General features: G+C 50.0%; 11 protein-coding genes, 1 long non-coding RNA gene and 1 pseudogene across 12 annotated transcripts; 10 read left to right on the forward strand and 3 right to left on the reverse strand.

Moving 5' to 3' along the window:
* Positions 1-11,831: 11,831 nt before the first annotated feature.
* LOC135874255 (olfactory receptor-like protein COR8) lies at positions 11,832-20,047 on the reverse strand (annotated as a pseudogene).
* A 16,121-nt stretch (positions 20,048-36,168) lies between these two features.
* LOC135873886 (zinc finger protein 271-like) lies at positions 36,169-41,827 on the forward strand. Its single transcript, XM_065398494.1, has 4 exons — positions 36,169-36,174; positions 36,491-36,623; positions 38,718-38,822; positions 39,621-41,827. Exons 1-4 carry the CDS (start codon positions 36,169-36,171, stop codon positions 41,825-41,827), a joined length of 2,451 nt encoding a protein of 816 aa, XP_065254566.1.
* An 8,672-nt stretch (positions 41,828-50,499) lies between these two features.
* On the reverse strand, positions 50,500-74,175 carry LOC135873887 (zinc finger protein 84-like). The gene is made up of 13 exons (XM_065398495.1): positions 74,078-74,175; positions 70,364-70,490; positions 69,113-69,226; positions 68,920-68,979; positions 68,388-68,501; positions 64,752-65,850; positions 60,041-60,218; positions 57,715-58,113; positions 56,747-56,828; positions 56,238-56,345; positions 55,509-55,622; positions 51,256-52,046; positions 50,500-50,919 (listed from the first exon to the last, which is right to left on the reverse strand). The coding sequence occupies exons 1-13, from the start codon at positions 74,150-74,152 to the stop codon at positions 50,500-50,502; spliced, it is 3,681 nt and encodes a 1,226-aa protein (XP_065254567.1). The 5' UTR covers positions 74,153-74,175.
* Positions 74,176-77,507: 3,332 nt separating this feature from the next.
* LOC135873888 (zinc finger protein 398-like) lies at positions 77,508-84,288 on the forward strand. The gene is made up of 6 exons (XM_065398497.1): positions 77,508-77,531; positions 79,150-79,548; positions 79,853-79,979; positions 81,224-81,337; positions 83,837-83,950; positions 84,233-84,288. The coding sequence occupies exons 1-6, from the start codon at positions 77,508-77,510 to the stop codon at positions 84,286-84,288; spliced, it is 834 nt and encodes a 277-aa protein (XP_065254569.1).
* Positions 84,289-98,272: 13,984 nt separating this feature from the next.
* Positions 98,273-107,762, forward strand: LOC135875256 (uncharacterized). The gene is made up of 5 exons (XR_010561166.1): positions 98,273-98,336; positions 99,069-99,290; positions 99,580-100,176; positions 102,364-102,484; positions 107,685-107,762. It is a non-coding gene; the product is annotated as an uncharacterized LOC135875256 (long non-coding RNA).
* A 1,483-nt stretch (positions 107,763-109,245) lies between these two features.
* On the forward strand, positions 109,246-125,277 carry LOC135873889 (zinc finger protein 84-like). The gene is made up of 3 exons (XM_065398498.1): positions 109,246-109,291; positions 109,469-109,561; positions 124,124-125,277. The coding sequence occupies exons 1-3, from the start codon at positions 109,246-109,248 to the stop codon at positions 125,275-125,277; spliced, it is 1,293 nt and encodes a 430-aa protein (XP_065254570.1).
* Positions 117,064-123,184, forward strand: LOC135875079 (zinc finger protein 783-like). Its single transcript, XM_065400058.1, has 4 exons — positions 117,064-117,486; positions 121,158-121,284; positions 121,800-121,913; positions 123,051-123,184. The coding sequence occupies exons 1-4, from the start codon at positions 117,064-117,066 to the stop codon at positions 123,182-123,184; spliced, it is 798 nt and encodes a 265-aa protein (XP_065256130.1).
* A 6,503-nt stretch (positions 125,278-131,780) lies between the features above and the next one.
* LOC135875243 (zinc finger protein 282-like) lies at positions 131,781-146,726 on the forward strand. Its single transcript, XM_065400245.1, has 9 exons — positions 131,781-131,828; positions 133,326-133,909; positions 135,810-136,211; positions 138,762-138,888; positions 140,586-140,699; positions 140,884-140,997; positions 143,004-143,123; positions 143,737-143,850; positions 145,684-146,726. Exons 2-9 carry the CDS (start codon positions 133,556-133,558, stop codon positions 146,724-146,726), a joined length of 2,388 nt encoding a protein of 795 aa, XP_065256317.1. The 5' UTR covers positions 131,781-131,828; positions 133,326-133,555.
* Positions 146,727-151,554: 4,828 nt separating this feature from the next.
* Positions 151,555-159,389, forward strand: LOC135873890 (zinc finger protein 282-like). Its single transcript, XM_065398499.1, has 8 exons — positions 151,555-151,578; positions 151,758-151,957; positions 152,116-152,212; positions 152,625-152,981; positions 153,635-153,761; positions 158,065-158,220; positions 158,876-158,989; positions 159,238-159,389. Exons 1-8 carry the CDS (start codon positions 151,555-151,557, stop codon positions 159,387-159,389), a joined length of 1,227 nt encoding a protein of 408 aa, XP_065254571.1.
* A 4,902-nt stretch (positions 159,390-164,291) lies between these two features.
* LOC135873891 (zinc finger protein 546-like) lies at positions 164,292-218,057 on the forward strand. Its single transcript, XM_065398500.1, has 11 exons — positions 164,292-165,274; positions 170,330-170,463; positions 170,800-170,954; positions 171,604-171,960; positions 172,607-172,733; positions 174,193-174,211; positions 174,634-174,658; positions 179,138-179,775; positions 196,214-196,911; positions 212,996-213,429; positions 217,109-218,057. Exons 1-11 carry the CDS (start codon positions 164,292-164,294, stop codon positions 217,622-217,624), a joined length of 4,086 nt encoding a protein of 1,361 aa, XP_065254572.1. The 3' UTR covers positions 217,625-218,057.
* LOC135875080 (zinc finger protein 398-like) lies at positions 179,844-192,598 on the forward strand. The gene is made up of 5 exons (XM_065400059.1): positions 179,844-179,867; positions 187,981-188,109; positions 188,547-188,933; positions 190,430-190,556; positions 192,477-192,598. Exons 1-5 carry the CDS (start codon positions 179,844-179,846, stop codon positions 192,596-192,598), a joined length of 789 nt encoding a protein of 262 aa, XP_065256131.1.
* On the forward strand, positions 201,884-212,000 carry LOC135875082 (zinc finger protein 282-like). The gene is made up of 7 exons (XM_065400062.1): positions 201,884-202,180; positions 204,941-205,342; positions 205,886-206,012; positions 206,677-206,790; positions 209,003-209,116; positions 209,538-209,657; positions 211,726-212,000. Exons 1-7 carry the CDS (start codon positions 201,884-201,886, stop codon positions 211,998-212,000), a joined length of 1,449 nt encoding a protein of 482 aa, XP_065256134.1.
* Positions 218,058-248,745: 30,688 nt separating the features above from the next.
* Positions 248,746-272,106, reverse strand: LOC135873892 (zinc finger protein 74-like). The gene is made up of 5 exons (XM_065398501.1): positions 271,918-272,106; positions 253,232-253,358; positions 251,739-251,873; positions 250,760-250,861; positions 248,746-249,659 (listed from the first exon to the last, which is right to left on the reverse strand). Exons 1-5 carry the CDS (start codon positions 272,104-272,106, stop codon positions 248,746-248,748), a joined length of 1,467 nt encoding a protein of 488 aa, XP_065254573.1.
* Between the last annotated feature and the right edge of the window lie 10,329 nt (positions 272,107-282,435).

A 282,435-nucleotide genomic window follows, 5' to 3' on the forward strand; every position in this document is an offset into this window, starting at 1 on the left:
CTTCTCCAAACTGGTCCTCCTGATATAATCTGAGGTCACATCCTGGCCTTTAGGGACATTGGCAGGATCTTCACTGTTCCCAGCTGCAGCATCACCCTCGTTATCCTGCCTGATAAGGATCCCGCCAGGGCTCAGCTAAATGGCATGTGTCATGACAGGCTCTTTGCTGAGGGCCCTTGACAGCGCCCAATCGAGACCTGAATCGGATGAGCACGTGCAGGTGCATTTCCTGACTTTTTACTGGAATCCTGGACCCTCTCATGCTGCTGCTTCAAATGTTTCCTTCTCTCTCCACGCTGAGCAGCAGAATGCTCATTGCCCTTTGGCTGTGCGACATACAGACGTCTAGTCCTGCTGCTCTGAAAGAAACCGTATTCACAGCTCTAATCCTGGCACATATTGATCAAAATCTTGCCGTGCTCCTCTAAGTGTATTTGTGATTGGACGTGCTTCTTGCTAGGGGGGATTTTCAGATATATGAACTGCATAAAATAGAGGGAAAGACAAAGAGAAGCATCAATATGTCTAAGAACTTGAACAATATTTGAAGACCATATATTGGTGTCTAACTACCTCCTGCTGCTGGGAGACGCAACTGGTATTTTAACGACACACATACGCCGCCTGTGCCTGACCTGAGATTCAGAGCTCTGAGGAATTCTGTCCCCTTGTCTTCGCAGAACAAATAAACCCCACCTCCAATTACCCCTTCCATAATCCATTTGAGTTCAAGAAAGAGAGATCTCTCTCTTGCAAAAAGTTTGTTCCAGTGCTTAGTCTCCCTCACTGTCAAAACAGTGTGGCTAAGAAAACAGGAAATGGGCGTAGCCCATTAGCCCAACGACTTCAGCTGAGCTACTCTGTGTGCATGAGAACAGTATGCGGTCAGCACCGTTGCTGAAATTAATATGAGATGTATGCTGATGGCGCTGAAGTATCTCCTTCCTGTTTCGGATTTTTAGTCTAGATAGAAAGTTACCTGAAAATAGCTTGGGTAATTCCTAATTATTAAACAAACTGCTCTCAATCCCGCCAGTTCCTTCTGTCATGTTACCTGCGTCAGGGGTTTAAAAAGTTAAATTATTTAAATTAAATATACAGAACACAGGAATTTCCAGAACAGGTCCCCTAATGATCTATTTCTTCACTGTGGTAGATATTACAATATGCTTCAGAGTTAGATGCAAGCCATCATCATAAGCATTATGGACTAACATAATGGGGGGAATTTCCTCCTCAGTCTATACAGTAATCTGCATCAAGCCCCATGTCCCAAAGCCTGAGGTTTTATATCTTTAAACATCTCCATTCCACTGTAAAATACAAATATTCTTAATATTCATACCTATGTCAAATCCTTTTTTGGATATTAAGCAGATAGTTAGATATAAGGGTATATGAGGACAGATTCGATAGATTAATTACATGGCTCCAATCTACAGTGACTTCAATGGAACTATGGCCCACTTACACCCGCTGAAACTTTGACCCATTAATTCCAACAGAGCTATACTGACTTACACCATTTTGAGATCTGACCCATTGCTGGCTAAGGGGCTATTGGAGGCTATTGGAATTGAAATCCTATTTTTGGTCTCAGAACAGGCACCGTGATGAAAGCGCTTTTCACCCTTCCCACAGACTCGTCCCTGTTTTCTCTTCCTCCTAATGTGAATTCTGACCTGCAGAGAATATCTGAAGACCATGGATGTATTGGATCTGATTTAGGCTGCACATATTCTGTGTATAGACTGAGAACGTCCAGCCCTATGGAAGTCATTCCGTGCCCTTAAACCAGTAATAAAACCACTTAAAAAAATTCTTGGCATTTAAGGAAAAGTGAAAGTCTTTTCTACTGAATAAGTTACACAAAACATAAAATATTAGACATCCAAATGCCTTATTTTCAATTTTCTCACTTACTCTGTTTTGTTCTTACCAAAATAAATATCCCCAACAGTCAGGCAACTGTATTTTATGCTGAAGCAAAAACAAAATAAACAAGGTTGAAATAGCCAAAAATCAGAGTGCAGAAAAATCTAACTTCAAAAGAATAATCAGAGATAATGTTTATTCCACTTCGGTTGGAGCCATACTGGTGAGACTTACCAGTGGAGGGAGCTATTTCATTCTTCTCGCTAAACAATGGCATATTGATGATACAGAGTATTTATATTTGCTTCAGTGGCCATTAGGGACAGCACCTCAAGACTCAGAATCACAGGCGAGGCAAAAATGAGATCATTAAAAATCCTGTACATCCTTTTGGAGATTGGGGATAATCACAAAGATTTGTTGTCTCCAATAGTTGGGCATAAGTTCAAGTGTCCTCTGTATTCTCCTTCTTTTAGTTTCCAGATGAGCTGCCCGCATTGCCCTGAATCAGAGCAATTCTCAACTGGTAGCCCCATCGCTGCCAGGAGTACATTGTGACATATATTTGATAACAAAGATTTTAATCTCAGTTGGCATGCTCTGTATCTCTGGACTAATGGCTAGATGAAGAATTGACATTGTTCTTCACACAGGCAATATGGGACACCAGTTTCCACAGATCATTTCTTGGCCTGGAATAACATGAGCAGAGTGGCTAATAAGATTGTGTCCCATCCCTGTTTTTCTCCAGAAGTGAGACAGCAGTGAAAGTTAACACTACAGACAGAAGCTGCATTTTCTATCTTTGCTGTTCTTGACTTTTCCTTTTTGTGCTTGTTTGTCTTGTTTTGTCTTCTAAAAACAGGATCAGACTTCAACAACAATAGGAGCACTAATAACAGTTCCAGACCATCTCAACTAACTAAAAAGTGAGAAAGTCAGGCAGTAGGCATGAGCACAGCATAACCCTGGAAAAAGCTAGAGAGAGCTTCTGTCACTGCTGGCTACATAAGCTGGGGGTGGTAAAGTAAAAAAATTGGTCCTTTCTTTCTTAGGCCCTCCTGAGTTCAGAGAAACAGAAGACTGCATTAAAACAAAATACTAGAGCCCATCAGTTTCTACTTCCAACTGGAACATCCCCAGGGCCCTGAAATGTAGCTAGCTGCTTGGCCCATGTATTCCGTTAACATTAATACCGCAATACATAGAATCATAGAATCATAGAATATCAGGGTTGGAAGGGACCTCAGGAGGTCATCTAGTCCAACCCCCTGCTCAAAGCAGGACCAATCCTCAACTAAATCATCCCAGCCAGGGCTTGGTCAAGCCTGACCTTAAAAACCTCTAAAGAAGGAGATTCCACCACCTCCCTAGGTAACCCATTCCAGTGCTTCACCACCCTCCTAGTGAAAAAGTTTTTCCTAATATCCAACCTAAACCTCCCCCACTGCAACTTGTGACCATTACTCCTTGTTCTGTCATCTGCTACCACTGAGAACAGTCTAGATCCATCCTCTTTGGAACCCCCTTTCAGGTAGTTGAAAGCAGCTATCAAATCCCCCCTCATTCTTCTCTTCTGCAGACTAAACAATCCCAGTTCCCTCAGCCTCTCCTCATAAGTCATGTGCTCCAGCCCCTTAATCATTTTTGTTGCCCTCCGCTGGACTCTTTCCAATTTTTCCACATCCTTCTTGTACTGTGGGGCCCAAAACTGGACACAGTACTCCAGATGAGGCCTCACCAATGTCGAATAGAGGGGAATGATCACATTCCTCCATCTGCTGGCAATGCCCCTACTTATACAGTCCAAAATACCGTTAACCTTCTTGGCAACAAGGGCACACTGTTGACTCATATCCAGCTTCTCGTCCACTGTAACCCCTAGGTCCTTTTCTGCAGAACTGCTGCCTAGCCATTCGGTCCCTAGTCTGTAACAGTGCATAGGATTCTTCCGTCCTAAGTGCAGGACTCTGCACTTGTCCTTGTTGAACCTCATCAGGTTTCTTTTGGCCCAATCCTCTAATTTGTCTAGGTCCCTCTGTATCCTATCCCTACCCTCCAGCATATCTACCACTCCTCCCAGTTTAGTGTCATCTGCAAACTTGCTGAGAGTGCAGTCCACGCCATCCTCCAGATCATTAATGAAGATATTGAACAAAACCGGCCCCAGGACCGACCCCTGGGGCACTCCACTTGAAACCGGCTGCCAACTAGACATGGAGCCGTTGATCACTACCCGTTGAGCCCAACGATCTAGCCAGCTTTCTATCCACCTTATAGTCCATTCATCCAGCCTATACTTCTTTAACTTGGTGGCAAGAATACTGTGGGAGACCGTATCAAAAGCTTTGCTAAAGTCAAAGAATAACACATCCACTGTTTTCCCCTTATCCACAGAGCCAGTTATCTCCTCATAGAAGGCAATTAGGTTAGTCAGGCATGACTTGCCCTTGGTGAATCCATGCTGACTGTTCCTGATCACTTTCCTCTCCTCTAAGTGCTTCAGAATTGATTCCTTGAGGACCTGCTCCATGATTTTCCAGGGACTGAGGTGAGGCTGACTGGCCTGTAGTTCCCCGGATCCTCCTTCTTCCTTTTTTTAAAGATGGGCACTACATTAGCCTTTTTCCAGTCATCCGGGACCTCCCCCGATCGCCATGAGTTTTCAAAGATAATGGCCAATGGCTCTGCAATCACATCCGCCAACTCCTTTAGCACCCTCGGATGCAGCGCATCCGGCCCCATGGACTTGTGCTCGTCCAGTTTTTCTAAATAGTCTCGAACCACTTCTTTCTCCGCAGAGGGCTGGTCACCTTCTCCCCATACTGTGCTGCCCAGTGCAGCAGTCTGGGAGCTGACCTTGTTCGTGAAGACAGAGGCAAAAAAATCATTGAGTATATTAGCTTTTTCCACATCCACTGTTACTAGGTTGCCTCCCTTATTCAGTAAGGGGCCCACACTTTCCTTGACTTTCTTCTTGTTGCTAACATACCTGAAGAAACCCTTCTTGTTGCTCTTAACATCTCTTGCTAGCTGCAACTCCAAGTGTGATTTGGCCTTCCTGATTTCACTCCTGCATGCCTGAGCAATATTTTTATACTCCTCCCTGGTCATTTGTCCAATCTTCCACTTCTTGTAAGCTTCTTTTTTGCGTTTAAGGTCAGCAAGGATTTTACTGTTAAGCCAAGCTGGTCGCCTGCCATATTTACTGTTCTTTCTACACATTGGGATGGTTTTTTCCTGCAACCTCAATAAGGATTCTTTAAAATACAACCAGCTCTCCTGGACTCCTTTCCCCCTCATGTTATTCTCCCAGGGGATCCTACCCATCAGTTCCCTGAGGGAGTCAAAGTCTGCTTTTCTGAAGTCCAGGGTCCGTATTCTGCTGCTCTCCTTTCTTCCTTGTGTCAGGATCCTGAACTCGACCATCTCATGGTCACTGCCTCCCAGGTTCCCATCCACTTTCGCTTCCCCTTCTAATTCTTCCTGCTTTGTGAGCAGCAGGTCAAGAAGAGCTCTGCCCCTAGTTGGTTCCTCCAGCACTTGCACCAGGAAATTGTCCCCTACACTTTCCAAAAACTTCCTGGATTGTCTGTGCACCGCTGTATTGCTCTCCCAGCAGATATCAGGGTGATTAAAGTCTCCCATGAGAACCAGGGCCTGCGATTTAGTAACTTCTGCTAGTTGCCGGAAGAAAGCCTGGTCCACCTCATCCCCCTGGTCTGGTGGTCTATAGCAGACTCCCACCACAACATCACCCTTGTTGCTCACACTTCTAAACTTAATCCAGAGACTCTCAGGTTTTTCTGCAGTTTCATACCAGAGTTCTGAGCAGTCATACTCCTCTCTTACATACAATGCAACTCCCCCACCTTTTCTGTCCTGTCTGTCCTTCCTGAACAGTTTATATCCATCCATGACAGTACTCCAGTCAGGTGAGTTATCCCACCAAGGCTCTGTTATTCCAATGACATCATAGTTCCTTGACTGTGCCAAGACTTCCAGTTCTCCCTGCTTGTTTCCCAGGCTTCTTGCATTTGTGTATAGGCACTTAAGATAACTCGCTGATTGTCCCGCTTTCTCAGACTGAGACAGGAGTCCTCCCCTCTTGCACTCTCCTGCTCATGCTTCCTCCCAGTATCCTATATCCCCACTTACCTCAGGGCTTTGGTCTCCTTCCCCTGGTGAACCTAGTTTAAAGCCCTCCTCACTAGGTTAGCCAGCCTGCCTGCAAAGATGTTCTTCCCTCTCTTTATTAGGTGGAGCCCGTCTCTGCCTAGCACTCCTCCTTCTTGGAACACCATCCCATGGTCGAAGAATCCAAAGCCTTTTCTCTGACACCACCTGCGTAGCCATTCGTTGACTTCCACAATTCGACGGTCTCTATCCAGGCCTTTTCCCTGCACAGGGAGGATGGATGAGAACACCACTTGCGCCTCAAACTCCTTTATCCTTCTTCCCAGAGCCACATAGTCTGCAGTGATCCGCTCAAGGTCATTCTTGGCAGTATCGTTGGTGCCCACGTGGAGAAGCAGGAAGGGGTAGCGATCTGACGGCTTGATGAGTCTCGGCAGTCTCTCCGTCACATCGCGAATCCTAGCTCCTGGCAAGCAGAAGACCTCTCGGTTTTCTCGGTCGGGGCAGCAGATAGATGACTCAGTCCCCCCGAGGAGGGAGTCCCCGACCACCACCACCCTCCTCCTTCTCTTGGGAGCGGTGGTCGTGGAACCCCCATCCCTAGGACAGTGCATCTCATGCCTTCCAATCGGTGGAGTCTCCTTCTGCTCCCTTCCCTCAGATGTATCATCTACTCCACTCTCCGCATTAGTACCTGTGGAGAGAAAATGAAAACGGTTGCTCACCTGTATCTCCATTGCTGGTACATGGACGCTCCTCTTTCTTCTTCTGGAGGTCACATGCTGCCAATTTTCTTCACCGTCCCTCAGTCCCCTCTGCGCAACCTGCTCCGATTCCTCAGAACGTTGTGCCCGTAGAAGCATATCCTGACGTCTGTCCAGGAAATCTTCATTTTCTCGTATGCAACGCAGGGTCGATACTTGTTTCTCCAGACCTCGAACCTTCTCTTCCAATATGGAGACCAGCTTGCACTTTGTAAAGACAAAGTCGCTTCTGTCCTGTGGAAGAAAGACAAACATGGCACAACCTGTGCAGGTTACAACAACTGAACATTCACCTTCCATACTTTCTTCCTTCTAAAGCTTCCTCAGCTGTTGCAGCAACTCACAGAAGCCCGCGAGATGTAAGCCTCAGTGGGCTCTCCCCAGGCGAACTCCCTCTGTTAGCCTCCGCTGTTCGCCGCTCAGCTGGTTCGCTGCTGACTGCCTTTTTATACCAGTCAGGCCCACTCAAGGCCCACCTGGAACAAAGCACTCCCAATTCACACTGTTCAAACAAACAATCAAACAATCAAGCACACGGTCAAACTGACAAACTGTCCCTGCAACAGACACTCAGATACTCACCAACACAGCCCCCTAATGCAGCACTTAGCGTACCTCCTCTCTGGCAGATCCCAGGTAAACATAACCCTCATTGACTGGATACAGCAGCATGCTCAGTTACAGTTGGCTTAAGAATATTATAGAACATTGACATATTTTTATAATAAAATTATATGGACATTTTCCATAAGGAATTGGCTTCAGGTTTGAATACAGTAAAAAACCTCCTCTTCTGGAGGCTAAGGGAGATTCTTGTTTATTCACTGAGTGGATTATTTTAGTTTGGAACCAAAGATTAAAGCTGGGCAGGAAATGGTTTTCCTGTCCCATGAAAATTTTGGAGATTTTAAAAATGTCCCATCCCAAAAGCTGATATTTTCATTTTTTCCACAAACCAAAAAGCTGGGGAAAAATTGATTTTGAACAATCAAAATATTTTCTTCCAATAGTTCAAATTATATGAACCTTTTAAAAAAATAATTAGCTAATTAAGATTTTGAAACAGAGTCATTTTGAACTAAAAAAAGGCAACTTTTCATTTTGAAAATGTAAAAAATGAACATTTAGACAATTTTAAGCTTCTTTTTTCTTTCAATTTTTTTTTGAAATGAGTAATTCATTGAAACTGGCCTTTTCCCACAAGAATATTTCATTTTTTACTAATCAGTATTTTCCAGTGTAGAAAGCACTGGGCTTCAATTGCAGCAAGGGAGGTTTAGGTTGGACATTAGGAAACATTTCCTAACTGTCCGGGTGGTTAACCACTGGAATAAATTGCTTAGGGAGGTTGTGGAAACACCATCATTGGAGATTGTTAAGAGCAGGTTAGACAAACACCTGTCAGGGATGTTCTAGATGGTGCTTTGTCCTGCCATGAGTGCAGGGGACTGGACTTCTGACCTCTCGAGGTCCCTTCCAGTCCTATGATTCTATGATTGATCCAATATTGTGCTCTAATATTTTTCATGGAAACTTTATTAATGCAGGATAAAAAGAACCCCCGTGAATGGGGTTGGGTAGCGGGTCAACTCTTGAATCCCGGAGGAAGTTGCGTCTGAGTGTGCTTCAGTGGATTTATGTCCTCTCACCATTAATCACAATGGGCTAAACTCTATTATCCCTTGGCTCAAGTCTACCTAGCAGAGTTTAAGTGTAAGGCATTTCCATGGGGTAGAAAGTATCCTAACTACAGCTGGCCAAAATTCTTTGGCTGAAACTTTTTTTCAGAGAAAAGTGCACATTCAGCTACACCAGAATGTTTGCCCAATTGTATTGGGTTCTTCGGGATGGAAAAACATCAAATAAATTCATTTCCCCACTGCTAAACCTTGCTGTTCAGTGTCCCACCTCTGCATGGAGGGATGAAAGCAAAGCTCTAAATCAGTGTTGGTGAGAACAGGGGCTTGTTTGCATTGGGAAGTTATTCCTGAGCAAGATAATATGTGAATTTAAGGCACTAGAACTATCCTGGTATGGACACTCTTAATTTACTGGATTAAACTAAACCAGAAAATGGCATTCTTATTTGGCTACGGCTACACTACGGGGGGGCGATCGATTTCAGATACGCAAATTCAGCTACGGGAATAGCGTAGCTGAATTCGACTTATCTGATCCGACTTACCCCGCTGTGAGGACGGCGGCAAATCGACTGCCGCGGCTCCCCCGTCGACGGCGCTTACTCCTACCTGGGCTGGTGGAGTACGCGCGTCGATTCGGGGATCGATTGTCGCGTCCCGACGAGACGCGATAAATCGATCCCCGAGAGATTGATTTCTACCCGCCGATCCGGGCGATAGTAAAGACAAGCCCAAAGGCCATCTAGGGAGTTACGTTAAATAGCTGTAGAGTCGTTTCCCGTGTCGACCAGCCCTAAAGCAATAGGATTGTGTCAGTGGTGAGAATAGGGCTAATCAGTATAGAGCAATAATGAGGGGGGAAGTGTATGATCAAAAGAACTCTGTGAATAGCTGATTTCTTGGTTTGCTGGCTAGTCTGAAACATAAATGAAAAACTTTAGTTTCTGGTTGACCCAAATAGATTTTTTTCCCCACAAATTTCCATGTTTTTGGCTGACCATTTGAATGAAATGGTTTGTTTGATCCGTTGCAGTTTTTGCAATTGTTATATTTTTTAATAAAATTGAAGTAAATTTTGAAACAAAAAGTCTTTTAAATGGGAAACTTAAAATATTTAGACCTTTTAGATTTTTCTGAGGTTTTAGATCAAAGCTAAACAATCCAGCTCATTTGACACAGATTCATAAAATATTTCAGTGAACCCAAATCTGCGTTGCTCAGAAAAAAAGGATTTTGGTCCAACTCCCCTCTCCCCCCGGTTCTAATGAACAATATATGGTGATACTCAGAGTAAAACTATCCCAATTCGGATTAGTCCTGAGGCTCACATTTTCAACAGTGAGGGTGGTTAACGGCTGGAATGAACTACCAGGGGACGTGACGGTTTATCCAGCGAGAGCTGCTGCCAAATCAAGACCCGATGGCTCTCCGGAAGAGACGCTTAATAAAATGCCAGTTAATGGGCTTAATACCGAGGATAACTGTATAGGAGTGTGACCTGAGTTATACAGCCAGACTAAATGATCTCATTGTCCTTTCTAGCCCTTAAAATATATGATAAATTTATAGCATTGCTGTAAGTAAACCTATAAAATCACTATATGGCAGTGACAACGAGGAGTCCTGTGGCACCTTAAAGACTAACAAATGTATCACGATAGTTTATGCCCAGATACATTTGTTAGTCTTTAAGGTGCCACAGGACTCCTCGTTGTCTTTGCTGAAACAGACGAACACGACTACCCCTCTGAAATATATGGCATTGGTGGGGGTAACATTACATGAGCATTATTATTGATACTACTTCATTAATTCATTAGTATTGGGCTTAATCCCAACCCCATTCTGTTAGGTGCTGTACCAACATATAACAAAACAAAACAAAACCCAACCTCTGGCCAAAGGAGCTTGTAATGTAAGCTTAAAATAAGAGACAACGATACAGATGACAAACAGATGGGGAGCAGCACAAGGTGACAACAAGATGATTGAGAATAAAGCTGTATAACAAGTATATAGAGCCTTGTCAGAATTTGATTTTTAAGTTTTTTATCATTTTAATTGATAATATCAATGTTTATTTTTAAGGCTTTTTTATTTTAAATGTTTAAACCTTTATAATTGCGGGAAATTATGGGGGATCAGACAATGGGAGGTCAGACATTTTTTTTAATGACAGTCGACACTGAGATTCAAAAAGTTCAAGCTTTATAACTGTTAAAACACAAATTGTCAACATCACTTGTCAAAATAGATCAAAAAAATATCCTTAAATCAAACTCAAATACATTCTGAAGCTGCAATTTTTCTTACTTTGCCTATCTGTAAATTTCAATTATTATTGATGGCAACATTTTTTTCATTGGTTTGTGTGCATATGGTGAAATCAATATTTACCAACCTTTATTGAGAAAAATTTATTCCTTCCCAGCCTAAGTATATACAATAACACTGTTAAGAATAGATGTATATAGCACTAGTATGAATATAGATGTGATCAATGTAAAGACAAGTGCAAAGACAAGTACTTCACTCTAGAAGGGAAAATCAAATGCATAAATACAATGTGGGGAATAACTGGCTAGGGAGAAGTGCTGCTTAGATGGATCTGGGAGTTCAAGTGGATCACAAGTTGACTATGAGCCAACAATGAGGTGCAGTTGTGAAAAAGGCTGTCTAGGGTGTATTACCAGGTATGTTGTACGTATGTAAGACCAGGGCGGTGATTATTTGGCTCTGCTTGGCACTGGTGAGGCCTCAGTTGAAGTTCTGTGTCTAGGTTTGGGAGCCACACTTTAGAAAAGATGTGGGCAAATAGGAGAGAGTCCAGAGGGGAACAACAAAAATGACAAAAAGGGTTTACAAAACCTGATTTATTAGGAAAGTTTTTTTAAAAATGGGCATGTTTTGTTTTGAGACAAGACGACTGAGGAGGGACCTGATAACAGTCTTCAACTACGTTAAGGGCTGTTATAAAGGGGATAGAGATCAATTGTGGCAGCCCGTATGAGGCCCAGACACTAAAGAGAGGAAAAGCATTGAATTCTCATAATGCGAGTCACATACTGAGCATTAATTAAAGTAACACATTAAGAAATTAAACCTAGAAGCAAGTTTATTTTATTTTTAATCTCAGATAACCTTGCAGGGCACCATTTCAAATAGATTAATGGTCAAGAAACAAGGAAAGGTGTCTATATTCCAACAGCCACATAATGACAGGACATTAGGTAACATCGTTCCTCTCAAGCAATTGTAAAACATAATTTCCACATGCTACATCAGTTCTTTGAGTTTCATTTAATTCTTGTACGACATTTGTGATACACAAATCAAGGCAGTAACACATAGAACATACTACGATCCTTCTTCCAATTGTTCTTCTCAATTGACTGGAATTGTCATGGTGAACAAATTAGCTGAGAATGTTTTTCCAGTCTATCACCCTCTTAAGAGCATCCTTAACCTCCTTGTTCCTCAGGCTGTAGATCAGGGGGTTCAACATGGGGACCACCAGGGTATAAAACACAGCAGAGATTTTCTCCTGTTCCAGTGAGTAGCTGGAACTGGGCTGTATGTGGCTTAAGCTCACAGGTCCATAGAACATGGTGACAGCTGTCAGATGAGAGGCACAGGTGGAGAAGGCTTTGCGCCTGCCCTTGGCGGAGCAGATCCTCAGGATAGAGAAGAGGATGTACAGATAAGAGATTATGACAATCAGGAGGGTGGACATGGCAATAACCCCAGAGAACGCTACAAGCAAAATCTCACTGATGTGGTTATCAGAGCAGGCGAGCTTCAGCAATGGGTTAGTGTCACAAAAGTAATGATTGATGACGTTGGGTCCGCAGAATGACAACTCAGCAAGCCACATGTGTGGGTCAGTGAGTTCATGAGCCCCCCTACATATGAGCTGGCCACTAGATGAATACAGACTCTCTTAGACATAACAGCGGTGTAGAGCAGAGGGTTACAGATGGCTACATAGCGGTCATACGCCATCACGGCCAGCAGGAACCCTTCTGTGGTCACAAACACAACAAAAGAGAAGTGTTGAGCAATACAGGCAGAGTAAGAAATGCTTTTACTCCCCACTAAGAAATTCACCAGCATCCTTGGAGCGAAGACTGAGGAGTAGCAGAGGTCAACAACGGACAGGTCACTGAGGAAGAAGTACATGGGGGGGTGGAGTCGGGGATCAACCCTGATCAACACAATCATCCCAAGCTTCCCCACCAGCGTAAGAACATAGATCACCAGGAACGCCGCGAAGAGGGGTATCTGCAACTCCTGACGCTCCGTGAGCCCCAGGAGGATGAACTGGGTCACCATGCTGTGATTGCCCTCAGCCATTTATACAGGGGTGCATGAAACCATACCTGCCGGGATAACAAGAGTGAGCAGCATGGAAGAAGGAAATTTCATGGCATGAATTAAATCTGAATGACACCACCGGGCTTGAATGTGGGTAATGAATATCTGACAGGAAACCAGCCGCCATGATGTCTGGGAAGAGCTGGGATGGACCTTTAAATTTACACTCCCTTTTTAACAGGGCTGAGGTTTTCAAGGCTGTCTAGGAGATTTAGACATCCAAGTCTCCATAAAATTGACTGGAATTAGGCATCCAGTTCCCCATAGGGAGTTTCCGGATTCATGTACATTATCACAAATTTTCTCCAATGAAATATACCTGGCATGGGTTTGAGTTTGAGCTAGGTACTTTATATTGTCTGCTCACTGAGGGTAAGTTAGAAAGCACTCATACTTTAAATCCTTCCAGATTAGGGTGACCAGACAGTAAATGTGAAAAATCGGGATGGGGGTAGGAGGTAATTGGAGCCTATATAAGAAAAAAGACCCAGAAATCGGGACTGTCCCTATAAAATTGGGACATCTGGTCACCCTATTCCAGATAATCCTTTTAGATGACTACAATGTCTGTTATGTCCCAGTCACTTGGTTACTGCTGCTTCATAACACATCCCCTGGCAGTGTTGCTAATCCCAAGCATTTGAAAACCATTATCAGGCTTCCAAAAATCATGCAGTTGGCTTAAAATCTTGAGATCTTTTAAAAATAATACACAAAGGGTTTAGAGAGGGGGCAGGGAAGTGTAATTCTGTTTTGTGCAAGATTTTATATTTCAGAATTTGGTTTAGGAACAAACCCACAGTTTTTGAAAAGTCTCTGGAAAAGGGAATGGATCCCTGGAGTCATGGACACTGAGAATTTTGGATGTTCCCAGCCCCCAGGGCAATCTGCATGTGTATCTGCTCCAAGGCCATGGACTCTGGAAGCTCTGAGGTTGCTAGCAGGCCACTGGGCAGGTTGCAAAGGAGCTGGGCAGGTGAACTAGCAGAAACCAGGCAGGATTCTGATGTAGGCAGAGTTTCCTCAATTCCGTGGTGCTGCAGTGAAATTGGCCCTTCTTGACGAAATGTTCCAATTTCACTCAGTCAGCAAATTGCAATGGAACAATGTTTCTGGGCCCTGGAGAGAGTCACGTTTTCAAGCTTTTCTTAGCAACCCTGAGGGCTCGAAACATACTTAAAAAAAAATCTGAGATTCTTAACTGATTACATGACTGAAGGAGCTGAGGCTTTAAGAGAAGCACCAAATACCGTGAGAACTGGTAAGTGTGCCTTCAATCTATGCTATCCTTGCTCTAGGAGGTTTCTGGCCACTTGTCTCCAGTCCCAGTTTCTTATGCCTACTAGTGGTACACACTGCCAGGTCCTTCATCTCTCTAGGTCATTCGCCGTGACACAGGAATATGATACAGGCGGGAAATGGTGAAGGAATAACATTGGCACAGAAGCAACAATGGAAGGCTGTGTGCAAGGCTCTGAAGGAGGGAGGGAGGATGCTTGGAAGAGGGAGCATAGGGGGATTACATGAAGCCACAGGTGAGAGAATGAGATAAAAGGAGAAAATGCTGTATCAGAGAGGAGTGTGAGGAGAGTGGAGAGAGAAAGAAGGAAGAAAGAAGGCTGAAGAGACATGAAGGCAAAACTATGTAACACCTCAAAAGTGAGGCTTTCTCCATTTGCTTCCTTCTTCTGGCTCCCCCGTCCCCATTGAATCGAACACAAACAGCTTGTTTTCAATCCAAGCCCCTTCACACTCTATCAACACCATGAGGCTCCTCTGCTATTGCAATGTCATCTACCGCCTCTGCCCTCCCACTGCTTCCCATTGGTTACAGTTTTCAAACAAACACGACCATGACTGGGGCTGCCGCAGTGCAAATAATTACTGTTATTTCCCCCTTATGGTTAGAGACCGGCCACACCAGAACCCACTGGATCCAAGTGTCCGTCCTCCCCCCCCCCCACTCACACACATACACAACACTGGATAATGGTCAGACTGGCAGTAGGGGCACTAGATTGAGATAGTCCTTTAATTCCTGGCTCTGCTTCACACTCCCTCTCTTACTATGTTTTTCCAGAGAACCTAGTACAGTGGGGCCTTGACCTCTAATTGATAACACAACAACAATAAATACAAATTTTATAACCCTGATTTATCTCTATAATTGGCTGAAAAGCCCAGAATCTGAAAATCCTCAAAGGTTGAAGAAGTCGGATCTGAATCTGATTCCAGATCTGAAGTGTGTAACTCAGATTCATCTCTATGTATAATCCTGGATTCTTACCTAATATCCATCCGGACCTTTCAGGGTCTTCCATGAACCATGTCCATTGCCACTGTAATTTACCCTGAGACAGAAAAATGAACAAACGAACAATGTCTGTCTCAACTTGCAATGTTGACTGCGCTAACATCACATTTCCAAGTAAATGGAGAAAATGGAAAGTTATGTCCAGGAATCAGAACTGAAGGAAAATAGCTATCCCACCTCCACTGAAGGAAAGAAGTATTCTATCATAGCTACTGGTGGAAGAGAGAGTTCAATCACTCTTTATCCCTAAGGGATCATGTTAGGGCACCAAAAACCTTATATATTCATTTCTGTGGCATTTAAGGATCAAGTCTCTGAAGTCACACCTCCAATTATAGTCTCAAGCCAGGCACAGAGGGGCTCATTACAATGCCCTCCTTGGTGCCCTAACATGCTAAGTAGATTTGTTTATTTGTCTTTGCTCAGTTTTACGGAAAGCTCTCGCTGTTTTGCTAAGTCACAGGAAGAAGTCTCAAGAGCAGTGTAACTGGAAATGAATGGCTCAGTCTTTCTTTCTGTAGGGAGCACTCAGTGAATTCAGCGTCAAAGTTAGGCTTAAAAGAAATCCAGATGTGTTAAACTATGGAAAAAGCACAGTTACAGCGAACAAACAACTGTAACTTTGTTCGTGTAGATGCCAAGCAATCACCCTATCCTTACAATTAGTGCCTAATAGTGCCTTACAATTTACTGCCCCTGATTGGGTAAAACTGATTTTTCCTACAGTTTATGGCCAGAAGAGGTCAATGTGATCATCTAATCTGACCTCCTGCATAACAAAACCTTGCCCAATAATTTATGTATCGAGCCTATAATTATTATTTTTTCTTGCTCTCACACATCTTTTAGCTAGATATCCAGTTGGAATGACTTCAAGTGACAGACAATCTACCATTAGCAGGAGTGTTGTAAGCAAGACAAGAGAAGTAATTCTTCCACTCTACACAGCTCTGATAAGGTCTCAACTGCAGTATCGTGTCCAGTTCTGGGCGCCACATTCAGGAAACATGGGGACAAATTGGAGAGAGTCCTGAGAAGAGCAACAAAAATGATTAAAGGTCTAGAAAACATGACTTATGAGGGAAGATTGAAAGAATTAGGTTTGTTTAGTCTGGAAAAGAGAAGACTGAGAGGGGACATAACAGTTTTCAAATACCTAACAGGTTGTTACAAGGAGGAGGGAGAAGAATTATTCTCCTTAACCTCTGATGATAGGACAAGAAGCAATGGGCTTAAATTGCAGCAAGGGAGGTTTAGGTTGGACATTAGGAAAAAATTTCTAATCGTCAGGGAGGTTAGGCACTGGAATAAATTGCCTAGGGAGGATGTGGAATCTCCATAATTGGAGATTTTTCAGAGCAGGTTAGATGTTCTTGATGGTGCTTGGTCCTGCCATGAGTGCAGGGGGCTGCCCTTGATGACATCTTGAGGTCCCTTCCAGTCCTATGATTCTATCATGGATCGAGTGATGCTTTTTGTTAAGATGGCTGGTGCTGGTAGCTGGGTATGGCTCTGTTTTTTGCCCCCTTCCTCTGCCTGCCCAGTTCTCAGCTCGAGGATACCGCTGCTTCTGTAGGCCACGCAGCAGGCTCCCCAGCCTTTAGAATTGCTTTTCCCCCTGCCCTGTGTCTGAGCTGTGTTGGGAGCAGGGGAGTGAGATGAAAACTCCGCGGTGTTTGGGTGAGGGCAGAAAGGGGGTGGCAGCAGTAGGAGGCAGAAGGGATCAAATTGCATGAAAAAGAGGGAAAATGTTTGACTGGGCGTCGTGGGTCTGAAAGGCAGTGGGCTAGGGGTTAGGCAGTGATTCCCCAGACCTTTTCAATCTCTCCATTCCTGAGGGGGGGTGTCCTGTTGTGTCATACATATAAAATCAAAAGATCCTAGAAGGAGCCTGGCATGTGGTTGAAACTTGCCCGTAGTTCAGTGTTGTTTGTTTTACAGTAGTGACTGGAGGTGCAAACAGAGACCAGAACCCCAGGGTCCTTGATTTCAATGGGGCTTCTTACAGTCTAAAGCATGTTAAGCATGTGCTTATGTTTCCTTGGATTGGGGCTAGTGTGCTCAGTACCTTGCTGGTCTGAGCTTTATTCTGGGTGAGCTGAGAAGTTGGGAAATGTCTGTAGATCCTAGGAGAGCTGTTAAAGCAGCACTGCAAAGAAACTGGAGGGATTTGACAGCTTTATATGGCATAGTGTATGGATGCGGATGCTTAAAGGATACTAAACATCATGCTTCAGGACTTAACCAAATCTCTAATTATTAGAGATCATGGCAGGATGTGGGGAAGGGCTGATTATTCCACATCTGCCTATTGAAAGTTATTAAACCCTCTTTTGAAACCTCTGGTACTAGCCACTAGCAGAGACAAGACACTAGATGGAGCTCCGGTCTGATCCAATCTGGCAATTTCTGTGTGTTTATTCAGTGTTTCATAAAAAGACCGGTGAATCCAAATGCTTCTGCAGACCAAATTCCTTCTAAAGAGAGAATCTGCACCAGTGGGTGCTGTCCTATTCCAAACTGAGTGACTGTCCGGGTCTGTCACATCTTATACTGGGATCACGTTCCGCAGTTAGAGCGTAAAGCGGAAATCGCGTATAGTCAAAATTACGTTGAGTGGAATGGCGGGCGGAATCGCCCGCACTAGAGGTACCGTATTAAAATTGTTATTTTTCTCTCTCTTTTTTTTTTTTGCCGACTGCGTAAAGCTGAAATCGCGCATGTTAAATGCGCGTAAGATGCGACAGACCTGTAGGCACTTATCGGCCTGAGAGGGGGTGCTTGTGACAGGCGGGTTTCGAGGCCATTAAACTGAAAATTGAAATCTGAAGTCAGATTTGATTCAGGTCTCTCTTAAACTGCTATAAACAGATGCAAATCAAGAGGAATGGCACTGAAATCCCCTGGAGTTCCAGCTGTGTAAAACCTGTGTAAACCAGATCAGAATAATAATAATAAAAATCTCTACCCCAGCCATATACTCCACTGTACAGAGCTGTCTCCATGGGGTACTCCTGGGGGAATTCTGCACCAAAACAATATTTTAAAATTCTGCATATTTAATTTGTCAAATAACACTATATAATCACACCGGTTTCAATTATTTTGGTAATTTTTCAAAATACCTGCCAGCCACAGGGCCCCCCTGGCCCAGACACCTGCACCCCCTACAGTCCCCCAGAGCCCAGCTGCAGCCTTCCCAGCTCAGACACTCGCACCCCTCCGTTTCCAAAGCCCAGGGATCCAGAGAGAGAAACAACCTGATGCTGGGCCCTGTGCTTGTATGGAGTTTCCTGCATGTCACCTCCTCCTTTCAAGGAGTGCCAATGTAAGGGGACTGTTGCCCCCTTACTAACATTCAGTGGGGGTGTTTTGGTGGCTAGCTCCCAGCACTAAAAGGGGAAGGGTCGATGGCAAATCAGGAGCCTGAGACTGACAGTCCCCAGGAACAATGGGTAGAGGCCAATGCTCAAGATCAGCCTGATTGACAGGGTGGGCAGGCTAATCAGAGAATCAGGAGACCGGGGGGTCCCGTCCTCCCTGTGAGCTGGAATTGCCTGGGTCAGACTGAGTGTGGCCGAGCTAAGGAGAGAGCAGGGGCCCAAGCTAGGCTGCTGGGAGCAGAGCTGCAGCCCCAAAGCCAGAGCACAGCCCAGAGAGAGCAGAGCTGCCCTGGGAGGAGAGCTGCAGCAACCAGAGCCAGAGGGGCCAGACAAGCAGCCAGGAAGCAGGTCAGAGCTGGGAGCAGGGTCACAGAAGCAGCCTGCAGAGTCCGGGCACTTCGGCGGCGGGTCCCGGAGCGAGTGAAGGATCCGCCGCAGAATTGCCGCCGAAGACCCGGAGCGCGGAAGGACCCCCCGCCGCCGAATTGCCGCCAAGGATGGCAAATGCCGCCCCCCCCAAATCCTGGCACCCTAGGCGACCGCCTAGGTCGCCTAAATGGAAGCGCCGGCCCTGGGGCTAGGACAGAGGGTTGGGGTGTGGGGGGATGAGGGCTCTGGCTGGAGGTGTGGGCTCTGGGGTGGGGCAGGGCTGGGGATGAGTTTAGGGTGCAGGCAGGCTACCCTGGGACTGGAGCCAGAGAGGAGGACTCCCCCCAGCCCTCTCCCTGCCGGCAGCAGTGAGCTCTGGGGTAGGGACCCCCTTCTCCCTCCCTGGCAGCACACTCACCCCCCCCCCCCACTGTCACTGCACGTGCTCCTAGGGCCCCTCTCAGGTCCAGGAATCCCCCTCGCCTCCTCTGTGGTGGGTGCCATGCCGGGGGGGGGGGGCCTGCTATCACATGTGCACCTCCTCCCCTGCTGCTGCCCCTCACTGTAGGCTCACTGGGGGTGGGGGATGGGGCTGCCCCTTGCCCAGCGTGGGGCAAGAGCGGTGACTGCGGGCAGGGAGGGCAGCTGTACTGGTGGAGGGTCCCACTGGAAAATGAAAGGGTCTGAGGGGGAAGGGCAGCCTGCCCTGGCAGTAGTGCGGGGGGGCACTAGGACCCTGCAGCGGCAGTTAATGCAGGCAGGCAGCATGGAGCTGCAGGGGAGGGGAGAGACAGGCTCTGCTCCAGGACCCAGCGAGGTGCATGGGGGCAGCAAAGGGGGGCCGGGGCACACTCAGGGGAGGCACGGGGGGGGCAGCGGGTGGAGCCAGGGGGGAGACCCGGCCTGAACATTCGTGGAGCCGGGCCCCGGACCCGCAATATTGCTGGAGCCAGGAGGAGGGGTCAGAGAGGGAGTGAATGCTCCATTTTCTCCATATTGGCCCGTACCGGCTTACTTTCACCTCTGCTGAGTGCTGAGTTTGGGGCCCGACTTGAGCCGCCCTGCAGGGCCCAGCCAATCCACCTGTGGGGGCTGAGACGTGTCTGAAAATCACCTACCTCGAAGGTGTCTGGAGTTGGGCACCCAAACTCATGAGTCACGTTTGTAAATCGTGGCTCTCCCCGTGGCGGGGTTAAAGGTCAGAGCTAGTGGACGGGACACGTGGCCCCACGGCCATGGAGACGTTTAGGTTGAAAATGGCAAAAGTGGCTGTGGATTTTGGCTGTTTCAGTTTCGGGGTTCCCCATTTGCAACACCTAGAACCTGATTGTCTGAGACGCCTGAGCACCCCCCTCCTCCCGCTCAGCCCTTCGGGAGCCCAGACCCTGCAAGTGTCCGGAGGGGACCCTATGAACTAAGAGCCAAAATTCCTGGGCACATTGGACAATGGCAGGATTCAGAGACTTTAAACAAATGGCCGATAAAGCCCCATTAATGTCTGTTCTACCCCCTGAGCGACAGGGCTCTGGGGAGGGTGGGAGAGATGAGACCACGGACCCCTCGTGTTGTTAAACAGCAGCCCCTCCCACGGGGTAAGCAGTGACATCTATTGGCTGCAAATAGGGGCAGGCCAGTGGCCCATCTGCGTTGGTGGCCGACCTGCCGTGGTGCCAGCCAGGCCCTGCTGCTTCAGAGGAAGGAAATTTCTCTAGTGCCCAGTTCAGTCAGTCGTCCGTGTCCCGTCCCGTCCCCCTCCCCCCCCCCACCCCCCCATGGGCCAATGAGCAGCTGCTGCCCTGCCAGCCTTAGGGCAGACCCTCCCTGCCCCACGACCCGATACCCATTGTAGGGATATTAAAGAAGGTACTAACAGTGATTCCCCCAAGAGACAGTGACCCCCTCATAATTTGGCCCCCACACTTTAAAATTCAACAGTTTCACCAAGTACAAAAATCTCTTGGGTCTTCTGTTAAAACTTGTAAGCTACTGTCTGTAGAAACCATTGATTATATCTATCCTGTGAAAGATACTTTACTACTATGTAAAACTTACAAACAAGTTAACTGACTTTGTTCTTGAAGTAATTGATACAATGTAAACAAACACTATAAGCTGTTAAGTAACTTTCACTTCATTCAAGGGCTCCTAGGACAGACCCCCCCACCCTCTGTGATTAAAGGGCCGGGAGTCTCAAATGAATTAGCACACACCCCGAAAGTGGTGGAGACAGTAAATTAAAATATGGTTAAGGTATGGAATGTATGCTGATGAATGCTTGATATACATGAATGGTTAGGGAGGTGCCAGCCTAGAAAGAAAGTATCCATCGGCCAAAGAATGTGTCAAGTGGATGACCAGACAACCCCCGGAGGGTAAACTGGGATCCACCCCATCACCTGGAAGGATGAGAAACACAAACTTTGGACAGTGTGGAGCCACCAGGAATGTGCCACTTTGGACAGGAATGTGCCATCTGCTGATTGAGTCAGCAACAGCAGGATGAAACAGCTCCCATAGACTAACATAGGAATTAAATCCTATAAGAATGGACTCTCAAGACTGATGACTTTGAGTCTCTGGTTCTGCTTCCAACCTCCAGGAGCATCAGGTGCACCTGACACAGACTCGGCTCCATCCTCATGACCAAGATACCTGGCCAGTAACTTGGCATGAGCAACTTCTAGGCTGGTAACTATAACACCTATACAGAACTTGAATGAATGATTGTGTGAATGAATCTATCTATCTATATATGTGTGTGTGTGTGTGTGTATAAGGAATAAGTAGTGATAGGAATAAGTAGTCAAACAACGTTGTTTACTTTTATCTTTTGCTTTACCATTATATTTACAATAAATGTGGCATCTTTGCCTTATCCCTCTTAATAAGATCCTGCTGGTTTTTATTCTATTTGTATAACACAGATGATACATGGATCTAATCAGGATCATCATACTTGGTAGACTGTAACTTTTCCATTGACACCTTACATGAGACACTTTGTATCAAGTTTGTTGCATTTGTAACAGTGGCAGCAACAATAATACAAATGGTCATTTTCAATCATACAGCATCACAAACATAATCGAGGAAATTACTGATCTGGGGGACGTTAGCCCCAATCCCACGTGATTAACAAAAAATGGTCCAAAGCAAACCCGGCTGTCATTCTATATCAAACAATATAAATAAGGGCTACAAGAGACCCGTTTCTCTTTGATACTTATCCATATAATCTGAGCACCTCACAATCTTTGAGACATTTATCCTCACACACCCTGGGAGGTAGGGTGGTGCTATTATCCCCCTTATACAGAGGGGAAATAGAGGCACAAAGAGGCTAAGTGACTTGCCAAAGGTCACACAACAGGAAGTCTGTGGCAGACCAGGGACTTGACCCCATCGCTTCCAACACGTAGGCCAGGGGCCTAACCACTGGACCATCTTGCTTCTCTCCAGGTCACAGCTCAGCTTTGCTGGTGCAACTCCCATTGACGCCAACAGCCAATTTAGCCCACCAGGTTCTAAAGCTGAGCAGCAAGGGTCAGGAGTGATCAATAGCACCCCCCTCGCGACTGGAGAGCAAAGAACGGCGGGAGAGGCCTTCTCTCTCTATCTGCACCGGACTTCTCGGGGGCAACCCCCAGAGGTTTCTAGCAATTTCCTGCTACGGCCCAGCGCCATCGTAGGAAGAGGGGGCCCCAGGAGCTGAACAGATCCCACCAGTGCAGGCCTCTTCCTGCGATTTCAAGCCCACGTTCCCACCAGCTTCCCGGAGGCGCTGAGTTTCTGCCTCTTGTCCGGTTTTGGAGGGAGGCTAGTGGGTGCAGCAGAGCAGGGAGGCCTGGCGGGGTCTAGCTGCCCACTGTGGTACGGGACCCACAAGGCAGGCTGGCTCTCGGTTTAGATCCCTTCTCAGGCCTGGTCTACACTACGCCTTTAATTCGGATTTAGCGGCTTTAATTCGAATTAACGCTGGACCCGTCCACACAACGAAGCCATTTAATTCGAATTAAAGAGCCCTTTAATTCGATTTCTGTACTCCACCCCGACGAGCGGAGTAGCGCCAAAATCGAATTTGTCAATTCGAATTAGCGTTAGTGTGGCCGCAATTCGATGGTATTGGCCTCCGGGAGCTATCCCACAGTGCACCATTGTGACCTCTCTGGACAGCAATCTGAACTCGCATGCACTGGCCAGGTAGACAGGAAAAGGAAAAGCCCCAGGAGAATTTGAATTTCATTTCCTGTTTGCACAGCGTGGAGAGCACAGGTGACCACAGATACCACAGATACCTCAGCTCATCAGCACAGGTAACCATGCAGGCTGATAATCGAAAAAGAGCACCAGCATGGACCGCACGGGAGGTACTGGATCTGATCGCTATATGGGGAGAGGATTCAGTGCTAGCAGAACTTCGTTCGAAAAGACGAAATGCCAAAACTTTTGAAAAAATTTCCAAGGGCATGATGGAGAGAGGCCACAATAGGGACTCAGATCAGTGCCGCGTGAAAGTCAAGGAGCTCAGACAAGCCTATCAAAAAGCAAAGGAGGCAAACGGTCGCTCCGGGTCAGAGCCGTGGACATGCCGCTTCTACGCCGAGCTAAATGCAATTCTAGGGGGGGCCGCCACCACTACCCCACCTGTGACCGTGGATTCCGGGTCGAGGATAGTCTCATCAGCTACACCTGAGGATTCTGCGGATGGGGAAGAGGAGGAGGACGAGGAGGACGAGCTTGCAGAGAGCACCCAGCACTCCGTTCTCCCCAACAGCCAGGATCTTTTTCTCAGCCTGACTGAAGTACCCTCCCAAGCCTCCCAAGCCAGTACCCAAGACCCTGACCCCATGGAAGGGACCTCAGGTGAGTTTACCTTTTAAAATATAAAACATGGTTTAAAAGCAAGCGTTTTTTAATGATTAATTTGCCCTGAGGACTTGGGATGCATTTGCGGCCAGTATAGCTACTGGAAAAGTCTGTTAACGTATCTGGGGATGGAGCGGAAATCCTCCAGGGACATCTCCATGAAGCTCTCCTGGAGGTACTCCAAAAGCCTTGCCACAAGGTTTCTGGGCAGTGCAGCCTTATTCCGTCCTCCATGGTAGGACACTTGACCACGCCATGCTTGCAGCAAGTAATCTGGTATCATTGCCTGACAAAGCCTGGCAGCGTATGGTCCCGGTGTTTGCTGGCATTCAAGCAACATCCGTTCTTTATCTTGCTGTGTAATCCTCAGGAGAGTGATATCGCTCATGGTAACCTGGTTGAAATACGGGAACTTAATTAAGGGGACAGAGGTGGCCGTTCCTACTGGGCTGTTTGCCTGTGGCTGAAAAGAAATCCTTCCCTGCAGTTAGCCAAGCACGGGGGGGGGGGGGGGGAGGGAGAGAATTGGCCCTGAGCTTTTCGCGTTTGGCTAGCAGGGATCTTCCCTGTTACCAGCCACGCGGTCGGGGGAGGGGTACATTGATCATCCCAGGGAATTCATGGCGGGGGGGTGAGTTTGGTTTCTGCAGGGATCTTCCCTGATACCTGCCACGCGGTGGGGGGAGGGGTACATTGATCATCCCAGGGAATTCATGGCAGGAGGGGGGGGGTGGTTAGTTTGGTTTCTGCAGGGATCTTCCCTGATACCTGCCACGCGGTGAGGGGAGGGATAAAGCGATCATCCCAGAGAATTGGATGGTGGGGGGGTTAGTTTGTTTTCTGCTGCTTAAGGTTAACAGGAAAACCGCAGCAGTCAACAGGCTTTGCTTGGTATGTGGGAAAGGAGGGCGCAGAAGCCGAAAGACAATGGCTTACCATGGCTGCCTGCAAGCTGAATTCTGTTGCCCGGACCTGCGTCTGTGATCTCTAACACCAAAGCCACAGGCACTCAATATTAAGATGGAAAATGCGACCTTGTACTGAAATCACATGTGCTATGTAATGTGAATAGTGTTTTTCACCATGAAAGAGTATAAGCATTGTTCTGTAAAATGTATCAGTTTAAAAACTTCTCTCCTTTCTTTCAACCCTCCCTCCAGCAGCTGCAAATTTATCAAGCCTCCCTCCTCCGTCCCGAAGGCTATCTCAGATAAGGAGGCGTAGAAAGAGGATGCGAGACGAGATGTTCACAGAAATAATGGAATCCACCCGCAATGAAAGAGCTCATTTGAATGAGTGGAAGGACACTGTATCTAAATTTAGGAAAGATGCCAGTGAACGTGAGGTCTTGAGGGACGCTCGAGATGAGAGGTGGCAGGCTGCAACGCTGGGGCTGCTGCGTGAGCAAACGGACATGCTCCGGCGTCTGGTGGAGCTTCAGGAACGGCAGCAGGAGGATGACAGAGTGCCGCTGCAGCCGCTGTATAACCTCCCTCCCCCCTCACCATGTTTCATATCCATATCCCCCTCACCCAGACGTGTAAGAACGCGGGGGGGGGGGAGGCTCTGTACACCTTCCCATTCCACCCCAGTGGACAGCCCAACCAAAAGGCTGTCATTATATTGAATTTATTCAGTGGCCTTTTACTTCCCTCCTATCCTCCTCCCAAAACTCACCCAGATTACCTTCTTGGTTCTCTTCCTATGTTTATAATCACTTAATAAAGAATACATGATTTTTAAACGGGGAGGGTGGGTTCCTTACAGAGAATGAATGAGTCAATAAAGGGGGCTGGTTTTCATAACACAGTGCCGCTACAGCCCCTGTATAACCCCCCTCCCCCCTCACCATGTTCCATAGCCTCCTCACCCAGACGTGTAAGAACGCGGGGGGGGAGGCTCCGTACACCTTCCCATTCCACCCCAGTGGACAGACCAAGCAAAAGGCTGTCATTTTTTTAACCATTTTTTAATGGCCTTTTCCTTCCCTCCTCCCAAACCCCACCCGGGTTCCCTCCCTCTTTTTATAATCTATGAATAAAGAATAAATGATTTTTAAACGATAGTGACTTTATTTTGGTTTGAAAGCAAGCTGGGGGAAGGGGGAGGGTGGGTTCCTTACAGAGAATGAGTCAATAAAGGGGGCGTGTTTTCATGAAGGAGAAACAAACTGAAATTTCACACTGTAGCTTGGCCAGTCATGAAACTGGTTTTCAAAGCTTCTCTGATGCACACTGCTTCCTGGTGTGCTCTTCTAATCGCCCTGGTGTCTGGCTGCGTGTAATCAGCAGCCAGGCGATTTGCCTCAGCCTCCCACCCCGCCATAAAGATCTCCCCCTTACTTTCACAGAGATTGTGGAGCACACAGCAAGCAGAAATAACAATGGGGAGATTTCTTTGGCTGAGGTCAGAGCGAGTCAGTAGCGATCTCCAGCGACCTTTTAAACGGCCAAATGCACATTCTACCACCATTCTGCACTTGCTCAGCCTGTAGTTAAACAGCTCCTGACTCCTGTCCAGGCTGCCTGTGTATGGCTTCATGAGCCATGGCATTAAGGGGTAGGCTGGGTCTCCAAGAATAACTATTGGCATTTCAACATCTCCAACGGTCATTTTCTGGTCTGGGAAGTAAGTCCCTTGCTGCAGCCCTTTAAACAGAGTAGTGTTCCTGAAGACGCGAGCATCATGAACCCTTCCCGGCCAGCCCGCGTTGATGTTGGTGAAACGTCCCTTGTGATCCACAAGTGCTTGCAGCACCATTGAAAAGTACCCCTTGCGGTTTATGTACTGGCTACCCTGGTGCTCCGGTGCCAAGATAGGGATGTGGGTTCCATCTATCGCCCCACCACAGTTAGGGAATCCCATTGCAGCAAAGCCATCCACTATGACCTGCACATCTCCCAGAGTCACTAGCTTGTGTAGCAGCACCTCAGTGATTGCTTTGGCTACTTGCATCACAGCAGCCCCCACAATAGATTTGCCCACTCCAAATTGATTCCCGACTGACCGGTAGCTGTCTGGCGTTGCAAGCTTCCACAGGGCTATTGCCACTCGCTTCTCAACTGTGAGGGCTGCTCTCATCTTGGTATTCTGGCGCTTCAGGGCAGGGGAAAGCAAGTCACAAAGTTCCATGAAAGTGCCCTTACGCATGCGAAAGTTCCGCAGCCACTGGGAATTGTCCCACACCTGCAACACTATGCGGTCCCACCAGTCTGTGCTTGTTTCCCGGGCCCAGAATCGGCATTCCATGCCTATAACCTGCCCCATTAACAGCATGATCTCCAAAGCACCGGGTCCCGTGGTTCGATATAATTCCATGTCCATATCCTCATCACTCTCGTTGCCGCGCTGCTGTAGCCTGCTCCTCGCTGCCTGGTTTTCCAGGTTCTTGTTCAGCATAAACTGCACGATAAGGTGCGAGGTATTTACAATGTTCATGACTGCTGTCTTGAGCTGAGCAGGCTCCATGCTTGCCGTGGTATGGCGTCTGCACTGTTCACCCAGGAAAAAGGCGCGAAACGGTTGTCTGCCGTTGCTTTCAGAGAGGGAGGGGGAGGCTGTACCCAGAACCTCCTGTGACAATGTTTTTTGCCCCATCATGCACTGGGGTCTCAACCCAGAATTCCAAGGGGGTTGGAGACTGCGGGAACTATGGGATAGCTATGGGAAAGCTACCCACAATGCAACGCTCTGGAAATCGATGCTAGTACGGTAGCTTGGACGCACACCACCGAATTAATGTGCCTAGTGTGGCCGAATACATTCGAATTTATAAAATCGGTTTTCTAAATTCAAATTATATAAATTCGGATTAATCCCATAGTGTAGACATACCCTCAGTGTTCAGACTCTGCTTCCCTCACGGGAAGGGGCTGGAAGAATGCTCTGCTGGTACCTGCTGCACGGCGCCCAGCCCTTCTACAGTAACTGCATTTCCTGCCCCTGCCTCCCACGCAGCGTTGAGGGGAACAGAGGCCTCTGTCCAGGGGATGGGGTGGGGCATGACCTAAAATCCCTGGGCTGTGCAGTGGGAGGGGCAGAGATGGAGGGAGGGGGCCTGGGGTTGCCAGGGTGGCTGTTGGCTGCCTCTCAGCCTGTGCACAGAGCAGCGAGGGAAGAGCGTTGTCTCTCCTGAGCTGCCCTAGGCTGGGACTGTTGGCAGGAGTTGGCTCCTTCCCCAGCTCTCCCGGAGGCAGGAGGTCTCGCCTGCCTCCGGCACTTTTCTTTTACACTCCTGAGTTGATGGGCCTTTGCACTTCTGGAACATTGTCCACTCTGACACACAGCCCAGCAGCTGTCTGCATCCCCCCAGAGACCTCTCCCCTGTGCTGATCTGTGGGTCAGACTGGAAGGTAATGAGAGTTACCCTTCTCTTCCCATGTGGCTCTGGGAGAGGCAGCTCTGAGGTGCTGCAGAATTTAGGACACCATCAGTAAGGACCTGGAGGGGAAACTGGGGAAGGTCCCCACTGTTCTCCCTGGCCCAGCTCTGCGCGCTCGCCAGAAGCCCAGTTCGCTCGGTTTGTTCCCAGGACACAGACCCCAGCCCGCCAGGGAACAGCCCGGAGCAGAGTGCATGCTGGTTATTTGTACCCAGCAGCCCACGGGGCTGCAGAATCCCCAGTGGGCTTGTGAGTGGCAAATCCCAGCCGGACTCTGTCTCTGTCTCCACTGCATTGTACGCTCAGAGCTGTGGAACCCGGGCCTGTGGACTCGGGGTTTCCAAGCCCACGCTTGAGCATCCACGCTGCATCGTAAACCTGGGGTTACAATAGCAGGACCCGAGTCTCACAGCCATGCTAATGTGTCCATACTGCGCTACGCAGCCCTTCTGATTTGGGTGTGCGGCTTGAGCTGGGTCCACACTGCACAGTGACAGGGTTTGGACCTCAGTTAGAGCAGGACTCGGGCTCTGACCCATCCCCCAGAAGGCTCCTAGGTCCCGACTCAGATTGATTTGTGTGTGGTTGGCAGGAGGGGTGGGGCAGTCTGAGCTCTGGTTCACACTGCAGTGCAGACGTGCCCTGTGCCACTCGCTCCCTGGGTCTGCATTCAGCAGGTCCCAGGGTAGATAAAAACCAATGATTTTTTTTTAATCGGATTTTTTTTATTTAAATTGGATTTTTTTGATAGTTTTTTCCCCTCAAAAACATTTTATCTAAAGATCATTTTAATTAAGATACATTATAGCTCAAAGATATCTCATCATGGAATAGGGATTATAAATTCTAATTCTATAGTATGAGACAATATATTAATGTAATGTTTAAGAAAAGTTTTGTAAATGAGTTCCAATAGTTCATGGATTAGGGACCCAATCTTATGGGGTTCCACAGGCTTCAGTATAGATTACTTAGGTTAATCTTTCTATCTACCCAATGGGACTCAGTGCTCAGTCTAGAAGATACCATCAGAGATGCTTAGTTTTGCAGTTCTCAAACTGTAGATTTGTCTCTTCAGAGATAATATGCTTGTTAACAGCAAAAAAAATTTAAAATAAATAAATAATATAGAGAGGTGAGAAATAACAGACCTCAACTCTATTGTCCCTCTGCAAATTTGTGTACACAGAGTCAACCTCTTACCTCTCTTTAAAAGTGAAAAGTTTCAAAAAGTTCAATTAATAGAAGATTGTTGGGGGCGGAATAGTTCTGGACAAGGAGAAGAAGTCTGGAGATAAATGTGAGAAGTGAGGGACATATGCTTGTTTTGTTAAAAATATTATATGTTTGCTGTTGAAGAAAATAATCCAGAATACTTAACGTTGTTGTTTTAGTTAAATAAAACAATTTCAGTGTCTGTCTGGTGATGTTCTCCTCCTAAGTTCCAAAGAGGATGGAGCTCGGCTGTTCTCAGTGGTGGCAGATGACAGAACAAGGAGCAATGGTCTCAAGTTGCAGTGGGGAAGGTCCAGGTTGGATATTAGGAAACACTATTTCACTAGGAGGGTGGTGAAGCACTGGAATGCGTTACCTAGGGAGGTGGTGGAGTCTCCTTGGAGGTTTTTAAGGCCCGGCTTGACAAAGCTCTGGCTGGGATGATTTAGTTGGGAATTGGTCCTGCTTTGAGCAGGGGGTTGGACTAGATGACCTCCTGAGGTCCCTTCCAACCCTGATATTCTATGATTCTATGATTCTATAATACAGCATGGCAAGAAACTCCTCCAAATATTAATGATTAACCTGTTGAACTGGAGATAGTTCACCTCCCAATGACTTCATAAATATCTGCTTCAATTACCTTTGGTAAATGAAATAACCAAACAATCATTCACTTTCTGATATCGCTGTAACACTAATCTGAAAAGTTTTCAAAATAAATCACTTTAAAAATGTATAGTGTATACCTTCTAAAAATGAAACCTACATCTATCTCTGGGTTGTGAAGAATATGTATTAAGGTTATAACAACCAACAAGAATGCACTTCTATGTAGAAAACCATGATTAAATCGAGTCTTCCTGACTAGTGATTTAAATCACGATTTAAATCAAATCCACCCTGGCAGGTCCGGCCTAGCCCAGCAGCAGAATGGACAGTGGCCGACCAGAGCTGACATAGTGCTGACTGACTGCCCCTTGCACAAACAGGGTCACTTTGGGGCAGCTAGTCACACTATCTCCCCAGCGAGACCGGGGCAGCTTTCCTCCCTGGAGAGGGGCCTCCCGTGACACCTCACTCAGGTACTGCACGAGCCCCCAGAACTTTTCCTGTCCATCTCCTATCTGCCGAGGAGCCCCCACAGCCATTTCCCCATGGCCTTCTCCTCCGCACATGCTGATCCTTGCAGCCAGCTGCTAAGTCACCTCCTGGAGTCCTCAGCTCTGCTACTTTTGCTACCCTGTGTGTCAGGCAGACTCAGCCGCCCTGATCCTGACTGTGATGGGCGGTAGAGAGAGGAACAGGCAGGGATCCTGTCTGGCTAGTATCCTGGGACCAACACTGCTACAGCAACACTGCAAACAGGAAGTGATCACACGCTTCCAGGAGTCCCCATGGCCTACCAGGGAGCAGAGGCTGGGCTGCTTCGGAGCTAGGAAGAGGCCCCTAACCATAGAGAGTGCAGAGCGACAACCCAGCCATGGCAGAGGGGTTAGTAGCACATGGGAAGGGGAGGGGCCGTCACTCCAGAGGGATGAGGCTGGGAGCGGTACAGAAGGAATCACAGACAATGAGGGCTCACCCATGGCACAGGTGAGATCCCCAGAGGCAGGGGAATGGGCAATGAAGTCAATCTCCCTGCATAAGAGCTTAATGCGGGACAGACTCCGAATCCCAGCAGAGTGGACACTTGAGAGAGAGACAACACCACAGCCCCTGGGAGAGAGGAGCCTGAGCCTGCAGGATGCCCAGAAAGGAGGGCAAGGAAAAGTCTCCCTCGACTAATCCGAAACGACAAAGACCTTGGGTGGGGGATGACAATCGCTGCCGAAAAGCCATGAGATCCATAAGTCTGCTACAGAATCAGAGCTGGACCGTTCACCAGGGCTACCGCCCCTGAGACGAGGGCTGATGCTCAATGCTTTGCAAATACGCAGCGTGAGAGCTGTACGCTACCCTCCCTGTGCCCCGTTTTCAAACTTGCGCCGCTCATCACCCAAGCGAAGGACCCCGTTAATGAGCATAAACGCTGTAAGTGAGCTCAGCCTCATTGAGCTGAATCCTGCAAAAACCGCATGGCCAAATGCACATTCACACCCCACACAGTCCAGCCACGTAGCCACGTTAGTGCGCAGCATTTCTGGCTCTTCACAGGCATTTGCATCAAAGTGCTTCTGTTTGCACAGACGTTCAGAGATTGTCCGTTCTCTGTGGGTGAAATTCACTCCGCTCATGGAAAGCCCAACTACCCAGGGTCTAAGTAGGTAGGATGGGGGTGGTTAATACTGCTATCGGCCACCTTTTTGCTGTTTCCTAGCATCCAGCTAGGCTTTTCTTACCTTATCTTGGGATGTCAAACACCCATCCCTTGATGTGTAATTGATGATGCATATTCAGATTCTGCAAAGCCTCTGTAGTCATTTAAAAGAAGAAAATATCTAGCCCTCATGGGTGCAAACTGGAAAGCTTCCAACTGTGAAGGGAGCGTAACCAATGCAACCCGGTCTTCCTGAGTCTGCAGGCAGCTTGAAACAAAGGACACAGTGGTGTGAGCTCTGCCAGTCCTCCATCAATCTCAATGGCGTGTCAACTCTAAAGCCTAACAATGACACTTCAATGTCAATATTAACTATTTCATTGCTGATCATTTTAGCAGATGGAACAGGGCAGGGGATGGGAATGAAGCCCATGAGGATGGAATTAGAAGTTACTGTAGGGAAGGAAATGCAGCAGGAACAACAGAGGAGACCCACAAAGACAAAGAAGAAGAAGAGAAACAGAGAAAGGGGAATGGGGAAGGAAGAGAAATAAAGGGCAGGCTATTGGTGGCCTAGAGGAGATTGTATTTTTCCACAAGGCGATGCTGGATGAACCAATAAGGTACTAAGCAGATAAATAATTATGTTAACTAAAAGTTTGGCTACTAAATAATGTCCCTATTCAACTTCTTATCTTTGTGCAAACCTGCCATTGAGCTCAGCAGGGGAGCCAGGGACAGTGATGGGCGTGCAGTCCTAAACGCATACTCTGACAAGTCGGCCATAATTAAATATGGAATTCATCCATCTCCACGGAATCAGTCTGACCCCCTGCACTAACAGATCAACCAACGCAACCTTCTAGGTTCTCTACATTTTTTTGTATGGTTAAGAACATAAGAACATAAGAACGGCCGTACTGAGTCAGACCAAAGGTCCATCCAGCCCAATATCCTGTCTACCAACAGTGGCCAATGCCAGGTGCCCCAGAGGGAGTGAACCTAACAGGTAATGATCAAGTGATCTCTCTCCTGCCACCACCCCCCTCTGACAAACCGAGGCTAGGGACACCGTTCCTTACCCATCCTGGCTAATAGCCATTAATGGACTTAACCTCCATGAATTTATCTAGTTCTCTTTTAAACCCTGTTATAGTCCTAGCCTTCACAACCTCCTCAGGCAAGGAGTTCCACAGGTTGACTGTGTGCTGTGTGAAGAAGAACTTCCTTTTATTTGTTTTAAACCTGCTGCCCATTAATTTCATTTGGTGGCCCCTAGTTCTTATATTATGGGAACAAGTAAATAACTTTTCCTTATTCACTTTCTCCACACCACTCATGATTTTATAGACCTCTGTCCTTAGTCTCCTCTTTTCCAAGCTGAAAAGTCCTAGCCTCTTTAATCTCTCCTCATATGGGACCTGTTCCAAACCCCTCATCATGTTAGTTGCCCTTCTCTGAACCTTTTCTAGTGCCTAGTTGCTTCTATGCTCCCAAAGAAACTCTTTAATGCAGAATTTGTGGGGGCCTTTGAGGTGAAAACCAAACTGGCTACTTGTTTTGATTGATATGAAAATCATGAAATCCAAATCTGCCGCAACTGTGTTGTTTTTATTGGTAAGAAAAAAATACATCCAGAATCACAGGCACTCTCCATGTATTGCAAGACAGCCCCTCGCAACGGGTGGCTATGCATGAAATTGAACAGCTGCATGGTGAAAAAACAGGACTTTTGATTTTCAGGCCTCTGCTATGAGGCCATGGCATGCCCTGATTTTACATGCCGTGCATCCCTGTTGGCTTAAATACCCACGATGGGTGCCGTACAAGAGCCCAGAGAGACAGAGACAAGTTATTGAACTTCCCTGTGCCTCAGTTTCCTCACCTGTAAGGGGTGGGCGGGGGGATAATAAGACTCATCTCAAAGGGATGCTGTGAGCTTACCTAAAGCCCTTTCAGTGCCTCAAACGCTGCAGAAGTGCAAAATATTACCTAGCAGGGAGTAACCGTGTTAGTCTGCATCCACAAAAACAACGAGGAGTTCGGTGGCACCTTAAAGACTAACAGATTTATTTGGGCCTAAGCTGTCATGGGTAAAAAACCCACTTCTTCAGATGCATGGAGTGAAAATATTAGCGCTCTGTGTGTGTGTGTGTGTGTAATGATTGTTCCAAGTTCCCACTCCCAACGTCCACCAGGGGGCGGCCTCTCCTCGCTCTGGGAGCTGGATGTTCTAGGGAGAGCGCAAGCATCAGGCGTGTGTCTCTTCCTCCCGCATCTCCCCGGCTACCCAATGGGAGCGGGTTTCCTGCTGCCTGCATCGCCCAGGAGTCAGAGCTGCTGCTGCAGCGTGTGTGAGAGACAGGAAGCCAGAGACACAGGGACTGCAGCTGGAGGCCCAGGGCTCTCATCCAACAGGCTGGTGCTGCTGCAGAGAGATTCTGGGGCTGCTGAGAAGGTGGAAGGAAAATGTCTGAAAGGGTTTCTGTCTTGCAGGTAGGAAATGTATCTTCGGACTCTAGGCTTGGCCTCTTTCCCTTGTGCTTGGCAGGTGATGCTGCAGCCTGGAAACAGCCAACAGGGAGCTGGGACTTCCCTCCTTCGGCCTCTGCACTGTGCATGACAATAATAAAATAATAATAATAATAATTACAAAAATTGGCTGCCCTCCAGCTCTAGCTTTGTTAACTGCACCCATGTTCACGTTTTAAACACCAACCACGGCGAAGCCTGTGCGATTGGTTTCAGAAATAAAGAGAGATCAGCCTTCGCTGTAACATAAGCCCATTTTTAAACTCAGCAATCTCAGAATGAAATCCTGTCATTTTAAAAACAGACACGATGAATGCCATGAACAGAACGGGGGCGGAGGGATAAGCAAAGCTCTCGTTTGACATATTTAACAATGCTTCGGTGTATGCAAAAATAATTTGCAAATATGTCATATGGCCCAATCCTGCAGTCCTCACTCAGGAAAAACTCCCAGTGACTTCCGTGGGTTTCAGCTGGGTAAAGAGTGCAAGATCAGCCCCCGAACTGACCAGGTAAAACCCTGGATGCTAAATGGGGATACTCTATCCCCATCAGGGGGGTGCTTTGTTTGGTTCTGCAGCCCTTCCCTCCTCACACATCCCCACCAAATTCTCACAGTCCCCACAGGGGTAGCCATTTCAAGAGGCAGAAGCAGGAAGCAGAAATTTTTTATTGTTCTGCTCGAATACACAAATGGTGCTCAGAGATTTTATTAAACTGGGAAAAGGTGTACCAAAGTGCTACCTGGGATGTTGACTCTCTAGGTGCTGATTGGTCAGGACTTGCAACAAGCTTGAATGAGATAGGCTGAGTGATTTTGATGCAATGTCCGATTGGTCAAATGCTAAGCATGGCCTTGGTGAGGAATTGACTTCAGGAATCATCAGGCGATTTGATAAATTCCCCACCTGTCTTGTCTCTGGTGCATGCATGGTAAATTGAAAATGGTGCGCACCTTTGCTGTGAGATTGCCGTACTTTGTATTACAATGTATAATGTTTGTACAGTGTGTAAAATGTCTGTGCTCATCCGTGATTTACAATGTCATTCTATAGCAAACCATTGATTGTCACTTTAAAAAACACATGCAATTATTGTGCACATTTATATGGAGGCTCCTGGGTGTTTGTTTTTTGCATATGACTTAAATAATAATATAACACTTGTGACAGCTACTGTGGGTACCCTGATGATGAGCCCTGCACATGCCTAGATAAATAGAATGCTTTAGTTAAGTTTGGGAAGGCATTTCTTTGTTCTCTCTCTCAAAAATGCATCACTCTACACAGGGCCGGCTCCAGGCACCAGCCTACCAAGCACGTGCTTGGGGTGGCACCTGGAGAGGGGCGGCGCTCCGGGAGAGCAGGGCAACGGCCGGGCTCTCCGCCCTCCTCTCGGCGCTCCGGCCGGCCGGGGAGAGCGGGGCCCCGGCCGCGCTCTCCGCCCTCCTCCCGGCGCTCCGGCCGGCCAGGGAGAGCGGAGCCGCGGCGGGCTCGCCGCCCTCCCCCCGGCGCTCCGGCCGGCCGGGGAAAGCGGGGCCCCGGCCGGGCTCGCCGCCCTCCCCCCGGCGCTCCGGCCGGCCGGGGAAAGCGGGGCCGCCCTCCCCCAGCGCTCCGGCCGCCGGGGAGAGCGGAGCCGCGGCGGGCTCGACGCCCTCCTCCTGGCGCTCTGGCTGGCCGGGGAGAGCGGGGCCCTGGCCGGGCTCCCCGCGCTCCCCGCCGGGGGGCCGGGGGCGGCGGGAGGCTTTTTTGCCTAGGGTGGCAAAAAAGCCAGAGCCGGCCCTGACTCTACAGCACTAGTCCAAACCACTCCCGTTGACAGTAGCGATACTGCAGAGTTTGGGGAAATGACTGTTGAATGTGGTGTCTTTTGATAGGTAAATTCTTTTAAAACACAACAATTTCTTGGGGTGTTTTTCCCCCTGAAACTTCAGGTCTGATCTCATTCAAAGCTGGGTGAGTAATGAAAATAGTGTGTTAATTTGATTCAGCTAACCTATTCATGGCAGGCTCATTTCTGTATATGTTCATTATTTGCCCAGCCTCACAAATAGGAAGAATGCCGGTGAGAATTGTCAAATAATTTTAAAAAAATTCAACAAATAAAATCAAATATTGGAGAGAGCTCGAATCTCAACCAAAAGGCAAATGAAGAAAAGAGAACAAATGAATTCTGCTGGTGTTTGAGTGAGAGACTCATGGAGGGGAAAAGGATACTTTTCCTGCAGTTAGAAAACCAAAAACCATATTTCTTCCTCCTCCTCCCAATCATGCAAAAAGGCGGAACATAAAGGCCCATATTTTCTTCTTGGTTCTGCTGTTGAAATCCATGTTGAACTGCGACTGCAGTACATATGAATAATAATTTCCTGTGATTTCAGGTCCCAGTGTCATTTGCCGATGTCTCAGTCTGTTTCACCCGGGAGGAGTGGGAGATCTTGGCGGAATGGCAGAAAAAGCTGTACTGGGACGTGATGAGAGAGAACTATGAGATGCTGATATCGCTGGATGACTGTACGTTAATGGGGAGCTGTCACGTCTGAATGGCTTTGAGAGTTTGTTCCCCTCCTTTTAATCTTCTAATGAAGGGTGTGGGCTTGGCAGCCCTGAAAACGGAAGGTAGTGGATAGAGCCGTGGGTTAGGGCTCAGGAGATCTGGGACCTAGTCCTGGCTCTGCCACTGGCCTGCTGTTTGACCTTGGGCAACTCACGTCACCCCTCTGTGCCTCAGTTTCCCTATTTGTAAAATGCAAAGCACTTCCCAAAGGAGGTCAATATCATTATCCCAATGATACCGATCTTTTTTGTTGAAGCGCTTTGAGATCTACTGGTGAAAACAAACCCACAAGCTAGGTCTTGTTTATCCACAAAGCAGGGGAGCAGCAGTAGTGCCTGCTTCTCACATTCTGTTCCAGTGCCGTCCCACCCTTCCAGCGTGAAAACATTCTGGACGAGAGGGGAGTCGCTCTCCATGGTCTAGTCAATCTGCTGAGACCACCAGTCAGAGCCACTTGGTGCCAGTTGTGCCAACAGCTTTTTGTGATTGCCGTGTTGGGAACTGGGATTCCCAACTTGTTTCACACTGGTGTCTTGAAGATCTTTGGTTTTGCATAAATGAGGGGCCACCTCTGTAAATAACCCTCAGTGTTCCTCTATTTTGCCTTTAAGCGTTACCCTCTTACAGAATTGAGTTCCCTCTTGTTGACACTAACAATTTTGTCCTTGGTTTTCATAAAAGTGCCTAAAATTGATACTTTAGCATTGGCCACTTATTCCCAGAAATAGCTTCCAGCAGAATGGGCTCAGCTAACCCCCCTGCCTCATTGCCGGCCCTGCAGGCTCAACCTAGCTTCTGAAAAATCAGGCTGTGTTTTTTCTGCAAGCAGTAAAGACCCTGGAATAGGGATTTAACTGGTAATTTTATTGGGAATCCATGAGGCAGAATGAGGTGCAGCTTTGCTTGCCTGTATGTACAATCGATTAGCTCTTCAGGGCTGACAGTGGTAAAACAGCCGGTGGAACTCATTGCCACAAGATATCATTAAGGCCAAACACTTGACTGGTTTCAAAAAAGGACTGGGTGTTTATATGGATAATGAGAATATTGCTGTAACACCAGACAAAGGTTTAAAAAGTAGTTTGGAAGGAACAGAAACCCTCATGCTTCAAGGCAGTAGCCAGCCTTTAATTGAGGAAGGAACGTTAGGAAATTTTTTTCACCCGTGGGCAGGTTATTCCAGAAGTGCCTACTGCAGGGTGCGTCTCACCTTGTATTGCGTCTGGTGTTGGCTGCTGTTTGGAAACAGGATTCTGGACTAGGCGGTCTGATCCCGTCCAGCAATTGCTCTGCTCCTCGTAAAGGGCTCCGCTCACCGCAGATGCGCCTCCTTGTGGCTAGGTCTGGGAATTAGCTTTCACCCTGTCTGGCGCCCCTGTCGTCGGCTGCTCGCACGTGGTCCCTCTCTCTCTTCGCGACTGGAAGCGCTCCCTCTGTGTAACTCGGCCCTGCAGACACGCCACTATACAGTCTCCCCTTTGCGGGGTACCAAGGTCCCACTGGACGAAGCTGTCCAGATGCTGCCTAAGATGGTCTCGGTTCCACCTCTAGGTCCTGTGCCACTGCCCAGTGGCTGGTAGGGGAACCTGGGCCCCCCTGCAACTCCAGGTTCCGGTCCAAGGACCCTCTGACTAGCAGTCCAGGGTGGCTCAGTCTCAGTCCCTGTCGGCGTTTCCCTGGCCTCCTTCCTACCCCACTTCTCTATCTCCTGGTTTATCTCTGGGTTTACCACCAGAGCTTCCTCTGCTGCCCGTGGCTACTTCTCCCCTCTCAACCGCTTGCCAGACTCCCTAGTCCAGGGCAGGAAAGCAGACACGGAGGCCAAGTGAAGCCTCTCAAAGCCACAGAGGGAGTCTAGGTCAGAGCCGGGATTAGCGCTCGGGAGGGCCTGCGTCTCAACCCACTAGGAGGCACTTCTCTCCTGGGAAGCGATGGAAAGCCCACATCCGTACGAAGGGCTGAGGAAGGTTTGCTGTACAGCCCTTAGCAGAAGGCTATGATTGCCGTGGGCCGGCTCGGATTATTTCTGATTGTTTGTTTGTAACATGCAGGGGGTGATGTGCCAAAACCTGCCCTCCTGCTGCTGACGGAGGAAGGGGGAAAGCCCGGTGCGGAGGAGGCCTCTGCCTGGGAGGCCCTGGCCCCGGTGTCTATGGGTGAGTACGGGAAATGCTGGCAAGAGAAAAGAAACGTCCCTGAGCAAAGGAGAGCTGGCTGAAATTCTTCACACCCAAAGCTTCTGTTGTGGAAATGGGGCCTTGTTTTGGGAGTGAAAAATCTTCTTGAAAAACTGACGTTACAGAACAATGACTGACATTTTTATTGTGCTCCAGGCTTCTGGTGCATGAAAAAATTAGAAACTGGTGTGTTGCTAACAATTTCAGTTAATTTTGAAAAAAAAACCAAAACATGGGGCAGTTTTGAACCCTACGAAACAGAAACCGTCTAGAAATTTGTAGCAAAACTGTTTTTTCCACTTTTTAAACCAGCTCTGTTTTAAGTGGGAAACCTGCATAAAAGCTTCATCTTCACAGGCAGCTCAGTGTGGTTCTGTCAGCGAAACAGCCAGGACCTGCAATAGGCTGTACAGAAGTTGGGATTAGTGACCTCATGCACAATACGTGGTAGTGTCCCCGCTGGATAAGTATCGCCTTTTTCTCCAGTCTGCCCTCCTGTAAGACACAGGCCAGGGAACTGCCCCAAAATAAACATCCCATCTTGATTTAAAAATTGTTAGTGCTGGAGAATCCACCATGACACTTGGTAAATTGTTCCAGTGGTTAATTACTCTTGCTAGCTCCCTGGTTCACATATGGGCTCTTTCGGAGTTCAGGGGCATGGCTTAGTTTCAGATTAATATGACTAGGAATTCCGAAGAGAATGAAATCTAGTCAAGAAATGCAGGGGGAGCTTTGCTTCATGTGCCTAATGAGAGGGGTGTTGTTTCCTTCCAGTTGCCGAATGCCTGAATGCAAGTGGAAAGGTGAAACTGGAGGACAATGAAGTTGAAATCCAAATCCCTGGGCATCTCCCTTTGTCTGTGGAGGAAAGGCCCGTTTCGTGGGGCTTGGAGAGCAGTGCGTCACCTTTGGGTGGTCAGCTGCACACGGCCCCCCAGGCTGCTCTCGGCGACGTCGATGGCAAAGCTCCCGCTATCCTCACTAAGTGCAAGCCAGAGCCCTTCGGGGAGGTGGAAGTTCCACTTGAGTGTCCTTCGCGGTGTGTCGGCAGTTTGCGATGGCAGCAGCAGGCCGACGGCCCCGCCCCGCAGGAGGCTCGCTGCCGTGTGAAGGAAGAGATTGAAGAAGATGGCGGCTCTGGAACGGGTTTCAGTGCTCAGCAGTACCAGAGTGCCCCCAGAGAAGAGGCAGAGGCTCCTCCATGCACCAAGTACGATGAAAGCTACAGCCCGTGGCTGGGCGCCGCCGGCAGCCAGAGGACTCGTGCGGGAGCGGATCCGTCCAGCGGCGGCGAAGACCAGAGTGTTGTCATCTGCAAGACTGAGATAATGGATGACCTCCAGGTTCACGTAGTGGAGGAGCCTTATCCGGGCGAGTCCCCGGGCGGCGAGCAGCAGCGAGATCAGCGGAGAGCGCGGCTCCTGTGGTGCTCCAAGTGCGACAGAGACTTCCTGCGCCGCTCGGACCTGGTGAGGCACTGCCGAGTGCACAACAGCGAGCGGCCGTACCGCTGCAACCGCTGCGGCAATGGCTTCCGCCGGCGCTCGCACCTCAACGAGCACCTGCGCACGCACACGGGCGAGAAGCCCTTCCGCTGCAGCCTCTGCCCCAAGAGCTTCAGCCGGCGCTCCACCCTCAACAAGCACCAGGAGACCCATGCCAAGGAGCAACCCCGGAGACACGCCGAGCGCCCCAGGGAGCCTGCCTGGCAGAACGACCCGCCGAAGCCGCGCCGGACCCGCAAGGCGGACAAGGCCTACCGAAGCAGGAGGGGCCACGCGACCTTCAGCACGCTGGGGCCTGCGGCCCAGCACAAGAGGATGCATGCCGGGGGGAAGCCCTTCTCTTGCGGCGTCTGCGGCAAGAGCTTCAGCACGCGCTCCTACGCCGCCAAGCACGAGCATGCCCACCTGGAGGAGCGGCCCTACCCCTGCACCCTGGGACCCGAGAGCTTCACCGGGCAGCAGGCCCTGGCCAGGCGCCAGCGGGCGCCCAGCGGCGAGAAGCCCTTCCCCTGCGGCTTGTGCGGCCGGTGGTTCCGCCGGCGCTCCCACCTCAGTGACCACCTGCGCACACACACCGGCGAGAAACCTTTCCCTTGCCACCTATGCCCCAAGAGCTTCAGCCGGCGCTCCACCCTCAACAAGCACCAGGAGACCCACACGCGGCTAGGCCTGCGCGCCGCCCGGGACAGGGACCCCCTCCACAAGCTGCCCCGCCGCAGCCACCCGGCAGCCAAGCCCTACCCCTGCGGCAGGTGCCACAAGAGCTTCAGCACCCGGGCCTATGCCCTGCGGCACGAGAGGTCTCATACCGGGGAGAGGCCGGGTCCGCCTGGCGTGGGCGACCGAAGCTTTGGCAGACAGACTCGCACCGTCAAGCACGAGACCGGCCCCCGGGGAGAGGAGCCGTGTTGGCCCCAGGGCCACGGGAACGGGGTCTGGTCACAACCGCTCACTTTCAAGGAGAGGCCATTCCCAGGGGCGAGCGTCCTGGGGCGAGCGCCGGAACATCCACCTGCTCCTGCCAAGGCCAAGCTCTACCCCTGCCCCCTCTGCCCCCAGAGCTTCAGGAGCCCGCTGGCTTTGAAGAGGCACCAGCCGAGCCACACGGAGGAGAAGCCCTTCTCCTGCAGCCTGTGCCACAAGCAGTTCCGCCGGCGCTCCTACCTCAGCATCCACCGGCGGGTGCACCTGGAGAACGGCCCCTACCAGTGCGCCCTGTGCGAGAAACACTTCATCTTCAAGTGTGACTTCGTCAAGCATTACGGCTTCCACACGGGCGAGCGGCCCTACCCCTGCAGCCGCTGCGCCCGCAGCTTCCGCAAGCAGTCGCACCTCACCGAGCACCTCCGCATCCACACCGGCGAGAAGCCTTTCCCCTGCAAACTGTGCGGCAAGCGCTTCGGCCGCCGCTCCACGCTGACCAAGCACCAGCAGATCCACGCCCGGCGCGCACCCCTCTGCTGCGCCGACTGCTAGAAAGCCTTTGCCGTGGAGTCGGTCTTTATCATGCACCAGAAAATGCATGGCAGGACGGCCACGCCCAGATTGTGACTCCGTTTCCAGAAGCACGGCATACCTGCATGGGCCACAACATCTGGCCAGCTGATGATCTGTAGCCAGCTGCTGCATGGGACAGGGAGTCACTCCAAAGGCCAGCTTTGCTGACTGCCAAAGTGGAGAAGGGGTCTAGTCAATTGCCGGGTGCCTCCCCCTTAACAAATGCACTAGAGTTATTCTCATGACTGCAGCATGGAAAGCTTTGCTTGGATCATACAACAGGCTGGAGGATACATAAGACATAAGAGAAATGATTTAAATGTATGAGCTATTCGTTATGCCTCTGGGTGAGTCCCCAGCAGTGGGGATTGAACCTGGGATATTATCAACACATGAGCCTTTCTCCTGCTTGGGCTAAAAGACTCAGCTGTTTAAGGCTAAGAACGGCCACGCTGGGTCAGACCAAAGGTCCATTTAGCCCAGTATCCGGTCTTCCGACAGTGGCCAATGCCAGGTGCCCCAGAGGGAATGAACAGAACAGGGAATCATCAAGTGATCCATCCCCTGTCAGTCATTCCCAGCTTCTGGCAAACAGAGGCTAGGGAGACTCAGAGGCTGAGGCTGCATCCCTACCCATCCTGGCTAATAGCCATTGATGGACCTGTCCTCCATCAACTTATCTAGTTCTTTTTTTGAACCCTGTTACAAGTTTGGCCTTCACAACATCCTTGGGAAAAGAGTTCCACAGGTTGACTCTGCGTTGTGTGAGGAAGTACGTCCTTATGTTTGTTTTAAACCTGCTGCCTATTCATTTTATTGGGTGACCCCTAGTTCTTGTGTTATGAGGAGTAAATAACATTTCCTTATTCACTTTCTCCACACCAGTCAGGATTTTATAGACCTCTATCATACGCCCTCTTAGTTATCTCCTTTCCAAACTGAAAAGTCCCAGTCTTTGTAATCTCTCCTTATATGGAAGCTCTTTCAGACCCCTAATCATTTTTGTTGCCCTTGTCTGTATCTTTTCCAATTCTAATACATCTTTTTTGAGATGAGGTGACCAGATCTGCACACAATATTCAAGGTGTGAGCATACCATGGATTTACATAGAGGCTGTCTGATATTTTCTCTTATCTATTCCTTTCCCATTGCCAGTCTGTTCGGTTTTTTGACTGCCGCTGCTCATTGAGCAGATGTTTTCAGAGAACTATCCATGCTGACTCCAAGATCTTTCTTCATACATCATTTTTTATGTATGGTTGGGATTATGTTTTCCAATGTGCATTACTTTGCATTTTATCAGCATTAAATTTCATCTGCCATTTTGTTGCCCAGTCACACAGTTTTGAGATCCCTTTGTAACTCTTCGCAATCTGCTTTGGACTTAACTACCTTGAGTAATTTTGTAGTGTTTGCAAATTTTGCCACCTCACTGTTTACCCCTTTTTCCAGATCACTTATGAATTGTTGAATAGGACTGATCCCAATACAGACCCCTGCAGGACACCACTATTTTCCTCTCGCCATTGTGAAAACTGACCATTTATTCCTACCCTTTGTTTTCTGTCTTTTAACCAGTTACTGATCCATGAGAGGACCTTCCCTCTTATCCCATGACTGCTTAGTTTGCTTAAGAGCCTTTGGTAAGGGACTTGTCAAAAGCTTTCTGAAAAGCTAAGTACACTATATCCACTGGATCACCCTTGTCCACATGTTTGGTGAGCCCGGTCAAAGAATTCCAATAGATTGGTGAGGCATGATTTTCCTTTACAAAAGCTATTTTGACTCTTCCCCAACAAACTATGTTCACCTGTTTGTCGGATAATTCTGTTGTTTACTCTAGTTTCAACCAATTTGCCTGGTACTGAAGTTAGGCTTACTGGCCTGTAATTGCCGGGATCGCCTCTGGAGCTTTTTAAAAAATTGTTTACACGTCTACATGTACAGCCGCGTGAAGAGTACAGGTACTATGCCTGTAGCTGCATGCTGCAGTGAAAGGCTCTTGCAGGGGGAGGCGGCAGAACACTACACTGCTAAAAATAGCAGTGTGGATGTGGGAGGTGCTGCTTGGGCATGCAGAGACCTGTGTCGGATGAATATGCCCTAGAGTTCAGGTGCATAGGGCATGCTACTCACCTAAACCGTGTCTTACTGTCTACACTGTTGGTTATGCCTGTGCTAGGTGGGGTGCAGCATTTGGACTCTACCTATTGCCAAAAGTGTAGACGTAGCCTTAGCCACTGCTGTAGCAGGCTCATCAACCTCTATCTGTGGCCTAGCCACTACTAGAGGGGGACAGAGCACCGCCGTGAGTGGTTACAGCTTACATTTTAAAGAGTGTTTTCTCACCTGGGGCTGACACTCCATCCGCTCTCATACGCTAAGCTTGGTCACGCCAGGTCAGTACTTGGACGGGGGACCAGCTGCTGAAGGCGAGATGGGAATTCAAAAGGTGACTCTTCCACGTGAGTTGGTGCCGTACCCAGGGCCCAGCATGGTGCTAAGGGGCACAGTGCTTCTGGAGGTGCTGACATTTGGACGAGATGTAAGACTGGGGTCCACCACTTGTCCTCATTAAAGATCTCCTGAAATGTGTCCAGAGTGCTATCCTGGCCCGATCCCATCTCTGGTAACAGCATTCAGCCAACTTGGAAATCTGTCCCCACTCTTTCAGTCGGATGAGATATTCTTCCTGCTCTGCCATATTACTGCGTGTAGTTAAACTGTTGCCATGTTTGACCCCAGAGGCAGCTGCATCTCAGTGGTAGAGTCAAGGATTAATTTCCAGTATATATAATTGAAGACTGCAAAGAACGAGACATGCAAGATATTACCACTACTGTCTAGCTCAGGCCTCCCATAAGAGACATGTGTCCATAGGGTGGGGGAAGGAGTTCTAGTAAATGTAGCCTGGTATCGGAGCATAGCCGACTGGGTATCCTGGTGGCCAACAGGTGTGTGGTGCGCAGCATCCAGCCTCCGCAATACAGACCTCCTCTTGCTTCTGGCTCGGCCTCCTACTTAAAAGATGGATGGTTTTTACCTTAGGTAACAAGAATGAGAACCAATTGCACTGATTAGTCAGTAACGATTCCAGTTCTATCACCGTAACCCGATACTGGATCTCTTGCACTCAATGGCTTAGCTGTAAATGGACAATAAAAAGGTTAATTACAAGTGCCTGGGCCGGTTATTATCTTGGAGTAGGACCTGAGTTCAGGCTAACTGTTGGTCTTTTATTTAAATGTTCTGATGGTGGAATATGTCTGGGCCCAAATCCCAGTGGAACTTGGCAGGAAGCTGGGGGACAGAATCCTTTCCATGCGCGGCTCCCTCCGTTCTCACGGGAGGCAGGGAGGACGTCAGCCACCCTTGTCAATAAGAGCGTGCCTGCAGCATTAGGCCAAAAGCACGTGACTTGCTTGGCATGTATCGTCCAGCGTTAGCGAGATGCCAGGAGGTTCTCCTGGAGCGGGAGAGGCAGGGAGCTGTACAGGGTCGGGCGCCAGCCTGGGAGCTCGGGCCAGCTCTGCCATTGACTTGCTGGGTCAACTGCTCAAACTTTGCAGGCATCTAAAAAGTTTGGCACCGTTCCTTACTATTGTCCTGTTGGATGGGTGGCAGCGCAAATGCAGGCTCTGCCTGGGGCCTGAGAAAGATGACCCGGCTTGCAGAAGGGCTGGGCTCTTAGAGCTTCTACTGCCATCGGTGGCAAACTGGGAGTGAAAAATCAGCCCATTCCTAGGGGGGTCTCACTTCAGGCACCTGCATGTGGCCAGTGCTTCTTGGCTCTTATGAGCTGTGGCTTACACACATCCTCTAGCCCTTAGTGTTTGGGCACATCTGCCAGTCCCCTGCCCTCTGTATCTTGCTGGTGCTGATGTACGTGGAAATGGAAGAGGATTCCAGCTCTGCTCTCTCCAGAGCCATACAGAGGGGACTGGGACTGACATCCTCACTGCATGCCAGGATGCTGCAGTAACTGCACCCCATTGTCCTCCATTGCCCACACCAGCTGTGCGCCGTATAGGCACAGTGGCGCACTCAGTGCTCAGACGATGTAACGCACGACGTAGTGACCCGCTGGTTTTCCCTCTAACAGCAATTACAAGTTTGGAACATAGTAATTGAGCGCCAGTAACCTGATGGTGCTCTGAGCCCTTTAGCAATAGGAATCCTCACCCCCCCCCCTTTTTCCAGAGGGGTCCAGAGAGGGGCAGTGACTTGTGTGAGAGACTCCATGGCAGAGCTGGGCCTAGAGCCCCCATCAGATTTAGCTATTGAGCACCATTCACAGTGATCTCTAGGGATTGCATCTCCTGCCTCCCCAGCCTGTGCATTAGCTACACTGGGGTCCCTCCAATAGGTTGATCCATGTAGCCCCCACCCCCCCGGGAGTCAGACTGCTGGGAGAAGGAGCCCTTGGTACGTTCTTCAAGGGACTCTCCAAATCTGGGCCTCAGACCCAGGTTGCACCTGCACTGTGCCCTGGACTGGCCTCTGGCTGTGGTCCTGCGTGTGTGCTGGCGGTCAGGCACCCTCGCCTTTCCCAGCTAGGATACAGCTCCAGCCCCACCCTTGGCCCCGATCTGCTTGTACAGCCAGCTTCCCACAGCCCTTCCCTGGCTGCTTGGGCCAGCGCTGGACTGGGACCGGTGGCCATTGCTGCTGCCCATGCAGGGCTTTCACTGGGGGGGTGTCAGGCTGCCTGTGGCTGAAGGGCCAGGCCTGCCGAGTCCCCTCCTCTTGACTCCCACAGTAGACTAAGACTCCCCCTGTTGTATGCCCAGCTCAGGGCCTTCACTTACCCTCCCTCCCTGGCCCATGCCTGGCTGGTGCCCGCAGCCCTCCCCCAGCTTGTGCAAGGAGCCTATTGCTTGCCCCGGAGGGGAGGAGCCCAGAGTGGCTGTTATAGCATTTACTGCAAGCCATGGACCCCAGTGGTTGATGGGAGAATTCAGGAGCACTTTGAGCCCTAGCAATCTTCTTAAGCCGGCCCCTTCTCCCCTGTGTATTTATTTGCCATTGCCACCCCCAAGGGTGCTACCCCCGCCTTGCCAGCTGGGAGTGTTTAGTGAGCATCAGTAGGGGCCTGAACTGGTCATTCTGGCATCCGCCACCCATGGAGCTGCTCTGAGCACAGCTCAAGGATTGTGACCAGAGCATGACTGAACCAGCTGCTAGCAGAGATAATGGTGGAGCAGGCCTCTCCGGCCGGGACCATCTACTCACACTCCATCCATAGTCCCAGTGGAGGTGGATGGTCCTCATCAAGTGACCAGCACTGAAATATTTAATGCTAATGATGTTTAAATTGTCATCATTCGGGTTCAGACTCAACACCTCCTTGAGATGAATGGGGCACTGTACTCCTTGCTTTTGGGCCTAGTCCTATACAATAGAGGCCATGAATTGCAACCCAGACAGGTGTCAAGTATCTGCATCTGAAGAAGTGAGGTTTTTTACCCATGAAAGCTTATGCCCAAATAAATCGGTTAGTCTTTAAGGTGCCATCGGACCCCTTGTTGTTTTTGTTAACCCAGAAAGAGGCTCCACTCCAAGAAAAATCAAAATAACACTGTAATAGGGACGCATCTGGCTTTTACAGCTCCCTACAGACAGCCGTGTGGTCCTACTACACCCTGCCCCAAGAGAAGAACAGCGAAGGTGGGTCATCCAGGCCTGCCTAGGGAGGCCTCAGGGAAGCAGCCAATCAGAGCCCAGCAGGCTCAGATAAAAGGATCTGCAGGGGCTTAGCAATCAGTTCCTGGTTGGGACCAGATGGGCGAGGCCAGGTGCCCCTCTCCAGCTGCAGAAGCTCAAGGGACTGCCAGAGTTAGGTTCTGGCTGCATTTGCTGAAGCTGGAGCGAGAGGCCCCGAGAACTTTTAACCCTGAGGTAAGGGGGTCTGATAAGAGGGCCACAGGAAGAGGCCCAGGGAAAGAGCAGCAGCGCACTGCAGTTGGGCAGCATGTGGCTGCTGCTTATAGCGTCCCTGAGGTGGAACCTGGAGCAGGGGGCGGCCTGGCTTCCCCCACCGGCAAAGTGGTATAAACCCGGAGAAGAGGACAAGGTCTGCTTGGAAGCCTGAGTGAAGGGCTGAATTTAAAGGGCCCAGAGCTGGGGCTGAAGACTCTGGGGAGGGCAGATAGTTCCCTTGGGACGCTGGAAGGGGTTTAGTTTGTCTGTGTGAGCCGGCCGGAGGGCTGAGCCCCTGAAGACTCACCCAGCCTGGTCGACAACCTACAGGGGAGCGGTAGGAGTGGGGAAAGGACTGCGGTACTACACCCAGCCACCAGCAGACACTCGAGAGGGGAGTGTCCCCCGTTACAAGCACATTCAGCGTGGGGATGGTGGAAGTTGATCCTAGTGATAAGAGAGCTGCTCTGACTCAACCCACTCTGCTTATAACTAACTAGCTGCCTGTAGCCGGACGGGCTCTCCACTGCCCTCCAGACTCTGCTCCTGGTACCTGAGGCAGAGTGCAAGTTAACCACTGAGCATGGAAAGGAAGTTAAGACCCAATTCTACATCCATTGGACACCAAAGGGCAGCTTTCCAGGGGATTAGGCTCTCTCTGGGCAGAACTTAAGTACATTTTCAATACAGCTAGAGCAGGGATGGCCAGCAACTCTGGAAGGGGGAAAACATTGGTACAAGTGGGTTAAACAAACACATTCTACCTCGGGTCCGCATTGGAAGTTCATGGGAATTTTGCCAGACCACCACATTGCGGGTTGAGGCCGCAGTTAATTTTGTAATAAGTCCTTTGCTTTGCTGAACCAGGGTCACTACAGAGTCACACCCACAGGAATGCTGCTGTAGTGAACACTTCTTTCCCTGCCTCCAATGAAATGGTGGGAGGGAAACGTGTCACTGCTGTTTCACTTCTTCCTGTGGAGTTGGGTTCGAAAACACGCTGTCTACATTTGGCTTTTTAAAGAGTTTATTTAAACTCACTCCTTCAAGGGGGCTTAGAATCCAGCTGTGTATATTTAAACACGCCTCTGTAACCTTCATGCTAGGGTCTGTACGCTCCTACAGTCACATAACCTTCCTTGTCTTTGTTCCCCCCTCCTGTGACTCCTCCTCCTGTTAGATTAGCCATTTGGGGTCAGGACTCAGTATCCACAATGTCTTGCACCTGCTCCTTTATTATTTACTGTCATACATGGATTCAAAATGCATCAACACTTCTCCTTTGTAAGAAAGTAACAAGCACTCGAGATGGGGTTGGGGGAAGAGGACAGCTTGCATTTGCCTGTCCATCTTCAGCACCACCCCCCTTCATGACTTCGGTAGGTTTGGGAGCACCAAGAGGGTGGTTCCTGCCAAGATCCCTTTGGTTGTAAGCCCTGCTTTCCTCCCAGCATTTGCCTCAGTGGCCTGGGTTCATACGTAGGAATCGCCACCTCTTGGGCTCTCATTATTTGACAGTTACACAAAACGCAGTTTAAACAAATTATCTAGTAAATCGAACACGTTTAATTTCTAACCGATGAATGCAATAAAGTCACACATTATCCAAAGTCATGTACAAGCCCTCCTTCATTCTGAATGTAATGACACAGGCCAGCAGCCAGACACGGCCCTCTCACGAGAGTTAGTTTGTTGTTGCAGCATCGCTAGTGTTTGCTTGTCTACAATTTGTGCAAGTGAAAAAATACAAGTGGCCACTGCTTGGGATGGTCACTGAAGAACCACAACTCTACACAAATCCTTCATTCCCCTTTCTACAAAAGACACGTTCCGCCACAGCTGTCAGCCACGAGCAGGAATGCAAACACTGCATTTAACAGTGAGCAGCTCACCCGTTCAAACCCCTGCACTCGCTTGATGCTGACAGCACCGTAACGAGGGAGCCCCGGATCATCCCCATGGAGGCACAGCCCAAGGCCAGACAGGCAGAGCCAGAATTAGAACGCGTGACTTCCAATCCAATGCTCACCCCAAAGAACCTATTTTTAGTGGCCGGAAGAGGGCTGGCTCCAGCCCCAAAGGCTATGCATGAGCAGTCCTGTCCTGGCTCTAGAAGACATGCAAGTGGGCAATAGTTCACTTACCCTCCATTCTCTCCATAGAGAGTCTTTACAGAACCCCACCAGGGAACAGTGATAAACACAAGTCGCATACAGCTCCTAGCTAGAAGAGAATGGACATGTGCAAACCTGAAAACCATGGGGGCCATACACAAACTACGTATAAAACAAATCCGTGACGAGAATTCTCACAAGATAGCAGCTGCAGGATGAGAGAGACCCATGCTGTACACGAGGGGGGGGGGGGAATCTAGCTATTAAAAGTTTCTAGTCAGTTTCCAGTTTAGCCGAATCTGCCAGATAGGGTTCAGGTCTCTCCCCGTTGGCTCCCTCCCAGCGCCAAGGGTGAGCGATCTCTGGCAGTGAATGTTCCTCCAGCTCTCAGAAGCTTCAGCAGCTTTGGCTGCTGGATGATACATACAGACATGGAACCCGAACCTGCAAAAACTAAGGATGCGACTGGTCCCATTGAAGTCACATGCTTAACGTTAACCATGCATGTAAGTGCTTGCCAGATCAGGGCGCAGTGAGTGTGTTAACTCCCAGACCTGCTGAACTGTATTTGGTTTGCGTGTTAGAAGATAAGTGGCAGGCCGGAACCCATTTCTGCATTAAGGAACCCAGGCTTCAGTCCTTGGAGAAGCCTCCAGGTGATCTGGCTCCGCTCTATGCGCCCTCTGATGGTCTTTCAGCAACTGCTTATATTGAAAGCTTCTCCCGCATTCGCTGCACTGGTGAGGCCTCCCTCCGGTGTGGATCCGCTGGTGTTTCAGGAGATGTTCCTTCCGGATGAAGCTCTTCCCACAGTCACTGCACTGATGGGGCCGCTCCCCCGTGTGAACGCGCAGGTGCTGGAGGAGATGGTACTTCTGGCTGTAGCTTTTGTCGCACTTGGTGCATTTGTAAGGCCTCTCCCCTGTGTGGACCCTCCGGTGGCGGGTGAGTTCCGACTGGCACTTGAAGCTCTTCCCGCAGTCACTGCATTCGTAGGGCTTCTCTTTGCCGTGGTTTCTTTGGTGCTTTAAGCCGCTCTCCACGAGCCAGACGCTTTGCCCGCACATGGCGCGCTGGTGGCATCCGTCGGCATGGCTCTGCTGGTGGCTCAGGAGGTCCTGCTTCCCCAAGACGCTCTTCCCGCACGGGACGCACCGCTGCGGTCCTTCGTCCAAGTGGACACGCTGGTGATTCCGCAGGCGGTACTTCTCGGCATAGCTTTTGCCGCACTTGTTGCACTGATGCGGCCGTTGCCCCGCGTGGATCAGCTGGTGCCGGAGAAGGCCTGAGTGATAGCTATAGTTCTTGCCGCACTGAGGGCAGGGGTAGGGCTTCTCGCTGCCATGGCTCGTCTGGTGCCTTAAGAAGCTCACCTTGAGGTGGAAGCTCTTCCCGCACTGGGCGCAACTGTAGGGCTTTTCGCCGGTGTGGATCCTGTAGTGGCTGGTCAGCTTGGATTTCTCACTGAAGCCTTTCCCGCACTCCGTGCATTTATAGGGCCACTCCCCCGTGTGGATGCGCTGATGCGAGACAAGTACGAACTTTTGACTGAAGCTCTTCCCGCAGGTTGCGCACTGGAAGGGCCGCTCCCCGGTGTGCAGCCGCTGGTGGTTCTGGAGGTGCTCCTTGCGGCTGTAGCTTTTGTTGCACTGGTCGCATTTATACGGCCGCTCTCCCCTGTGGATCATCTGGTGCCGCACGAGCGCCGAGTGGCACTTGAAGCTCTTCTGGCATTCGTTACACGGATAGGGCCGCTCCTTGGTGTGGCATCTCTGGTGCTTCATAAAGCTGATCTTGAGCCTAAAGCTCTTCCCACAGTCAGCACACATGTAGGGCCTCTCACCCGTGTGGAGTCTCTCGTGCGACAGGAGCATGTCCTTTCGAGTGAAGTTCCTCCCACATTGGGCACATGCATAGGGGGCCATTCCTGCATCGCCCCTGGGATGGGCAGCAGCAGTTTTGAGTTCTCTTTCATGCTGAGTAAGTTCCCCCAGGTTGTTACCTGGAGAGCGGATTGAAGTGCAAGGACTCTCAACAGCCGCTTCCTGTTCAGCACCCTGGAAAGCTCTCTCCTCTGCTGGTCCTGGCAACGGCCCAGGGAGCTCTAGGTTGCTAGGGCCTTCTTCAGGATATTGCTCCTCTGTTTTGATTGTGAGCTCAACATCTGCTGGTACAAAAGAGAGAATCAAGACCTTCATTTCATCTGACTCAGATGAAGGAAGTCTCCAATACATAATGCAGAAAGGGTTGGCAGCAGTGTTAGTCTATAAGGAAAAGGTAGATGAAGTGACACCTTTTACTAGAGCAAAAACCACAGTGTATAACACAAAGCTTTATGGCCAAAATGTTTCCTCTCTGGGGCTTGTCATCTGATACCTGCGCAGTCCCCCCTACAGTGCCTCTCCTCCCCTACCTCTTTCCTGTCTGACAGACACTCCTGCTGGTTTACTCACCTCTTCCCCCCCACCCCCCACAGGCAACAGGATGTCAGAGCACCCAGAATGCTTTGCAGCAGACTGGCCTTCCTGCTGGGGCGTAGTGTGAGACACACACAGGAAATGCAGGTCAGCACTGCAGTGGGAAATCAGAGCTTTCAAAGTTGGGGTGAGGAATGGGATTTATCTAGAATATTCTAGTCAATTGCCAGGGGAACACACTTTCGGGTTTGGAAATCTACACAATCAATGGCTTTAATCAGCTTGCGTTTGGGATGGCTACACCACTCAGGAGTCACCCAGGTCATCCCAAACAAGGGCCAGGTGAGCCTTTAGACAGGACCGCACCACCATGCATGCTGCATATGCCACATGTTACCGAAATAACTAACCAATGCTTTTTGCTGGGATTCTTTTTGTATCCCTCTGCCTTTAAAGCTAGTCTCCCTTCGCTACCATGATCCTAAATCTTTCAGATGAAGGTGGAATCATCAACATTTCTAACAGGGACCTAAAATAGCTTTTCTATCTTTTTTTCTATGTTTATTCTCAGGACATTTCAGGGCCAGAAGCAAGTGTTGTGCATCCTGCTGGGGATTTCCCCTTTCAAGTGAAATAAGCTTTCCATTTCTAGTCCTGCAGAGTTGTAATATTGATTGGAAGCGAAGCCAGTCACTAGCTAAGCCTTGGGCAGATGAGCAGGCTTTGATTTGAAGCAGCTCAGAGGTCTGGAACACTGCAAGTTTCAGGTGAGATAGCGAAGAGGGCAGAGGGCAGGCGTGGTGAAAAATAAACGAAGTATGTCACAAGGTCCTGTAATTCATCACATGCACACAATGAATTTGTAGGAGGACAAGAATGACTGAGAGCAGGTTGCAGGACCAAAACCAGAACCACCATCTACATTGCATCAAAGCAGTGTAACATCAGACTGTTAAGGCGGCGCGCCTGTCCTAACAGGACCCATCACCACCAGATAAAGAAACAGGTCTTAGAATCTTTAAAGAAAACTTTGTTTGACAACATTTCGTCTGGCAAGGAATCGCTTATCAATAGTTGTGACTGTGAAATTTCTATTTCCATTGTTTTGCCTTTATGGTCCCCACTTCTCTATTGTTTATCTGTATGGTCTTTGTCTGGTTCTTTGATTGTTTTGGTCTGTTTTGCAAGATTTAAATCAACTAAGGTGGTGGGGTCTGATTGGGTAAAGAATTGTTTCGTAATGGGCTGTGATTGGTGAAAAATACTGTATGGTATGACTTTTCTTTAAAATGATTGGTTAAGGTAGAGCTAAGCAGGACTCAAGTTTAACTATATAAATCGGGGTCCAAAAGGAAGTTTTTTGGAACCTAACTTCAGGACACAGCCCAAGCTCAGAGCTCGCTCATTGGTAAAAGGCCCCGCAAACCTGCAGAAGAGTACGCCCTGAGCCCTAGGAACTGGGGAAGGGTAGTTGCCTAAATTAAAACGGTTAGGCCTTGAGCCCAAGGAAGGGTAATGATAGGTGCCCTAGAGTGTGCAGGTAACAGGAGGGTAGCTAATGTGATGCCAATTTTTTAAAAAGGCTCCAGAGGCGATCCTGGCAATTACAGACTGGTAAGCCTAATTTCAGTGCCAGGCAAACTGGTTGAAACTACAGTAAAGAACAGAATTTTCAGACACTACGATGAACACAATGTGTGGCGGAAGAGTCAACACAGCCTTTGTAAAGAGAATTCATGCCTCACCAATTTTCTAGAGTTCTTTGAGAGGGTCAAACAAACATGTGGACAAGGGGGATCCAGTGGATCCAGTGTACTTGGACTTTCAGAAAGCTTTTGACAGGGTCCCTCACCAAACGCTCTTAAGCAAACTAAAGAGTCATGGGATAAGAGGGAAGGTCCTCTCATGGCTCAGTAACTGGTTAAAAGACAGGAAATGAAGGGTACAAATAAACAGTCAGTTTTCACAGTGAAGAGAGGTAATTAGCAGAGTCCCCCAAGGATCTGTAGTGGGCCAGTGCTGTCCAACATATTCATAAATGGTTTGGAAAAAAGGATAAACAGCGAGGTGGCTAAGATTGCAGAGGATACAAAACTTCTCAAGATAGTTAAGTCCAAAGCAGTATGTGAAGAGTTACAAAAGGATCTCACAACACTGGGTGAACTGGGCAACAAAATGGCAGATTAAATTCAATGTTGATAAATGCAAAGTAATGCACATGGGAAAACATAATCTGACCCAACTACACACACAAAATGATGGGATCTAAATTAGCTGTTACCCCTCAAGAAAGATCTGGGAGTCATCGTCGTTAGTTCTCTGAACACATCTGCTCAATGTGCAGCAGCAGTCAAAAAAGCGAACAGACGGTTAGGAACCATTAGGAAAGGGATAGAAAATAAGACAGAAAATATCATAATGCCTCTATATAAATCCATGGTACGTCCACATCTTGAATACTGAGTGCAGATCTGGTCACCCCATCTCAAACAAGGTATTGGAATTGGAAAAAGTACAGGGAAGGGCAACAAAAATTATTAGGGGTATGGAACAACTTCCCTATGAGAAGAGATTTAAAAAACAGACTGTTCAGCTTAGAAAAGAGATGGCTAAAGGGGCATATGATAGAGGTCTATAAAATCATGACTGGTGTGGAGAAAGTGAATAAGGAAGTGCTGTTTACCCCTTCACATAACACAAGAATTAGGTCACCCGATCAAATAGCCAGCAGGTTTAAAACAAACACAAGGGAGAACTTCCTCACACAACGCACGCTCAACCTGTGGAACTTGTTTCCAGGGGATGTTGTGAAGGCCAAAAGTATAACTGGGTTAAAAAATAATTAGATAAATTGATGAAGAATAGGTCCATCAATGGCTGTTAGCCAAGATGGTCAGGGACACAACGTCATGCTCTGGGTGTCCCTAAACCTCCAACTGTTAGATGCTGGGACTGGACGACAAGGGATAGAGCACTCAAACTGCCCCGTTTTGTTCACTTCCTCCGAAGCATCTGGCAGTGGCCACTCTCAGAAGACAGGATACCAGGCTAGATGTATCCAGCATGGGTATTCTTATGCACCGACAAAGGCTACTTACAAAGTTAAGACAGATGTACAAAAAGATGGAATTATAGGAGCTCAGGAAGGTTTGATTGGATTTCCAGCTCTGTCTACTGTCATTTCTCAGTCGTTTAAATCTATTGCTCACCCATTCTAAGATCTGCAGGGATCTCTCTCTCCTCCGAGTCCTGCTGATCCTTGATACATAGCTCCTCCTCCTGTTTAATCCAGGATGAAATCTCATGTGTAGGAACCGGAGAGTCTGTTCAGGGGAAAGAAGGAAATTGCTTTTCAAACCCTTTGCTAAGCATTCTGTGGATGTTGGGAAAACACAATCTCTACCCAAAACCATTTCTTTCCTGAATAGACTCATAGACTTTAAGGTCAGAAGGGACCAATATGGTCATCTAGTCTGACCTCCCGCATGATGCAGGCCACAAAAGCTGACCCACCCACAACAGAATCTTCCAGCCTGCGACCCCTGCCCTATGCTGCGGAGGAAGGCGAAAAACCTCCAGGGCCTCTGCCAATCTACCCTGGAGGAAAATTCCTTCCCGACCCCAAATATGGCGATCAGCAGTACCCCGAGCATACAGGCAAGATTCTACAGCCGGACCCTCATTTTACCCGCGATTGCACGTTAATGCCTAATTGACTGTAATCACGTTATCCCTGTAAACAGGGTAATAATGAGGATTCAGAGAAAACTGACAGAGGATCAGTGGGCAGAAAGTCAGAAAGGGGAGTTGTTAGATTTAGAACCTATTGGGGTGGGTGGAGAAATCTGGGGTCAGAATTGTCTTGAGGATAAGGAACCCTGGGATATGAGAAATCCAAAGAGCCTGCCAGGCTCTTGGAGTATTAACCATGTCCTTACCCATGCTGGGCTCCATGCGGATTTCTGTCTCCTCCGGCTCATCCTCAACACATGGCTCCTCTCCTCGTTCAAGCCGGGACAGGATGCTGGGTTTGGAAATCGCAGAGTCTGTTCATAGAGAAGAAGAATAGGACTCTTTGGTCTTTAATGACATAAAACTTGATGTGATTTTAAACCCCCTTTTGTCACTGAAGGGGCCTGCTCCTATGAACCAAGTTGCAAAAGTGTTAATGAAGAGCATGAAGAAAATAGAGATCGCTGGTGACAGGTAAGCTGGACTCCCAGCAGTAGATTTAGGGCTCATCAGATGGAGAGGAACACAACGCATTGTGCGCCGTGCATAAAGATCTGGAGGCAGATCCTCACCTGGTGTAAACGGTCACATTCATTGCAATGGACAGTTTACACCAGTGAGGCTCTGACCCTTGATCAATAACTCTGAGCTAGAGCCAACCCAGCCCTTGCCACATCACAAAGCTTGTAATAAGCAAGTGAGAACTGATCCTTACCCAGGGAGATCAGAGTCTCAAAGTTCCCCTTCATCACGTTCTCGCAAAGCTCCTTCTGCCATTTGGCTGCACTCTCCCATCCCTGCTCAGAGAAATACACAGACGCATCAAACGACACTGGGACTGAAATCACAAGCGCTGCATGCTTTCCCCTTTGGGATACTACACGGATAAAATTAGCAGCGTAGACGGAGATGGCACTGCTGGGGTGTGTTGAGAGCCGTGTTGGATACATACCCTAAGGTTCTGGTGTGGTTTTACTCATCTAAACCATGCCTCACTGTCTACACTGCTATTTATACCCAAGCTAGTGCGGCGTGCAGTGTATGAACTCTGCACACCGCCATGAGGTGTGTGCAGTGTAGACACACCCTAGATGTCCACAAAGAAGCAATCAAGTAGTTTCAGTTAGTTCCCTTGTTGGCGGATACACCTAAACAGGCCAAAATTCAAATGTGCACGGAGGCAGAACTCTCTTCAGCCATAGAGGTTAAAGGCCAATGTCTCTGCTGGTGGAATGCCACTGATTTTAATATAGCTACATCAGCAGAGAGTTTGGTCCTAAAATAACATTGAGAGAACATGAGAAAAGACAACGCAGATGGGAGAAAACCTCACCCGCCGGAGGTCAGCACTGTGAATGAAATGTAGCTACATAGGGACCCCTCCTACCTCATGTCTTGGAAGATGATCCAACAACCCAGTAATTTGAATGAGAAGAGGCAGGAGATGATGTCAGAGTCTTTTTGAGAGTTACATCAATGCTGACTGGGGGAATGGAACCAGAATTAAAGGGACAGGCAATATTATCCCCCCCAAGATTTTATTCCTGGTACAAAAGTATCTATCAATGAGATCCAAATCAGCAGTGCCTTAAAGAACCTACCAGCCACAAGACACAAACACCCCTTTGATATCTGACAATCAGCTTTACCTCGGCTCTTCTGCACCAGCTGGGATAGCGTTACCTTGGGGACTTCTCCTTTAGTGCCTGAGGGGAGTCTCAGGATCCAAAAGTTCCTGTTCTTCAGCAGGTTCTCCATGTTCTCCAGCCTCCTCTGCAGTAGCCCGTACCCCTGGATCAGAGTTCCCAGCGCCGCCCACTTACTCTCCAGCTGGTTCCCAAACTCCACCATTGTTTTCTCACAGCCGACTAGTTTCTTCTCAGCCGTCCCCATTCTCCCGTCCAGATTCAGCAACTGTGCAGCCTGAGAAGCCACCTTCCTCTCTACAGCTTGAACTTCAGCCACCACAGTCAAAGAAATCTCTGCTCTTTGCAGCTGGGTTTCTCTCAGGGAAGTTTCTTCAGGGACAGCAGGTGGCTGCGCAGGCATTGGCCACCATGACTCTGCGTCCCATTCTGGAGCCTATTTGAAAGGACGGAAATGGAAAGACATCTAGCAAGGTAAACAATACACGAACTGCCCCTCAGCACTGTCTGGGGCTGGATCTTTATTCTAAAAGAGTCACTCTCCAGATGTATCAAAGTCTGTTGATATTTTCATTATCAGCTGTGTTTTTAAACTCTGACAATTTAACCTACATCAGCCTGAAATTTGACACACATGAAAACCTGAACTCCGCCTGCAATACAATTTCAAACTGTTCAGATGTTTTCTGAAAAGACCCCAAATTGGTCTCATCAGCAGGTTTACATATTTTTTGACCTTTTTATTGGTCAATAACTTCATTTTACAAAACAGACTTTGTAGATAGTCAATACTCTGCCTGCATTGGGGACTTTTCCCTATTTCAAAACACTAAAGCTTTTGGTTTGAAAACCACGACTGTTAGCTTTTACTCCGAAGTTTCTGCTTAGAACATGATAGGAAAACATCTCCAACATGGTCTTCTGCCTGAGTGACCCCTCGGCCCAAAACAGAAGGAGAACAAGGATGGGTTTCTGGTTAAAGCACTGGACAGGGACTCAGGAGATGTGTGGCCTATTTCCATCTCTGCCACAGTCTCCTTGTGTGAAACTGAACAAGTCACATTCCTCCCTAGATCAGATCTCCACTGTCAAATGGGGGATGAGAAGAGTCCCTTTCACCTGTCCCGATCTCAGTTGGAGACCCTAGCAGAGGTTGTAATGCACATCCTAGTGCCATATGAATGAATGGGAGAATTATTTTTTACTATTATTTAACAATCACCTTAAGCTGCCAAAATCAGTATCATTAGACAGCTCAGGGCATCTCCCCTGATTCGAAGGGAGGGAGGCTTAGTATTTCATGGGTGATATGCATGTTTCTCTACCGTTTTACACCAACATGCGTTGGGCTGGCCCAGGGACCGCAGCACCTGCTCCCCCAATGCGGTTAAGAGTCTGGGCCTAACATTTGGTCCCCCAGGCTAGCAGAGTGTGCTGTGCTGCAGGGAAGAGAGGCCTTCACAACCCTCAAGCAGCCCCTTTGTGCCAGCAGGCATTGCTCTGAAGGGAGCTGCACTCGGATCTTGACTGAAGGGAGAGTCACGCTGACCTGGGACTTGAGAAAGGCGGGTCAATCCGGAAGGATGATTGGGATGGGGAGGAGAAAGAAAACTACTAGAGAACCCAGCCTCTACAGCCAGAGTCCTTGTATGAAACATTTCCTCCCTCCACCACCAGCCATCTTCAGGAACAGAGCTGGAATTTAGATCTCACACTTTCCCAGCTCTAACAGCCAGGATGTTACACACACAAACTCTCCCCTCACCACACACCTGGCCAGTTTTAGAACCCTAAAGCCAAAATACTTGGCAAGGTCTAGAAGTTGCGGGACAGAGAACATAGAAGATGGGTCTATTGTCCTTCTTGACCCAGACGGATCAAGTGAGATAAAAGCCAATCTCTGCTGGGGGGGGGGGGGGGCGCGAAAGGGGTCAGAGACAAGGTAACTTTGGAACCTCCACCCTCCTCTTCCCCACTCGGCTTCTTATTCCTGGCATCAGGGCTGGCCCTGCTCTGACATCCTGCCCTCCTCGGACTCGAACCCCCCGCGCTGGCTGGGGAAACTGCAGCGGGCAAAGCAAGCCCCGTGGGGCGTGCACAGAGGGCAGGCGAAGTGGGCCTTGCCCCAGGCCACAGCCTCAGCCCCTCGGATTCCCAGCAGACTTTAGCTGCGGGTCCATAACAAAGCAGCCAGTGCCCCAGGGGAGCGCGGTGCCAGCGGCCCCAGACACCAGCCGGCTCCGACAGGGGCCGCTGTGGCCTGTCCAGGGGGCGCAGAGACCGCCCCCCACCCCGGGCTCCGCCCCAGCCACCCGCGCTCCGGCTCCCGGGGCCCGAGGCTCCCCCGCCCGCCGGGCCCTTACCTGGGCAGCGGCCCGCTCGGCCATGGCCCCCCCGGGCGGGGCTTCTCCAGCGGGCCCGGCCCGGCCGAGCTCCGCTCCCGCTCCGGGCTGGGCAGAGTCCCGGCGCCGCCTCGCCACGGGCCGGCCCCGCTGCCGGCCGGAGCAGAGCGAGCGCAGCCGGGAGGGAGCCGCGGCCTGGCTGCCGGGAGCGGCGGGGCGGGGCCGGGCCGCGCACCCAGCATCAGCCCGCGGTTCCCGCAGGATTTGAACCCGGGGCCGCCCTGCGGAGCGGGCAGGTGTTTGCACGAGCTCTTGTGGGCAGGGAGCAGCGCCCGGCCGGGGTCTCCCCAGGGAACGTGCGTCACCCTCTGGGGCGGGTGATTAACCCAGCCCAGGAGCTCCCCTCCCCCCCGGCCTTCCAGACCCACAGCCAGTTTTGCATCTGCCCAGTTCCACACCCACGAGACCCGCTCCTGGGGGGCCCAGGCCCACCCCGCTCCTGCCTGGGGCCGCCTCTCTAACGCCAGCCCTTGCCGATGACCTGTTCCCATGCGGGGTCCCTCCCGCTGCAGGGAACATGGGCCTGTCCTTATGCTTAGCTGCTGCGGAAATTAAAGGGGGATCTGCACATCCCCTGCACCAGGCTCCCAGCTAATAGACCCTCCCCCCCTCCCCCCATTACTGCCTCTAAGGCATAAAAATAAAACAGCAATTCCCCCCCTCCCTGCAGCATTGCTGTTGGGACCTGCAGGGGTTGAAGCCCTGGCTCCAAAATACTGTGGAACTGTTTTGTATAAGTGAAGTATCACAAGGCCCCTGTGTGGAGATGGGCAGGATGCACGGGATGGGAATGAGGAGTATTTTTGTGTGAGCTCTTACCCCTGTGCATACTTGTCACACCTCTCCCTACGCACACCACACCAGCCACAGCCTGTTCGGACTGGCCAGCCCAGCGCAGAGCCAGCTTACAGCCCCTTTCCTCCCATATAACGATGGCCAGCATTTGGGCCTACCTCACTACTGGTTCCATAATTCATTTGGGCTGTACGGTCCAGGAGAAAAAAAGCTAGCTGTACTTTGTGAATACATTAATTCTGTCCCTTTAATTTCCCCTGCTGCTTTAATCATCTCTGGCAGCAGCCCCCACTGCCACTGGCAGCACATGGTTTGCAGGTGAACCTGATGCACAGTTAAAGGACAGAAGGGACTAGCACATCTAGTCTGACCCTGTATATTACAGACCACCCGCATACAGGTGAAGAGCACCAATTCCTGTTGATACAGGGCACTGGAAATGTAAAGCACTAAAGGGGTATTATGGCACCACCCTCTGTTACGGAGCTTTCAGACTCTTTTGTAAATGATCTACACGCTCTTTAAAAAGTGTATTTCTGTTCTGAAAAGCAACTCTCAGCTTGGCATTGTAGGGGCTTGTTTACTGTCATTCAATTATTTCTTTGTAGCATGAGCACATTTAATAAGTAACATTTGTTTTTCCCAGCCCTGCAATCTCAGACTGGGTTCATCTGAATCAGGTTAGGGTCTGTCTTATACATCCCCAAATTAAGCCCTCAACAGCCATGACACCTCCTTGCTTTCAGTGGGTTTACACAGGTGTAACTGCTTAGGATGTAGTAAACAATTCTGTCAACGAGCACATGAAGGAATAGACTCCATCTCGTTGGCTCTGCTCTGCAGACTTAAATGGGGTGAGCAGCAGAAAAACTTGTTTTTGTTAATGAAGTCAGGAGCTAAGGCTCTCAATACACACAGGAGCAGATCTGTTGAGTAAGTTGCTATTTTCAATTTCACTTTTCAGGGTAGAATTACACCTTCCACGGTTCTTGCTGAACCAGTTTAACCACACAGCCAGAGAAATGGTACAAGAAGTTCCGTTGAAAAATCATTTCTAATTCCCTTAAAAGGCCTCTTTCCACACTGGCGAGCTAAAGTGCAGTTACACTTTTTCAGCTAGAACTAGGTTTTAAACTGTGCCAAAGTGGTTTAAACATGGTTTAAAACTACAGGCCTTATGCAAGGTTGAAACGTTTAGTTGTACAGCAGTAGCACCTAGGAGATGCAGGCATGGAGCAGGACTCCATTGTACTAGATGGGGTACAGACAGAGTCAAAGGAGTCCCTGCCTCAAAGAGCTTCCAATGCAAGTGAGCAGGTTTTTTCTCTTCCATTTTGCAGCTTGCCATTTACTGACCCCCAGGAACTCCTTTGACTAGCTGCAGCGCACACAAGATGGGAAGAAAGGAGAGGTGATGACAAGAAAGTGGCTGCTAGGAAGAGGATTTTAGCTGCAGGAGAGTCCATCCATCTTGGGACAACGCTCATGCTTCAGATGACCTCCTGTGTTACATCAGATTGACAAAACCTCTGCTACAACATGTTAAAACATAGCAGACAGGATAAATCAGGTAGTACCATTTATTGGTCCATAAAAGTTAACACACAAGCTTTCACACCAAAGATGTTAAAATTATTCAAGTGCTGGCAGTTTATACAAAAGCAGAGACTTTACATAAAAGGTTGTATGGATGTGTTCACAGTGATTTAAATTAACACAATGGCATTGACTATATCTCAAAGGATGATTACACCCCAGGCTGCTGAAAGGTATTCTCTGCATCCTCATCTATTTTCTAGAGCAGACTGAGAATAGCAGTAAACAGGAATGGATGTACTGTACTTGATCATGTGAGTTGAGGTTTAGAAAAAGGGGAAAACCTGTTGCCATCGTGCCTACCGGTGGAACATAGCGCCTGTAACTGCAGAGTGAATGGCCAGTTACCCATGAGAAGTTATTCCTTTTCACTCAAACTACCAGTAATAGGCCAAATGCTGAGAGGACTGGACAGTGCTCAGAAGCTCTTACGCCTCAGGTCAATATTCTCCTGCATCCAGCATATACTATAATCTTTACAAAGATGTTTTTGACCTGAATGCACTGCAGTAGCTTCATGTTAAGTCCACAGGGGCATGCACTTCTCTGATGCGAACACTTATTAGCAGCCAGCTGCAATTAATGTAAATTAAAAAAAAAAAAGTTTTCAGTGTCTCCCCTCACAAATTTTTGTTCTGATTCAGAGATTGAAGACCTGGCTCATAAACATGGTGGAAGAGATTTATCTTATTTTTGTGGAGATTTCCCCCCCCAGGAATTTGGTTCTTTACAGGATAACTAGGAAGCCTAAAAACAGTAACAAAGCAAAAATCAGAACACCCCCCCCCAAAACAAGCCCCAACTACTATACTAAATGTCACAATTGCAGGGTCTTTTTGGTCCTTGTGCTGAGTTTTCTATATTTTAGCACACTGGCAGCCTGCCACAAAGCCCACTGAAGCCAATAGAAAAAAAACTCATTGGCTTCAAGGGAAACTGGATCAAGGCCTTGGTGCATATACAGTCAAATTTAGGCCCCAATCCTGCAACTTCCTGCATGTGGGCAGTTGTGTCCACACACAGCCTCACTGTCTTCAGCAGTCTGTGCAGTCTCAAGTTAAGTGATCAAAGCCTTAATTTGGTGCTAACACTTTGCATATGTGACTAAGCCATGTAATCAAGAGCTATACAGAAGCATACGCCCACATTATCCCCTGTCCATCAGTGTTTAAACCATGGAGAACAAAGTGCCTCAGAAGAATTACATTCCCTACCAGCCAAAGAAAAATGTTCTCCCTGGAATCTGTGTACAAACAGTGCCATTTACAGGCTGTAGGGCCACTAATATTCCTGCATGGAGATGTGTTCGTTAATGGAGTGATCACAGTACTACAACATTATTTCAGTGGCATAGCTGGGGGGTGTGTGTGGGGGGGAAAGAATCTTTAAAACAGAAGTTCTTTGATAATTTTTTATGTAGGTTTCCCGTTTCCCATATGTACAGAAATCCCACTTTTGTTTCCAGTCATTAGACTTTTAAATACTGAGGAATTGCAAAAATCTTGTCTTTTTTGAGAGAAAGAAAACCCCACACTTAATAAATTCAGGAAGTAATAAATGCTTGGTTTATAAATAGTGGTCTTACACTTAATATCAGCAGTGTTATACATGCAAACAACACTCGACTATCTTATAAAAACTACATTAACTCTGCTGCATTTTTTTTTAAATCTGTGAATTCTCAGAAGTGACCACTCAAGTTATCCAAGACATGGTTCATATTGATGAGGCTCTTTTGGAAAGCGTTTAATCTGTAAAACATTGCAGGATCCTAACGGTATTTAAAAACAAGTGGATTATTATTATTATTTTTTAAAAAGTTCTCCCCTGGGTCACGTCTAACCTCTTGTTCCTGTTTTCCCTAAAATAAAGTCCAAGAACTAAAGAAAAGCATTGACTGCTCAAATTAAAGATTCAAGACATTTTTATACATTTTGTGTGTATAACAGATTGACATGCACAGCAAGGTAAGCTTTAACCGGGAAGATCTTCAAACAGGAGTTAGACCAACACGAAGGTAAAAATCATCTCAATAATGAGTTTGACAGACACAGAGCCAAGGTTCATGCCTTCCCTTCCCCTTTGTAGAGTTCACATGAGCACACGGAGCATCCTTTCTTCTCAAGGGCTCATGGATTTAGAAGCTCATAAGTGTGCTCCTCTAAGAGAGGGAAGTTTGAACGTCTGCTTTTACTTACCTTTATGATGCGATAACATCCTCTTCCAATTTGCCGGAGCTGATGTACTTTTATTAGGCACTGACTATTTACAATCATGCTACCATGTATTTTCTATTTTAACATCAAGGAGCCCAGTTTCTATTTCCTGCAAAAGGCCCTGGGAAATTTCCGGCGGCCCCTGCTCTGCATTATGAATTCTCAGGTGATCTTTGAGCGACTGTTTATACCTAAAGCTCTTGCCACACTCAGCGCACTGGTAGGGCCGCTCCCCGGTGTGGATCCGCTGATGTTTCAGAAGATGATGCTTCCGAATGAAGCTTTTCCCGCACACCGTACATTGGTAGGGTCTCTCTCCCGTGTGCAGTCGCTGGTGGTTCAGAAGATGCTCCTTCCGCATGAAGCCTTTCCCACAGTCTGTGCATTTATAGGGTCGCTCCCCTGTGTGAATCATCTGGTGCCTGATGAGTCCTGAGTGACAATTGAAGTTTAAGCCACATTCAGTGCATTCATAAGGCCTTTCCTTGGCGTGGTTTCTCTGGTGAATTATAAGGCTTATCTTCAGACTGAAGCTCTTCCCGCACTCGGCACAAGTGTGCGGCCTCTCGCCTGTATGGATTCGATAGTGGTTTGTTAATTTGGATTGCTCGGTGAAGCCCTTCCCGCACTCTGTGCACATATAGGGCCGCTCTCCCGTGTGGACTCTGTAGTGGTAGGTGAGCCTGGACTGGTGGATGAAGCTCTTCCCGCACTGTGAACACACATAAAGCCTCTCACCTGTGTGGAGCCGGAAGTGGTTGTTCAGGTTGGATTGCTGGGCAAACTTTTTCCCGCACTCGGAGCAGGAATAGGGTTTCTCGGCTGTGTGGGTTCTCTGATGTGATATGAAGATGTCTTTCCGGCTGAAGCACCTCCCACACTCACTGCACAAATATGGTCTCTCTCCCAGTTGGCTTCCCTGTTGGGCGGTGACGTTTGGAAACTGACCAAACTCTGTTTCACCTTGAGTGGATTCCCCCAGATTGTTTGCTGTAGGGGTTGTGGTTGAGATGACCTGCATGTCTGAGTTGGGCTGATTTTCGCAGCTGGCTACCTGGAAAACGCATGCTTCTGATCTTCCTGATAAGGTTACAGGCAGTTCCTGGTTCACAGGACCTCTCTCCTCAGGACGCTCCTCATGTTTGACCAAGATCCTATCATCTGCTAGAAAGAGGGGGGGGGGGAGGAGGAGAGGGGAGAGATAATCCTTACATTACTTATGCATCGATTTGGAATAAAGAAACCCCTCAAGATTTGGAGGTTTCTAATTCATAATGGAATCCCATGAAGTCAGATTTCTCTTCTGCACATGCTACAAAAATGCTAGGAATGGTCTGTTGAGACAGTGCCAGGTAAGAAAGACTTTACTCTCAGTCTGTAGGTACTAGGGAAAGGGAGGGCAAACTACGGCCTGTCGGGGCTTTCAACCCGGCCTGTGGGATTGCCAGCCCCGTGGTGCAGCAGGGCTAAGGCAGGCTCCCTGCCTGCCCCGGCCCCGTGCCGCTCCTGGAAGCGGCCGGCACCATTTCCCTGTGGTCCCTGGGGGGTGGGTGTTAGAGGGCTCCATGCACTGCCCTTGCCTGCAGGCACCGCCCCCCCACAACCCCCATTGGCCTGGAACGGGGAACTGCGGCCACTGGGAGCTTCGGGGATGGTACTCACAGACAGGGCAGTGCGCGGCAGAGCCACTGACCCCCACCCCCAGGAACCACTACCGGACATGCTGGCCACTTCTGGGAGCAGCGCGGGGCCAAGGCAGGCAGGGAGCCTGCCTTAGCCCCACTGCACGCTGCTGCCACCCCAGAGCCACTCGAGGTAAGCGGCGCCGGGCTGGAGCCTGCACCCCAACCCCCTGCCCTGAGCCCCCTAACCTCGTCTTGAGCCCCCTGCCACACTCCAACCCACTGCCCTGATCCCCCCCACAGTCCACACCTCCTCCTACACCCCTGAACCCCCTCCCACACTCCGCACCCCCTGCTGCACCCAACCCCTTACCCTGAGTCCCCTCCTGCACCCCAACCCCTTGCCCTGAGTCCCTTCCTGGACCCCCTCCTGCACCACAACCCCTTGCCCTGAGCCCCCTAACCTCCTGCACCCCAGCCCCCTGCCCTGAGCCTTCTCCCACTCTGTACCCCCTCCCGCACACCGCATCCCCTCCCACACCCCAGCCCCCTGCCCCAGCCCTACATTCGTGGCCCTGCATACAATTTCCCCACCCAGATGTAGCCCTCGGGCCAAAAAGTTTGCCCACCCCGTACTAGGAAGTGACCCATATCCAGCTATTTATTGAGAGTTCTCCATTGGGCTAGCTCCTCACCCCAAACTGGCCTCTAGACTGACTAGTCAAAAATGGAGCTCTAAGAATCATTCTTGCCATGTCCCATCATTTTTCACCAAAATTACAACACAGCTGGCCGTAAACCTTATCTATTGCATGATCATACAGCAGGTGTGGGACAGAAGCTGAGTGAAAATCTTCCACTTTTTCCCTAGTGCATTACACCAAGAAGAAATTTTGAGCTGAGTTCTTTTGTGATGAGTTTCACTTCTAAGAAAAGTCTAAAACCAAAGCTTTGGAACTAAGGAGCTACAATACATGCATCGAGATCTGCATTCAGTCACACCAAGATAAAAGGGGACTCTCGCTCTGATTTCCTAGTGCTTTTCAAAATACAAGATCATTCCCTATGATGTTTCCAAAGAGAAATTGTGGACTTCCACCCAGAAATCAGAGTCACAGAAGAGCCTTGTGCTGTATGGAACCAGCCTTCTACGTACATGTGATTAGAGTTTTAAGCCCCAATCTTGCAAGATGTTCTGCACAGATGGAGAACTGCGCAGAGCTCAGGGCAGGATCAGGGCTTATCTGTTTACAGAAAGTTTTATATATAGGAATAAAAACCTGTTATGGAGCAGAGTGAAGCTTTCACTGTTATGGAGAGAGGAAAAAACAACATTCCCAACTGTATAAGAATTAATAGGCTTACAAGGGATTTACAAGTGCTGTCAAAAAATCGTTTAAGTCTTAATATTCATTTTATCTGGCCAAGTGGTATAAGGTGGTATTTACTGTGTGGAGCATGGATGAACACTGAATGAGCAACTACTGGTTCTTTTATCAATAAAACACCTTTAAAATTAAAAAAAAAAAAAAAAAAAAAAAACACCTGAATGTTACAGGTCCCTCAAGCCCAACACTGGAGGAAATCAGTCTTATTGCAGTCTGCCTCCTTCTGGTTCTCTACACCATACTCTGCCTTTTGGGCCATTCTTGCTAACAAAGAAACTGAAGACCAAGACCAGTTCTGTGGAGATCAGTCACCAGAGATGGGCCCTCTTTCCAGGAGGAGAGGAAAAATGATTCATATCCCCACTCTCTCTACGCTTGGGCAACTAGGGTTCCTAGCCCACACAGCTGCTGAAAACTTTCCCCTCAAGTGGATTCTCCATCTGCACCTCACAGGAAGTCTAACAGCTGCCCCTTCACCTTCAACTCATTAGCAAAGCCCTGCCTCTGTCTTTCCAATGGAGCTGCATCCATGGTGAATGTCCTCCCTCCAGGCTGGCACTCTAAACCCAAAATATACAGAGAGATGGCTCTGCCTGGGCCTCCCAACAAATCCAGGGGACTAGCCACCTCAGGAAAGTAACTCTCAGGCAATTTACTCACTGTTCCTCAGTTATTTCACTCCTGTACTCACTGGTGCAGGTACTTCTATGCGTTTCTCGTTCCTTAGCATTCGCTTGAGCCCGTATGCTCTGCTCCTCTTCTTGTTTAATCCATGACATAATGTCCGTGGTAGAAATGGGAGATTCTGTTCAGAGGAAAGAGGGTGACATCACAGCTTATCTATAATCCACTGAACATGTTATTCAGTATTTGAGAGCTGATCTGAAACCAACACAATGGACCAAGTATCCGGTTGGAGCAAATTGGCATGACTCCACTGACTTCAATGGAGAGTTGCATTAGCATATACCACTGGTGAATTGGACTATTTCTTTGCTGGAAGAGATGCACATTCTGATGGGGTGCACAGGTTAAAATGGAAATTAAAAAATATGGGGTGAATAGGTCAGATGATCCAAATTCTCTGAAGAGCCAGAACAAGGAGAGACTGGTGCAGGAGCAGGATAATCAGAACCTGCGCACAGAAATTGAAGCTGTGACTACATGAGCAGGATTCGCAACATTAACTGCAATCAGTGTTTCAAGGAGATTTTTTGTATTACCTGTGCTGGGACCGGCAGAGACCGAAGTACCTGGGGCAGGTGGAAAGTCATGAATGACATCTGCAAAGAAGATAAGAAAACTGTCAGTTAAAACGTATCAAGCTCATGTGGTTTTTCCTCATATATTTCCATTCTTTGGTGGAATTCCCTGCTTTTAACTGCACTCACTTTTCCCTTTCAGTCGATTACTCACCAGTGGGAGACTCTGTAGGGATCTCTCTCACTTCCAAGTCCTGCGGCTCCCCAGCACATAGCTCGTCCCCTTGTTCAAGCCGCGATAAAATATCAGGCTTGGAAATGGCATGATCTGTTCAGGGGAAAGAGGTATTGAGGCTATAGTAAGTACTGATTTTAGTTTTAAAGGGGTTCTCCTGGTTTTAAGCCAACCTCCTTGCCTCTCTGGAAGAGACAGGTAAGCTGCCCAGATGTAAGAAACGGTGAACGAAGATCATGCAGAAGAGCAAATGTCTGCTGGAGAATGGGAGCTCCTTGCAGGATGGGGGGGTTCCCTCACACAACCGCAAAATGCAGACTGCCTGGCTTTCCTGTGCTGCTGGAGAATAAAGGCAACCTCTAGGCTATCAAGGAAGCGGTAGGTCTCTAAATGTGTTGGGCACTTCTCCAAAGCTCATCATCGTATCCTGAGAGAAAAAGCTGCCGCCATTCATGAGCAGCTGTCAATCGGCACAGCAAGCTATGCAGACAGGTCAAGGATACCGTGAGGCTGGCAGTATCAAAGGTATCTGACAGATCTAAAAGAATCAGTCTAGACACGTGGATCTTCATTCCTTGCCAGGAAGAGATCACTGACTAAGGAGCCAGTCGGAAACGAAGTTGCCTGTGCTCAGACTTCCTTGGCTCCTCCAGAGTTGCCTTGCTATAATCCTCATCATCGAAAGGGGGATTCAAGACAAGTCAATAATCAGAAAGACAGTCTGTACCAAGGGACGATTTCCAGAGCAAGGACCTAGTAATTACTTCCTCACGACTTGCTGGCGCTCTCAGGTTTGCATAAATTAACAGCACCTCAATCCTCTCCAATATCAGGTGGCTCAGGGTTCTGTGTGAACCTTTTGCAAAGTCCTAATTTTTAAAATGTGTGTTTCTAGTATAACATGGGCAGAAGCCTTGAGACAGCCATTAATGCAGAAGATCTTGCAACACCTTCACACAATGAATAGGTCAGGTTTCTGGACATGGCCTGAGCTTACACAAACACAATTAACTCAGTACCAGAAAACTCAGAAGGTGGAGGGATCAGGAACCCTGTTTGCATTTTGAAATCTCTCTAAATTGGGAAGATTTGTGGAGCTGGTCTATTACACGGGGTCTGAGATAGGTGCTTATCCACCAGAAATCAGAAGAAGTTGAGAACAGCCATGAGATAGAAGAAATTAATCAAGTCACATTGCAAAGCCTCCAATAAGTGTAAACTGCTCTTTACCTAGTGAGATCAAAGAGTCATAGTTGCCCTTCATCACATTCTTGTAAAGCTCTTTCTGCCACTCTTCCAAATTCTCCCACTTCTCCCGGGGAATTTGGATTGAGACATCATCAAACGCCATTGGGACCTGAAATCACAAGTGTCACACACTCAGCACCTTCTGCTGCTATCGCCTCCTGACACCACCTAGCCTTTCACCTTGTATAACAGAAAAATGGGTTGGAAATTGCAGAAATTTAGCTTTGGGATGACTGCCCATTGGTCAGTATATAAGCAGGTGGGTCTCCATCCCATGTCCAGTCAACAGGTGTCCACACCAGAATAACCACCATGAAAACTGGCACCAAATGATGGCTTTGCTAGAGGTATCTGTGTTGAGACTGGAATGGGCTTGGAGAGTGAACTATTGCTCACCCTCAGAGGTGGTCTTTCCAGATCAGATGCAGCATGAGCGACAATGGCACTGTGAGTTGGGAGGCAGAGGGAGTGGATTAGTCACGTTTATAGAGAAAACATTTTCCATAGTATTCCCACAGAAACTTTAAAGTTGATTTGCCATATTTAAAAAGTTAGACAAAGCATTTTAGAAGTCAGCAGCGTGTAGTTATAGCCTTTGATTTCAAGAGGATTTGTATAGATTAAGTGACTGTTTAAGGCAGAGGTGGGCAAACTACAGCCCGCGGGCCACATCTGGCCCACGGGATCGTCCTGCCCAGCCCCTGAACTCCCGACCGGGCAGCGCGGCGGTGTGGCTGGCTCCGGCATGGTAAGGAGGCGGAGGGTCCCGGGGGGCAGACAGGGGACAGTTGGATAGGGCAGAAGTTGGGGGGGGGGGGGCACGGTCAGGGGACGGGGAACAGGGGAGGTTAGATAGGCGTAGGAGTCCCAGGGGACCTGTCAGGGGGCAGGGGTGTGGATAGGGGTCAGGGCAATCAGGGAGCGGGGGGGTTGGATAGGGGGTGCGGTCCGGGGGTGCGGTTAGGGGCGGGAGGTCCGGGGGTGGTGGTGGTCAGGGGACAAGGAGCAGGGGGGGTTGGATGGGTCAGGAGTTCTGAGGGGGGCAGTCAGGGGGCGGGAAGTGGGAGGGGTCAAATAGGGGGCGGGGGCCAGGCTGTTTGGGGAGGCACAGCCTTCCCTACCCGGCCCTCCATACAGTTTTGAAACCCCAATGTGGCCCTCGGGCCAAAAAGTTTGCCCACCCCTGGTTTAAGGTATTATTTAAAAATGCCTTTCACTTCTGCTTGCTAACCAGCTCCCTAGTGCTGACATCGCTGCGTGTCAAAAATCTACTTTGCTTTCTCCCGTACTGAAGAACACTGCATGCACTATACCAGTGGTTCTCAAACTTTTGGACTGGTGACCCCTTTCACATAGCAAGCAAATGCGACCCCCCTAATACATTAAAACACTTTTTTTATATATTTAACAACATTATAAATGCTGGATGAAAAACAGGGTTTGTGGTGGAGGCTGACAACTCGCGACCCCCCATGTAATAACCTCGCGACCCCCTGAGGGGTCCCGACCCCCAGTTTGAGAACCCCTGCACTATACAAACATTTGTCTTTTGAGTATTTATACCACACATCACCCTGGAATCCAAGCCCCTCTCAGTAAGATTACTTCACTATGCATCTATTCTGATCGCCCAGAAACCCTGTACAGAACACATTACTCGTAACTAGGCTATTTAACATGGATCACTCAGGTTCTGACATGCTGGAGAGGCTATGGACCAAGAGGTGACTAACTGCACATGGTAATTTTTCCCTATTTTTAATAATATGTTCTAGAATCAAGTATTATTCCACTGTTCGCAGATACTATACTGGAACAAGGTACAGCTCAAACACCATGCTTATTAGGAGTTTGTGGAAAGACAACTGGTAAAAGCTGTAGACTGGAAGCCATCCCAAACGTAGTATGGGACTTTGGGCCAGATCCTGCTTTTACTTGCAGCAGAATCTGAAGTAGTCAGTGAAGTCAATAGAAACTGGCCCTGTAGAAAGTGACATGCCTCTAAAGAAAGCAACATGAACATTACCTTTTATAAACAATATAGAAACTATTTATAATAAAAGTAAAATAAGAACATAAGAATGGCCCTAGTGGGTCAGACCAAAGGTCCAACTAGCCCAGTATACTGTCTTCCGACAGTGGCCAATGCCAGGTGCCCCAGAGGGAATGAACAGAACAGTTACTCATCAAGTGATCCATATACAAACAGGTTGAATAGATTTCCTCCCCACTGAAATATTTATTTTAAAACAAATGAATGGCCGTGGATCATTATGACTAATAGCACATTGTATTCATTGTCATCCATCCTTTGCTTGGTTAATATACCTATTTCAGCAAAAAAAAAATTTTTTTAAGCTTAATAGAAATTGTTTAGATGGCCCCGACCCAGAAAGTCAGATCTATAGCTTGCATTTCTTAAAGTTTGGGAGCCTTCCAGTAGGAGATTCTGGTTTAGTTCTCTCTTTTTAAAAATAAGTAAATAAAATTAAATAAAAAAAACTTATAGTTTTAAGCCATGCACTTATCCTGGAAAGCAGCATTACTCAGCTGGTTGAAGGTACTTTGAAAAAGGCATCTAAAATTTGCAAGCATCCAATATCCCACCCAAAAAGCTTTGTTAAAAGAAGGTTAAGTTTGCAAGTGTAGCCTATGAAATGAAAGAGAGCTTTGAAGCAAACAGCTCTCTGGGCAGCTAGGCAGCACCATCTGCTACCAGAGCAATAGAATGCTCTTGTAGCAGTAGGGGCAACATGCCTTTACTGGCCAGTGGGTGGTCACAAGCCACACATGGAGAACACACAGGAGCAACTGGTGAGATAAGGAAGGCGGAGGGGGCAGAGCCCTTCCCTTTCTGCACACAGGGTGGTAGGCCAAATCAAATGATCCGGCAGGCTTCATGTGCCCCCCGCTCGGGCTGCCAGTTGCCCATCCCTTATTATGGTCCAGTGGTCAAGGCCCCCCAAAACAGAGGCCCTGTGTGAGTACGCATTGGTTAATCTGGGCCTGGCTACCTACCAGTAGTTTTCAAATAGGCTGTTAAAATGGAGTTTTTGTTTGTGCAAATCCATCCCGAATGCTAATTATTGGGGGCGGGGGCATGTCGCATTAACAGAGATGAACCCACAGGGGGTCACGGCATGATAAAGTCTGGGATTAACACCGCACTAGATAGTGCCCAACTTTTATTGTGTCGGGCAGGGGTCCCGGGTCCCATGGAAAAAAATAAAATGTAATCATGCATACCTAGGGACATTATTGTAATGCATATGGACCAAGAAACAGAGTTAAGTTTAGGGGAGCAACGGATTTTGGCATTTCCAGACTTATGTGTTTCACTTTGGAAGCATAATATTATTTTAACAGAGGGATTTTTATATGAAATGTCTTGGTGGTTGTTTTTTTAAATGAGATTTCTTCCTTTTATTGCTATTGAACGGTTTCCTGGACTGCAGCAGAATGCTCATTCTGCAGGATACGCTGGAGTAGGGCAGTGCAAAATGGGTACACACTGCATAATTGCTTTCACACATCTTGTGGATCAAGTACTTGCTTAATAAACAACACAGCTAGCAGCCAGTCACACCGCTCCCTCCAGCCAAGGCATTTTACAATGGTGATTTATAGTGATATAAAAATTTCGCCGATACAGTATACATTAGTTTTACACTAAAGTACTAGATGGGTTACTGTTACCTTTGGGTCTTCTCCTTTACTAGCAGGGGGAATTCTTAGGATCCAGAAGTTCCTATTCTTCAGCAGGTTCTCCATGTTCTCCAGTCTTCTCTGCAGCAGTCCATACTCCTGGATCAGAGTTCCCAGTACAGCCCACTTACTTTCCAATTGGTTACCAAACTCTACCACTGTTTTCTCGCAGTCCACAAATTTCTTCTCAGCTGCCCCTGATCTCCGCTCCAAATTCAGCAATCGCATAGCATGAGACTCCACTTTCCTCTCCACAGCTTGAACAGCAGCAACCACAGTCCACAAGGAAATAGCTGCAGTCTGCAGCTGGGTTTCTTTCACAAAACTTACATCTGGGATAAGGGGAGCTTGTACCTCTGTGTCCCATTCCGATGCCTGTTTGCAAGGACAAAAATTAAAGAGAGCTGGATTCATGTTCCCATCTAGCAAAGAGAAACAAACATAAAAGTAGATCTTCTACAAAGAGAAACAACATAAAAGTAGGTTTCAGAGTAGCAGCCGTGTTAGTCTGTATCTGCAAAAAGAACAGGAGTACTTGTGGCACCTTAGAGACTAACAAACATAAAAGTAGATCATGTGCTACAGGCTGCTCAAACCTTCTTGCGATTAGATCTTTGTTTTTAATAGGGTCAAATTTAGAGGTGTGCAAAACAGTCCCAACAAAACCAGTATGTGATCTAGGGGACTGGTAGTCAGGAGACCTGGGTTCTATTCCCACCTCTGCCACTGATCTGTGTTGTAATACGTAACGTGCAATTTCACCTCTCTGTGCCTGCTTCTTGTCTACATGGTAAGCTCTTCGGAGCAACGACTGTCTTTTACTATGGGTTTGTATAGGCTGAGCACATTGAAGCTCTGATCTTGGTTGGGGCCTTTGGGCATTATTGTAATAAAAACAAACACCACCACACCAACCCACCTGTGCTGGGATTATTACGAAGTGAAAACTCAGATGTTGTGCACCACTAAGGTTCATAAGCCTTGCTAACACACCGGGAACAGTTTGCAACCGAGCCAAGCAAAACTCTGGTTGCTACAGAGATTTGATTTGAGGCTTTGGGTTTGTTTGAACCTCAAAACAAGATTTGGGATGGGAATTTCATATGGGGTAAAGTGAAAGAAAATCTTCACACAAACCCTATTAAGGCAAACTTCTGAGCACTCAGCAATTCTAGTCTGGATAGAGATAGTTAAAAGATCTGTTAACATTTTCACTAGAAGTAATGTTTAGAGGTTTATAATACATTGGTCTGGGACTTGACCCCTAGGTTACATCAACAGAGCTGCTGCTGATTTCCTAAATCCATTACAGCAATCCTGCTATTTTCTTTCTTTAGAATATTCTGGCCTGACCAATTCTCGTCTGCCAAGCTGCAAGACATACTTCATTCAACCCCCTCCTTAAGACTCACTTCTTCCACGATGCCCACAAAAAGCAACTCAACCATAGTAATACGTTTTATGAAAAAATAAAAACTTAACTGAACCACCAGAATATGCATATATCCAATACCCAAATCCTACAGGCTGCTCTGTGTGGGCAGAATGCTGTGCAGTGCCCCACTGAAGTCAACAGGACCGGGGGTGAACGCAGAAGGCCCATCACCAAGGAACACTGTGCAGGATCAGGGCCTAACTGGCTGACTGATAATCATACTGCTGTAAGATTATTTTTTCTTCTGAGCCCCATATCCATTCCCTTCTCCTTGTTACATTCACTAGTCATGTCTAAAAATTAGGTCCCAAGCCTACAACTGAATCCACCCTTGCACCCCCATGGAGATGCCTAGTCTTCACCAGGACTCTAGGGGTCGAAAAGCAGCAGCAGTCCCTTAGGGTACGTCTACACTTACCTCCGGGTCCGACGGCAGGCAGTCGATGTTCTGGGATCGATCCCGGAAGTGCTCGCCGTCGACGCCGGTACTCCAGCTCGGCGAGAGGAGTACGCGGCATCGACGGGGGAGCCTGCCTGCTGCGTCTGGACCCGCGGTAAGTTCGGACTAAGGTACTTCGAATTCAGCTACGTTAGCTTAGTCCGAAGTGGGGGGGTAGTGTGGACATTCGATTGTAATGTAAGGCTTCGGGCCAGGGCCTGTGATTTACTGTTTGCCCGGTGGAGCACAGCCCGGGACACTACAAAATGACACTCCCTGACTAGACGGGGTTACGTCCCTGCAGCAACAGTACCGAGCGCGCAGCCCAGAAACACCCCCGGGGCGACTCAGGAGCCGCTTCTCCCCAAAGCCCCGGGATTCCCGCGGGAAAGGCACGTCCCGGGCAGGATTTGGCACAACCCGGCTCAGGGTATTTGTGCCCAGCAGGGGGGTCGGTCCCTGCAGCCGGGGAAGCACCAAAGCCCCGATCGCTACTCCCAGCCGGAGCCACCCCCCAGCGCGGCCGGGCAGCCCCGCGCTCCCCGCGGCCCGGCTCCCGGGGCCCAGGCCGGGCGGGGCGAAGCTCCCGGGGCCCGAGGCTCCCCCGCCCGCCGGGCCCTTACCTGGGCAGCGGCCCGCTCGGCCATGGCCCCCCCGGGCGGGGCTTCTCCAGCGGGCCCGGCCCGGCCGAGCTCCGCTCCCGCTCCGGGCTGGGCAGAGTCCCGGCGTCGCCGCGCGCGCTAGGGGACGGGGCTGGGGCTGGGCGGCGCAGTGCATGCCGGGAACCAGCTCCCGCAAAGAGAACGGGTCACGGGCGTCTCGCCGCGCGCGGACAGCGCCCCCTAGTGCGGGCGGGGCGCAGGGCGCGTGTCCGGGTTCCACCTGGGGCGGGTCTCGGGGTCTGCGCCTGCCCCCACCCCACTGGGCCAACACCGGCCAGGCGGGGGCTTGCGCTTTCCCCGCTGCCCGCATCTGACACGTCTCGGGTCTGCAGGCCTGAGCGCCGCTGCTCCCAGCCAGCGCCACCCGCCCCGCACCGCACCGGCACTGGCGGCACTGGGGCGAGCTGTGCCCGCGGCCTGACTGCCGGACTAGCCCCGTTGTCTGTCGCTGAGTATCACTGACATCGGGTTTGGGAGACGGTCCCTGCACCGCCCGGCGGAGGGAGGGACCGTCCCGTCCCAAGGATCTCGTACACCGGCCCCATCTCCCACGTGGGCGGTGTATAGTCCCGGGTGTGCGCGCACCACTGCCCTCTAGTGGATGGGATCGGACTTGCTCACCCGCGGGCCACCGGCCTTACACAACCCGCAGGGGCGGTTCTCGGGGCGGGGCCTGGAGGGGGCGGAGCCAGGTGCCGCCCATGGTTGGTAGCACAGAGCTGCCCAAGCAGCCAGGCCGCGGCTCCCTCCCGGCTGCGCTCGCTCTGCTCCGCCCGGCAGCGGGGCCGGCCCGTGGCGAGGCGGCGCCGGGACTCTGCCCAGCCCGGAGCGGGAGCGGAGCTCGGCCGGGCCGGGCCCGCTGGAGAAGCCCCGCCCGGGGGGGCCATGGCCGAGCGGGCCGCTGCCCAGGTAAGGGCCCGGCGGGCGGGGGAGCCTCGGGCCCCGGGAGCTTCTCCCCGCCCGGCCTGGGCCCCGGGAGCCGGAGCGCGGGGCTGCCCGGCCGGGCTGGGGGCTGAGCCCGAACTGATCCGGTTTGTGTTTCTCTGCTTGGCGACACGTGCGAGTTACAGCGCAATAAAGGAGCCCCGGGCGCCCTAGCTCGCTCCCCGTCCACACTGGCAAGGCCCGTAGAGCGCTCTGACTCCGCGGCTACAGCGCTGCTGGTACCCACCTCCGCGAGAGGAATAACGTTTGCTGCGCCTTGGCTACAACGCCCGGGCGTCAGTGTGAACGAGGTCACGGTGTTGGGTTACTGCGCTCTGATCAGCCTCCGGAAACGTCCCAGAATCCCCTTAAGTCAAGTGGCCACTCTTGTCACTGTTTTGAACTCCTGTAGGAATGCAGAAATGCCCTTTCAAAGCTCCATTTCTGACAGCCGGCATGCAAGCCATTAGTGTGGAATGCTGTGTGTGAGAGGGGGGAGGTCTGCTGCTGTCTAAACTTACAAGACAGCATGCTGACATGCTCTCAGCCCCCCAAAACCCCACTCTTCTCCCCCCATATACACACAACACACTCCCTGTCACACTCCACCCCACCCCCCCCCATTTGAAAAGCACATTGCAGTCACTTGCATGCTGGGATAGCTGCCCATAATGCACCGCTCCCACTGCTGCTGCAAATGTGGCCACGCCAGTGCGCAAGCAGCTGTCAGTGTGGACAGACTGCAGCGCTTTCCCTACTGTGCTCTCCGAAGGCGAGTTTAACTCACAGCGCTCTATGGCTGCAAGTGTAGCCATGCCCTCAGACTCTGGGGCCATCTCCAGCTTGTGCGGGGCCATTTTCGGATGGCCCGGGGAGCAGGGACCAGGGCTTTGCTGCTCCCCCAGCTGCAGGGACCGACCCCCCTCCCCGCTGAACTCTCCCAGGCTCCTGATGTGGAGCACCTTTTAACAGCCCCATGGCCTCACGAGCCCCCCGTGCCACCCAGCCAATCCCACTCGTGAGTGTGCAGCGCTCAGCTGGTGAGCAGCCTTGGGCTCTCCCGTCTCCTTTCCCTGCACGCGTCGCCCGGTCCCCTGCACCGTTAGCTGCGTCTTTTTGCCTTGCACCATCGTACTCCAGGGAGCGGCTCAAAACTACAGCTGCGTGTTCAAAGGACAAAAATAAGTGGTTAGTGCTTTTTGCTCCTGTCAGCCAGCGCAACTCGCTGGATTCTGTTTCTTGTATGTCAATAACAGACTTGTTTACGTTTCATTCATTCACACCTGTGAAAACCTGCTGAAGGCAGTGGGGGTTATAGGTGTGTCAAAGAGGGCATAATTTAAAGCCAAAATAGCCCTAAGGGTAACAGTTGCTCTGCTGAACACTTATTCCTGGCAGTAGTATATGATTGGGAAAGAAGGTAGCCTGACTCTCATTTCCATATTATTGTTATTTAAATTACAGTAAAACCCTAGTACCCTCATTACAGTTGGAGCTAGATTGGGCTGGGGTGCTAGACAAACATTTGACGAGATGGGGAAAGGAGACTGCCAGATGTATCAGTGGCACATGCCCCACTTTCAATTTCTGTCCTTGCTAACAGGCTCCAAAATGGGACCTCGAATCCCAGCACCTGACACTTTTGCATCCCCCCACCGGCCTCAAACAAACTTCGCTGAGAGAGACGCAACTGCAGAGTGCAGAGATTTCCCTGACTGTTGTGGCTGCTGTTCAAGACATGGAGAGGAGGGTGGATTCTCAGGCTGCATGTTTGCTGAATCTGGAAGGGAGAACAGGGATGACTGAGAAGAAACTAATAGGCTGTGAGAAAACAGTGATGCAATTTGAAAGCCAGCTGGAGAGTAAATGGGCCGTGCTGGGAACTCTGATCCAGGAGTACGGGCTGCTGCAGAGGAGGCTGGAGAACATGGAGAACCTGCTGAAGAACAGGAACTTTTGGGTCCTGAGGCTCCCCCCAGGGACTAAGGGGGAAGTTCCCAAGGTAACGCTATCCCAGCTAATGATGAAGAGTAGATACAAAGCCTGGCCATGAACTATTGAAGTGGGATTTTTCCCCCCCAGAACTTGGTATATTCGCCCTTTAATTCACCATTAATAAAATGGCTTAGAAGAAGGGAACTGATCTGGCTGCTTGTGTTGTGCTAGTTCACAATTAAATATGTTTAGTACTTTATTTCACAGGACACAAAAGTGAGGGAAGTCTTTTTAATGGAAGATAAAAGGAAGCAAGCCTCAGAATGTGATCACGACAGCAGGTGCTGAATGTGTGGCATTTGTGATTGCAGGTGCCAGTAACATTTGATGACATCTCAGTCTATTTCAATGAGCAGGAATGGGGGAATTTAGACGAATGGCAGAAGGAACTTTACAAGAATGTGATGAAAAGCAACTATGAGACGTTGATGTCACTGGGTAAAGATCAGGTTTTGCTCTTTTGCTCCGGTCCTTTGATTTCTGGTGATTGGCCCTTCTAGTTATTGGAAACTTGGTGATATCGGCTCAACTCCCTTTGCTGTCTGCATGACACGTGGCATTCCAATCCATTCCGTTTTTAACACTGTAGGGTTTAAAACGCCAGCTCTCTGCAGTGTGGAATGAGCACATGCTGCATTTATCTCCATGTTTATGCATTCAAATGACTGTTTTATTTGGAAATCATCACTTTGATTGTTCCTGACTTGTATATTTACAATCTCAATTTTAGATAACACTGTTGTTTAATAAGCATTGTGCTTTTTCTTGGCTTGACCTTGGCCTCTTATGGGACCTGGACTTTGGGCAGATTTACAAGGTGCATGGATACTGAAGTGGTGGGAACAGTATGAGAACCTACAAATCTGCCTGTGTGTGGAGATCTCTGGCACCCTTCCAGAAAGCGCACACACATCTCCCACTGTAACAAGTTCATGAGGGGCTGACAACTGACACAATTGCTTTATAAATCTCTCGTATCCCCAGATTGCTGGGACTTGGGACCCTGCTACTTCAGCTGTAGAGACACAGTCCTCTACCACTTGAGCTAACGGAGCACACCTATGTAGGAGTAATCCCTTCTCCTCTGTGTGAGGCCAGCCTAGAGGGCAGCATCAGACAGCGTACTGTCTCTGACTCAGTACTTCATAGCACCTGGCATTTTCCCCTACAATGCCTTCAGTAACACGTTTGCCTCTGTTCTAGCCTCTAGCAGTGGGATGAACTAAAATAACTCAAAATCTTTAATGAAAGTTAATAGAGCACTAGCTGCTACTCCTGAAGGATACATGGATTGCTAGGGTTGTGACATACTGCTGTGCTGGTAAGAGGCTTGTCTTTCATTCCTGTCCTTAGTCACCTGGCATGGGTCAGGCTTACAAATGGTTAAATATCTCTGTTGTATCCTCTGACTCTTGTGGCTAATATATGCATTACAAGCCTGGAATGTAAGTGTGGCTGCTGCCATGGAGGAGATAAGATGTAACTGGAGGGGAGGAACTGGAAGCAGTAGCAGAAGTTTTCCTTCCCCCCATTCCTAAATCATTCTGTGGTGGCTGCAGCCCTCAAAAGATATGCCCATCCAGTAGAATGCAGTGATATACATACATGCTGTGGGAGGACAGACTCATGCAAATCTAGCCTATTACTATATACTGTCCCTTAATATCTTTTTCTATGAACAGACTATGCCGTTTCCAAACCTGACATCCTATCCCGGATTGAACGAGGGGAGGAGCTAAGTGTCGGGGATCAAGGAGATGCAGAGAAGAGAGAAATTCCTGCAGACCCCAGCGCAGGTGACTGATATGTCAGAAGCACTCACACACTTAATACAGTAAAATGCTGGAAATCCAGCAAGACTTTTGAACTCTTCTTGTGGAGAGAACATAAGAACGGCCGTACCGGGTCAGACCAAAGGTCCATCTAGCCCAGTATCCTGTCTAGCGACAGTGGCCAATGCAGGTGCCCCAGAGGGAGTGAACCTAACAGGCAATGATCAAGTGATCTCTCTCCTGCCATCCATCTCCACCCTCTGACAAACAGAGGCTAGGGACACCATTCCTTACCCATCCTGGCTAATAGCCATTAATGGACTTAACCACCATGAATTTATCCAGTTCTCTTTTAAACGCTGTTATAGCCCTAGCCTTCACAACCTCCTCAGGTAAGGAGTTCCACAAGTTGACTGTGCGCTACGTGAAGAAGAACTTCCTTTTATTTGTTTTAAACCTGCTGCCTATTAATTTCATTTGGTGACCCCTAGTTCTTGTGTTATGGGAATAAGTAAATAACTTTTCCTTATCCACTTTCTCCACATCACTCATGATTTTATATACCTCTATCATATCCCCCCTTAGTCTCCTCTTTTCCAAGCTGAAGAGTCCTAGCCTCTTTGATCTCTCCTCATATGGGACCCATTCCAACCCCCTAATCATTTTAGTTGCCCTTTTCTGAACCTTTTCTAGTGCCAGTATATCTTTTTTGAGATGAGGAGACCACATCTGTACGCAGTATTCGAGATGTGGGCGTACCGTCGATTTATATAAGGGCAATAATATATTCTCAGTCTTATTCTCTATCCCCTTTTTAATGATTCCTAACATCCTGTTTGCTTTTTTGACCGCCTCTGCACACTGCGCGGACGTCTTCAGAGAACTATCCACGATGACTCCAAGATCTTTTTCCTGACTCGTTGTAGCTAAATTAGCCCCCATCATATTGTATGTATAGTTGGGGTTATTTTTTCCGATGTGCATTACTTTACATTTATCCACATTAAATTTCATTTGCCATTTTGTTGCCCAATCACTTAGTTTTGTGAGGTTTTTTTGAAGTTCGTCACAGTCTGCTTTGGTCTTAACTATCTTGAGCAGTTTAGTATCATCTGCAAACTTTGCCACCTCACTGTTTACAGCTTTCTCCAGATCATTTATGAATAAGTTGAATAGGATTGGTCCTAGGACTGACCCTTGGGGAACACCACTAGTTACCCCTCTCCATTCTGAGAATTTACCATTAATTCCTACCCTTTGTTCCCTGTCTTTTAACCAATTCTCAGTCCATGAAAGGACCTTGCCTTTTATCCCATGACAGCTTACTTTACGTAAGAGCCTTTGGTGAGGGACCTTGTCAAAGGCTTTCTGGAAATCTAAGTACACTATGTCCACTGGATCCCCCTTGTCCACATGTTTGTTGACCTCTTCAAAGAACTCTAATAGATTAGTAAGACACGATTTCCCTTTCCAGAAACCATGTTGACTATTGCTCAACAGTTTGTTTTTCTATGTGTCTGACAATTTTATTCTTAACTATTGTTTCGACTAATTTGCCCGGTACCGACGTTAGACTTACCGGTCTGTAATGGCCAGATCACCTCTAGAGCCCTTTTAAAATATCGGTGTTATATTAGCTAACTTCCAGTCATTGGGTACAGAAGCTGATTTAAAGGACAGGTTACAAACCTTAGTTAATAGTTCCGCAACTTCACATTTGAGAGAGATTGATCTCTCCATAGTTGTGGCTGTGACCAGCTTTGCATGATCAGCCTGACTCTTGGCATGTGCCCACTTTCCCACCTCTAATTATGCCAGAAGACTTGAAATCATACAACTCTTTACTGTCCATGGTAGTTGAGCTTCTTGCACCTGTGCATGTACAATCCTTGCAATTAAGCTATATCTTCTTTGCCAAACAAAAGTGGAGGTGATCAAAGATGTTCCAACTGTGGACACTGGATACCAAAATACTATATTTGAGGATTAATGTCTTTAGCTCCCTTGGTTCCTGATTTAACATGTAACTTAGCTGTGATCTTATGATACTCTTCATAGACTTGTAGATCTAGCTTACGTGGAAGGTGCAGAGAGTGGCAAGAATATGAGGGCAGAGTTAAGGCTGTTTGAAGTACCTTAACTCTCTTTCTGTATGTTCCAAAATCTCTGTTTTTTAAGTGTAGCTTTCTTTGAATTTCTGGTGTTCATACTAGTTTGTAAAACTGAAATGCCCTATCAATGTTTATTTCCTTATTTGTGCAAATGTAACCCCAATGTAACATTTTGTGTGTGCAAACCATTGGGGTCTGAATCATTAATGGAGTTACCCTGGTATAAAACTGGAGTAACACAATGGTGAATCAGGCCCCGGGTCTCTTGTTATATGTTTTATCCATGTTTTCCAACTCTCTTGACCAACACCATTGAGACCTTTTCTAACTCGAGCTAATCCCTCATGAACTCTTTTCTAAAGCATATGGTGTATGTTGGAAAAACAATGTGATTTTTTGTTCCTGTGAACAGAATCTCCAGTTTGTACACAAGAGGGTTTATTACTTACTAAACAAGAGGAAGAGTTGTATGTCGGGGATCAGCAGGATTTGGAGGGCAGAAAAGTCCCTAAAGAGCTCTACACCGGTGAGTTAGAGTAAAGTAACTCAAATGTGGAGTGACATTGAAAGATTAATAACTTTGTGAGCTCTTTTATATTTTTCTACATGTTCCAAATCTACAACCAACACTTGGCATGACATCAATCAGGCTTTCTATCAGTCCTGACTGATTGGGGCATTTTCTCTTTCCCATCTTCCATCCATTTTCTGAGAGTACAGAATTGGTGACTGCCTCTTTCCTGTGCAGAAGGTGGTAGATGTAGGAAATAGTTTTCCTCCCTTAACCCTCCTTGCTTGGTATCTTCAGCCCAGGTGGCCATGAGCAGCTCAGGTGATTACTGTGATTTCTCTCTTTCTAAATAAGGCTTTTGGACCAGGGCCGCCTTTGATTAGTCTTTTCAGGCAGATGGTGCCAGGGAGCATAGAACTGATACCTTAACCTGGGAAAGGAAAGCCAGTTTTGTGCATATATTTGGATATGTGCCTATATATCAATTTCACACACAAAAACTCTGTTAAAAGAACATTTAAGATTGCAAAGTCAAGCACTCAAAAGTTAAGAAATGCCAGAATTCAGTCTTCCTGTGCAATCTAAATTTGGCCCCCTTGTACATATGCAATATGATACAATCTTTAATTAAATGATCACATACTATTTTTTTCCACAGGAGCCCTGCCTCATTCACTGAACAGGATGGACTGTGCTGTGGGGATGAATCAGGGTTGTGGCTGATCAGAGGCTTATAATTTGGTCAAATGTGGGTGAATTTTCATGGGGGTGGCAATAAGCACACCCCTGACACCCGTGGGACCCTATACCACAAGTCAAGTCCTTGCTCCAAATCAAGGAGATGCAGGAAAACGAAAAGGTTGTAAGAATTATTTTTATCAGGGTAAAACTGTTTCCTCCAATCTTGTTCTTGGAAATGGCTAAACTCTTTTAGTTGAAACTTTCTATTAATATTTAGCCTGTGGTAGACACCTGGCATGGAAAACATCAACCCTAGCAGTTAAATTTTGGCAAAACTTATAAGCAACTGAAAACAGGGTTTTAAAATGGGAAGTATTGGGTAACTTTAACAATAAGTGGCACTACCAACTCCTCCTATAATATACAGTGCATGAGTGTATATACACATGTACTGTATAAATGCAATGCTGGTGGGTCCATCTAGCACATCAGTTTTGAGCTCCAGCACCCATCTTTTTCTGTTTCTTATAACTTTCTGAAACAGATTCCTTTGTCTTAGATGCTTCTGCCCAGAGCCCAAGTGCCTTGTTTTGGAAATTTTGAGGAAATCTATTTTTTTTGGGGGGGGGGAGTGTGGGGTGTATTTTAATAAAACACAACCAGATTCCCTTATGTTCTAACACAAATTGTTTTTACATTCAATGCCCAAACTAAACTCCCATCTAAACTAAAGAGCTAAACTCTGACTTGGAGTTCAGGGCGGCTGTGTTCTGGGGAGTATCGAGCCAAACTAATACAGATCAAGAAATGTATACGCTCCATTGGCAACTTCTCTCTTTTTTGAAAGAAGGAAATTTCTTAAGAAAATTTCATAAATGGGGCGCATGAAAGTAAGGCTAAAAGCTCAATCGTAGCATTCACTCCTTTTGGTTAAATATAATCCTCATATTATCTGCTAAATAATATATAATGATACAAAGAACCTGGAATTGTATACCCCCTTATGCTGAGTAAGTTGTATAAGACCTTGGGTATGCATGTGTGTTTATTTTAATGTCTAATTGAGATTTACAAAGCAAGCCAGGTTTGGGGAGGGGAAAAACCAGAGTTTGCAGCTACTTTTATATTCACGATACTTGTATCTCCATCTTTCTCCTTGAACAGACCATGCAGTTTCCAAGTCTGACACTTTATCCCAGACTGAGGAAGGCAAAGAGTTATGCATCAGGGTACTGCTAGAGTCAGAGAATACAGAGATGCCTATAGACCCATGCACTGGTGAGTAATAGATCAGAACAACTCAAATGGTGTAGGTCAAAGCTGGACACCCAGCAATACCTTTGGGAGCTCTTATAACCAAGTCTTTCCTGATGCTTTATCAGCACTTTTCTTATCTGCATGACAAATGTGACTTTCCAGCAACCTCAACTAGATGTAATCTGGGGTTCCTAACTATTCCAAAATTATTCATTTTCCTAACTTCTACAATGAATGCTTTGTAATGTAACTCTTTTCCCATTAATAGGATTTCAAATTTGTGCAACTGACATTTTATCACGGATTAAACAAGAGGAAGAGCAGAGTGTCTGTGAGCAGCATGATTCAGAGGAAAACGAAATCCATACAGATCCCAGCACAGGTCAGTAAGGGAATAATGCTCCTAGTGGGAAAGCTAAATTAATGCAAAGTTAAATTAATGTAAATGCAGAAAATTCAGGACCTTTTTAGTTGTGTCCCCACAAACCCAGTAATTCAGTGCCATCCTCTTGATATATGATGAAGCATCCTCCTAACATGGGTCAGTGGATTAGCTATAGTTACTACAGAATAGACACACGTTTGGTTAAAAACTCAGAGGAAATGGTTCTGTCAGACAGGAAAGCGGTATCAAGTAGAATCCCATATGGTTTAGACCTAGCACTATTCAGCTTTCAACCTGCCAGGGCCCAAATATAGGACGAAATATTTGGGAAAAGGCCCAAAATGAAGGACACCCAAGAATTATTTGTGCAGGAAATTGCTAATAGTGTGGCATTAATTCCCTTAGAGTAAATGACATTCTGTAACCTGAGCTTCATGTGTGCCTTTATTACTGATGTAAATAATTGTCAACAATAGAAGTGAGGGGACACCAAATTTGTGTGGAACATAAGTAACTGAGACTAAAACGAGTGGTGTCTCAATATGGTACGTGTGAAACAGATGCTATTCAGTCTTCTCAGTTACAACCTAGCGGGTGTAGTGGAGCCTTAATGTATTTAATGCATGGATGAGACAAAGGTGGGATGGATTAGAAACACTGAGGAGATTATTAAAATATAGTGATCATGATATACTGGACGCCTCTGCTGAAATCCATTGAAAAACTAATCTTTAAAGCTAAATGTCAAATGATCGATGTGGGGAGGAATAATTCCTTATAGATGCGGGAACGTGCCCACAGGGTGGCAGTACACTAGTGCAGTAGCAAGAATGTCACGTACTCTGTTGGGCTGTATCAAGAGGAGTATCAAGTATATAATCAGGCTTAGCCCTGCAATGAACTCTCAGCAGGGATATACTGTGGACAAGAGCCCAGAGCTCGGGATGTGCGCAGGGGGTTGCCCTATGCAAAGTTTGTTGTGGGATCAGAGCTCTCAGTGAGGCTAATGTTCTGCTATGCTCAGTACTGGTTAGGCCTCAATTGGATAAGCTTTCAGGTTAATGGTGTTCCTTAGTCAGGAATTTATAGTAACTACACAATCAGTTTACACTACAGGCCTGATGGTCAGAGGTGCTGAGCATCCCCAGAGTCTTGTCTGACTTTATTTGGAGGTGTGGGTACTCAGTGTCTCTGAAAATCAGGCCCCAAAACTTGTGTGTATTTACTGATCCAGTGCTAAGACTAAACTCTTCGAAGCTGGGCACAGGTCTTGCCATAGGTTTGTAAAGTGCGGATCAAATCTATGACTCTGCATAAGTGATTTTTAATAGAGCTGGTTGCAGAGACTTTCACAAATGTTTTCTATTTTTCATCAACATTTTAATTTCAGTGGAAACTTTCCAAGCTGTTCTACTTAGTAATAAAGCCTATATTTTTATTTAACTTGCTTTATCTGTTCTTCAGGAACAATATAGCCACAAACATTTTTCTGGTTAAGACCTTTGGTTGGTTGCAATCAGAAGAAGTTTCCTTATTCGTATTACCTTCTTGTGATTGTATGTTTATTTCAGCGAAAGATGGAAGCACAAACAAGGATAAGCTCCCTGGAAAACCTCTTGAAAGCATTGTGTACAAGTCTAGATTATATGGAAAACTTGGAGAAGAGTGTTTGCAGAATCCCAAACAGAGAGTGACATGGAAGACTGTGTACAATTCAAAAATGCAGCAGGCAACTGCTAGTGGGAACAGTCTGGGGGTTTCATCTCTCTGTGACAAAAAATTATTAATCCATCAGGAAGAACCCTACCCAGAAGACAGACTGTATACAAGTACTGAATGTGAGAAAAACTGTACTCAAAAGGTGTATCTTCAGAATCACCAACAAGCCCACAGAGGAGAGAGACTGTTTGCATGCGCTGAGTGTGGGAAAAGTTTCCAGCTGAAGGTAAGTTTGACAAAACACCAAAGGAGCCATGGAAAAGAGAAACCCTATGAATGCAGCCAATGTGAGAAGAGCTTCATTTGCCACTCGTGGCTCATTAGACACCAAATGATTCACAGTGGAGAGAGGCCATATAAATGTACCGAATGTGACAAAAGCTACAGCAGAAAGGATTATCTTCTAAATCACCAACGCCGGCATTTAGGGGAGAAATTATTCCAGTGTAATGTGTGTGGGAAAAGCTTTGTGCTGAAAAGAAGCTTAGTTAAGCATCAAAAAAGTCACATGAAAGAGACCCAATCCACTTAGCCAGTTGAGTCTTCTTAGACACCAGATGATTCACACAGAGAAGCTGGAACAATCACTAGGTGAGGGAAAAACTGAGTAGGAAATCTATGATCCTCAAAAATAATCCTATCACCAGTAACTCCATCTGAAGGCTTCACAGGGACCTGGATACACAACAGAGAGACCAGCTTGATGTAAAAGGAGAGAATGCATTAATATCTGTTCACAAGCTACTATGTGAGACAGAGCTAACTGAAAATAGGTCAGAAAATGCATGTTAGTGTGACCCACAACAGGAAAAAGGGATTGTTGGCTCTTTACTGAGAGGAAGGACTCCTACCATTTGAAATTTAGAACCCATTTCTGAACCCCTTCCGAGAAGCAGCAGATACTTAGGAATGGAGTTGGGGAGGTGAAATGCACCCGTAGCTCCCATGTAAGTCAAAGGTAGCTCTCGGTATTCAGTACCTCTATAAATCAAACTTTTAGCCCATTCAAGCCAGGCAAATGGAGATAGCTGAAGATTACCTGGCTGAGACTCCTTATGAGTTGGAAACTGACTAGAGAAAGCTTACAGTGTAGATTTCTTTTCGGACAGCCTGAGTCTTCCACCTTCCAAATGTAATGTTCCATATTACAGACTGTTGTATATATGGTTTGATGTGTGCATTACTGGAGACGGAAGATTTTTATATGTTGATATTTGTCCTGGTTTTGAGAACACTTTTTTTTTTTTTAATTTTCACCACATTTGGGTTTTGAAGGAAACATTGTTGGGAATAAAGTGGATAAGCATTTGTTGTGCTGCAGCAGCTATAGGTCATTGCTATCGCTACCTTTCACTGGAAGGACAAAAATGTATCTGAGACAGGAACCAGCCCTGTTCAGTAATACCAGGTTCTTGATATAATAAAAGAAAATTTCTCGAATCTCGCTTTTGGTGGCACTGTGGCCCCCTGGGGGGAAAAATGTTTAGGGGCAGCAGGGCTGGGTAGTTAAGTTGAGCAAAATGCCATGAAAGCCACCTTTGTCAGTAAATAATACAAGTCAGCTCCTCAGCTGGTATAACTTTGCTGTCAGTGAAGATGTTAAAAGCAGCTAAGGATCTGGCTCTGTATTTATAAACTCTCACTAAAGTTTGTGTGGGAATTTCTTTAGGGTTTTTTTTTTTAATCAAAATTGTCAAGAAAAATCCTCTGGCTCAAACTTGCCAGGATTGTTTCTAGCACCCCCGATGCCTCTTCTGGGGGACTGAGCTATGTTATAGAAAAGATGAGGGGAGGGAAACAAAAACCAACAGGGCCAAACCTAATTCTGGCAGTAACTACCTTGTAAGCTCCATCCAGATGGCACTCCTTCACAATTTGTTTTGGTACAATCCATTGATGAGTTACAGCTGGGGAAAATCCAAACAAACAAAATTAAAAAAGCAGATTCTTCACAATCATGTCTTCAACCTATCTAGACAACCCCAAGTCTCATGTTAGTCTCACAGGATGGAATTCAGTTTGTGAAGTCATTGGAGGTTGCGAGGACATTCTGCCCTTCATGGGGTGTGGTCCCAAATGTAAATCAAGAATTTTCTGCTTGAGGTGCAGCATTACATCAAATGAATATGGCTTAGGATAAGAGTTCAGCCCAACAACTGCATTTAACAAAATGAAGGGAGTCTCAGCTTGAGAATTTGGAAGACGGCCATGGAACAACATAACTGTGTGCTAAGCCCAAAACAGAGGCGCAAGGTATTCTTTATAGTGTATTCTTTGTGAGTGAAGGAAATGGATTCTGCTTAATTATAGAAGATGGAAAATTGGTATAGGCAAATGTATTCAGCAAAAGAATCATTTCATGGTCTTGGTAAAATCTTTATGGGTAATTTGTTACTTTTCTGTTAATATAGACCTTTCACTCAGACTAGAATCTATTTTTCTCTTTCTCACCCCATTAATTAGCTGATGAGCTGTTGTGATTGTTTACTAGAGGTGTAATTCTACCATTCTTATCCTTGTGAATGGATTATCTGGTGTGATATATTGCCATGGATAACATTTTGTTCTTAAATTAACACTATTGGGGGGTAGTTACTTGCCACAGAACATATAGTATTTCCTACTCTCAATTAAAGGAATAGATACTGTAATCGATCACTGGAGCTGTCCAGATACATTTGGGCCTTACCTCTAGCCCTAGCTTGCATGAGGAGTTCTGTTGACCTTAGTAGGGCTACTCTCATGAGTAAGAGCTGCACGACACAGCTTTCTATGTGTGTTCTCCAATAGTGATATTTTATGAAATACAAATACTGGTAAATACAGTACATCAATCTTACAAACAAACAGCTATACCAACCATTTTCCACAATTCAGGGCAGGGGTGGGGTAGGGGAATCACACAGTGGAAGTGATGTTGAAGAACAAATCAACATCCATTCAAATTCTGATGCCTCCAGTGGAAATTACCTTGCAGTGGTTTGGAGGACAGGAAGAAAACAATGCAGTACACCATACTGCAACGGCTAATTTTGAGATATTCAATTTTATGAATTATTCAATCCCCAGTTAATTTAAAAATAAAGGTTCTACTGTATAGTTTAAATATAATGCAGTAGTTTCATTACCTTTTAGAAAGGGGGATTTAAAATTGAAATTTCTCATTTAAAGGAGAGCATACAAAAGGTCTATACCGTAGGCTACTAATAGGCTTAAGTGGCATATAAACTTCTATATGCCACTTAAGCCTATCAGTCTCCTAAGCAGTGCATAGTAGTCCTTGTAGTGGATCTTTGCACGAGTTAACTTCAACCTTAATGAAAAAGCCTTGGTGGGAAGGTTATCTGCATGAATGATGTCTCTCTCTTGTGGCCATTGGGGATACTGGATCCTACTCATAACAATATGTTGTATCCAAAATAGAACATGAGTGTAATATGATGTAATTATTAAAAAAAAAAAGAAGTTTAAGTTCAGTAGAAGTTGTTCATTTACTTAATAAATAGAACTCAGATAATAATCCATTAGTAGGAGGGTTGTGTTTATCAAAATAAGCTGATCCCTCTTTTAAAAAAAAAAACCAACAAAACACAAAAATATACATGTTAGCAGTTATAGGCCAAGGAGAGGAGGCACATCTTTGAAGCCAAGATTCCAGCGCCGCCACTCAAACCATCTGTAGTTTGCTGGTTGAGAAGTCTAGGTCTGAGGAACCAGAGGATGCTTTATCCGTTCAGCACTGCTGTTAGAGGGAAACAAGTTATTTGAGCCCAAAGAGGCATTCATTTGGGATCAGGACTGGGGGAGGATAGATGCCTCTGTTCCTTATGTTGGGGGATAGTATGAGAGAGTAGTTGAGAGGGTGGTAATATGGTGGGAGAGATGTGGCCAGACAGAGCTGAGGGAGAGGGTGAGTTAGGTTTACCTGCCAGCCATCTAGCCATACCTTGTACCTCATATTCATACTTCCTTGGGGTTGGGAGTGTGTCCTCTCACAGGGCCAACTTTAGAGAAAATGGCACCCTAGGCAAACCTGAATTTTTGTGCCCTTTCTTTGAGTGTAAGTATGTAGTGTGTGACAGACCCAGACCAGTGGGGTACAGGAGTCTGGTAGAGGGCAAATATACTGGTCACTGGATGAGTAGTTTTCTGTTCCCTGAGTGACCAGAGCAGGGGCTGCACTAGAGTAATCAGGAACCTGCTAGAACCAGTTAAGGCAGGCAGGCTAATTAGGACACCTGGAGCCAATTAAGAAGAAGCTGCTAGAATCAATTAAGGCAGGCTAATCAGGGCACCTGGGTTTTAAAAGGAGCTCACTTCAGTTTGTGGTGCGAGTGTGAGGAGCTGGGAGCAAGAGGCGCAAGGAGCTGAGAGTGAGGGTGTGCTGCTGGAGGACTGAGGAGCACAAGCGTTATCAGACACCAGGAGGAAGGTCCTGTGGTGAGACTAAGGAAGGTGTTTGGAGGAGGCCATGCGAAGTAGCCCAGGGAGTTGTAGCTGTCATGCAGCTGTTACAGGAGGCACTATAGACAGCTGCAGTCCACAGGTAGAGAACCAGAAGGTAGATCCTTTGCAGAATGTCAAAGAGGGAGATGGACTCCCATGAAGATATTGCAGTATCCCCCACCACAAGACAGAGCGAGTGGCATCCACATGGAACAAAAAATGCTCTTGGGTTTTGATTAAGGATTCTTGCCTGTACACCCTTGTTTTTCCCCTTCACGTTTGCACCGTTGTCATAACCCTGGCAGTCTTGGATATTTATGTCGAATTCCTTCAGAGTAGTAAGTATAGTATCAGTTAGTGCTTCCCTTGTGGACTCAGCCACTGTTTTAAAAGGAACCTAACAGTGAAAGACATCTTTTCATGACAGCTCTCATCTGGAGTGCAATCCAATATAACGGAGTAGAATTTAGCACTCTTTAACCTTTTAAGAATATCTTGCAGCACTTTCTTCACCAATAATTCAATTATCTCATTCTGGATTGTTTTTCCAGAGTAGTGATCCATTACCTCCCTGGAAAGTATGAGTCGCAAATGTTCCTTCATTACTTCATCGTACTTTCCTAGTAACTCCACCAAACCTAGGAAGTTCGTGAAGAGCTTGCCAGATAAACCTTGGAAAGCCATGTTATTTTTAGAAAGATAAAGTGTTATTGTCATGAGCCTCTTTACAATGTTCTCCTAGTGTTCTCAAAAAGAACAGGAGTACTTGTGGCACCTTATAGACTAACAAATTTATTAGTCTCTAAGGTGCCACAAGTACTCCTGTTCTTTTTGCGGATACAGACTAACACGGCTGCTACTCTGAATCCTAGTGTTCTGTCTCTTGTTTAATCACACATTGAAGATCCATGTTCATGCAATTATCCTGCTTTAGCGTTTGCTCTGCTTTGACCCTCATTTGGTAGGAATTGAAATGACTAGGCGACTTTTCATGATGCATGAGAAGCTGAGACATGTTCCTCAATCATTCGACCCCTCGAATGCTAGGGATGATTTTGGATTCAAGTCAAAGAGCTTGCAGCAGAAACAGAAAACCTTGTCAGTGGAATCTGAGTAAAGCAGCCAGCGCCGCTTCAAAACATCACTGTTTTCAAGCTTTCTGTATTAAAAACATCATAGAAAAATGGCGATTCTGCTCATCCAGAGGAAAATCCATGTCCTTTACTTTTGGTGGACTATTGATCACTAGCAGATCTTGAATTTTGGGTGTTAGATTGGACCATAATGCAGGATCAGAAATGGTATTGCCAATGGTTATAATGGGAATCATTTCATCTCTGTCACTAGTGGCATCGTCATTATTTTGGTTCGGATAAAGAATTTCTGTTTTGTTTGGATCTTTGTTTTTCTTGTGGTGATTCTTGAATGTTGAATTGTGGATCATCTATACATTTTTCATCTGAGTCTCTGCTGTGACCGTCTTGCTGCTACTACTGCACGGGCTGTTAACATATTTTAAGTATTTTTTCATTGTGTCTACATCTTTCTTCATTGCAGTCATTACATGAGCTTTTTGTTTCCTTTTGTGTCCCTGACATCATCATCTTAGTTACTTGCAACATTGTGTCCTTCCACATTTCATGAAATAAAAAAATACATCTTTCACCATTTTTAAAGATGTCCACCCTCTCTGTGCTACAATCAAATGAATGGTGCCTTCAGCCAAACAACTTGACGATTGAACAGCGCTGAGACTTACAGGTATATTTTCAAACGGAGAGGAGGGACCACCAGGAAGAAAAAATGTGGGTTAGACAGAAGGGAAAGTTGCTAAGAGCTGGATATGATGTTGCACTCCATAATGCTTTATAAAAATGTTTATAAGTGTGAATATGATGTAACTGGAATATGCTTTATGCAAAAGGTCTCTTGTAAAGTATCATTACAAAGCTTCAGAGGGGTAGCCATGTTAGTCTGGATCTGTAAAAAGCGACAGAGTCCTGTGACACCTTATAGACTAACAGACGTATTGGAGCATATGCTTTTGTGGGTGAATACCCACTTTGTCAGACGCAAAGCTTATAGTCTATTGAATGTGTTCATCCTATTTGTAAGTATGCATCATTCGTATATCTAAAACTAGAAATATGAAGTATAACTCTGAAGTCCTATTGTAATTATGCAAAGTGTGGGCCGTTAATGGTGGCTTGGAATCTTGATGGCTCCCATTAACTAGAACAATTGTCTGTAGATGGCTCTGTTTACCTGCAAGCCTCCACTGCCTATGTACAGGCCAGTCCTGAAAGAATGGAGGGGGGCTCACAGGACATGTGAACATGTCACATGACACTGAAATCCATCTTTAACCTATTGTTTTTCCACTTAGAAGGAGGGGTGGGAACCCAGAGAGAAACAAAGGATTCCTGCCTTGTGTCAAAGATATAAAAGGGGGTGGAAGAGAACAAAGGGGGGTTCCAGTCATGTGGAATCCCATGCTTTTTACCTAAGATGCCTGCTGGAACTAACAAGGTCTGTACCAGGGGAAAGGATTGGTCCCAGACTAGGAAGGAGTCTAGTCTGTGAAAGAAGCTTATTGGAACATCTCTGAGGGGGGGGGGGGGAGAGGGGTAGCTCAGTGGTTTGAGCATTGGCCTGCTAAACCGAGGGTTGTAAGCTCAATCCTTCAGGGGGTCACTTAGGGATCTGGGGCAAAATCAGTACTTGGTTCTGCTAGTGAAGGCAGGGGGCTGGACTCGATGACCTTTCAGGGTCCCTTCCAGTTCTATGAGATAGGTACATCTCCATATAAAAATTTCATCTGTAATCAGTTTCTTCATGTATTAGGCTTAGACCTGGGTGTTTTGTTTCATTTTGCTTGGTAACTTACTTTGTTCTGTCTGTTATTTCTTGAAACCACTTAAATCCTACTTTTTATACTTTTGTTTATTAATTAACCCAGAGTAAATGATTAATACCTGGGGGAACAAACAGCTGTGCATATCTTTGTGTTATAGAGGGTGGACAATTTATGAGTTTACCCTGTATAAGCTTTATACAGAGTAAAATGGATTTATTTGGGGCTTGGATCCCAATGGGAGTTGGGTGTCTGGGTGCTGGAGACAGGAGTACTTGCTAAGCCGTTTTCAGTTAAGTCTGCCACTTTGGGTGTGGACCAGACCTGGGTCTGTGTTTGCAGCTGGCTAGCGTGTCTGGCTCAACAAGGCAGGGTTCTGGAGTCCCAAAGTGACAGAGAAAACAGGCTCAGAGGTAATCTCAGCACATCAAGTGACCGTGCCAACGGGGTCTCTGTGACCAAACCGGTCACAGATGCTCCCTCTACATTTCCACACCACCATGCCCTTTGGTCTCCCCTATTCCCTTGCCTAGAAGAGCGGTCCCACATTTACTCTCATGCTGCTGCACTGGGGTCACCACGCTCCAGGGTGGTTGATTGGGGGAGGTGGGGGGGGGCTCTGGGTTGCAGGGTAATGAGCTGAAAGTGGGGAGGGGTCTCAGGAAGGCAGAAAGGGGCTGTGGGCCGGTTGGAGGAAGGAGCTGGCTATGTTTGAGGGGAGCTTGGGAGAGGGGATGGGCCATGTCTGGGGATAGGAGAGCTGAAGGGAGCTCCAGAGGCAGCTGGCTGAGTGTGACTGAGGGGAGCTCTGGTGGGGACTGGGTGTGACATGGGGAACACTGGGGAGGGAAAGCTGGGTGTGACTAAGGGGAGCTTCAGGGAGAGCGGGGGTGGGGTGGGAATGACTGAGGGGAGGTCCAGGGAGAGCAGGGGGGTGGGCTAGGTGCGACTGAGGGGAGCTCTGGTGGGGCCTGGGTGTGACTGAGGGGAGCTGTGGGGGGTGGGTGGGCTGGGTGCAACTGCAGGGAGCTCCGGGGACAGCAGGAGGGGGGCAGGCTGGGTGCGACTGAGAGGAGCTCCGGGGAGAGCGGGAGGGGGTGAGCTGGGTGCGACTGAAGGGAGCTCTGGGGGGGGCAGGCTGGGTGTGACTGAGGGGCGCTCCAGGGACAACGGGAGCTCCGGCGGGGCTGGGTGTGACTGAGGGGAGCTCCGGGGAGAGCGAGGGGGGAGGGCTGAGTACGACTGAGGGGACGTGTCTGGGGCGGGGCAGGCTGGGTGTGACTAGGGGGGCAAGCTGGGTGTGACTGAGGGGCGCTCCAGGGACAACGGGAGCTCTGGGGGGGGGGCAGGCTGGGTGTGACTGAGGGGAGCTCTGGAGAGAGCGAGGGGGACAGCGGGGGGAGGGCTGAATGCGACTGAGGCGACGTGTCGGGGGGGCAGGCTGGGTGTGACTGAGGGCAGCTCTAGGGGGGCAGGCTGGGTGTGACTGAGGCTGGGTGAGCTTGGGGGGGGCTGCATGTGACTGAGGGGCGCTCCAGGGACAACGGGAGCTCCGGCGGGGCTGGGTGTGACTGAGGGGAGCTCTGGAGAGAGCGAGGGGGACAGCGGGGTGGGGAGGGCTGAGTGCGACTGAGGGGACGGGTCTGGGGGCGGCAGGCTGGGTGTGACTGAGGGGAGCTCTGGGGGGGGAGGCTGGGTGTGACTGAGGGGAGCTCTGGAGAGAGCGAGGGGGACTGGGGGGGAGGGCTGAGTGCGACTGAGAGGACGGGTTTGGGGGGGGCAGGCTGGGTGTGACTGAGGGGAGCTCTAGGGGGGCAGGTTGGGTGTGACTGAGGGGTCGTGGCGGGGGGGCAGGCTGGGTGTGATTGAGGGGAGCTCTGGAGAGAGCGAGGGGGACAGCGGGGGGGGCGGGCTGGGTGTGACTGAGGGGACGGGTCTGGGGGGGCGGGCTCGGTGTGACTGAGGGGAGCTCTGGAGAGAGCGAGGGGGACAGCGGGGGGGGGAGGGCTGAGTGCGACTGAGGGGACGTGTCTGGGGGGGGGCAGGCTGGGTGTGACTGAGGGGTCGTGGCGGGGGGGCAGGCTGGGTGTGACTGAGGGGAGCTCTGGGGGGGCGGGCTCGGTGTGACTGAGGGGAGCTCCGGCGGGGCTGGGTGTGACTGAGGGGAGCTCTGGAGAGAGCGAGGGGGACAGCGGGGGGGGAGGGCTGAGTGCGACTGAGGGGACGGGTCTGGGGGGGGCGGGCTGGGTGTGACTGAGGGGAGCTCTGGGGGGGCGGGCTCGGTGTGACTGAGGGGAGCTCTGGAGAGAGCGAGGGGGACAGCGGGGGGGGAGGGCTGAGTGCGACTGAGGGGACGTGTTGGGGGGGGCGGGAGGCAGTCTCTGGGAGGCGGGACAATACCACCAACCCGGTAGTTTGGGGGTGAGGCGGGAGGACGGATTACAACAAGTCCCAGTTTTTCGCACCGCGGTTTTTTGACCATAGAATCCCAGCCTGCACCAGCTCCCCGCTCGCTCGCTCGCTCTAAGGGCTCTTCAGCAAGGTCGACAGCCGTCTCCACCAATCAGAACTAGGTGTCCTGACAGCTGCGGGCCAATAGGAATGCCCAGGTCGGAGCGGCCCGCCACTATAGTTGCGGAGACTCCCGGGGGAAAGTGGAGGAATAAAGAGGCTGATTGGTTCCTCAGGCCCGTGGATCACCAGTCAGAGGACGGGTGCCGGAAGAGGTTGGCCAATCAGAGGGGAGGACGGAAGAATGGTGCCGTTGTGGTAAGACTGAAGCTTACCGGCGTTCGCTAGCGCGTGTGGCTGGGCGCGTGGCGCCGCCGTTACCCGTCCTAAGCTGGCGTCGATTCTGATTGGTCGTTGTCCTCGCGGCCTATCATAACCTTTCCCTGCTCTCGTGGGTGGGTGGTCGTCTCCCATTGGTGGCGGAGACCAGAGGCGTGCGCAAGGTGGGGCCGTTACAGGCTGCTGCGCGCGCCGAGGGAGGGCGAAGGGAGTGGGACGGTAGTGAAGGGAGGGACTGAGAGGGGGAAGATGGCTGCCCGGCAGTGGAGGTGAGAGAGTCTCATGGAGCCCCTTTGGGAGGGGCTGCCAGGGGGGAGAGGCGCCACTTCCCATGATGCCCAGGGGCGATGGAGTGGGGATGCTCCCCAATAATTCTGTGTGGGCCGTTGGACTGGGTGTTGCACCCCCCCCCAGGATGCAGTGGGGCTGTCTGCTCCCCGACCCGTAATGCACCGGGGCAATGGGTTGTGTGCGGTGGATTGTACATTCCCCACAATGCACTGGGGTGCGGAGTGGGGCTGCTTCCCCCCCCCCCCCCACACACACACACACAGTGCATCAGGGCAGTGAGCCAGGGGCTGCCTGCCCCTCGTAGCGTGCTGTGCTGATAGATCAGGGCTGCCCAGGCACGATGAACCAGAGTGGAGGGTTCACTATGCCCCTTCTCCCCCCATTGATGTGGTGGAGCAGGGCTACCTGCATTTCCCCAGTGTGATGGAATGGTGCTTCTTGACACAATACACTGGTGGTGTGCTGCTCGTGTGACCAGAGTGTCAGGAACTTCAGACACTTCCAGATATGTGGAAATGGTCAAGAGATTTATTCCAGGGAAAGGACATATCCCAGAACCAGTTCTGGGGTATCTGGGGTTAAATTTGTTTGTACAATGCATTCCCAACATTCTCCTTTCTAGAGTCCCTTCTCTTGACATTTCCTTTTCCTTCACACATGCCTCCGTCCCAATTTAAAATGTAGGTACATATCTGATTTGTTGACTACAGGCCCCTGTGCATCAGCATATACTTGAGTTCTTGCACTCCAATATGTTTCTTCTAAGAGCTCCTTCCTGCCCCTGGACGTTCCATATGTCGATCCTCTGAGACTTGCTTCTACTTCAGTGTGCAACCAAAGTCTCCTCCTCTTCCTGACAAGTATAAAGCTGACATTTCCTCATATGAATCGCTCCTTTTGGACATTGTACATCACCTTTCTGTTGCTGCCTTGTGTGTAACCCTAATGTTATAAATATTTCTTTGCTCCTGAATATGGCAAAATTCTTAGCAAATATCCTGATTGATAGGGTGTACTTGTATGTATGCATAATGTAGGGGTGTTTAATATATGGGAGATGTGCATGGTAATGTTAAATTATGTTATTTTAAAAGGGACATTTTAGTTTGGGGGCTGTAAATAGGTAGTTGGAGTTGTGGAAACTGTATACCAGTATATGGTTTAAGGAAGAGCGGTATTAATTTAAGAAGCAGGAGGCTGACTTTTCTTTGTATTTTACAGATGTCAACTATGCTGAGGTCTGCATGTGTCCTATATTGAAGTCTGGCTCCATGACTACATTTTGCTTCACTCTGAACTTAATCTTTTCCTGTATTTTACAACACTGTACGTTGTTGAGGTGCATATATCTACTGCTCTTAATATTAAAGCAATAGTTGATTATAAACCCTTCAAACTGACCTCTTGGCATCTTATTACTGTTTTAGATTTGCTTCTACTGCTCATTTTACAATGGTTTATTGCTCAGCTTTGAACTGTCAAAATGCTACGAGTGGGGTATATAAGAACAGTACAGTTACTTTCTATGGCTTTCCTTTACATAACAAACCTCTCTTGAAGCAGTGGATTCACAACATGGGTCGGGAAATGGGAACTCCATCAAAACATCAGCGACTATGTTCTAAACATTTTGAGGACAGTTCTTTTGAAATTGATCCTCTAAAAATTAGGAAAAACCGGCGCCTACTGAAAGAAGCAGTTCCCAAAAAATTCATTTTGGGCGAAGACGGAAACTGGCTTGTTGGAACACCTCAAAGTTTCTGTGGTGGAATAAGTAATAAAACTCGAAAACGAATCCGGAATCCTGAACATTTGAAGGTAATTTAAATATTTGATATTCTATTTGTTTCTCTTAAATTAAGAGAGCATAATAAGAAAATACTTGGATGGGAATTCTCCAAGGGAACACCTAGGTGCTGCAGGAAATAAAAATATAAATGATTCAGTAGGTTGCACTTTTCCCTTTGAGTTGCTACTTAACATTGTGCACCATAGAGTTAGGAGGCATATGGTTGTTGAGCTCTTGTGAATACAGAAAATATCATGGTACTTTTCTCTTGATCCTGTTTCAGCTTGTGCAATTACATTCTGCCCAAGTAAAAATTTCTGCTTGGCATTTCAGTTGGATACTGTACGCCTCTTTACTTCCTGCTCTAAAATGGATCCTCATCCTGCAAATCTGTACTTGTATGAGTGAGTAATCCTTACTCATGTGAATAATCTCATTTGATTTGGGATGACTTGTTTGTAGTATAGAGCTTATACTATGTACTATTGTTGTAGCCAGCATGTTAGAGAGATAAGAGTGGGAGATTAGACCAATTTTTGATAGTGAAAGAGGCAAGCTTTTGAGCTACACAGACCTCGTCTTCAGATCTGGGCAGACCTTGCTGGGGACTGCTAAACAGTGTCTTAGGCCTGGTGGGGGGGGTCGATCTAAGTTACACAACTTCAGCTATGTGAATAACGTAGCTGAAGTCGATGTACTTAGATCTACTTACCGCCGTGTCTTCACTGTGGTAAGTCAAGTGCTGACGCTCCCCCGTTGACTCTGCCTGCGCCTCTCGCTCCGGTGGAGTCGACGGGAGAGCGCTTGGCGGTCGATTTTATCGCGTCTTCACTAGACGTGATAAATCGACCCCTGCTGGATCGATCGCTCCGGAGGTAAGAGTAGACATGCCCTAAGTTTCGGTTCAGTTCAGTATCTTGTACATCAGTTTTGGGTGGCGATCCTGTTTAGGACCAGATATTACAAACCATCATCTGAGTAGTGCTTACTCATGGAATAGTTTTCTAATGTAAAAGTGAATACTCATATGACTACAGATTTGTAGAACTGGATCCATAGGTTGTACAATTGATAACATTTGTGAAACACTTAGATACCCATTTGAATGAAAGGCAATACATAAAGGCAGAGTGTTCGCTCCTAATATTACCAAATGGATACAAGCCACGTGGGAACAATAATACTGATCAGGCAAGTATTGATACAACTTTACATGTAGTTTGTGTCCTTTAATATTAAAATTAATTGGGCGGGGAGCTACAAGCTAGATGTGAAATTGGCAGTCTTGGATGTATTTGCACTAGCTTTTCATTGATATTTTTTTTTTTTAATTTTCTAAATGTTATGTTTATAACTGTAGGAGCAAAGAAACATGTCATCAGAGATTGTTTAATCTGTGTGGAGGTTGTGGGCATTACACAAGATTCAAGGCCAAAAGAAGCACTTCCTATCTGGGAAATGGAAGAGGAAGTGGATTTAAGAAACTGCAGCTATAATACTGCACTCAACTCTGGTCACCTCAAATCAGAAAGATCTAGATGAGTTGGAAGGAATTGAAAAAAGGAGCAACAAAATAGATTAAAGGGTTGGAGGGTTTGATTTATAAGGAAAGATTTAAAAAAAAAAGTTTTTTTTTAAAAATATGTATTGGTGAAGGAGCGATACAACAGTCTGCCAGTATTTGGAAGGTATAAATGCTAAAGAGGGAGAGGAAGTATTCAGTGTGGTACAAGACAGTATAGCTAGAATTAAGGAATTGTAAATGAGCAAAGGAAAATTTAAGTTGATTATCAGGAAAAAGAAATCCTGGCAGTGAGATCTATTAAACTGTGGAGTTGCCTCATAGCTTGAATAATTTAAAATACATTGGACAAAGAAAGCACTGAAGAGTGTGCTGAAGAGAACAACTGCACTGAGTTTCAGAGATTGGCCAAGATGACTTTAATAGTCTTTACTTCTACCTTTTGATTCTGTTGCTTGGGAAGTCATGATTTCAGTGAAGAGCTAAGGAATACCACCTTGAAACGATTATACTGACTTTGAGAGAGACATAGACATAGCAGTATAAATATCTCATTCCTCTTTGTAAAGGAGATATACAGTAGCATGAGTGCCATCAGAAACATCCGGCAAATGTCTGCTAATTTAATATTCTCAGAAAGGCCCTTGTCAGGATGTAATCAAAGATACTAAGTATGCAATATTTTTTATTTCAGGTCCCAGGGACATTTGATAATGTTGCAGCTCCTGAAGGGAAGAATTTAGAAGAGTGGCAAAAAGAGCTTTACAAAAAAGTGATAAAGGACAATTATGAATCTTTAATCTCACTGGGTAAAGGTCAGTTTTCACTCATTCTCTGGAAGTTGTGAAATATGTACAGTTCTTGGGCTGGCTCCAGTCTGGTTTCTCAAATCCTTTGATTGCTGGTGGATCAGTTCTTAGATGCTCCAAAACCTTTGTGATAGAAGATCAACTCCATACGTCCTTTTCTGTAAAAGAAGATTGATAGACACAGTCATGTTTCTAATACCTCTATATCCACCGTTTTCCTTCTGTGAATAATGCTTATACACTATTTAGTTGTGTATGTTGAACAACACATGCACAGATGCTATTTTCCATATGTGATGTGGATGAAACATTCCTTCAGTAAAGGATATTTCAAGAATAAAGTATTTAAGTAATTTGTGATTATATCCCTTCTAATCTATATGCCAACTCTAAAACAAGAAAAAATGGCAATGGGAAAGATTAGGTGTGTGTTCTCTTCCTCTTGAAGGGGATCTGGACTTTCAGCTGATTTATAAACTGCCAAGTGGTTTAGTACATGTGGTGTGATTGGGATTCTCCCTGAATTTCCTGAAGGGAGCAAAACTGATTTCCTGGCAAACATTCTGCCTGTCTGCAGGATCTTTATTAAAGTAATCTGCAAATCCTTTCTGATCTTTTCTAGGATTACTTATATTTTAGCATGTATTTTTTTTTTAGTTCTAAGATTATTTTTTACCTCCCCCCCCCCCCCCCTTAAAGTTTGCCTTTTGGGCACACACTTTCATCCTCAGCAGTTTTTGCTTAATTTTAGGTGAAAGAATTACATCACAAACCCCATGGACCTTTTAATCATGAAGTTGTAGTGTGAGCTGCTCCTAGTCTGATTCTCTCCTTCCCCACCCCACCTCACCTCCTCTCCCCTCCCAGTACCTGGTCTGTATACAGTTTTTGTACTGACTTAACCCCCACCACCACCATAGCAGTTATCGAAGTAGTTAAATTAGTACAACCCCATGTGTGGTGCTGTTTCAGAAAATTAGGAACACCCGCAGAAAAAAAAACCAATAGCCACCTGTGAAAATGTTGGTTTAAGTGACTTGCTCAGCATCACATAGGAACTCTGCGGCAGAGGCAGGGATAGAATCCAGTTCTCCAGGGCACTATTCAGTGGCATTAACCATAAGGCCACCCTTTCTCTTCCTGCAATTCCCTGCCTCATTCGCTGCACACCTTCCAACTTATTCAACAAATGAAGCAGGAGTCCTACAGACAACAACCTCTTTCACAACACAACCCAATCTATTGTCAAAACACAATCCGTCTTTTACAAGCAATGGGGCAGGAGTTGTGTGAAAACATAGTATATCATCACATAATTAAAGACTATCATAATGGGCATAAGCACAAGGGGGCTGAATTAAGGTTATAGGTGTCCTTCATTCATGCTTGATTTTGTAACCTTCATGTTCTTTTAATGTAGTTTTTTGGATGTAATTTCTTAAGTATTCCTTTTTTTTTTTTTTTTTTAATTTATCCTGAGGAACCATATTGTCCTTCCCACATGGGTCATCAGCAGAATTAGGATCTTTAGATCCATACAGACCTCTACCACTTGAGGTAATAGAGTAAGTGGAAGGAGTAGAAGGTTTTTATCATTTGTGAGGATGTGGCACTAGAGGGGGATGGTGATACACACTTAGCCAGTGGAAAGCAACAAAGAGTCCTGTGGCTCCTTAAAGACTAACAGATGTATTGGAGCATGAGCTTTCGTGGGCACTTCGTCAGACGCATGTAATGGAAATTTCAGAGGCAGATATAAATATGCAGGCAAGAATCAGTCTGGAGATAACGAGGTTAGTTCAATCAGGGAAGGTAGGGCCCTCTTCTAGCAGTTGAGGTGTGAACACCAAGGGAGGAGAAACTGCTTTTGTAGTTGGATAGCCATTCACAGCCTTTGTTTAATCTTGATCTGATGGTGTCAAATTTGCAAATGAACTGAAGCTCAGCAGTTTCTCTCTGAAGTCTGGTCCTGAAGTTTTTTTGCTGTAAGATGGCTACCTTTACATCCGCTATTGTGTGGCCAGGGAGGTTGAAGTGTTCTCCTACAGGTTTTTGTATATTGCCATTCTTAATATCTGACTTGTGTCCATTTATCCTTTTACGTAGGGACTGTCCAGTTTGGCTGATGTACATAACAGAGGGGGATTGCTGGCACATGATGGTGTATATAGCATTGGTGGACGTGCAGGTGAATGAACCGGTGATGATGTAGCTGATCTGGTTAGGTCCTGTGATGGTGTCGCTGGTGTAGATATGTGAGCAGTTGGCATGGATTGGTTCCTGAGTAAGAGTTGTTATGGTGCGGTGTGTGGTTGCTGGTGAGAATATGCTTAAGGTTGGCGGGTTGTCTGTGGGCAAGGACTGGCCTGCCTCCCAAGGTCTGTGAAAGTGAGGGATCATTGTCCAGGATGGGTTGTAGATCACTGATGATGCGTTGGAGAGGTTTAAGCTGAGGACTGTAGGTGATGGCCAGTGGAGTTCTGTTGGTTTCTTTCTTGGGCTTGTCTTGTAGCAGGAAGCTTCTGGTTACACGTCTGGCTCTGTTGATTTGTTTCCTTATTTCCTCGTGCGGGTATTGTAGTTTTGAGAATGCTTGGTGAAGATCTTGTAGGTGTCGGTCTCTGTCTGAGGGGTTGGAGCAAATGAGGTTGTACCTCAGCGCTTGGCTGTAGACGATGGATCGTGTGGTGTGTTCGGGGTGGAAGCTGGAGGCATGAAGGTAGGCATAGCGGTCGGTGGGTTTTCGGTACAGGGTGGTGTTAACGTGACCATCACTTATTTGTACTGTGGTGTCTAGGAAGTGGACCTCCCGTGTAGATTGGTCCAGGCTGAGGTTGATGGTGGGGGTGGAAGCTGTTGAAATCGTGGTGGAATTCTTCCAGAGTCTCCTTCCCATGGGTCCAGATGATGAAGATATCATCAATATAGCGTAGGTAGAGAAGGGGTGTGAGTGGACGCGAGCTGAGGAAGCGTTGTTCCAGGTCAGCCATAAAAATGTTGGCATATTGTGGGGCCATGCGGGTGCCCATGGCGGTGCCACTGGTCTGGAGGTATATATTGTCACCAAATTTGAAATAATTGTGCATGAGGATAAAGTCACAGAGCTCAGCAACAAGTTGTGCTGTGTCATCATCAGGGATACTGTTCCTCACAGCTTGTATTCCATCTGTATGTGGGATGTTTGTGTAGAGAGCCTCCACATCCATGGTGGCTAGGATGGTATTTTCTGAGAGATCACCAATGCATTGTAGTTTTCTCAGGAAATCAGTGGTGTCACGGAGATAGCTGGGAGTGCTGGTGGCATAGGGTCTGAGTAGAGAGTCCACATATCCGGACAATCCTTCAGTGAGAGTGCCAATTCCAGAGATGATGGGGCGTCCAGGATTTCCAGGTTTGTGAATCTTGGGTAGTAGATAAAATAACCCCGGTCGGGGCTCTAAGGGTGTGTTGATTTGTTCCTGTGTTAGTGTAGGGAGTGTCCTGAGTAGATGGTGCAGTTTCTTAGTATATTCCTCAGTGGGATCTGAGGAAAGTGGCCTGTAGAATTTGGTATTGGAGAGTTGTCTGGCAGCCTCCTTCTGGTAGTCAGACCTGTTCATGATGACAACAGCACCTCCTTTATCAGCCTCTTTGATTATAATGTCAGGGTTGTTTCTGAGGCTGTGGATGGCATTGCGTTCTGCACGACTGAGGTTATGAGGCAAGCGATGTTGTTTTTCCACAATTTCTGCCTGTGCACGTCGGCGGAAGCATTCTATGTATAGGTCCAGACTGTCATTTCGACCCTCAGGAGGAGTCCATGTGGAGTTCTTCTTGTGTTGTTGGTGGGAGGGTATCTGTGTACCAGTGCACTGTTCAGTGTTATCTTGAAAGTATTCTTTGAGTCAGAGGCGGTGAAAGTAGGCTTCCAGATCACCGCAGAACTGTATCATGTTCGTGGGGGTGGTGGGGCAAAAAGAGAGTCCCCGAGATAGGACAGACTCTTCTGCTGGGTTGAGTGTGTAGCTGGATAAATTGACGATATTGCTGGGTGAGTTAGGGGTACCACTGTTGTGGCCCCATGTGGCAGGTAGGATTTTAGACAGCTTACGGTCCTTTTTCCTTTGTAGAGCGGTTAAGTGTGTAATGTAGATCTCCTGTCTTATTTTAGTAAAGTCCGTTTGTGTGTAGGGTTAAAGTCTCCAGGTTGGAGAGCTCTTTTTTGATGTTTTCCTGTTTGCTGTATAGGATGCTGATCAGGTGGTTCCTCAGTTTCTTTGATAGTGTATGGCATAATCTCTCACTGTGGTCTGTGCAGTATGTAGATAGCAATGGATTTTTCACCTTCAGTCCATTTGGTATGATGTCCATCCGTTTGCATTTGGACATCAGTGGGTTTCAGAGTTATTTGCTAGACTGCAAAGGAATATTAAATGGACTGAATGACATGTTCTTTGGAGAGTGTTTTCTAGTGACTATAGAGCCTTCCACCCCTGTGCTCCCAGCCTCCCGTCTGCTCTTATCCCCTGGCAGACTCCTGCCCCTTCTCCTAACATCCAGTGTCTTCTGCCCCAGCTCTGCATCTCTTTTCTCCTCACCTCTCTGCCTTTGAATCAGGCAGCTTCATCCTTCTCCACGCTACCTAGGTGTCAGCAGCAGGAGCATTGAAAGCATAGGAGAGAGAGTCTCCCTGCTCTTGGTTTTAGTGTCTGGTATTACAGTGTCCCCCAGCAGGTAGGAAGAGCAATTGCAGGGAAAGTCCTGCTCAGCCCATGCATCCCTGGGATAGAGCATGCTCAGTTGCTCTGTAGGGATGGTGCAGTGCAATCTGTCAGTACATAGGAGTTGTGTGGGGATGGAGAGGAAAATGCTATTTGCAGCTGCAAGGTGTGCAAATAGCAGTGATGTCAGCAAGGGGCAGAGTTTAAATTCCAGTCCCTTGGGTTTTCATGGGGAGGTCAAAGCCACTGTTTTTAAACAGACATTCATGAAAACAGGGATTTTGACAAAAATAAATAAGTAGACCAAAAGTCTCATAAGCTGAAAAGGTGAACAGACTTAAAAATGGTCACCTTTAACACTGTTACCTCTGCTCAGTTTACCTACTATCACAGCAATGTAAGCATCTTAGTTTCAGATAATGTGACATTCTTTGAAGTTTAAAAAATAACCAGTGAATATTAAGATATTATGGGAATTTTTTTTGTTCTTTGTCCAAACTATTCAGTCTCCAAACATGATATGCAGTCTAGAGAAGAGCTACGTGTCAAGGCTCAGCGGGGCTTGGAGGAAAGAGAAATGTCTATGAATCCTCGCATAGGTGAGTAATGGATTAAGACATCTCAGAAGAGTAAATGACTTAAAGCTGGCAAGAGAAACCATCATGATGAACTCTTATAGTTTTGTCTTTTCTCATGTATTGCTATTTTATAACAAGATCTTCTCATAAGTTCATTATAGATATGGGAACCAGTGAACTTTCTGGTCTAAGGCAGTTTCTCTCCTTTCATCCCTCCAATTTCTGAGTGTTTGGATGAAATGTTGTGTTATTACTAGTATTTTTTTAATATTAAAAATCACATACTGATATAAATTTACATAACCCTTTTTAAACAAATGGTATGATACATGCCCTACCTTGCAGAACATGTGGTCTAAGATGAAACATCTCTTTTGGTACTTATATGGCCACCATTACTAACATGGAAAAATAATTTAGGAACGGTGATAGTGGTGAAGAATTATTAGTAAGGAGCATGAGGTAGGGAGAATTCCATGAGATGTTTTAACAAAAGGTTTGAAGGAGGCAAGAGAGATGCTTGGCAAAGAAGAGGGATGATGTTCCAAATGTAGGGGCACTCTAAGGAGCAATGCTAAGAGTCGGAGAAGGGAGCAGTAAGGTGAGAGAACAGGGAGGAGCATGGGAAATATAGAGGGAGTAGGGGGGAAATGAGAGCAGAGACGTTGGAGACAGGATGATACGTGTGTTGAAGGAAAGGACATATTTCTATTTAATGCAGTAAAAAAGAGGGAAGGGGGCAGGGAGTTAAGTGATTCAGTTTGAGTGACAGGGAGAAAGATGACACTAGCAGCAGCTTTTTGAATGGAGTAGAGTGGAAGGGGTTAGAATCAAGGCAGCCACAGAGAAGGTTACAAAAATCAAGAAGTGAGATGGCAAAGGTATGGACAAGGGCTTTGTCAGTAGCAGTAGAGAGGCACAGGTGGATTTTGAGGGCATTAAAGTTGCAGAATCTTAATTACTGGTGATATTCATGGCTTCTAATAGGGATGGTTTACAAAGTCAAATCTATCTTGTTAAAATGCATGGAGACAGATTAGATGACATAATGTGGAGTTCTTTCAATCTAAATTATTTAAACTTCTGGAATTGGCAGCTTATGAGAGGCATTTTATATGCAAAAGTTTGAGTGACATACATTATTTACTGGTCCGATAAGTTATCACTTTTCTGTTTTTTGTTTCCCTCAAGGAGCAATATGACCTACAAGCATTGTGTGCATTATGGATCAGGAATGTTTTATTCTTAGGAGATTTCCTTTTCCCAAGCAGATGAAATGAATGATTGGATTCTTTTTATTCCAGTGGATGATGGGATTGTGATCAAAACTGAAGTGCAGGATAATGAGGAAGCTCCAGAAAATATGGAACTGCATGGATCATTTTCAGGAAGATCAGAAGACCTGGTTTTCCAAACTCCTGACAAGGGAATAACTTGCGAGAGTCATTGGAGCACAGCAACAGAGCCGTTGAATCTTTCTGGAAGCAGAATGGGTAACTCGACTCTTGGGAAAGGAGATTCCAATACATTCAAAGGTATCCTTTTCTACCAGGAGACACCCACAGGAGAGAGACTATACCTATGTACAGAATGTAAGAAAACCTTTAAATTGAAGATAGGTCTTTTAAAACACAAGCAAATTCATGCAAAAAAGAGTCAGGTATCATCATACATATGTACAGACTGTGGAAAAAGCTTTGGTCGCCATGCAGATCTTATTAGACACCAGAGAACTCACACGGGAGAGAGACCCTATAAATGTACAGAATGCGAGAAAAGCTTTACTGAGAAACCGAGACTTACTAATCACTTACGGACTCACAACATCTGCCTGTAACCACTGTGGCAAAAGCTTTATGGTAACTCATTTTCTACTCAGTCACCAACAAATCCATCTGAGAATATGGACCATACACATGTACCAACTGTGGGAAAAGCTTTTGTGTAAGAAGACATTTTATAACACTGAATTGAACTCAAGCATGAGATGGATCTGTCATTGTAGCTCATCTGTTTAAACCTTGAGAAGCAACTGAATTTATTAGCTATCAAAATGATTCATGCAAGGGGGGAGAACGGACATATAAAAGTGTATTGACTATACCAAAAATTTCATTCAAAAAAGCATATTCTAAAACACCAACTAACCTATACTAGAGAGAGAGACTGTATCATTGCAGAAAACATGGGAGAAGTTTGACATGAGGAACCTTTGATCACATCACCAGAGAATTTACGGAACAGAGCAAGATCATTCACAGAATTTTAGATAGAAATTAGAGCTTCAAAGAGCCTTAGATCAGTTTAAGAGATTGGGCTTCTTGATGTTAAAAATAGGAAATAAATGGTAAAGTCCATTAAGCGCAGTCAAATGACAGTGGTGCCAGCAGTGAAAGCACCAACGCATGTTAGTAGTCCAAAGACAAAATGTAGTTCAAACTTCCACAGTTTAGAGTAATTTACAGCACATGAGATGCAGGCTTCATTTTTGAGCTCCTGGAAGAGAAAACAGAAATGGGTAATGTTCTCCTTTCTGTCGCTTCTGTGCAACATGAATGACGAGAGGCAAAATTTATGTGGGATTATTCTTCTCTCTAAACCAAAAGCAGCACTGGCTCCAAATTCAGAGGAAGCGTCAGCAGATGGAGATCGGGGAAAAAAACAGTGGAGTCATCTGCTTAAAAACATAATCAAACACAGGTCAGAAAATCTTACCAAACCTGTGCATCTTGTTAAATGCCTTGCTTAAAGGTGGCCTGCAAACAATTAAAAAACACCTGTTTTTGTGCCCTTTTTTTTTAAAAACCTTATGATGTGGACTTTCTTGTCTTGGGGGGGTGTGGGGGGGCAGGGAAGGGGGTGTTAAAATAAATCCTCCAAATTCTATGGGGAGTTGACTTTAACATTGCCCAATTGTGCCTACATATGAGCAGTTAGGGAGAACTAAAGAGGGGGGAAAAGAGTAAAATGTTGTATTGTATGATCAGCTGTTACAGTGAAGAGTGCTACATTGTAGTATACATAATAACATTTGTTTTCAATGAATGATGCCTGGTAACTAGGGTAGCGAGGTGCCCGGTTTTCGACTAGAAAATCCAGTCAAAAAGGGGATCTGACAGCGTCCAGTCCAATCTACTGACCGTACAAGAAGTCCCGTCACTGAGGGCGGGGAGGCGCCTGGTCACTAATCGGTGCCAGCTCCTACTCAGCTGGGGCCTCCTCCTACCTGCACTGGGCGGCTGCAGCTCCCAGCCCTGGCTTTGCAGGCATGTCCCTCCTGACCAGGGCAGAGGGGCAGAAAGGGGAAAAGCAGCAAGTGACTGGGGAGGGGGGAAGAGAAGCGAATGGGGGTGGGGCCTTGGGGGAAGAGGTGGGGCAGGGCTCGGTGGGCTAGGGCAGGGTGGTTCCAGCTGGAGTGTCCGATTTTTAAATACAAAGTTGGCAACCCTACTGGTAACTAATGGGGAGGTTCACCAAGATTTTTATTATTCTAATTGCTCTAACTTAGTCTTATTTTTCCTCTATTAAATGTTTGTATTATTACCTAGCAGGTAAGCAGTTAAAATAATTAATTTTGCAAGATGCACATTGAATAGAGCAAAAGGTGGTCCACGGACTGCTTGGTGGTGGGTATGCAGAGAGCTGTCTGGTCTCATGTTGCTGACTTCTCCTTACAACTGCTAAATCACATGAGAGACAACTAAACCTACATTAAATACTTTCCAATTATTACTTTCCCATGTAAGCAGTTGCTGTAGAATGATATGCGCTCCTAAATAGGGATTCTCTGCGATCACGAATGAGTGGGCATTTGATCCCCTAAATGATCTCTGCATTAAAATGTGATTCAAACCATGAAATGGTTCAAGAACCCCCTGAAATAGAGGCCTGAATCTGGCACTCTAGTTACACTCCTGCAATTGGTGGCTTAGGTGCAACTGAGGGCAGAATCTGGTCAAACAACTCTGTGTAGAATGTTTTCCCCTCTTGCGCAACAAGTACAACAACAAAAGTAGTTCCCACCCTTGGGAAGGATCCATGTGGTAGCAATAGCTCAGTTACAGAGGTCTTCCTGAGCAAATATTGATGATAGGTAGAAGATAAATGCAGAACATCCAACAACACAAGTAAACAATAGCTACTGAGGATGCAAAACTTTATCAACTTGTGGAGCATGAGGATCATGCTCCACAAGTGCTATGCAGAATAATAGTGGGACCTAGCATTTACATATAGGCTTGGCAGAATTCGATTTTTTAAAATATAATTTTAGCAGATAATATGAGTGTATTTTAAGCATTTGAACTTTTTTTATTGATTTACATTTTCACTGTTGTGCAAAATTATGGGTTTTAAGCTTTTTTTGTTTGTTTGAATTTTCACAGTTATAGGAAATTGTGGGGGATCAGACAATTATTTAAAGATGGTAGACATTGAGATGCAAAAAGTTAAAGCTTTATAAACCATTAAAACACAAATTTTCAACATCATATGTCAAAATATCCTTAAATCAACAAATCCGACCTGTTTTAATTATTCATTCTCTAGTCCATTTGTAACGAGCCTTATTCAGAAGTCTAAATCACTGGATTTGACCTTAACAAGTTCTCAATCGGCATTTTTCTTACTTTGCCTATCTGTAAACAGCAGTTATTATTGATGGAAATATTTGTTGTTGATTTGTGCTTACCTGTGGTGAAATTGACATTTTCTGACATTTACTGATAAAAATCTAATCCTTCCAAGCCTAGTCATATAGCACTTTATATGTTCAAATGCTGTACAAATGGTAATCAAATAAAACGTTAAGCAGAAAACATTGAACACTGAAGAGGCTTGACAATAAAATTAGATTCTCCCACAGAATACAGTGAAAGCTGTTGGGCAATAGGGGTGAGCTCCTATAGAATGCAATGGGAATTAATAGCTCGAGGAGTCATGAGTTTTGGAGGGGTATAGAAATGGGGCATTCTGTATTATTTTTTTGACCAACAGCTCAAAATCTTGAAGGGAGACCAAGAACCAGACTCCTTTTTTGTTGAAATGGATTGTTTTTCCTTAGTTGGAAATGAGACCAGTAAAAGAACCAGGAACCAGTCTTTGTATCTGTCACTTCGTGAAAATTGCACTTGCATGTAGGCAGAAGCACATTGATAGGGTGTGTAAATGACACAATATGGGCTTTCCCCCATCTGGGACTGAGCACATTTGCAAAAAGAGGACTACTGCCCTTCTTAAGAGTCTTCTGCTAAGTGTTTCACTGAATTAACATTATTATATCCTGCTAAAAAACACTCTGCTGTGATAGTGAAGTGCAGTATCTTTATGTGTGATAAAGAAAGTGCAAAGACTTTATTGAACCTAAAATAAAGTGAAAAAGAAAATATGGAGCTTCAGCAGGCCATTTGGAAATAACGAAGATAAGTTTTATGTTTTGTTTCCAAAGATGTAGGGCCTGTTCCTGATTCCCTTGAAGTCAATGGGAATCTTGCCATTGGCTTAAATGGGAGCAAGATTGGACCCATAGTGGATAAGTGAATAGTTTGTATGTGAATTTAACCTCCCCCCCCCACCCCAAAAAAAGCAATTAATGTTATACTGTGTAAAATGAACAGGTATTTTTCATGCAAGGTTAGTTGTCTTTACTACTACTGTTATTTCTGAAGGTATCTTTTCTGAGTTCAGTTAACATCTTATTTAAATGTTTGTTCCTTGAATCTCTGCTAAAAGCAACCCTATTCTCTCAACACAGATCCTGAAAACATACTTTAGATTTATGCCTACCACTAATAAAATATGAAACATTGTTGCTAGTGTGATGACTACTTGAACAGGACTTTTCCAATCCCTTCTTTACCCAAGGAGAGGACTGTTGCAGAACCATTTACTGTGTCTCTAAACAGAATGAATATACATACAACCCATAAACATGATGATGTCTTCATGTAGATACTTGTATTTTTGATGCTGCTTTTTGTGGTATCCTGTTGTGTTATGTTGCAACAATCTCATATGTACCATATTTGAAGCTAGTTTGCTATTAAGATTCAATAAAGATTTTTTTTAAGTGATTGCTGTCAAATGACGAGTTACAGCATGAGCAAAACATCCGAGAGCACAACACAATAAGCAATTGTCCTAGTCCAAGGGGCTGTTTTAGAACAGTGGTCCCCAACCTTTTCCGTGGGGCGGGCGCCGGACGACTAGCCGCCGAGGACCGTGGCCGCCGGACAAGCAGCCGCCAAAATGTCGCCGTGAAGTGGCAACGTCAAGAGGCGTCGCTACCGAAATGCCACTGTGAAGCAGTGTCATCAAGAGGCGTCGCCGCCAAATCGGTGGCATTTTGGCGGTAGCGCTTCTTGACATTGCTGCTTCCCGGCGGCATTTTGGTGGGCTGCTTGTCCGGTGGCCAGTAGGTGGGCGCACATGGATGCCCCGGCGGGCGCCATGGTGCCCACGGGCACCGTGTTGGGGACCCCTGTTTAGAATAAATGATAGTAGATCTGAACTCTGTCAAAGAAGTGCAGGAAAGATGCCAAATATAGTAACTCTTTTATCCAGCATTTGTTAGCCGATTGCCGCTGAAGTGTGTAAATGGGGAGGGGAGAGAAGTGACATTACAGGCACACAGTAAACATTATTTACTATTTGTATTACTGTCATGCCTAGGAGCTCTAGTCATGGACCAAGACCCCATTGTGCAATGGCCATATTATGCCTTTTACCTGTATAGGGGGTCACAAAATTCTGTGAATTTTGCTGACATAAATAAACTTTCTCTGTCACACTGATCTGTCCAGTTTGTGATTACAGTACAGTCTGAGAGTTCATCATTAATATTGTCCATAGGTGATGTTTATTTTAAAAAAAATCCATAATGTGCCTAATATGTTGTGCGTGCTAAATAATAAATAACAATACTGACTCCACAGGTTCTAAACTTGTAGCAGCATTTTCAGGAAGAGGATCCTATGTACAATAACAAATAAGCTCATGGTGCCTCACTCTAAGGGGGAATGAAAAGCAGATAACAACTCTACCTCTATTTGTTGTTCCTCTGTTGTGCGAGTAAAACAATGAGCAGTAGATACCTATGTCCTGCTAAACTGGGATTGGGCTGGTGCCATCTTCACATTTAAACATTGTAAGGGAGAATGCGAGCTGCATACACATAGCTGAGGTTCCTGCTCCTGGATTCGGTTCATCCATGTTTGGCTGGTGGTGGGACTGGCTAAATGCCCAAACAAATTTGTTAGTCTCTAAGGTGCCACAAGGACTCGTTTTTGCTGATACAGACTAACACGGATGCCCCTCTGAAAGCTGGCTAGACTGAGACTCCACTGCAAACGGATCCTGACTCTTGCCCTAGCTGGAGCACCGGCCACATGGGGCACTGCTGCTGATCCCTGTGGTACCCCTTTGTTTGCTTCCCCCCTGCAATCTTTGTACATATCCACATTTCTACAACCGGTCGATAGTTGTGCATCCACAGCCTCTTGTCTCTGCAGGCGTTCCCAAACAGCCGTCACTGTTGGACATTGTGGGACAGCTGCTGGAGGACTGTGAGGGTGTCTACACTCACACTTCATTGACCAGAGCCGGTAAGTGGAACATGGCTCCACTTCCTTCCGGTCCCTGCCTGGTGTTATTGTGTCCTCATAATGGGGCACTTACAGCAGCGGGAGCCAGTGTAGACATAGACACGTGGCGTCACAAAGGCCTCCCTGAGGGCGTTGGTTCGGTCCGACAGCCGGGCGGGGGCCCGTGGAACTAGCCCGAGACACGGGGCTCTGCCCAGCCCGGAGCGGGAGCGGAGCTCGGCCGGGCCGGGCCCGCTGGAGAAGCCCCGCCCGGGGGGGCCATGGCCGAGCGGGCCGCTGCCCAGGTAAGGGCCCGGCGGGGGCTCCCCGGCCGGGCTGGGGGCTGAGCCCCGGGGCGGGGGCGGCTCCGGCTGGGGCGGGGCCGTTTGCAGCTGAGCAAGGACCGGGACTTTGCTGCTCCCCAGCCGCAGGGATCGGCCCGCCCGGCCAGCAGCGACCGTGCCCGGCGCATGGAGAAATCTGCGGGTTGTAACCCCGCCCCAGGGTTTTAGGGTGCGCGGGACGCAGCGGTGCGGGCGGGAATCAATAATCGCTGACTAGTGTAGAGCCCGGCTGCCGGGCACGTTTCCCTCTCTCCTCTGGAAAAGGATCTGCCATGGGGCGCTGGAACAGTTTGTATAGTGGGGATGCTGAGAGCCATTGAACTAAACGGTGTAACCCCTGTATAGAACGGAACCCACTTGAAGGCAGGGGGTGCGGCAGCACCCCTAGTTCCAGCACCTATGGATCTCTGTGTAGACTTTGTCCCTTAGCTGTAACCTTCCCAGAGATTTACCAGAAATATCTTTCTTCTGCTCCTTTAAAGCTGCAGAGGGACAGCATGGGGAAGAGTCTGTGTGCACTCTATTCACTTCCAATGGTGGAAAAGCAGATTTGGATTTTACATTTCAGCTTTGCTATTGGATCCTCGCTGGGTTGCTATAAACCAAGCATGACCTGGGTCTTCCGCTGACCAATTTTTTTTTTTTTGAAGTGTTCTCAAATCAGGGTCAGTACTTCCAGAGAGCACTGATTAACTGTGTGCCAAAGAATTAACAAAATTCTTTGGAAGAGAGCTCTGGATTCTTTTGGGTTCCGTCTCCCATTCTAAACCTTAAAACAACAATATTACCTAAATAGTTAGACAAATAGAGCGCTTATTTTCACTGATGTTGCATTGGGTATGTGGGACTCTCAGGCAGAAAATGGTGAATGAAGACATGTTGTTGTACTTGATACAGATGTTCCAGAGAAGGGGCTATTGACTTTCAAACCTGCTTAACCTATTGCAAAATAAAACATACTCACTAGTGCAGACAAAATAGTGATGTCTGAAAGGTCTGCTTTAGAAAATGGGGCCGCATTTGTCAGCCAGAGGAGGGTCCAGATGTATCTGAAACTTCTTATGCGACTGACATGTGCCCTTTCTAGAACCCAGAAAACATCAGAATTTATTTTAATGGGTTGGAGTGGTATTACAGATGGAGTTGAGGTTTTCATGCTTGTCAAATCCCAGGCTGATACAGTTTAGTCAGCAGTTATATACCGTTAAAAATTATCCCAATAGCAAAAATGGCAACAGACCAGGTCTCCTCAAGAGAGTGACTCCTTTAGAATAAAGATCCAGCCCCAGAAAGCACCAAGTACCCTTGCAGCACGTGAGCAGCCCGTATGCGGTTTGTCTGTCTAGCTGACAGTCTGCCAAATCAGCGGGTGACGCCAACTCCATGTTTATATTCTGCCCTTTCAAACAGGCTCCTGAATGGGACGTGGCATCACCGCATCTAACTCATTTCCAGCTTCCTGCTGTGCCTGACAGAATGTCTGTGAGAGGCTCAGATCAAGCTGCAGCGAGATCCTGGACTGTAGCGGCTGCAGTTCAAACCATGGAGGGGAAGGTTGATTCATTTCCCTCCCGACTGGTGAATCTGGAGGGGAGAACAGGGTCGGTTGAGAAGAAATTAGTCAACTGTGAGAAAATAGTTGGGGAGTTTGGTAATCAGCTGGAGAGTAAGTGGGCCGTGCTGGGAACTCTGATCCAGGAGTACGGGCTGCTGCAGAGGAGGCTGGAGAACATGGAGAACCTGCTGAAGAACAGGAACTTTTGGATCCTGAGACTCCCCCCAGGCACGAAGGGAGAAGTCCCCAAGGTAACAATATCCCAGCTGGTGCTGAGGGACAGAAGCAAATCTTGGTGTCATATAGTCATAGAAATGGGAAAGTTCTTCGAGTGATGGTCCCTATTGTATTCCACTGAGGGCTATGCATGTGCATCATGCACTCGGACCTGGAGAATTTGAAAGTAGTGTCCACTGGTCCACACATGTGCCCTGGCTCACGACGCACCTCTGTCCGAGCGGATAAAGGCCGGAGGAGACCGACCGTCTCTCCAGTTCCTTGTCACCGCTGCATGGTCTGGGTCAGAACCTCCAGTGTCTGTACTTTTGGCTTATAAAACAAGAATTAGATGTAGCTTTTAAATAGTTTTTACTGTTTTTAGTTTAGTGTTTTACAGATCTCTTAGTGTTTAGATTTAGTCTCTTTGGGGGAAATCCTGCTCCCCCCCCCCCCCCGGTACCCTGTTTGGGTGCCAGACTATGCCTTGGACTCTGGGCTTCAAACTCTGGGCTTTCCTGCCCAAGATCCTTCTTGGACAGTGACGACCACTCGTGCTGCCTGGACTGCCTTGGGGAAGCCCAGATCACGGTGAGGTGTAGTATCTGCTGATTGTTCCCCAGCCATGCCCAAGATGGGCAGGAACTTTGTCTCTGCAAATACCTCATGGAGAAGGCCATGAGGCCCCAGTCAGACCCAGGCTGGGGAACCCGCACCATCATCCTTAGAATGTTCATGCACCACAGCCATGCAAGACATCCTTCCTAATAGTAGACAAGACTCTACTAGAAGATGTTACCTTGCTAAATGGAAGCGCTTTTCTTCTTGGGCATGCCAAAGGAGCATTCTCCCAGAAACTACAGATATTCCTCTCATCTTGGACTATATCCTCTCTCTGAAGACATCAGACCTGTCCATCTGGTCCTTGTGAGTCCACTTGTTGGCAATCAGCACATACCATCCACCTTCTCAGGCCTACTCAGTCTTCGCACATCTACTGACCACTAGATTCTGGAAAGGCCTAATCAGAACCTTCCCACCTATTCAGAAGCCTGCTCCCCAATTGGACCTGAACATTGTTCTCTCAGTATTCACAAGCCCCTTCCCCCTCTTTGAAGCTTTAGCTTCCTGTTCCATGTCACCTTTCCATGAAGGTCACTTTCCTAATAGCCATCTCCTCAGCTAGAAGGGTTGGCGAGCTTGGAGCGATGATGGCAGTTCCTTCTTGCACTGTATTCCATAAAGATAAGGTTTCTTTGCGTCTATACCCCAACTATACATACAATATGATTGGGGCTAATTAAGCTACAACTAATCAGGAAAGAGATCTTGGAGTCATCATGGATAGTTCTCTGAAGACGTCCCCGCAGTGTGCAGCGGCAGTCAAAAAAGCAAACAGGATGTTAGGAATCATTAAAAAGGGATAGAGAATAAGACAGTATCTTATTGCCTTTATATAAATCCATGGTACGCCCACATCTTGAATACTGCATACAGATGTGGTCTCCTCATCTCAAAAAAGATATACTGGCATTAGAAAAGGTTCAGAGAAGGGCAACTAAAATGATTAGGGGTTTGGAAGGGGTCCCATATGAGGAGAGATTAAAGAGGCTAGGACTTTTCAGCTTGGAAAAGAGGAGACTAAAGGGGGATATGATAGAGGTATATAAAATCATGAGTGATGTGGAGAAAGTGAATAAGGAAAAGTTATTTACTTGTTCCCGTAATATAAGAACTAGGGGCCACCAAATGAAATTAATGGGCAGCAGGTTTAAAACAAATAAAAGGAATTTCTTCTTCACACAGTGTACAGTCAACTTGTGGAACTCCTTGCCTGAGGAGGTTGTGAAGGCTAGGACTATAACAGGGTTTAAAAGAGAACTGGATAAATTAATGGAGATTAAGTCCATTAATGGCTATTAGCCAGGATGGGTAAGGAATGGTGTCCCCAGTGTGACAGATTTCCGTTACCAATCTGCCTGGGGCATCAGGTGATCGGGCTGAGGCTGCAGGATCTTTAGGGGAGGAGATGAAGGAGCACACCTAGTGACTAAATGTTAAAGCTTTATTAATAAAATAACAGCGGTGAGTGCGGGGTGCTCCCCATGTCACTCAGAGGAAGGAAGAAAGCGTTAGTGCCCATGCCCTAACCCACTTTCATACTCTCTCACACACAATCCAGGGCTGGCCAAGCCCAGGTATAACGTAAGAAGAAGAGGGGGAAGGGTGGACGAGCGTTCTGTCCTGTGCACAGGTCGTCCAGGGTCCACTGTTGGTCTCCGATTTGCTTCAGCTCTTAGGAGGGTTTTAAGTCCTGGGGTCTTTTGTGGGCGTTTTGTTCAGGGACCTTTGTCCCCCATGCTCTTTGTACCAGTCCAAACCGGCTTTCTGTGGCCTCCTTAGCTTTCCCCAAAACACACCGGCTTCAGGGACGCGAAACTTGTTTTCCCCCTCGCTCGTCTTCGCCGTCTCACTAGCTTTTTTGCCATCCCCTGCAGTCTTGTTCAGTTTACTGCTCTGTTCTCACGGCTGTTCGGGGTTGGAGTCCAGGCCCCCATCTTTCTTGGGGCAGCCGAGAGTCGGTTGTGTGCCGTGGCCTTGGGCTGGAGTCCGTGTCTTATCTTCGGACGTAGCTGGAGGGTCAAGTTAACCCGTTCTCTTCTCCCTCCCTCCCTCCCTCCCTCTTTGGCCTCTTGCAACCTGCAAAGGAACCTTTCACTCCACACTCACACCTTTGACCCTTCCCAAAATGCTTTGCAATGCCTGCACCAGTGTTAGCAACATACAATGCTGATCTGCCTCCCCAGGGGACCCCCTGAGGGAGGGGGCCATTGGGGTTGTGACACTAGCCTCTGTTTGTCAGAGGGTGGAGATGGATGGCAGGAGAGAGATCACTTGATCGTTACCTGTTAGGTTCACTCCCTCTGGGGCACCTGGTATTGGCCACTGTCGGTAGACAGGATACTGGGCTGGATGGACCTTTGGTCTGACCCAGTATGGCCGTTCTTATTATGTTCTTATGAGAGATGGTCGGTCGGCCTTGCCCTTTATCCCCTCGGACGGAGGCACAAGCTGAGTCAGGGCAGACCAGTGGATACTATCCTTAAATTCTCTGGCTCTGGGTGCATGGTGCACATGGGTAACCCGCAGTGGAAAGCAGATAGGGACTGCACATCTTGAAGACTCTCTAGTTACAGGTCAGTAACTCCCATTTCCTTTATTAGTTCATATTGTCAATCCCTTTGCCAACGTAAAGAGTCTTCTTATCTACCTATGAGAGGTAGATCCTTTAATGAACAACTACCTCAAAATAGGACTTGAGGGATAACTAGATTTCCTTCTGGGTGTGCAATAGTGCCCTGGATTTGAAATTCATAAGAAAATATTATGTGCCACTGATAAGTGAAATTTAAAAAAAAATCTCTCTCCTGTGAAAGGATACTTGACGCGCACTCCACACACTTGCTCAATGAGGAGGCTAAATTGAGTGTGGTGGTTTTGGCATTTCTGATTGGGACACTTGTTAAAAAGATACAGGACAGAAACCAGAGATTTTTTTCATTGGCTACTAACGAGACACCAGAAAATAAAAATTATTTTCAGGCATTACCAACCTCTACCGCTACCTTTGATATAAAGTCACGGGATAGGTGTCCGGAAACAACTGCAGCTGACGGTGCTGAATGTGTCACATTTGTGATTTCAGGTCCCAGTGACGTTCGATGACGTCTCAGTGTATTTCAACGAGCAGGAGTGGGGGAATTTAGATGAATGGCAGAAGGAGCTTTACAAGAATGTGATGAAGAGCAACTATGAGACTTTGCTCTCACTGGGTAATGATGTATTTTCATTCATTTATCAGAAGTTCCGTGATCAGTGCTTTTTACATTTCCCGTGGTTTTGGGTAGATCAGCATTCACTTAGAACTTTTGTGACTGGTCCACTTTACACAGCCCCCATTTAAAGAGACTAAAAATACCCAAGGATGGGTTTAATACTTTAGTGTCCAGTATCAAAGTACTAGCTATATTTTTCTTGTGTGTATTTAACTGATACACGCAGAGATTGGACAGAAAAATCTCTCTCTACCTGCTCAGAACCAGACGAGATTAAATAAACAGCCCCCCGTATATGTGGATATTTCTGAATCAGCTGCAGGGTCCAAAACTGATCTTCTACCAGATGTTTTATGGTTTTTTTACTATTTTGTCTACACTCAAATTGCCAATCATCTCTGGTGATGGAAGGGGATTGGTTTAACGTAATTCTCAGTCCTTTGACATTGTAGCAAGTACTCAGTGGCTATTAATGAAGCATAATGATCCCTGGTGTCTGTTTCCATGATCAGACTATGCAATTTCCAAACCTGACATTCTGTCCAGGATTGAACAAGGGGAAGAGCCATGTGTCAGGGATCAAGGGGACCCAGAGGAAAGGGAAGTGTCTACAGACACCAAGACAGGTGAGTGGTGACCGATTATGTAGGGCTGTGAAGGAATGATGTTTATGTATGGCACAGGGATATCCATATCCTAGAACAGAGGTGGGCAAACTACGGCCCATGGGCCACATCCGGCCCGTGGGACCCTCCTGCCTGGCTCCTGAGCTCCTGGCCCGGGAGGCTAGCCCCCCCCTGCTGTTCCTCCTCCCCCGCAGCCTCAGCTCGCTCTGTCGCCGGCGCAATGCTCTGGGCAGCGGGGCTGTGAGCTCCTGGGGCAGCGCAGCTGCAGAGCCCGGCCTGACCCGGTCTCTGTGCTGCGTGGTGGCGTGGCTGGCTCTGCCAGCCACCGGTGCTCCAGGCAGCGTGGTAAGGGGGCAGGGAGCGGGGGGGTTGGATAGAGGGCAGGGGAGTTCAGGAGGGGGTGGTGAGGGGGCAGGTGTGTGGATAGGGGTCGGGGCGCTCAGAGGGCGGGGAACGGGGGGGGTTGAATGGGGGTGGGGTCCCGGGGGGGGGCAGTCAGGAAGGAGGGGGGGGTTGGATGGGGCAGCGGGGGGCAGTCAGGGGCAGGGGTTCCGGGGGCAGTCAGGGAGAAGGGATGCTTGGATGGGGCAGGGGTCCAGGGGGGGCAGTCAGGAATGAGGGGTGTTGGAAGTCTGGGGGTGATCGGGGACAGAGAGCGGGGGGGTGGATGGGGCAGGGGTTCTGGGGGGGCTGTCAGGGGGCGAGAAACGGGGGGGGGTCAGATAGGGGGTAGGGGCTGAGCCACGCCTGGCACAGCCTCCCCTAACTGGCCCTCATTACAATTTCAGAAACCCGATGTGGCCCTCAGGCAAAAAAGTTTGCCCGCCCCTGTCCTAGAATCTCATCAACACAATGTGGAATTCAATGTTTTTGGTTTTGTTTTTTTTCAAAGGGAAAGTTAAAATGGGAAGTGTTGGGGGCCTGTTAATTGTGGCTGTCATCTGGGAGCTCAGCAGTGCGGCTCTGGGGAGCCTGTAATGGTATGTCTGCAGAGGGATAAAATTCCCACAGCAGGGCCATGGCTGGCCCAATTCAATTGACTCGGGCTTGCAGGGCTCAGGCTCTGGGGCTAAAAATCACTGTGTAGAGTTCAGGCTGCAGCCCCAGCCTGAGCTCTAGGACCCTCCGTCCTCACAGGGTCCCAGACCGCAGGCTCCAGCCTGAGCCGGAGAATCTCTACAGCGATTTTGGAGCCGCAGAGCCCGAGCCCCTCTCAGCTGACCCAGGCCAGCCGCAGGTTTTTTATCCATATGTCGATGTACCTTAAATGACTGCAGGCATGTTTGTGTGTGTTCAGAAGACCTGTCTGTTTTGGCAAAGAATTGGCCTAGGTTTGAAATTGGGTCTCAACTCTTTTTAAAAAAATGTTCTGTGAACACTAGAAAAATACACTGTGATTCTCTTTCCTCTGAACAGAATCTTCCATTTCCACACACATTTCACCCCGAACTAAGCAAGAGGAAGAGCCACCTATTGGGGATCAGCCAGCTTCAGAACCAAAAGAGAGCCTTCCAGATCGCAGCGCCGGTGAGTAATTCAAACAGCTTGGATGCAGTGAATGAGTAAAATGTTGGAAATGCCAACAAAACTCTGATGAGCTCTTAAAGGTTCTGCCTTTTTCTCATGTTGTTCTGTTTTGTAACCAGAACTTGACATTCCTTCATCTCCGACCTCAGTCCTGGCTTCCTACCACGCCTGGCTGACTATGGGCAGTGTAGCTCTCTCATCATCTGATTTATTCTCTCCTCCCCCCCCATTTTCAGGTGAAGAGGCTTTCTTTAAAAATCAAGCATTTTATTTAAATCCCTGTCTGGATTCTGTAGGTGGCAGGGACTTTTGTACTTTGTGCTTCGTCCAGTGCAGAGAACAGCCTCTAGATGCTAATGTATGCAAATAATAATCATCCTTTATTCTATCAGGTGAAGGGGCTTTGGTCAGATCTGAGGATCAGCATCATGGTGAAGGTCCTGTGAGCCTGGAGCTGACCAAGAAGTTATCGGGTAGATCTGCAGAGAAGTTTTTCCGGAGTCCCAATGTAGGAATGCCCTCCGAGAGGCAGGGCAGCTCAAATATACAACCGGAGAACCCTGCAGAGATCAGACCTGGGAAATCTACTCTGTGTGAGGCAGGTTCTGGTGAACTCCAGCCAAAACCACAGCCCTGCGCAAGAGAGAAATCAAAGAGCTTCGCTTGCAAGACTGTTGATAAATCTCATCGGAAACGTCACACTGTAGAGAAAGTATATCCTTGCACTGAATGTGACAAAAGCTTTCCTGATCAAGCACGACTGACTAGTCACTACAGAATCCGCTCGGGAGAGAGGCCGTATCAGTGCCCTGTGTGTGGGAAACGATTCAGCCACCAGTCTATTCTCATCAAGCATCACAGAATCCACACGGGGGAGCGGCTGTATAAATGTACGGAATGTGAGAAAAGCTTCAATGAGAAATCCAAGCTGACCAACCACTACACAATCCACACTGGAGAGAGACCCTATGCTTGTAAAGAGTGTGGGAAAAGTTTCCGGCTGAAGATGAGTCTTATAAATCACCAGATAAGTCATGGCAAAGAGAAGCCTTATCAGTGCGCCTTGTGTGACAAGAGCTACATCCAAAAGAAACACCTCCTACGTCACCAGCGAGTCCACACAGGAGAGAGACCCTTCCATTGTACTGTGTGTGGGAAGAACTTTCGGCAGAAGTTTGTCCTGCTATCCCATCAGCGACTCCACACAGGAGAGAGACCCTATGCCTGTACCGTGTGTGAGAAGAGCTTCATCACCAAATCCAAATTGACCAGTCACTACCGTATCCACACGGGAGAGAAGCCCTACAAGTGCACTGAGTGCGGGAAGAGCTTCAGAGTGAGGGAGACTTACCGGCAACACCAGCATAGTCACGCGCAAGAGCGACCCTACAAGTGTAGTGACTGCGAGAAGAGCTTCAGCTGCCAGTCAGGCCTTATCAGACATCAGACGGTCCATACAGGAGAGAAGCCTTATAAGTGTGTGGAATGTGGAAAGAGCTTCAGCCGCCAGTCAAATCTTATCAGACATCAGACGGTCCATACAGGAGAGAAGCCTTATAAATGTGTGGAATGTGGAAAGAGCTTCAGCTGCCAGTCAGGCCTTATTAGACATCAGAAGGGCCACACTGGAGAGAAGCCTTATCAATGTGTGGAATGCAACAAGAGCTACATTCGGAAGGAGTGTCTGCTAAGCCACCAGCTCATCCACACAGGAGAGCGGCCCTACACCTGCACTGAATGTGGTGAACACTTCAGGCTAAAGGTGACTTTTGTAAAGCACCAAAAGAATCATGCAAAAGAGGACTCTGGTCAGCGCAGCCTGTCCTTTAAAACTTGAATGGTCACTGAGGTTGGTACAGGACAGCAGGTGACTTACACAGCAGGAGGCTGTTTAAATGCACTGCTGGCGACAGACACTTAGTAAAAGGGGGGCACGCAGGGTGTTAAGGGGCACCTTACGTGATCCGAGGCCGGCCAGCCATCTCTCCGTGGGGTTCCGCCGCAGCCTTCACCACGAGCCAGTCCACTTCCTGCCGTCCCACGAACTGCTCTGCTCTACAAGCTGCTCCACTCCACTCACCAACCTGTGAGCCGTTCCAGCCATCCCCGCAAACGGCTCTGCTCGCCACTCCTTGGGCTGCTCCAACCAGCCCCGCAAGGCTCCGCGCCGCTCGCTGCTCCTCCAGCCATCCCCACAAACTGCTCCGCCAGCTGCTTAGTAATATAGCTTCAGGCTCCCCCACTAGTTAACACAGCACTCAGTGATTTCAGCTCTTAGTGACTTCAGCTCTTAATGATTTCAGCTTGTAGTAGGGGAGCCCCAGTGCTGGTGCACCAGTGGCCCAAAGTGAATTCAGCTCAGCAGCCTGTAACTAGACTCCTAATGGAATCAAAGCTAGCTCTGACATTCAACAGTGGAGAGAGAAATTGGTGTTTCAGACCCTCAAAGGGGGCCCATACCATCAGGTACAAATACCTGTCCCCATCCTCTCTCAATTCACTAGGTTTTCTAACCCATGCCCCTTGTCAAGCAAGTGCTACTTAGTTAATGGTGAGTCCTTCTGTCATACAACAGTTCCACTGGCCTTGATTCACAGAATCAGGGTAACAAAACTTTATTCTTCCTGCCCCAATAACAGAGAAACTGGAGATCCCACACCAGCCAAAGTAACCACTTTCAGTTGCTGTTGTCTCATGCCAGGCGGGTGGGTGTGCCTATGCAAATAAGATCAGCCCCTGGAGTTCTTTTCCACACTCGCCATAATTCACCACCAGATGTCAGGGTAGAGCTCATCCTGACTCTGCTTACATATATAAATAAATAAATATGAGAGAGAGAGAGAGAGAGAGAGAGAGAGAGAGAGATCCTCTCTCCATTTTAAAACCTGAGAAGTCACTTGATGTGGGATTATTCATCTCTCCAAACTAAAAAGGCAGCAACAGTTCTACATGCAAAGAAAGTAGCAGTGGAAGGAAAATGGAAACCAATATCTGCTCAAGAAATAACCGGTCAAAAAATCCTATTCAACCCATGTTATTTAAATCTGCTTTAAAGCCAAGGACAACTCATCAAATATCTAATCATTAGAGGGTTTTATCATGAAATTACGTTATCTGTGCTTGGATATGGGAAGTTTCTTTCCATCCCACGTTAAACAACTCCCACAAATCCAGGAAATCTGTGTGTTGACTTTATAAAAACTAAGTGCATAAAAATATCTGCTGGGGCGGTAAGCAGGAAAGCCTGGCCACTGACTTATAGGATGTCTTATGAGGCTTTCTGAGATTTTTATGATTCTAAGCACTCAAATTTAATAAATGAGAAGTAAAACTGAAACCTAGTTTCCTTCTCCAGACCTGAAGAAGAGTGCTGTGAAGTTTGAAAGATTCTCCCTTCCATCAACAGAGGTTGGTTCACCTTGTCTCTCTCAAGTGAAACTGGGTTATTTAGGAATTTTAAAAACCCTATTTTTACAGTGTGTGTCTCTAAATTAGTGGTGGTTTGATAATGGGTGTAGATCGGGGTTGGCAACCTTTCAGAAGTGGTGTGCCGAGTCTTCATTTATTCACTCTAATTGAAAGTTTCACGTGCCAGTCATACATTTTAACGTTTTTTAGAAGGTCTCTTTCTATAAGTCGATACAACAATAGTTTAGTTATATATTATGTAAAGTAAATAAGGTTTTTAAAATGTTTAAGAAGCTTCATTTAAAATTGCATTAAAATGCAGAGCCCCCGGACCGGTGGCCAGGACTCGGGCAGTGTGAGTGCCACTGAAAATCAACTCGCGTGCCGCCTTTGGCACGCATGCCATAGGTTGCCTACCCCTGGTGTAGATAAATCTCTGCATTAAGCATCTTTGCATAACTTTCATATGACTTTGTATTATGCCTTTTCATATAACCTTGTATTAAGTCTTTCCATATATAACCTCTATTTTCATACAACTGGGGCGGTCAGAGGGTGGGGAACGGGGGGAGGGGTTGAATGGGGGCAGGGGTCCTAGAGGGGCAGTCAGGAAGGAGGAGGGGTTGGATGGGGCAGCGGGGGGCAGTCAGGGGCAGGGGTTCTGGGGGCAGTCAGGGAGAAGGGGTGCTTGATGGCCTTGGGAGTTAGAAGCGAGCACCTTCTTTTGAAAACACCCTCTTTGAAAATAAATGTGGCAGCATTAAGACAACACCCAGACGGAAGCACTACAGATGACCAACTGACACAGACACAGATTTTGCATCTGGTACAGATTTGCATGAGAGGGAAGCTGCTATAAAAGTGAGGTGTCTTGCAGAGGAACCCGGGTCTCGTCTTGTCAACATTGGAGCATCGATCCAGATCGACAGAAGCCTGGCTCCATCCCTCCCCCATCTAACTCACCTGGCCAGTGCAGTTAAGGGGAGCAACTAGTTGGTAACAACATCAAGAAGGAGTGTGCTTGTGTGTGTATGTGAGTACATGACTGTAATATATATGATATGCATATGACGCAGTGTTGATTGATACATGTATTACCAATAAATGTGGCGCTTTGCCTTATCCCCCCTGAAAAGATCCTGTGCAGTACTTTAAGTACAACATGGGCTCTTCAGTTTTCAGATGACACAAACCTAGGGGGGTTGCCAGTACTTTGGAAGCTAGAGCTAAAATTGGAGAACTGGTCTATAGACAACAAAATGAAATTCAACAAACAAATGTCAAGTGCCACATAAACCAAATGCACAAGTACAGAATGGGGGGGAACTGCCTTGGCGGCAGCAGCACTCCTGAGAAGGATCTGGGAGTTCTGGTGGATCACAACCTCAACATGAGTCAGCAATGTGAGCCTGTTGCAAAAAAAGCAAATGCAATTTTAGGTTGCATTAACAGAGGCCTAGCAGGCAAGTTATGGGAGGTGGTGATAGTACCACTCTACTCGACACTGGTTAGGCCTCAGCTTGAGTACTGTGTCCAGTCTTGGTCACCGCTTATAAAAAGGATGTAGTGAAACTGTAAAGGATCCAGAGGCAAGCAACAGAGATGATCAAAGGGATGGAACGCAAGCCATATGAGCAAAGGCTGAAAGAACTGGGTCTGTTTAGTTTGGAAAAGAGGAGATTAAGGGGGGACAGGCTAGTGGTCTTCAGATATGAAGGCTGCCATAAAAAAGATGGAGAAAAGTTCTCTTTTGCCGCAGAGGTCTGACAAGAGGCATTGGGTTAAAAGTACAGCAGAGCAGCCAGATGAAATCTCAGGAAGAACTGCCTCACTGTAAGAACAGGAGGACGAAGGAACCGACGGCTGGGGAGGTTGTGGAAGCTCCTTCACTGGAGGTTTTCAATAGGAGGCTGGAGAGCCGTCTGCCTTGGGTGGTTTAAACACAACAAATCCGGCATCTTGGCAGGACGTTAGACTAGATGACTCTTGCGGTCCCTTCTGACCCTGTGGTTCTGTGATTATAGGAGCCAAAGGTGTAACAAGATCCAGTGGTTGGAAGTTGAAGCTAGACCAATTCAGACTAGAAATAAGGCACTAATTGTTAACAGTAAGGGTGAATAGCCATTGGAACAATTTATCAAGTGTTGTAGTTGAATTCTCCATCACTGACCATTTTTAAATCAAGATTGGATGTTTTTCTAAAAGAGCTGCTGTATGTGAAACAAGTTAATTCAGGGAAATCCTGTAGTGGAATATAGGTGGTCAGACTAGATGATCGCAATTGACTTTACAATCTGAATAAAATCCAGAGACTGTGAAGGACTTTTCCGCTGTGCATAACTCCGTAACTAAAGGAACCAGCCATCTGGAAACTCCTGCCCAATTCAGGACACTACACAACAGATCTTAGTCTGTGGCTACCCTCTGGCATTGCCACCAATCTGACAACATGCAAGCAGCCGTAGCCATTCGGGATTACAAAGTCTGATGAGCTTGCTAAGTAAACTAAACGTGTGTAAGGCCAAACCAGAACTCTCTCTGTTTGTGCTTTGCAGAAAAATAAATACTGAAAGAATTCAACAGCAAAACTAAATACTTCTTGCGTGATACACCAGATAGTGAAATATCACAACCTACTAAGCAATAACATTGAGATCCTGAGAACATGAAATGAACACTGAGGATCCTATATTATTTTTTGAATACTGGCTACTAGAAATATTCATGTGAGATCCCAAAGTGGATCCACTTGCCTCTAAAAGGGCTTGTCATGTTCCTAAAACAAGAGCAGAGCTGGTTGAAAGAACCTGACCTGGAACTGTGATCTGTTGTGTATCTCACTTGAGCAACAGTGGAAAATATTCACTCACTTGCACTATACGCTTACTTTTAAATAACCTGTAAATGACCACAATACTATTTTTTCTTGTCATACCCTCCTCCTGACAAGCTATGGGTGAGCATAATGTTAATATAGCCCAGTAAGCTAAGAATCCACTATGGTGATAACCTGTATCTTGCTACACGGAGGGCAGAGACTTCATTGGACTTAACAGAAAATAAGGACGTATATGGGACCTCATCAGCCCATTCAGAGCTAATGGAGATTCTCTCTTAAACTGTTTTAACATAGTGAAGGAGTGGTTGGTATATTTAATGACATGCATCCGACAAAGTGGGTATTCACCCACGAAAGCTTATGCTCCAATATGTCTGTTAGTCTAAAAGGTGCCACAGGACTCTTTGTCGCTTTTTAATAATCTTTGTCTTTGAAGCATTTGATTTTAACTTTGGATAAAGTGATTTCTGCTATCCCTAAGTATTACGTCTAAAGGACAGTAAAGATCTCACCTAGACATTTAGGGCTTTGGAATATACTTTGTCTTATTTCTTCCTGATGCAAAACATGGAAAGTATAAATTGGAATTGTGCCTGTTTTGTAATAAACATGAAACACTGTGGATGGAAGCATGTCATGGGAGCAACATACTGCTTCAGGCTAATAAGTATAACCAGTTTATTTCAATTAAAATTTGCCAATCCATTGCTGGATGGCTGCAATGTGAACTCTGATCTGAATCAGAACTGGCATATATGCTGTGCTGCCTTTCAATTGTATTTTTAGTGCATCTATACATGCACTATTCTGCTGCAGTAATCTGCTAAATATACCTTAGTTGGGCTATTTTGCACTAGTGAGATTAGCCATTTTTTCACTAAAGAAACATTTTAAGTGAGGGTGATGTTAAACACATGACCACCTACCCCATAGTCCAAACTGGAGAGGACACGAGCAGGGACCGTTTTAACAATCAAATAGGTCCAAGCAGATCTGAAATCTATTGGCATGCAGCAAGGGTTTTTTAAAAAAGTAATTAAAACTCACCCATGCCCTGCTGTTTACAAAATACATGACAATAGCTAAGTGGCTGATACACTGCAACTGCTGCTAGTGGTGATAAACTTCTCACTGTTACCTTGTGCTTTCTCCACTGACCCATCCACTCATCTGTTGTATTCACCAGTTGATGTGACACCTGAAGGCCGCTCAGAAGCCTCGGTGGGTGTGGAATGCAGCTGTCCATTTACACTGGTGCCTCCAGCAAACTACCCACAAGGGAGCCTGGTGCTGGTGCTGGAGTGAAGGGAAAGCAAGGCTGGAGAGTGGATGGGTGTGGTAGGGGGAAAAGGGGAGCGGGAGGGGGAGAGCTGGGAGAGAAGGGGAAAAAGGAGTAGGGCCATAGGTGCTGGAACTTGGGGTGCTACTGCACCCCCTGGCTGGGAGTGGTTTCCATCATACACAGGGTTTACACTTTGGTTCCCTGGCTCTTAGCTCCCCCACTATACACATTGTTCCAGCCCCTGAGTAGGGCCCAGATCCTCAAAGGCTCCAAACGGCCATGGATTTCGGGCTCTGAGGATGTGGGCTGGAGGCCATGGCTCATGGGTGGGAGGAGAAAAGAGCACCGGAGACTCACTAGCTGTCCGGGGTTCAGGCTGACAGACTGTCACAGGGAAGGAGGGGGGAGGGGGCCCCTTTCTTCTGTCACCCACAGGTGCTAAAACTCTCACCTGCACGGAGTCCCGCAGTTAAAGGAACCGCCTATTAGTTCATGGCTTTGCCCCGAGGGTGGCCACCCGTCCCCGTCCCCGCTTTGAAGACGTGTTGACACGTGTGTGACACCCGCTAACGAAAGTTCCAGGGCAACAAAGCGGCAGCCGCGGCAGGGGCCGAGTTTCCTCCGCCAGGGGCCGCTGCCGCCCCGCTCCTCCCCGCCGCTCCCGGGCCCCGGCAGCCAGGCCGCGGCTCCCTCCCGGCTGCGCTCGCTCTGCTCCGCCCGGCAGCGGGGCCGGCCCGTGGCGAGGCGGCGCCGGGACTCTGCCCAGCCCGGAGCGGGAGCGGGAGCGGAGCTCGGCCGGGCCGGGCCCGCTGGAGAAGCCCCGCCCGGGGGGACCATGGCCGAGCGGGCCGCTGCCCAGGTAAGGGCCCAGAGCTGGGGCGCTGCGGTACGGTAGCCCCGGTGCCTGGCCCGCGGGCTCCTTGCGGAGCGGGGCACGTTTGCCCAGCGCCCCCCGGCTCCCGCAGGGACTGGCTCGAGACCCCGTGGGCCGGGCGCAGAGCGGTCCCACGGGCCGGGGGGGGGGAGCTGCCCTTTCCCTGGGGGGCCCGCCCCTGACTTCCAGCCCTGGGGGGCGTGGGGCTGTGGGCCCCCTGCCCCTGGGCGCAGCTAACACCCCGCTTCCTAGCGCTGGCCAGAGCGGGCCTTGCACTGCCACTCCCTGTGTAGCCGGGCAGGGGAAAGGCTAGCAAGGAAATGCCTTGATTCCTGGTTAGCGCCTCCGCTCACCTGCCAGGTGGGCTTTGGAGCTTGTGCAGGAGGGTGGTAGGCAGGGCCTGGCAGCAGCAGGGGCTAGGCTGCAGAGGGTGTTAACAGGGCACCAGCATCGCTTTACGCAGGAAGCCCATTGCAGTGTCAAGAGTGTTCCCTAATGTCAGCAGTCTGGATTCTATTTCGGACTCTGCTACTGACTTGGGTGAGTTATTTCCAGGGCTTAATTTGTAATGAAAGCGGTGCCGGGGCTCAAGCAATTTTTTGACTTTCATAACTGACCTGGCAAGGACAGAGGTGCTGGGGATATGAACTGCTAAACCTAGAGGTGCCAGGGCTCAGCTCTGACAAGCCCTGGCACAAATTAAGCACTGGTCATTTCATCCCTGACAGCCTGGCGCACACAAGCTGTAAACTGGGAGTGGGACTAGATTCTTATTTCTCACATAAGGATTTTGAAAATGCATTAATTGCTCTTAAACTGCTTTGATGTGCAGGGTTGAAAGACTCTTGATTGGTAGGGGAGGAGCACAGTAGTTTGAACAGGTTGGGCCCAATGTTGAAAACTTTTAGATGTGCAAGTTTCACATGCAGTTATGATTGTGCGCACAAACTGCGTAACTGCCAATGTTGTGTACGGTGTAGTTGTAGCCGTGTTGGTCCCAGGATATTAGAGAGACAAGGTGGGTGCAGTAATATCTTTTATTGGACCAACTTCTGTTGGTGAGAGAGAGGGTGACCAGATGTCCCGATTTTATAGGGTCAGTCCTGATTTTGGGGTCTTTTACTTATATAGGCTCCTTTTACCCCCCCACCCCCTGTCCCAGTTTTTCACACTTGCTGTCTGGTCACCCTAGTGAGAGAGACAAGGTTTTGAGCCACACAGAGCTCTTCTTCAGGTCTGGGAAATGAATGGAAATGACCAGAACCAGGCAATATGCATGTGCAGTTACCTGGACTGTGTGTATGTAATTGTGCACTCATTTTGTATGTGCAGTTCCACACCTAACTTTTTCAAAACCAGGCTCGTAAAGCATTGCATAATTTTGTATTTAAAAGAAGTAACTGAATATTTACATGCACCTGGTGTGGCTACACATCATCATTATAGTTATGTGCATGAAAGGGTTTTCTCTCTGCTTTTTAGGTGTCATTCAAATAAAAAGCCAAGGCGTTTGAAGAAGGGGGTGTTCTCGCTTGTTTGGAGTCTGAGCATTACACTGAACAGCTACAGTGTAAGAACTGTACTAGGAGACAAGGGATGCAACAACTCCCAGAGCTACTTAGAAACCTTTGAAGCCTCTTTCCTAACAGATCAGCTGGAGGAATCTCTAGAACTTGCCTGCTAGTGACATTGTAACGTATACGTTACAAACCATGCCAGCCCGCTGCGTAGTGGCCAGGTGTTCCAACACCACCCAAGACGGTGTATCCTTGTTCAAATTTCCAAAAGACCCTCACGTTAGGAACCTTTGGGACAGATTTGTTCGGATGAAGAGAGCAGACTGGAGAGGGGGACACGACCGCTCGCTGATCTGCTCCGCGCACTTCACGGACGAGTGCTTTGACATTTCAAGTGTGACGCAAAAAAAATTAGAATTTGGAAAGCGGTTACTTCTAACCAAAACAGCGGTTCCAACTCTGAACGTCTGCCCGAATGTGAACGGGAACCCACAGTCCCTATCGCAACCAAAAGGAAGAGGAGCCTTCCGGAAAAAAATCATCCAAGAGGTACCTAAATGTTGGTTGATAAATAACACTATGTGTTTATATTGAGAGGAAGAACAGATTCATGGCTGAAGCAAAGGATTGAGTGCCAGGAGTCATGGTTTCTGTTCCCACTTCTGTACTGACTTGCTATGTGATTTTTGGACAGGCCACTTGACCTCAGTTTCTCTGTCTCTACATGGGGAATAATACTTATGCCTCCCTGGGGTGGTTATGAGTCTTAATGTGTCTGTATTGGTAAATTGCTTTGAGATCCTCCAAGAGAAATGCAAAGTATTGGGATTAGAACTGGGTGAATATTTGTTGCCAAACTCTATGTGGAATTAGCTGTTTTTAGATTTTGGGAAACTTTGGCAAAATGTAGCAGGTTTTTTGGGGGGAAAGTTGGTTGAGACAAAAAGAGGTGAGTGAAACTTCAACCTAGAGGATCTCTGCAGGCCTAGAGAAATGAGCACAGGCCTGTGACCCCTGAACCCTATTTCCATGTCTGCTACTGACTGGCCTTAATAATGCTTTACGCTTCTCTAGTGCTTTATAAGCAGGGTTCACGGCAGTCTTCTGTCTAATTGGGAGGGTGATAAATGGCGGTTCATGCTCTCACACACCTAGCTCTCCTGATGCTCTGGCCTGTATTTAAACTGCTGGACCACAATGCTCTTGAGGCAAGTTTCTTATCCCAAGCAGGTCTCAGTTTTCCCATCTGTAAAAACAGTGATAATCATGCTTTATTTAGGAAGCCAAGTAAGTTTGATGACTGAGGAGATCTTAAATCCTGTGTGCTTTCAGATTTTAATACCCCATTTTACCGAGGGGAAAATTAGGACACAGTGAAATGATTTGCCTAGGAAGCACAGTGGTCTAGGGCATTAGGTATTGTTTGGGGATGGTTCTGGAAAAACCTCAAGTTAGTGACAAGGACATGAGGAGAAGAAGGGGACGTGGATTCAAATGTTGGTCCAGACATTTTTACTGTATATCCTTGTGCAAGTTGCTTAACATTTCTAAATGCTGGAGATAAGGATACTTACCTGCCTACCTGGGGTGTTGTGAGATTTAAGTTTGTACAGACTGTAGCACTGAGTTTGTACCGTTAGTTTGTTCCCATCCTGTCTGGTCACTGCTGGGATATAACGCCATCTCCTGACGGGATAAATGTTGGTGCGCAGATGGGCCATAAGAGAGAGCGAGAGACCCAGAGTATGTCCACACTTTGAGTTGGTTGTGTGATTCCCATTTTAAGGAGGCATATTTGCACTAACTCTGATCGAGTTAGCATGCTAAAAATAGAGCACAGTTGCGGTGGTGCAAGCAGTGGGAGAGGCGAGCTGCCTGGAGTGTGTGCCGCTGGACTTGGGCAGTGTGTCTTCAGAACGGCTAGCGCTTCCTGCCACTCACTGCTGACACTTCGCTTCTCTAGAGCTAGCGCCAGTATGTCTCTTCGCGCAGGGAATTCCCCCTCCAGCTCCAGTGCGGACATCCCCTGGGAGTCTCTGGGGCCCTGTGGCAAGGAGACCTCATGCCAGGCTCATTAATTCTCTTCTCATAAGACTGTTGTAGTGATTGACTCTTGTTTGTAAATGAACGTGATTAGAAAAGCTCTTGCCTTATATTGCAGTTTTCCTCAAACAAATTAGGACAAAACCCGAGATGCATGGGACATTTCAGTTCAATGCCATTCCCATTGACCCTTATAAATGAGGATTATAATGAAAATGTCAGCAGCTTTTTAACCATCACTTCTGGAATGTGAGCCGATGATGATGATGATGATAAAGATGCAACTCTTGAACAGTCTGGGCGGCCTGTTGCATGTGAGCGGCTGCTTGTCCTGTTTCTTTGTAGCTAACTTTGCCGATAGGGAACGTGACCTCAACTCTGTTTTCATTTTCTGTCCTTGAAACAGGCTGATGAATGGGAGGTGGAACCGCAGCCCCTGGCCGCCTTACATCCACCGGTCCTCCCTGAGCAAACGTCTGTACAAGAAACACCACCTCCAAGTGCAGAGGCTTCCCTTCGGACTGTATTAGCCGCAGTCCAAGCTGTTGAGAGGAAATTAGATTCTCATGCTACGAGGTTGCTGGGTCTGGAAGGGAGAATGTGGATGGCTGAAAAAAAACTAATAGGCTGTGAGAGAACGGTGGTGGAGTTTGGGAACCAGCTGGAGAGTAAATGGGCCGTGCTGGGAACTCTGATCCAGGAGTACGGGCTACTGCAGAGGAGGCTGGAGAACATGGAGAACCTGCTGAAGAACAGGAACTTCTGGATCCTGAGGCTTCCCCCTGGCGCTAATGGAGAAGTCCCCAAGGTAACTAGTATTATCTGAATGGTGGTAATGCCTAAGAGCCCCAGTCACGGACCAGGACCCTACTGTGGCAGGTGCTGTACAAACACAGAACAAAAAGTCAGTCCCTGCCCCAAGGAATCTACAATAGAAGTATCGGACGAGATGGAACGGGGGTTACAGACAAGGAGACGTTTCTTGTTGATGTGATGGGCAGTGGAGGGATGCAGAGAAAGGGGTGACATGGTCAAAGCGATGAGCTAGGAAAATAAGCATTGTAGCAGCACATCTCAACTAGCACTAAGGAGGCGGAAGTCAGCCTAGAGTAGAAGGGATGGTCTTGTAGTTAATGCACAGGTCTGGGAATCGAGATCTGGGTCTAGTTATTATTTAGTCCTGCCTTGAGTGCAAGGGACTGGACTAGATGACCTACTGAATCCCTTCCAGTCCTACCCTGCTATAATTCTATGATTCATTTCCCAGCTCTGCCGCAAACTTCCTGTGTGATCTTGGACATGCCTCTTAACTTTTCTGAGCCTCATCTTTAACATGGGGATGATATTTACCTCCTGCACAGGGGTACCTGAGGCCTAAACCACCAGTATTAGTAAAGCATTTTTAGCGCTTCATATGGAAGGGGCCGTACAATGTTAAAAGATTTATTAAGTAAGTCCCTTCTATTACCAGATACACAAGGGATTTTTTTCACAGGCCAGTTCTTTTCCCCATCCAATATCTGTCTTCGCTGTTCTAAAAGTGCTCAGATTTGATGGGGCTGCAGAGGGTTTTTCGAGCCAACCGCTGCGCTGATCAGAACTAGTTAGACAACTTTCACCCCACGCCCTTCTCATGCTGGTGGGAGCAGTTGGGGGAAAGAGGAGGGAATGGAAGGACAAATCTAACATCTGGAAAAACCTCTCCAGATTAAAGAAAGCACAGAAGCCCAAAGTTCATTGCCAGAGAAGGGAGAAGGAACCCCCACTGTCTGTCTATTTTAGGTACTTATAGGGCCCTGGATGAGAGTGCCTCTCCAGCTTTTAATGTATGTATCCTCACAACACCCCAGTGAGGTTGAGCAGTGCTGTAATCCCCAGGTGTAAATCTCAGGCACAGAGAGACTGAGATTTGCCCAAGGTTCCACAGAATATTCATGGAAGAACAAGAATTGAACCCCGGCTAGCGCTGTAACCACTGGACTAGCCTTCCGGTCTGCTCTTACCTGCCCTTTTCAGTTTTTGACTTTCCCTGCTGCTTCTTTGCCATTTTAGAGCCTTCCTCTGCAGCACTCTGCACTTCTCACAGGCAGAGCCCCCTGGGCCTGTGCATTTCAAAATGTTACCCTCGTATCCCAGAGACCAGCTGAGCAGTTCTAATGAGCCTACCAGCCTGAAAGAGGTTGGATTTTCCACACTCAAACTTTTCTTGTGTGTGTGAAACCCTACTTTTCCTCTCCTGGAATGCTTTCCTGTCTGGTTTTCAGTGTGCCTTCAGAAACTTTGCTGCACCTGGGAGAGAATTGTATAGATGGACCCATGAACAGAGGGGTGCAAATGGGAACTGCCTAGATCGGTTAACTTCAGTGTTACTCAAATTTAATGTTATGAAATTCCAACACGGTGAAAACAATCCATTCATATGTGCTCAGTTAATGCACCTTATTGATGGGCATTTACTGTGCCTGTCAGCTGATTATGGTTCCTTGGAGCTGTTCAGTCAGATTCAGCCAATGTTAGTTAGACCCTTCTCATTGGAAAATCAAAGGTGCTTAAGCTGCAGATTGCAAAGTGAATCATTTTTATTTGATTAAACTCCCATTATCCTGCATGAGAGTGGATGGGTGGTTATGGGCTCAGACATTCTCTGCAGACAGGCATCCAATCATGGAAACCACTGGCACAGCTAGCGCTAACTGGTCCCTGATTGGCAGATGGAAAAGCCAACATCTGACTGGGCTGCAGACACGGAACGACCCTGTTCTTTAAATGTGATCCTTCCAGATGACAGTAAAGATGGGGGTGCCATTGCTTGCTCTGTGAATTAATAGAGGAGCTCAATGTTAGATTTGCTTTTATGAACAATTACCGGTAATTTAGAGATGGGCATGAACCAGAGCTCTGGTTTTAAGCATCCTGTTGCTATAATGGACAGAACAAAACCCCACATTCAGAAGAGTCCCAAACTGCAATGTTTGCAACCCAACATTTCCCTAAATCTGCATGTTCAAAGATAATCTGTGATAAACTCTCTGCTTCTCACGTGTTTCTGCAGCACCTAGGACAAGAGAGCTGGATCTTGACTGGGGCCTCTGGGACCTACTGTCATGTTAAATAATAACAATGTCAAGCTGCAAACTCTGACCCCTGTATGGGGCCAGATCCTCAGCTAGTGTAACTAGGCAGAGCTGCTTTGAAGTCAGAGTATTGCTGATTTATACTAGCTGAATATCTGGCCCATAGTATCTTGATTGTGGCTAAACTCAAATTAAATTAACTTTAAAACATTCTTAGAGTTAAAATAAAAAGGTGGGTGTGACAGAATCAGAAGGTGGTGGGTGTCTTCCCCTTGTGATTTCAGGTGCCGGTGACATTTGATGACATCTCGGTCTATTTCAATGAGCAGGAATGGAAAAGCTTGAGTGAATGGCAGAAGGAGCTTTACAAGAACACGATGAAGGGGAATTATGAGACCCTGATCTCACTGGGTAAGGATCAGTTTTCACTCCTTTATTAGAAGTGGTGAGATCTTTCATGGACTGGATTTCCTCCCGTTCACAGTTCCTTAGATTTTTTGCTGGGCCAATGCCATTAGTCTTCCAGATGTTTAGGAAAGCTCAAGTTCCTCACATCCTTCTGTGGAAGAAGTACCAAAATATACACTGTTGGGCCTAAGGCCACCACTTCCTCTTATCCCATACTAGAAGCACAGTGGGATCTACATGTTCAAGTTCAATCTAGATACAGAAAGTTGCTAGTTTCCATGTCAGCTGTTGATGCAAAATCTCTCCAAAGAGAAACAACTGAAGAGTCAAGTCCAGGGTAATATAAACCCCAAGCAGGTGCAGATCCAGGGGAAGCATAAACCAGTTAGCACTGAGGATCCCGTCTGCACTGGGGAAGGAACAGTGCTTTAACTGGCATTGTGGGTTTTCCCCCCAGCATGACTGATTTTGTGTGGACAGAGACAGAATAGCTAATTAAAATTCACCGTTCTTGAGGAATTGTTGTTGCCCTCGGTGACCAAAGATGATGCTGATGACAGTGTTACGTTGGGGTCGAAAAGGCCAATGTGAGAGTGTCAGTCCTTTCCTCATCGAGGGCATCTGTAGCTCAGTATTGAGGAAGGGATTACGCTCTGTGCCTGCCGAATCCGCTGCTGTGTATGACTCAGCACCTCAGGATCATGATTTGAGTAACCCCATCCCTGGTTGCTCGCCAGTGCGATCTGTCTATTACTGACAACTCCCAGATGCAATGTTGCACTGCTTCAGATTGTGCTGCAGTGTGTCCTTGAAGCGTTTCTTCTGGCTGCCTTGTGTACAGTTACCCGCTTCCAGTTTTCCATTCCACAGCTGCTTTGGCATTCTGGTGTCCTCCATCCTCAACAGCATAGCTGTGATGCGATGAGCATGCGTCAATCCCTGTGGAGTTGCTCTGTTCTTGAGTAATATGCTGTATTGACATACAATAACTCTTCCATATAGGGACCCTTTCCCCCTTGGTCAAATGACTGTATGGTGTAAAGAACGCTTGGAACCAACTTAGAGTCCAGCTCCCAGCCCCTGCTAGGAACAGAGGAGGAGGGTGTTGAATGATCTCTTCACGTCCCCCACAGTAAACAGCATCCCACAGTCCAACTCAGGCTCTGGCATCAAGCCTCGAAATAACCAGCCATTCAGTCATTCCCAAAGGAGAACATAGAATTAACCTCCTCCAGTGAAAGAGCTTCCAAGAGCTTCCCTGGAATCTGGCCTCTCTGGAGCAGTGTCAGCAGTTTGGATGATGAATCCAGGCTATTCGTCCCAGACTCATTATCCATAACATGGGGAGCGAAAAGAACCAGCGTTTGGGCAGTAGAGACCATGGGGCCCTGATCTTGTTTGAAGCCTCTAGGTGCTACTATATTGCAGGTAATAACAGCGATGACTGGGGAAGTTAATGGGCCTACTCACAGCAATATGTGCTGTGCTTGGTAGTAAGCACCTGCAGGATTGGCCCCTCACTAGACAATGTTTAAGTAAACCAGGTTCTACTTTTCATTGAAACTGATTTGTTATAAATGTGATATTTTTTTTAAATAGCTAATGAATATCTCAGTTGAAAGGATTCTTTTAATCCCTGTGTAACTGATCTGAATAAAACATCCTACCGTATCCCACCTAATATCCTCTCCCATGAACAGACTATGCTGTTTCTAAACCTGACATCCTGTCCCGGATAGAGCGAGGGGAGGAGCCGTATATCGGGGATCCGCAGGACTCTGAAGAAAGGAAAATCTCTATTGAACCGTGTGTCAGTGAGTAATGGATTAAAATACAGTAATTTATAAAGAGCACGGGAAGGACAAAGCGAGAACCAAAGTTCTTGTGAACCTCGGTGGTTCTAGCTTTCAGACATTGTAATGTGTTGCCAGCAGCTAAACAGATATTCGATAAACATAATGGAATTCTCTCTCTTTCCTCTCCCTCCCCCCCGAGCAGACTCTCCCGTTGCTGCACCTGGCCGGTTGTGCCAGACCGAACAAGGTGCAGAGCTGTGTGTCGGGGAACAGGGCGATGCTAAGGAAAGAGGTGTCCCTGCAGACCCCAGCACAGGTCAGTAATGGATTGAAACCATTCCAAAGGGTAAGATTCACCTCTTCAGACAGGGCACCTGCACAAAGGCTACACATCCCGTAAGTCCCATTGGGCTTGTGCTGTCCCACTACACAGGGGTGACTGAAGTAAAAAGCTGGCAATTCTGCCCAAGCCAGACACCAGTTGAATGCAACAGTAACAAGATAAACCATATTTTCTGACTTGCAAGAGCAGCTAACCAACCAAAAATAATGTAACTCGAAAGTGGCTCACATTTGGGCCTCAACAACTAAAAGAAATTAAAGCTGTTGGAACAGCCAGAATCAGACCAAATCAATTCCTTGGTCGCCTGCTGAACAGCTGTTCTCAAACTACGCTTGGAGTTGTGAGTTAGTGAAGAGGAAAAAGTGAGACGTTTGTATCAGTGGGGTAAAATAAATGCCTCTGAAATAGACACATTGATTGACAGCAAAATGAAGGTAATGGTGAAGGAGTAATGAGATCTACCTCCATTTACAGTATCTAATGCCAGCTTTTAACCACTGCCTAACGGCATGCATGCACTTACCACTGTACATTTAACATGTTTGATAGAAGGAAAGTTATTGATCTTCTGTCAAAATGCAGGATAACGGGTAGAAATATTTACCTCCAAATACCCATCTCCTTATACCTGCTTGCACAGTGTGATCAGAGATGAAAAAAGTGGTGGGATTCTTCCCAAGACCCACTTCCACCCTCCGCTTTGCCGTTTTGTGACTCCACAATGGATGACTCAGTTCATTACGTGATACTTCCCCCTTTTTTTTTTCCTTGTGAGCTTCCATCAGCTGTGAAAGTTTAAAATGTTGGGAGTTCAGTTGCCATCAGTAGGCTCCAGAGGCAACACCTTGTCAATTTGAATAGGAGCAGTGTGTATCTTTCCGAGCTATTGTTTCAAGCTGTTTGCACACTCACGCAGATATAATTGTGTTGATTAAATTCAGTCGGCATGCCACCATAAGCGCCAGAATTTTTATTTACTTATTTTTTTTTTTAAATGAAAGCGTAGATTCTGAAGCACAAGGTAACAGCAACCAGGAAATGTGGGCAGGCTGTCATAGCCACTACAGACCGACCCAATTCAACCTCTCCTTATATATACCTGTACAGTACCTTCTAATTTAGCTAAGGCATTAGTAATACTCCCACTCTGTACTGATAGCATCAAGCCATATGTATAATACTATCTCCTTATCTATACCTGTGCCATTTATCGTGTGCGTGTATATACCTACCTATTGTCTTTTGTATCACCAAGATCGCCTATACCTTCCCTTTCGCCAGTGTGTAGTTCAAAGCAAAGTTAGGGCTTGATGCAAAAATTGTTGGGTGATTTTCTTTGGTCTGCATTATGCAGGAGGTCAGGCAAGATATAATGGTCCCTTCTGGCATTAAAAATCTATGAATCTGAATACTTCAATGTGGTTTGATGCACTGTCTAGAGTCTGCAGCACTATCTACATTATTTTTAACAATGACCTAAAGCTCTGTAATGTTGCACATGTGGTTATACCAATTGCCCACCTTTGGTCTTACCTCTGTGAGCATTCTCCGGATATCCACAGAGCGTAAAGAAAGAGAAACTAGCCTGCCAACAAAACCTTTGCTGGCTTCTACAGATTGTGTAATTCCCTGTCCATCTTGGGTATTTCTAGTGTGTCCATTGCTGGAGTGGCTAGGCCCTTTTATCATTTTCTACCATATCTATTTATATTTCTACAGCATCCATCGCTGCACTAAAGCATTTGTTACATAATCAAGAGATATGAGAACACTTTCCAGAGTCTCCCCTTCTCTGTGAAACTGTCTTGGGGACTAATCTCTGCCCAGCACTTAATAGGAAGGGATGGACAATCATGATGTTATTTCTAGTTTAGCCCTTGCGTGTGTCTGTTCAGATTAAAATCGCTCCAGGTGCTTGGTAAGAATGAGTCAGTGAGGTATATGAATAAAACACAGCCTCTATTATTTCCTCTTTCCAGGAACCAATTGCACAGTCTCCGGCTGTGATGTTTTATCATGGATTAAACGAGAGGAACAGTCCGGTGCTGAGAATCAGGAACGCGTTGGGGAAGGAGAGCTCTCGACAGACCCCAGTGCTGGTGAGTGATGCGCTAAGCTGCCCAAACAGGGAGTGAAATCCAGTGAAACCTTTGGCCCAGACTCTGGCTGGTCCCTGTACAGATGAGCAAGAGATTATAGTGCAAGGAGCCTTCTCCTATCCTGGCAGTTGCAATCCTTGGTGCTGAGGTTGCTTCCTACTAGTCCCCCAGTGAGCTGTACCCCCAAAAGGAGACAATAGGTCCTTACCCCCTCCCCCCACCACTTCCACACCATTAGCAGGGCTGGCCAGCAACAGGGGTGAGTGCACGCTGCTCCCACCGAAGGGCTGGTGCAGACTCTGGGCTCCCAGGGAGCTCGCCTGGGGCAATGCTGTTCTGCACAGCTCCATTCTAGGCCCATGCCTATCGGTACCACCTGCCCCTTTATGGACGCGGCCATCACCTTTGGATTTCCACCCATCTCAAGTTCTCCTGGCTCTGAGCCCTTCCGACATTTGTTTCCTCTGGCTCCTCAGTGAAATGTTTGTAGTCAATCCGAATGCGTGTCTCCTCCAGCCCAGAAACAGCACTGGGTTCCGATCAGTTTACATTTCCTTGTGTAGTGTTTGTGGAGATCAGCAAAGCAATGCGTTACTCTGTCTGCCATGAACAGGATGCGCAGCTTCTGCACGCGACGCTTCGTGCCGGAGGGACGTTGAGGAAGAGCCAAGTGTGCGGGATATGCAGGTGTTGGAGGAAAGGCGACTCCATACAGAGCTCTGCGCAGGTGAGATGGATTGTAATAACTTCGATAGGCTGGGAAATAACAGCTGGAAATCCTCTTTCCCTCAAATCCAGGAGACGATTTGCAATCTCGACACTGTCCAAAGGCAACTATTACAAGAGAAATGCTGTTTCCTAAGCTTGACAGTCGCATGATGTAGCTGAGTTAACATTATCAGAATCTTCACCTATGCATTACCCATAGTTCTTAGTTCAAAACTGTGAGCCTAGCATTGCATTAACACAAGATTTATTTTGGATTTAATTTCTTTTTTCTTTTTCTCTTTTAAAAAGACAGAAAAGAGGAAAAAAATAGGGGAGGAGGGAGAAGCTACCTGTGCTGCTATTGAGACGTGTCTGTGGGTTTTTGCAACTCCGTACGTTACGTTTGTTTGCAGCACTCAGTAAATATATCAAATGCCCAGCAGCATTGGACAGGGTAGCACAGTGTAAACTCTGCAGCTTTATTGAATCACGGACTAACTATTTAATAGACGTTTTTACAGCACGTTCACAAAAAACACTTTTTATGTGTTATGACTTTACTGTTTAAAACTCCCCCCCCCCCCCCCCCCAAATGTACTAAGCAGTTATTCCTCACTGACTAGCCACACGTGACATTTGAAATGGGCTAGATCCTCAGCTGTTGTAAATTGGTGGAGCTCCATCAAGGTCAATGGAGGAATCATAGGCGCCGACTTCTACTGGCGCCAGTGGGTGCTCGACCCCCCCCCCCAGCCCTGCCCTGCCCCCTCCCACCCCCATTCCAACCCCTTCCCCAAAGTCTCCGCCGACTCCTTCCCCAAATCCCCACCCCGGCCCCACGTCTTCCCCGCCTCCTCCCCTGAGCGCGCCACGTTCCCGCTCCTCCCCGAGCTTGCTACAGCTGTTTGGCGGCGGCAAGCGCTGGGAGGTAGGCGGAGGAGCGGGGACGTGGCACGCTCAGGGGAGGAGACGGAGGAGGAGGAGGAGGTGAGGTGGGGCAGGGCGGGCAGCTTGGATGCCGGTGGGTGCAGAGCACCCACTGATTTTTCCCCATGGGTGCTCCAGCCCCGGAGCACCCATGGAGTCGGCGCCTATGGGAGGAATGACGATTTACTCCAGCTGAGAATTTGACCCACAAGTTTAAGATGCTACTTAGCGCCAATATCAGCAGCAAAATTACAAAACTGAGAAGGTTAATTATCTTTTTTTCCATAAATGTCCAGACAGATCTCACTCAAACTTTTGGAAGGGGGGAAAAAGAAATCTCCTTTGGTTTCAGACCATGTATGAAAAGTTTCAGGGCAAAAGGGTAACTTTTGAAGACTGAGGTTTCTGAAAATAGGATTATAATGGGAACAGAATTACAACCTTAACTAAATAGTTTTTGCTCTCCAGTTGTCTAGACCTTCTGGACTCAGCGCTGACCCTTCATACTCCCTGGTACTTAAATACACCCTTTTCCCAGAGCTCCACCCAAAGGTGTGAAGCTTCTGGTTTACAGACAAGTTTTCAGGCCAGAAATCTCCTCTCAGTTTAGATGCTAATGGTGTGATTTTCAGAAGTGCTGAGCAGGAAGGGGGGTTGCTCTGCTGATTTGAAAACCGGGCCCTAGATTGTGTGTGTGCGCACCCATTATTTATCTTGGGTAAAGTTTTCAAAAGTGCCTAAATCCCAGTTTCAAAAGTCTCTAGTAACTTTTCAAAACGGGACTAAGTTTCCTAAGTCCCCTAGGCTCTTTTGAAAACTGTACCCCTTGTCTACTTTATCGGCCAAGTTCAGTAAGCTGACACGTCTATTTTTTCTGCTTTGAGTCGCTGAATCAGCTGAGAATTCCTCTCTCTGGCTCACGCAGGCCAAGGGAGTGATGTCTCTGAGTCTCTCTCTATTGCTGCAGATGAGGTGATTGTGATTAAAACGGAGATTCAGGAGCATGAGGAAGATCCTGAAGACTTGGAGCCGCGTGACATGCTCCTGGGAAGTTCAGGGGAAAGTGTTTCCCAGAGTCTGGTTGCTACAACAGCCTGGGAGGGTCAGTGCGGCTCTGTGACGCCGCCAAGGAGCCCGGCAGGCATTGTCTTGGAGGAGCCGACTCCACGTGGAGGAGATTTCGGTGGCATCAAGCCTCTCCACATCCATCAGGTAAGCCACGCGGGAGGGAGGCCGTATATCAGGTGTACTAAGGGTGGGAATTGCTTCCGGCTGAAAGTGAGCTTTGGGAAACAGCACAGGAGCCGTGCCAGAGAGAGACCTTATCAGTGCACCGAGTGTGCCAGGAGCTTCCGGTACCATTCGGAGTTCATCCACCACTATGCGAGCCACACTGGGGAGAGGCCATACAAATACACCAGCTGTGAGCAGACCTACAGCCGGAAATGGTTCCTTCTGAATCACCAACAAGTCCGCGTGGAGGAGAGGCCATTCCAGTGCGTTGTGTGCGGGAAGAGCTTCCGGCTGAAGGGGAGTTTCCTCAGACACCAGTGGGGCCACGGGAAGGACAATCCCCAGGATTGCACGGAGCACAGCAAGGACTGCAGCTGCTACGCCGAGCTCTGTGCGGGCCAGCGGCTCCAGGCTGGGGGGAAGGTCGGCCAGTGTGCTGAGGGTGGGGAGACGTCTGCTCAGAAGCAGCGTCTGCCCAATGGCCAGCGAGCGTGCTCTGGGGAGAGGCCATTCCAATGCACCATCTGCGAGAAGAGCTACAAGGCCAGGGCCAGCTTCCACAAGCATCTGCAGAGCCACGAGACCGGGACGCCCTGCACATGTGCAAAGTGCGGGGCTGACTTCCCAGGTACGACGGCACCACAGGATCAGCAGAAGGCAGACCAGACAGAGCAGGCTTCCCCAGGGCAAAGACTGGAGACCGGGAAAACACCAGGGGGTGGGATGGGTGACTAGGTTGTAACTAGCATGTCATGTCCAGACCAGTTCATCCCTGCGCTTGGTAGGCTGGAAAAGCGCCCACACCTCCTGTCGGCCTCAGGGCTGGAGTGTGGGTGGGTGGGGTGGGGCTCTCCCTGGCCAATTGTAAATGACCCTGTTGGGCAGCAGTCTAAAGGACTGCTCCCCTGGCATCTCATCTTCCCGCAGGCTCCCTGGCCAAACTCGTGAAGAGCGTCTGATCTCTGCTCCGCACCAGCTGACTAAAGCAGGCAAGATTGCAGTGCTTGCGGCAGCCCCCTCTTTGCTCGCTCAACGCTGCAGGGGAGGCAGGATCTGCCGAAGGGCAGGTGGTGTAAAAGCTGCTCTCTAGCTCGCCAGAGCCTGAAGAAATCTGCCTGCATGAAAGGGTTAACTGCTGCAGTTCGGCAAATACCTGGTACCTTCATGGTAAAAACCTCGGAGTGCTGAGTTCAGATCCTTCTTCCTAGGTCTGCCTGACTCCTCCCCTTCTCAGGATCAAGCTCCCCCCCGTACCCCTGGAATGGTCTCCATGTTCTCATCTGCACAGAGCCATTTCTCCTCTCCAAGCAACCCCTGCCCCTTCTTCCTCCTGCCAGTCAATAATCTTGTCCTACTTCGCTGGTAAACTCTGGGGCCCTGGGGCTGTGTCCGAGTCTAGGTCTGTGCAGTGCTATCTATATGTGCCACCTTGCTGTATAAATGACTTCTAAAAGCATCAGATCGAATGTTCACAAGCTTGCCCCACAGTTCACAGCGAGCTGGGCTGGTGGGACAGCAGGTCTGGATCCCGAAGAGTAGAGTCAGGGCTAGGGTTTAGGTTAGAGTCAATGGGGCTGAAATCTCATCAGCTGTTCCTGCAAGATTTGTGTCCTAACACCTGCCCTCCTAGTGGGAAGGTGTCGCTGTCCTGCAGTGCCGGAGCCCTTCTCTCGCTGGCTCTCCTCCAAAATAGGGTTCTTTTGGTCCAAGGTTCAGACGATAATCTCAGCATTAGGGCTGCACCTGGCCTGTCCTCCTCGAGTTTTGTTTGTTTAGGAGTTTTTTTTCTTGCATCTCTCTGTGTGGGTTTTTATAGGGACTTGCGTTCTCACATGTATAATGGCAGCTAAACCCCATCATCGCTCACTGGTGGGAATGGCTGATGATCCTTCCCCACCATGAATGGTTTGCGGGGAATAATGGGCTGTTATGAACACTGAGAAGCTGAACTTGGGTAGCGTCAACGATTCTCCCAATGATGCTACGGTTTGGGAGCAGTTTCATAAATACTCTGAGCATGGAAATTCCAGGTTTGTGAAGTTATGGAAATGGCCCAGTTTTTCTTATGTAAATGTATATTGCTTCTGATACCCCTTCCACTCGCACTGGTGTTTTAATAACACCAGATTACTTACTTTCCCCTCTACTATTGCTGGGTTCCATTTTGCTTTTGCTTTTTGTACCATATGAGGCTTAATTTGGTTTTATTACTGGGTGGCCTGTATATACTCTGCATCCGAATTGTCTTGAAATGGATATGTTTGCCATGCAAAGCTCTTGTCTGCCTTTCTTCTGTACCACTTTGTCTTGTCTTGTAACCTGGATGACAAATCTGTCATGTAACATTGTCCGTCTGACGTTTATTCTACTAAAAACAATTGTAACAAAAGCGAAATGGACATAAAACATATTGATTCAAAAAATAATTGTCCATTGTGGTGAGGGTTGGATGTGGTGACTACAAAAAACAGACGTGCCTCTTTGGAGGGCTATGGTAAAAACACACCATTCCTAAAGGTGAATTGCAAAGGGGATAGAAGAATTAGGTGTGCGCCCTCTTGGGTTTCTTTATGGTGATGTATACAAAAGACCTGAAAGATTTTTGTTAGTTTCCAAAGAACATTTCTTTTTCCTGCTTGACATCAAGTTTATTCTTCCCTGTTTTTGTAGAGGTCTTTTTGGAAGAGCTAGAGATGTAGCTTGGGAGTTCTGTCAGCACTTAACTAGAAGAGCGAAAATGCTAAATATTTAATAGTGCTCTTTTTTTCCCCGTTTTTGGTATTTGAGTTAAATGGCATGGAAAGTAAATTGGGTGCTCCTGTTTTCCCTGTCTCATAAAGAAAAGCAAGAGGCTATCAAGTGAAATTGAAAGGCAACTAATTTAAACCTGATAAAAATAAATGCTATTTTACACAACACATAATGAGCCAGTGGAACACTCTGCCACAAGATATTGTCAATGCCAGTTTCTTAGTAGGGTTCCAGAAGCATGATTTAATGCTTATACAGATAATGAGAACAGCCACAGTTACACTTATTAGGATAACAAGATATAAGTGATCTAAATTCTCTTATTTCAGGGAATTTATTCTCCCCTGCCCCCAATTTATTATTTATACTATGGTTGAGCCTACAGGCCTCAGTCAACGATGAAGGTGCCATTGGATAAACTTGTCACGAACTGCCTGGGATTAGGAAGAAGCTTCCACTATGGAATTTGTTGTTCCCCTGAAGGAGCTGGTATTGGTCGGTGTCAGAGATGGACCATTGGATGTGGATGGAGAACTGGTCTCATCTGGAACGGCAATTCTTTTGTCTCAGACTTCAGTCATCAAGACAGTATATGAGAAGCAGCACATTTCAATCCAAAACCATAGCTCACCTACAAGTTGGAGAGCAAAAATGAGCACCTGAAACTATTTATAAAGCATAATGTCTAGGTGCATTACTTTAAGTATGAGTTGTCCTATTGAAATCATAGTTGAGAGTTGGTAAAAGTTAATGCTTGTAATGCTGTGGTAATCTAAAACCAGCCAAAGAGAGCATGTGTTTCAGAATCTGGTGTTTTTTATTCAAGTTATGGCTGCAGGTCTCATGATTGCCAAGATACACTCAGTTCAAGTTTCCAAGGTTAAGGGCTGGTCTTCATGTACACCGCTGTAGTGCTTTAGCGCCAATGTGAGAGCTTCTCGCATGGGTGTCGTTAATTCACTTCCCTTAGACGCAGCAGTTATGGAGGTGGGAGAAGCTCTCCTACCAACAGCGCTGTCGACGGGCGGGGTTAGGTGGGTATAACTATCGCGTGGTGGGTGGATTTTTCACACCCTGGGTATGTCTTCACTACGCGCCGTATCGGTGGGTAGCAATCGATTTATCCGGGATCGATATATCGCATCTCGTTAAGACGCGATATATCGATCCCCGAACACGCTCACTGTTGACTCTGGAACTCCACCAGAGAGAGCGGCGGTAGCGCAGTCGACGGGGGAGCCACGGCCGTCGATCCCGCGCCATATGGACCCCAGGTAATTCGATCTAAGATACTTAGACTTCAGCTATGCTATTCGCGTAGCTGAAGTTGCGTATCTTAGATCAATTTCCCCCCCCACGCCCCCCGTGTAGACCAGCCCCCTGAGTGACATAGTTATACTGATATAGGTCTGTTGTTTAGACCTGGCCTAAGTCAAGCAGTGTGGCTTTCTTGTGTTGGCAGACTGTCTGAAATGACTCACCCCACACATCTGTATAGGGTGCTACCTCTGGATCCTAACGGGTAATTTAAATGTAAAAATCAGTGTCTGCTACTCATTTTAGCAGAAACATCAAACTAATGTGCTTATCCTACAGTCTGAAACTGCTTTTAATGTCTCAATTCATGCTAATCCTCCAATTCCCAGCTGCCTGGATCTTTCCCTCAAGACCACTTCAATGATGCATGGTCGATATAAAAATCTATGGCCTATTGAATGCTGAAAATGTGGAGGCAACATAAATTGTGCTCAGTATCAAAAGGAATAACATGCAGGCTCCTGTACTGATCATACTGTTCATTTCATATTTCGCTCATTTAACAAAATCTAGGCCCAGCTCCTTAGGGGGTGTGTATCACCCTAGTTCAGCTGAAGTCAACAGAGCAACGCTGCTCTAGGCCATCTGAGGACCCGACCTGTAATTTCTTAATTTAAACTGAACTGCTGTAGACGCCAGGCACCATGCTGCAGAACGTTGTTTATTTGTGAGGGAGTGTGTAGGGCTGGGTTTGGAAGTCGCCCCGCTGAAGTCTTTCCACTGTTCACAAGAGCAAATCTAGGGAGGACTGAACCCTTGATCTTCTCCGTAAGGTTGCCAACTTTGGCTGGACGAATTCCTGGAGATTTCATCACATGACATAATCTTTAATTAAAGATTAATCTTTAATTCCTGGAGGGTTGGCAACCCTACTTCTGTGTGACCCTTCAAAGGCAATGGGCAGGGGCTCGCTCGGCGTGTGATCTAACTGTCTTAACGGCCCAGCCTGGACCCTGCCCCTAGGGCCAGGTATTTACTTACCCGCGGTGGCTATTTAAGGGGATTTCTTTCTGGCCCCTGCTTTAGTCAGACAGGAGTGCTTGGGCTCAGGACAGGTAAGGGGTGCAATGGAAGGGCTGGTACAGGAGCTCAGTCCAGGGGACCCTATGGGCCCTGGGGGGGTTAAAATCTCTGAATCAATATCCGTATGTTACAGGGTCATCGCTGCCCTGGCGCTGGGGAGGGCTCGCACACCGGGGGGTGTGGACAGGCCCTTTGGGGGCGAACCTCCCAGGCCACGAGCTGCGTTCTCCGCCGCGCCCGGCAGGCGGCGCTGTCCGCTCGCAGCGGCCCTGCGGATTCAGCGCCAGGTGCTTCTCTTGGTGGGACCCGGCAGCCAGGCCGCGGCTCCCTCCCGGCTGCGCTCGCTCTGCTCCGCCCGGCAGCGGGGCCGGCCCGTGGCGAGGCGGCGCCGGGACTCTGCCCAGCCCGGAGCGGGAGCGGAGCTCGGCCGGGCCGGGCCGGGCCCGCTGGAGAAGCCCCGCCCGGGGGGGCCATGGCCGAGCGGGCCGCTGCCCAGGTAAGGGCCCGGCGGGCGGGGGAGCCTCGGGCCCCGGGAGCTTCTCCCCGCCCGGCCTGGGCCCCGGGAGCCGGAGCGCGGGGAGCGCGGGGCTGCCCGGCCGGGCGGGGGCTGAGCCCCGGGGCGGGGCCGGTGCCGGGGGTTTGACATCCGCCCCGGGCGCTGTGTCCCACCCGCAGGCTCCCGGCGCTGGAGGGAAGGAGCCCGGTTCCCGGGGGCGCCCTTGGGCGCACATCTGGCCCAGCCCGGTCCGGCGGGGGAGGTTCTGGGTCTGTGCCGGAGCCTCCCTTGCCCCGGAGAAACCCTCCATCGTGTTCGGGCTTCGTGCTGTTGTGTTCAGCCTCCGGGGAGCCGCCGGCAGCGGGCACCCTGGGGTGCTGTAGGTCCCCGCCGGGGCGGGGGGGCAGAGCGCGGGCTTCGGGACAGTGTCAAGACACCAGCTCCCGGTTTGCCAGTTCGCGTATCAACGGCTGGGTCAGTGGTGCTGACTGGAGCCACCAGGGTCCCCTTTCGACCGGACATTCTCGCTGAAAACAGGCCACCTGGCAACCCTACCCGCTACCTTCAGCTTCAGGGACCTGCCGCCAGCGGCTTCAGCCCCCGCAACCAGGGCCGACGAGAGGGGGGGAAGCTGGTATAAATTACCAGGGCCCGGCTTCCCCCCTCTTGTCGGCCCTGTTTAGCCAGTCCGCCCTTGCTGGGTGGCCCGAAACATTTTTTTCACCGGGGCCCGATCCCACTCTCGGCAGCCCTGCCCGCAACCTCATGAAAACAGAGTCGGGTTTGCGACCCACAGTTTGAGAACCGCTACACTAGTTATTTGGCTCAGTATAGGGGTAATTGGGTAAAACTGAATGGTCTCTGGTGTGCAGGAGATCAGGCTAGATAATCAAATGGTCCCTTTTTGCCCTAAAGCTTATGAATAGTCCACTTTTCATATGAGTCATTGTGGGGTTTCCATTTCAAATCTGCTTCAGTACAGGAAGGGAAACAGTTCTTGGGCTGTTTTTCCCTGATGCTAACTTTGTTTCTCTTCATGCAAGCAGGCTCCTGCTGTTCCCGAACAAACTCCCGTGAGAGAACCCCATCATCACAGTACAGAGATCTCCTTGTGGACAGTAGTAGCTGCCATCCAAGCCGTGGAGAGGAAGGTGAATTCCCATGCCTCACAATTACTGAATCTGGAGGGGAGAACAAGGACAACCGAGAAGAAGTTAACAGACTGTGAGAGGACAGCGATGGAATTTGGTAACCAGCTGGCGAGTAAGTGGACTATTTTGGGAACTCTGATCCAGGAGAATAACTTCCTGCAGAGGAGGCTGGAGAACCTGGAGAACCTGCTGAGAAACAGGAACTTCTGGATCTTAAGACTGCCCCCAGGCACTAAGGGAGAAGTCCCCAAGGTAACAATAGCCTAGCTAGTGCTAAGGGGTAGAAACTTAGGTACTGAACGGGCTTTCCTATCTTCTGATATGCAGGCCCTTTAATTCACTTTATTACATCTTAGATGCAGGGAGTGATCTTACTGGCCTCAAGGTGTCCAATAACTCACTGGCCAGACCCAGTTGGTCCAGTCGTTTGTGGATAATGTACGGGACTGAGAGTCAGGACATCTGGGCCCTGTTTCCAGCTCAGTCACTGATTTGCTGTTCATCTCCAGCAAGTGCTGAGCTGGAAAAGTAATACTAGGAGCATACTTGTGCATCACTTCTGATGCAATTTGGAAACAGTGGTTGGAAACCTAGGCCAGAGCCGGCCACCAGATGCTCTCAACAGACCACCTGCAAATGCTCCATTTGGTCAGTGGGAGGTGAGGGTGCTATGCGCTTTTCAGGAGACACACATCTTCTTGCTGAATTTGGCCCTGATTCTTCAGAGTTTCTGCTAAAATTAGTGCTCTGGTCTTGGTGAATCTAAGAGCACAGCACAAGATGCATTCCCTGCCATAAGGATCTCCTCCAAAACCTATGGAAGTCCGTGGCATTCACTTGAGTGAGCTTTGGGTCAGGTCCTTATAGTCTAAGAAAGAAGTTTATTATAACTCTTACGATTCCAGGTGCCGGTGACATTTGATGACGTCTCAGTTTATTTTAACGAGCAGGAGTGGGAGAACTTAGAGGAATGGCAGAAAGAGCTTTACAAGAATGTGATGAAGGGGAACTATGAGACCCTGATCTCTCTGGGTAAGGATCAGTTTTCATAAGAACGGCCGGACTGGGTCGGAACAAAGGTCCATCTAGCCCAGTATCCAGTCTTCCAACAGTGGCCAATGCCAGGTGCCCCAGAGGGAATGAACAGAACAGATAATCATCAAGTGATCCATTCCCTGTTGCCCATTCCCAGCTTTTGGCAAACAGAGGCTAGGGACACCATCCCTGCCGAGCCTGGCTAATAGCCATTGATCCTGGCTAATAGCCATTTTACTCTCTGATTAGAAACAGTTCCTACTCTGGTTCCCATTGCAGGTTATTCTCCAGTTTCTTTAATTTCCAGTGGATCACTACTTCCCAGAGCATTTGCAATAGACAGCTCATACCACACACCCTCCTATTTACAACTAAATTGGAAACTGCAGATACAGATCTGGTCCAGTGCTTCCTAGCTGCAGATAACTGTTGTAGTTACATGCCGCAGAGTACGTGAGTAGCCTGTTCATAGCTGTGATGCCTCTTTTATTCTAATACCTAGTTTTCCCAAACCCTTTGAAGCATGTGGAATGTCTCCCATTGACTTAAGAGGCCTTCAGACAGGGCCGGCTTTAGCAAGTGCGGGGTCCGATTCCTGGGGCGGCACTTCGGATTGCCGGCTGGGGAAGGGGGGGCCATGGGGCTTGCCGCGCTCCGGCCGGGGCCGCGGGGCTGCCGTGCTCCGGCCGGTGCTCTGGCCGGGAGAGCGGGGTCCCCGAAGACGACCGCCGCCGGGGTGAGTGCGCGGGGCCCTCTTAGGTGCGGGGCCCGATGCCGGGGAATCGGGTGAATTGGCCTAAAGCCGGCCCTGCCTTCAGATCAGGTTCAGCAAGTTTAAGCGACTTGTCAGGTCATGAAGGGAGTCTGTGGCAGAGCCAGGAATTGAACCCAGGTGTGCTGAGTAGCAGGCCAGTGCCTGAAATACAAAACCATCCTTCGTTTCCTTAACGAGACAGATCACCCCATCCTATGGTAAAATCAGACTTCTGCTGATTTAAAATCTCAGTCCTACCATTGTATCAGCTAGTTCTTTGAGTGTATGTCCATAGGGTGCTGCACCGTAGGATGCACGCACGCCATGCGCTCTTGACTGGAGACTACCAAGCAGTGTCTGCAGGCCCATGCCTGCCAGAGTGGTGCCGCCAAATGATGGGATATAGGGGGGGGGGGCAGACTTGCTGCCACTCAGTTCCTTCTCAACTGCCTGCGGCTCGAGATGGAGTGCTTGCATATCCGCTGGTTCTCAGCTTCCTGCCTTTCTCAACATAGTGATTTATTCTTAGTTTTTCCTATGTTTGTGTAGTTATTTTATTTCTGTGTTCAGTTTTAATACAGCTGTGTTTAGAAGGAAGATTATCCCCTCCCCTTTTTCTTTCTATTGTCCGCTTTGGTCCATTAACCTTCTGCATTATGTCAAAGATCCCGGGGTTTAAGTCCTGCCAAACCTGCCACAGGTCTTTTCCCTGTAGTGACAGATTCGAGTTGCTTTGGAGACACCTACATTCTGTCCAAATGTAAGATCAGTTCAGGGTTTAAAGGCAGGTCTTGGAAAGACAGAGCGGCTAGACTGAAGCTCCTTCTAATGGAATGCTCACTAGCCCCGGTGGGGCCTGCCTCCTCTTCCATCCTCTCATGGATTGATTACTGGTTAAAAGATGGGAAACAAAGGGTAGGAATAAATGGTCCGTTTTCAGAACGGAGAGAGGTAAATAGTGGTGTCCCCCTGGGGTCTGTACTGGGACCAGTCCTATTCAACATATTCATAAATGATCTGGAAAAATGGGTAAACAGTGAGGTGGCAAAATTTGCAGATGATACAAAATTACTCAAGATAGTTAAGTCCCAGGCAGACTGCAAAAAGCTACAAAAGGATCTCTCAAAACTGGGTGACTGGGCAACAAAATGTCAGATGAAATTCAATGTTGATAAATGCAAAGTAATGCACATTGGAAAACATAATCCCAACTGTACATACAAAATGATGGGGTCTAAATTAGTTGTTACCACTCAAGAAAGAGATCTTGGAGTGATTGTGGATAGTTCTCTGACAAAATCTACTCAGTGTGCAGCGGCAGTCAAAAAAGCAAACAATGTTGGGAATCATTAAGAAAGGGATAGCTAATAAGACACTCAGACTGTCTAATGGGTTGCAATTCAACTTGTTTAGAACCCGCTGCGATGCGGCCCCCTCACAGAGTGACAGCACACTCCCCCTGGACCTCAGTCCACAGCTATAGCTCTGCTGAAAGACATTCCCATACCAGAAATGTGTGGGACTACAACTTGGTCTTCCATTCCCATCTTTGCCAAGCATTCCGCCATCTTACCTACTTCTAGGGATGATACTACCTTTGGTGACGCAGTCCTCCGAACCATCTTGGACTTGCCTCCCCGTTGAGTTACTGCTTGGGAGTCTCCTCTGGTGGAGCACCCATAGGGACATATGCATTCAAAGGAGGAGGAGAGGTTACTTACCTTATAGGACCTTGAGTTCTTTGAGATGCTTTGTCCCTATGGATGCTCCACCTCCCACCTTCCTTCCCCTCGGCTGTAGAGGCTCTGCTAGGTGGTAGAGGCTCTTGTTTGGAGGCATGAGGGGCTGCTCTGCGCAGGCCTGCAGACACTGCTTTGCTGTCTCTGGTTGAGAGCACATGGCTGTGCATGTGTAACCTAGTGCCTAAAAAACTCCAACTCCCATAGAAAAGCAGCTGGAGACGGAGTTCAGTCTAAGGCTTTTCAGCAAGGATTGCACGGGGGCAACCTCCCCACATTCAAGTCCCCAAAACAACCAAAGGAATGAACTTAATTAAGTACCAACATTATAATTCTTATGATAAAGAAACATAATGAATAATAATAACTTAATTTCTACAACATAACATGGCAACTTTATAATCCACATACACTGTCTTCACAGTTATGCATAAACAGAAATAAAGAAAACCAATTAAACAGCTCCGTCTCCACAGAAAGACAGTGAGAGGAAACTCAAAGTTCCCAAAAGTTTAGGTTGAATTCACCTGAGTCTGATGAGTCTTTGACCACCAAATCTGTACAGTCTGCTGAGTCAAAAGCATCATCTTCCCTCCACTTGCTGGTAGGAATCTTCAGTTGGAATCCAGGCGGACTCTTCCTCTGCTGAAATCACTTAGCCAGTCAGCTGACTGATTAACCAACCACTCAGTTAAGTGTATAGATTTAAAACAAACCCTGTTACAAGAAAATGCAAAACTGAGAAAATGCAAAATATAAATGACTCTTTCCCCATGATCAAATTTAAAGAAAAGCTGGTGAATCATACTAGTTGAGTTAATGTAATTAAAACACTTTGGATAAAATCAATACAACATTCACAGTATACAATTACAATAAAATAAATTACTTTTCCCTCCCAATTTCCCCTTTTTTTAATTAAGACTGGCTGTGCTTCCCTGTTGTCGGGTTAACAACATCACTAACCTGCTGCAAAATGATTCAGAGTTAGGGAAAACAACCTGCTTTCTGCTCCTGGGGTCAGCTTCTCCCAACCCACGCAGGGCACATGGCAGCTGTTTTGCAAAAGGCCCTGCCTGCTCGCCCTCCTGGTGTCTGACCCCAGCAACAGGGAACCTATTGGAGCAGACCCAAAACTACCACACCCTATTCCAGAAACTTCTGGATGTGGAGTTCTAAATCTGCCTAGCAACAATGACCCCGGAACAACTTCTTCCTATCCCCTCCCCTCATAGATCTCTTAAAGCAGTGGTTCTCAACCGATTCACCAGTGTGGGCCACATATGTACTTCTCTATATGTTATGTGAGCCACATCCACGCAATATATAGACTACCTGTATGGCCCTGGGAATGTCACATGGGCCACAGCTGTGTGCTGATTGGGCTGCGGGTTGAGATCCACTGTCTTAGAGCTATCTCCCTCTTAGGCAAGTTGGTTACACGCGCATCTTATGGTGAGCATACCCATAGGGATAAAAGATCTCGAAGAACTCAAGTTACCGTAAGGTAAGTAACCTCTCCTTTTGTGTTACCTGGTAATATAGCATTGAACATTCCTCCCTGAACTGGCTCTGGCATATCAACTTCCCTTCTATGCGGCAACCCCCGGCTCTTCTGCTGGGGAGCACACCCGACCGCCACAAGGAATAGTATCTTTTTACAGGATCCTTATTAGGTATTGGCCTCCTTTCAGATCTGTCGTCAGCTCCAGCAAGAGAAGGGGAGCTGGATTTAAATCATTTAGTGTTATTTGCAATGAATATTAATAGGCCATGATGTTCCCTTAACATCTGCTACCATGAACAGACTACGCTGTTTCTAAGCCAGACGTTTTATCCCGCATTGAACGAGGGGAGGAGCCGTGTGTCGGGGATCAGCGGGAATCCCTGGAAGGATTGGAGGAAAGAGTCCAGAAGAAGGAAGGGCTGGTGGAAAGAGAAATCCTTGTGGACCCCAGCGCAGGTGAGTGCTACCAAGTATCACAAACCCACACGTCCACTGTAAGGGCTTGACAGTGCAGGTTTGGGAGAGTCGTCGGCAGGGCTGCGGAGCCCAGCGCTTTGTTACTCATCATCCAACAAGCTGGAGGAAGCGGAGAGGAGCGGGGCTGCAGGCCAGTGGGCCACGAAGCGCCCTGTGCTCAGCATATGAGGCACTGAACTCCCTGTTGGAAGTGAGCTCCAGAGCACACTCAGGGGAACTGCTCCTCCTGGCTGGCAATAGGAGTCTCTCCGAGCCCTCAAATGTGCCAGGCACATCGTTTCCATGAACTGGATTTGCACTTTAAAACCTACATGTCAGCCACGCCCTGTCTCAGCCCCTGCCATGCCCCCTTTTCGCCCTAATCCCCGCCAAGGCAGAAGTGAACCCACTGGTACAAGAGGATGAAAAGTGGGCATGACAGGGGCAGCTGTGTGGCCCTGCAGGCAACAATATTACAGGAGTGTGGGGATTCCTTAGGCTCCCCCGGGAAAAGCAATCCATTTCCTAGCAGAGATCTGCTTTCCTGAGGATCACCAGTTCTGCCTCTGTTCAGCTCAGGTTTAAAATCACATGTAAGTGCCTGGTGAATATGAATAAAACACTCCTTTCCCCTCCTCTCTGTCTTCATGAATAGGCCAGGCCGTTTCCAACCCTGACATCCTGCCCCGGGCTGAAGGAGGGGAGGAGCCGTGTATCAGGGTTCAGGAGGGTTCAGCGGACAGAGAAATTCCCCTGGAGCCCAGCGCAGGTGAGCAGAGGGTTCGAACTCGGACTCAGTGAGGGGAGTGAACAGCCCCTGGCCCATTAACTTGTATAATCGCATCTGTCTGGATGTGTTTGCTCATCTGTTTTTCCTTCTCTCCACAAAATGTCACTGACCCTTCCACCCATCCCAGACAGCTCCAGCCCCAAACCCTTTGCACAAAGAGGTCAATGGGTGTTGGTAAAACACACTCTGATTTGTTTCTGTGTCTCATTAACATCATCAATCACCAGGTTCCACATCTGCCACTTTACCCTGGATCAAAGAAGAGGAAGAGCTGGATGCTGGGGACCAGCAGGAATTGGGGGAAGGACGAATTCTCACAGGCTCCAGCATGGGTGAGCAATGGCTGGCTGCCCTGGTGCAAAACTCCCATTGGCTCTGAGGGGGAGTGGGTGTGACGGGTTGCCCCCCCGCTCTGGGGTGCCACCCGATGTACTGGGGTACCATTGCGCCTGCCTGACCCACCAGCCTGGGTTCCCTTAACACTGTACTGCTACACAGCCTGTCAAGCCCTTCCCCAGGCTTCAGGCTGCACTTTACCAGCCCGCATACGGGTAAGGACACCCCCAGGTGCAGAAACACAGACATGGAGATCAGCTCTGCATGGGAAGGCTCAGCTAAGGAACTGCCCAGTTACTCAAGTGCCCACCCCCCTCTGGAGTGTAAACCCAAAAGAACTGTACAGCGTAAGTTCATAAAATTCGCTCTCTCCCTCAATGTGGAGAGAGAGATGCCCAGCTTTTTGCCCCCCAGTTATGAAGTCCACAAACTGGTTTTAGAGAAAAAAAAGTTTATTAACTACAAAAGATAGATTTGAAGTGATTCTAAGTGATAGCAAATAGACCAAAGCAGATTACCTTAGTAAATAAACAAAAAACGCAAACCGAGCTTAAATTCTAGATAGGTAGGATATAAATTAGCAAATTCTCACCCTGAGTGATAAACAGGCTGGCAGATTCTTAAGGCGCATGTTGCCTTGGCTTGCCCAGGTTTTCATACTCAGGCTAAAAATCCTTCTAGCCTGAGACCATCACTTCCCACAGTTCAGTCCTTGCCCCCCAGGTGTTTCCAGGGGTGTTGTTGCAGGGAGAGTGAGGTACCATCATGATGTCATTGTCCCCTTTTTATAGCTTCTCCCCACTTGCTAGAAAGCTCTTTTCCTGTGACTTGGGTCAGAGTTCCCATTGTGCAGTGCTATCTCTGAGAAGATTCTATTGTACACAGTTCCTGGGGTAATCCTTGTGTTTGTGTGCATTTCCTCAATAATCCATTAACATTGTTTGGCCTTTTTACCGTTGTACCTGAAAGGCTGCTTGTGGGTGTTTTCAACCCCACAACATGTCTCAGTAACACATACATAGCCAAACTTCATAACTTCACATACAACAATAGCACATACAATCCAACGAGATAGTAATGTCTAGCAGATCAAGACTTTTAGAGTGATACCTCACAAGACATACTTTGTACAAAAGATATCCTAACTACATGACAGTGGTGAATATTGAAGTGTCAGGGTGTCCCATTGGGGCTCTAAGGGATTGAAACACCTCAAAGGAGGTGAGTGGAGTAGCTACCTGCGGCACCTCGGAGCTCCTCTGCCTCTGTGTGCTCTTACCTGTTCTAAGTGATCGTTGATTGTTGTTTGTATTGCAGTCCCGAATCAGGGCCCCATTGTGCTAGCTGCTGTATGAACACAGAACAAAAAGACAATCTCTGCCCCAAAGAGTTTACAGTCTAACAGTAGTAGGCATCCTTCAGTTTTGGGAGCCCATGGGTCTGCGCCCCTGAGAAGTAAAGAATTTACTCAGTTTACTTTTATGGCTGAAGAGACCCACTTGAGAGAGAGAATCTCTGCCACATCTGTCACATTTAAAGGTGGTGTCTTGACCCTTTGGGCTCTGCCTTCTGCGAGCTCTTTTCTCCTCCTAAGCTGGACGGCTTCCTCTTGGAACTCCAGAGACCTGTGTTAAGCTCTTGTTTCCAACGGCTGTGGTCTTGAGTGTGATCTTCCCATTTGTCCACATCCACGTCCTTTTCTTTGCGGTCTCGCTTGCACACATCCTTGAAATGCAATTTTGAGCATCCTATTTCCAGATGCCTTGGCAGGCTTTGGAAAAACTGTACATTATGCTTTGAAGATGAGCTTCTGTGTGGGTTGTCACTGCTGCGTCATCAGCGAAGAGAAGGTGTTGGATAATGGCCTCCCGAGTCTTGGTTTTAGATCTGAGTCTTTCAAGATTGAACAGCTTTCCGTCAGACCTTGTGTGCAAGTAGATTCCCCCAGTTGAGGAACCAGTGCTTGTTTCAGTAGCAGGGAGAAGAAGATCCCAAACCGAGCTGGGGCAAGTACACAGCCTTGCTTAACTCTGCTACGAATCTGGAAAGCCTCAGAACACTGAGCCGTCGTATTAGACTGTGCCGAACATGTTTTCATGGAGGGATCAAATCATGCTTAAGAGCTTGGGGGGACATCCTTTCCATTGGGGTGGCCATCTATGGCAAGGCTAAGCTCCTCGACAGTTGGTTCATTGTCGAGTTGGTTCATAACAAGCAGGCTTTTGATGGCGGTGATGGCTATGTCCGTAACAATATTTTAATGAGTGTAAAGCTCAGAGTAGTATTCTACACAGCGATCCATCTGCTTAGTGTGGTCGTTGATTGTTTCCCCGGTTGTTGATTTCAATGGGGCTGTCTTCTTTGAAGTTGGACCCAAAGCTTTCATGATCCCATCATACATGTTTCTGATATTGTCTGCATCAGCTGCTACTTGGATGCTTTCACATAAGTGCAGCCAATAGTAATTGGCACAGTTTCGAGCAATTTGTTGTACCTTGATTCTTGCCACTCTCAACACTTGAAAGGTTTTTTCATTTGGGTCTCTCTTGTAGTTGGTTTGGGCTGTGCGTTTAGCTTCTATGACTGGTGTCAACACACTGGAATATGCATCAAACCAGTCGTTGGTCTTGTTTTCCTTCTTCCTAAAGACACAGAGCTGCATCGTAGATTGTGTTCTTCAGTTGCTCCCACTTCAGCTGGGCACTTGTGGCCCAATCACTGCTATCAAGGGCTTGTTGTAGTACGTTCTTGCACTGCTGTGACTTTTCTTGGTCCGCTATGGTACTGAGGTTAATACGAAGACATCCTTTTACTTTAGATCTGTGTATTTTCTTTAGTTTAAGTCTGATCTTGCTCCATACCAGAGCGTGGTCTGTGTTGCAATCGGCATTTTGATAACTGTGGGTAATGAGGACAATGTTAAGGTTGGCATGCCTTGTGATGATAAGATCCAGTTGATGCCAGTGGCCAGATCTGGGATGTTTCCAGGACACTTTGTGTTGCAACTTTGTCTGGAAGAATAAGTTTGTTACACAGAGATAATAGGAATAAAATTCTAGCAGTCTCTGACCATTTACATTCATCTTACCAGTTCCGTGTTGACCAAGACAGTTGGTCCATGCTTTATGATCAGCTCCAACCCTTGCATTAAGTCCCCTAGCAGGAAAACATATTTGTGTTTCAGAATCCTGCTGATGGTGGTGTTCAACTGGTCGTAGAACTGGTCCTTGATGTCAGAAGACGAGGAGAGTGTTGGGGCATACACACTCACAAGGTTGACTGGGCCCTCAGATGTGAACAAGTGTGGTGCCAAAATTCTCTCTGATCCATTTGTAGGTGGCTCAGTCATCCCCAAAAGTGAGTTCTTGAAGGCAAATCCAACTCCGTGATCTCGTGTTTCTTCTGCACTTTTCCCCTGCCAGATAAATGTGTAGTCTTTTTCTCTGAGAGATCTGCTTTATGCTAGCCGAGTTTCTTGGAGGGATGCGATATCCACGCTGAGTTGTTTCAGCTCGTCGTTGATCACGGCAGTTTTATGTGCATCGTTGATCTGTTGAAGGTCCTCAGGCAATCCAGTTGTTATGGTGCAAATGTTCCAGCACCCTATCTTTAAGGATGTTTTCTTTCTTGATTTGCCTGGTGCATTGGTCACAGGCAACTTGTCAAGTTATAAAATTCTAAGCTCCAAGCACCCATTTGAAGCAGGCAGACTGTGGCAGGACAACACCCTATTGTCTGGGGGCTGCCCAGTTTTATGGCGGGCAGTTGTTGTCCAGTAAGATACGATGATCTCTGCCACCATCAGAGACTGCTGCTGGCGCTCAATTCTACGCCAATAGAGTAAGAGCTTAGAACCGGTGACTGCTGCCTCCCGAGTTGTGTCGACGCTCGAGGCGAAGCTGGAGTACCTCTCCAGGGCCCAAGCCTGGGAAAATGATATGGAGGCCCTGAGTTGCCCATGCATCAGGACTCCCCCTCTCGGTGTCACTGGTAAAATCCAGAGGAGAGGAAGAACCAGTACGTCTGGTACCCAATCTGCTGCAGGAGTTGCCGGAAAGATACTAAAATATTAGTACCTGACCGCCTTTGGGGCTCCACTCCAGATTTTCTATCTGAGTTTACTCGCATAGACTTACATTCTCCCGAATTCACCCACAAGGCAGTGGGGCTTTTCTGTTAGGGTTTGCTCCCTTAGCCTTATGCCCTCCCGAACTACCCACAAAGCAGTGGGTTTGATGAGCCACAGGTAGTACCATCTACTCTCATTACGGTAGCAGGCATAGCCTGACCTGACGCTTACAGTCTAATAACCCCATTGTAACTGTATAGCCATTACGTGATGGTGGATGTCAGTCACAGCTCCCCCCCCGTGCGACTAATGGGGGCAGTTGATCCTGTCTTTCTGAGTGTTTGATGTGATGCAGAAGAACGGGGCCCCTCCTTTACCCTGCCCCCATGCCTTCTGTGGGGGAAAGTTTACCCCTCGACACCCAGCTTGGAGGGGTGGTTTCAGGCTCATAACATCAGTCGTGCTGTGATGAAGGAGGTGTGTAGGCTAGAAGTGTCATGACATCCAACCCAAATTGTGGGGTCTAGCACATAAGATTTCAAGCCAAGTCGAGCCCTACTTCAGGACTGTTGAGTTCATACGCTGAGGCAATAAATTATTCATTGGGCCATTAAAAAGTGTCAGGTTTCTTCTGCATAGTATCTCTTAGCCAGGGAAGCTTTCTTTCCAGATCAAAGCACTAATGCCCATCTCTCTCTCTCTCTCTGTAATCTAGCAAATGATGGGACAGCAAGCAAACAGGAGGAGAAGCCCCAGGAGGGATGTCTGGAAAAGTTAGAACCACACAGGATTTTGTTGGTGAAATCAGCAGAGGAGGTTTTGCAGAGCCTACAGCAGGGAGTGGCTGCACGGCTGGCTAACCCTGCAGTCATCAGAATGGAGCAATCAACCCAGTGCGGCCGAGACTTCAGCCTGCTCAAAGGCTTCGTGGTGCAGCCGGGAGAAAAGCCCTTTGCCTGCAGTGAATGCGGGAAGAGCTTCCGGCTGAAGGGGAATTTGGTCAAGCACCTGCGGAGCCACGCCAAGGTGCGGCCCTACAAGTGCACCGAGTGCGAGAAGAGCTTCAACTGCCAGTCAGACCTGCTGCGACACCAGATGATTCACCGCGGGGAGAAGCCCTACAAGTGCAGTGAGTGCGAGAAGAGCTACAGCCGCAAGGTGTATCTGCTCAACCACCAGCGTGTGCACACGGGGGAGCGGCCCTTCCAGTGCACGGCGTGCGAGAAAAGCTTCCGGCAGAAGGCCGTGCTCATCTCGCACCAGCGCCTGCACACTGGCGAGCGCCCCTACAAGTGCACCCAGTGCGACAACAGCTTCAGCGAGAAGTCCAAGCTCAACAACCACTACCGCATCCACACGGGAGAGTGGCCCTACAAGTGCACCAAGTGTGACAAGAGCTACAGCCGCAAGGTGTACCTGCTCAACCACCAGCGCCTGCACACCGGCGAGCGGCCCTTCCAGTGCCCTGAGTGCAGCAAGAGCTTCATGCTCAAGACGAGCTTCATGAAGCACCAAAGAAATCATGTGGAAGAGAGACCCCACCAGGGCGGCCCAGCTGCTAAAAGCCATAGCGGGTCTGTCGGCCATCAGGGTAACGACTTGGGAGAAGGGCTGAAACGCCACATTGAGTGTGGGAAAAGCATCACGGGGAAGCCTGAGCTAGAGACGCTCCAGCAGGTCCATGTCCGGGAGCGGCCACATCAGTGTGGCACGTGTGAGAAAAGCTTCCGATACGAGGAATCTCTGAGAGAACATCAGAGTCTCCACAGCACAGAGCAAGGGCATCCGGAGGTTTCTCGGAGCCCCAGACAGGGTGCAGAGGCCGGACTCCTTGTTGTAAAGATGGAAGATACGTGGTAGCCAGTGGAGTTAACGTTCAGCAGGTGCATTAGTCAGACGAAAGGCAAGAGGAGGAGTTGAAACGTCCATGGTTTAGAGAGAGCTTCACCTCATCAGATCTGACTGTGTGTCTGAGCCCCTGGAGGAGAGGTGGAAACCCAGCCAGTAGACTTCCTTCTGTCACTACCTGAAAGGGGAACCAGGGACACTAGCTGAGGAGGATCCTTCTCTCTCAACTGAAAATGCAGCAACAGCCCTTGGGGACACGCAGGGGAGCCAACTTCTGCTTGGGAAATATCTCCGCACGATGGCAGGCGGACGGCACTGGGAGAGAAAGAAGTCGGAGGAACATGAATGACTGGCAGTAGGAGGGGGATGGGCACTCTGTATAGGAGGCCTGTCGCTGGGCCTCACTGGACAAGACTGAATTGCAGTTGCTTAGGATATAAGCTGACATCTCAAGTTCAGCCCCATGGCCCACGTCCAATATAGTTTAGGAGGTCTGGTCTGCTCTTGTTACTAATGCGACCCTCGCTTTAGCCTTCACTCACCTTGAGGACCTGTGAATTCTCTAGTGACTCCAGCAGAAGAGGGACTCAGGAGTAAAATAAAAAAGGGGAGATAATGAGAAATGCCCTGAAAAAATTGGGAACACATGGGAAGTTAGTACTGTTGGTAAATTCAAAGAGATGTTTTCCCCGAGTCCTGACCCAAGAACTATCTGGGCAGGTCACCACAGTGGAGCTTTTCACTTGGGCAGGTGGGGTGTGGGGGGGGGAATAGTTGAGCTGCTTCTTATCATGTAACATGTACAAATCTGATCATGACTCTTAAGACCTAAAGTTAACACAGTCACCTCATCCTTCAGAGTGAGAAGGCGGTTGTTTCTACCTCCCCCGCAACACCACCTCGGCCATTTCATTGTATTTTGATGTACGTACTGTAATAGCATTGTCCACTGTTAACCAAGGCTTAACAGGGCCTCTTGAATGAGTCCAGCAATAGGGACACATACTGCTACATCGCAGCGAGCTTGCAGTTACCTGCTACAGTGTTCAGGATATTGTTAATATCATTAATAAGCAAATCACACTTTTAACTTTTAAATCACACTTGTAGAGCAGTTTTTAAACTAGGAGATGGGGGAAAGCCGACTGCCGCAGAGGAGCGTGTGGATCGGACACAGACTTCTCTTAGGGGAGAGTCTAATGATAGAGAATCTCCAGGTTCTAGTCAGGAGCAGAGGATGGAAGAGGATAATGTAAGGGCCAGATCAGACGAGAAACATTCACATAAAAAAGAATCGGACACATCAGAAAAAGGCAGACAAATAAACAGTGACAAGTTTTTAAAGTGCTTGTACACAAATGCTAGAAGTCTAAATAATAAGATGGGTGAACTAGAGTGCCTCGTGATAATGGAGGATATTGATATAATAGGCATCACAGAAACCTGGTGGACTGAGAGCAATCAATGGGACACAATCATTCCGGGGTACAAAATATATCGGAAGGACAGAACAGGTCGTGCGGGGGGGGAGTGGCACTATATGTGAAAGAAAATGTAGAATCAAATGAAGTAAAAATCTTAAGTGAATCCACATGTTCCATAAAATCTCTATAGATAGAAATCTTACGTAAAGTAAGCTGTCATGGGATAAAAGGCAAGGTCCTTTCATGGATTGAGAACTGGTTAAAAGACAGGGAACAAAGGGGAGGAATTAATGGTAAATTCTCAGAATAGAGAGGGGTAACTAGTGGGGTTCCCCAAGGGTCAGTCCTCGGACCAATCCTATTCAACTTATTCATAAATGATCTGGAGAAAGGGGTAAACAGTGAGGTGGCAAAGTTTGCAGATGATACTAAACTGCTCAAGATAGTTAAGACCAAAGCAGACTGTGACAAACTTTAAAAAGATCTCACAAAACTAAGTGATTGGGCAACAAAATGGCAAATGAAATTTAATGTGGATAAATGTAAAGTAATGCACATTGGAAAAAATAACCCCAACTATACATACAATATGATGGGGGCTAATTTAGCTACAACAAGTCAGGAAAAAGATCTTGGAGTCATCGGGGATAGTTCTCTGAAGATGTCCACGCAGTGTGCAGAGGCGGTCAAAAAAGCAAACAGGATGTTAGGAATCATTAAAAAGGGGATAGAGAATAAGACTGAGAATATATTATTGCCCTTATATAAATCGATGGTATGCCCACATCTCGAATACTGTGTACAGATGTGGTCTCCTCATCTCAAAAAAGATATACTGGCACTAGAAAAGGTTCAGAAAAGGGCAACTAAAATGATTAGGGGTTTGGAACGGGTCCCATATGAGGAGAGATCAAAGAGGCTAGGACTCTTCAGCTTGGAAAAGAGGAGACTAAGGGGGGATATGATAGAGGTATATAAAATCATGAGTGATGTGGAGAAAGTGGATAAGGAAAAGTTATTTACTTATTCCCATAACACAAGAACTAGGGGTCACCAAATGAAATTAATAGGCAGCAGGTTTAAAACAAATACAAGGAAGTTCTTCACGCAGCGCACAGTCAACTTGTGAAACTCCTTACCTGAGGAGGTTGTAAAGGCTAGGACTATAACAGCGTTTAAAAGAGAACTGGATAAATTCATGGTGGTTACGTCCATTACTGGCTATTAGCCAGGATGGGTAAGGAATGGTGTCCCTAGCCTCTGTTTGTCAGAGGGTGGAGATGGATGGCAGGAGAGAGATCACTTGATCATTGCCTGTTAGGTTCACTCCGTTTGGGGCACCTGGCATTGGCCACTGTCGGTAGACAGGACACTGGGCTAGATGGACCTTTGGTCTGACCCGGTACGGCCGTTCTTATGTTCTTATGATGGACCCTATTGCAATGTGTAGAGACAGGCAGTGGGGTGAAGGGTGCTGTTGCTTTCTCCTTCCAGCTGCTCGGGTGCTTCCTCAGTCCCCATTGCATTGGTTTTTGCCTTACTGAGTTTTAATACGTTTACACTAATCAGGAAGCAGAGCCTTCACTCTCACCCAAAAGACACTGTTAACTCTTGCAATCGTGTCTTGAGTCTTGGGATATTGGGTGTTTTTCAAGACCCATCTCCTAGAGGCAACTGATTACAGGAGGCTCTAAGCTTTTGTTTAAACCCTTCCCCCTCCCCCCCCCCCATTTCTGTTCCTTGTTGTGGAGAAAAACTTGAAAATGTGACCAAGTGTAACCTAAAATCTCAAGTATCAGAGGGGTAGCCATGTTAGTCTGTATCCACAAAACTAACCAGGAGTCCGGTGGCACCTTAAAGACTAACAGATTTATTTGGGCATAAGCTTTTGTGGGTAAAAAACCCACTTCTTCAGATGCATGGAGTGAAAAATACAGCCTGTAATTTTCACTCCATGCATCTGAAGAAGTGGGTTTTCTACCTATGAAAGCTTATGCCCAAATAAACCTGTTAGTCTTTAAGGTGCTAAAATCTCAGAAGGCCAAAAAGAAGAACCCAACATTTATTAGTTTTTAAATCATGATTTTGAGGGGCCTGACTCACGATTTCAGAACCTGTGGCATTGGCAGTGATGCAAGTATCTCTTTTGTGTGGCTACATCACATGGGTGGAGTCCCCCCTGTACAGAGGCTGCTCAAGGCCTCTGTCCCATAACAGTTACCCCATTTCAGCTTCTTTTGGCCTGACTCTTATCTCACGTAGGGCAGTGTTACTCCTTTGACTTCAATGGAGTTACTGTTGATTTACACCACTATGAGTGAGGGTAGTCTCAGGGCCTGTGTTTTCCTAACAGATTTTCCTCAAAGCAGGCATGTCTGTTGTTCCTCACAATACCCCTTTCCTAGCAAAGCCTTCCTTTTGATAACACTCTGTGCCTCTCTGGCTGCTAAGTTTAATCCATCCTCTGGATCATCGTTTCTATTTTTTAAAAACTGATTTTGTGATTGATGAGAACTAAAGGCAAAGTTTAAGAGTATGAGGGTGCCTTATTTACTTGAGCAATACAATTAGTAAACAAAAAAATACCCATTGCCAATGTCATAAGAGCATAACATAAAAGTGGCCCTACTGGGTCAGACCAATGGTCTGTCTAGCCCAGTGTCCTGTCTTCTGACAGTGGCCAGTGCCAGATGCTTCAGGCAGTTGGAGGTTTAGGGACATCCTGTGTATAGGGCTGCATCCTTTGGCCATCTTGGCTATAGCCATTGATGGACCTATCCTCCATGAACTTACCTAATTTTTTTTAACCTAGCTATAATCTTGGCCTTCACACTGTCCACTGGCAATGAGTTCCAAAGGTTTACTGTGTGGTGTGTGAAGAAGTACTTCCTTTGTTTTAAACCTGGTGTGTATTATCTCCTATCTCCCCAGCACAGTGTGGGTGCTAACGATGGAACTGAGCCCACTACAATCAGGGGAGAGGGAACGGGGAATTTACCTGTCAGCTCTCAGAAGGAAAATGCAGGTAACTCACAGAATCCAAAAATGGGTTGGCGCTGAGGAGGGGAGACAAAAGGCCTAGATCTATTTTAGATTCTTTTAAACACCCTCCCTAAGTCACTGACAATATGATACCAAGCAAACTTTCCAACAACTTTGCATTACAAATATCTTCAGCCCCTTTTCTCCTCCCTGTGGGTTTTACCGCAGGCCCAGTAGCCCAAGCACCACTCCCTGTTTTGTTCTGTTCCCAGACCTGGTTTCCTGGGGGACAATTTGGTACTGGCTGGACCCCCCCCAGGCCAAGGCACCTCCTGGAGAGAGCTCGGGGTCACCTGAGATGGGGCCCATGGCACTGGCTAGCGGCGGGCGGTCAGTGCTTTGTCCCACGCGTGTGCCGTGGACTAGGGGCAAGTGCCCTGCGGTGTCGTCGTCCCCCCCCCCATTGCGGTCCCCAGCTCTCTGGCTGGCGGGGGCCGCCCGTGGTGTGAGGACACGGGGATGGGCGGGTCCCCCGGGGGCGGAGCCTGTTCTCGCCCGGTGACGGCGGGGAAAGGGAGGCGATTCCCGCCGCCGCTCCCGGGCCCCGGCAGCCAGGCCGCGGCTCCCTCCCGGCTGCGCTCGCTCTGCTCCGCCCGGCAGCGGGGCCGGCCCGTGGCGAGGCGGCGCCGGGACTCTGCCCAGCCCGGAGCGGGAGCGGAGCTCGGCCGGGCCGGGCCGGGCCCGCTGCAGAAGCCCCGCCCGGGGGGGCCATGGCCGAGCGGGCCGCTGCCCAGGTAAGGGCCCGGCGGGCGGGGGAGCCTCGGGCCCCGGGAGCTTCGCCCGGCCTGGGCCCCGGGAGCCGGGCCGCGGGGAGCGCGGGGCTGCCCGGCCGGGCTGGGGGCTGAGCCCCGGGGCGGGGCCGGTGCCGGGGGTTTGACATCCGCCCCGGGCGCTGTGTCCCACCCGCAGGCTCCCGGCGCTGGAGGGAAGGAGCCCGGTTCCCGGGGGCGCCCTTGGGCGCACGTCTGGCCCAGCCCGGTCCGGCGGGGGAGGTTCTGGGTCTGTGCCGGAGCCTCCCTTGCCCCGGAGAAACCCTCCATCGTGTTCGGGCTTCGTGCTGTTGTGTTCAGCCTCCGGGGAGCCGCCGGCAGCGGGCACCCTGGGGTGCTGTAGGTCCCCGCCGGGGCGGGGGGGCAGAGCGCGGGCTTCGGGACAGTGTCAAGACACCAGCTCCCGGCTGCAGGAACGCACTAGTTACTGGCCTGAGTATAGGACTAACAACTGGGTAAAAGTGAATGGCCTGTTGTGTGCTGGTCAGGCTAGATCAGGGGTTCTCAAACTGGGGGTCACGAGCTGTCAGCCTCCACCCCAAACCTCGCTTTGCCGCCAGCGTTTATAATGGTGTTAAATATATACAAAAGTGGTTTTAATTTATAAGGGGCTTGCTATGTGAAAGGGGGCACCAGTACAAAAGTTTGAGAACCACTGGGCTAGATGATCGAATGGTCCCTTTTAGCCCTATAGCCTATGAATATTCCATACTTCAAATGAGTCAGACATTGTGGGGTTTCCATTTCAAATCTGCCTCAGTACAGGAAGGGAAATAGTTTTCCCCTGTGTGGATCCTGACTGTAGGAGAAGATCCAGCCCCAGGTAGTGCTGAAGGGCTCTTAGGCTGTTTTGTCCTGATTTTTTTTTTTTTAATGTTCTCATTACAATAAAATCGACTTAGAGCCACTTTTAAAACAGTACATAAAATCTCACTCGCAGTTCCCATCACTGAGTGAACAGGACTAAAAATATCAAACAAACCAACCCACACTTGTTTCTCTCCCTGCTCAGCCCTTAGCATAGCGCCACGCTCAGCGGGTTTTTGTTAGAGATGTTCTTTCAGGGGATGGGTGCTGACTTTCAGTTTCTCTTCTTGCAAACAGGATCCCGCCGTCCCTGAACAAACTCCTGTGAGCGAAGCCCATCATCACACTACAGAGATCTCCTTGTGGACAGTAGTGGCTGCCATCCAAGCCGTGGAGAGGAAGGTGAATTCTCATGGCACGCGATTACTGAATCTGGAGGGGAGAACAGGGACAACCGAGAAGAAGTTAACAGACTGTGAGAGGACAGCGATGGAATTTGGTAACCAGCTGGCGAGTAAATGGACTATTTTGGGAACTCTGATCCAGGAGAATAACTTCCTGCAGAGGAGGCTGGAGAACCTGGAGAACCTGCTGAGAAACAGGAACTTCTGGATCTTAAGACTGCCCCCAGGCACTAAGGGAGAAGTCCCCAAGGTAATAATATCCCAGCTAGTGTTGAGGGGTACAAACTTAGGTACTGAACGGGTTTTCATATCTTCTGATATGCAGGCCCTTTAATTCACCACTGTCTAAGAGTGTGGATGCAGGGAGTGATCTTATTGGCCTCATGGTGTCCAATAACTCACTTGCCAGACTCAGTCGGTCCAATCATTTATGTATAATATACAGGACATCTGCGCTCTGTTTCCAGCTCAGTCACTGATATGCTGTTCACCTCCAGCAAGTGCTGGTGGAAAAGTAATATTAGGAACGTACTTATGCATCACTTCTGATGCGATTTGGAAACAGTGGTTGGAAACCTAGATGAGAGCCAGTCCCATGTGCCCAGCCAACCAGATGCTCTCAACAGACTACCTGCTGCAAATACTGGCGAGGCGAAGGGTGCTCTGCACCTTTCAGGAGACATATCTTTTTGCTGATTTTGGCCCTGACTCTTCAAAGTTTCTGCTAAAATTGTTGGTCCAGACTTGGTGCATCTAAGAGCACAGCATAAGATACATTCCCTGCCATAAGGATCTTCTCCAAAGCCTGTGGAAGTCAATGGCATTCACTTTGGTGGGCTTTGAGTCAAGCCGATATAGTCTAAGAAAGAAGCTTATTGTAACCCTTGTGATTCCAGGTGCCGGTGACATTTGATGATGTCTCCGTCTATTTCAACGAGCAGGAGTGGGAGAACTTAGACGAATGGCAGAAAGAGCTTTACAAGAACGTGATGAAGGGGAACTATGAGACCCTGATCTCCCTGGGTAAGGATCGGTTTTCACTCTCTGATTAGAAATAGTTGCTACTCTGGTTCCCGTTGCAGGTTATTCTCCAGTTCTTTTGATTTCCAGTGAATCACTACTTCCCAGAGCATTAGCAATAGCTCATACCACACACCCTCCTATTTAAAACTCTTTTCTTCTAATATCTAGTTTTCCCAAACCCTTTGAAGGATGTGGAATGTCTCCCATTGACTTCCAAGGGCTTGGGATCACGTTCGGCAAGTTTAAGTGACTTGCCAGGTCCCCCAGGGAGTCTGTGGCAGAGCCAGGAATTGAACCCAGATGTGCTGAGTAGCAGGCCAGTGCCTGAATTACAAGACCCTCCTTCGTTTCCATAAAGAGCCAGATCACCCCATCCTATGGTAAAATCAGACTTCTGCTGATTTAAAATCTCAGTCCTACCATTGTATTAGCTAGTTCTTTGAGTGTATGTCCATAGGGTGCTGCACCGTAGGATGCACGCACGCCATGCGCTCTTGACTGGAGACTACCAAGCAGTGTCTGCGGGCCCATGCATGCCAGAGTGGCGCCTTCAAACGAGGGCATATAGGGGGGCGCAGACCTGCTGACACTCAGTTCCTTCTCAACTGCCTGTGGCTCGAGATGGAGTGGTTGCATGTCCGCTGGTTCTCAGCTTCCTGCCTTTCTCAACATAGTGATTTATTCTTAGTTTTTGCTTTATTTGTATGATTATTTTATTTCTGCTTTTAGTTTTAACACAGCTGTCTTGGGAGGAGGGATCCCCCCACCCTTTTTCTTTCGATCATCCGTTTTGGTCCATTAACGCTCTGCATTATGCCAAAGATCCCAGGGTTTAAGTCCTGCCAAACCTGCCACAGGTCTTTTCCCTGTAGTGACAAGCATTTGAGTTGCCTTGGAGACAGCCACATTCTGTCCAAGTGTAAGATCAGTTCTGGGTTTAAAGGCAGGTCTCGGAAAGACAGAGAGGCTAGACTGAAGCTCCTTCTAATGGAATGCTCACTAGCCCCGGTGGGGCCCACCTCCTCCTCTGTACGTTGGCCTCCACATCCCAAGCCGCTCCAGCAGCACTTTGAGAGGCGAGGACTTCTGAGAAGCAGCAGCCCTTTGCCCTTATCAGGGAAACAAGAAAGAGGGGTGGGTCACCCCCTAATTCTCACTCTAAGGAGGCCTCGCGTCCCTCTAAGGGCATAGTTGAGGCTCCATCTGATTCCAGGACCGACCCGCCAGCCCCTCACAAGAAGCAGCGTGCAGAGAAGTCTTCTAATAGCACAGGGAGTCATCTATCTCTGTACCAAGTGACCCCTCTCGGCACTGAGATGTGCACAGGCCTCCTTCTCACACTCCAGTACTGTTGCCTTCCCTGCACCAGAGCTCGGCGGTCAAAGAAGTTTCTCTACAAGCCTCTCTGGTACCGCGCTCACCATCTCAGCACTACGCCCTTGTCCAGGCTTTGGAACAGATGCAGACTTGTGCATACCGTAACCCTTCAGTACCCTCCGGGTTTCTCTCTCCAGAGGGCCTTTTTATACCAGAGAAACCGGCATCTCCCCTGTCACTGACCTCTACGAAAGCTCCTTCCCTGGTACCGCTCAGAAACCTGCAACCACAATCCTCCTGGATTGAACGCCAGTCGGACGTCCAGCCTCTGCTTCTGGCACCTGTATCTGGTTCTCCCGCTTTCAGCCCAGGGGATGATACTTCTTTGGACTCTGAGGTCTCAGTACAAGGTTCTTTTTGAGCATTATACCATCACACCCTGCTGAGCCATTATTTTGAGGAGTGCTCAGTACCCCATCAGATGCTCCATATCCAGGCGTTGCAAGTATCTGTGGGGACCTTCCCCTATCAGCTTCCTGGAATCCCTGGGGTCACCTGGGTGAACAATTTTATAGAATACCAGCCAGAAAGAGGCCCCAGTACTGCCAGTACCACATCGCTCTAGGTGAGTTTTGAGCATGGAAGTAACCCATTCGGATAAGGTCCAGTCAGTTCTCCTATCTAGCAGTAAACCTAGTACTTGCAAACTTACCTTCAAAAGTGGAAAAGCTTCCATTCCTGCGGTTCTCTGCACACGTCTCAAGCATAATAATAAATAATATAATGTAATATATGGAGATATCCCATCTCCTAGAACTGGAAGGGACCCCGAAAGGACATCGAGTCCAGCCCCCTGCCTTCACTAGCAGGACCAAGTACTGATTTTGCCCCAGATCCCTAAGTGGCCCCCTGAAGGATTGAACTCATAACCCTGGGTTTAGCAGGCCAATGCTCAAACCACTGAGCTATCCCTCCCCCCATCAGAGGTTCCACTCTCCAAAATCCTGGGCTGCCTGTTGGATTTGAAGACACAGGGTCTAGCAGTGAAATGCTGGTCTACACTTAAAATGCTGCAGCTGTGCAGTTGCACCACTTGATTAAAGACACTACTATGCCAACGGGAGAGCTTCTCCAGTCAGTGGAGTTAATCCACTTCTGTGAGAGGCGGTAGCTACGTCGGTGGGAGAAGCCCTCGTCTTGACATAGTGCTGTGTACACCCGGGGTTAGGTCGGTATAACTGTTGCTCGGGGTTGTGAAAAATCCACACTCTGAGTGACTTAGTTATACTGATGCCAGGTCCACACTATAAACTTGCCTTACTCAAAGTACGTTTGGCTGCTGTCACAGTCGTCCACTCGCCCATTGAGGGCTTCTTGGTTTTTGCCCACATCACTTATGCCCGATTCCTCAAGGGCTACACAACTTGTTTCTCCCTGTAGAGACTCTGGATCCCAAGTGAGACCTTAATTTGGTTCTCAGTGCCTTGAGGAGCCCCAGCTTTGTACTTATGGTCACCTGTTCTCTCCTGCACTTCTCCCTCAGGACTTAGTTCTTTATAGCCATCTCTTAAAGAATGGGAGAGCTTGGTGCCGTTATGGCAGACCCGCCATTTACTACCTTCTATAGAGATGAGGTTACACTGCATCCCCATCCTCAGGTCTCTTCAGAATATCACATTAATGAAGAGAGCCGCCTATCAGTGTTTTACCCAAAGCCTCTAGAGGGGAGACCAGTCTACTTACACTAGGTGTCAGAAGGGATCTCACCTTCTACCTTGACAGGACTAAGACCTTCTGGGCTTCTCCAAGATTATTTGTGTCATTTGCAGAGAGGAGGAATGGACAACCTATTTCAGCTCTGACTGTCTAAAGAGTTTCAGGTTGCATTTCAACCTGTTAGACCAGCACTCTCCTCCAGAGCTCAGTCCACAGATGTAGCTCTGCTGAAAGATGTTCCCATAACAGAAATGTGTAGGACTGCAACTTGGTCTTCTGTTCACAACTTTGCTAAATATTCCGCCATCTTACCTACTCCTAGGGATACTACCTTGGGTGACGCAGTCCTCCAGACAATTTTGGACTTGCCTCCCCGTCAAGTTACTGCTTGGGAGTCTCCCCTGGTGGAGCACCCATAGGGACATATATACACTTGAAGGTGGAGGAGAGGTTACGTACCTTATAGGACCTTGAGTACTTTGAGATGCTTTGTCTCTATGGATGCTCCACCTTCCTTCCCCTCGGCTGTAAAGGCTCTGCTAGGTGGTAGAGAAGGAACTGAGTCGTGACGAGTCCACTCCTCCTTATAGGCTCTTGTTTGGAGGCATGAGGGGCTGCTCTGCGCAGGTCTGCAGACACTGCTTTGCTGTCTCTGGTTGAGAGCACACAGGTGTGCAGGTATCTTACGGTGAGCACACCCATAGGGACACAACATCTCGAAGAACTCAAGTTACTGTAAGCTAAGTAACCTCTCCTTTTGTGTCACCTGGTAATATAGCATTGAGCATTCCTCCCTGAACTGGCTCTGGCCTCCAAGGGGCTCTGTAGACTTTGTCCAGGGTTAGGTTCACAAACAAATGGGTTAATATACCATTGTGCATATCAACTCTCCTTCTATGTGGTGACCCCCGGCTCTTCTGCTGGGGAGCACACCCGACCGCCACAAGGAATGGTATCTTTTTACAGGATCCTTATTAGGTATTGGCCTCCTTTCAGATCTGTCGTCAGCTCCAGCGAGAGAAGGGGAGCTGGATTTAAATCATTTAGCGTTATTTGCAATGAATATTAATAGGCCATGATGTTCCCTTAACATCTGCTACCATGAACAGACTACGCTGTTTCTAAGCCAGACGTTTTATCCCGCATTGAACGAGGGGAGGAGCCGTGTGTCGGGGATCAGCGGGAATCCCTGGAAGGATTGGAGGAAAGAGTCCAGAAGAAGGAAGGGCTGGTGGAAAGAGAAATCCTTGTGGACCCCAGCGCAGGTGAGTGCTACCAAGTATCACAAACCCACACGTCCACTGTAAGGGTTTGAAAGTGCAGGTTTGGGAGAGTCGTCGGCAGGGCTGCGGAGCCCAGCGCTTTGTTACTCATCATCCAACAAGCTGGAGGAAGCGGAGAGGAGCGGGGCTGCAGGCCAGTGGGCCACGAAGCGCCCTGTGCTCAGCATGTGAGGCACTGAACTCCCTGTTGGAAGTGCAGCTCCAGAGCACACTCAGGGGAACTGCTCCTCCTGGCTGGCAATAGGAGTCTCTCCGAGCCCTCAAAGTACCTGCCAGGCACATCGTTTCCATGAACTGGATTTGCACTTTAAAACCTACATGTCAGCCACGCCCTGTCTCAGCCCCTGCCATGCCCCCTTTTCGCCCTAATCCCCGCCAAGGCAGAAGTGAACCCACTGGGACGAGAGGATGAAAAGTGGGCATGGCAGGGGCAGCTGTGTGGCCCTGCAGGCAACAATATTACAGGAGTGTGGGGATTCCTCAGGCTCCCCTGGGAAAAGCAATCCATTTCCTAGCAGAGATCTGCTTTCCTGAGGATCACCAGTTCTGCCTCTGTTCAGCTCAGGTTTAAAATCACATGTAAGTGCCTGGTGAATATGAATAAAACACTCCTTTCCCCTCCTCTCTGTCTTCATGAATAGGCCAGGCCATTTCCAACCCTGACATCCTGCCCCGGGCTGAAGGAGGGAAGGAGCCGTGTATCAGGGCCCAGGGGGGTTCGGCCGACAGAGATATTCCCCTGGAGCCCAGCGCAGGTGAGCAGAGGATTCGAACTCGGACTCAGTGAGGGGAGTGAACAGCCCCTGGCCCATCAACTTGTATAACCGCATCTGTCTGGATGTGTTTGCTCATCTGTTTTTCCTTCTCTCCACAAAATGTCACTGACCCTTCCACCCATCCCAGACAGCTCCAGCCCCAAACCCTTTGCACAAAGAGGTCAATGGGTGTTGGTAAAACACACTCTGATTTGTTTCTGTGTCTCATTAACATCATCAATCACCAGGTTCCACATCTGCCACTTTACCCTGGATTAAAGAAGAGGAAGAGCTGGATGCTGGGGACCAGCAGGAATTGGGGGAAGGACGAATTCTCACAGGCTCCAGCATGGGTGAGCAATGGCTGGCTGCCCTGGTGCAAAACTCCCATTGGCTCTGAGGGGGAGTGGGGCCCTAAGGGATTGAAACACCTCAACGGAGGTGAGTGGAGTAGCTACCTGCGGCTCCTCGGAGCTCCTCCGCTTCTGGGTTTTCTTCCTATTAGTGAACGTTGATTGTTGTTTGTATTGCAGTCCCGAATCAGGGCCCCCGTTGTGCTGGGTGCTGTATGAACACACAACAAAAAGACAATCTCTGCCCCAAAGAGCTTACAGTCAAATAGCCCCATTGGAAATGTACAGCCATCACTTAATGGCAGGTGTCGGTCAAGCTCCCCAGCTGTCCGGAGTAACGGGGGGGCAGTTGTCCCGTCTTTCAACTTTCTGAGTGTTTGATGGGATGCAGAGGAACAGGGCGCCTCCTTTACCCTGCCCCCATGCCTTCTGCGGGGGAATGTTTACCCCTCGACACCCAGCTTGGAGGGGTGGTTTCAGGCTCATAACATCAGTCGTGCTGTGATGCAGGAGGTGTGTAGGCTAGAAGTGTCATGACATCCAACCCAAATTGTGCTGTCCAGCACACAAGAATTCAAGCCAAGACAAGCCCTACTTCAGGTCTGTTGAGTTCATACGCTGAAGCTATAAACTATTTATTGGGCCATTAAAAAGTGTCAGTTTTTTTCTGAACAGAATCTCTTAGCCAGGGGAGTTTCCTTCCAAATCAAAGCCCGTCCTAATGCCCAGCTCTCTCTCTCTGTATTCTAGCAGATGATGAGACAGTGAGCAAAGAGAAGGAGAAGCCCTGGAAGGGATGTCTGGAGAAGCTGGAGCCGCCTGGGATGTCATCGGTGAAATCAGAAGAGGAGGTTTTGCAGAGCCTACAGCAGGGAGTGGCTGCACGGCTGGCTAGCCCCGCAGTCATCAGAGTGGAGAAATCCACCCAGTGCGACCGAGACTTCGGCCTGCTCAAGGGCTTCGTGGTGCAGCCGGGAGAGAAGCCCTTTGCCTGCAGTGAATGCGGGAAGAGCTTCCGGCTGAAGGGGAATTTCGTCAAGCACCTGCGGAGCCACGCCAAGGTGCGGCCCTACAAGTGCACCGAGTGCGAGAAGAGCTTCAACTGCCAGTCGGAGCTGCTGCGACACCAGATGATTCACCGCGGGGAGAAGCCCTACAAGTGCAGTGAGTGCGAGAAGAGCTACAGCCGCAAGGTGTATCTGCTCAACCACCAGCGTGTGCACACGGGGGAGCGGCCCTTCCAGTGCACGGCGTGCGAGAAAAGCTTCCGGCAGAAGGCCGTGCTCATCTCGCACCAGCGCCTGCACACTGGCGAGCGCCCCTACAAGTGCAGCGAGTGCGGTAAGAGCTTCACTCAGCAGTCCAAGCTGACCAACCACTACCGTATCCACACAGGCGAGCGCCCCTACAAGTGCACCCAGTGCGACAACAGCTTCAGCGAGAAGTCCAAGCTCAACAACCACTACCGCATCCACACGGGAGAACGGCCCTACAAGTGCACCGAGTGCGAGAAGAGCTACTGCCGCAAGGAGTATCTGCTCAACCACCAGCGCCTGCACACCGGCGAGCGGCCCTTCCAGTGCCCTGAGTGCAGCAAGAGCTTCATGCTCAAGAGGAGCTTCATGAAGCACCAAAGAAATCACATGGAAGAGAGACCCCACCAGGGCGGCCCTGTTGCTAAAAGCCATGGCGGGTGTGTCGGCCATCAGGGTAACGACCCGGGAGAAGGGCTGAAGCGTTGCACTGAATGCAGGGAAAGCTTCATGGGGAAGCCTGAGCTAGAGACACACCAACAGGTCCATGTTCGGGAGCGGCCACATCAATGTGGCACGTGTGGGAAAAGCTTCCGATACGAGGAATCTCTGAAAGAACATCAGAGTCTCCACAGCACGGAGCAAGGGCATCCGGAGGTTTCTTGGAGCCCCGGACAGGGAGCAGAGGCCGGACTCCTTGTTGTAAAGATGGAAGATACGTGGTAGCCAGTGGAGTTAATGTACAGCAGGTGCATTAGTCAGATGAAAGGCAAGAGGAGGAGTTGAAACGTCCATGGTTTAGAGAGAGCTTCACCTCATCAGATCTGACTGTGTTTGAGCCCCTGGAGGAGAGGTGGAAACCCAGCCAGTAGACTTCCTTCTGTCACTACCTGAAAGGGGAACCAGGGACACCAGCTGAGGAGGATCCTTCTCTCTCAACTGAAAATTCAGCAACGGTACCGTGGGGACACGCAGGGGAACCAACTTCTGCTTGGGAAACATCCCCACACGATGGCAGGCGGACAGCACCGGGAGATAGAAGGGACATGAATGACTAGGAGTAGGAGGGGGATGGGCACTCTGTATAGAGGGCCTGTCGCTGGGTTTCACTGGACAAGACTGAATTGCAGTTGCTTAGGGTATAAGCTGACATCTCAAGTTCAGCCCCATGGCCCACGTCCAATATAGTTTAGGAGGTCTGGTCTGCTCTTGTTACTAATGCGACCCTCGCTTTAGCCTTCACTCACCTTGAGGACATCTGAGTTCTGTGACTCCAGCAGAGGAGGGACTCAGGAGTAAAATAAAAAAGGGGAGATAATGAGAAATACCCTGAAAAAAATGGGGCACACATGGGAGATTAGTAGGCACAGGTGCTGGAACAATTTGTATAGTGGGGTATAATGAGAGCCATTGAACCAAACTGTAAACCCTTTATATGATGGACACCCTTTCAAGCCAGCACCCTTACTTCCTGCACCTATGTTAGTAGGTAAATCCAAAGAGATGTTCTCCCAGACTCCGGACCCAGGTCACCACCGTGGAGCTTTTCACTTGGGCAGGTGGGGAGCGTGTGTGTGTGGGGGGTATTTGTGTTATTTTTTTATTATGTAACATGTACAGATCTGATCATGACTTCTAAAACCTAAAGGTAACACTGCCACCTCATCCTTCAGAGTGAGAAGGCGGTTGTTCCCACCTCCCCACCAACATTTCCTCAGCCATTTCAGGGTTTCTCCCTGGAGCTTTTATTTTGATGTACATACTATAATTTGCATTTTCCGCTGTTCTTTCGTATGGCTGGTGTAGAGCAGCAACTACAATTTCACCTGAAGTTGATCGAGCCAAATGGCTACGTAAGGAGTAGCAGAATTTATTGCAGTGATGCCTCCTTCATATTTATCAGTTGGGCAGTAGGTAGTGATATGGTCGATGGTCAGTCCTGGGGAACCACACTTGCACACCGGGGAGTCCTTGATTTTCCATTTGTGCATTAGATAGCCGCATCTACCATGGTTGGTTTGAATTTGGTTCAGAGTTGACCAAGATGACCGTGGAAGGTCAAACCCAGGAACCTTCTGCATGGGATCTGGCACAAGGTGCTTAGTCTTGTTTAGCCCAATCTGCTTTCCAAGCCTCCTGATCATAACCTGATTGCATGAGGCTAAATGAATGTCCCCAGAAAGGTTTGTGGGACTTAAGACCTTGGGGGGGGGGGGGTGTTGTCAAGGTCTTGATGAATAGGAAGGCATCTGTTTTCCTGAATTCGCTGAGCTTTGTTGTATGTTGCAGCCGTTCGGTGTATCGGCAGGAGAGCGATGTTAGACAGAACAGGCAGCCGTGGTGTTGGAGTTGACTTAAGGGTTCCTGTGATGCACCGCATCACTATTTAGCTGAGTATCCACAAGTCGTGTGTGGCTGCATCTGCTCCATTCCGGTGCACAATATTCAGCTACTGAATATACAAGTGTTATTGCAGATGTTCACAATGCTGATGCACCCCAGGTTGTACCTGTTAGTTTCTGGATTATGCTGGCTCTCGTTTTTATCTTTGCAGCTACCGTCTCAAGATGATCATGGGGATAGGGTGCGATCGAGTTTCACTCCCAGATATGTTTACCACAGAAAGCTACTTTCAGTATGTTTTTGGCACTCTCATTATCAAGATGAAATGTGCTTACTATTGTTTCCCCAGGGTTTGGTTTGAGCCTCCATTTCCGGAAATATTGTTCCATATATTAGAGGTCCTCAGTTAATGCTTTCTCAATGTCATGGCGGTTTGATGCTTGGATTGTCATGGCAAGCTCATCTTCCTATCCAAATTTTCATGATTTAGTTGGAGGCACTAATGTAAATATTAAAAAGGGTTGGCGCAAGTACAGAGCCTTGTGGTAGCCCGTTGTTTATGCTACAAGGTGAGCTGGTCTAATTACCCAGGTACACCCGTAGGTGTCTGTTACTCAGCATGGTCCACAGCAGGTGAAGTGTTTGGTAGCAAGGAATAATTTTAACAAGTTTCAGCATCAGGCCCTTAATCCATACAGTATCATACGCAGATGACAGGTCAGCAAATACTGCGCCAGTCTTTATTTTTTTTGGATAGCCAGATTCAATGTGAGTTGTGAGTACCAGAACTTGGTCACAACTATGTTTTGGCTGGAAGTCTGCCTGTTCGACAGGGATAATTGGTTCAGTAAAAGGGCGTATTCTTTTGAGGTTGATATGTTTAAGAAGTTTACAGGTTCTACATAGTAGAGAAATTGGCCTATAGTTTCCTGCTTCATCGGGGGCTTTCCAGGCTTTGGAATGGCAATTACCATTGCCTCATGCCATATTTCAGGGATCCATACTGTCCTTAAGATAGTGGAGTACAATGTTGCTAGCCATTGAAGTCCTTTGGGACCGAGATGGTGGAGGAATTCTGGCGGAATACCATCAGGGCCTGCAGTCTTCCCTTTTTTCATTGCGGCAAGTCCTTTTACTTCCTCAATGCTGACAGTGGAAGGTCCTCGGGGGATTGATGTGAGTGTTGGGTAGAGTTGTTGATACACTTCTCTTCTTGTGTGTTTAGCGAGTGGGCTTTTTGTGTTCTCGACCAGTTTGGAAGCTATTGAGTTTGGCCAGATTTTTGGTGGCCTGTACTCTGTGGGATTAGCGGCCCCAAGATGTTATAGTCGTGTCCAGGCTCAGCGAATTGAATGTGTAAAATCAAGGTTTTGCACGCAGTCAAGCCAGCGCTGGCGTCTTGCTGGGTCAAGGGAGTGTACAGGGCCAGCTCCAGGCACCAGCGCAGCAAGCAAGTGCTTGGGGCGGCCAACGGAAAGGGGCGTCACGTCCGGCTCTTTGGTGGCAATTCGGCGGCGGGTCCCTCAGTCCCTCTTGGAGGGAAGGACCTGCCGCCGAATTGCCGCAGAAGAATGAAGCGGCGGCTGTAGAGCTCCCGCCGAAGTGCCGCCGATCGCGGCTTTTTTTTTTTTTTTTTTCCCCCCCGCCGCTTGGGGCGGCAAAAACGCTGGGAGCCGGCCCTGGGAGTCTAGCAGGGCTTTTGCAATATGAGAGCCCTGGTCTGATTGTACTGCCGGAACAACTCCTGCATCTCTCCCATCCAGCAGGGACTGTGCTTTCTCTGGAAGCCTCAAGGAATGTTCTTCTTTCCTGCTACTTTCAAGAGGCCTGTGAACCGTTGATAGCATTCTGGTCTCGCTGGAATCCTTGCAACAGTTTTCTCAACAGTCTGTTTGTAGACATCCTAATCAGCTTTAGCAAAATTCCATCGTGGTACCTGTTTCAGAAAGAACACAGGAATTTTGATGCCTACGTAGATCATTATAGGCCTGTGTTGGCTGTTTGGAAATGCCGATAGTACTTCACATGTTGTGGTAAGAGTATTACCACATTGGTCTTTAGAGACGAATGTTAGGTCTGGCTTGTACTCACATTGCCAGCGGCTTGAATGGAATGTTGATTGTTGTTTTAGTTCATAGATTAGTTGTAAGTCTTGTGCAGATATCCAGTCCATGAGATCTTTGTCATCGGTTTCATTTGTTTTATAGCCCCACATAGTGTGGTGACAATTAAAATCACCTGCATAGATGCATGGACTAGTAGTGCTGGGTAGCGCTGGTTTTAGCCATCTTGTGCTAGGGGCTGTATAGACGTTGGTAATGTGGAGCTCTCCTATTTTGATAGTTGTGGTAAATGTGGTGGTCTCTTCGGTTGGTGGAATAACATTAAAATCTGTGATGGTGTCCTTGATGTATATTGCCAAGCCATATTTAGGATGATGATGGCTAGTCGTTAGGTTGTATCCATAGATACGGTAGCGCCTAGCCTGTTGGTCATTGCCAACATGGGTCTCTTGCAACGTGAGGACATCTATGTTATAAGTCTTCAGCAAGTTTCCAGGATATTTGTATTTTGCCCATGAGACTCCTTCATCATTAAGTTGCAGGATTCTTATTCAAGTGCCTATTTGGCACATTGTATGGCCCTGAGGAGGAACTTTAGGATTTGTTGAGTTGCTGCTCTGATGACCGGGAAATCGCTGAGCGATATTCGGTCGTTGAGTTGATGGCATTCATTGTGAATTCTCACTTAGCAGAGTGGGCCCCCGTGAAGGCTGCCATCTTCCACTCCATTGTCCACTGTTAACCAAGATTTAACAGAGCCTCTTGAGTGAGCCCAGCAATAGGGACACATACTGCTACATCACAGCGAGCTTGCAGTTACCTGCTACAGTGTTCAGGATATTGTAAATATCAATAAGCAAATCACACTTTTAAACATGGACCCTATTGCAATGTGTAGAGACAGGCAGTGGGGTGAAAGCGCCTGTTGCTTTCTGCTTTCAGCTAGAGCCCTCCGCCTGATTATTTTTTTTAATCCTGCTCCCATTCCGCCCTGCAATACCCACTGCTACTTCCACCTGCTCCTGCGTTGTTTCTTGCATTTTTATCCTGCTTCTACCCTGAAAAACCTTAGATCCTGCGAGAGAGCGAGATTCCCCCATGGTACTTAAAAAAATAAAATAAATAAACATGGTCAGTTAATATATATATAATTATAAATAAATGGAATTCAGACACAATTTTTACCTCTAAAACAATAAAACAAATCTTGCTTAAACCATGAAAAAAAACCCCAAAACCAACCTTTAACTCCTGTTATAATAGACATCAAATCTTTCTATTCCTTGCTTAAATTTAAGTATTAAAGCCTTTATTTAAAAAAAGAAGAAAATCTTGTTTTACATTGCTGAAAATCTATTTTTGACAAACTGCTGCTGTTCATAATACATGGAATGTCGAAACAAATTGCACCACAGTTTTGCCTTACAAGGTGCAGGGTTTTTTTAATGATTATAAAAAGTAAGTTATTAAAAAAACTGGAATTTTTAAAACTGCGTAAGCACTGATTTTAGAACTTTGAAACATACCATCCAAGTTATTTATATGTCAGGATTATTATTGCTTTTTGAAAAACGTTTAACGGAAAAACTGTTCACAGCCCTGACAGCAAACTGATACACCAGTGACTGAGTGCGCATATGTGATGTTACCGAACAACACAATCTGTGGGTGTGATTCTCTGACCTGACTTGAGCTGGTGTATTGCACCACGTTCAGAGAGAAGGAGATAAACACATGTAGGAAAGATAAACTCAAACAAAGTAATTAGCAATTTCTCAGAGAGGCTACTCTTGATAAATTGATGAGAGATTTAGTGTTTGTGTGCAAATTACAGCAGTCTGGGTTTTTCTGCCTCTACTTCCAGCTGCTCATGTGCTTCTGCACTCCCCACTGATGTGGTTTTCTCCTTACTGATTTTTAATATGTTTACACTAATCAGGAAGCAGAACCTTCACTCCCACCCAAAAGACACTGTTAACTCTTGCAGTCTTGTCTTGAGTCTTGGGACATTTCTTATTTTTTAAATCATCTTTTTTGGGGGGCTGACTTATGATTTTTTAACCTGTGGGGTTGGCAATGCTGCAAGTATTTATTTTGTGTGGCTACATCACATGGGTAGAGTCCACACTGTACAGAGACTGCTCAAGGCCTCTGGCCCATTGGAGTTACTCCATTTCAGCTTCCTTTGGCCTGACTCTTATCTCATAGAGGGCAGTGTTACTCCTTTGACTTCAGCGGAGTTACTTTTGTTTTACGCCACTATGAGTGAGAGCAGACTCAAGGCCTGTATTTTCCTAACAGATTTTCCTCAAAGCATATCTGTTTTTCCTCACCAAACCACTCCCTGGCCTAAGCCTTCCCGTGATGCTGTGTGCCTCCCTGGCTGCTGCTAAGTTTAATTCATCGTCTGTATCATAGTTTCTTATACACACCTGCGCTATTTTGGAAACTTAAAAATTTTGTGAGGCAAAGTTTAAGCATCTGAAGTGCCTCATTTACTTGAGCAATACAATTAGTAAACCAAAAACCCCCATATCCAATCTCATAAGACCATAACACAAGAACAGCCATAGGGGTCAGACTAATGGTCCAATCAGGGGAGAGAGAATGGGGAATATACCTGTCAGCTCTCAGAAGGAAAATATAGGTGACTTACAGCATCCAAAAATGGGTTGGCGCTGAGGAGGGGAGAGAAAAGGCCTAGGGTTATTTTAGATTATTTTAAACACCCTCCCTAAGTCACTGACAATGATACTAAGCAAACTTTCCAACAACTTTGCATTACAAATATATTCAGCCCCTTTTCTCCTCACCCCCTGTGGGTTTTACTGCAGGCCCAGTAGCCCAAGCACCATTCCCTGTTTTGTTGTAGAGAAGGGCAACTAAAATGATTGGGGTTTGGAACAGGTCCCATATGAGGAGAGATTAAAGAGGCTAGGACTTTTCAGCTTGGAAAAGAGGAGACTAAGGGGGGATATGATAGAGGTCTATAAACTCATGAGTGGTGTGGAGAAAGTGAATAAGGAAAAGTTATTTACTTGTTCCCATAATATAAGAACTAGGGGCCACCAAATGAAATTAATGGGCAGCAGGTTTAAAACAAATAAAAGGAAGTAGTTCTTCACACAGCGCACAGTCAACGTGTGGAACTCCTTGCCTGAGGAGGTTGTGAAGGCTAGGACTATAACCGGGTTTAAAAGAGAACTAGATACATTCATGGAGGTTAAGTCCATTAATGGCTATTAGCCAGGATGGGTAAGGAATGGTGTCCCTAGCCCAGGGGTCGGCAACCTTTCAGAAGCGGTGTGCCGAGTCTTCATTTATTCACTCTAAGGTTTTGCATGCCAGTAATACATTTTAACGTTTTTAGAGGGCCTCTTTCTACAAGTCTATAATATAGAACTAAACTATTGTTGTATGTAAAGTAAATAAGTTTTTTTTAAAATGTTTAAGAAGCTTAAAATGCAGAGCCCCCTGGACCGGTGGCCAGGACCCAGGCAGTGTGAGTGCCACTGAAAATCAGCTCGCGTGCCTCCTTCAACACTACCCCTGCCCTAGCATCTGTTTGTCAGAGGCTGGAGATGGATGGCAGGAGAGAGATCACTTGATCATTGCCTGTTAGGTTCATTCACTCTGGGGCACCTGACATTGGCCACTGTTGGTAGACAGGATACTGGGCTGGATGGACCTTTGGTCTGACCTAGTACGGCCGTTCTTTTGTTCTGTTCCCAGACCTGGTTTCGTGGGGGACAATTTGGTACTGGCTGGAAACCCCCCCCCCCCCCCCAGGCCGAGGCACCCCCTGGAGAGAGCTCGGGGTCACCTGAGATGGGGCCCATGGCACTGGCTAGCGGCGGGCGGTCAGTGCTTTGTCCCACGCGTGTGCCGTGGACTAGGGGCAAGTGCCCTGCGGTGTCGTCCCCCCCCCCCCCCCCATTGCGGTCCCCAGCTCTCTGGCTGGCGGGGGCCGCCCGTGGTGTGAGGACACGGGGATGGGCGGGTCCCCCGGGGGCGGAGCCTGTTCTCGCCCGGTGACGGCGGGGAAAGGGAGGCGATTCCCGCCGCCAGGGGCCGCTGCCGCCCCGCTCCTCCCCGCCGCTCCCGGGCCCCGGCAGCCAGGCCGCGGCTCCCTCCCGGCTGCGCTCGCTCTGCTCCGCCCGGCAGCGGGGCCGGCCCGTGGCGAGGCGGCGCCGGGACTCTGCCCAGCCCGGAGCGGGAGCGGAGCTCGGCCGGGCCGGGCCCGCTGGAGAAGCCCCGCCCGGGGGGGCCATGGCCGAGCGGGCCGCTGCCCAGGTAAGGGCCCGGCGGGCGGGGGAGCCTCGGGCCCCGGGAGCTTCTCCCCGCCCGGCCTGGGCCCCGGGAGCCGGAGCGCGGGGAGCGCGGGGCTGCCCGGCCGGGTGGGGGGTCCCGGGCAGCGGGGATCGTGCGGGGTGAAAGCGAGACCCCGTCCCGGCGCTGGCGGGGCTGTGAGCCCGGCGGGAGCTGGCATCGCCCCCTTGGGTTGTTTTCCTCCTGCTGCCTCAGGATCCTCCTCCGGCCCCAGCTTCCCTCCCTCGCCTTCGAGGAGAGCAGGTGTGTGCTCCGGGCTTTGCTCCCTGTCCTGCGGCCTTCTCAAGCCCCTTTCTCCTGGGCCATAGCTGGGGAATGGTCGCCCCCCTTTCCTCCGTGCATCTGACTTGTTAGCTGGGAATGTGCCCCCCAACTTCAGCTTGGTGTCTTGTCCTGAACAGGCTCTGGCCACCCCCCGCCCCGTGTCTGTGCAGCCCCTCCCCGCTTCTGAAGGGACCCCCGGGAGAGCAAGCGAGCTGCACCCTGCAGAGATTTCCCTCCCTGTCCTGGCTGCCATCCAAGCCGTGGGGAGGAAGGTGGATTCTCAGGCTGCACAGTTGCTGAATCTGGACGGGAGAACAGGGACGGCTGAGAAGAAACTAGTCGGCTGTGAGAAAACAATGGTGGAGTTTGGGAACCAGCTGGAGAGTAAGTGGGCCGTGCTGGGAACTCTGATCCAGGGGTACGGACGGCTGCAGAGGAGGCTGGAGAACATGGAGAACCTGCTGAAGAACAGGAACTTTTGGATCCTGAGGCTCCCCCCAGGCACTAAGGGAGAAGTTCCCAAGGTAACTGTCTGTCTAGGGACCTCCGTTGTCTCATCACTGTAGTATCTGAGGCCCAGATCCTCAAAGGTATTTAGGCCCCGAGTGCGAATATCCCAGCTCGCAATGAGGAGCAGAAGTAAAGCTTGGTGCCGGATCACCTTTTGACAGGATCTTTAATATTCCCATGGTCTCTGCACCATCCTTGCTCTGATTTAGGAGCGTGATGGGGTGAGGTAAACACCTGCCTAGTGTTTGATTGACGGACCTGGTTTATCATTCTCTGCCCTTACTCTTATGATCTCCAAAATGCTTTTCCAATCGGCTGCATACTTACTGCCAGTCAGCTGGGCTTCCCGCTTTGCCATTTACTGGGCCTCAGACAGAGCAAGCCACAAAGCATCCAGCAGAGAACGTAAGAATGGCCACAATGAGTCAGACCAATGGTCCTTCTGGCCCAGTATCCTGTCCTCCAACAAGCGACTGGTGCCAGATGCTTCAGAGGGAGTGAACAGCACAGGGCATTTTATTGAGTCATCCATCCCCTGTCATCCAGTCCCAGCTTCTAGCAGTCAGAAGCTAGGGACTCCCAGAGCATGGGGTTGTGTCCCTGACCATCTTGGCTAATAGCCATTGATGGACCCATGAATGTATCCAAGAGATGCTGAGCTAGTGGGCCTGTTGTGGGGGAGCAGTGCCATTGCTCCTCCACTGAATGGTGCGAGAGAACTGGGTAATTGTGGGCAGATATATGAATGCTGCAGTTTGTTTTAGACCAAGGCATCTTTATCTTTCCAGTCTGGTCTCCAGTTGGACACAGTTTAAACCAGGTGTAACCTGTCATGAGCAGCAGAAAGAGGTAGCCTAGAAGGAGAAGTCTCCTTTGCATGTGTATAGCACCTTTCAGCTGAGTTGTAAGCACATTAAAGTGCTGGGGAAGCAGCATTATCCCCATTGTACATATGGGGAAACAGAGGCACAGGATGGTCAAGGGAGATGGGATGGATCACTTGATGGCTGCCTGGTCTGTTCATTCCCTCTGGGGCACCTGGCATTGGCCATTGTCAGAAGACCGGATACTGGGCTAGATGGATCATTGATCTGACCCAGTACGGCTGTTCTTATGTTCTTATGAGACTGCATGTCAGTTATCAGAGCTGAGGTTAGATCCCAAGCCTGCTAACTTGAGTTTTCCTTCCTTACCACTAGGCCATGCTCCTTCCCATTAATCCTCACTTGTAAGGATCAAAGAGTAAATTCTCTCTCCTTATCCATCCTGGTCTCCTCTGGCAAGGATACCAGCAAGGGTACCCGTTCGTGCCATTTGTGATGTGGCTGCCTGTCTGAGAAGAACTAGCCCAAGACATTTCATGTATATTACCAAACAGCTGGTGGGACATGCTGGGTGTTGATGGCTGGGCAGGCACCAACAGTGACCTTTTAATATAAGATAAAAAGCAGGATGTGTGCAGATGGGATGGCAGTGGAAAGTGCTGTGTGTGTAATGCTTGTGATTTCAGGTCCCGGTTATGTTTGAAGACATCTCAGTCCACTTCTCCAGGGAGGAGTGGGAGAATTTAGAAGAATGGCAGAAGGAGCTTTACAAGAACTTGATGAAAGACAGCTATGACTCTTTGATCTCCCTGGGTAAAGCTCAGATTTCACATATTGATGAGAAGCTGTGAGCTTAGCAAAGTGCCAGGTTGCCAGATTCACTGACTAAAGCTTAGGCCTAGCCGGAGCCTAGGGTGATGAAAGAAAGATGGGGCAGCCCCTCAGCTAGTTCTTGTAGTTTTTCCCCTTGGCGAGCTGCATAAATAAATTGGAGGTGACAGCTCCTTTGGTTTCTGGTGAATGAACATGTAGGTCCCACAGAGCCTTTGCTAGGTGGTCAGTTCCACCCATCCTCCATTGGAAAGGAGCCTGGAACACACACAGCCCTGGCTCTGATACCTTCAACTCGCGTCCTGTTTTTTATTTGCAGGTTGCATTTATTCGCCCCAGCATGGAAAAAACTGTGCTAGTCTGCGTGCTGGGTTTATGTGCTGCTGCCTTCTTGAAAGGGTGTTTCTTGAATCAAAGCTGCGTAGATTATAAAGGGAACAGTGGTAGCGTCTAGCAGTTTATAATTATGTTCCATATTTATTACTAATACCATTTAAAACCCTACACACGTGTGCACACGCACGCAGGTTTTAGAGGAGATTGTGTTAGGAGTCAAGGGAGCTGCTGTTTTCCTCCCAATATAGTAATTAACGAGCAATAAACCAAAACAATATTTTAATTTCTACTGGCTCAGACATATGCGATTATATAAACCATTCTATGTCTTCCCTCTCTGGCCTGGCCTGGCCTTTGAAATGGACTCTGGCCTTTCTGCAGGTTTGTCGATGGACAAAGGGATTATATTGATGTAGTGAAGAAGTCTTCAAATTGCATCATTTCTGGGAACCCCGCATCTCTTCTAGGAGTTACAATCCTGCTCCTCCCAGCGCTTTAATGTACCTTCTTGTATGGTCTTAGTCAGAGGTGGGCAAACTTTTTGGTGCAAGGGCCACATCGGGGTTGCGCAACTGTTTGGAGGGCTGGGTAGAGAAGCTGTGCCTCCGCAAACAGCCTGGCCCCCGCCCCCTATCCACCCCCTCCGACTTCCCACCCCCTGACTGCTCCCCTCAGAACCCCTGGCCCATCCAACCCCCCCGCTCCTTGTCCCCTGACCATCACCACCTAGGGACCCCCCGCCCCTGACTGCCCCCCTCAGAACCCCTGGCCCATCCAACCCCCCCGCTCCTTGTCCCCTGACCATCACCACCTAGGGACCCCCCACCCCTGACTGCCCCCCTCAGAACCCCTGACCCATCCAACCCCCCCTGCTCCTTATCCCCTGACCGCCCCCTCCTCAGAACCCCTGACCCATCCAACCCCCCCTGCTCCTTGACCTCTGACTGCCCCCTCCCGGGACCCTCCGCCCCTAACCGCCCCCCCAGGACTCCCACGCCTATCCAACCCCCCCTGCCTGCCCCAACCCCTATCCACACACCCGCCCCCTGACAGGCCCCTCGGGACTCCCACGCCTATCCACCCCCCCGTTCCCCATCCCCTGACCGCCCCCCCGAACCTCTGCCCCATCCAACCACCCCCCGCTCCCTTCCCCCCTGGACCCTCTGCCCCTTATCCAACCCCCCCGCTCCCCGCCCCTTTACCATGCCACTCAGAGCAGCATGAGCTCGCAGCCCCGCCGGAGCCAGCCATGCCGCCACGCTGCCCGGCAGGAGTGGCGGGCCAGAGCACTGGTGGCGCGGCGAACTGAGGCTGCGGGGGACGGGGGAGAGCAGGGGAGGGGCCGGGGACTAGCCTCCCCGCTGGGAGCTCAAGGGCCAGGCAGGACGGTCGCGCAGGCCGGAGGTGGCCCGTGGGCTGTAGTTTGCCCACCTCTGGTCTTAGTTAACATTAGAATCCGTTCAGATCGCTCTCTTCCTTCTGGTGAGAAACAGAAGCTGTGGGGCTTGGGTGCCTAGCGAATATTAATCCGACACTTTGTCTTTTAATGTCTCTTTCCATGAACAGACTGTACCATCTCCAAACCTGACGTCCTATCACCGACTGCACAGGAGGAAGAACCAGGTGTCAGGGTGCAGGGAGATCTGGAGGGGAGAGGAACCCCTGTGGATCCCAGCACTGGTGAGTAATAGATCTGAAACGGATAGTGCTGTGTCAATTGACTAATTATATCTTCAGATTAAAAGATCACTAGCCAACAGTTCGTTTTCTTTAACCTTTGTAAACTTACCAGACGAAGGACTAAACTCTGTCTAAGAACTTGCACAGTGCCCCTCACTGTGGTATCTGTGTGTTTACCTGGTATCTGACCTTCCACTTAAACTTTCTTTTTGTGTAAACATATATATGATGTGGTTTCAATGCTCCTGGAAGAGGCTAGATTGACAGCCCAGGACTCCACATTTGTCCTGTTTATTAATTTTATTTACTTAGCTAAAAATCGGATAAACCCTTTGGTAGCTCCTATTGTTTCCAACACGATCCCCTTGCCTGTGGATTTCTGTTGTCCTTGCCTGTGAGAGCTGTCACTCTTGGAATCTCCACCGATTTCATTCCCAGCCGACTCTGAATCTAACCCTCTGTGTTCTCAGCATTCTGGGCATTCCTCACATCTGGACCCTACAGTTTCCCTTTGTCCCATCTGGAGCCTTCTTAATGTCCATGCCCATGTCCATTCAGCGCATGCCTCACCCCAGCAAAGGTCTGAGATCCAGTTTTAATTTCTCAGAGACAATTTAAAAAACAAAGCAATGTTTCTCCTATGTGTAAACAACAGCATTTTACATTTATAAAGGGCCTTTCATCCAACAGCCGTCACAAACTACATGTGCACAGCACCACTGAAATGCAGCCACCTCTGGGCTGGAATGCCATAACGACCACGTTGCATGCTGTACAGAAGTAGTAGAAAGAGGATACTTGGGCTAAGGATGAGTACTCCTGAGGAATGTGTCTGAGCTCCTACTATCTCCAGAGAGCACCTCTATTTTTAAGGTCTTCTCTGAAATACCTTCCCCAGCACCCACCCACATTGTAAACAGCATGAGACTCCATTTCTCTATCTGAGAAGGATTAAGAGCTCAGTTGACTCTCCTGGGATTTGAACCTGTGGTTCCAGAGTGTTTGGGTATTTCAGATCTGATGCTAAGCCATCGCCTCTCATATGAGCTCACAGGAATGAGTGTGATAGAAGGAGCTAGTTAACATGGCCAAAAAGGCATGAATAAACAATTTCCAAAGCTGAAGGAATGTACCTGATACCAAAGCATCCCACAGTTTGCAGTCTGTTATAAAGTGTTCAGTGGTTTCTGTGGCTTAGTGGATTCAGGATTCAGGACTGGGACTCGGGAGGCTGGAATTCTCTTCCTGGTACACCACTGCCTTGCTTTGTGGCCTGAGGCAAGCCAGGTCAGCCTCGTGGTGCCTTCGAAGTGGATGTGTCTGAGAAAGGATAATAATGTGTACCCATCTTGGTACAGCATTTTGAGCTTTCTGCATGAAAAATAATATGCAAGTATTACTGTTAGTCTGGAGAAGAGAAGACTGAGAGGGGACATAACAGTTTTCAAGTACATAAAAGGTTGTTACAAGGAGGAGGGAGAAAAATTGTTCTTCTTAACCTCTGAGGATAGGCCAAGAAGCAATGGGCTTAAATTGCAGCAAGGGAGGTTTAGGCTGAACATTAGCAAAAACTTCCTGTCAGGGTGGTTAAGCCTAGGGAGGTTGTGGAATCTCAGTCATTGGAGATTTTTAAGAGCAGGTTGGACAAACACCTGTCAGGGATGGTCTAGATAATACTTAGCCCTGCCATGAGTGCAGGGGACTGGACTAGACGACCTTGAGATCCCTTCCAGTCCTATGATTCTGTGAAGCATTATAATTGCATTAGAAAAGTATATACAAATCTGTGTTTGCACAGAACCTAGCAGGATGGGGGCTTGGGCTGTGACAGGGCTGCTAAGCAATACAGCAATAAAATAACTCTATTTACATGAACAGACTCTCCAGTTTCGACACCTGACGTTTTATCCCAGGTTAAACTAGAGGAGGGGTCGTGCAGCAGAGTTCAGCAAGAATTGGAAGAGCGAGAAATCCCTGCGGATCCCAGCCTGTGTGAGTTATAGAGTAATAGACTTTCGTAAACTGGGAGAGACGTTAAATGAGAGTGTCCAGCAAATCTGTTGTGGGTATCACACTGAGCAGGTGTGTGTGTGGGGGGAATAGTTAGCACTTCCACAGCTCTGCTTTTATCCATAGGGACTTGGAAAATGCCATTGTTCCCGTTTTACAGACTGGGAGACTGAAGCACAAACGTGACTTGCCCGAGGTCACGCAGAGTCAGTGATCAGAAGACTGGGGTCTCTGCCAGCTCCGAAATGTCAGCCCTGTGCCTTAGCCTGACCAGGGCCGGCTCTAACTTTTTTGCTGCCCCAAGCAGCAAAAAAAAGCGCCGCCCCCCGAGCCCCCCGCCGCGCCACCCCCCCCGAGCACCGCGCCCCGCGCCGCCCCCCCCGCCGAGCGCCATGCCGCCGGAGCCCGCCCCCCCCGCCGAGCGCCGCTGGAAACCCCCCCCCCGAGCGCCGCGCCCCGCGCCGCCCCCCGCTGAGCACCGCCGGAACCGCCCCCCCCCCCCGAGCGCCGCGCCGCCGGAGCCCGCCCGCCCCCGCCAAGCGCCGCGACGCCGGAGCCCGCCCCCCCCGCCGAGCGCCGCGCTGCCGGAGCCCGCCCCCCCCGCAGAATGCCGCGCCGCGCTCCCCCCACCGCCCCTTACCAGGTGCCGCCCCAAGCATGTGCTTGGTTGCCTGGTGCCTGGAGCCGGCCCTGAGCCTGACCCATGTGACGTTATTGAGCAGTGCTGGGCTCTGGACTGGAGAAGGGGAATATTGAAACTGTCACTGTAGTATATCTGCTGCCCCTGTGAATCTGGCTGGTTGGGTAATTCAGCATGCGTTCGGGTTAGGGCCAGCAGGTCATGGCGGCGTTGGTCCAGCTGCCAGCCCAAGCCCCTGGAGTAACTTCATTAGCTGTCAGGAAGTAGGAAGCTCTTGTATTTGCTATGCCCAGCGCAGGGGACATGATCACATGTATTAAGCGAATACATTCCCAGTGGTTTCTTATGGCCCAAGTAGATGAAATGGGGGGAAATAAAACCAGTGCTGGATTCTGTTCTATTTTGTTGCAGCAGGTGATGGGCTTGTGATCAAAACGGAGGAGGGGACTGTCAGGGAAGGCCACAACAGCCCAGAGCCACGTGGAGTGCAACTGGGGACGTGCAGAGAGAGCGAGGGGCAGGCTCTCGAGTGGGGAGCACCCTGTGAGAGTCTGCCTGGCCCGGTGATGCATCTGGGGAGCGATCTGGGGCAGCCCAACGAATGCAGGGAGGGCCGGAATGAAATCACTGAGCCCCAGCGCGTCGTCGCCATCTCCTGGCTCTGCCAGCCCGCGGAGAGGCCCTTTCATTGCCTGCAGTGTGGCAAGAGCTTCACCCGGAAAGACACCCTGCTGTCCCACCAGCGCACCCACACCGGGGAGCGGCCCTGCGCCCAGTGCGGGAAGACCTTTGCACAGCAGTCCAAGCTCAGCAGCCACCGCCGCACCCACACCGGCGAGCGGCCCTACGCCTGCAGCCAGTGCGCCAAGACCTTTGGCCGCAAGGAGCACTACACCCAGCACCAGAGGACCCACACAGAGGAGCGGCCCTTCATCTGCAGCCAGTGCGGGAAGAGCTTCCGCAGGTACTTCAACCTGACGGTGCACCAGCGCACCCACACTGGGGAGCGCCCCTACCCGTGCGTCCAGTGCGGCCGCCGCTTCAGCCGCAAGGAGCACTTCCTGCTGCACCAGCGCATCCACACCGGGGAGCGCCCCTACCAGTGCAGCCAGTGCAACAAAAGCTTCATCCACCAGTCGCGGCTCAACTACCACGCCCGCATCCACTCGGGGGAGCGGCCCTACGCCTGCGCCCAGTGTGCCAAGCGCTTTGCCGAACCCTCCAAGCTGGCGGTACATTGCCGTGTTCACACCGGCGAGCAGCCCTACTCCTGCCTCCAGTGCGGCAAGAGCTTCGGCCTGAAGAAAAGCCTCGTCGTCCACCAGCGGAGCCACGCTCAGGAGCGGCCCTACCAGTGCTCCGAGTGCGGTATCCACTTCATCTGCCAGTCCTACCTTGTCCGGCACCGGCTGGTCCACACCGGGGAGCGGCCCTACAAATGCACCGAGTGCGGCAAAAGCTACAGCCGCAAGGAGCACCTGCAGAACCATCGGCGTATCCACACCGGGGAGCGGCCCTTCCAGTGCACCGCTTGCGGGAAGAGCTTCATCCAGAAACATCACCTCCTGAAGCACCAGCGCATCCACACCGGGGAGCGCCCCTACCAGTGCGGGGAGTGCGGGAGGAGCTTCCGCTGCAAGGAGTCCCTGAAGGATCACGCCAGGGTTCACGGCACAGAGCTGGGTCACCTGCAGGCTGCACCCAGTCCCAGGCAGGTATTGAAGATGGGCACCATGGGGTGAGAATAAACACTGGTGCTGATGGCAGCCCAGTGAACAGGCATTGAGAACAGCAGCACGGCAACGCAACAGGCAACGGACAAGCCCCAAGCACCTGTCTGTCCCTACGCCCCAGGGGAAATTGCACAGTCCACGAGAGCCTGTGTGCGCTCCCGCCTGTCACAGCCGTGCGGCTTGACAAAGAGCACTAGCCGCGTGGGTGGGAGGGAGCGTGGCCGCGTCTTTAAACCAAAAAGCGAGAGCAGTCTTACCCACAGGCTGTTTGTGCAGAGGAAGTATTGGCCAAGGGAATGTGGGCTGTCAGGCTGCTTTTTTGATACAGGAAAACAACTCCTATTGCTTTACGTTTATAGTTGCACCCCCAGTATCTGAGGTTAGAATTGGGGGCCATAGTGTGAAAGCCACATCCCTAAAGATAACCATGCGGCGGGGTGAGGGAAACTGCTGTGGGGCATGAGGAAGACACGCGGAAGGGAAGAGTCAACAGTGTGCTTATGAGTCAACAGTGTGCTCTTGTTGCCAAGAAGGCTAACGGCATTTTGGGCTGTATAAGGAGGGGCATTGCCAGCAGATCGAGGAACGTGATCGTTCCCCTTTATTCGACATTGGCGAGGCCTCATCTGGAGTACTGTGTCCAGTTTTGGGCCCCACACTACAAGAAGGATGTGGAAAAATTGGAAAGAGTCCAGCGGAGGGCAACAAAAATGATTAGGGGGCTGGAGCACATGACTTATGAGGAGAGGCTGAGGGAACTGGGATTGTTTAGTCTGCAGAAGAGAAGAATGAGGGGGGATTTGATAGCAGCCTTCAACTACCTGAGGGGGGGTTCCAGAGAGGATGGAGCTCAGCTGTTCTCAATGGTGGCAGATGACAGAACAAGGAACAATGGTCTCAAGTTGCAGTGGGGGAGGTCTAGGTTGGATATTAGGAAACACTATTTCACTAGGAGGGTGGTGAAGCACTGAAATGCGTTACCTAGGGAGGTGGTGGAGTCTCCTTCCTTGGAGGTTTTTAAGGCCCGGCTTGACAAAGCCCTGGCTGGGATGATTTAGTTGGGAATTGGTCCTGCTTTGAGCAGGGGATTGGACTAGATGACCTCCTGAGGTCCCTTCCAACCCTGATATTCTATGATTCTATGATTCTAAGAGAGATTGAGGCACTCATCGAATGAGTGGGGCCAAATGAATCAGTAAATGGCGGTGTAAGTTGTATGTTCCAGGCCTGGTGAGCCCATGAGTTGCTCGTAAGAGATAAGATGCCAGCAGTCAGTGATTAGCAAGTGGGGGTAACTGGCAAAATGGTGTACTTTGCAAGTAATGTTGGGGTTTCCCCTGCAATACAGCCTGAGTGGAGATCTTGGCAGGTAAAAACCCTTTCAAGTTACCTTTTAAAACTGTGTCTATGTAACTTCAAGCCTGGCCATGTGTTCTCTTAATGGGCTGGGATCTCAAACCCTGTAGTTTTTATTTAATAATAATAATAATACTTTAATACGTTTAAATTGGGAAACGCCCCTAATCACAGCCAAAAAACGGTGCCTGAGCTCACAGCCTGTCTATGGAGAAAGCTGTATATAAAACAAGAATAAGGTTTGAAATTTGTATCTACCTTGACACTAGCATGAAAGGCAAGAAAAAGAAAAAGCCCTATCACTACAAATTCTGGGATTCTGCTGTTCCTACTAACCTTGTGACTGCTGGAGAACATGCTCACCTGCTCCGGAGCCAGCGGTTCTGGTCATCTATTTGCAGAAACGGTATCTTTCTTTCTCTCTGGTTTTAAAAAGTGGTGTGTTGTTACCATATGGCTTAACGTGTACGGTATGTGTGTGATCTAGAATGATATAATTACCTGTATGTATGTGTTAAAAATAGTTTTCTAATAATGTTCTTTCACCTTAATAATAAAAATTATTTTTAGCAAAGCAGTTCTGTTCCAGCATTTGGGTCTTCAGCCTCTAGATGGCGCTGTTGGTGCTCAAGTTCTGTGATGAATATTTTTGCTTTGCTCCATCTGAGCAGTGGGGGGCCCAACTGAGCTTTGATAGGTGGGGTCAGAGCACACGACTGGGAGCAGGGAATTCCTGTCCTAGTGCGGACTCGTTCCCTCTGTGACTTTGGGCAAATCACTTCTCTCTCTCTCTCTCTCTCTCTCTCTCTCTGTTTCCCAGTGGTTAAAATGAGGATTAGTTCCTGGCCTACTGTGAGGGTTGGTTTGTTAGTGGAGGCGCTCGACAGCCGTGGTTCTCAACTAGGGGTATGCGTAGCCCTGGGGGGACGCAGAGGTCTTCCAGGGGGTACCTCAACTCATCTAGGGATTTGCCTGGTTTTACAGCAGGTTACATAAAAAGCACTAGTGAAGTCAGTACAAACTAAAACTTCATACAGACAATGGCTAAGTACAATATTTATATTCCAATTGATTTATTTTATAATTATATGGTGAAAATAAGATAGTCAACAATTTTTCAGTAATGCGCTGTGACACTTTTGTGTTTTTATGTCTGATTTTGTAAGCAAGTGCTTTTTAAGTGAGGTGAAACTTGGGGTACACAAGCCAAATCCAATCCATGCAACAAATCTCGATGCCAATTCTGCCCACATATCTACACCAGCAACACCATCACAGGATCTAACGAGATCAGCTACAACATCACCGGTTCATTCACCTGCACGTCCACCAATGTTATATACACCATCATGTGCCAGCAATGCCCCTCTGTTATGTACATTGGCCAAACTGGACAGTCCCTACATAAAAGGATAAATGGACACAAGTCAGATATCAGGAATGGCAATATACAAAAACCTGTAGGAGAACACTTCAGCCTCCCTGGCCACACAATAGCAGATGTAAAGGTAGCCATCCTGCAGCAAAAAAACTTCAGGACCAGACTCCAAAGAGAAACTGCTGAGTTTCAGTTCATTTGCAAATTTGACACCATCAGCTCAGGATTAAACAAAGACTGTGAATGGCTAGCCAACTACAGAAGCAGTTTCTCCTCCCTTGGTGTTCACACCTCAACTGCTAGCAGAGCACCTCACCCTCCCTGATTGAACTAACCTCGTTATCTCCAGACTGATTCTTGCCTGCATATTTATACCTGCCTCTCGCGATTTCCATTACATGTGTCTGACGAAGTGGGTATTCACCCACGAAAGCTTATGCTCCAATACATCTGTTAGTCTTAAAGGTGCCACAGGACTCTCTGTTGCTTTAAGCCAGATCCGACTCCTGAAAGGGGTCCAGTAGAATGGAAAGGTTGAGAGCCACTGCTCTAGAGCAACTGAGTAGTAAAATGATCCATCCCTGGAGGGCTGAGCACACTGACAGTTCTAGTGAGGATTTGATTCTGATCTTGTGGGTCTTAGGCCAGTGTAGTTTCACTGATTTCGGTGACTGACACTGGTATAAGAGACGGGGATCAGGCCATCAGCTTTTATAGAGCTCTTTGCATGTTGAAAGCACTGTACAGACGCTGAGCTAATTCATCCTTGGGTCACTCCTGGAAGGTAGGTGGCTGAGTATCATTATCCTCATTTTACAGATGGGTAAACTGAAGCATGGGGATGCTGTGACTGGCCTAAGTGAATCAGTGGAAAAGCCAGGATTCTCCCTCCCAACATTTCCATGGAACAGAGACTTTCTTCTGAGGCAAATACTGGCCGTCTCTCACTCTGTCACCCCAGTGTGACTCCACTGGGTGAATTACACCAGCATAGCCTGTGAGGGGGTGTTGAATCAGGTCCACTAGCTACACACCACTATTCTGTACAGAGTGGGAAACTGAGGCACGGGTATCTCCTCTGGCTAGGGATTTATACCACCCTCAACCTCAGGTATCCTAGCACCTGCGGTTGGTGATTTGCCTGCTCCTGTTTTCCTCAGAAAGCTCTGCTGTGAGAATGGGGAGCATCCCCCTTTCCCCTCCTCCCTCCGGGGCTATGGTGGCTTAGGGCTGCAAGAGCGAAATAGAATACGTGACAGAACAGTGAGTTATTCCCCGATTGCCAGTTGTGTCAGTGACTCAGTCCAGACCGTTTATAACGGGAGCTGGGGATTGCTGGACAGCCCCCTCATGGTCAGATAAGTGTATTTGAATACATGGTTGACGCCGGTCTCCAAAGGTATGTCTACACTGCAATAAAACAGGCTGGCCCGTGTCAGCTGACTCGGGCTTGGGAGGCTATAAAATTGACATGTAGTCAGCTGGGCTCCGGGACCCTGTGAGGGGTGGGGGTCCCAGAGCCCAGTCAGCTGATGTGGACCAGCCCAGGGCATTTTATTGCAGTGGAGATGTACCCTGAGGGTCTGATCCTGCAAAGAGCTGACTGCCCCCAACTCAGCAGGAGTTGCCATGAGCACTGATGGGAGCTGGATCAAAGCTTGGCCCCAAATGTCAGTTATTTGTGTATATATTTATTTGCCTTCTCCTTGTTGAACCTTTCTTCAGGGGCTCCACTTTTCTCTGCAGCCCCAGGGGCTAGAAACCCCACCGTTTCTTTTTCAATGAAAACAGAGGGACGGCAGGAGCTGGGGCTTTAAGAAGAGCACCCCAGGCTGGGGCTAAAATCGGGGCTGACCAGACAGCAAGTGAGAAAAATCAGGCCGGGGTGGAGGGTAATAGGAGCCTATATAAGAAAAAGCCCCAAATCTCGGGCCTGTCCCTATAACATCAGGTCCCCCCTAGCTGCCAGCAGGGACAGGGTCTCTGCCCAGAAGGGGGTAAGCGGGTGTGCTCTGACCCCTGAGCGAGGACGTGCGCGGCGCTGCTGTGACTCTGTTGGTCCCAGGAGAGCGGAGGGAGCCCAGGCTGGAGTCCCCGCAGGGCGCTGGTGTGGCCAGGCAAGTCCCCTGCTTGTCCCTCGCCCCAGCGGATCAAGGACAAGCCCTTGTCCCCGTGTATGGCCCGGCCCCGGTCCGAGGAGGCCCCGGCGGCGGCGGGCTCGGAGCTCGCTGCGCCCGTGCCCGGTAGGCGGCACTGCTCGGGCTCGCCGCCCCTGGCGCGCCGGCCGCCCGCGCTCTTCGCAGGACCAACGAGGCGGCGGCGGCGGCCTCCCTCCCTCCCAGGCTGCACTCGGGCCGCTCCCTCCCCAGCATGGCAGCGGGACCCAGCCCACGCCCCTAGCGAGCCCCGGCCCGGGCCGCTTCCCCCGAGAGCCACCCAGCGCGGGGCCATGGCCGAGTGGGCCCCCGCCCAGGTAAGGGCCCCGCGGGGAGCGGGGCTATGCTGCCCCCAGCCGCGGGGACCGGCCCGTGCCGCGGGTCCGGCCCGGGGGCTCGGGGCTCCTGGCAGGACAGGCTGGCCCCGGGGGGGCTGCGAGTCGTCCCCCGCCGCATCGCCTCCCAAGCATTGCCCGAGAGAATAATTTCTCCCGTCCCGGCCCTCCTGGGCCATCCCAACCCCCCCGCTCCCCACAGCCGCAGCACCGCCGAGATGCAGCCACCTCTGGGGGGCAGGACAGCAGCGCAGGGCCCCCGCAGCGTGCGGGGATGTCTGAGCAGGGGCCGTGGGGTGAGGCCTTTGGGCTTGGGAAGTGCCCTGCCCTCCTTATTGTCCACACGGAACAGCGGGCGTGAGGGGACTGACTCGACCCTGCTGGGATTTGAACCTTTGGATTCAGGGTAGCTGGGGACTTAGGACTGGGAAAGGGACACTGGGGCTTCAGGGTGGCAGGAAAGTTGTTAGCTGAGCTGAGGAATCATCAGCGTTACAGACTCTTGCCCAGTCGGCTCATTCCCTGAAGCATTTCTACATTGCCAACCTTATCGGGAGGCGTTTATGATTCATGGGAATGTCCAGTCCTTTGTTCATCCTTATGGAGCTCTTGGCTTCACACACATGTTGTGGCAGTGAGTTCCACCGGCTTACACAATTTTGCTTGCTTAAAATAATGTACTTTTCACTTTAATTGACAAGCCCCTTGTTCTTCTGCTCTGAGAGAAGGTGAATAGAGGCTCCTGACTGTCTCTAGACCATTCGCTATTCTGTAGACCTGTGTCATCTCCCGCTCTGTCTATACTAAGCAGCCCCAAGCGTTTCAATCTCTTCCCATAAGGAAGTCTTTTTCAGGCCTCTAATCGTTTGTTGTCCATCTCTAATCCCCTTCTGCTCTGCTTATTCTCGCTGAGAAAGAGTGACCAGAACTGACCCCAGGAGTCCAGCTGTGGGGGTCCCATTGACTAGTATGATGGTGTAAAAACTAGAGCTGTCAGAAAACACAAATTCAATTTTGCAAAAAAAATTTGAGATTTCAGAATTTATTTTCATTCTGCATCAGAAGGAAACCGGGACCTTTTAAAATTTTCCATGAAAAAACATGAATGAGAGATTCCCTCTAGAATAGCCAATAGCCCAGTGGTGGGATGTCAGAGACCCCAGTTCAAATCCCTATTCTAACCATTGGGGTGAGATGCTCTCTGGTTTTGACCAGAAATTCCATCCTAGACCCGGGAAAGCTTCTGGACAAAAGTTTCCTCAAAACTGATCCATTTCTGTGAAAAACTTCAGGTTAGACAAATCAGCATTTTCCAGCGGGGGGGAAAAGTTTGTTGAAAAATTCCCAGCCCACTAGAACAATAACCTGCTCAGTATTGTTTTCTGTCCTGCTCCTCATGCATCTGACATTTTGTTTGCTTTTTCTGACCACAGCTACATGTTGATTTGCTAGACTGAAGTTTGAATTTCACACAGCGTGCTCGGGAAGCTCAAAATACATCCCCCACAACGTGGGTTACGTTGTGTTTGTCAACAAGGAATTTCATCTGCCCTTGTGCTGCCCATTCGTCTAGCCTGGAAAGGTCCCTCTTGAGTCTTCTTTAGTCCTGACTAACCTGAATTTCTTTTGCCATCATCAGACCTTTGCCCCCTTCTTCCCAGTTAGTAAATAGCTTAGTCACTGATCCTAGTGCAGATCTGTGGGGCACCTCACTCTTCACCATTTGCCCTGATGGAAAATTAGCCATTCATTCCTAGTGGCCATGAAAGGTCAGCCCAAAGCCAGTTAGAGTCCATAGACTATGGCTTCTACTTTTCTGCTAAACTCTTTTGATCTGCGTTGCCCTCATCCTCCCAGCCTGCACCCTCTTCATTTGATTAGTCCGTCTGTTGTGTCCTGTCTCTGACCTGTAGATTATGAGCTCTCTGGAGCAAAGTGTCTAATTTTTCTGTGCAGCATCTCCCGCTACAGAGCCTTGATCCTCGGTTAGGCTTCCTAACTCCTGCTGTGATAACAATGCATGGAAAGACTCCCATTGGTTTCAGTCGGCTTTGGATCAGGTCCTAACTGGTGTTACTGGGAGCAAATGACTATTCCAGCTACCCCACCGATGAGCATGGTATAAATACCTAGATAGACTCCACTGAAAGAACTGAGCGCAGGACAGTGCGCGGGTGACAATGTAACATCAGGGAGGTGTTTTGTTTGGATGTCTCTCAAGTGCTGTGTGCTTTGTTTGTTGTGACTGAAGCTAATTTCTGTTGTCTCCCCTGCACATGCTCCCTTCCTCCCTTGGCCGTGCTTCTCATCTATCGCGTTCTCTTCTCCCCACGCTTGCCTGGCCTGGCCTGACTGGACATTCCTCTGCAGGTTAGAACGTTGCTGTGGGAGGAGGAATTAGCTACAATGAGAACTGACCTAGTTTGCCTCTTTTCCTTTTGGCCTGTGGATTTTTGCCAGTCTCTGCCCCTTCTTTCCAGGTGGGATTGGAAGCCCAAGTAGTGAAGTACAGTGAGGGGGAAAGGATGGCCTTACATTTCTAGATTGGCTGGAAACAGGATGCCCTGGAATTCACAGCTGAGCGATTGAGTTCCTTATTGATCCAGGCCAATTCCCAGCCAGTGAGCTTCAGACAAACCTTGGGGCGTTTGGCTCCTGATCCGCATCCTCCCTGTTCCTTTAGCGTTTTGCCACTGAATAAACACGACTTCAGCCCTTGTCGATCTCTCTCCCTGCAAACAGATTCAGGAATGGAACGTCGAGGCGCAACATCTGCTGCCTTTGCAGCCGCCCCTTGTCCCCGAGCGCGCTCACATGAGAGAAGCACAGCTCCACACGGCAGAGGCCTCTCTCTGGACTGTGGTGGCTACAGTGCAGGCCATGGAGCGGAAGATCGATCTGCTGGCCACGCGCCTGCTGAGCCTGGAGGGGAGATCTGGGACGGCCGAGAAGAAATTAATAGACTGTGAAAAAACAGCAATGGAGTTCAATAACCAGCTGGAGAGTAAGTGGGCCGTGCTGGGAACTCTGATCCAGGAGTACGGGCTGCTGCAGAGGAGGCTGGAGAACATGGAGAACCTGCTGAAGAACAGGAACTTCTGGGTCCTGAGACTCCCCCCAGGCACTAAAGGGGAGGTCCCCAAGGTAACGCTATCCCAGCTAGTGCTGAGAAGCACGTGTTGAAATGTTCTGTACTATCCCCATGATGTGTAGGGCCTTGTGTTTACTGCTATGGAAGGGCTTGGAAGGAGGAGGAGTGGGAAGGCTGGACAGTACGGTGGGTCAGTGTAACTCCGCTTTCTTTCCTGTGAATCTTTGCATGAATCGGACGTTGGGGGAAGGTGTTGGCTGGGTGGCACTGGAGACCGAAGTCTTCCTGTGTCTGAGAGCAGTGGGCAGCACTCCGAGCTTCCCTCCGCTGCCTCACAGCAACCCTCTCCTGGAAGAGCCGTTGAACTAGGGCAGTTCAGTCTCCATGGCCCATTCGGTCGTTGGCCTGTTTGCTGAGACTGCCAACAAAGGGGTCAGTTGGCACCAAAAGGGATGTGTGGACACTGTTCCCTGGGCGTTGGACTGAGACTGCCAGTTTACACAGGTAGATTTGTAGGGCCCATTGCGATTGTCTGGTCTGAACTCCTGCCTAACGCAGGCCAGTACTACTGACCTCCCACACGCTTGTGATTGCAGATGCCGGTGACGTTCGTCGACGTGGCTGTCTATTTCTCCGCGGAGGAGTGGAAGAATTTGGAAGACTGGCAGAAGGAGCTGTACAATAACCTGGTGAAGGAGAACTATGAATCTTTGAGCTCGCTGGGTAAACATGCGTTTTCACGTGCTTACCGGATGGTGTGTGTGACATCTGTGGCAGCCCCAGCCCCTGCTCCAGGCAAAACCCCAGGCCTTTTCATTTCAGCTGGAGCAGTGGCTATACCCTCCCGAAGGCTAGAAATTAGACCTCAAATCCACACGTCCCCCAATTTAATGGGAGAGACTCACCTACCCTGTCGTGGGTCCAATCCGTCCGTCTCCAGGGTTTGTTATATCTGGAGTCGCGCTTGCCAACATCAGGGCTAAAATTGGCCCAATGCTGATCTTTACTTGTGCAGGTTCAGCATGGCCCTGGTGAAAAATCTGCTTCGTTAATGCGGAGCCAGGTGAGTAAATGGTACAGGTGGGTGTTGCTTGCCCTGCCGTAGGCTGGTTTAAGCTTCTGTAGTTTTTTGAATAGGTGAGCGGTTTACCATTGGTACTTTGTGAGCTTCTCTCCATATGGAGATCTCTGAATTCAGAGCACAGCTCACCTTCCGCTGAATGCTTTACCTTCCCACAGGCTCTTTGTCAATAGCTTTTGCTGCAAAGTTTCCCCCCGTCCCCTCCAGTGACGAGAGGGGGCTGGCTTGAAATAAATGAAAGGTCTCTAACAATCGCACGCTGTGAAATGAACCATTGGGTTCCCCCGATATCTTTTCTGTGAACAGACCGGACCCGTTCCAAAGCGGACCCCGAGCCCCGGATTGAACGAGGGGAAGAGGCTTGTGTCCAAGAGCAGCAGGACTTAAAGGAGAGAGAAATCCCTCCAGAGCCCTGCACAGGTGAGGAATGAGATTCAAGCAAATCCGAGGCAGGGAGTGGAATGCGAATTGCAGCTGATGTGGCCGTATCCCGTTCATGGTATCGCTCAGGGTTTTCCTCCAGTCCTGACTTCTTCCGCTTCGGCTCTTTTTGGTCTTCTAACCATTCAGGACATCTGCCCGTTGGTGTACCCTTTTACTTGGCGACGCTCCTCTGCCTCTCACGGCTCGCTCCGTATCTCTGGCGATGGCTGTACCTTGGGCGCTAGACCACTTCTCTTAAGGCTTAACTCCTGCTCCGCTTCGCTTGGGGATGTTGTGAAGGCAAAAGTGTAACTGGGTTCAGAAAAGAACTGGATACATTCCTGGAGGACAGGTCTGTCAATGGCCATTAGCCAGGAGGGTCAGGGACGCAGCCCTATGATCTGGGTGTCACTAAACTTCTGGCTGTCAGAAGTTGAGCGTGGAAGACAGGTGGATCATTCCTTGATTGCCTTGTTCTGTTCACTGCCCCTGAAGCTCTGGTACTGGCCACTGTTGGAGGCAGGACGCTGGGCTAGATGGGCCATTGGTCTGACCCAGTACATCAGCTCTTACATACTGGGAAAGCAGTGAATTCTAGCTGGTGTGCGTTGAGGTCGGAGTGAGGACTCCTGGGTTCTGCTCCTAATTTTGCCACTGACTTGCTGTGGGATATTGAGCAAGTCACTTAGGCTCATATTTTCAAAAGTGGCCTGATTTTGGGGGTTCCCATTTTTTAGTGCCCAGCTTGAGACCCCTCAGACCTGGTTTTTCAGCGATGCCGATCACCTGGAGCTCCCATTGACTTCAGATTAATGGATGCTCAGCACCTGGATAATTAGTTAGTTTAAAGTTAGGTCCCAATTGGAAAGTATAGGCGTACCCGCTCCGTGCCTCAGTTTCCCCAGCTGTGGAAGTGATCAATGCTTAATACTGAACTACCTCACAGGGCGATTTTGGAGCTTAATGAATTAATATTTCTAAAGCACCTCAGCAGGTCCCGTGTTCCAAATAGCTAATGTGAAACAGAATCCAGGAGCAGACTGGAACTCAGGAAGGTTTCACTCTCTGTTGTTATATATATTTACATAAGAACGGCCATACTGGGTCAGACCAATGGTCCATGTAGCCCAGTCTCCTGTCTCTGACAGTGGCCAGTGTTAGATGCTTCAGAGGCAATGAACAAAGCAGGCAATCATCGAGTGATCCATCCTTTATCGTCCAGTCCCAGCTTCTAGCAGCCAAAGGCTTAGGGACACCCAGAGCATGGGGTTGTGCCCCCTGATCATCTTGTAATAGCCATTGATGGACCTATCCTCAATCAACGTATCTAATTCTTTTTTTAATCCAGTTATAATTTTTACCTTCCCAACATCCCCCGGCAATGCTTTCCATGGGTTGACTGTGCGTTGTGTGAAGAAATACTTCCTTTTGTTTGTTTTAAACCTGCTGCCTGTTAATTTATCGGGTGACCTCTAATTCTTGTGATATGTGAAGGGGTAAATAACGCTTCCCTAGTCGCTTTCTCCACACCGGTCATCGATGTTCTAGATGTCTGTCATATCCTCCCTTAGTCGTCTCTTCTCTAAGCTGAACAGTCCCAGGCTTTTTAGTCTCTCCTATGGAAGCTGTTCCAGACCCCTAATAATGTTTGTTGCCCTTTTCTGTCCTTTTTCCAATTCTAATGCACCTTGTTTGAGATGGGGCGACCAGAACTGCACCCTGTATTCAGTTCATATTTGGTCACTTTTTTTGAGGCCTCCTGGAGAAAAGGGACTTTTAGGGCACGTCTACACTGCAATAAAACACTGTCAGCTGGCCTGGGCTGCAGGGCTATCAAACTGTAGTGTAGACATTTGGGCTCGGGTTGCAGCCTGGGCTCTGGGACCCTGGGAGGGAGAGGATCCCGGAGCCCGGGCCCTAGCCCAAGTCAGCTGACATGAGCCAGCTGCATGTGTGTTACTGCAGAGTAGACATACTCTTAGGAAGGGATTCACCCCGACTGTAATGTTCCCGCTGATGTCACTTCCACGCACAGCAAGGTGATATGCCGTGTAGTGTATTCACCCCTCGGCCAAGCCCCTTGCTAGCACGTTCGTGTCTATTCAGAACACGCCCCCTCTGGTGGGCGAAACGGCATTGCTTTGAGATGGGTGTGAACGGTTCAGCGGCTGATACACGAACGGCTTCTAATTCTCTGTCCCTCGAACAGAATCCCTGATGTCAACGCCCGACATTCTGTCCCGGATCAAACAAGAGGAGGGGCCTTTTGTCGGGGAGCAGCAGTTCTCGGAGGAGAGAGGAATTCCCGCGGACCCCTGCGCAGGTGACTAATCGATTTGAACAACTTGCAAATGACAAGTGCGGCAAAGAGCAGGAAATTGAGCGTAGCTTCCTCTCAGAAGTCTGCTAGTTCTGTAGCTTTGCTCGTCCAGTTCATGGGTCTTGTCCTGCCTGCCACTGACTTGTTGTACGACCATGGGCAAGTCACTTGAGGCCCAAATTTAGCAGCCTCTGATTTTTTTGGGGAGGGGAGACCTCCATTTCCTCCTAGATGCCAACTTCTTCTGATTCTAATCCCTCCTTTTTGTGAGCAGTCCCCTCCAGGGCACAGTACAGACCGGAATTGCCTCGTGCACCTGTTTGCATCCCTTCTGGCTGCCCCCAACGCAGAGACCGCCCATCAGTTTGAGAGCAGAGTGTTCCGTGGGTAATAGAACATAATGTGTTTTCATTTTCTCCCTCAGGAGCAGACGCTCTGATTTCTGCCCATGACTTTTTATCCTGGATTAAACAAGAGGAAGAGCCCTGTGTCCGGGATTCGTGGGAGTTGGCTGAAAGAGAGATCCTCACTGGCCCTGGCCCAGGTGAGCAATGGCTTAAAAGCAGCCAGAACCAGTGAGTAAAGCGCAGAAGTCAGCAGTCCGGCTGCCCTGTGGGAGCTCTGCGGAGGGGAAGGTTTGTCCTGTCTTCGTGGCAGACACCAGTTCGTAGATTTTAAGGCCGGAAGGGACTAGTGTGATCGGGTCGTCTGATCTCGTGTATAAGGCTGGCCAAAGAATCTCCCTCCGAGTGATCCCTGCAGAAGCTTCCTGATAGGTCTAGCGCTGGGCAGCTTCTCTCTTCCTTCGGTCACACGGCCTCTCGCAGAGTCTTCAGCTGCCTTGGCTGAAGCGGCGTCAGGCTGGGTCTACATTGGAATGTTCTGCGGGCATAGCTGTGTTGGTGAGACGTGTGAAAAATCCCCTCCACACACACAACCAACAGAGCTGTGCCATCGAAAGCCCCAGTGTAGACACGGTTAGGCCAACAAAAAGTCTCTTTGCTGGCATAGCTCATGTCGTTTGGGGAACGGGTCTCAGCACTACTGGCAGAAGGACTCTTGCTGGTATAAGCTACATCTCCACGAAGAGGGTTTGCTGGTTGAGCCGGACAGGAATCCTTTCCTAGCGCAGTGACAGACTCCAGGAGCTCAGTGGGGTTAGCTCAACAAAGAGGAGGTGAAGGGGTGACTTGATGACAGTCTGTAAGTACCTACCTGGGGAACAATATTCAGACTAGCAGCGACAGCAGGTCTAACACGACCCAATGGCTGGAAGCTGAAACTAGACCAGTTCAGACAGGCAACAAGGTGCAGTTTTTAACAGTGAGGGTCGTTAACCGTGGGAACGTTTTACCAGGGGCTGTGGTGGGTTCTCCAGCACTGGCCATTTTTAAATCAAGACGGGATGTTTTTCAAAAAAGAAAATCTGCTCTAGGGTTTATTTGGGGGCAGGTCTCTGTTATACCAGAGGTCAGACTGGCTGATCCCAGTGGTCCCTTCTGGTCTCATGCAGACCAGGCCTTCGTCTCCTCTGTAAACGGGGATGCTGCCCAGTGTTCCCTCTAGTTTTTTATGTCCATGTGCGGAATGAATTTTGTTATGTGCACCAGTATGGAGGTTGTGTGTGACACATCACCTTCATATCAGTGTACATAACAAAATCCATGTGGTGGGGATGGGGCCGAAGGGTTTGGAGTGTGTGGGGGGCGGGGGACGGGGGGGCGCTCAGGGCTGGGGCAGAGGGTTGGGGTGCAGGGGTGTGAGGGCTCCGGCTGGGGGGGTGGGCTCTGGGGTGGGGCTAGGGATGAGGGGCTCAGGGCTGGGGCAGAGGGTTGGGGTGCAGGCTCTGGGGTGGGACCAGGGATCAGGGGTTTGGGGGTGCAGGCTGTCCTGGGGCTGCGGTGGGGAAGGAGGACTCTTCCTCTCCCCCTCTTTCCCCCCCCCCCAGCCCTCTCTCACCACAGCAGCTTGGGGCCGGGGGAGAGGCACCTCTCCCTGGGGCAGCTCCAGCGGGGCTGAGCTGGGCTGAGGGAGGGGCTCCTCTCCCCCGGCAGCGGCAAGTCCGGGGCAGGTCTGTGCTGGGGCAGAGGCACCTCTCCCCGCCACAGCCTTGAGCCCCTGCGTGGGGCTTAATAGGCAACTGCGCGGCCACGCAACTTAGAGAGAACTTAGATGCTGCCTCCTCTCCTACGCCCGGTCCTAGATGGCCCAGAGCTGATCCCTGCGCAGAGCGCATGCATGGGGCCTAGGGGGGAACTTCCCCCGCTGTTCAGTCCCAGGGCAGGGTTGTGCGGCTCAGGTGGTTAGAGCCTCAGGGATTGTAGCCTTGGAGTCTCGTGGTACATTCCCCCACCTCCCAGCACCCATTCAGCTCCATGTGTGCCCAAACCTTGGGAGACGGCTGCTCCCAGCTAGGAATAGGCACCCAGCTGGGAAGTGTTGGCTTTAGCCTGTGACTGGTTAACATGCTCAGCTGTGAAAATACAACTTTGGGATGGTTTGTTTTCGTGGCTGAGTGGCTGGTTGGTGTTTGCAGTGATGAGCTCCTTTGGGTGTTGGTAGCACCTGGAGGCTCTAACTGAGATTGTGCTGGGTGCTGCACGGCCCCGCAGCGAGAGACGGCCCCGCCACCAGAACTCATGAGCGCCATAGACCAGACCGAGAAAATCCCCATTGCACAGATGAGGAACTGAGCCTCGGAGAGACGAATGCCTTGGCCGAGGTGGATGTGACCGAGCTGGGAATGAAACCCAGATCTCCCGAGTGCCAGCCCGGTGCCTGTTCGACCGAGATCTTAGTAATCTGCTTAGAGTGGACAATTGGCGCACACAAGCCCTTCCCAAGCCAGAAACCTTTATTCGCGCTCCACTGTCTGATCGCCACGTGACGGAGGGTCGTCACGCCGCTTAAAGCATGACTGGAAGGCGCTCAGATGCTGTAGCGATGAGGATGGTGTAAGGACCTGCCCAGAACAGAGTAGAACTGGGACAAAAGATGCTCTCGAGGGAGGGAGTTGGGACTCCTGGGTTCTCTCCTGGCAGGAAGTCGGGAGGGAGTGTACTGTAGGTGTTACGAGCTGGGACCCAGCTCTCCTGGGCTGTTCAGAGATTGTGAGGCCAGTAGGGACCGTTAGCTCATCGGGCCGGAGGCGAAGTGGTTAATGTTTGCTGAGTTTTTTGAGCTCCTCGGTTGGGAGGTGTGCTAGGAGGGGCCAGTACTGTTCTGACACATTCAAACAAACAGGGATTTTTGCCCCGCTGCCCTGGCCCTGGCCCTGCGAGGACGTGTCGGGAATGATCTGCAAAGCCCTGTTTCCTACGTGGCTGGGACCAGAGAGTGCTTTGGGTGGCGGTCACCCAATTCTCTCTGGATGAAATCCACCCCTGGGCCAGGGAGTGGATTGGGTCAATGGGACTTAAATGGTGCTCAGACCTGGTACTGACTCCCTGTCCCTCTCTCCCGGGGCTGGGGCTGGCCTTCTGCAGACAGCTGGATGTAACCGAGAGAGCTCAAACCCTTCTCACCGCCGGTCTCCATCCCAGGTTCATCCTAGCCCAGGCCACTGAGACCCTCGGCTCCGTGGGACCGTGCTGTGGATCGGGGCCCTTTCCCCCAAAGAGCCAGGGATGAGATTCTCTTTCTTTCTTCCGGCAGGCGACGGGCTCATGGTGAAGTCGGAGGAGCAGCGTCACCGCCAGGCAGGCCCGGAAGAGCTGGGGTTGCTGGGGGGCTCTGGGGCGCCGCTCTACCAGGCCCCGGCCTACGGGAGCCAGCGTGGCTCGGTGACGCAGCAAGCCGACCCTGGCGAGAACAGACTGGGTAAATCCTTCCGCTCGGACGCCAGCTTCGGCGAGTTACCAGGCACCTTGATCCCGCGGGGAGCCGGCGCGCTGGGGGAGGAGCGGCCGCATGGCTGCGCCGAGTGCGGGAAGAGCTTCAGCGTGAAGAAGAACCTGAAGATCCACCAGCGGAGCCATGCCAAGGAGCGGCCCTACGCCTGTGGGGAGTGCGGCAAGAGCTTCAACTGCCACTCGGGGCTGGTGCGGCACCAGATGATCCACCGCGGCGAGCGGCCCTACAAGTGCGAGGAGTGCGGGAAGTGCTACAGCCGCAAGGAGCACCTCCAGAACCACCAGCGGCTGCACACCGGCGAGCGGCCCTTCCAGTGCGCCGCCTGCGGGAAGAGCTTCATCCGCAAGCAGAACCTGCTAAAGCACCAGCGCATCCACACCGGGGAGCGGCCCTACCAGTGCGGGGAGTGCGGGAGGAGCTTCCGCTACAAGGAGTCCCTCAAGGACCATCAGCGGGTTCATGGCGCGGAGCTGGGGGCCCCCCCTGGGCTCCCGCCGGCCCTGGGCAGTGGGGACTAGATCCTGGGACTCCGTGGACTAGACCACATGGCAGCTCGGGACTGCGTCGTAACTGACCGCGAGTTAAATCCAAGGCAGCGAAGTGAAAACCAGTGCCAGAAATGAAGCTTTTACCAAATACGTCCGCGGGGCACGAGGCAGCCAGGGTGTCTGGCACGTCCTCGGAGGGACCCCCAGCACGTTTTTCATACCCATCTCCCATCCCCTGGACAAGCCCCTTCCACGCAACCTGCAGAGAGAGCCGGAAAGGCCGGTGCATGCGCCGAACGCTGCTCCCCGCCTCCTCCCGCGCTCAAAGAGCCGCCCCGTCCCTTCCCGTCCCCACTAACGTCCCGCTCCGGTTCTAAACCCCCCCATGGCCTCACTCCTGGGGCTCTTCTCTAGAACCCGCTTCCTTTCTCCCGCTCCACACCCACAGCGGCAAGATTGTGTGAGAGCCTTCTCCTCTGCAGCTCCTGCCCCCAGAGCCGCCTCTCCCCACATTTCTCCTCCCACTGGATGTAGATTGATTCTTTCTCACCCGTTGCTCTGTGTCCCGCCCCCTCCCCCCGTTGTTTTTACATTTTAATTTCATAAGCGTGCAGTTAAACTCTGTCAAGTGTTTGGCGGTGTAGTTTTATATGGCAGATGCAATGCAAAATAAAGTTGTGTTGGGCTGTTCCTGGTGTTGGATTGTTCCTACAGCTAACCCTACGCAGCCGGCCGGCCTCATGAAATTCTAGGGGAGACCATTGCCAAGAACGCAGCAATCCGTGGCCGCCTGGGTTTTTCCACTGCTGGTGGCCCACCAGGGCCAATGCACCGTGCCCGGATTCTCGTTTACGCTAAAGCTCTGCTAGCATGAAGGGGCCGGGAGAACTCCACCCACTTTCCAAGCTCCTCTATGCTGCTGGAGCGGGGGCAGGGCTTCTCATGTAAACGAGGATCGGGCCCCTTTTCTCCATCAGAACCTCCCTCCTGGCGGGTTTGCTCCTGCCCACGTTGGGTGCAGTGAGAGTGCCACTGGCGTCCGCGGGGGTGGGCTCGTCTGACGTGCGCCACGCTAGGACAGCCACCCCCCCCCCCGCTGGGTCCCCACGAGCTGCCCGCTGGGATCACCGGAGCTAGGGCCGCTACAGGCCAAATGAACCTGCCGCCAGGCAGAGGCACGTCCGAACCTGGCACGTGGAAGTGGCTGGTTCTGGCCCTGTCGGGTTGGGCTGATCAGCAGTGGTGTGATTAGAGTCCTCGCGTGTGTGCGGGGAGACGATGCTAACCAGGAACTGGGTATTGACCCAGCAACACGCTGCTCCTTTCCCCACGAGCTGGCAGCCCCTGAGCTCCTCTGTCGTTTCCTTATTTGTTAGCCCGGCGGGTGCGAGGAAACGCTCGGTACTCTCCAGTTAGGAGCCTCTTCGCCTGCACAGCCCAGTGAGTCCATAGGACTTCAGTGGTCCCTCATCCTGGCTTCTGCACGCACAGAGAGGTAGCGATGAGAGGAAGCCCCTGCTACTGCTAGCTGCCTGAGATGCATACTGCGGGGGAGGGGTTACCACCAATCTCCCATCCCCCCCGTGCCCAAGAGGTGGTCCAGAGTCTCCGTGGACCTGACCGGCTGACGTGTGTCTGACCTTGGTCTGCTCTGGTCTGTGATGGGCCTGCCACCGTGTTCTCCTGTTGGGTCCTTCTGGTGCAACTTGTCCCTACCCTAGTCCTCCCTGGCCTCAGTCACTGTCTGTCCTCAGTAGAGTCCTTTGGCCTCGGGCAATGACAGGTGCTTGGTTCCAAGTCCTCGTAAAGTGGCCAGTGACTGATGGTGAAATTTAACCGCCTCTGATGTCCTTTTCCAGATGGTGCTATTTGCAAACCGTACCTCCTGTCCTGGACGGAAGAACCGTGTGTCCGGGACCGGGGGGGCTTAGCAGAGCGCGAGATCCCCACGGGACTCGGGACAGGTCAGTAATCACCTACAGCAGCTGGAGCTGGAAAGAAAAACAGACCTAACCAAATCCTCGTAAGCTCTTCTGTAATGAGGAAGGCCGGTGCAGTGGTCAGTGGACTAGCCTATAACTCCGGAGATCTGAGTTCATTCCCTGCCTGCGTGAATCACGCTGTGCTGCGGTTCCCCATCTGCGTAACGAGGCTAACAGGGCTGCCTCTGTGTGAGGATAAACATGAAAGGTTGGGAGGTGCTTGGGGCCACAGGTGAAGTCAGTGTCCCCCCAAGCCAGCGGCTCATTGGGCTGAGGCAGTTAAGGCATGTCGGTTTCATAGCCAACAGTACACGAGGGAGCGCTGTGGTCAGCATCACACGCAGCCACCGGCGAGTGGCCTGAGCAAGGCGAAACCCACGCCCTTCAGGCTTGCAGTGGAGCACCTTAGCCACTCAGCCCCCGCCCTCGAACCCTGGCAGGGCCAGAGGTAGAAATGACGTTTGCCACAGAATTGCTCCAGAGTCTCATTGCTTCCCGTAGCAGCATCCACAAGGGGCTAGTGCTGACACAAGCCCTCCCCATAATGGACCATCACTCATGGCTTCCCACCAATCACAGCTGCTTTTTTTGACCTTTCGACGGGTCTCGAGGCCCCCTGGTTTCCTTTGGCTCCGGATCCCCAGGTGTGTCCGTTTAGCCCGCACCCCAGAGAGAACACTGCTGGGCGGAGCCCTGTTTCGGGAGCTGCTTTTCTGGTCTCCACGGGACACTTGGTAATGTTGTTCTCTCTCCCGCCAACAGAATCTCTCGTTTCCCCAGCTGGAGCTGTGGCCCGGCCAGAACAGGGGGAAGAGGCCTGTGCAGGGAGCCGGCAGGACTCCGAGGAAAGAGAAACATCGGTGGCTCTGAGCACCGGTGAGTGATAGTTTGAATGTGGCCTTTTGGGCTTCACAAACTCTAGCTAATGAGAGAAGGCAGCACTGGGCTGGGCCTTTCTCCCCAGCCTGCACTAGTCAGTTTCGATTCTGTCTGTCTAGGTGGATTCTCAGACGGCCCTTAGCAGCATAGTACCGGAGCTCTTCAGAGCAGGGATGTCTCGTATCATGTGTTCGGACCATGCCAGGCACAGTGGGGATCTGATCTCGGTTGGAGCCAAGCGGGGGCTCGTTCTCCTGGCACAAAGGTGGCTGGATTCTCTCTGTGTTCCAGGTGGGATCGTAGCGGAGGTGCAGCGTCTTGAGGAGCATCCCCCCCACCGCGAGCAGCGCCAGATGGCGTCGGGAAGGCGGGTTTTCTGGAGTCCCGAGCAGAGAGATCCCCAGGATTCCCACAGGGTGGAGGATCAGTGTGGAGCTGCCCTCAGTAATTCCCCTGAGCAGCCAGTCCTGCTCCCAGGGTCGGAACCTCCCTTGCCCTCCGCGGGGGCAGGATTGGGCCCTGGGTGGGCCAGAGTTCCCTGTGAGAGCCGAGACGTGGCTGCCCCTTACGCCGCACAGGCCGGGGAGCGGCCCCGTGCCTCGAGTGCTGTGAAATCCCAGTTCTGCTCCCCAGCAGATGAGCCAGTCCAGTGCGACAGGAGCTTCCCCCAGCCCACGGGCCTGGCCGCCCACCAGCCCAAGCCCAGTGGGCAGAGGCCCCATGCCTGCAGCGAGGGCGGCCAGAGCTTCAAGCAGCATCAGAACCCGATTATCCACCTGAGAACCCACGGCAAGGCCAAGCCCCACCAGTGCAGCCAGTGTGGGCAGAGCTTCCTCCACCGCTCCCGGCTCACCTACCACGCCCGCATCCACACCGGCGAGCGGCCCTACGCCTGCGCCCAGTGCGGCAAGAGCTACAGCCGCAAGGAGCATCTCCAGAACCACCAGCGGCTGCACACGGGCGAGCGGCCCTTCCAGTGCCACGAGTGCGGGAAATGCTACATCCGCAAGGAGCACCTGCAGTACCACCAGCGCGTCCACACCGGCGAGCGGCCCTTCCAGTGCGCCGCCTGCGGGAGGAGCTTCATCCGCAAGCAGAACCTGCTGAAGCACCAGCGCGTCCACACCGGGGAGCGGCCCTACCAGTGCGGGGAGTGCGGGAGGAGCTTCCGCTACAAGGAGTCCCTCAAAGACCATCAGAGAACTCATGATGCTGAGCCAGGGCTGCCCCCCGGCCTGCACCCAGGAGCCGGGCTCAGGAAGCAGATGCCTCTGTGTGAGAGGGGAGCCAAGGGGGGGTCTGGGAGCTGATGATAATACTCAGCCCTTGTGCAGTGTTTCCCCTGGGCTGGGCCCAGAGGAGCCTGGCTCTCCCCAAGCGTGGGGCAGGAAAAGTGAAAGGACTTGGTCACAACACCGTGCCAGGAATCGAACTTGGGTCTCCTGAATCCCAGCCCTGTGCTCTAACCACTAGTCCACACTGCTTTCCTATAGCAGGAAACTTCTTTTGGCTAACCCCCCCCCCCCCCCGAAAGTGAGCGGGGCACATTTCTCTGCTCATGTAGAACTGGTCTCTGCCACCCGGAGCAGTGTCCCAGCTACGGGCATCACAGCCTTCTCCTCTGCAGCTCCTGCTGCCCTGAACCTCTCCAGCCGCTTTCAGATCTCCTGGGGCTGTAGGTAGCCATCCTTGCCCTCATCCCCCTCTCTGTTTCTCTTGCACAATGGAAAATAAAGTTCGGCTGAATTCTGCTGGACTGGGCCTTTTTTTCTCCCCAAGCCAAAGGCAATTCAGGCAGCGCTCTCTCTCTCCTGTTCTCACAGCAGGGCTGTCAGCACTGGGGAGCCAGCATCTGCTTGAAAACATAACTGTGCAGTGACGTTGGGGGGAAGTGGAGCTGCCGGGATGGCGCAGCCGGCTGAATTTGCAGCTCCCGTGTCTCTCTGGCCTTTGGGCGCCTGGGAGCGCCCTGCATGTCGGTGCAAAGGTTGCCGTGCTCAGGAGAACTGCAGCCCCCTCCTGCGGGGATGCTGCACTGGTGCACGGCTGGGGAAAGTCCCCCTGTTTTGAACGGCGTCAGCCCTTTTGCGTTAGGGGTTTGCACCGGGGTAGCTACCCAGGTGCACGTGGCCCAAATGCAGCCAGGCCTCCCCCTCAGTGACCGGGGACCACTGACACCTTGTTCACACTAACACTCCCACCCCCGTGGGCAGTGCTGAGGCTGTAGTCTGCAAGGCCACAGAGCCGCTTCATGCGGTAGGCTGGGAGCGGTGAACCGCCACGGGCTGCCCGGCTACCCTTTGGGCCAGGGAAGAGGGTGCCCCGAGGTTGGCCTGTGGTGGTAATGGTGCAAGAGTCTGTGGCAAGGGGCTGTCCTGCAGGCTGGAGGCAAGGGGAGGAGGAGAAACGGGAAAAAGGGACCCCGCTAGCAGTCCTCTGTGGTGTCCCTCCCGTGCGCAGACCCAGAACAAGGAGAATCAGGGCTTGCAGCGCTATAAATGCCTGGTATAGCTAGGCCGGCAGCGCCCCCTAGTGGGGAGACAGGGTGTGTCAACAGACAGATTTTTTTCTACCCCTAGGTACCCCCATGTCCCTGAACGCCGTTCGCTAGGCCAGGACAAGGCAGGGAGGTCGTATCTTTCACTGGACCAACCTCTGCTGGGGAGAGAGACGTGCTTCGAGCTTGTGCAGAGCTCATCGCGGTTGAAAGCTCGTCTCTCTCCCCAACAGAAGTTGGTCCAACAAAAGATCTGACCTCACCCAGCTTCTCTCTAATATCCTGGGACCGACGTGGCTACAACAACGCTGCACATGAGCTCTGCTGCCAGAAGCATTTGATAGTTGCACCTACGCTGGGGGTTTTGCCGGCATAGCTGGGGGGGTGTTCCCCCCACCCCGGCACTCCTGGCCCATAGAGCTATGCCGCCAAAACTTCGTAGTGTAGTCAGCCTGCGTGTGACAGGCACTTGGGAAAATGCAGCTGACGCGTCTGGGGAAAGACGATCCAATGGGAGGGAGAGATCTAGGAACCAGCAATGACTGAATGGGATGCAGGGGAGGGAACAGTTTGCAATGGGATATGGCTGCAAAAAAGGCCGATCCGAGTCGCCAAATCACACTGCTTGGCGTGGCCAGTACCCACCCCGATCTCTTTCCCCTTCCCTTGTCTGCCTGCTTTGCTCTCTGCAGGGCAGGGCCTGTGCCCTACGGGGGTGCTCCTGGAGCCAGTTGTTAGGAGCAGCATTGAGGCGCATATGGGAAGGCGGCCTGTCCTGGCGCAGGGGTGGGTCCTAACCCCTGGAGTCCTGTGGCCAGCTTTACGCGTGGCAGAGCGGACACCGCTGAACTGGAAGGCCTTTAGAGAACAACCTGGGGGCTGGAGGAGCTGAGCTCTGAGGAATGATTGAGTGTGAAATGTGTAGTTTGGCTAAACAGGGACTAGAGGACTCCCCCTGCCTCTTCTAATGTGATGCTTAGAGAACTTTGCAGCTCTGTGGCACAGGGCAGACACAGCTCCCGTTCTGTCCTGCTCTCCAGCAGTGGGTCAGCCCTTCACCACTAAAGACCATAAGAATGGCCAGAGGGTCAGACCAAAGGTCCATCTAGCCCAGTATCCCATTTTCCGACAGTGGCCAGTGCCAGGTGCTTCAGAGGGAGTGAACAGAACAGGGCAATTCATAGAATCATGAATCCTAGAAGATCAGGGTTGGAAGGGACCTCAGGAGGTCATCTAGTCCAACCCCCTGCTCAAAGCAGGACCAATCCCCAACTAAAGCACCCCCGCCAGGGCTTTGTCAAGCCAGGCCTTAAAAACCTCTAAGGATGGAGATTCCACCACCTCCCTAGGGAACCCGTTCCAGTGCTTCACCACCCTCCTAGAGAAATAGTGGTTCCTGATATCCAACCTAGACCTCCACAGTGCAACTTGAGACCGTTATTCCTTGTTCTGTCATCTGCCACCACTGAGAACAGCCGAGCGCCATCCTCTTTGGAACCCCCCTTCAGGTAGTTGAAAGCAGCTATCAATCCCCTGTGACAGACCCAGACCAGTGGGGTACAGGAGTCTGGTAGAGGGCAAATATACTGGTCACTGGATGAGTAGTTTTCTGTTCCCTGAGTGACCAGACCTATTGGGATCCAGGAAGTGGGCGGGCGAAGCCCGCCCACTGCTTAAGGATCCCCCCCAGCCTAAGGGGGGGTCGACAGGACCTGGAGACCAAAAAATTACGGGGGACAACTAATAAAAGAACAGGGACAGGAGTGAGGTCAAAGGGTCAAACGAAGCGAACCAGACGGGGACACCGAGCAGAGAACCCCGGACAGCGCCCACTGCTCCTCAAAGGCGTCAAGGGAGCCGGTGGACGCCGCCCAGAGGAACTCTGCCCGGATACGTGAAAGAACGGAGGACCTGAAATACGCCCCACAGTCACAGGAAACTCCATCGGCCAACCTCCTCACTCTGGTTTTATAGATGGCCAGTTTCGCTAGGGCCAGAAGGAGGTTGACCAGGAGGTCCCGCGACTTTGTGGGGCGACGGATAGGGAGTGCATAAATAAAAAGGTGAGGAAAAAAGTGCAACCAAAATCTTAACAAAATATCCGTGAGGAGCCGGAATAGGGGCTGCAGCATGGCGCACTCCAGGTAACCATGCGCCAGGGTCTCCCTCACGCCGCAAAAGGGGCAGGTGTCTGGGATAGGGGTAAACCGCGCCAAGTACACGCCCGTGCTCACGGCTCCGTGAAGGAGCCGCCAACTGATGTCCCCGGTGGGCTTCGGGATCAGAGCAGAATAAAGGCTGGCCCACCGGGGCTCCTCACCCTCCAGAGGTGGCAGAAGGTCCCGCCACTTCGTATCGGGGCGGGACGCGAGGGTGAGGACATGAAGAACATGGAGCACGAGCGTGTATAGATGTTTCCTTGGCGCGGTCCGGAACAGAACCGGCTGCAGACGGTGCAGCCGGCTCATGGCGAATGGACGGGGAGGGGGCTGGTTGGGTCCACGGGGCAGGGGCCCGATGAAAAAGTCTGGAAGGCTCGGAGTGAGGGTGGGCGGGGCGTGCCCTCTCGCAGGACCCGGTCGAGATAGTCCTGAGCAGCAGGCGGCAAAGCGGCCCTCACCTCCTGAAGTACGCGCCGGGGAGTACGAGGTCTGGAGAGCCCCATGCGCTGAGCGAGCGTCAGGGGATCCAGCCAGTCTCCCCGGTCGTAGTCCAGGAGGTCTCCGACTTTGGTGACTTCTGCTAGGACCAACCTCTGGCGCACCATGGGGGACTCCGCCACCTGCACACGGAGCTGGGGGTTGTGTAGCAGGGGCTCCGCGAGGAGATCTGCCCCCACGGTGGCCGCCACGGACCTGGTCACTGAAAACAGTTTCCAGGTCCGGAGGAGGTCCTGGTAGAAGACCGGCAGCTCGGAGAGGCCTCGCGGAAGACCTCTCGGATGGAGACAAAGGAGCTGCCGGTCATATCGGAGCCCTCGGAAGCGGCACAGGAAGGCGTGCGCCAATACGCTCCATGCCGGACTACCTGCACCATAAAGGAGCCTCTGCAGGGCCTGGAGGCGGAAGACGTGGACCTGAGCGTGCAGACACTTCAGGCCCTGCCCTCCCTCCTCCAGGGGTAGATGGAGAACCCCCGCAGAGACCCAGTGCAGTCCTGACCAAAAGAACTCCAGAATCAACGTCCGGAGGGTGGTCAGGAAGCCTGGGGCCGGGACCAGGGTGTTGAGCCGGTACCAGAGCATGGACAGGACTAGTTGATTGAGCACCAGTGCTCTCCCTCGAAGGGAGAGACACCGGAGCAGTCCTGTCCATTTCCGGAGCCGCTCCGACACCCTGCCCTCTAAACCTAGCCAGTTCTCCGGCGGAGACGGATGCGTGGCAGAAAGGTAAACGCCGAGATAGAGCAGCGGACCCGCGCTCCCCCGGATGGCCTGAAGCACGGGTGGGAGGGAGCTCGCCTGCCACCCGTCCCCTACCACCAGGCCAGAGCTCTTGACCCAGTTGACCCGGGCGGAGGAGGCCGCCGAATAGATGGTCTGGCAAGCCTCCACCCGCACCAAGTCGCCCGGGTCCTGGACCACGAGGAGCACGTCGTCGGCGTACGCCGACAGGACCAGCCGTAGCTCCGGCTCCCGCAGCACCAACCCTGCCAACCTCCTATGGAGGAGACAGAGGAAGGGCTCGATCGCCAGAGCATACAGCTGGCCCGAGAGGGGGCACCCTTGACGTACTCCTCGCCCGAAGCTGACCGGTTCGGTCAGGGTCCAGTTGAGCCTGACCAAACACTCTGCGGAGGCATACAGCACCTGGAGAAAACCCACGAACTGGGGCCCGAAGCCAAACGCTCGCAGAGTGCCCAGGAGATACCCGTGGTCCACCCTGTCGAACGCCTTCTCCTGATCCAGGGACAGGAGGGCGAACGACAGACCATCCCTACACCCGAGTTCCAAGAGGTCCCGGACCAGATACAAGTTGTCGAAGATGGTGCGGCCCGGGACGGTGTAGGTCTGGTCTGGGTGGATCACGTCCGCCAGCACGGACCCTAGCCGCAGCAAGATGGCCTTCGCTACGATTTTATAGTCCGTGCTGAGGAGCGAGATGGGACGCCAATTCCGTAAATCGCGGAGGTCCCCCTTCTTCGGCAATAAGGCGAGCACGGCTCGCCTGCACGAAAGAGGGAGGACCCCGCCCTGCAAGGACTCGGCCCAGACGGTGACAAGGTCCGGGCCGAGGACGTCCCAAAACACGCGGTAGAACTCCACAGTCAGCCCATCCATGCCTGGAGATTTATTGGTGGGCATGCGGCGGAGGGCTTCCGAGAACTCGGCCAGAGTGAGAGGCAGCTCCAGCCGGTCTCGGTCGCCCGCGCTGACCGTCGGGAGTTCATCCCAGAGCATTCTGCAAGCGTTAGGATCGGTCGGATCCGGGGAGAAAAGACCTGCGTAGAAGGCCCTGGCCCTCCCGCACATTTCCGTCGGATCCGTGAGGGGGGTGCCGTCCTCTGCTAGAAGGCAGGTGACGTGCTTCTTGGCCCCCCTCTTTTTCTCCAGGGCGTAGAAGAAGCGGGAGCCGCGATCCATCTCCCGAAGGAGGCGGATGCGGGATCGAACAAAGGCACCTCGGGCCCGATGGTCCTCGAGGGTCCGGAGCTCTTCCCGCTTCTCCCGGCATGCTCCGCAGAGGGATGGATCACCGGGGCTGGCGGCCAGACGCCTCTCCAGCTCTAAGACCTCCCGTTCCAACTGCCCTATCGCCGCATCCCTCCGTCGGCTGGCGCCCCGGGTGTAGTCACGGCAGAAGAGCCGGGCGCGCACCTTCCCCAGGTCCCACCACCGCCGCGCCGAGGGAAAGGCACGCCGCTGCCCTCGCCAGGCCAGCCAGAACTCTCGGAAGGACGCCACGAAGCCCACATCCTCCAACAAGCTATTATTAAAGTGCCAATAGGCCGGCCCCGGCCTCTCCGCGCAGAGAGAGGCTGTCACGGTGGCTAGATGGTGATCTGAAAAAGGGGCCGGCCGGACGCTGGAGGAGTGGGCCCGGGAAAGATGGAAGCGTGACATATAGATGCGGTCCAACCGGGAGTGGCACGACCGATGGACCTCCACCCGGACAAAAGTGAATGTCGAAACGTCATCCGGGTGGTGGTCGCGCCAGACGTCCACCAGGGAGTGATGTTCGAAGATCTCCCGGAGGACATCCGCAGCGGCCGGGTGCTGCTCGGTCCCTGAGCGGTCCCGTTCCTCAAGGGTGGCGTTAAAGTCCCCGCCCAGGACCAGGCACTCGCGAGGATCCAAGGTGCCAAGGAAGGCGGACGCCTGCTGATAAAAACACAACCTCTCCAGGCCCAATGTCGGGGCGTAAACGTTGACGAGATTAACCACAAGCCCCTCCATGCGGACCCAGAGGTGCAGCAGGCGGCCTGGCACAGCCTCGGCGACCCCCAGCACCTCGGGCCGTAGTTCGGGGGAGAACAGGGTCGCCACTCCAGCCGTACGAACTGCGAGGTGGCTAAAATAGACCCTGTCCCCCACTCCAGCCGCCAGCTAGCTTCAGCAGCCGGATCCGTATGGGTCTCCTGCAGGAAAATCACAGAGTACCCCCCCTCCCGAAGGAAGGAGAGCACCTGGCTCCTGCGGAGACCCATCCTACAGCCTCGGGTGTTTAATGTTGCAAAGATGATCGGTGCCATAAGGAGGGCTGGGGGGGATCCTCGCCGGCAGAGACGCTCACGGCCTCCGTCGGGCCGCGCAACAATCCGTGACCTACCCCGTGGGCGATTAAGGAGTCACGGAAGAGGCGGACCCGTTGGTAGGCCGCAGCGGCCTGCCTCCCAGTCCTCTTACCCTCCCCCATGAGGGCCCTCGCGGCCCGGAGGATCTGATGAAAATCCCCCCATCGCTGGAGTGCAAGCTGTACCTTGTTGCGGGAGCCACGGACGTCCTCACGAGTTTTCAGAGATAATGGCCAATGGCTCTGCAATCACATCAGCCAACTCCCTCAGCACACTTGGATGCATTAGATCTGGACCCATGGACTTGTGCATGTCCAACTTTTCTAAATAGTCCTTAACCTGTTCTTTCACCACTGAGGGCTGCTCACCTCCTCCCCATACTGTGCTGCCCAGTGCAGTAGTCTGGGAGCTGACCTTGTCCATGAAGACAGAGGCAAAAAAAGCATTGAGTACTTCAGCTTTCTCCACATCATCTGTCATTATGTTGCCTCCCTCATTCAGTAAGGGTCCCACACTTTCCCTGACCACCTTCTTGTTGACATACCTGTAGAAACCCTTCTTGTTACCCTTTACATCCCTTGCTAGCTGCAAATCCAATTGTGCCTTGGGCTTCCTGATTACACCCCTGCATGCTCTAGCAATATTTTTATACTCCTCCCTAATCATCTGTCCAAATTTCCACTTCTTGTAAGCTTCCTTTTTGAGTTTAAGCTCACCGAAGATTTCACTGTTAAGCCAAGCTGGTCGCCTGCCATATTTGCTATTCTTTCTGCACATCGGGATGGTTTGTTCCTGTGCCCTCAATAAGCCTTCTTTAAAATACAGCCAGCTCTCCTGGACTCCTTGCCCCCTCATATTAGCCTCCCAGGGGATCCTGCCCATCAGTTCCCTAAGGGAGTCTAAGTCTGCTTTTCTAAGTCTGTGTTTTGCTACTCTCGTTTCTTCCTTTTGTGAGGATCCTGAACTCAACCATCTCCTGGTCACTGCTGCCTACGTTGCCACCCACTTCAACTTCCCCTACCAATTCTTCCCTGTTCGTGAGCAGCAGGTCAAGAGGAGCACAGCCCCTAGTTGGTTCCTCCAGCACTTGTACCAGGAAGTTGTCCCCAACACCCTCCAAATCCTTCCTGGATTGTCTGTGCACTGCTGTATTGCTCTCCCAGCAGATGTCAGGGTGATTGAAGTCCCCCATTAGTATCAGGGCCTGTGATCTGGAAACTTCAGTTAGCTGTCCGAAGAAAGCCTCGTCTACCTCATCCTCCTGGTCTGGTGGTCTATAGCACGCTCCCACCACGACATCACCCTTGTTGCTCTTGCCTCTAAATGTAACCCAAAGACTCTCAACAGGCTTTTCTCCAGTTTCATACTGGAGCTCTGAGCAATCATACCACGCTCTTACATACAATACAACTCCTCCACCTTTCCTCCCATACCTGTCCTTCCTGAACAGTTTATACCCATCCATGACAGTGCTCCAGTCATTGAACTGCCCCACCAAGTTTCTGTTATTCCAGTCACGTCATAGTTCCTTGATTGTGCCAGGACTTCCAATTCTTCCTGCTTGTTTCCCAGGCTTCTTGCATTCGTGTACATGCACCTAAGATAACTAGCCGATTGCCCTACTTTCTCAGTATGAATCAGGAGGCTTCCTGTCTTGTATCCTCCTCCTTGTGTTTCCTCCCGGTATCCCACTCCCCCACTTACCTCTGGGTTTAGGTCACCATCCCGCGGCGAACCTAGTTGAAAGCCCTCTTCACTAGGCTAGCAAGCCTGCCTGCAAAGATGCTATTCCCTCTCTTCATTAGGTGGATCCCATCTCTTCCTGGCAGTCCTTCTTTCCGGAACAACATCCCATGGTCAAAGAATCCAAAGCCCTCTCTCCGACACCACCTGTGTAACCATGCATTCACCTCCACAATTCGATGTTCCCTACCTGGGCCTTTTCCTTAAACAGGGAGGATGGACGAGAACACCACTTGTGCCTCAAACTCCTTTATCCTTCTTCCCAGAGCTACACAGTCTGCAGTGATCCGCTCAAGGTCATTCTTGTCAGTATCATGGGTGCCCACATGGAGAAGTAGGAAGGGGTAGCAGTCCAAGGTCTTGATCAGTCTCAGCAAACACTCTGTCACATCCTGGATTCTAGCTCCAGGCAAGCAGCACACTTCTCGAGTCTCCTGGTCTGGTCAGCAGATGGATGACTCCATCCCCTTAGGAGGGAGTCCCTGACCACAACCACCCATCTCCTCCTCTTGGGAATGGTGGTCATGGAACCCGCATCCCTAGGACAATGCATCCCATGCCTTCCTGCCGATGGGGTCTCCTTCTGATCCCTTCCCTCAGAGGGCTCTTCCAAATCATTCTCCGCTGTAGTACCTGTGCAGAGAGCCTGAGAACAGTTTATTACCTCTATCTGCATTGGGGGTACATGAGTTCTCTGTCTTCTTCTGGAGGTCACATGCTGCCAATTTTCTTCCCTCCCCTGCTCTGCACATTCTGATTCTTCAGCATGTTTTGTTTCTGGTACCAAACACTGACTTCTATCCAGAAAATCTTCATTTTCTCTGATGCAGTGCAGGGTTGATACTTGGTTCTCTAGTCCTCTAACCTTCTCTTCCAATATGCAGACCAGCTTGCACTTCGTAGAAACGAAGTCATGTCTGTCCTCTGGGAGAAAGACAAACATGGCACATTCTGAGCAGGTCACAACAGCTGATCGCTCGCTCACTATCCATGTCTTCCTTCTAAGAGGCTCCTCCGATGTTGTATGTACTGCTCACAGGAGCCTGAAAGGCAGAAACACTCTGTGCGAACTCCCTCTGTTTCCCTGTCCTCGGTTCGCAACTGGCTGCCTTTTTATAAGGCTGCTGGCTTGAAGCAGGTGGCCCGGCTCGAAGCCTTCCCTCCAATCAACCACTCAAGGCCATTGAGTGATGACTCAATTATCAAGTGATGTCCCCCATCTTCCACTCCTGGCTTCTGAGGATTTCCCAGTCTATTTATTTCTCCCAGGAGGAGTGGGGGATTTTAGAAGAATGGCAGGAGCTATACCAAGAGGTGATGAGGGAGATCTATGAAGCATTGATCTTACTAGGTAAGGAGTAATTAATCTATGTAATTACATAAGAACGGCCATACTAGGTCAGACCTATGGTCCATCTAGCCCAGTGTCCTGTCACCCAATTGTTTGTTTAAAACCTGCTGCCTATTAATTTAATTGGGTGACCCTTAATTTTTGTGCTATGTGAAGGGGTAAATAACACTTTCTTATTCACTTTCACCACACCAGTCATGATTTTATAGACCTTTATCATATCCCCCCTTAGTTGTCTCTTTTCTAAGATGAACAGTTCCAGTCTTATTAATCTCTCCTCATATGGAAGCTGTTCCATACCCCTAATCATTTTTGTTGTTCTCTGTATTTTTTCCAGTTCTAATCAGGGCCGTTGCTACCATTTAGGCCATCTAGGCGGTTGCCTAGGGCGCCAAGATTTGGGGGTGCCAAAAGGCAGCACCCCCAATTTTTTTTTTTTATTTTTTTTTTACAGCGGCCGCTGCGCTGGGAGGGAGAGGGAGTCTGAGCCACCGGCAGCCCAGGGGTTCCCCTGGGTCAGAGCTGCCACATGGATCCCCGGGCTGGGGGGGTGGGAAGCTGCTACATGGGGGTGCCTCAGGGCAGGGGGGAGCTGCCGCATGGCTCCCCGGGCCGTGAGGGGGGGAGCTGCTGGGGGGGGGGGGCGCCTCAGGGTGGAGGGGGGGCGGGGAGCTGCCGCAGGGCTGGGGGGGGGCACAAGGTGGAAGTTTTGCCTAGGGCCCGAAACTTCCTTGCACCGGCCCTGGTTCTAATGTATCTTTTTTGAGATGAGATGACCACATCTGCACACAGTATTCAAAGTGTGGGCGTATCATGGATTTATATAGTGGCAATATGATATTTTCTGTTTTATTATCTATCCTTTCCTAATGATTCCTAACATTCTGTTTGCTTTTTTGACTGCCGCTGCAGGTTGGACGGATGTTTTCAAAGAACTATCCATGATGACTCCAAGATCTCTTTCTTGAGTGGTAACAGCTAATTTAGACCCCATCATTTTGTATGTATAGTTGGGATTATGTTTTCCAATGTGCATTACTTTGCATTTATCGACCAGATGGTATTCATGTGAGTTCTGAAGGAACTCAGATATGAAATTGCAGAACTACTAGCTGTAATATGTAACCTATCGCTTAAATTGGATTCTGTACCAGATGACTGAAGGGTAGTTAATGTAATACTGATTTAAAAAAAAAAAAGTCTCCAGAGGTGATTCTGGACAGGCCAGTAAGGAACAGAATTATCCCTGACACATAAACACAATTTGTTGGGGAAGAGTCAACATGGCTTTTGTAAAGGGAAATCATACCGCACCAGTCTAGTAGGATTCTTTGAGGACATGGGACAATGGTGATCCGGTGGATATAGTGTACTTGATTGAAGAGTGATCTTGCCATGCATAAGAAAAGTCACCTGCAGGAGATTGTGCATAAATGCCTGGTCTGTGGGAAGAATTACCTTTGTAAGTGTTACCTTCAACTGCACTATACATCCCACACAGGGGAGAGCAAATGGAACGAGTGTGGGAAAACCTTTAGCTCCAAGTAATACCTGAAGGCACAGCAGAGAATTCGCTGGGGGGAGGAGCTGAGTGTGGGCAAACATTCACATTCCAACAAAACCCATAATCCCACCCAAATTGTCCCCAAGGGCAGCCACTCCACAAAGGCTCTGAATGTGGGAAAAGTTTAAATGCTGTCCCACCAGAGACTTCACTACAAAAAGGAAGCCTATAAATGTCCGGTGTGTGGTAACCGCTACAGTTCCCAGCATTATCTTTCTATGCACCAGAGATCTCATGCCAGGGAAAACACGTGTACAGAGTATGATAGGAGCATCATCTCCAAGAGTTCTCGGCGCAAGCACCAGCAATGTCACCGGGCCGAGAGATTGTTTGCATGCACGGTGTGTGGGAAGAGCCTGAACGCTAAGAATTATCTCCGGGCCCATCAAATGACACATGCAGGCAAGGAGCTGCATGGATGCGACGGGAAGTGTACAAATGTCACCTTACCAAACACCTGAAAACCCACCGTGGGGAGGAATCTTTCCAGTGCCCCGAGTGTGGGAAAAGCTTCATTTGTGAGGATTATCTGCGCAAGCATCAGATAAAGCACAGGGTCAAAGAGCCGTATACATGTGCCCAGTGCAGGTGGAGCTTTGTGGAGAAGTCCATACTGGATGGGCATCAGAGAACCCACATAGGAGAGAGATCCCACCAGGGAAAGGCTTTTCTTCCCGGGCTACCCAGCAGGCGTTCCACGCAGGTACCAGTGCCCCGACTGCGGCAGCAGACATGCTTTCAGGAGCTCTTTGTCCAGCACCTGAAGTGTCCCGGAGGGCAGGACCCAGCCCCATGGTCCGGGTATGGGAAGAGCCGCCATTCCAAGCACTGCCTCTGTGTGCTTGGGAGGACCCCAAGGAGGAAAGGTGACATGGATGCAGCGAAGGAGGGAACGGGGTTAGGGTTCAGAGGATTACCTGGCCAGGTATCATGGCCTCCGTGTGGGAGACCGATACCAAGGTACGGAGTGCGGGAAGAGCCGTCGCTCCTGTATCTGCACTGGCGCAGCCGCTCCACAGACTGGCCACATGGGCTCGCCAAGAGCTACCTTCAGAAGCTGCATCTGACAAATCATCAGCGGAGCCGCGCTGGAGAGGAGCCAGATCCATGAATGTGGGAAAGGCGTTGTCTCCTGGAGCCCCCTGAGCATACGTGGCAGGGAGCGCACGGGAGAGGGGCCTGTGAAGGAGTGTACTGCCCCTGCCAAGACAGCCTGGGGGGAATAAAACAGGGCCCTGCCCTGGGGCTGGCCTATGTAAACAGGCGCAGGACAGCGCACTGGAAGCCATGGAAGTGGCAGTGGGCAGTTTGTTTTCTCTTTGGCTCCCAGGGTCTGGGCTTACTGGGCCTAGAGACTTTAGGAGCCCTGAACCGGGGTCTCTGAGCTAAGGGCCCGACGAACTGTTGTTACAACTGGTCCTTTGCTGAGGCCTCACCAGAGGGGACTTAGTTTGTTTTAGCTTCCCCTTGTCTGGATCCTAGACAGTGAATTTATTGACAACCCACCTGGGGAAATGAAGGCAGAGTACACCTACAGTGCCACACTGGGCCACCAGGGAGTGTGCGGGGGATGAAAAAAAAAAAAGAAAAAAAATATATAGAACTGGAAGGGACCCAGAAAGGTCATCGAGTCCAGCCCCCTGCCTTCACTAGCAGGACCAAGTACTGATTTTGCCCCAGATCCCTAAGTGGCCCCCTCAAGGATTGAACTGGGAAAGCTTCACTGCCAGCTGCTATCTCAGCATGCCCAGAGCGGGGCAGAGACCGTACTACGATGCCCGGTGCAGGCAGGGCCGTGCCAGCAAGCAGGGCCTCGTTACCCTTGCTAGCACCACCAGTCAGGGCCTGCAGCAGAACCAGTCTCCCGGCAACCGAACGAGGAGCGGAGTGCCTGATTGGTTGGAAGAATCAGCAGCCGGGCTGTCAAGCCCAGCAGCAGGAGCAGCTCAGGGGCTGCTCTAAGTATTTGCCCATGGCTTGTGAGAGCTGCTACACCTGCTGGTTCCCAGCCCCGCCCCAGACGCAGCCCTGCTTCTGCCTTGCCTCGCACCCGGTAAGCTGGGCCTGCCCCTCGGCTCTGATTCCTGACTCCGGCTCTGATTCTCGGCTACCGACATCTGCTCTAACCCCTGGGCCTGTCACCTGCTCTGACCACTAGGCACAACAGCCCACGTTCCGGTCACTGACAGCCAGAGGGCTCCTGGAGGAGAGGGGCCATAGAAATGCACCCTCTCTTGGGAAGGCTGGGGAGTGGGGTCAGGGCGTGGGGGTTTGCCCCGCTCTGCCTGCCTGGTGCTCCTGCCGGGGAGCGGGTTGGGGCATGGGTCTTGCCCTGCTCCGCCCAGCGCTCCTGCCCCGCAAGGAGTGCCGAGCGGGTGGGGGTGTGGGGGCACCCCAATTGGCCAGGGCCTCTGGGCATGGCCCGTGTTGGCCCAGTGGCTAATCTGCTCCTGTGCAGAGTGAGCCTCAATCTGACATTGGGTGTGAAAGCACAGCCAACAAATCACACCTGTGTCTATCCAGAGGGACAGCCCACGGCCAACGCACCCCACTGGAGCCCCAAGTGTCCATGGTGCTGTGCTGTGCATCTCGCTCTCCGAGTGTACGAGGAAGTTCTGCCCAGGAATCACTGTACTGTGGGCAAGGGACTGCTGAGAATTAACCATTGGTGCGAACTCCCAGGGCACGTGGGCGATTCTCCACTTCTTGGCGTCTGCAGATCCAGCCTGGCTCCTTCCTGGAAGATGCTTTAGCCAAACACAAGCCATGTGGCTTAGCAGAGGGGTAGCTGGGGGACAGTTTCTGGCTGTGTTGTACAGGAGGTCAGACCACATGATCTGATGGTCCATTCTGGTCTTGAAATCCATGGATCTAGGATCCTTATGAATGTACTGTACTGAACGGGGGAGGAGCTGCAGAGACGACGAAAAGGCCTTTTACTGACATTATACAAATCTCTGCTCCCGGGTCCTGATTTAGAGCAGCCCTCTGCGTTGTGTGTGTGTGTGTGGGGGGGGGGGGGGGGTGTCTCCTCCGGCTCTGGGGCAGGATTTGCCTGCTCAGTCTGGGGCTGATCCTGTGAGGGTTTGAGCATTGAACACTGGCTGGTCAGCAGCATGTGACTAACTTCAACTCCTTAATAACACCTGACCCCCCTGTCCCCAGCTATTTTCACGGGCTCCTTCTGGATCGGTTTTCTGTTCCAAATGTGCTTTCCCTCGCTGGCAGCTGCCCAAGAAGTGGTTTTGCTTTCAGACAAGCCCACTGTGTGGTGGGGAAGGGGACCAGGGAGCATCATTCTGGCTGTCTGCTCTTTGGGAGCGAAGGGCTTGTCTGCATGGGGGTCGGCTCACTGTGAGTGGTAGTGCACTGCCGGGTGTGCAATAGCTCGCCCGCAGTGCCAGTGTTACACACTAACAGCTTTCACTCCTGCCTCAGTCTGTATCGCTGTGTACACGGGTATCCCATGATCCTTTGCCTTGCTGCTGGGCTCAGTGCATTCTGGGATTTATAACACAGTTCTAAAAATCTGCATGGCCCATCAGCTCTAACGGCAAATGATGTTCTTGGATGTCTCCACAGCAACCTGTGGATCTAACTCGTTGTTTGTCCCCATTTTATAACGAGCTTTTTATCAGCCTCTGCGGGTTAGGCCGTGTAATTTCTTGGGCTGGGCACAGAGCAGAGACTTCGGTACAGAGCTAGGGTTCCCCCCGCCCCGCCCCACAAGGACTTTTCTACGTGCGCCACACTGGGGACGGCTCAGGGTGAACTCCTGGCCCGTTGAAGTCAAGGGGAAGTTTGCGTCAGCTTTATTATTGACTCAGCAAAGTAGGGCTTGAAAAAGGCGTGTCCGAGCCTGGCCCTGGGGTAGGAACACCTGGATGGGATGCAAGAGCAGGGCCGGTGCTACCATTAAGGCAAACTAGTCAGTTGCTTAGGGCACCAAGATTTGGGGGCACCAAAAAGCGTGCCCCCAATTTTTTTTTTTTACAGCGTTCCTGGGCTGGGCTGCTGGCGGCGCGCTGACACGTGCGGCTCAGACTCCCTCTCCCAGCGCAGCGGCCGCTCCACTTCTCCCGCCTCCCAGGCTTGCGGCACCAATCAGCTGTTTGGCGCTGCGAGCCTGGGAGGGGAGGAGAATTTAGAGCGGGGGCGGCGTGCTCGGGGAGGAGGCGGAGCAAAGGTGAGCTGGGGTGGGGAGCTGCCGCATGGCTCCCCGGGGGGGGGGAGCTGCTGCAGGGGGGGCGCGTCAGGGCGGGGGGGGGAGCTGCCGCAGGGCTGGGGGTGGGGGCGCAAGGTGGAAGTTTCGCCTAGGGCGCGAAACTTCCTTGCACTGGCCCTGTGCAAGAGTCCCACTGCCCTTAGAAGAGAGAGGCAGGAGATGCCACTGCTTAGACCAGGGGTAGGCAACCTATGGCACGTGTGCCAAAGGCGGCACACGAGCTGATTTTCAGTGGCACTCACACTGCCCGCGTCCTGGCCACCAGTCCGGGGGGCTCTGCATTTTAATTTAATTTTAAATAAAGCTTCTTAAACATTTAAAAAACCTTATTTACTTTACATACAACAATAGTTTAGTTATATATCATAGACTTAGAGAAAGAGACTTTCTAAAAACGTTAACATGTATTACTGGCACGTGAAACCTTAAATTAGAGTGAATAAATGAAGACTCGGCACACCACTTCTGAAAGGTGACCAACCCAGGGGAAAGTGGTTGGCCCTGAAACGCCCGTTCACGCTGTGATGAGCTGCTCTCCCCAAGGACCTAAAACCCCAGTTACCCGTGACGCTGTTCCCAGGATTTGGTGCAGGCAGGTCTGGCCTTGGGGAAAACGGTGCCCTGGACTAACTTGTATTATGGTGCCCCCTGCCCCTGCTGCCTCTCCCGGCTCCCCACCCATCACTCCCGGCCCCTGCTGCCTCCCTGGGCTGTCCCCCCCATTGCCCCTGGCCCCCGCTGCCTCTCCCGGCTCCCCATTCATCGCCCCAAGCTCCCTTCTGGGGCTTCGCACCCCAGGCCCGCTCTGCTCCCCCCCAACCATAATGCCCTGGGTGGTTGCCCATGTGACCCACTCATACGGCCGGCCCTTGTTGCAGGTAAGAGTCATTGTGAATTCAGCCTTTTTCCCACTTATGAATCATCATTATGGAGATTTATAATTTGCCTTTGGGCCAAAACCTGATCAGACATGGGGCCTGGCTGTGCTGGGTGCTGTACAAACCCGGGGGCGTGGCCCTTGCCCGGGCTGGCTTAGAGCCAGAAAGAAAGGCAAAGCATAGGAGAGAGGGATGGAACATGCAGGCAAAGTGACCGGTGGCACCACTGGTGTCCAGGTGTTGGGCCGGTGTCTCCTGCTGGGGGAAAGGCCTCTCTCCCTGCCCTGTTCTTGCTGGTGGTCTGCTGGTGGGGGCTGGGGGAACCTACTGCCCCTGGAGAAGGGGTGCTGCAGGTGGCGGGGGGGTGTCCCAAACCAGCCCTGGTACCTGTGGACATATCCGTTATTCGTAAATATTCACTAGAAAGTTTGTACAAATCCTTTTCTGCCTGGGGATCTTTCCCAAAATCTTCACTGCAGGCTATTTCCTATTCATAGCATGTGACTGGGTCACAAGGTAGTGTTTCTGCTCCCTGATTGGTGGCGTGAAACGTACTAAGCTGGAGACACATGACTAATGAATTGCAAACGCTCCTGTTTGTCCACAAGCCCCTCGCTGCAGCTGGAGCTGGGTGTTTGTAGGAAGCACAGCCCTTCCCTAAATATTCCCGGGAAGAAAAACATTGCTGGTACCTTAGCGCTATAGGCAGCTGCCTAGGGACACCAGGCTGGTGCAGCGCCCGGTCGTCGGCTGCGATCAAACCTGGGGCCTCTGAAGCTTAGTGCATGACCCTCTACTGCGTGAGCGAAAAGCTCCATGCCTGTAGCAGATTGCTCAAGCTGTGGCGGGGCTAGGTGCCCCTGGAGGGGGACAGAGCGACACACCCAGCAGCCCTGGGTTACACGAGCATGGGCCGAAGAAGAACAGGTTTTAAACACAGACACAGGGTACTAGCGAGGTGCTGCTCCGGGGCTCGATCTTGCACAGTGCTGAGGAATCTGGTGATTGACACTGTGCATTTGAATGGTCATGTGACCTACTGACTATCCTCCTTTTGCCTTTCTTTGTATTTTGCATATTAACCTATCATTTGCCCTGGCTACTTTTCTTTGATTGCTTGAATAAATCTTGCTATACAGCCAGAGATCCCGCTGTCAAGGTCTACTGTGCAGGAAAGCCAGACTCATACCTTATTCACTGAGCCAGGAACAGAACCAAAGTAGGTCCAACCCACTCCCTAATTTGCACCCACAATTTTGCATATGCAAATTTCGGGGCACCTAAAAACTCTGCCTTGCGTGCACAGGAATAGCACCGACACATCTTCCAAGGGAAGGCCTGGGACTGGGGTCCCAGCTCTTAGACTGGCGTAGCCAGTGCCAGGCCATAGGCTGGAGCTGCCAAGGGCAAATAACGGAGCTGTAACCGCCACCAGGGTGAACCGTCTCCTGCACTCCCTGCTGCTAGCCAGAGGGAATATTTATATTCCGAGTAGCTGCCACCCCCATCTTCTACCTGCTATTCACATGGCAACATCATAAGCAACTTTCTGATGAGCGTCAGCCTGAACACTGTCTCGTTTGGAATGATCTGCATATGATTCCTAGCTTGCCCTCCCCCAAGGGCAGTTGGAAGTGGTTGGGTTGGACTGGGTGCAGTTGTAAGTGGCTTTTCTCAGGAACAAATTCTCAGTCTTGCTTCAAGGCCTAAATTGCTCGTCAGTTAGCCAGGTAGATATTTCTCTATGCGACGCAAGCTAAAATATGGACCGAGTTAGTAATAAAGACCTGAGTCCCTCTGTGGATTGGGGATGTTATTTACTAACCTGGTCCACCTGTTAGCCTGAGCCCCAGAGGCCTGTCTACACAGCAGCTGGGAGCGTGCCACCCTGCCTAGCTAGACAGACCCGCGCTAGCTGGATTTGAGCTCGAGTGCTACAAACAGCAGCGTGGACGTTGCGTTCCAGCATGGACTCAGGCTTGGTCTATACTACACAGTTAGGTCGACACAAGACAGCTTGCGTCGACCTCACTGTGATCACGTCTTCACTTGAATTTGGCTCCTGCCGACGTTGGAGCCTCTCTGCGCCGATTCAGTTACGCCACCTCCCTGGGCGGCGTTGAGTCACGGTTGCTGTAGTTAGGTCGACGCAGTGTCCGTGTAGACAAGGCATTGCTCATGTCGACTGTTACTGGCCTCCGGGAGCCACCCACAATGCCCCACGCTGACAGTACAATTGATACAAGCGCTCCTGGTGGGGACATGCACCGCCGACCCAGAAGCCAAGTGTGGTCTATTGTACTAGCAATACATGGCTGGCTGGCTGGCTTCAATGTGAGTTGTGGTGCTCAGAACCCCTGACAATCTGGCTCAGGGTATGTCTACACTACGAAATTAGGTCGAATTAATAGAAGCCGGTTTTATAGAAATCGGTTGTATACAGCCGATTGTGTGTGTCCCCACATAAAATGCTCTAAGTGCTCTAGTCGGCAGACCGCGTCCACAGTACCGAGGCTAGCGTCGACTTCCGGAGCATTGCACTATGGGTAGCTATCCCACAGTTCCCGCAGTCTCCGCCGCCCATTGGAATTCTGGGTTGAGATCCCAATGCCCGAATGATGCAAAACAGTGTCGCGGGGGGTTCTGGGTACATGTCGTCAGGCCCCTCCCCCTCCGTCAGAGCAACGGCAGACAATAGATTCGCGCCTTTTTACCTGGGTTACCTGTGCAGACAACATACCACGGCAAGCATGGAGCCCGCTCAGCTCAGCTCACCGTCACCATATGTCATCTGGGTGCCGGCAGACGTGGGACTGCATTGCTACACAGCAGCAGCAGCAGCTAACTGCCTTTTGGCGGTAGACGGTGCAGCATGACTGGTAGCCTTCATCGGCGATCTGGGTGCTGGCAGCTGTGGGGCTGGCAGCCGTAGGGCTGCATTGCACCAGCCCTTGCCTTTTGCCTTTTGGCAGTAGATGGTTTATTATGACTGGTAACCGTCCTCGTCGTACAGCAGTGGCTGGAACTCCGTATGTCCCCCAGTCCCCCAGTCATATTCTGCTGCCTTCACAATGACGATGATGGCTATCAGTCGTAGTATGCCATTTTCTGCCAAGCGCCCTGTTGGATCATTGCACATTAGCAGAGTCTTCCCTGAGCAGCAGATCGTGCAATAGGCCTGAAGGCCATCATCATCATAACTGCCAAGCGCCCAGTATTTGCTGCCAAGCACCCAGAAGATGCCGAGGGCTATCAGTCATGCTGCACCGTCGTCTTAAGATGTAAAAAATAGATTTGTTCTGTATTCATTTGCTTCCCCCCTCCCTCCGTGAAATCAACGGCCTGCTAAACCCAGGCTTTTGAGTTCAATCTTTGGGGGGGGCCATTCTGTGTGACAGTTGTTTGTGTTTCTCCCTGATGCACAGCCACCTTTGTTGATTTTAATTCCCTGTACCTGTACGCCATGTCGTCACTCGCCCCTCCCCCCCCTCCCTCCTTCCCCTGGTCCATCAGATACTAGTTTCGCGCCTTTTTTCAGACCAGACGCCATAGCTAGCACTGGGATCATGGAGCCCGCTCAGATCACCGCGGCAATTATGAGCACTATGAACACCACGCGCATTGTCCTGGAGTATATGCAGAGCCAGGACATGCCAAAGCAAAACCAGGACCAGCCGAGGAGGCGATTGCAGCGCGGCCACGAGAGTGATGAGGAAATGGACATGGACATAGACCTCTCACAAGGCACAGGCCCCAGCAATTTGGAAATCATGGTGTTCCTGGGGCAGGTTGATGCCGTGGAACGCCGATTCTGGGCCCGGGAAACAAGCACAGACTGGTGGGACCGCATCGTGCTGCAGGTGTGGGATGATTCCCAGTGGCTGCGAAACTTTCGCATGCGTAAGGGCACTTTCATGGAACTTTGTGACTTGCTTTCCCCTGCCCTGAAGCGCCAGAATACCAGGATGAGAGCAGCCCTCACAGTTGAGAAGCGAGTGGCGATAGCCCTGTGGAAGCTTGCAACGCCAGACAGCTACCAGTCAGTCGGGCATCAATTTGGAGTGGGCAAATCTACTGTGGGGGCTGCTGTGATCCAAGTTGCCAGGGCAATGAGAGACCTGGTGATATCAAGGGTAGTGACTCTGGGAAACGTGCAGGCCATAGTGGATGGCTTTGCTGCAATGGGATTCCCAAACTGTGGTGGGGCCATAGACGGAACCCATATCCCTATCTTGGCACCGGAGCACCAAGCCACCGAGTACATAAACCGCAAGGGGTACTTTTCAATGCTGCTGCAAGCCCTGGTGGATCACAAGGGACGTTTCACCAACATCAACGTGGGCTGGCCGGGAAGGGTACATGATGCTCGCGTCTTCAGGCACTCTGCTCTGTTTCGAAAGCTGGAGGAAGGGACTTTCTTCCCGGACCAGAAAATAACCGTTGGGGATGTTGAAATGCCTATCGTGATCCTTGGGGACCCAGCCTACCCCTTAATGCCATGGCTCATGAAGCCGTACACAGGCAGCCTGGACAGTAGTCAGGACCTGTTCAACTACAGGCTGAGCAAGTGCCGAATGGTGGTGGAATGTGCATTTGGGCGTTTAAAAGCGCGCTGGCGCAGCTTACTGACTCGCTCAGACCTTAGCGAAAAGAATATCCCCATTGTTATTGCTGCTTGCTGTGCGCTCCACAATATCTGTGAGAGTAAGGGGGAGACATTTATGGCGGGGTGGGAGGTAGAGGCAAATCGCCTGGCCGCTGATTACGCGCAGCCAGACACCAGGGCGGTTAGAGGAGCACAGCATGGCGCGGTGCGCATCAGAGAAGCTTTGAAAACGAGTTTTGTGACTGGCCAGGCTACAGTGTGAAACTTCTGTTTGTTTCTCCTTGAAGAACCCTCCGCCCCTCCCCCCCCACACCCGGTTAACTCTACTTCCCTGTAAACCAACCACCCCACCCTACCCTCCCCCCTTCGAGCACCACTTGCAGAGGCAATAAAGTCATTGTTACTTCACATTCATGCATTCTTTATTAATTCATCACACAACTAGGGGGATAATTGCAAAGGCAGCCCGGGATGGGTGGGGGAGGAGGGAAGGAAAAGGACACACTGCAGTTTAAAACTTTAACTCTTATTGAAGGCAAGCCTTCTGATGCTAGGGCAATCATCTGGGGTGGAGTGACTGGGTGGCCGGAGGCCCCCCCACCGTGTTCTTGGGCGTCTGGGTGAGGAGGCTATGGAACTTGGGGAGGAGGGCTGTTGGTTACACAGGGGCTGTAGCGGCAGTCTCTGCTCCTGCTGCCTTTCCTGCAGCTCAACCATACGCTGGAGCATATCAGTTTGATGCTCCAGCAGCCGGAGCATCGACTCTTGCCTTCTGTCTGCAAGCTGACGCCACCTATCATCAGGGCCGGCTCTAGGATTTTTGCCGCCCAAAGCAAAAACAATTTTGGCCGCCCCCCCCAGTTTTTTAATTACCCCACCCCCGGCCCCGCCTCAACTCCGCCCCTTCCCCAAATCCCCAGCCCTGCTTCCTCCCCCAGGCTCTCAAGCCTAGGAGGGAGGGGGGGGGGAGAAGCGGCGCCCGCGCCGCGGCCACTCGGAGTCTCCCCCTCCCTCCCAGGCTCTCAAGCCTGGGAGGGAGGCGGCCGCTCGGGATCTCCCCCTCCCTCCCAGGTTTGAGAGCCTGGGAGGGAGGGGGAGACTCCGAGTGGCCGCGGCGCGGGCGCCGCTTCTCCCCCCCCTCCCTCCTAGGCTTGAGAGCCTGGGAGGGAGGGGGAGCAGCGGCGCGCAAAACGGCTGATTCGCGCGCCACGGCCGCTCGGGATCTCCCCCATCTGTAGAAGCGGCGCCTGCCCCGCGGCCACTCGGAGTCTCCCCCTCCCTCCCAGGCTCTCAAGCCTGGGAGGGAGGGGGAGCAGCGGCGCGGGAATCAGTTGTTTCACGTGCCGCGGCCGCTCGGGGTCTCCCCCTCCCTCCCAGGCTCTCAAACCTGGGAGGGAGGGGGAGATCCCGAGCGGCCGCGGCGCGCGAATCAGTCGTTTCGCGCGCCGCTGCTCCCCCTCCCTCCCAGGCTTGAGAGCCTGGGAGGGAGGGGGAGCAGTGGCGCAGGAATCAGCTGTTTCGCGCGCAGTGGTGCGCGAGCGGCAGCAGCAGCAGCAGCGGAGGTGAGCTAGGGCGGCCGGGTCACATTTTTAGGGGCGGCATTCTGGTGCCGGCCATGCCGCCCCTAAAAATGTGCCGCCCCAAGCACCAGCTTGTTTTGCTGGTGCCTAGAGCCGGCCCTGCCTATCATCTTCAGCCTGCAACTTGCTCTGTTCATCCCGCGATTCAGCACGCCACCTCTCCTCTCGTTCATATTGGGCTTTTCTATAATCAGTCATTGACTGCCTCCACGCATTCTGCTGTGCTCTGTCAGCGTGGGAGGACATCTGTAGTTCTGTAAACATGTCATCACGTGTCCTTCGCTTTCTCCTTCTAATCTTCACTAGCCTCTGTGAAGGAGAAACATTTGCAGCTGGTGGAGGAGAAGGGAGAGGTGGTTAAAAAAGACACATTTTAGAGAACAATGGGTACACTCTTTCACGTTAAATTTTGCTGTTCACATTACACAGCACATGTGCTTTCATTACAAGGTCGCATTTTTCCTCTTATATTGAGGGCCTGCCAGTTTGGTGTGAGAGATCACTCACGCAGTGCCAGGCCACAGATTTCAGCTTGCAGGCAGCCATGGTAAGACACAGTCTTTTGGCTTTTTTAACCTTCTTAACATGTGGGAATGGTTTCAAACAGTAGTGCTCTCATTTCCCATACCAAGCACCCGTTGGGTTGGCCATTTAAAATGGGTTTGCAATGTAAAAGGAGGGGCTGCGGTTTCAGGGTTAACATGCAGCACAAACCCAACTAATTCCCCTCCCTCACACCCAATTATCTGGGATGATCACTTCACCCCTCCCCCCCACCGCGTGGCTAACAGCGGGGAATATTTCTGTTCAGCAGAGCAGGAACGGGCACCTCTGAATGTCCCCTTAATAAAATTGCCCCATTTCAACCAGGTGAACGTGAATGATATCACTCTCCTGAGGATAACAAAGAGCGATCAGGAATGGATGTTGTCTGCATGCCAGCAAACACCGGGACCATACGCTGCCATGCTTTGTTATGCAACGATTCCAGACTACGTGCTACTGGCCTGGCGTGGTAAAGTGTCCTACCATGGCGGACGGGATAAGGCAGCCCTCCCCAGAAACCTTTTGCAAAGGCTTTGGGAGTACATGAAGGAGAGCTTTCTGGAGATGTCCCTGGAGGATTTCCGCTCCATCCCCATACACGTTAACAGACTTTTCCAGTAGCTGTACTGGCCGCGATTGCCAGGACAAATTAATCATTAATCATTAAACACGCTTGCTTTTAAACCATGTGTAATATTTACAAAGGTACACTCACCAGAGGTCCCCTGTGTGCCCTCAGGGTCTTCGGTGAGTTCGGGGGTTACTGGTTCCAGGTCCAGGGTGACAAACATATCCTGGCTGTTGGGGAAACAGGTTTCTCCGCTTCCTTGCGGCTGTGAGCTATCTCCTCCATCCTCCTCTTCCGAACCCTCTTCCCTGTGTGTTTCTCCAGTGAGGGAGTCATAGCACACGGTTGGGGTAGTGGTGGCTGCACCTCCTAGAATGGCATGCACCTCCGCGTAGAGGCGGCATGTTTGCGGCTCAGCCCTGGACCTTCCATTTGCTTCTCTGGCTTTGTGGTAGGCTTGCCTTAGCTCCTTAATTTTCACGCGGCACTGCTGTGTGTCCCTGTTATGGCCTCTTTCCTTCATGGCCTTGGAGACCTTTTCTAATATTTTGCCATTTCGTTTACTGCTTCGGAGTTCGGCCAGCACTGATTCATCTCCCCATATGGCGAGCAGATCCCGTACCTCCCGTTCTGTCCATGCTGGAGCTCTTTTGCGATCCTGGGACTCCATCACGGTTACCTGTGCTGATGAGCTCTGCGTGGTCACCTGTGCTCTCCACGCTGAGCAAACAGGAAATGAAATTCAAACGTTCGCGGGGCTTTTCCTGTCTACCTGGCCAGTGCATCTGAGTTGAGAGTGCTGTCCAGAGCGGTCACAATGAAGCACTGTGGGATAGCTCCCGGAGGCCAATAACGTCGAATTCCGTCCACACTACCCCAATTCCGACCCCCTAAGGCCGATTTTATCGCTAATCCCCTCGTCGGAGGTGGAGTACAGAAACCGGTTTAAAGGGCCCTTTAAGTCGAAAGAAAGGGCTTCGTCGTGTGAACGTGTCCAGGCTTAATTCGATTTAATGCGGCTAAAGTCGACCTAAACTCGTAGTGTAGACCAGGCCTCAGTCTTTGAACTTCCCCAACTCCTATCTATTACATATGGAACGTGGAAAATATAGAGAGAGTCTTGTCACTCTTTAGTCCAGCGGGTGATGGGTTCACTAACAGAAACCAGACAAGGAAGCCTCACGGGGCAGAGGAGAACCATTCAGCTTTCAAGCTCTGGCCAGAGGCTTTAGTATAACCATTTACCACAGGGTATTTCTCCCAGCCAGTCAACACAGGAATCGCCAGACCTGCTCACACCATTGGCCCGTCCATGTGCGTGTCGCCTCTGCTACAACGGCCAGTGCCAGATACTTTGGCGAAGAGTGAGAGAAACCCGATGTAAGCAGTGTCAGGATGAGCTCTACCCTAACATCTGGTGGTGAATTATGGTGAGTGTGGAAAAGAACTTCAGGGGCTTCTTGTTTGCATAGGCACACCCACCCACCTAGCATGAGCCCACAGCAACCAAAAGTGGTTACTTTGGCTGGTGTGGGATCCCCAGTTTCTCTGTTATTGGGGCAGGAAGAATAAAGTGTTGTTACCCTGATTATGTGAATCAAGGCCAGTGGAACTGTTGTATGACAGAGGGACTCACCATTAACTAAGTAGCACTCGCTAGACAAGGGGCATGGGTTCCAAAACTGAGTGAACTGAGAGAGGCTGGGGACAGGTATTTGTAATGGATGGTATGGGCCCCTTTTGAGGGACCAAAACACCAATTGCATCTGCTTCTGTCTCCAGTGTTGAATATCAGAGCTAATTTTGATTACATTAGAAGTCTAGTATCAGAGGGGTAGCTGTGTTAGTCTGGGTCTGTAAAAAGCAACAGAGAGTCCTGTGGCACCTTTAGGACTAACAGATGTATTGGAGCATAAGCTTTCGTGGGTGAATGCCCACTTTGTTGGATGCATATATGAAAGCTTATGCTCCAATACATCTGTTAGTCTTAAAGGTGCCACAGGATTAGAAGTCTAGTTACAGGCTGCTGAGCTGAATTCCCTTTGGGCTAATGGTGCACCAGCACTGGGGCTCCCCTACTACAAACTGAAATCACTGAGTGCTGTATTAACTAGTGGGGGAGCCTGAAGATATATTGCTGAGTAGAGCTGAGCAGCTTGTGGCAGGCGGGGCAGTTGGCCTTGGACCATGTAAGGTGCCCTTGGACCCCGTGTGCCCCCCTTTCCCCCCCATCTCCACTGGGGGGGGGGGTAAAACTCTGCAGAACTTTTGAACTCCTGGGGCTGCACTGACCAGGGACAGAGACTTTTGGGGTGTTGGACTTTTGGGACTTTGGGTGATTTTTGGGTTGCTGGACTCAAGAACCAAAGGGAAAGAACATGGCCCAATTTGGTGGGGTGGGTCTTTTTGCTCATGGTTTGTGTTAGGAATTCTGTTTGTGCATTGTTTCCCTCCTTTATTAAAGGGCTTTTGCTACACTCAGACTCTGTGCTTGCGAGAGGGGAAGTATTGCCTCCTAGAGGTGCCAGGGGGGTGGTATGTAATTGTCCCAGGTCACTGGGTGGGGGCTATAGCCGGTTTTGCATTGTGTTATTGAAACGGATCCCCTAGATACTAAACCCGGCCCTTGCTGCTGCCAACTCAGACCGGCAGAAGGGTTACACCTATAACGGACAAGGATGTAAAAACGGGCCCATACTATGGAGGAAAATTGTCCTAAACCCATCATAGTTGGGTTATGCCCGAAGTGCAATATTTTATCACTCGCATAAAAAAAAAATCTGCCTTTAGCTAACTGGATGTTTGCAAATATACAGCCCTCTTTTGATTCTTAGCCTCTGTGATCTCTTGGGCTAATGAGTTCCGCAGGTGAATTACGCATTGTGCTTTTAAAACAAAGTTTCCTTTATTCATTCATATTTCTGTAAATAACTCTCTCTGTAAATAAAATGCAAGCACACTGCATTTAAACATTCAATTTATATCCATAACAGCTAACACAAAAGAACAAGAGGGTCTTACTGATAAACTTGATTTCATTTAAAGTAGAGTTTGACAAAAATAGGATGGGATTGGGTTGGGTTGGGTTTTTATTTAAAGCATTTGCCTTTAATCACACGCACAAAAGAAATCATAATGATCCCTGGCCTGACATTCACACATGATTACTGATGGTTCTTGCATTACTTATACTCCACCAGCACATTAAAAAGAAACCCAGGCAGAGGCCCTGGGAGGAAAAAGTCACTTTTAAAGCAGCAGCTGGTCAGTTTCATCTCCAGGATATATTTACAGTGAAATTCATTAACATCAGTGACCAACACAGAAGCAACCATTTGATTATTCACTGAAATTTAAATATTAGAAATTAGATGACGTTAGCTATACACAGCTATATTTAAAATACAATTCAATACATTTCTCAACACAGAATCCTCTAAAAACTGAAGAACCCCCCAAATACACAAATACCAGATCATCCTTACTCAAGTTCATATAGTTATTTATATCCAGTTTTAAACCCAGAGATCAAAAGCTATGACCCTTCCCCACTCCACCCAGCCTTCCCTTGGCTTTGTAAGCAGCAAGAAGATCCTCTCTCTAAAAAGAGTGCTTGGGCTGGGAATGGCCAAAGATTTGGAAAAAGCCCCCAAATTAAAGGAGCAGGCCCCAGCAGCAGCCATTTTGAATGTTCACATGCTTGCTGTAATGTCATATGTTCACTGCTGGTGTGACAATGCAAAATGGCTGCCACACAATTCAGTTGTAGTGGAGGGGCTTAAGTGGGGGTTAGGACGAGAAGGAGATTAAAGAGCTAATGGAAAGGCAGGGGGTCTGGGATAAAGCAATTTTCCATTATGCAAACTGGCTGTGGTTTTGAATTCTGGGTTGCAGCAGGTGCATTTGCAGTTCCGTTCACGTCTCAGTTTTGAGGGAGGAGCAAGGGGTCCTGCCTTTAGATAAACGAGTACGGCTGCCAAAGAGCTTTCGGGTTACTAGCTAATTACCACCAGACATTCGGGGCCATTATCACACGCAAAAACAGAGCCCAAGAGATTCCAGACTGGACTGACACACCACGGGAAGGAAATGCGCCCAATCGTCACATGCTTATAAAGGACTGAGGGGCATTTCCGACCTCAGGTGCTGACTGATGACTTAGGAGGAGTCACTGCAGATTAATATTGGCATAACTGAGCTCAGATGCTGGCCCCAAGTGTCTGCCTTGAACTTAGGACAGCAAGTCAATAGCGGGTCCGTCCTAAAGGCCCCATCACCTCCCTTCAGCCCCCTGCCAGGGAGGCATTAGAGTCAGCCCTAGAAAGGAATCTGTGCTCCCAGAAATGTTGGCAAACAGTCTAGTACCAGAAACAAAGTACAGGTCTGTCTCATCTTACGCTGGGGTTACGTTCCGCAGTCAGCGTCTAAAGCGAAAATCGCGTCTAGTCAAAATTCCATTGAGTGGAATGGCGGGCGGAATCGCCCGCACTACAGAAACAGTATTTAAATTGTTATTTTTCTCTTTTGGGGTTGTTTTTTTTTTGGTTTTGCGGACCGCGTAAAGCTGAAATCGCACATGTTAAATGCGCCTAAGATGCGACAGACCTGTAAAGCAATAGTCCGACCGGGCACCCCTCAAACAGCCAGGTAACAAACATCACTGTGTCTGTTGATTGTTATTAGTATTAATGAGTCATAATAATCATTAATATTTTGCATTTTCTGCCTCTAAACGCAGTGTGGACTCCTTAGTATTCAAAAATGCCGTGTTTTGAAACACCGACCCCCCTGGTTAATGGCACGGAAGATTCCCTCCGTTTCCTGAAACCGCAGCGATTCAGGGCCAAATGATCTCTGGACACAGACTGAGGCAGCTCTGTGGATTTCAGTGGCATTGGCCCTCCCTGTCCCCCAGAGCACTGAGCCAAGCATGGTAACATGTGCAAACACTAATGAAGCTACATGACATCTCTCCCCCGGGGTGAATACCCTCACCCCATTTCACAGAGGAGGACGTGGTGGTTACGTGACTTGTCCCAGGTAGCCCGGTCAGAGCCAAGGTTAGAACTCAGCCCTTTCTAGTGCCTAACCCCTGGGCTGTGTCTCGCCCCACGTCACAGGGCGGCTAGAGCATGAAAACGGCAAGAACTTAGTGAAACATGAAAAGCAGCGCGATGGGGGAACCCACCCTGTGCTGGTCTCTGACTCTGCACAGGCTGCATGGCCAGGTCTGCATAGAAATCTGGTGCTGCCCCCGATAGCCTAGGGACACAAGTTTCTTACCACCAACTTTTGTTCCACTGGGGACTAGTTTAAGAACATAAGAACGGCCACACTGGGTCAGACCAATGGTCCATCTAGCCCAGTATCCTGTCTTGTGACAGGGGCCAGTGCCAGGTGCCCCAGAGGGAGTGAACTCAACAGGGCAATTATCGAGTGATCTATCCCCTGTTATTATCCAGTCCCAGCTTCGAGCAGTCAGAGCATGGGGCTGCCCAGGAGAAGCAGTGGAAGCCCTGGCTCTGAAGTCACTGCAGACTGGCCTGGCACAGGCATGGAGACTACGGAACAGGGACCAGCTTTGTGTTGTCCCCCGGGATAAACATGATGTGATTTAACTAGGTCCTTCTGTCACTGACTTTTGGGATTCTAACTCGAGGAGGATCCCAGTAAAACGGGTGACGTCAATTGCATTTGGGAGCCAAGAGACATCTTGTCGTCTTCAGTGTCCTAAGGATGAGTGAAAACGCCCTAATACTCTGCCAGCCAACTCGGGGGTCTCCCCCAGCAGTCTTGTAACAGGAGGCCGGCGATTAGCATGCCTGCCTAGCAGGTGTAGAGGAGAGGAACTGGCCGGCCCAAGCAGGGCCTGTGCAGGTGACACCCAGACAAGGAAAAGGGTCTGGATGTCCCCCATTGGTAAGGACTGATGCTGAGCCTGTGCTGTGTTTGGGAGCAGCCATTTGGCAACGCGGCTGCTAAGAGAAGACTCCACAGAGAGGAACATGTGCCAGGAGGCTGGGAATGGAAGGGGGCTGAGGTAGCTTTAGTTTGGTTGTTGAGCGAGCTGAGATAGCTTGTTGTGAGGTGAGCAAAAACGAACGCAGCACAGGGTGCCAGCAGACTGGTTGTGAAAGAAGCGCCCTGGTGCCCACACAGAGAGCCCAGCTGGAGGACCTAATGCATCTGCAGTGCACCCCCAGCCTCCCAGAGAGCCACAGGACTCAAAGACACGTGCCCAGGAGAAAGAGCAGCACCCCCGTCTGGCAAATGTTTGCTAGCTCAAGCAGAAGGCAATGCGGGGCCTAGGGCGTGGAGCTCAATGCAGATAAACTACGACTGAGCCCTTCCTTGGGAGGGCTTTGCAGTGATGGGGGCGTTACCAGTGCAAGAAGGAGAAAGCGCAAGGAGTTAGGGACCCCGAGCCTGTGTGCATAGCTCGCTGCAGCGAAGGCGGCAAAGGGCATAGACAGATGGAAGGTCCTGTGGGAGAGGAAACGTGACACCGGTTCGGCAGTGGGTGTGCTGCCTGCTGACCAGTACTGTCTCATTGTTTCCCTGGGCTCCCCGGCCTGTCGGTCTGTCTGTCTCTAGCCATTTGTTTTCTCCTCTCTTAGGAGTAAGCTCGTTGGGGCAGGGATGGCCTTTCTGTTCTGTGGTGTACAGCGCCTAGCACCTGACCTAGGACTAGATGATTCTGCAAGACAAAGAAATAATCAGAGCAGCGGGACCGGACCATGTGTGTGCTCACACCTGTTCACAGAGAGGCCCGCGGTGCTGTGACGGAGAACCCCTCCCCCTATGCATGCTACCGCCTACCCAGGCACGCTGAGAGGCTGGGCTGAGAACGCCCTGGCAGGATTAACTAGGAATTTCCTTGTTAGTCTGGCCGAGAGACAGACCCTCCCCATCACTGCAGCAGAATAACAATGGATGCTGGGGGAAGCTCGCAGCTGCCATAAAGCATTCAGAGTGTGGCTGTCCCAAGAGATCCCTAGTGTTCCATGGTCCCATGCCACGCTCTGGGGGCTTGGGAAGGTATGGTGCTTGGCTGGATGTTGCCCAGTTTCCAGAGGAACATAGGCCTGGCTGAAAAGGAGCAGGCTCCAGCAGCTTCCGACCGCGTCGGCTGCTTCCCTCCTAGGTGCTCTCCCTGGGGCTCAGCAAGGCACGGGCAGGCTGGCTGCACGGCAGGGCCCTCTCCGCCAGGTGAGTCCGCTGGTGAGCGGGCAGGTTGGTGGGCTGGTGGAAGCCCTTGCCGCACTTGAGGCAGCGGTAGGGGTGCTCCCCGGTGTGCGTGCGCTGGTGCACCATGAGGTGGGAGCGGTGGCTGAAGCGCCGCTGGCACTCGGCGGAGGCGTAGGGCCGCTCGCCCGTGTGTGTGCGCCGGTGCACTGTGAGCTGGGACTGGCTGATGAAGCTCTTGTGGCAGTCGGCGCAGGAGTAGAGGCGCTCGCCCCCGTGGATGCGCTGGTGCACCGTCAAGTGGGAGCGGTGGCTGAAGCGCTTCTCGCAGGCCGGGCACGGGAAGGGGCGCTCGCCCGTGTGGTTGTGGCGGTGCACCACCAAGACCGAGTGCTTGCCGAAGGTCTTGCCGCAGTCTGGGCCCTTGAAGGGCCTGTCGCCCGAGTGCGTCCGCAGGTGCTCGGTGAGCCTGGGCCGCGCGGTGAAGCTCTTCACGCTGTGGGGGCACTGCAGCGGCCTGGCCTCCCGCTCAGCTCTCGGGCGGTGCTGCGCGGCTGCGCTGCCCTTGCCTCTGGGGCGCCGGCGCGGCTGCTCCTCAGCCTGGCTCTGCCGGCGGTTCGGCTGCAACCCGGAGGTGTCCTCATGCCCGTCGTGCATTGCTCCAGAGCCAGTTCCCCAGCGGCCCAGGAACTCAGGAGCCTTCCCCCGCTGGGAGCCAGGCTGCACCCGCGGCCCAAACTCGCTGCAGCTGCTGCGGCCCCACTGGACACGTGCATCACAGCTGGGGAGAGACGGGGCTTCTCTAGCCTGCTGCGGCTGCATCAGATCGATGGCGTCCGCTTCTTGGGCAGGGCCTAGGAAGCCATTTCCTGAAAGGTTCAAATACAGCATGATGCCACTGACTCGCTGAACCAGCCAGCCCCAGCCCCTCACCGCTCCGTCCGCGTGCTGCAAACCCCCCTGTTGGGGGCGCTGTCCTGCCCGCTCACGGCCTGGGGTGGGAGGGAGCTTGGCCAGCGGGGGCAGGTCTATCACTGAGCGTTAACTAAAGGTTCTCGGGGAATTTCATGGGTAACCGCAGCCCGTGGGCTGGGGTGGTTGTGGGCGTGGCCAGTCCTTCTGTACTCGTTTGAGGGTTACGGCATTGGCTCTCAGAGCCCAGGAGTTTATAAATGCAGCCACCGTAGCGCTCACCATGTCCCACTACAATTCAACCCCTGGTGCAGACGACAATCTTCAGAAGTTTGAGAGACGGGGTTCACCTGCTTCCGCCCTGCTCCTGCTGAAGCCCCGAGCCCCAGCAGACATGCCTGCCCGGGACTGGATTCCTGAGACCCCCCCACCCGTGGGGCAGAAGCCAGAGGCGATGCCTGGGGGTCACGTGGGGGCACATGCTTCCCCAGATTTTTGCCAGGGTTTGCTGGCCCTGCTCAGTCACATGGTGAGGCAGGGCCCCCTCCCTGCCCAGCAGCTGCTGGAGCCGGCAAGCTGGGAGCTGCGGCTGTGGGGAGAGGCAGCGGCAAACAGCTGGGAGCTGCAGTTTTTGCGGCTGCCTCTCCCCACAGAGCTGAAGCAGTGGCCCCTCCTTGCAGCTCCCAGCTGTTTGCTGCTGCCTCTCCACCGGGAGTTAACACCCCGCTGAGGATAAGAGAAGGGGCGTGCCTGGTGCGGCATGACTCAAGCTATTGGGGGGGGGGAATCTTTAAATTGTGCCCCCTCTCAGCAGGCACCAGTCATCTCTGGCAGAAGCCCCTAGCCCCACCACTCCGCCGCAGGGCAGAAGCCCTGAGCTCTCCCCCCGACCCCCAGTCTGGTAGGCAGAGAATGGGAGGGGCTTGGGGGGCTCTGCGAGCCGCACTCGAATGGTAAAAGAGCCGCAGTTCGGCCACCCCTGACGTAGCCTGTGCAAAACCTTTAGGAGAAGAGAACCGGACTCCCGTCAGCTTTGCCCACAGACACACACACTCACCCCCCAAGTGGGTCTCAGGTGCAGGGTCCCTGGGATACTGGACACAGGCCTCGCCCCCTCGCTCCATCAGGGACACGATGCCACGTCTGGGGATCTGGAAGCCTTCCCGAGAAAGACGATGACAAGCTTTAGGGTTCAGACTGGGGAGTCTCTGAGAAACTCAGCAGAGCTTTTCTCCGTGACCAGGAGGGCTAGAAACTTACTTTTTCTTTAAGGAAAGCTGAGACTCTCACGTAACCACCTGATTCCAGGAGTTGGGGCTTTAAGAAGAACAGCAAATATCACAAGCTGCATGATAATATCACGCGAGTGGTAATGCCAGCTCTGTCTTGAGACGCCCTTCTTCCACTCAGGCTAACCACTTATGCCCCGCAGTGGGAGTTTAGTTGGGGGACATTTCGTTACGCTAGAGATATATTTTGAAATTTCCTTGAACGTCGCTGGGAGGAACGTGAGAAGGAGCGTGTATAATTCTACACCTGCATTGTAACAGACCCAGGGCCATTTGGGACTTCACTGTTCTAACTAGTTTGCTTGTTACAGCCAGCTGGAATTTGGGGGTGGGATGGCGCTATGACATGGATCCCCCTGCTCCAAAATCACAATCTTCTACTACCTGAGCTAAAGGGCAATTGGGTTACCATTCGTCCGGATTCCCCCGGACATGTCCGGCTTTTCTCAGTTAAAAATAGCGTCCGGGGGGAATTTGTAAATGTCCGGACTTCCCCCCCCATGCAGAGTGCGCGCGGCTGACAGGGCAGCCGGCTGGATGGTGCCACTTGCATGGGGCTCCAGCAGCCAGAGAGAGCCCCTCCTCCGCTTCCCCCTCCTCTCCCCTGCAGCTGAGATCACTCCCCTCCTCTCTCTCCCTCCCTCCCCCTCCCCCTCCCTGCATTCCCAGATCGCCGGCCGGCCGTTCGCCTTGGGCCTCCGGCAGTCTGGAGCTCCTCCCCCTGCCCAGCGCGCCGCTCAGCAGCACTCTGCGAGGGCGGGAACCGGGCTATGCGCTCCATGGGGGAGCGCGGCAGCGTGTCGGGCTGCGCGTGGAGCCCGACTCGCTGTTCTGAGCGGCACGGTAAGGGGGCCACGAGGTTGGAGAAGGGGCAGGGAGGTTCTGGAGGGGGCAGTCAAGAGACAGGGAGCAGGGGGAGGGTTGGATGGGTCGGGAGTTCGGGGTGGGGCTGTCTGGGGGTTGAGGGTGTAAGGTTTTGGGCAGTCAGGGTACAGATAGGGGGTAGGGTCCTAGGGGGGCAGTTAGGGTGGGGGGGTCTCAGGAGGGGGCAGTTAGGGGACAAGGAACAAGGAGGCTTAGGTACGGGGTGGGGTTCTGGAGGGAAGTTAGGAGCAGGGGTCCCAGGAGGGGGCAGTCAGGGGACAGGGAGCAGAGCAGTTTAGATGGGTCGGGAGTTCTGGGGGGGGGCTGTCAGGGGGTGGGGAGTGGTTGGATGGGGTGTGGGAGTCCCTGGTGTCTGTCTGGGGGTGGGGGGGGGTGGATAAGGGTTGGGGCAGTCAGGGGACAGGTAGGGGGTAGGGTCCTAGGGGGCCAGTTAGGATGGGGGGAAGGTCTCAGGAGGGGGCAGTCAGGGGACAGGTAGGGGATAGGGTCCTAGGGGGCCAGTTAGGATGGGGGGAAGGTCTCAGGAGGGGGCAGTCAGGGGACAAGGAGCAGGGAGGCTTAGGTAGGGGGTGGAGTCCTGGGGGGCAGTTAGGTAGGGTTACCATACATCCGGTTTTTCCCGGACATGTCCGGCTTTTTGGTCCTCAAATCCCCGTCCGGGGGGAATTGCCAAAAAGCCAAACATGTCCAGGAAAATAGCTTTGCCGGCATCCCTGCCCCTGTCCCCTGCTTACCTTGCGGCTCCCGCAGGCTGCGATCTGCAGGCGGATTCCCCCGCGGCGGCTGCTGCTGCTCCCCCCAGACACCTCAGCTCTGTGTAGCTGAAGAGCCGAGCTGCCCGAGTGCTACCGGCTTCACGGTTTGCCAGGCAGCCCCCAGACCCTGCGTCCCTGGCCGAGCGCTTCCCCTCTCGGGCTCCGGCTGCGCTGGGGAAGCGCCCGGCTGGAGGCAGGGTCTGGAGGCTGCCCGGCAAACCGTGAAGCCGGTAGCACTCGGGCAGCTGTTTCGTGGCTGGGAGGGAGGAGGGGGAATGCAGGGCGCTCAGGGGAAGGGGCGGAGTTGGGGCGGGGACTTTGGGGAAGGGGCGGAGTTGGGGCCAGGAAGGGGGCGGGGCCAGGGCCCCGTGGAGTGTCCTCTTTTTTTAATGAGGAAATATGGTAACCCTAAAGGACAATCTCATTTAGCTGTTAGCAGTATGGGGCCTAAGACATACAGTTGGCCAGTTCTAGTCCCATCCACTAGAGGGCAGTGTGCACCTCCGCACCCGAGCCAGTAACACAAAATGCTAGAGAATCCGGCCCAAAGTAACGCAGGAGGGAGGAACCAGGTACAGGGAAGGCAGATTGGTGCCTTACCTAGAGAAAGCACAGTCTCCAAGTTCTCCTTCATCACCTCCTTGTAAAGCTCCCTCTGCCATTCTGCCAGAATCTCCCACTCCTCCTCAGAGAAATAGACGGCAACGTCGTCAAACGTCACCGGGACCTGAAACAGCAACGAGTGCACGTGTGGTCGGATTAGTCTCATTTACAGGACAGCAGCACCCAATCGCTCATGGGCCCTCATTGGGCCAGGGGCTAAACAAACACCCGGGGAGACGCAGTCCTGTTCCCAAGAGTTGCACAATCCAATTTTCAGACAAGATATGGTTCAATGGACAGAGGGCTGGGCTGGGATACAGGAGAACCGGGCTCAGTTCCTGGGTCTTCTGCTGACTTGCTGGGCGATTTGTACGAGTCCCTTCCTCTCGCTGTGCCTCTGTTTCCCCTTCCACCCATTGCCTGTGTTGTCTATTAGACTATGGTCTTTGGGGAAGGGTCAGTCTCTTTCAGGTGCTATGAACGACTGTACTGCCAACGGCCGGCGCGAGGAGTGATTGGCCCAGGTGGGGAGAAGAGGGAGATGGCAGCAGGATGCCGTGCACGGCTCCGTGAGTCACACTGAAATCAGAGCTGCTTTTTTTAACCTCCGCCGTTGTCTGTCGGCGTGTTTTAAAAGCTCAGCTTCTGCCAGTTTCTGGATTTTTTTTCCAGTTCCCCTCTAGTTCAACCCGATGGCTCCTGGGGCAGCGACCCATCCAGGGGCCTTCCCAACTTGCCAGACAGATAACTGACAGTGGAGACTTTCCAGGCATTTCACCTCACCAGCACGGACCTGTGGCCGGGGCAGGAAGTAAGACTTGTCTCCTGCTGAAGCAGCCGCGGGAATTCAGGGGGGCAGGATAGACTGATCAGAGCTGGAATTTGGCCATGATGCCAGGACAGGGCCGTCGGAACGGGGGAGCCAAGGGACAATGGCCCCATCACTTTTCAGAGTGGGAGGGCCTTTTTACCAGCCCTATGGGTGAGCGATGGGGGGTGTGGAGAGGAGTGAGCAGGGGCAGGTTCTTGGGGAGAAGGGGTGGCAGGGTCGGGGCCTCCGGGAGAAGGGGCAGCGGGAGTGGGAGTTTGGGGGATGGGGCAGGGCCAAGCTTTGGACGACGGTGGCCCCCCACTTTTAGGGAGCCTCCATCGCTCCTGTGCCAGGATCAACAATTTTGCTACAAATCTATGACTAGATGATATACTCGTTCCCAGCATGGCTTGATTCAGTGAGCTGTGGGTTCCTCCCAACCCCGGTCCCGAGAATTTGGGGGCAAAGTCGGTTTGGATCAAAGCAACAGACCCGTCCGCATCAGCCCTGACGAGAACAGGCCAAAGCCTAAGGTTCTTACTCAGCAATTTTTCCGGTTCCTTGAGTCAGTGAGTGAGCATCTGATCTGATTCAGGATTGAATGAGGAGTCAGGAGCACTGGGTGGGGAGTATTTCCCTCTGCCCAGCCTATTCTGAACTATCCCAACCAACAGGGGCTCCCCCAAACAGCCTGACAGGTCTCAGTGCAGGCCCCTCTTCCTTTCACCCGTTTTATCCCCCAGCTCTGTGCTGTTCAGGGCAGGCGGGGAGGGAGGCGGGCTCAGTGTGCGCGGGGGCAAGTGAGCCGTTGCACCCGGCCAGCAGAGAAGAGACGCCGAGAGAAACATGGGACCCACCCGCTCGCTGTCACATCGGTGAATGAGATAAAGGTTCCAGGTCACTGCCACAGCAATGGCTAAAAGGCAGGTTGCGACAGCCCACCCCGGGGGTGGGGACACGGGCCGGGGCTGCTTTCAGGCCCCCCACCCAGGACAGGTGGAGGGTCCGGGGCTCCCCAAAGCAGCCCTGGCTCCCTGGACGGTTCTTAATCACTTATCACTGCCCCACTCTGGCTTCTCTCCTGGCCAGAGGGCGGGGCCTTGGGGGGAAGAGGAGGAGTAGGGGGCAGGACCTAGAGAGGAAAAGCCGGAGCAGGGGCGGGGCCATGGAGGGGGGTGGGATTCCTGCACGTGTCCCACTTTTGCCTTCTGAAAAGATGGCCCCTGACCAGCGCCAAATGCTGGGTTTGCCGCTATGGAAGCCAAGTCAGACCCTTCTGCCCCCTGTAGCCGCTCTCAGTGAGAGCAAAGAGAGCTAGGGAGTGGGTGCAGAGCAGAGCCTCTGTCTAGACACAATCCCAGCCCTGCGTTGGACTTTCGACGCATCCCCATCGCTAGCTCCCTGCCAGAGGCCCGCTGGGGATCTCCCCCAGCCTTTGTGGAAGGAGAGCTTGGGAAGTTTATCGTCTATGATGGAGATGGGAAAACACTGGGATAGCTCCAGTGAAGTGAATGGGATTAGAACAGGAATCCTTCTGGACCGGCCCATTCGCTCCATGCCTGATCATAGGTCCCGGTTGGCCATTAACTAGATCACATTCAACAAGCTTCCTCCCGTCTTGTCTCCTTACCAATCTCTTACCCTGATTTTTCTACATACCCAAGTTGCTGCAGGGACAGTATTGGATTTGGGTCTGGAGGTCACCGTCTGAGTGTGCGGGGTGATGACAGCCCTTGAGAACCCCTGTCCTATTAGAAACCTCTCTTTAGAAAGGATGGGGAGAGAGGGGGCAATAGATTTACAATGGATACAAAGACAGCCCTTTTTTTAAAAATGCAACATCTAATTAATCTGTGGAACTCATTGGCACAGGATATTCTTGAGGCCAAGAACTGAATAAGGTTCAGAACTGGTGAGAAAAGTAGGTGAAATTCACCCCCTGTAGAGACCAGCACAAAGACCAGTTACATCCCATTTCAGCCCTACAAGATCTATGCACCACTCAAGTTCCACTTGTGAATTTCACCCTATCCAGATAACTGAGATCTGCCCAGTCATGTACAAAAAGAAACAATTTTGCATTGTCATGGATGGACTCAATTACTTAACAGAATATTAAAAACATAAGAACGGCTATACTGGGTCAGACCAATGGTCCATCTAGCCACAGACACCGACTTTCCAAAGTTCCGGGGGTGCTCAACATCCAGCTCTACCCCAGGCCCCACGCCCACTCCACCCTTTCCCCCAAGGCCCCACCCCTGCTCTGCCTGTTCCCGCCCCCCCTTCCACCCTGCCCCACCTCTTCCTGCCCAGTTCCACCCCCTCCCCCGAGCAGGGCCGCCCAGAGGGGGGGAGGGGGAAGTGGGGCAATTTGCCCAAGGCCCCACAGGGGCCCCCACGAGAATATAGTATTCTATAGTATTGCAACTTTTTTTATGGAAGGGGCCCCCAAAATTGCTTTGTCCCAGGCCCCCTGAATCCTCTGGGTGGCTCTGCCCCCAAACGCACCGCATCCTTGCTCCTCCCTCCACCCCACCCCCAGCCTCCTGCATGCCGCGAAACAGCTGATCGCAGCATGCAGGAGGCTGGGGGGGAGGCGCTGATCAGTGGGGCTTGCCGGCTTGCTCAGCACCCACCATTTTTCCCCCATGGGTGCTCCAGCCCCGGAGCACCCATGGAGTCGGTGCCTATGCATCTAGCCCAGTATCCTTTTTCTGAGAGTGGCCAGTGCCAGATGTTTCTGGCAGTTGGAGGGTTAGGGACACCCAGATCATGGTGTTACATCCTTGACCATCTTGGCCAGTAGTTCTCAAACTATTGCACTGGTGACCTCTTTCACATAGCAAGCCTCTGTGTGCAACCCCCCTTATAAATTAAAAACACTTTTTTACATATTTAACACTATTATAAATGCTGGAGGCAAAGCAGGTTTGGGGTGGAGGCTGACAGCTCATGACCCCCCATGTAATAACCTCGTGACCCCCTGAGGGGTCCCGAGCCCCAGTTTGAGAACCCCTGATCTTGGCTAATAGTGGTTGATGGACCTATCTGCTATGAACTTATCTAATTCTTTTTTGAACTCAGATTTACTTTTGGCCTTCACAATATCTCATGGCAATGAGTTCCACAGGTTAATTGTGGCTCGTCTGAAGAAGAATGTCCTTTGGTTTGGTTTAAACCTGGTGCCCATTAATTTCATTGGGTGACGCTGGTTCTTGTGTTATGTGAAGGGATAAATATTTGCTTTCTCCACGCCAGTCATGATGTATAGACCTCTAACATATCCCCCCTCACTCAGCTCTATTTTAAACTGAACAGTCCCAGCCTTTTTCATCTCTCCTCCCACGTCTAATGTTTATGAGGCCATGGAAAGCTCCGTTTGTGATCTATCTTAACGAGTATGTGCCCTGTCCCTATTGCACATAAAGCCCCACTCATGGCAAACAGACTTGGCTGAAAGGCACTTTCCCAGAGCCAGAACACACTGAACTGTTTCTACCAGCCTGGGAGGAAAGGGAAGGGCAGGGCGTGGGACTGTCATTCCATGGCAAGGGATCAATCCAGAGAGAAGGGCAGGGATGAACATTTAAAGCCAGTGGACAGGTAGGTCAGAAGAGACTGCCCTTGGCTCCCACCTCCGGGAAAGCTAGCGCCAGAAGCCAGTCAGAAGGCAACGGGGCCGCTCCTGAGAAGTGCACCTTTCCCCCGGGGGGTGCTGAGCCCTCTCCGCTCCCTGTGCAGCTAGTGGGAGTTGAGGAGGCTCCGTGCCCGACCCCCATAAGAGGAGCAAAGAGAGGGAAAGGCTCAGCTGATGCTAGGGATTTACATACAGAGCTGCCTGAGCTACCCGGTCCTTTGTCTCCTGTTGCTGGGCTGGAAATCTGTGTTTAAAACACAGGCAAAGGGACCACACGAGTCTTGTCTCTCAGGCTGTCCGGATGGGGAGCGAGGGGTGCATGTGTGTGTGTTGTTTTAACCCTTGCGATGCTGGGGGGATTCAGAGGAATGGCTCCTGCTCATGCAGCCAGGTCTCCATCCCCCACCCCCCTGCCCGGCATGGAAATTAAACACCAGGGAACATCAGCCATGACTCCCAGAGCCCTGGCCTCAGGCACTTTCAAATCCGATACCTACTGACATGTCGCTTCATTTACCCCCGTCAGGGCCGAGCAGCAGCCCTGGTCTGTGATGTGCTGGGGCCACGACCGACTGGCACCTGCCAACGTCTGAAAGCTGCCAAGGGAGGCAGATGGGGCATGGCTTTTTGCTCCATTGGACTAGGCGGTCCGGGAGGGGAGACAGGACAATATTGGTGACTTGGGGACTGTTCTCAATCGGGGGCGAGGCCTGGGTGAGCTTGGAGTGTCCAGTTAAGAAGACTGGGAATGGCCACGGGGAACCCCGGGCACTGATCCTGTCCAACAGACACCAGTAACCACAAGCCGCTCGGGTCTGACCGTACACCCAACCCTTACCTTGCGAGAGAGCCCTTCAGACATGTCGGCAGGTGATGCGAGGTGTCCGGGGCTGGGAGCCGGTCAGCAGCCTTCACTCAGATCTCTCCACCTCGCAGGCCTCCATCGCTCACATTTTCATGTGACTGCAAGAGCGAGTTACCAGTCAGCCGGTGCAGGCCACCCCCTGCCCCGCTCCACAAGCTGATGGATACAGGACTGGGGAAGATTAGCTGTCACAGCTCACAGCAAGGGCAGGGGATATGGGGAAGGGGGTGGTCCTCAGAGCCAGTGAGGGGGACAAGCAGGAGCACCCCAAACAGAGCTCCAGATGGTCACTGCTTTGGCTGATCAAATCCCCCTCTGCCGAGATGATCCTCAAATCAGAGGGGCATCTCCCTACATCAGAGCCATCTCCCTTTGTAAGAGCCTCACAGGAAGGGGCTGCATGGGCTGCTGCTAGAGGGGGACGCTGGGAGATGTAGTTCTTCTGCCCAGGCCTTGCTGTGGGATGCCTGCGTGTGCCAGCCGCAGTCCCCAGCACAGACCCTCCCCAGCTTCCTACGGGAAGAGGGGATAAACTACATCTCCCAGCCGGGCCGGGGCTGAGAGCCGGGCACTGGATAGGGGAGAGGAGCTGCAGAAGCACCCGTTCCTGTCCCACTTGCTCAGGGCCGGCTCCAGGCACCAGCCTGGCAAGCAGGTGCTTGGGGCGGCCGCTCCGGAGAGGGGCGGCACGTCCAGGTATTCGGCAGCAATTCGGCAGACGGTCCCTCACTCCCGCTTGGAGCAAAGGACCTCCCGCCGAATTGCCGCCGCAGATAGCAATCGCGGCTTTTTTTTTTTTGGCTGCTTGGGGCGGCCAAAACCCTGGAGCCGGCCCTGCACTTGCTCGCCCCTCTGCCGGAGCGGGCCCTGGGGCCAGCGCTGAGCCGGCAGCTTGGAGCACCTCTGAGTGTGTGGGAATCGCTCAGATGAGACTTAAATGCTAGATCCCAGCTCCCTGGTGTGGACATTAACGAGCCTGGGGATAAGACCAGGGATTTGCCCTGATCTCCTGAGCTCATATTTCAACCCCACCTCCACAGGGTGCGACGCACTGTGCAAGTCACTATTGTGCGGAGGCCTCTAGCTGTGGGCCTAGAAGTGCTGCCAAATCATGGACATGTCCTGCCTCAGCTCCCTGGTGCCCTGAGACCTTAGCACTATGAGGAGCCCTTCACGTGCCTCAGTTTCCCCATCTATAAAACAGGGCTGATGATACTTACCCACCTTGTAATATGCTTTGGGACCCACCAATGATAAAAGACCAGTGTTTTCAATCACAGGCAGGCCCCTGAATACATTTACAGGCAGCTTATCTGAGAGTGGGCTGATTTCCAGAGGGACCAAACCCATTCTCAGTGGGAGTGCTGGGTGCTTAGCTCTGCAGAAAGCCTGACCAATTATATTTAGAATATACATGAAGTATGTATTTAGGTGTCTAAGATGTAGCTTCACAGGTTTGAAACTGTTGGTGCAAGACTTTACTATTGCTGTTTTTCATTATCTTAACCATCGGCCCCCGTGACCTGGCTTCCTGGTGTTCTTCTCTCCACCGACCTGACATTTGAGTAACTGCTTGTGGTTATGAACCCAACACCCAACGCTCAAGCCCTAAGACAGGCCCAGTTCCTCATTGCCTGGGGTTCTGGCCCCACTGAAGTCAGTGGCGATTTTGTCTGAACCAGGATTTGGCCCTTTGAGTTTGTGGACTTGATGCTTTTCCTCCAGCGAAGCACACTGGGGTTTCACAGCTGACTCCAGCCCCAGCAGGGTCTGGTAAGGCTGCCTGAGGAAGTTGTAAGGGAGACTCTGATACTGCACTAGGTGCAAGGAGACTCAGTCCCCCCGCCAAGCCTGCGCCCCGCTCAGCCCTTGGGCACCATCGGCATAAGGAGCTGGGGAGCCTAGTGCGGGAGCAGAGTCCCTACATCGAAGGGCAGGTGCCATGTTCACATTGCGTCCCCCCAGGTCGGCCCCGTGTCAAAGGGTGGCCCCGATCCCACTCCAGCTTAGGCCCCCTCTGGCACCAGAGTCAGCAGGAAAACTTCCTGAAGATGCTGCTGCTCGCTTCACTTTCCCTGGACCTGGGCTTGAAGCCCTAAAGCCTTAGGGAGAGTCAGCGGCACTGCTATGGGTACCCGCATGGCCCCACAGTATGCCAACATTTTTATGGCTGACTTAGAACAACGCTTCCTTAGCTCTCATCCCCTAACGCCCCTACTCTACTTGCGCTACATTGATGACATCTTCATCATCTGGACCCATGGAAAAGAAGCCCTTGAGGAATTCCACCATGATTTCAATAATTTCCATTCCACCATCAACCTCAGCCTAGATCAATCCACACAAGCAGTCCATTTCCTGGACACTACTGTGCTAATAAGCGATGGTCACATAAATACCACCCTATACCGGAAACCTACTGACCGCTACACTTACCTACATGCCTCCAGCTTCCATCCAGGACACACCACATGATCCATTGTCTACAGCCAAACTCTAAGATATACCCGCATTTGCTCCAATCCCTCAGACAGAGACAAGCACCTACAAGATCTCTATCAAGCATTCTTAAAACTACAATACCCACTTGCTGAAGTGAAAAGACAGATTGACAGAGCCAGACGAGTACCCAGAAGTCACCTCCTACAAGACAGGCCCAACAAAGAAAATAACAGAACACCACTAGCTGTCACCTTCAGCCCCCAACTAAAACCTCTCCAGCGCATCATCAAAGATCTACAACCTATCTTGAAAGATGATTTCTCACTCTCACAGATCTTGGGAGACAGACCTGTCCTCGCTTACAGACAACCCCCCAACCTAAAGCAAATACTCACCAGGAACCACACATCACTGAACAAAAACACTGACCCAGGAACCTATCCTTGTAACAAAGCCCGATGCCAACTCTGTCCACATATCTATTCAAGTGACATCATCATAGGGCCTAATCACATCAGCCATACCATCAGGGGCTCGTTCACCTGCACATCTACCAATGTGATATATGCCATCATGTGCCAGCAATGCCCCTCTGCCATGTACATTGGCCAAACCGGACAGTCTCTACGCAAAAGAATTAATGGACACAAATCTGACATCAGGAATCATAATACTCAAAAACCAGTGGGAGAACACTTTAACCTGTCTGGCCATTCTATGACAGACCAGCGGGTGGCTATCTTACAACAGAAAAACTTCAAAAACAGACTCCAACGAGAGACTGCTGAGCTGGAATTGATATGCAAACTAGACACAATCAACTCAGGATTGAATAAGGACTGGGAATGGCTGAGCCATTACAAACATTGAATCTATCTCCCCTTGTAAGTATTCTCACACTTGCTTCTTATCAAACTGTCTGTACTGAGCCATCTTGATTATCACTTCAAAAGTTTTTTTTCTCTTACTTAATTGGCCTCTCAGAGTTGGTAAGACAACTCCCACCTGTTCATGCTCTCTGTATGTGTGTATATATATCTCCTCAATATATGTTTCACTCTTTATGCATCCGAAGAAGTGGGCTGTAGCCCACGAAAGCTTATGCTCTAATAAATTTGTTAGTCTCTAAGGTGCCACAAGTACTCCTGTTCTTTTTAGGGAGATGATATCTCATGGAGAGCACGTCCTTGAGCTGAGACGGACCCTACAGACCATCCGCCAAGCCTCCTTGTCTGATTGGACAGGGTCTCAAAGAGGAAGTTGCCCCCCCCGCCCAGCTCAGTCACCCCACTTTATCCGGGCACATTGCTCCCCCTCTTACTCCCAGTCAACAGCTTTGTTGAGAGGGCTCAGGACCTCGGGCCTACAGCGCGAGGAAACAGATGGTCCCGCAGATCTTGTACTGGTCGGTGCGTTCACTCGGCAGCCACGCTAGGAAGTGATGGGGGCTGCCGATTGCCTGGGAAAGCCCAGCAGCCGCTTGGCCGGAAGGTGCGTGCAGCCAAGTGGAGTAACTGTCCTGGAGGACAAGGCACCCGGCGCATTCCTGTAAAGCCCTTCAGAGTTAGCGGAGTGCCCGAGAACTCAGGTGGCCCCAGGGTTTTTGAGTAAGGAGCTGAACAGGAAGGCGGTGGCGGAGACTTGAGCAATGTTAGAGACAGGGCCAGTGAGCTGGAGAGGCCAGGAGGTAAAGGAAGCTGGTGATATGTAGCTGGAAGCTGGACCTCGCAGGGTCCCAGAGCCCCAGTCTGAGCCCGAACATCTACACGGCAATTTTACTGCCCCACAGCCCGAGCCCCGTGAGCCCAAGTGGGCTGACCCGGGCTAGCTGCGGGTGTTTAATTGCTGTGTAGACGTACCCTTGGAGCCGTCCAGCCATGGCACTGCCCACACAGAGCTGTTCCCTGCAGACTTCACCAGTGTTTCACCAGTTTTGTCCCTTGGGAGACTATCCCAAAGGGCCGGTCGGGAAGGCTCCCCTGCCATTCAGCTGAAATTCTCCTTTCCTGAACTTCCTCTCACTTCTCGTGCTCGTAGCAGCATGCGCCACGTCGAACAACTCTCCTGCCTGGGGGCTAACAGCCTACGTCAGCTGTTACGTTTCCCCTTAGCGATCACTTCGCCAGATGGCACATGCCCTGCTCTGTCGATCACTGCTCAGATCCCAATCCCCACATCACTTGTGTCGCTCTGCTCCAAACTCACTTCCATTTGTCAGTACCTAAACTGAACGTTACATTCCAGGAGTGCTCGCACCACAGCTGTATGGACAGAGTCTATCGCCTTCCTTCGTCTGGCCTTTATTTCAGCCAGACCATGTTGTAAATTCAGGTCAAATCTGCTGTTTATTATGACATGTCTGTCTCCATTGGTCATTCCTGCATTCCCAGTTTCTATCATTCCTTCCGCTTGAAGATCTCAAAACAGGTTCCAAACATACCACATCCATTGTACAGGTTGGGAAACTGAGGCACGGAGTGATTAAGTGAATTGGCCAAGATGATGCAGCAAGCTAAGGATCAGAACCCAGGAGTGCTGTCTTCTGGCCCCATGTTCTGACATCTAAACAATACTGCCTCTCTGTAGTTTTTCAGAACGTCTTTTCTAGGTGGTCTCACCATCATTCTGTTGTCAAGTTTGCCATCATTGGAACGCAGGTTCATCTAACCCAGGGTCTTGGCTCTGACAGCAGCCAGTGCCTGCTGGCTTCAGAGGAAGGTGCAAGAAATCCTGTAATGGACAACTATGGAATAACCTGACGAAGATGTGTTCCAGTTAAAACACAGTTATGCTGAGTGGACTGGTGACTGCTTGGATCACAAACCTCTTTGAGAGTGGGGGTGAAAGCACCCTTCAAATAGTTGCAAGGAACACTTCAAGGGGCCACGTCTACAACAACAGTAGACTAATCGAGTCTGTCCAGAAAGTGGCACCATGTGGGTGGGGGTATTGTGGCCAGGTGTGTGTGTGTGTGTGTGGTTTTGTCTGAAGGAAGGCAGAACACACAGAAACTGAGAACCCACAGAACATAGAGAGATGCAGTGGCAAAAAGCAAGAAAGCCAAGCAGGAGCCAGTGAGCACGGTATGTGTCCCTGGGAAAGCTACAGAGAGTTTTGGGCCTGTTGGCTAAGAGGTTGGGGACTGTAAGAACCTGCTCCTTCTGTTCTTGGTTGCTCCTGCATTCAGAGAAGCAGGACTTTGTTCTTTCCTTGTAAATAACCAAGATTGCATCAATGCCCGTCTCAGATTCCAGCCATTTCTCCTTCCAATGGGAACCTCCCCCGGGCGCTGACTAGCTGCTTGGATCAGCCAGGAAACCTGACCGGGGATGCAGAGGCTTCTGTTAACAAATGAGACCGGCTCCTCCGAAGTCTTGCCTTGTGCCAACCCACCGCCAAGCAAACAAGGTGCTGCCCTTGAAAGAGAAGGTGAAAACCCTCCAGGCTCTCTCCTTAGTGTTCAGGGCAGGTGGGCCCCACTGCCCTCGTGGCTGGCACGGTTCAAAGAGCGACCAGCATGGTGCACAGGCCGGGGGCGACCCAGACGCTGTGTGAGGGCAAGCGCAGGGATGGAGAATCTACCTGTGGAGGAACTCAGCTAACCGAAGGAAACGGAACAGGCTGCAGCACGGCCCCTGCATACAGGTCGCACCAGCAGGGATTCTACCTCCCAAGCTATGTCGTTACTGCCTATTCATTGAAAACAAAACCCATGAACCTAGGGGTAGGCCGTGAAGGGGTGATCTGGAGGGTGCTGGGTGCTGGCCACTCCCCACATTGGGCCAGCTATGGGGGGGTGGGGGGTCCTCACCCAGGCTCCAGTTCTCCATTCCTGTGTGTGCTGGTGGTGTGGTGTGAAAAGAAGTGACTGGAAGCCACTGTTTCACTTCCCAGGCAAGTTAGAGCAGCCTTAGGGCTGCTCTGCCTGCAGCAGCCCTCTATGGGCCATTCGTCAGCCATGACTAGCCGGAGCACCAGGCATTCCTGGTCACATTCCCTCCCTGGGCTGGCCACGTTCCCTTGCTGGGGACTGTCTTAGAGCCCTTTCAGCTGCTCAGTGCTGGCCAGGGCACCCTCTTATGCTGGACTTAGCTCCCTAGGGGCCTGTTCTGTTCGGTTTGTGGCTCCTTTCTGCTGTCAAAATGGCACAAGGGATATGAAGCAGACTGGGGGGAGGGATAGCTCAGTGGTTTGAGCATTGGCCTGCTAAACCAAGGGTTGTGAGTTCAATCCTTGAGGGAGCCATTTAGGGATCTGGGGCAAAAATCTGTCTGGGGCTTGGTCCTGCTTTGAGCAGAGGGTTGGACTAGATGACCTCCTGAAGTCTCTTCTATGATTCTAAATCAGGGGTGACCCCACTGGTGTTGACAGGGCATTTCTATAGTACTCCTCACTACAGCAACCACCACTGCAGCAGAATTATTCCAGATTTAGCCCCTGAGCTCACAATCTGGCCTCAGTTTTCACTCAGTCTCCCTGCCCCTGGGAATTTGCCCATGCAGCAGAACCTGGAGTTTACAAACACCGACCTGCCGTACGAGTGGTTACACCCACAGAAAAAAAGAAGTAACCCACCTAACGATAAAGTGACCCTGTCCCATTCCGGCATCTCCAGGCCACTGGAGCCCAACGTGCAGTGATTTGAAGGACAAGAAGAAAGTGATACGATAGATGGTACTGCAACGTATGCACCAGCCCTACTGTCATTTTGAGATGTTCAATTTTATGAACTCCTCAACCCCAAATTAGGTTGCAAGAGAGGAGTTCTATTGGCTGAGATCTGAGTAACGCCTCCTGGGTTTATCCCACTGCTTCGCTGCAGCAAGGGACGCTCAAGGAATGGGGCCTTGAGATGTTTGTATACAAACACAAGCCCAGATTCTGCTGTCAGTTGCAGGGGCATAAACGTGCAGTAACTCCGCTTGATTCCATGCAGTTATCCCAGGCTAACCCAAGAGGGAGGGCAGTAAACCACGCAAAGAATTTGTATCTGGCCACAGAGGTGAGAGAAAGGAAACAGTCACTGCTAAGGTGCAATTAAGGATCCACAAGAATGTTAAATTTCCCAGGTTTTTAATCCATATGCGATTCAAAAAGAGACCCAGTTGTAACTACCTACGTATTCCTTAAAATGGAGGAAAGGAATGCAAATAATTACATGCATCGGCACATGCATCCTCTCCTCCCAAAGTTAAAATCTAAGGTTGTCCCATGCCGTCCGAGTCTGGGATCAAAGGTGGTCATTAACCCCTGGGGAATTCTTTTATTATTTCAGTCTAATGTTTCCATTTCTTCACCGCTCACTGTTAGTTTGAAACTCTCTTGTGGGCAGAGAAACCAAAGTTCAGCTGACACGCTGAGAGGCTGGTGCCTGCTTTTCCCGTATGATCTTGATGGGCAGCACCATTGCTACACCATAGTTCTGCTTGAGTAGCAGTGACTGTTTAATGGGGATTTCTCCAAGTATAAAATTCACATCCATTCCCAGACTGGCCTGAAAACTGGTGTTGTCAGACATCAGCAGTGTGGTGCTAAAACTATCCAGGATTACCAACAAAAATCTGTTTCCCCTAGGAGTAGTATCATAGAATCATAGAATATCAGGGTTGGAAGGGACCTCAGGAGGTATCTAGTCCAACCCCCTGCTCAAAGCAGGACCAATCCCCAACTAAATCATCCCAGCCAGGGCTTTGTCAAGCCTGACCTTAAAAACCTCTAAGGAAGGAGATTCCACCACCTCCCTAGGTAACCCATTCCAGTGCTTCACCACCCTCCTAGTGAAAAAGTTTTTCCTAATATCCAACCTAAACCTCCCCCACTGCAACTCGAGACCATTACTCCTTGTTCTGTCATCTGCTGCCACTGAGAACAGTCTAGATCCATCCTCTTTGGAACCCCCTTTCAGGTAGTTGAAAGCAGCTATCAAATCCCCCCTCATTCTTCTCTTCTGCAAACTTAGGGTTACCATATTTAAAAAATAAAAAAAAGAGGACACTCCATGGGCCCTGGCCCCGCCCCTTTCCCACCCCGGCCCCGCCCCAACTCCGCCCGTTCCCCAAAGTCCCCGCCCTAACTCCGCCCCCTCCCCTGAGTGCCCCGCATTCCCCCTCCTCCCTCCCAGCCACGTGAAAAGGGCTGCCCGAGCGCTACCGGCTTCACGGTTTGCCGGGCAGTCCCCAGACCCTGCGCCCCTGGCTGGTGCTTCCCCAGCGCCGCCGGAGCCCGGGATGGGAAGTGCCCGGCTGGCGGCGCAGGGTCCGGAGGCAAGGGGGCTGCCCGAAGCCGGTAGCGCTCGGGCAGCTCGGCTCTTAAACAGAGCCGAAGAGTCAGGGGAGGAGCACAGCAGCCGCGGGAGGGGAAGTGCCCAGCCGGCGGTATTTTTCCCGGACATGTTCGGCTTTTTGGCAGTTCCCCCCGGACGGGGGTTTGATTACCAAAAAGCCGGACATGTCCGGGAAAAACCGGACGTATGGTAACCCTATGCAAACTAAAAAATCCCAGTTCCCTCAGCCTCTCCTCATAAGTCATGTGCTCCACCCCCTAATAATTTTTGTTGCCCTCTGCTGGACTCTTTCCAATTTTTCCACATCCTTCTTGTAGTGTGGGGCCCAAAACTGGACACAGCACTCCAGATGAGGCCTCACCAATGTCAAATAGAGGGGAATGATCACGTCCCTCGATCTGCTGGCAATGCCCCTACTTATACAAGAGGGGCAAGGGTCCAACAAAATCAACCTGTAAATGTTGGAGGGGGCCTTTTAACACTTGATGCATTGACTCTTCACGTCTTTTTCTTCTAGCAGGGTCTTGCTTAGCACATGTTAAACAGCTATGAACATGCAGGTTTAAATCCTCTTTCATTCCAGGCCACCATCCCAGTTTTTTAAGTTTTTCTAATGCCTCTTCCTGTTTTGAGTCACCTCCCACAATTGAACCATGCACCCATCCTAAAAGGAGGTACTGCATCTGCTGAGGGATTAACAGGACCCAGTCATTTTCTGGTTTTGCCAGAATTAGGTCTCCCTCCTTTCTCAACGGGCCCCCCTGCCCCTGTGAGGGGCATTCTACTATCCATTGCTGTATTGAGTCATCGTTTGCCTGCAGGTCCTGTAAAAACTGAAGCACTTTCTGGTCGTTCTCTTCACTTTCTTGTTTTGCCTGTGCCCAGGTGGTTACTGCCACGGGTGTGGGCTCCCACAGTGTTCCAGTGAGTGCTGCTTCCTTAGCCAATTTATCTACTTGTTCATTTCCCTTTTTCAGTGGACCTGTCCTCTTATGGGCTTTTATTTTAACCATCCAGATCTCCTGATACCGCCCTGCCAATTGCTCTATTTGCTGCCATAAGGTCTTGTATAAATTTTGGATCGGTCAGTTCCTGTAAAACCTACACTATTCCACCATGGTAGGTAGATGGTGGTTCCCTATTATTAGCTCCATTTGCTTGTTCCTCATTCTAGCTAAAACGTCTAAGACCGCTGACACTTCTGCAGACTGCGTTCCCCCTTTGCTCAGTTTGTACTGGAAGAAGTTAACTCTTTGCAGGTTTCCAGTTAAACAAATCTCTGCAAAGCCAGTGACTCATTTTCCTTCAGTGTAATATGAGCTGCCGTCCACAAAGCAAATGGTTTTTCCAATCACCTGTTCAATTGGGGTTGCTTTAAAGACAGGGTGCGCTTTGGATTCCCGTTGGGGTTCACAAACATGTTCTCGACCGCTTATAGTCAATCCCCGTCCAGATATTTCAGGTTCTTTTAGTGGGACCAATTGAACATTCTCGAACATGAGAGCAAAGACCCACTGAATGGCCGTATCTACTCTCACACGTCCTTTAGACAGATTTTTCTGATTTAGTAATTTTCCCAGCGCATGGTGACTCTTTACAATCACCTTGCTTGCTCTGATGATTGCCTGAGCTTTTTGTAGTGTCCAGTCGGCAGCGAGAGCAGTTTGCTCACACATTCCCAGTCTGGACCTGCTAATGCCCTGCTATAATACGGAACGAATCTCTCCCCAGCACCAGCACCCTGTGTAAGCACACTAACAATGCAGAAATTCTTAACACTAGGGTACAAAACAAAGAGGAATTCGTTGTTGGGGCGGCCAAGGCAGGTGCCTCCATTAACCCTTTTTTTCAGGCTTTCCCATGCATTAGTTGCCTCCTCTGTCCAGGTCCACTGTGGTCTTTTAAGTACCTCGTACAGGGGACCTGCCTTCTCTGCGTACCCAGCCATGAATTCTCTGCAGAAGTTAGTGAGCCCCCCCAGAAGATTGCAAAGATTTAGTATCTACCGCCATAGGGAGGTTAACAATACATCTCACCCTTTCCTTGTCCACAGACCTTCTCCCTGTACTGAGTCGAATTCCAAGATATTGCACTTCTTTCTGTGTCATCTGGGATTTAGAGGGGTTAAGTTTCAAGCCGTACGCTTGGCAGCTAGTCAGTAACTGCCGCGTTAACGCTTCATGTTCCTGTTCTGTTTCACTGACTATTAAAATGTCATTTATGTACTGGACTATCCTTCCCATTTGTAACAGTCCCTCCTTCTCTAGCATATTTCTCTACAGCATGAAAACTACAGCATAAAATATTGTGGGTGCATCACAGTACCCCATAGGCAAAACATTCCAGCAATATTGCATACCCTGGAATACAAAAGATGTTCTGTATTGAGACTCTGGGTTTAACGGTAAACTCCAAAAGCCGTTTGCCACGTCGAGTACTGAGAACCACTTCATGTCAGGGGTTACTACAGTACCTTCAACAATTCTGGGTAAGCCGCCACTACTGGTGCCCCCTGTTTGGCAGTTCTGTTTAACCCCCGATAGTCAATAGTTAATCTCCATGTTCCATCAGGTTTTTTAACTGGCCAGATTGGTGCTGCATTAGGCACTGAACACCTTCAAATAAATTTTCGTTTTTCCAATTCTTCTATAACTTGCCTTAAAGATTCTTTTGCTTCCTGAGGTATCGGGTATTGTTTGATGTATGGGGGTGTGTCTCCTTCTAATGTAATGGAGGTTTGTATTTTTCCCGTATCTAGGGAGTCCGCTGCCCAGATGGTTTGAATCTCAGCCCACCAGCCTTCCCAGCTTTCCGGCGCAGGAGGTGACTGATTAGGCTTTATTGCTTTAACCGTCTGAATAGCCAGTCCCATGGGGATCAGATTAGTATTGTTTGTTTCTCCTGTTACAGTGAGACTTTGTCTGATACACATGTTTGGGAAGTCCAGGATTATTCCCAATCATTTGATAGTTTCTGCCCCAATTAGATTTTCTCTCCCTGCAATAGCATACTTCTCCTGAATGGTATGTACACCAAACTGGAGAGGGAGGGTTTTAACATCATATGTTTGCTTAGTTCCTTATATGCTGTGTATTTGTACAGAGTCCACGACTGGATATACATTAAATACATCTTTTACTATAGGAATTCCAGCCCCCGTGTCCAACAGAAAATCTGCAAGCCCATCCCTGACTCGGATGCTTAAATGGGGGCACCCCCAGACATCTATTGTCATGGGTTGCTGGAAAACGCATTCCGAGTTGCAGGGAGGGCTGTCCTATGCTACTGAATTACTAACAATTGGATCATTCAATCCAGATGCCAAACCAGGCACCTTGGCCACCTTCATCCCTGCCTTTTCTTCCTCCTTTTGAGACCCCCTTGCCAATCATACATGCCTGTAGCTGCGTCCACAGCTTCTCATTCTCTCCTTTAAGATCTAGATTCTCCTGTTTCAGAACTCCAGGCAACACCCATTCACTCTATTTACTCCTCTACCTCTGTTCATTCCATGACCTCTCCAATCCCGGCCACAGTCACGGGGACAGTATCCAGGACCCTCTGTTTTCCACTGTCCTAACTGTGTTCGCAGCTCATTGACAGGAGTTCCTTCCTGCTGTTTAACCGCAGTTTCCACTTTTCCAATCCATTCATTCCAAGGTACGTCCCTACCTCCATTCTCACACCAAGCATTCATCCATTCTAGCACCCCAGAAGGCAACGCCTCCAAAACAAGTTGCTTCAAATCCTCGAGATCAGTATCCCCCGCTGTTAACCTAACATACGTTTGTCTTCTGTCGGCCAGCTTGGCCGGAGCCTCTCCTGGCATTCCTGTAATTCCTTTAAGTGCAGCTAATTCACTGGATAACTTAAAATGCTTTTGAGCCCCACGTTTAACCATTTGCGTAACATCATCATCAAAACCAAAGGTCTGACAATTCAGTGGTCTCCACAGGGTTTGTACTAGAATTGGTTCCTATAACATGTCAATTCCCACCACCTTTAACAGCTGCGAGCATTTATGTAGCCAGGCCATAAACTCGTTAAAATTCTCAGAAGGCGGGGGGGCCGACAGCTCCAGCTAACGCAGTTAGTTCATCAATTTTTAAAGCGTTGAGCCTGGCTGGTAAGCCGCTTACTCGAGGTGGATGAGGTATATCTGTACGGCACTTGGGTGCCTCCATTTCCCTTTCTGCATAATTGCCACGGGGCCCTGGCTGTTTTAAAGTATCTGTTATTTTTTTTTGTTGCAGTTTCCACTGCGTTCCATAACCTCAATGGAGGTGGAACACCAGTTTGTGGGGTAAAGTGGGGTGTAGGCGGGGGGTCAGGGTCAGGTTCCGCGGCAGGGTTTTCTCTCCCATTTTCCTGTTTTAACAGGAATTGATCTAGGTTTTGGGGAGGGTTTGTCCAAAACCTGGTTCTCAGCATAAGGTGGCAGTTGTGGTGCGGTGGCCCCTGCCCACGGGGCAAGAGAGGATGATCCAGCTGGGTCATTCCACATGTCCCCAGTGCAGCCTCCATTCCAGTTGTCCCATGTTCCATCTTTTAATTTAGCCAGGGCCACCTGTTTCCATTTCTGCCCCCATCCTTCAGGGACTGGAAAAGCATTCGAAGTCTGTTGAGCAACAGGGGACGGTACCTTTTTCTTCTGCCGGTTCTCCACAGCTGTCTCCAATTTTTTGTTTTTCTGCTTTATCTGTTCGAGCAGATCGTGAGTCTGGACCGCCTGGTGCCCTGTTAAAAGAGCTTGGGCTTTCCAGTGCTCGACTGCCTGGGTTGCTTCCTCCATGGCTTTAGTTCTCTCTTCTACTTCCCTGGTTTTCTCCATTACTTGCCTGGCCAGTATGTCGGCGTGCTGTTTAAGCCATCGTACTGCCATGGACATTAATTGCGAAATCCTAGCTTTTCTACTTTTATTATTATTCGTTAGAGTTTCTGTTTCTACCATTGCCTTACATATGCCAGTCCATGTTTCCCCACTTTCTTTTTTAAATTCATATGGGCCCCCTTTCCTGGCAATTCAGTAGGTCCACGAGTTATCAAACTCTGTGGGGATTGGAAGGGAAGGGATAAGGGGGTTCCCTAGCTTGTGGTTTTCTGTCATGTTAGATCGCGATTCCTACAGCGGACAGCTCGCTTACTCACCAGATCAGCGGTCGGGGTCACCAATGTTGTCAGATGTCACCGGTGTGGTGCTCTGCTCTATCCAATGTTGATAACAGTTGGCTGCGTGCGTGTTCCCTCTGTGTGCTGCCCCGGCTCTGCGCAGGTAGCTGGCACAGCAGACGCCGAGAGAAACCCCAATGACCACAGACTCCGATAAGGTATGAAGGCACCCGGCCAGGTTTATTGTCAAACGAAACAGTCTCTAGCTCCCCGGATCAGATGTCTACAGTTGTGCTAGTACATATGTGCTCCCTGACAATGGACCAGCTCAGTTAGTGACGGGATTTACCCCTGCCCCCTAGGCCAGACCAAGACAACTCCTCAGGGGTAAATTCTTATACACAGGTACAAACAAGTTACACCTCACTCCTGACATATTGAGGTACAACCTCTCTACGTAGTAAGGTGCCCCCTCTCACCTTGTACATGTTGGTTCAAAACAACCCCAGCCATCATATTATCCTTTTCCCCCTGTCTTTAGGATGGGTCAGCCTGTTCCTTGTTATCTGTGTGGAATGTGCTAGTATCAGAGTGTTCTTGGTACCATCCTGGCACATGTTTATATCTCTAGTGTCCAGTACCTTTTAGGTATGTGTGTTTTTGCAACATCAGCCCTTTCCTTGCCAGATTCTGAGCAGGGCCTGCCTCTGGCTCACAGCTTCACTTTGCTTTATGTTAACAAAGTCTTGACCATTACTTTAGTTCAGGCCTTAGGCCTCAGACCGGGCCTCTGATACAAGGGTTTATGTTTCCGGGCCTCATCTAACTACAGCTGGTATATCAGCAGGACGCCCAGACTAGAGTGAGTGGTGCAAATTGGGTCACTTGGCCCAGGGGTTCCTGAGATGCCCCCCAGTTTTTAATTGTTCAGATTCTTATAACTTTTGTGAGGGTGTGTGCAGAGCTGGGGAAAGTACTATGGGCAGCAGGCACATGAAACTGATCTCCCAGTGTGTCTGCTACACACAGCATGGATCATTCCACGGGTACACAACAGCAATCCCATAGCTCATTATAATCTGAGAGGCAATAACAGATTTTCAGAGTTCAGCATTGACACCCCGCTGCCAAGTGAGATCATCCTCTGGGCCCAGAATGTCTTTCACTTCGCTGTCTCTGCAGATGGTTCTTGGTGTCAGTGCCTGTGCAGTACAACACGGCTGCTTTCTTTGGCTTTGGTGCCACCGCATGGCCACTCCATTTAACTGCGGCATATTGATAAAGCTTTAGCAGTTACACCCACCCGCCCTTTGCTATTGGATTTAACGTTGTTGCTTTGGGGGGAAAAACAAAAACAAAACATTGCACAAACGCAAGGCCAACTGGGACTTGCGAGAATGCTGCCCCCTGCTCTCCACCTGGGACTCCATGGCCCCAGTGGGTATAGAACTGAGATCAGCCCGCTCCACAAGCACACTTGAATAGAAGGAGAATCTCAGCAAGATAGGGTCTGTGACACACAGGTGGAGCAGTTCCCATCCAGTGGGGGGGCAGCATAAGAGCCAGTTAGTTACAGTGACGGAGGGTATTCTGTCCCAGGATTTGCCCAAAAAACAGGGACGTGGCCACATCACATGCAGCTCATCTCAGAAGACCCAACAACTAGGCCTACCTGGCTTCTGAGCAGGCAAGATGTGGTGAACCCTCAAGACTTCGATATGCTGCTGTCCTCACTCCATGACGGGGAGCATCTGTCATTGGTTGCAATACGCAGTAGCTACCATGGGCCAGTGCTGTTCTCACGCTCAGTCATCGGCCCAGCATCCCCACGCAGTGAAGGTGTGTGGGGAACGGTGTCGAGCAGGGACTGATGTGCTCAAGAACCTGCCCCCAAGATATCAAACTGCTCCCCCCAGGGCATACCTGGGCGATCACCACCGTGCTCAGTGCGCCTCCCGAGCCTCCTTCCTTGGGGAAGCTACGGGGGGTTACTGGCTCACCGTGGGGACTGGGGGGAGCTCCTTGGCCTGTCCTCTCCAGCCACATCAACTCATTGGTCTGGATGTGAGCCTAAAGGTTGGCTGCTTAGAGGAACCTTCCAGAGTCTTCTCCCCCCTCCCACCTTCTCCGTGGTCATCCTTCCCTAAACCCAGCCAGCTCCCCCGAACCCAGACATTGCTCCTGTCGTCTCTCCAACCAGCTGCTCTGGCCTTCACCCAGTGAATCCCCTCCCCATCCCACCCTGTCCTGTCCTCCCCCAGTCCCTGACTGGCACCGCCCCAACTGCCAGGAGCCCTGACCACATCTCATAGGCCGGTGATGCTGCCTTCGAACCACGTGCTCCTGCATGCCCAGGGCACATTTGTAACACGAAGGGGGTATATGGCTCTTCCCACTAGTGACTGGTCCACATAAGAGGTTCATGAGAGAGCTACCGCAGTCCGCTGGGGACTCAGCCCTAGATCTCCAGCAGCAGAGGTGCGGGCGTCTAGCACTGAAGGCCCCTGCGTTCAGAGGTGGATGCCAGGAACCTCCCGAGACAGCAGCCTTTGGAGAGGGCCAGGCCTGCGGGGAGAGGGAAGCAGGTTGTCTCTGCATCCTGGGTGCCTCAGCCACCTGCTGCTGAAGTTGCTGCCGCACGGGCGACGGGCCTGAGCGGTCTGGTGGTGGAGCAGGGGCTGCTTGTCGATGCGGCCCCAGACGCAGCTGGCACAGACAAAGGGGCAGTCGCCCATTTAGCTGGCCTGGCGGGTGAGCGCGGCCAACCGGCGGCTGCAGCTCCGGCTGCAGTGGGTGCAGGGACGCTCCCCGCTCTGGCCCACCAGGTGCGGCTTGTGGCCGAAGCCCTTGCGGTGCTGGGGCACTGGTGGGGCCCAGTGGGTGCAAGCGAAGGGCACGCACGCGCCGTTGTGCCCGCTCTGCTAGCTGAGCAGGTGCCACTCCTCAGCATGTGCCTGCCGGGCTCTGATGGGTGGCACAGAGCACTCGCAGCCCCTTCCACACGGGCCCAGCCTTGGTCTCCTGTCCGGGTTGCCTGCGCCTCATGGCAGAACATCCCCTCCTTGGGGAGCCTCTGGTGCTGCTCAGCGCGGGCCCCTGGGCTGCCTTCCCGGCCTGGGAGGCTTTTCTGCCTTGGGGTCCTGGGGCATGGCCCCTCCTGATAACACCGTGAGCAATTTCACTTTCCCAGCCCCGTCTGCCTGAGCATTGCTCCTGGCCACACCGACCCCTGCTGGACAAAAGCAAACAGTAAAGTCTGGAGAGCGCGACAAAGGGAAACAGCTATGAACAAAGACTGGCCAGTGTTCGCACTGGGATCCCCCGGCAGCCAGTTGTGCCACAGAGATCCTAGACCAATGGGCCAAATCCAGAAGGGACATAAACCTGGCTGTAATTTACATAAGGGAAGGGGAATGAAGCCGGATAGGAGCTAGCAGGAGGGCGAAAGGGGACAATGCTGCACCCCCCCCCCCCCCCCCGCCACCACTGTGTCTTGCCTCTCCCCACCCCCAGCCCCCAGCTACTCAGCTGGGGTATATCCGCCCAGATCCATTGAGCTGTACAGAACGACACCATTTCACACCCGTCGCAGAGCGTCACTTGTAACTGACCCCATCCTGTGAAATCCGAACGGGCCCCGGTGGGTTCCCCCTCCATCCCCACTGGCTGGGAGCCTACGCGCAAGCCAGTTCACAGGCCGTTTGCAGTCACACCCCAGCAAAGTCACCCAGCGCCTGGGTGGAGCAAAGGGCCCAGGTCAGCTCAGTGTCTAATTTAGACATCAGCAGATTTTGAGTCACAGCTGAGCTGGGAAACTGGCTGCTCCTGGCATCCACGGCTAATTCCAATGCTCTCTGGGGCAACTGCCTAGAGATGTCTCCATCACACCAGCACCAGACCGTGGGACCACCCCTGCAAGGGGGAAAGAGGGGTCCCTTCACCCCACCATCACCTACTAAACTCTGCACCCACCTGCCAGCTCCACAGCTCTGCACCCTCCCCGGGGAGGTTTTTAGCCCTTACTGATCTTCTCCAGTTCGTTTACACCACCTCTGCCCTTTTGGGGGCCCGCGTTCGGAATGGCTGGGCAGGCCCGGCCCTAGCGGAGGACCACAGGAGCTAGGTGTGCTGAGCGCCGTTGGAAATCTGGCCCATGCTGGGCATCGCAAAATGAAGGCATCAAAAGCTCAGTGGCCACTTCTGAAAACCATGGCGTGTAGATGCCTTACCCGAGTCCCACACAGGACAGAGTGGTGGATAGGCCCCAGGAAGCCAGTCCCGTTCACAAAGTCCTTCCGGCTGCTACAGCAACCAGCTGGGGCACTGCAGCTGCTCTTGGCCATTATCCGTGACAAGCGGGGAAGATCGTCCCAAGCGTCCAGTGTTCTTCGTTTTCAGTCGGAGTGGTCTCTGGGTCTGGCCAGTCCTGCCCCGGTTAGTCATTCTCACCTGGCTGGTTCTCAGTCCAGCCCCCGTGGGTTTTGGCAGGCAGGCTTCCCCTTGCTCCATCCAGGCTAAAATCGGAGGTTTGGGAACTGGAAGCCCTGTTCGCAGCGCGGGATCAGGCCTGACTCTGGTTTGCACTGATTTCAGTTTCACTGACGTACTGGGTTCTGAATGAAGCACTGGAGGGGAAGGTGTAGCTGAAGGTCGGGTAGTTCCTCTGCTGGACAACCATGGAGATGCACCCAGGCGTTTCACTGACACGGGGAGCTTTCACTCCAGGGGGCATTCGATAAAAGGAGGGGAGGGTTTCAGTGCTGGTGAAATGCACTGGGCACCACAATCATCAGCAGAGCAGGGATAGCATCAGTGCCTGGCTTCCACACCACCAGTGGGCCTCTGCCCTGCAGGGAGGGAGGGAGGAAACCAGCCACCTCTAAGAGCGAGAGGGCGACTCGGTCTGCACGGCCCACCCAGTCCCACAAAGCTGAGCTGGAGACAAAGGGATGACATATATATAGTAAATACAGACATGGGTACAGACAGAGGGATAATGTCCAAAAATTTCAAACGTGTGTCCTCACGAAACTCACTGTACAAGATTGTCCTCACAAATTTTCACCTTGAATCTGGGCCTATAGACTACGAAAGCCTATGATGATGGCCAAGCTACCAAGCTAGGGCACAACCAGCCAGTCACCTCTTTTAGCTCCCATATGAAGATAATAATGAGGAATTCTCACACATAAATAAATCCTTAGTCAACCAGACGTAAAACTCTAAAGACACTAAAATGTAACAATTCTCGACCTTTCAACACACACTTGATCCAGCACCAGCCACTAGTTGTTATTTGTTTATATAATCAGCTGATCTGAGAGGACATGTTCATCGTCGTCTAATCTTGTGCCATCAGAACCGATAGATTTTTATTAATATTTATAAACATTTTAAACTCTTTAATATGACAAAATCTATATCAGTTAACAACAAAATTATGTCTTTTACCAAATCACATCTCTTATTTGCTTAAATTTGCAGCTCTAAGCTGAGAGAGTGTGTCACATTTTGGTCCGATAGGGATGTGCATAAAAACAAGTTGCGAAACTTATCAAATGCCAAAAAATTAACAAGTGTGTAAATTCGAGGCCCCCTTTGAACTTAAGGCCCAGGCCAAATGGCCCTCCTGGCCCTCCCTCTGATTGGCCCTGTTTGCAGCAATGGGATTCCTGAACTGTGGTGGAGCGATACACAACACATATATCCCTATTTTGGCATGAGACCATCTTGCCACATAGTACATCAACAGAAAGGGTTATTTTCCTATGGTTATGCAAGCGCTGGTGGATCACCAGGGACACTTCATCAACATCAGTGTTAGCAGGTCAGGGAAGGTACATGACACTCGCATCTTTAAAAACACAGGACTGTTCAGAAAGCTGCAGAAGGGACTTTCTTTCCTGATGGGCAGATTACCACTGGTGATTTTGAAATGCCAATAGTGACCCAGCCTCCTCCTTACTCCTATGACTCATGAAACTGAACACTGGTCATGTCAACGGCACCAAGGAAAGATTCAGTTACCAGTTCAACAGGTGCAGAACAGCAGTTGAATGTGGCTTTGGTAGACTGAAGGGGCGCTGGCATTGTTTACTCACAAGGCTGGATCTCAGTGAAAAAAATCCCAATGGTTCTAGCTGCCTGCTATGTGCTGCATAATATCTGTGAAGCAAAGGGGGGAAAGTTGCCACCAGGGTGGAGGTGGAGTCAGGGCCAGATTAACTTTTTGTGGGCCCGGCCCCAAACATATTTGTGGGGCCCCCCGGAGGCAATGGGGCATGGCTGGGGGGGGGGGCAGGAAGGGTCAGTGAGGGGCCAGCCAAGGGCAATGGGGCACAAAATGAGTAATAAATTTTTTTTAAAAAAATTCAAGTTTAAAGCAAATACATTAAACCTTAATAATTGTATGGAACAAAGCTTAGAGAATGGGAAGGAATATTCATGCCCATTGTAGCTGTACATCCAGCAACCATGGTTCTCACAGGTCAGTGTATATGAAGCTGTGGTTGTCCTTAATGTCCCCTATTGTGGACTGGTAGGAGTAGGGATGTAGCCCCTGAACCCATGTGAAGTGTTGAGGTGGGTGGAGGGAGGTGTTATAGCGGCATTCTCCATGGACTGCAAAGGATGGCGAGCCTGGAGTTGTTGTACCTGTATATCCACAACAGACTGCAGCATCTGTGTTTGCTGCCGGAGAAGCCCCATTATATCTTGGTGCATCTCCCTCTTCTTATCATAGAACTGGACAGGACCTTGAGAGGTCATCTAGTCCAGTCCCCTGCACTCATGGCAGTACTAAGTATTATCTAGACCATCCCTGACAGGTGTTTGTCGAACCGGCTCTTAAAAATCTCCAATGATGGAGATTCCACAACCTCCTTAGGCAATTTATTCCAGTGCTTAACCACCCTGACAGTTAGGAAGTTTTTCCTAATGTCCAAACTAAACCTCTCTTGCTGAAATTTAAGCCCATTGCTTCTTGTCCTATCCTCAGAGGTTAAGAACAACAATATTTTTTCTTCCTCCTCCTTGTAACCACCTTTTACATACTTGAAAACTGTTATGTCCCCTCTCAGTCTTTTCTTTTCCAGACTAAACACACCCTTCCCCCCCCCCCCCAATCTTTCCTCATAGGTCATGTTTTCTAGACCTTTAATCATTTTTGTTGCTCTTCTCTGGACTCTCTCCCATTTGTCCACATCCTTCCTGCAATGTGGTGCCCAGAACTGGACACAATATCCCAGTTGAGGCCTACTCAGCGTGGAGTAGAGCAGAAGAATTACTTCTCATGTCTTGCTTACGACACTCCTGCTAATACATCCTAGAATTATGTTTTCTTTTTTTGCAACAGTATTACACTGTTGACTCATATTTAGCTTGTGATCCACTATGACCCCCAGATTCCTTTCCACAGTACTCCTTCCTAGGCAGTCATTTCCCATTTTGTACGTGTGCAACTGATTACTCCATTTAGGAAGGAACACTTTGCATTTGTCCTTATTGAATTTCATCCTATTTACTTCCAATCATTTCTCCAGTTTGTCCAGATCATTTTGAATTTTAATCCTATCCTCCAAAGCACTTGCAACCCGTCCCAGCTTGGTATCGTCCACAAACTTTATAAGTGTACTCTCTATGCCATTATCTAAATCACTGAAGAAGATATTGAACAGAACCGGGCCCAAAACTGATCCCTGCGGGATCCCACTCATTATACCCTTCCAGCATGACTGTGTACCACTGATAACTACTTTCTGGGAATGGTTTTCCAACCAACTTTGCATCCATCTTAGAGTAGCTCCATCTAGGTTGCATTTCCCTAGTTTGTTTATGAGGTCATGCGAGATAATATCAAAAGCTTTACTAAAGTCAAGATATACCACATCTACCACTTCCCCCTATCCACAAGGCTTGTTATCCTGTCAAAGAAAGCTATCAGGTTGGTTTGACATGATTTGTTCTTGAAAAATCCATGCTGACTGTTACTTATCACCTTATTTTCGTCTCGATGTTTGCAAATTGATTGCCTAATTATTTGCTCCATTATCTTTCCGGGTACAGAAGTTAAACTGACTGGTCTGTAATTCCCCGGGTTGTCCTTATTTCCCTTTTTATAGATGGGCACTATATTTGCCCTTTTCCAGTCTTCTGGAATCTCTCCAGTCTTCCATGACTTTTCAAAGATCATCGCTAATGGCTCAGATATCTCCTCAGTCTGCTCCTTGAGTATTCTAGGATACATTTCATCAGGGCCTGGTGATTTGAACACATTTAATTTGTCCAAGTAATTTTTAACTTGTTCTTTCCCTATTTAGCCTTTTCTGATCCTATCTCATTTGCACTGGTATTCACTATGTTAGATGTCCAATCACCACCAACCTTCTTGGTGAAAACCGAAACAAAGAAGTCATTAAGCACCTCTGCCATTTCCACATTTTCTGTTATTATTTCCCCCCCCGTCCCTCATTGAGTAATGGGCCTACCCTGTCCTTGGCCTTCCTCTTGCTTCTAATGTATTTGTAGAATGTTTTCTTGTTACCCTTCATGTCTCTAGCTAGTTTGATCTCATTTTGTGCCTTTCCTTTCTAATTTTGTCCCTACATACATGTGTTATTTGTTTATATTCATCCTTTGTAATTTGACCTAGTTTCCACTTTTTGTAGGACTCTTTTTTGAGTTTCAGATCATTGAAGATCTCCTGGTTAAGCCAGGGTGGTCTCTCGCCATATTTCCTGTCTTTCCTATGCAGTGGGGTAGTTTGCTCTTGTGCCCTTAATAATGTCTCTTTGAAAAACTGCCAAGTGTCTTCTATTGTTTTTCCCCTTAGACTTGGTTCCTGCTGGGACTTCTCAGCCTGGCTCCTGTCTGCTCTCTCTCTCTCTCCAGGCTAACTGCAAAATTCATCCTCCAGCCCCTCTGTTCACAGGCTGATGCAGCACTGGCTTGCAGGCACTCACTGAACATATCGTCTCGAGTCCTCTTCTTTCTCATCCTTTCCTGGCTCAAGGTTTCTGTGGTATGGAGGGGGAACTTCTCAAGGCCACAGTAGCACCTGCTACAGATAAAACACACAGAGGTACCATTGTCAGTATACTCACAACAGAGAGCCAAAGACAAGGGAACACCCCCTTCCCTTGCTTCCCTAAAGTGTGAAACAAGACATGTTTATTAACATCTCTGCTTCGGAGTGCTTGTGCACGGCCCCACCCACAGCACCTGCCCTGGTGAGCAGGGCTGTCCCTAGCCATTTTGGTGCCCTACGCAGACCCCCCGTGGGGGGGGGCAGGCCCCAGGCCTCCGGGGGCGGGGCAGCCCCAGGCCTCCACAGGGGGGCAGGAGCAAGCTTGGGAGACAAGGGGGAAACTGCCCCCCAGCACTCAACGGTGGCGTGGCTGGGAGCCGGCGGTGCGGAGCGGGCTGGGGCCGGGTTGCTCCACTTCCCGCTGCCCTGTGAGTGCAGGCCTGACCCCTGTTGCAGTCCTCAGGGGAGTGGGGGCAGGGCTGGGGCAGAGCAGGGTCATGGGGAAGAGGCGGAGCAGGGGCTGGAGCAGCACGCAGTTGCGTAGAGCACCAGGAAATTTGATGCCCCAAATTTCCTGGTGCCCTATGCAGCTGCGTACTTTGTGTATGGGTAGGGACGGCCCTGCTGGTGAGTGTGGCCCACCAGGGGTGAGGGAAATTGAGGGAATTACTCAGCTGCATGAAGCTATGAGTACAGAGCAACGGCACTGAATCCTGGCACCATTTTCCACAGACAGTGGCGATTGCAGCAGATCTCTCACTCCTGAGTAACAAAGGCACAGAGCACAGCTGGGCCTGTATGCTGCTAGCCTGTGTATTCCACAGAGGTGCCCGCCGAAGCGACCACTGACTGGCGTGGTGGGAAAGTGTCCTGCTGGGGAGGAAGAAACAAGGCACCCATCCCTAGAACCCTTTGGGACAGGATCACAGAGCACCCCCAGGGACATTGCATTGAGCTCTCTCAGGCGGATCCAAGGGACATCCCTGTGCACATAAACAACTGGTGCATGTGCCTCCCCTGCCCTAC

The sequence above is a fragment of the Emys orbicularis genome, chromosome 2 (assembly GCF_028017835.1).
Source record: "Emys orbicularis isolate rEmyOrb1 chromosome 2, rEmyOrb1.hap1, whole genome shotgun sequence".
In the NCBI taxonomy this organism is placed as follows: Eukaryota; Metazoa; Chordata; order Testudines; family Emydidae; genus Emys; species Emys orbicularis.

Bases quoted from the DNA above. Each gene is read 5' to 3' on its own strand.
- LOC135875082 (XM_065400062.1), top strand. From the start codon at position 201,884: ATGGCCCGGCCCCGGTCCGAGGAGGCCCCGGCGGCGGCGGGCTCGGAG. The intron at 205,343-205,885 runs GTAACGCTATCC...TTGTGATTGCAG, and splicing joins CTAAAGGGGAGGTCCCCAAG to ATGCCGGTGACGTTCGTCGA. The intron at 206,791-209,002 runs GTGAGGAATGAG...TCCCTCGAACAG, and splicing joins CCCTCCAGAGCCCTGCACAG to AATCCCTGATGTCAACGCCC.
- LOC135873891 (XM_065398500.1), top strand. From the start codon at position 164,292: ATGGAGCAATCAACCCAGTGCGGCCGAGACTTCAGCCTGCTCAAAGGC. The intron at 165,275-170,329 runs GCCAGTGGAGTT...TCCGCCCGGCAG, and splicing joins AAGATGGAAGATACGTGGTA to CGGGGCCGGCCCGTGGCGAG. The intron at 174,659-179,137 runs GTACCACATCGC...CAGCCGGGAGAG, and splicing joins AAGAGGCCCCAGTACTGCCA to AAGCCCTTTGCCTGCAGTGA.
- LOC135875080 (XM_065400059.1), top strand. From the start codon at position 179,844: ATGGCGGGTGTGTCGGCCATCAGG. The intron at 188,110-188,546 runs GTAAGGGCCCGG...TGTCCTGAACAG, and splicing joins CCGAGCGGGCCGCTGCCCAG to GCTCTGGCCACCCCCCGCCC. The intron at 190,557-192,476 runs GTAAAGCTCAGA...TTCCATGAACAG, and splicing joins TGACTCTTTGATCTCCCTGG to ACTGTACCATCTCCAAACCT.
- LOC135873890 (XM_065398499.1), top strand. From the start codon at position 151,555: ATGGCCGAGCGGGCCGCTGCCCAG. The intron at 151,579-151,757 runs GTAAGGGCCCGG...TCCCACCCGCAG, and splicing joins CCGAGCGGGCCGCTGCCCAG to GCTCCCGGCGCTGGAGGGAA. The intron at 153,762-158,064 runs GTAAGGATCAGT...TACCATGAACAG, and splicing joins TGAGACCCTGATCTCTCTGG to ACTACGCTGTTTCTAAGCCA.
- LOC135873892 (XM_065398501.1), bottom strand. From the start codon at position 272,106: ATGGAGAAAACCAGGGAAGTAGAAGAGAGAACTAAAGCCATGGAGGAA. The intron at 251,874-253,231 runs GTAAGGCACCAA...TGCCCCCTCCAG, and splicing joins GGAGACTGTGCTTTCTCTAG to AACCTCCCTGCCCCTTCTCC. The intron at 249,660-250,759 runs GTGAGTGTGTGT...TGAACCTTTCAG, and splicing joins ACCTGAGACCCACTTGGGGG to GAAATGGCTTCCTAGGCCCT.
- LOC135873889 (XM_065398498.1), top strand. From the start codon at position 109,246: ATGGGTAACTCGACTCTTGGGAAAGGAGATTCCAATACATTCAAAG. The intron at 109,292-109,468 runs GTATCCTTTTCT...GTCGCCATGCAG, and splicing joins AGATTCCAATACATTCAAAG to ATCTTATTAGACACCAGAGA. The intron at 109,562-124,123 runs ATCACTTACGGA...CTGTTGATAAAT, and splicing joins TGAGAAACCGAGACTTACTA to CTCATCGGAAACGTCACACT.
- LOC135875243 (XM_065400245.1), top strand. From the start codon at position 133,556: ATGCCAGCCCGCTGCGTAGTGGCCAGGTGTTCCAACACCACCCAAGAC. The intron at 133,910-135,809 runs GTACCTAAATGT...TCCTTGAAACAG, and splicing joins GGAAAAAAATCATCCAAGAG to GCTGATGAATGGGAGGTGGA. The intron at 138,889-140,585 runs GTAAGGATCAGT...TCCCATGAACAG, and splicing joins TGAGACCCTGATCTCACTGG to ACTATGCTGTTTCTAAACCT.
- LOC135873888 (XM_065398497.1), top strand. From the start codon at position 77,508: ATGGCCGAGCGGGCCGCTGCCCAG. The intron at 77,532-79,149 runs GTAAGGGCCCGG...CCTTGCTAACAG, and splicing joins CCGAGCGGGCCGCTGCCCAG to GCTCCAAAATGGGACCTCGA. The intron at 79,549-79,852 runs GTAACGCTATCC...TTGTGATTGCAG, and splicing joins CTAAGGGGGAAGTTCCCAAG to GTGCCAGTAACATTTGATGA.
- LOC135873886 (XM_065398494.1), top strand. The intron at 36,624-38,717 runs GTACGTTAATGG...TGTAACATGCAG, and splicing joins GCTGATATCGCTGGATGACT to GGGGTGATGTGCCAAAACCT. The intron at 38,823-39,620 runs GTGAGTACGGGA...GTTTCCTTCCAG, and splicing joins CCTGGCCCCGGTGTCTATGG to TTGCCGAATGCCTGAATGCA.
- LOC135875079 (XM_065400058.1), top strand. From the start codon at position 117,064: ATGTTTATATTCTGCCCTTTCAAACAGGCTCCTGAATGGGACGTGGCA. The intron at 117,487-121,157 runs GTAACAATATCC...TTGTGATTTCAG, and splicing joins CGAAGGGAGAAGTCCCCAAG to GTCCCAGTGACGTTCGATGA. The intron at 121,285-121,799 runs GTAATGATGTAT...TTCCATGATCAG, and splicing joins TGAGACTTTGCTCTCACTGG to ACTATGCAATTTCCAAACCT.
- LOC135873887 (XM_065398495.1), bottom strand. From the start codon at position 74,152: ATGGAGAACCTGCTGAAGAATAGGAACTTCTGGATCCTAAGAATTCCC. The intron at 70,491-74,077 runs GTAACAGTAACC...TTGTGATTTCAG, and splicing joins GTAAAGGAGAAGACCCAAAG to GTCCCAATGGCGTTTGATGA. The intron at 56,829-57,714 runs GTAACGCTATCC...TTCTCTGAGCAG, and splicing joins CTAAAGGAGAAGTCCCCAAG to GGATGGGAGAGTGCAGCCAA.